Source organism: Stegostoma tigrinum, chromosome 17 (genome assembly GCF_030684315.1).
Source record: "Stegostoma tigrinum isolate sSteTig4 chromosome 17, sSteTig4.hap1, whole genome shotgun sequence".
In the NCBI taxonomy this organism is placed as follows: domain Eukaryota; kingdom Metazoa; phylum Chordata; class Chondrichthyes; order Orectolobiformes; family Stegostomatidae; genus Stegostoma; species Stegostoma tigrinum.
The window spans coordinates 41,141,008-41,429,365 of record NC_081370.1 but is presented as its reverse complement, the minus strand read 5'-3'; the positions used below and the strand labels follow the sequence as shown (position 1 = coordinate 41,429,365).

The following is a 288,358-nucleotide window of genomic DNA, read 5'->3' as shown; positions in this document are numbered from 1 at the left end:
ATGTTGAATCTTCTATTGAATGTTACACTTTCCAGGGTTGAAGGAATGTAACTGCAAGGTTAGGTTAGAGAAGCTACAGTTCTTCTCCTTGGAACAAAGAAGTTTGAGGTGGAGTTTGATTGCAGTTTTCAAGATTTGGTCAGATTTAGACAAGGTAGATCGGAAAAACAGCTCCCATTGGTACAAGAACAAGGAACACAGATACAACACAGTGTGGAGCTGGAGGAACACAGCAGGCTAGGCAGCATCAAAGGAGCAGGCAGGTTGATGTTTTGGGTCAGGACACTTCTTCAGAAATTTCTGACTCCAGCATCTGCAGTTCTTGCTATCTCCAAATGATTAGGCGCACAGATATGTCATTAAACAAAACCTGGCTGGGGGGATGTAAGGAAGAAAGCTGTGAAATATTAAGTGGTCAATTAATCTTGCTACCTACACGGATGGAATTTTTGCTCTTGATGTGCACTTGAGGGAAATAAACTTGTAGGGCTATAAAGGTAGAGTAGCAGTGTAGGGCTAACTGGTTTGTTCCACAGAAAGTTGAGATGGATTCAATGGGATGAATTCGCTCCTTCTGTGCTGTAATGATCCCAAGACTCTGGAATCCTATGGCTTTAAATGTTATATATCTTTCAGACAAGAACTCCAGTAATAGTGTCCCTTGCACTCTTCCCTGGCTGTCACTGCTCCATGTGTGCCTCTAGCACCATTTTTATCTGGCCTTAGTTATGCATGTAGGAAATGTACTCTACTGACAATATTCAAGTCATTCCCTTTGAACAGTGAATGATTTTATGCAACATCTGAAAAGTACTCTCTCTTTATCAAGTAACACCTGCAAATGTGTCTTTCAATGTATTCCGTGCTAAGTCTTATGCAGTAACATGGAATAAATTATTGGGAATCATGAAAAGTTGTTAAGTTCACAACATCTTCTTTCCTGACAGAACCTGAATTTTTTTTTCAGCTTTAGAGGCACAGTGTTATAATCTAGAGGATTTGCTGATATTTGTAATGCTGTATTAACATTAAATGTAGACAGACTAGCAAATTTGGAACCGTGCCTTCAAAAGTATCCCAACTGCTCAGTACCCAAAGGGAATATTTTCTAATTGTCTTGTTTGAGGATGTTATGATCCACTTCTCAGGCAGATGGTACTCTTGAATCCAGGACTCCTGGTTCAAAGGTTGTGACACTATCACTGCGTCACAAGAGACCTAGCACCCACTGAATCTATTCGTCAATCTCAACAGTCATTTTACATTATCTGATAAGAAACTGTTCTATGATCTCATTCAGATATTGAAAGACTGCAGGTCATTAATAATTCGCACTTGTGAAATCTCAAAATGCTGCCTCCCTACAATCTGATGCAATATGTCTCTGAAGTCCAATAACTGTTCTTATGGAAGTTGTTTGTTAGTTTTACAGGGGGAAAAAAGACATTGCCAAGCCATAATTGGTCGCTGCATCCTGCCAGCATTTGTCTAATTAATGAAGTTGCCTCAGTGACTGCCTTTGACAATGCTTTCTGTATCCAATTTGCAAACCGTAACATTGGGCATGGCTCATCAATGACTTCCAACCACGGAGCAAGGCATTTTACAAATTGGTCGAATTGTGTCAGAGGTACTCCTGTTGGGTTTTTGCAGAGCAGCCAGCAATGTTGAACTTCTGGCACACAAATTAAGTACTGGCAATTAAAAAAAGACATTGTTTTAGAATTTTCCCTGCAGCACCAAATGCTAGTAAACCTGGCAATATCAATAAGGTACTACATAGAGGTTCAATACAAACAAAGTGAAATGCAACAACAGCATTTAGTCATTGAAAGATGAAATACAAAAGAGAAGGTGCTGGTTCCTCATTGCCTTCAAAGTAAGACGCCTCTATCAGCCCTCAGAAGTGCAGGCCAAGAGGAGATAGAGTTCCTTGTCCTTTGTGGAAACGACTGAGCCCAGTAATATAAAGTCTTACTTGCCAATGAGTTAAACGTAAAAGCGTTTAAATTCCACTACACATTAGCCCATTCAGTTAATGATGTTTACACAGCTGAAAAGAAGCAATTCCTGATCTAATCCCACTTTTTTATTCTTGGTCTGTAGCCCAATTAGTCACAACATTTCATTCACCTAATCAATGTTCTAAATAGACGATGATTTCTGTGTCTGCCACCCTTTCAGCCCGCAAGATCCAGTTCCTATCTGTGGAAAAGTTTTGTCTACTGGCACCACACCCTGATGCAGGAGACAGGAAGAAAATTGTAGCCAATTAATTTTGCGTAACAAGCAGTCAAATTTCAGAATATAGAAGTGGCAGACATGTACCATAACAATATCATCACCTACAACATCCCCACATTATAATGAAGCACTCAGTGTAGTGAAAGTCTCATAACATGACATAAAATGCCTAATAAAAAGGTCAGGAGCCAACCCCAGTATCTTGCAACAGATATAATGCTTTCACTGAGAGGTTTATAATGAGGCAGAGGTGTACTTGTGGCTCATTACTCACAATGCTTTCATCCCACTCATCTATATTTTCTCTTTATTCTTTACAACCTAGGTTGATGGAATCATTTGCACAGTGTGCTATTTTTGAGAATTTAGCCTGGGCTATCCCAGCTTAAACAGTGCAAGTCAGCATTAATTGCCTTCATTGATTGAAACTGTAGCTGAAAGTAACAAAAAATACCAGCTCCTTAATAATGTTTATGCTAAATACAAAATATTCTCACACTTTCAGGTTTAAATGTCTGCAGATGATGCTGTTGAACTCCTTACGGCTTGAGAGCTTTATTTTGTTATGGTGTAAAGGTTATTGTGTAATAAACAATATTCATGTATTTGGATTGATGAAACAGTAAATAAAATGAAAACAAAATCAAGAATTTTTCATGTTACAGTCCAGCAATGGGCAGCGAGCAAGTCTTGGCACATGCTAAGGAAATTTTCAACCAATCTCTGCCACACGAAGATAAGCATTTCTTGTCAACAGTCGATGATAATATGATGAGGTTGGGTAAAGCCTGTTTACGTTATAATGTTAGCTAGTTTTTAACTGTTTATGGAAACAGCAGCAAACTGACATTAGGTGGAGTTATATTACCACCTTCCTTCCAATGAAGGAATATTAACCATTATTCACGTGTCAAAGAACTTGTGGGTGCTAATTCAGGAATGCACTGATAAGAAGCCTGCTTTATAAAACATAGCCCATCCTAAAGTCTTTTATTTGTGTTGTATGGGAACAGGCCGATGCCTGAGCAACTCTTCCTTTTAATTAACTGCTGCCATTAGCAGAGTGACAGCCTGCGCGTTAACTGCTATGCAATGTGCCAGATTCCAGCGGCTCCATAAGGCGGAAAAGAACATAAAACCTGGGCTGTAATAGTGAACTGAGAAATGGTTCCAAAAGACACAAAGAATTATCCAAAGGTGGAACTCATGTGGGAAAACATTCAGGATATACAGCTAGAAAATACAGCTTCATTCAAAAATGCATGACTCTTAACAAAATTACTTTGCTCCCTATCAAAATGAACGCATCGATAGCTGACTTCTCTCCTGTGTCAGGGAGAATCTCCACAATATTAACACCTCTGACTTCAGCATCAAATATTTTTCTCGGAAGCTTTGTGGCTGCTGCAATCATTGCCAGGATTAGAAATTAGACAGCGTAAAAATGTAAAATATAGAAGGCAAAAATAGCACCGAGAAGATAAAAAGAGACTGACAAACTGAACAAGGAGTTTTTTTAGTAGCAAGAAGGGTGAATTCTCCCTTGATGCAGCTTCTAAGGCACATAAATATCATCATGGATCTAATTATCCAAATGGCCTTTAAAATTCAAATCCATGCTCACTTTTCCAACGATAAGTTACTTTTTCAAGTACGCAGTCCAATAATTTCTTATCATAGAATGACACAGCACAGGAGACCACTTAACTGTTGTGCCTATAATGACTGTATTCACATTAAGTGTAATATTCCCTTAATTTAAGAACAATGAAGAATAAAATGGTGATAATGCAATGGTTTTGTTGCTAGACTAGTAATTCTGAGGCTTGAAGTAAGGCTTGGAATTTTGCTCCTGGGTTGATCAAAACCAATCCAGGTAAAAGTGGCTCAAAAGATTGGATTTTCGTTCTGGAGTGATTGGGCATTAGGGCCTAAGCCAGGTAACCCCATATCATGTACAGGCGTTTGAAAATGGAAAGCCTGCCTTGGTTTACTGCTATTGCATTAAGTCATTAAAAACATGATTAAGACAGAAACAACACACCTTGTACCTCCTCATCACCCTACACACTTCCTACGCCACATCCCTTCCAGATGTTGTCACCTCATGACACTTCACCCACTTCATGCCCTCCATGTCACCTACACACCTCAGAGATAATGGGAACTGCAGGTGCTGGAGAATCCGAGATAACAAAGTGTGGAGCTGGATGAACACAGCAGGCCAAGCAGCATCTCAGGAGCACAAAAGCTGACGTTTCAGGCCTAGACTCTTCATCAGAAAAGAGGGATGGGGAGAGGGTTCTGGAATAAATAGGGAGAGAGGGGGAGGCGGATTGAAGATGGATAGAGGAGAAGGTGGAAGGGGAGGAGAGGATAAGTGGGGAGGTACAGAGGGGATAGGTCAGTCCAGGGAGGACAGACAGGTCAAGGGGGGGTGGAATGAGGTTAGTAGGTAGGAAATGGAGGTGCGGCTTGAGGTGGGAGAAGGGGATAGGTGAGAAGAAGAGCAGGTTAGGGAGGCGGGGATGAGCTGGGCTGGTTTTGGGATGCAGTGGGGGGAGGCCCCTTGACCTGCCCATCCTCCCCGGACTGACCTATCCCCTCCTTACCTCCCCACCTACACTCACTTCTACAGGCCCCATCCCCACCCCTTTAACTTGTCTGTCTCCTCTCCACCTATCTTCTCCTCTATCCACCTTCGATTCGCCTCCCCCTCTCTCCCTATTTATTTCAGAACCCTCTCCTCATCCCCCTTTTCTGATGAAGGGTCTAGGCCTGAAACATCAGCTTTTGTATTCCTAAGATGCTGCTTGGCCTGCTGTGTTCATTCAGCTCCACACTTTGTTACCTACACACCTCAACCCACTTCCATCAGCCCCTCATATCTTTCATGCACACTTAGGCGATAACTCATCGCCCACAGCTCCTAAAGCTGCATACATCAACCCATGCCTCCACTCATCCCCATGGCCCTTTGTATCCCTAAAGCAAACACACGTAATCTATAGTTCCATTGGCTATTCTTATCCGTCTGTCCCAACTTGCCTAGTTTCTCCTCAGACAGATATGGGAAATAAGCTGACATATATAAACTATGTGTCAATTGATGATGTGGCTATTTCTAAAAAGAAAAATCCTTGCCTTGAAATTCTTTTTACTAATTTCTTATGATAACCATTTCACTGAAGTACTTAATCCTCCACTCACGAAAGAAAACATTTCACTTAATTGCCTATGAAAGTTAACATTTCTATTCCATAGTTACGTGGAGGCATCAATCAAAGTGTTCAGTGAATAGAAAACTGATTGTAACAATATTTGGTTGTAAAATCAGAAATGCAGCACAAATCTTTTAATAATAGTCATTATTCAAAATGTATCAAAAGAGTGAAATAGAAATCTATGTTTTCTTTTGAAAATTCACAATTTTTTTGACAAATATTAAAGCTCAAAGATGCTTTATCTCTCTAAAACTTGCTTCAGGAGAACACCCAAAGGTATACTTTACCTCTCCAAAAAGGTACTCCTGGCATCCAAATGGCATCATACTGTGCAGACATGATTCTATTGGGTCTAATCTGTACACTTTGGGCTTCATAAACCTACCTCAGCAAAATCACACGAGGTGACACAGCAGCTGATCTATATGAGCACCTGCTCCTGGAAACAAAGGATGGGTAATTTAGAACACACCCCCATATCTCACCTGCAAAAATGTCAGAAGATGTGTTTAGGGGCAGGAGTCCAGGTTCAGTCCTCTGCCATTATTTAGGTGTAATGTCTCCATCTGTACAAAGTTTGTGAAAACAAACCCAGAGAGACATGAGCTCAAAACTAGTCTCAATAATGGTGACCGTGAAACAACTGGATTGTGGTAAAATGTCCATCTAGTTCATTGAAGTTCTTTGCAGAAGGACATTTGCTGCCCACTCCCTGTCTGACTTACTTGTGGTTCCAAGCAAAGAATCAAGTGGTTGAATGTTAATTACCTCCTTCAATTCAAGGGAAAACCCTTATTGCCTTTTATTAGGGATGGACATAAATGCTGGATGGCAGTGCTGCCTAAATACTGTGAATGCTTTTTTTAAGATGACACAGCATATCTCATGCCCCTTTATGCAGTGAATGAAAATGTTTCTTTTGAATAATGTTGTGACAGACTATGCATGATTAGAAATTGTTTTATGAAGTTAATTTGAAGGGTTGGTTTATTTCTGCATCACATGAGAATCATTCTACTTTGAAGTGTTTTGCTATGGTATAATTGGTGACTCTTAAATCAGTTCAGTAAAAAATGTACATCCAAATTCATGATAATTATTTTATGCATGGTATCTTTGAGGAAATACTGAAATATTCACAGTTCAGTTCACAATTTTAACATAACATGGCTAAATGATAGAGAAATATTAATACCAAAAAAAATTTTTGCATTTAATTTTGCCTAAAACCTGTTTTAGTCCTTTCAAATGAAGGGAGAAAGATTTGCAATTATATAGGCCATTTTCATAACCATTGGGCATCTCAAATGCTTTCAATAAAATATAATACTTTTAATCAAGCACTACTCTTGAAGTCATGATGCAACATAGGAAATACAATAACCATTATGGAGCCAGCAATACTCTGACAGAAATGGAATCGTTACCAGCTTTGCTTTGCAGTGTTAATTGGTGGATAATATTGGACGGGACGATAAGGATAACTCTCCAGATCTTCTTTAAAGCAGCAAATGACAGCATCTCTGACAGTGAAACACTCCTTCAGTGCTGCAATGGGATCCCATATTTTTATGGTCAAGTCTTTGGAGTGGGAATTGAACCCACAATTTTCCAACTCAAGGGTGAGAGTAGGACTCATTGAACCATTGCTGATGGTCTGTTAAGGAGCTTGGAAAGTACTAACGCAAGCCTCAATCCAGTTTCTGTCTGACATCAAAACTACTATTTTGGAGAACAAATAAAACAGAAAACAAGAACATTCCAGGAAGAAGTTGTTACTTAACGTGGTCATTGAAAACTAATGGGTCTAAATGCTGACAAGTGCCCATCCTCGGTCTTAAAGTCATTGACTCCAAACAGAATGGATGGATTCATGTGATCTTCCAAAATTCGTTAGATTCTGGACAACACCAAGTGGATTGGAAACTTACAAATCTAACACCACTGCACAAAAGAAGGAAGGAGGCAGAAAGTATGGGCTAGTTAGCTAAATATCTGTCGTAAAGAAAATGCATAATTCAATTGTCAATGAGGGAGTAGTAGGGCATGTAGTAAATAATAATAAAATCAGGCACAGTCAACCTGGTTTTGTAAAGGTGAAATATTGTTTGACACATCTATTGGAGTTCTCTAAGGATACAACAAGAAGGATGGGCAAAGGGGATTCAGCAGTTGCATTATTTTTGGATTTCTAAAAGGCGCTTGATAAGGTGCCACATACAATGTTGTAGCACAAAATAAGTGCTGAAGTGGGGCGATGTATTAGCATGGACAAAGGTATCAGTGAACTAGCATGAAACAGTGTTGGGGTAAATGTGTTGTTTTCCAGTTGTTATATTGCAATTAGTTGAGGGCTGCAGTGATCAATGGAGATGAATGGGGGATGATGGCCTAGTGGTATTATTGATAGACTATTAATCCAAACATCCAGGTAATGTTCTGGGAAATGGAGCTCAAAACCAGCTATGGGAGATGGTGAAATTTGAATTCAATAAGTCGCTGGAATTAAGAGCCTAATGATCTCCATGAAACCATTGTCAGAGAAGATTCATCTGATTCTCTAATGTCGTTTAGGGAAGGAAATCTGTCATCCTGACCTGGTGTGGCCTATATGTATTCATCAGAAAAGGGGGATGGGGAGAGGTTTCTGAAATAAGTAGGGAGAGAGGGGGAGGCAGATCGAAGATGGACAGAGGAAAAGATAAGTGGAGAGGAGACAGACAAGTTAAAGGGGCGGGGATGGAGCTGTTGAGGTGAGTGTAGGTAGGGAGATAGGGAGGGGATAGGTCAGTCCGGGGAGGATGGACAGGTCAAGGGGGCGGGATGAGGTAGACCCACAACAATGTGGTTGACTCTTAACAGCCCTCCGGGCAATAAATGTTGGTCAATTCAGTGACACCCATATACCATGAACATTTTTTTAAAATTTACTATCATTATTAATGACTTGGATAAAGGGGCAGATCAAATTTATTGATGATACAAAGATAGGTAGGAAGGTAAATTTTGAGGAGGATGCAAAGGGAGGAATAATAGATTATGTAAATGGAAAACAAAATACAACATTGTGTCATAGAGTAATAGAGCTACACAGCACGGAAACAGACCCTTTGATCCAACCAGTCCATGCTCAATATAATCCCAATCTAAACTAAACTCACCTGCCTGCTCCTAGCCCATATCCGTCCAAACCTTTCCTATTTATGTACTTGCAACGTTCTTCAAACATTGTAATTGTACCCAGATGGACCACTTCCTCAGGAAGTTCATAACACACACAAACCACACTCTGTGTAAAAATATGTCCCTGATGTCTTGATTAATTCTCTCTTCTCTCACTTTAAAAATGTGTCCCCAGTCTAGAAATACCCTATCCCAGTGAAAAGACAATGACAATTAATTCTACCTATTCCCCTCATTATTTTATAAACTTCTATAGGTCATCTCTCAACTTCTTACATTCCAGTTAAAAATATCCCTGCCTACCCAGCCTTTTCTTAAAACTCAAACCTCTCAGACCCAGCAACATCCTGGTAAATTTCTTATGAACCCTCTCCAGCTTAATATTATCCTTCCTACAACCGGCCGACCAGAACAATACACAGAATTCCAAATCAGGCCTCACTAATGTCCTCTATAATCTTAACATGACTTCCCAACACAGTTTCTCAAAGACTGAGCAATAAGGTAAGCTTGTCAAGCGCCTTTTTAAGCACCCTGTTATAGATGATGCAAACTTCAAAGTATTATGTGCCTGCATCCCTAGGTCCCTCTGCTCTACAACACAACCCAAGGCCCTATCATTAATTATATAGGTCCTATACAATGCTTTGCATTTATCTAGATTAAACTCCGTCTGTCATTTTTCAACCCATTGTCCCAGTTCATCAAGATCCCTTTGTAATTTTAGTAAAACCTTTTTCACTGTCTACCACACCACCAATTTTGGTGTCATCTTCAAACTTACTCACAATGCCTTCTATATTCTCCCCCAAGCCATTGATATAAATTACAAACAAAAGAGGACCCAGATCTGACCCTGACGGAACACTGCTGGTAACAGGTATCCCATCTGAAAAACAACCCTCCATCATCACTCTGACTGGTGGAAAAAATAGGAAAGGATATTGGATTGGAGACAGATTGCAGAATACTGCAGTGTAGAGACATCTGGGTGTCCTTGTATATCAACTACTTTTGTTTGCATGCAGCTACGACAAGTTGTGGGAAGATGAATGGAATATTGGCATTTATTGAGAACAGGATGTAGTATTGAGTTTGCCAGGAAGGTGAGACGTTATGTCAAGCAGGCAGGGAAGTGGATTGAAGGTCACAATCAGATCAGCTGTGAACTTATCGAATTGAAGAGCTGGTTGGACGGCCAACTGGATTTTTAGGAAAAAACTTTAATGATGCTGTGTGTTGTGAGAAACAAAATGCACGAAGTTATCAATATGTTTGCTTGAAATGTATCTTTGCTTTTCAGCTTTCTCGGTGGCACAGTTCAGAAAAGAAAATTGAGTGTGGTGATTGGTTCCCTCCTTGTGTGCTGGTCAACACTCATTCCTCTGTCAGTCATCGATGGCTTGAAATATTAAAATGGCCTTTTTCTCCACAGCTGCTGTCTTACCTACTGAGATTTTGCAGCACTTTCTACCATGAAAGGTTAAAATAACCTCTCAGAGATGGGAAGGCAGCGCTAAGGCTGAGGATCAAACATGATTGTGTTGAACGGTGAAGCAGTATCCATGCTGCTCTATTCCATACAATATGTCAAACTCTGCTTGTTCAAATGTTACTTTGGCTTTGAAATTAGGTTATACATTCCTGTACAACTTATTAATAGATTTCTTTTCATTTCCACTCTCCAGATCGACTAAAGTAGAGCTCTTAGAAATGACACTAAAATAAGCAGCTTCATGCTTCTGCTGGAAAAGCATTGTGAAGAATTTTAAACAAAGGTTTATACACCAATGTGTAACTTCAGAACATTATCCTGGGAAAAGAAGATTTGTTTCCTTTGCCTTGTATCATGAATTTTCAAGCGTTAATAACACCAGCTGGCATATTTTATTGTCAGAGGAAAATTTGGCACTTCAGGAACCGTGCACTCAATGCAATTTACACAGTTAAGGTATGATTCTTAGCAGCATGAAGAAATAAGGAGCTTCCTGAAAGAGAAAGAGAGAAGTCAACCTGGGTCACTCTGCATTGCCTGGTCAATAGTTCAGACTCTGCTATACTAAGACATTGTCATTTTCCCCATAACTTGGCGTTAATAGCACTGCCGTTAGATTGCATGAATCAATCACCATATACACACACACAGGAATGAATGTGAATGAGATGCAAATGAAACATACACACGCCTGATTTGAATGCCATAGCATTTATGCACCAGAGCAAAGATTGCAAATTGGCTGATTCTGGAATAGACCATATGGCAGACAACAAAAAACAAAATCACTGTCTGCTAAGGATGCTGAAGTGAATTTATTTTTGAGTAAGTTTGACTCCAGGGATAAAGGGATGGTGGGGGTTGGAGAGAGAGAGATCTGTTTGAGTCATGTCTCCAACCACTCCACAAAAAAGGTTAGGTCCAGAAGGATTGTCATGGCGGTAATGTTTTTGAACAGCAATAAAATTAGCCACCCTGAACTGTTCGGCGAAGGTGAACAGAGTTGATCATGGCACTTCACAACATCGCAGCCTAGTTGAAAGGAGAAATACTTGATTACCTACCTTTGAAATAGTGTGGAGAGATAGAGTAATTACAGCACAGAATTGTACCACTCAGCCCATCTATTTCACGCTGGGCCCCTGCGGAGTAATATCCGTTGGATCACCTTTTCCCTATAAGCCTGCAGGGATAAAGAGCAGATTCAATTAGAAAGACAAAGATTTCTGCTGATCAAAAGATTATCAGGATTTTAAATTCGGTGACCAAACATTTAATCAATAACAGCAAATGTTCACTCTTTTATCTGTTCATTCCGGTTTCATTCTCAGAGGCAGTTGTGGTCAGCACTGAATGCTTGTCAGGCCAACGAGGCTGACATCCTCTAAAGAGATGGGATGTAAGTTGACAGAACACAAGAATTATTTAAGGTTTGGTGACATAACTCAGGAAACACTGTTTCCATTTTTTTGGTGGATTGGTAATGAAAGGCCAAAAACTTCATCTCCAAGAGATGTCTAGCCTCCATCTAAATAGATGGCATAAGTTGAGTGCAGTTCAATGCCTAGATCAACATGAAGCAGAGGGTCAGATGCCTCTTTAATAATGAGATACTACAGGGAAACATTTGCACCTCTTTGGGTCTGAATCTTCAACCTGAATGTTACGACCATTGTAACAGATTGATTAAGATTGGTATTCCTACTTTACAACAGTTTCTGCATCAAAAAGTATTGTGTTACTTTTAAGCATTTAGAAGGTAATTGGGGTTATAAAATAAAAGCAAATCTTTTCTTGCTTTTGTTTGGCTTTCATAAACGTGTCATGATAGCAATGACACAGACCACTATTGAGGTCCTCCTGTGTGAGTATACATTGCTAGATGAGCTGCTGTTCATGATGACGGCTCCAGACATCAGCCTCTTTAAATGTAGAAAATTACAACACTGCTTGGTCTAGTCTGGCAGAGGAAAAAAAAAGTTTTCTGGTCTAACTAGTTAGCAAGCTTTACTTCATTGCATGTTAGCACACTACAGCTTACATTGATATGATAGGCATTGAGATAGACATTTCAAGGAAGTCCAGATGTTAGGTCTCACTCCTTCAAGATCATAGACGGTTCTATATTACATCATCAAAGTGAGTTGTGTTTTTGCTACTCCTCAATATTAACCCTTTTAGACACCAATACAGTAATCAAGACCATTATTTACTTGGCTCAATCGATTAGACGTTCATCTTTGATTTAGAAGTATTTGGGATTCAAAGTTCACTCCAGAATTTGAGGATACAATTATGTTTCATTCCCTACACCAAAGGAGCACTGTATTTTTGGAGGTCTTTTAGCTGAACAAGTAATCTAAATCTGTTTGTTCCAATTATTGTCAAAAATACTATTGCATGATTTGAAAGACAAAACCAGGCAATTTTCTTTGTGGCATCCTATAACCAATTTTAACAATGTAAATTAGTATATCAGTTATCTCACTGTTCATTGTTGTACCCTGCAACACCCAACATGGCTATCCATTTTACCCGCATAACACAATAATTCATTGTGTGAAATTTTTTGGATGCCAACTCACAATATTAAAATTAAGGACTTTTTAAAATTCATTCAGTGGGTGTTGCTAGTCAGGCCAAAATTTATTGCATTCCTCATCTTGCTTGAAAAAGTGATGGTGCGCTACCTTCTGGAAGCATTGAGGTTCCATGTGATGTAGATTGTGATGGATATAGTTCAGGATGGTGTGTAACTTAGAGAGGAACCTGTAACTTTTATATGACAGCAATCAAACATCTTTTATCCCTCTAACTAAAAGAGAAAGTTGGTCTGCTTCTACCAGTTCAGGATCTCGTATGACTTAACCTTTTGTGAGGTATGTTATCTAACACCTTTTGGAAGTCCAAGTACAGCTACTAATTCCTCTCAACCCACTTTGGCTGAGGCGTCCTTGAAATATTCAAATAAATTAGTCAGATTTCAATTTCATGTATCCATGCTGACTTTTCTTGATTGTTTGTAATTTTCCAAAGCGCCGCTATTAGTTCCTTAATAATTTATTCCGACAATAGAGGTTAGGCTGATTGACCTGTAATCAGTCACTTTTTGCTTCTCTCCAATTTTGGACAGGGGTGTCACATAGGGAGTTTTCCAATCCTTCGGTACTTCTCCAGAATTCCAGGGATTTTGGCAAGTCACAAATTCCAAATGCTTCCTCTGTCTCTGTAGCTAAATCATTGCAGAGAGATACAGCACACAAAGAGGCCATTCCGACAGCGCTGTACAAATTTCTTCATGTTAAGAAGCAATTTGTTTTTAAAAGTTACAATGGGACTTTTTGGTACATTCTCTCAGACAGCACATTTCAAATCGCAACTCACTGAGTACAATCATTCTCTTCATCTAACTTAGCCCCAAGCATTTTTGTCAATTATTTTGACACTACTATGTCTCACCTTAATGAAAATGTGAAATAATAAAGCACTGAGAAAACTGGTTTAAACTGTTACTTTCATTCCTTCAGCATTGTAACTCTGCTGTGGTTCAGAGGATAGCAAGCTTACTTCTGAGTTGGAAGAGTATGGATTCTTAAAATATAGACTGACATTCCCAATGTCAGTGCTGAGACACTGCTGCACTGTTGGAGGTGGCATCTTTTCTGATCACATGGTTAAACTATGATTCTATCAGTCCTTTTAGCCAGTGTAAGGGATTCCACTGTTTTGAAGGACGGCACAAGAGTTTTGTCAGGTGTCCTGTCAAAGTTTCTCACTTCTTCAACGTGTCACAAAACCATATTATCTGATCATTAACTCATTGCTGTTGATGGCAGCCTGTTCTGTGTAATGTAATTGTTATACTTCCTACAGTCCAACTATGACTAAGGGCTGAACCTTACCTTTTTTTTGGCTAAGTCCTAGTCACATTGAGGGTTGTTGAAGGTTTTGTTTTCACAAGGCCAGGTGTGTTCCCTTGCCATATCCTACCAAATTCACTTCCTTAATTATCTACCACACCCCATAGTGTCTCTTGCATCCAGTTTTTGTTCTGTGCCTTATTAGAGAAATTCATGTTGCAGTTCCATATGAGCTATTCTTTCAAGGGCCCATATTGACAATTATCTGAAAGGTGGTATCACTCATTTCTTAAAAAAATCAAAGCCTTCCTCTAGTTTCTGGTTCTGTGAATTAGAATTCGCACGGAAAGAATGGGGTTTTACACTAAATAAAGAGTCAAAAGCTTTCAATACATTGTCTTATGCTGCAGTTTCTTCACCTATGCCTTGTCCAAACCGACTGATATTGGCACTGCCACTGTGCAGTAATACACTGATTTAGTCTTTGTCTGCCTTTTTAACCAGGCAGAATGGCATCCACAAACCCAATGGCACCAGTTCACCCCACACATAATTTGGTCAGGGTTCTCTGCATGTTTTAGAGGTTCAGGCAAAGGTGAAGCTTTTTCCATCATTGGTAGATTTACTATTTAACTATGGTGACAAAATGCTTCTTTTAACTCCCACCCTTTCTAGGCATTGTGCTGATTTCCTCTTTTGTGTTGTCATTGTTCTCTGTAAGTGCATCTGGTATATTTTTATTCACTGTGGCTGATTGATTTTTTTTCTTGTTGTTTACTGCTTTTCTTGCACTGCTCCTCTTGCGTGCCTTCTTTGCTTTATATGAGATTTTTCTGTCTGAAGATTGGTGCCATGGACAGCCTGAAGTCTGTCACCAGCTGGTTCTTGTCACTGCTGAACTTCTCTTTAGGTATTTATCCCATTTCAAGGGTCAAATCATTTGGCTGATCTTGTCCCTCACCTGTAGCACTGCTCTATCTCTGCGCTTCACTTCAGGTGCTCTTTGTCATTTGCCTTTGGTTCCATGGGTCAGCTCATCATCTATCATTGCGCGACAAGATCAGATCTACACTCTTTTAAGTGAACGTTAACAGGTTTTATTAAACATAATAGAAAAGGATACCTTCCGGAACCCTTGTACTCAAGCTCTAGTTCCATGTGATCTAACATCTAGGGAGAAGCTTTTTAACATATACTCAGCAGATAATCATAGAGTAAGGATGTAATTAAGCCTTTATTTCACACACTTGTCATTTTTCTTGACCGATCTTCACTGCTCAGTATTGTTGACCCTACCATCATCTTCAATGCCTCTGTTGAGACATGATTATCTAGCTGAGTGTGACAGCACTCATTTGGTTCCATTCCTATCACTGAAGGCATGGTCATAGAATAATTTCTGATGACTATTCTCCTTGCTTCTGCTCCCACGTTGTTAATTTTTAGTGTCCGCCAAGGACTATGTAAGGTGTTGTTGATGACAATTAGACATTGGACCTAGGAGTGGGTATAAGCTCACTGTTAGCCTGCTCTTCTATTTAACAAGATAATGTCTGATATGATTGTAGCCACAACTCGACTTTCCTGTCTGCCCACCAGAGGCTTCACTCCTTTATCAATCAGAAATGCATCTAACTCAGCTTTGAATAAATTTCAAAACTTAGCCTCCACTGTTACCTGGGAAAGAGAATTCTACATCCTGGATAGAGCATTTCTTCTCATCTCCAGCTTAAAAGAAAGATTTCTCATTCATAATTGGCCTTCCATTGCTCTAGTTCCCCATCACTTCAAAATCCATTGTATCAAACCGCCTCAGAATCTGATGTGTTTCAATAAAATCATTTTCATGCTTCCAAGGCTAACCCATTCCACCTTTCTTCACAAAATGAGCACTTCATCCCTGGAATGAGTTCAATGAGCCTTCCAGAGCACTTCTAGAACATAGAACATAGAACATAGAACAGTACAGCACAGAACAGGCCCTTCAGCCCACGATGTTGTGCCGACCATTGATCCTCATGTATGCACCCTCAAATTTCTGTGACCATATGCATGTCCAGCAGTCTCTTAAATGTCCCAATGACCTTGCTTCCACAACTGCTGCTGGCAACGCATTCCATGCTCTCACAACTCTCTGTGTAAAGAACCCGCCTCTGACATCCCCTCTATACTTTCCTCGAACCAGCTTAAAACTATGACCCCTCATGTTAGCCATTTCTGCCCTGGGAAATAGTGTCTGGCTATCAACTCTATCTATGCCTCTCAATATCTTGTATACCTCAATTAGGTCCCCTCTCCTCCTCCTTTTCTCCAATGAAAAAAGTCCGAGCTCAGTCAACCTCTCTTCATAAGATAAGCCCTCCAGTCCAGGCAGCATCCTGGTAAACCTCCTCTGAACCATCCCCAAAGCATCCACATCTTTCCTATATTAGGGCGACCAGAACTGAATGCAGTATTCCAAGTGCGGTCTAACCAAAGTTTTATAGAGCTGCAACAAGATCTCACGACTCTTAAACTCAATACCCCTGCTAATGAAAGCCAAAACACCACCTGCTTTCTTAACAACCCTGTCCACTTGGGTGGCCATTTTAAGGGATCTATGTATCTGCACACCAAGATCCCTCTGTTCCTCCACACTGCCAAGAATCCTATCCGTAATCCTGTACTCAGCTTTCAAATTCGACCTTCCAAAATGCGTCACCTCGCATTTATCCAGGTTGAACTCCATCTGCCACCTCTCAGCCCATCTCTGCATCCTGTCAATGTCCCGCTGCAGCCTACAACAGCCCTCTATACTGTCAACGACACCTCCAACCTTTGTGTCGTCTGCAAACTTGCTGACCCATCCTTCAATCCCCTCATCCAAGTCATTAATATAAATTACAAACAGTAGAGGCCCAAGGACAGAGCCCTGTGGAACACCACTCACCACTGACTTCCAGGCAGAATATTTTCCTTCTACTACCACTCACTGTCTTCTGTTGGCCAGCCAATTCTGTATCCAGACAGCTAAGTTCCCCTGTATCCCATTCCTCCTGACCTTTTGAATGAGCCTACCATGGGGAACCTTATCAAATGCCTTGCTGAAGTCCATATACACCACATCCACAGCTCGACCCTCATCAACTTTTCTAGTCACATCCTCAAAGAACTCGATAAGGTTTGTGAGGCATGACCTGCCCCTCACAAAGCCGTGTTGACTGCATTTAATCAAGCCATGCTCTTCCAGATGGTCATAAATCCTATCCCTCAGAATCCTTTCTAACACCTTGCAGACGACAGACGTGAGACTTACTGGTCTGTAATTGCCGGGGATTTCCCTATTTCCTTTCTTGAAGAGAGGAATTACATTTGCCTCTCTCCAGTCCTCAGGTACGACTCCAGTGGAGAGCGAGGATGCAAAGATCTTCGCAAGTGGCGAAGCAATTGCATTTCTCACTTCCCAAAGCAGCCGAGGACAAATCTGGTCCGGGCCTGGCGACTTGCCAATCTTAATGTATGACAAAATTTTCAGCACATCAGCTTCCTCTGGAGGTGATGCAGGAGGCTCTGCAAAACAATTATATGCTTTTACAAAACAACACAAAAATTGCACATACTCTTCCAGAGGCAGTCATGGCCATACCCTGCAAAGCTTCTGGGAAATTTCCCTTCTTTAACATTCCATTCCTTTTACAATAAACATTCACTTTCTGTTTGCCATCCCAATCACTTGTGGTAGCTGCAAACTAACTTTTTGTGATTCATGTATCAGGATATCAAAATCTCTCAGTACCAACAAGCTTCACAATTTCTCTGCACTTATGAAGTATCCTCTTTTTCTATTCTTGCTACCAAAGTGGATATTTGCCCGCATCGTATCCCATCTGCTAGTTGTTGCCCAATCACTTATCAATCGAAGATAACAAGGTGTAGAGCTGAATGAACACAGCAGGCTAAGCAACTTCAGAGGAGCAGTAAAGTTGATGTTTTGGGTCTGGACCCTTCTTCAGAAATGGGGGAGGGGAAGGGGGTTCTGAAATAAATAGAGAGGGAGGGGGAGGACGATGGAAGATGGATAGAGGAGAAGATAGGTGGAGAGGAAACAGACAGGTCAAAGAGGCAGGGATGGAGCCACTAAGGGTAAGTGTGGGTGGGAAGTTAGGGAGGGGATAGGTCAGTCCAGGGAGAATGGACAGGTCAAGGGGACAGAATGCGGCTGGTAGGTAGGAGACGGGTGGTGGGGGGGGGCTTGAGGTGGGAGGAGGGGATAGGGGGGAGGACAGGTTAGGGTGGCGGGGACAAGCTGGGCTGGTTTTGGGATGCAGTCGGGTGACGGAAGAATTTGAATCTTGTGAAGTCCACATTGATACCATTGGGCTGCAGGGTGTGCAATTGGAATATGCTTTGCCGTTCCTACAACCTTCGGGTGGCATCGTTTTGGCACTGCAGGAGGCTCAGGATGGACATGTCGTCTGAGGAATGGGGAGTTGACATGTTTCACGACTGGGAGGAGCAGTTGTTTAGTGTGAACCAAGCGTAGATGTTCCACAGAGCAGTCCCCAAGCCTCCACTTGTTTTCCCTGATGTAGAGGAGACCACAACGGGAACAGCAGATACAGTATACCACATTAGCAGATGTGCAGGTGAACATTTGTTTGATGTGGAAGATCTTCTTAGGGCCTGGGATAGTGTTGAGAGGTGAGGTATAGGGGCAGGTGTAGCACTTCCTGCGGTTGCAGGGAAAAGTGCTGGATGTGGTGGGGCTGGAGGGGAGTGTGGAGCAGACAAGGGAGTCCCGGAGAGAGTGGTCTCTCCGGAAAGCAGGTAAGGGTGGGGATGGAAAAATATCTTTGGTGGTGGGGTCAGATTGCAGATGATGGAAGTGCCGGAGGATGATGCGTTGGATTTGGAGGTTGATGGGGTGGTACGTGAGGACGATGGAGATTCTGTTTTGGTTGTTATTGCGGGGAGGGTGTGTGAGGGATGAGATCTCTTTTCCCTGCAACCGCAGGAAGTGCTACACAGGCCCCTACACCACACCCCTCACCCCCATCCCAGGCCCCAAGAAGACTTTCCACATCAAGCAGATGTTCACCTCCACATCTGTGAATGTGGTATATTGCATCCGCTGTTCCCGTTGTGGCCTCCTCTACATCGGGGAAACCAAGTGGAGGTTTGGAGACTGCTTTGTGGAATGGCTACGCTTGGATTGTGATGAACAACTGCAGCTCCCAGTCATGAACTATTTCAACTCCCCTTCCCACTCCTTGGACGTCATGTCCATCCTGGGCCTCCTCCAGTGCCACAACAATGCTACCCGAAGGTTACAGGAATGGCACCTCGTATTCCACTTGGGAACCCTGCAGCCCAATGGTATCAATGTGGACTTCACAAGCTTCAAAATTTCCCGTCCCTCCACTTCATTTAGAGGATTAAGGGCTTGGTCGGAAGGTGCTCAAAAGTGGACTGAGGAGGGCCAGGAGGGGACATGAAAAATGCTTGGCAGGAAGGATTAGGGAGAACCCGAAGGCATTTTACTCATATGTGAGGAATAAGAGAATGATCAGGGAGAAGGTAGGGCCAATCAGGGATAGCGTAGGGAGCTAGTGCGTGGAGTCTGAGCAGATAGGGGAAGCCCTAAGTGAGTTTTTTGCTTCGGTTTTCACTAAGGAAAGGGACCTTGTTGTGAATGAGAACTTTGAGGAGCAGGGAAACAGGCTTAAACAGATCGAGATTGAGGAAGTTGATGTGCTGGAAATTTTGGTGAACATTAAGATTGATAATTCCACAGGGCCAGACCAGATTTATCCTAGGTTGCTCCGGGAAGCGAGAATGGAGGTTGCTAAGCTGCTGGTGAAGATCTCTGCTTCCTCACTCTCCACGGGAGTCGTACCGAAAGATTGGAGGGAGGCAAATGTTGTTCCTCTTTTCAAGAAAGAGAATAGGGAAATCCCTGGAAATTACAGACCAGTTAGTCTTACGTCTGCGGCCAGCAAGGTTTTGGAAGGAATTCTGAGGGATGGGATTTATGACTATTTGGAAAAGCATAGCGTGATTAAAGGGAGTCAGCATGGCTTTGTGAGGGGCAGGTCATGCCTCACAAATCTTATTCAGTTCTTTGAGGAGGTCACGAGACAGGTTGATGGTCGAGCAGTGGATGTGGTGTACATGGATTTCAGCAAGGCACTTGATAAGGTTCCTCACGGCAGGCTCATTCATAAAGTCAGGAGGTATGGGATACAGGGTGATTTGGCTGTCTGGATTCAGAATTGGTTGGCTGACAGGAGGCAGAGAGTAGTTGTAGATGGTAAGTATTCTGCCTGGAGGTCAGTGCTGAGTGGTGTCTTGCAGGGCTCTGTTCTTGGGCCTCTGCTCTTTGTAGTTTTTATAAATGACTTGGATGAGGAGGTTGAGGGGTGGGTTAGTATGTTTGCTGATGACACAAAGGTTGGAGGTGTCGTTGATAGTATCGAGGGCTATTGCAAGCTTCAGCGAGACATTGACAGTATGCAGAGCTGGGCTGAGAAATGGCAGATGGAGTTCAACCTGGATAAATGCGAAGTGATGCATTTTGGAAGGTCGAACTTAAATGCTGAATACAGGATTAAAGGCAGGATTCTCGGCAGTGTGGAGGAACAGCAGGATCTTGGTGTTCAAGTGCACAGCTTCCTCAAAGTTGCCACCCAAGTGGATAAAGTTGTTAAGAAAGCATATGGTGTTTTGGCTTTCATTAACAGGGGGATCGAGTTTAAGAGCCGCAAAGTTTTGCTGCAGCTCTACAAAACTCTGGTGAGACCACACTTGGAATATTGTGTCCAGTTCTGGTCGCCCTATTATAGGAAAGATGTGGAGGCTTTGGAGAGGGTGCAAAGGAGGTTTACCAGGATGCTGCCTGGACTGGAGGGCTTGTCTTACGAGGACAGGTTGACTGAGCTCGGACTTTTCTCACTGGAGAGAAGGAGGAAGAGAGGTGACCTGATCGAAGTGTACAAGGTAATGAGAGGCATGGATAGAGTCGATAGCCAGAGACTTTTCCCCAGGGCAGGATTGACTGCCACGAGGGGTCATAGTTTTAAGGTCTTAGGAGGAATGTATAGAGGAGACGTCAGAGGGAGGTTCTTCACCCACAGAGTTGTGAGCACATGGAATAGTTTACCAGTGGTAGCCGTGGAAGCAGAGTCATTAGTGACATTTAAGCGACTGCTGGACATGCACATGGACAGCAGTGAATTGAGGGGAATGTAGGTTAGATTATTTTAGTTTTGGATTAGGATTAATCCATGGCACAACATCATGGGCCAAAGGACCTGTACTGTGCTATACTTTTCTATGTTCTATGTTCTATGTTCATCCCAAAACCAGCCCAGCTAGTCCCGGCTCCCTAACCTGTCCATTGACTCCTTCCACCTCAAGCCCCACCCCCATGTCCTATCTACCAGCCTCACCCTGCCTCCTTGACCTGTCTGTCCTCCCTGGACTGGCGTACCCCACTCGCACTCACCTTTACTGGCTCCACCCCACCTCTTTGACCTTTCTGTCTCCTCTCCACCTATCTGCTCCTTTATCCATCTTCTACCCCCCCTTCCCCTCTCTCCCTATTTATTTCAGAATCCCCTTCCCCTCCTCCATTTCTGAAGAAGAGTCCAGGCCCGAAATATCAGCTTTCCTGTTCCTCTGATGCTGCATGGCCTGCTGTGTTCATCCAGCTCTACACCTTGTTATCTCAGATTCTCCAGCATAAGCAGTTCCCACTATCTCTGAGCCACTTATCTATCTATATTCCTTTGTAAACACTTTCACTCCACTTGGAACCTACATTGTGACCTCCCTTGGTGTCATTGGTAAAAGTAGCTATCATACGTTCAGTCCTTCATCCAAGTCATTGAGAGAGAGTGCAAAGAGTTCAGGCAAAGCCCTGATTGTTTGGCACTCCACTGGTTGCAGCTTGCCAACCGAAAAAAGTCACATTTATCCCTATTTATTTTTTCCTGTTAACTAACAAACTGTTCCAAGAATGAGAAACATTCGTGCTAACATGTTTCTCTCTATATCTGTGTTACACCACGATAAACATATTGTAAAAGTATTTAAAGGTCAAATCCCCTTTTTAGAAAGAATGTCTTGCATTTCCATAACATTGTTCATGATGCGTAAATGAGTTTATAGCCAAGGAAGAACTTTTTACTATTGTAAAAAAAAGCATTAACTTTCACGCAGCAAGATCCCATGTCATTGAGACAACAATCATGACTAGATAATCCATTTGTACCATGTTGAACTGGATGCTAGTTGGGTGGGAGGTACCAGAATAAATTCTTCCTTGCACAACAAAGCTGGGGTGAGTGATAATGGGAACTGCAGATGCTGGAGACGGAAACATTAGCTTTTGTGCTCCTGAGATGCTGCTTGGCCTGCTGTGTTCATCCAGCTTCACACTTTATTATCTTAAACTGGGGTGAGGGTGGTGCTCAGTTTCATTCTACCTGTGACAGCAGGATTATCACCTCATACAAAGCACAGTACCTCCAACAATGCAGAACTCTCTCAGTATTGTATTGTGCATGTCAGCCTCTGAAGTGGAATATCTGATTCAAAGATGCAAGTGCTGTCCACTATCCATGGCTGACAGCAGCACAATTGCCATCAGTTCGCAGACACCTTTGTACTGTTGGCACATTTCCATAAATAGACAGGTTGTGAGTGCCTGGACAACTTGACAGGCAGCTTCTTGCAGGCAGAGGAGACTATTATCCCATCAATCTGAAGTGATTTCAATCCAGTTCTCAGGAGCACCTCCTCCTCTGCATCACCCAATTCCCACACAATGGAAATTGAATAGAACTGACTTGTGAGATAATAAACAGATTTACAAGATAAATCAGCAGATCATTGGAAAAATTAAAATTAATATACACCATATGAAACTCAATAACCAAACAATAAAGACTAATTTGAAAACACTGAAAACCTCTGTATTATATACAGGAAAATAACTAGAACTGCACTGTGATCAATTTTTCACCATTTTGTCCATTCCTGACATTTTGTATCAGATTTGATTTTAGCAATGACTTATTTGTTCGGCTACAGAGCTCTCATTATTGCTATGGACTTACAACTGATGAATTTTGGTCCAAAAACATTCACCTTTAACTCCATTATGTTGTGAGGAGTTGCTGGTTCTTTCCTTTCAATTATATCACCCCTGCAGTATTGACAAGAATGGCAACTTTAAAAATCACTGCATAATGTCCTGGGCAAAGTTAGGGTTTGGTTGACTTATTTTTAAATTCTTCTTCAGAACTGGAGGAAAATCATATCAGACTCAAAATATTATCTCCGTTATTCTTTCCGCAGATGCTGCCAGGTTTACTGGGATTCTCCGGCATTTTCTGTTTTAATTTTAGATTTCTCGCATCCACAGTAATTTGTTTTTATTTGAGAGTCACTATCCCACCTTTCCTAGCTTCCTGTCCTTTCTAAATGTCCCATACGATCCAAGATTCAGGTCCCAGAATCAGAGAATTGTTGCAGCGCTGATGCGTTCATTCAGCCCATTGTGTCTGCATTGATTCTATTGCCAAGTACCAATCTCCTGTCTTCTCCCCATATATCTGCATATCATTTCTGTCCAAATAATCATCCATTGCCCTCTTAAACATCTCAACTGAACCTACCTTTGCAACAACTCCAGGCCATGCATTCTGCATCCTAACTATTTGCTGCATAAGAAAGCTTTTTCACTCACATCACTCTTACCTTGTTCACATATCACTCCAATCGATGTCCTCTCGTTTTTTTTTCTTAGATAGGGAACAGCTCCTCCTTATCTACTCTATCTAGCCCACATATAATTGTGAAAACTTCTAAAAAATCTCCCCCAGCCTTCTTCTCTTCAAGGCAACTACAGAATTTTTTTTTCTCTCTCTTCTGCATTTGGTTCTATGTACTGAAATATTCAGATCTATGGTTTTAAAAGCCTAATTTAAATGCATGCAAAGAAATTGTTCCAGAACCCTGACCCACTCAGATAGCTCAAAAATGAGACTAGAACTATGTGCTTCCCTGCTTAAAGCACATAATATACAAATACAAATAAAAATTAATGCTTGACATGATCTGTCCTCTTGAGAACTCAAGTTGTCAAACAATCACGTTATGAATTTTTGTAACAACACATCTATAAAAAACATTTAATACCATATACTAAGGCATTTTTTCTGGCTTTCAGATAATTGACACAGAGACATTAATAGACATTTTCAAGATGAGGAGAGGTTTAGATAAGTGAAAGAAATTCCCTCTGATCAGTGGATCAATAAGCAGAGGGAATAGATTTAAAAATCATTGGCAGAAGATCCAACAGTGAAATAGGGAGAAATATTTTCACTTAGAGTTGTCAGGAAGTGAAAGACTCTGAAGAAAAGGTGATTCCAAAGATCAATTTAATAGGGTAATGGAAGAAAAGTACTGAGAATAAGATATTTACGGGGTTAGGAGCAAAAATAAAAGAATGGCTATGTAAAAACAGAAACAGCTGATTCAGCACAGGAACGATGGGCCAAATAGCCTCCTCCTCCACTGCAGGTTTATATGATTCTACAAGTGAGTGATTTACGATAGACACAAACCACAGGCTAAGACATCTCAAGGTCACTGTAAAACAGCAGGGTGCAAGGGATTTGGTGTAAAAAAATCATTTGGAGATGAAACAATCCCCTCTGAAAATGGATCGAGAGAAGGAACAAGGGAATGAACTCTACAACTTTACTTCATTTCAGCAATGTCTGATGTCAATTCAGATTTAGAACCGATAATTGAATGAACCACAGCATAGTCCAGACAATTGATGATTTTGTGTACAGGCTGCAGAGAGGATGATCGAAAGGCGTGGAAGGGTATTTTTGGCTGTATTGTATATACTCTGTGTTATGATTGGGTGATGAGAGATGGAATGGATGCCTTCATTTTGACTCCTCATTTGACAACAATTTTCTTAACGAGCATGCTTGCCAATTCAGCGAGTTTTAACTGTTTTTGTGCCCTGACTGTAGAATGCACAGCCTGACAGGTATCCTTGGCTCTTCTTCAAAGAGAAAAAAAGCTTATTTTTATTTTACTTCACCTGGCCTAAGAAAAAAATAAAAATATACAAATTTTCACACAAAGACAAACAAACACAATTGTAGTTTATTGAAATAAATGATAATGTACGGGGATGTGTAATTGCATAACAATTGTCAACATAAATATTTTGAAATGAGAAGTGTTGCTATATAATGGGGAATTGGGTGGTGGCTATTTCCGCCACTTATGATGAAATGGTTCCGCTTCAAATATCTTTGTTAAGTGTTGCTGTGAGACGAGATTCTGGGCTTTTGGCTTTAAGTAAGTGTGCAGGCAAAGGAAGTATGAGTTCCACAGGTGGTTACATCTCAGCATGTCCGTTCAAAGAAGGATACCATATCGTTGGTCCTAATTTGCAAACTTTCTGGAGAATTGAAATAACTCTAAGTCTGTGCAGAAATCATAAAAATGACCTGTCACTTGGTGACCATCTTAACAGCCTGCTGTTTTTATTCTTTCAAAACTTAATCAGTGATTTTTCAGCCGGTAATTGTGTAAGGTCATTTTTTTAAAAACATGTCTTCATAATATATGGCACAGGCAGCCTGAGTTTGGGAAGATTAATCCTTTTTCCTGTGGCAACAAAGTATATTAAAAGAAGGGAAGTTGTGGTGACATACGAGAGAAAAACATTCGTAAGCATCAAGGTGTTTCGTAAGATGTGACAGTTCGCCATTATGTCCAATGTGAAAAGCATGTGATAGTGTGTTTTCGATCTTGAGTCGAACTTCTGATCCCATCTCCACTCTATCATCAAGATTACCAACTTCCATCACTGTAACATCGACTAAATCGACCTAACCTCTGCGCATCTGCTGGAAATATCTTCATTTACTCTTTTGTTATCTTGAGGCTTGATTATTCTGAGGCTGTTCAGATCAACCTCCCACCTTCTAACCTACATGAATGTGAGATTTATCAAAAACCTTCTGCCCAAATCCTACCTCATACCGAGTACCATTCATTTAACAGCCTGCACTCACTGATGTACATTGGCTCCCAGTCTTATAGCATTTTGCTGGTCAATTTCTCATCATTGTTTTCAGACCCCTCCACGGCCTTACCCCTCCCTATCTCCTTAATCTTCTCCAGGTCAACTGTATGATCTTGACATTTCTTCAATTCTGTCCTCCCCTGCTCATTCCTGGTTTCAATTATCCCATTATTAGCGCAATGCCACAAGTTAGTAGGGCATTAAAGCTTGTGAATTCCCTCTCTAAAATGTTATCACTTCACTTCCTATTTCTCTCTCTCTCTCTTTCTCCTTTGAAATATTCTTTAAAATTAACCTCTTTAACCAGGTTTTTGATCACCTATTCATCTGTGACTTAGTATCAAATAGTGTTAGATAACACTCCGATGAAGTACCTTGTGAGATTTCATGATATTACATGCACTTTATAAGTGCATATTGTTAGGACATATATAGAAATGCACCTGGCTATTTACGATGAAATTACAGGCATATAACATCCAGTAGGAAGCACAAATTGGTCAAAGGCCCTTTGTCGGTTGGTGCTTGTTTAAGTTCAGGTCAGGGAAGGGTGTTGCTTTTGGCAGTGATTATTGATGTTCTGTGACTGAAACTAGCACCATCACCCTCTCGGCAGAAACACCAACTGACCCTTTATTGTTGGAATATAATTCTATTGTTGAGATAACCAATACAAGTACAAGGAACCAGCGCACAAACATTAACTTTCCCTCCAACAAGTCAGCAATTAACTATGTCAAAACCCTTAAGCTCCAATATAGCTTACTCAGATCTTTATGTAACAATTTAGTCATTTTAGTTTAAACAAGCAATAACAACAATATTTTATATAATGTAATAGATCCTGCAACACCATTTGCTGAAGAGTATGCCTCAGCAACCCTGATCAATATCTATCCTTCAATCAACTCACTTAATCACAGACTATTGTTATTGCAACAATGTTTCTGGGAACTTCCTGCTGCTACAGGAGTAACCATATTTCTAAACTACTCCCCAAACACTTCTGGAAAGTGTTATATAAATGCATGTCTTTCCTCTTCTAATATACTGTGATGTCAGGAGTTAATGTGCAACATTTTAGTCATTTTTGTTAGGTTTAAGTATTTAATTTAAATTTCAATCTTTATAAATTAACTTGGTGGACTTTAACCTCAGTCATTTTGGTTGTGTTAAAGGGCATTTATCCCACATTTCCGAACATGTTTTATTGACGATCAATAGCAGAAGCACTTTTGACACCAGGTTGTGACACGCCTTTCATCTAGAATTGTGAAATTTCAAAGTCACTGTGTCTTTAAAAAAGCCAATTAGTTCCATTTGTCTGCTCTTTCCCCACTGTCCTGACATTTACATCAAGTAAATAACATCATGGGAGAATGATATCAACCTGATCATATCTAGGGTCCCTTAAGCCACCTATTATATCTACCGATTGTATAATGGAATTAATCAAATAATCATTCAAGTACTTCATTTAGTTGGTAGCAGCAGATCTCCTTCCTCATTGCTAAATGATTCTCCTTTAGTAACAATGATGGGCAGCGTGGGGCCTAAAGCACGAGCTGTTTGACCTGTCATTCTAAGGTCACTGCTCAAGCACCCCCTGTGGGATCTGCTGTAATTGTGGCTGCTTGTAAATTGCTGAGGTCAATTAGAGGTGAGTAAATTGCTTCGAAATATCAGGTCATAAGTCACAAGTGCCCAGTATGAAATGACTGGCTTTCAGACTCATTTTAAGATTGTTTGGCATGCGTAACAAACTATGACATCTGTAGGGTAATGTCTGCAATGTGACAGATGTACTTTATTTCCCTGTTGGTGAGGAGGGTCAACTAGACCAAGACCAGTTGGGGAGGGGTGGGAGGGCACAGATGGGAGTAGGCTCACAAGCTCTAGTTAAATGCAATCCTGGACGCTTTTCATTACATGACCTCCTATGTTCAATTGCTCTCCCTGTTTAAATAGTTTGTCTTGCTTCCTCCTAAATCCAGTGATTTGGAACCAAAAGGTGAAAGTTATCAACAATGTGAAAAAAAGAAGCTCAAGATCTTTGATTGTCCACTGTATCTTTTCTGCCACCTGAAGCTTGGTGATTAACTTCCAATCCCCGGAGATACCTGGGCAATCCCAGAAAGCTGGAAACTCTGGTTGGCGGAAGGAAGAGGAGAATTAGAGGAAGACAGATACGGTAAGGAGAGAGGAGGTAAGAGGAGAAAAGGCAAGTACAGAGGGGTGAGAGGGAAGGCCATGGTGAGAAGGAGAAAGAGGTGAGAAAGAGGGAAAAGGAGAATGATATAGAGGGAAGGGTGAAAGAGGAGGAGCTGGTGAACAATGAGAATTTCAATAAGGTAAAGGAGGAAACTCTTTTTTTTCCAGGACCAGGATGAAACGACCCAAGTGGGTCAATTTCTTCCTTGGTCAATCAAGTTTGAAGTCAGTGTAGTGAGATAAGATGTATTACGTTTGATCAGATTTGAGGAGGGGCTATTAGGGAGATGGCCCAATTCTGTCCTGGATATATGATTGCCTACCCTTCTAGATTACATCAAATTATCTTAAAATTAATGGTGATTCTCCAAGACATCGCTACAAGCAACTAGGGAGGAAATGCATTGGTGGATTTTCACCAATGAGAGAGTGCGTAATGTAACTATAGCAAAATAAATCATTTATTTCAGTTAGGAGAGATCCAGGGAACATGAGTTTAATATAAATCTCATTTTTTTTATTTCTCTGCACTTGTTTTATTGTGGAATGAAATGGGAAAAGAACTGCTTTTAAAAAAACAGCGATTGTGGAAGAAGTATTGCAATTTTTTGAAAGCAAATTACCAACACTATCGTTAGCGCTTTTAAAAGCTTATACTGCTCTTTTCAAGTAGTGGTGGAAGGTTACTGTGTATATGCTGGCAGCAGTGGATGTGCACAAAGTGAAAATCGACCAGCAACAAGTAGCTAATTGGTCTGGGGAGTGGTGAACAGTTGTTAACAATAAAGGCATTCCAACTGCCAACAGCTGCATGGTTTTCTGCTAGTTAAAGATCAGCAAGCCCTGACAAGCAAAAAGGATTATCTCAGTGAAGCTTTTGGACAAGAGCTATTAAATTGCATTCCAGTTTCTCTTTCTACCCATAACACCCATGATTGTTTTGTTGTCTCTCTGTCTGTGTATGGGGAGAGTTTTAAAAGAGGTTACAGTTTTAACTAGCAGTTATAGATTGACAGTTCATTATTGTTTAGCTGTATCTGGAATGTATTTATTATCATAAATAGTCATTCTTGTTAAGTACAGAAACTGGTCTGTTCTTTCTGTTAACCTATCTTTGAAAAGGCGGAAAATTTTGGAATTTTGTGAACTCAGTCTTTAATTTTCGTGATGGCTCTGGGAATAATGCAGTTTGATTTCTAGTGTGCTGCTCCAGTGAGTTGTGGCATTAAACTACAGAAGAATGGGAATAGACCGAGATTATATGGCTTCAGGATGTGCATAGTCAGGGAAAAAAGTAGAAAGTGTCTGGTCTTTATCCTCCAGCCGCCAATCTGTTGGATAGGCTTGATGGATCAATTGGTCTTTTTCTGTTAGCCAATTTGATTTCCCTTCATCCAACAGTAGTCTACAGAAAGTTTTCAAAACCCAACAACATGACAAAATAAACTTCTCCACGTGTATCTGGAAAACAATACAGCTTCTAATAGTAAATTACATCTGGTTATAATAGTCTGGCAACACGGAAGGTTTGATTTTTGATTGAAAGCTTTTCCCTTATTTGTGGAAGGTAGACTCTAATTGTGAGACAAAGGAGCAAGGCCAAGATATTCCCTTTTGTTTTGATTGATAGTATCAAATCTCTGGATTATTTCAAAGTTGATCTGTAAAAATTGAAAGAAAAAGTATTAATTTATTTTGCTTTATTTAAAGGCAGTTTAAAGAGGCATGTGGAGCAATTAACAGTAATAGGACAAAAGCATAATGGGAAAAAAGTTGCAGCACTATGAGGAAAGCTTGGTTGATCAAACTGTTTCATAGCCCCTTTAAATATTAGGTACATATATGATGGGCAGAACAATCTACTTTTGTTTGGTATCATCCTATGACTGTCTGACGTGAGTGAACATAATATGAACTGTTAATTCAATATTGGCTGTAGAGTATCAGATGAAGGAGGTAATGTTTCTATGACTGTCCTGCAAACATGTATCTTGATCATTTGCCAACCTGAAGTTCCTCTCTTCCATAACCCAGGCAAAGGCCCTGTCAGAGGAATAGTTCTGAAAAGGAGTCATGGGGCCCAAGACTTTAGTTCTGTTTCTCTCTCCTCAGGTTCTGTCAAATCTTTTGTGTTTTTCAGTTTTTACTTAAGAAAGGGAAAGAACAATATTGTGTTTATATAGCGCCTTTCATAACCACATGATGTTCGAAAGCACTCTACAACCAATGAAATACATCTTATTTTCAAAGTGGTAGTCACCATTGTAATGTAGGAAATATGTTGTATTTGCGCAAGCTTTCAAAACAGCAAAGGCGTAACAACTAGATCATCAGTTTTATTTTTGCATTGGTTAAGGGGTAAATATTGGCCAAGACCAACACGAAGATTTGTCTTTCTAGTAGTACCATGGAATGATTTATGTACCCTTCACATAATGAGTGGGTCTTAAAATTAAACTTTATTACAAGACATCTTTTCACAATTTCTTGGAATATAAAAATTAATGCTTGAGACTGACTACAGTATACTAGTAACTAGTATATTTTTCTGTTCGGATTTAGCAAAACAATTTTCAGTTATTTAAATACAAGCTACTCATGAGGAGGGGACTGACAGAGTGGTCATAACACTTTTATTTTTTGATATAGATCTATTAACTACTGCATTGATCAAACTGTCCCATGTTAGTCTTACTAGTGATGCTATGAATGCTATGAAGGAATACTTTAATTATTATTTTTTACACAAGAAATTACATTCTAAAACATTCTCCAGTTGAGTTAATTCATAGGAGATTCTACACTTGGCCATTTGAAACAAAATTGGCATAACAAAGACTTCTCAAAATGATGTTAATTTCAGTGCACCTTGTTTTGGGATCACTGATTAGTATTAGAATAATAATTCTTGCTTGTACATGCCAAACATTCCAAAGCACTTCAGATGATGAATTAATTTTGCAAAGCAGTGACCATTATTACATTAGATATTTGCATGCTCTTCCCATTACAATGGTCAGTGCCAAACCACATATAAATCAGCGACTGTCATTCATTTTTCCCTTCTGTGTCTTGTCCAGTTTTGACAAGATGTTTATTTTGTGCTGATCTCTCCTGAGATTTTATTACTCTGGTTTCTTGTTCTTTGCCTGTTTGCCTTTGCTTGTCTCTCATCCACCTCGACTCCACTCTCTTGCTTTTTGTACCTCAAGTTATTGATCCTATTATTTCCATTCACTTTGTATCCCATCAGCATCTTCAGATTGTTTTACCTCTGTCTAACATGTGAAGGTGCCTGATGTGAGTAGTTTACTATACAAATCAGTGCTGCCAGCTGGATCTCTTTGCAGAGGCTTGAAGGGCTAATGCAACAACGCATTGAGTAATAGATTATCTAAATCTCTCTAAAAAGGCCAAACATGTCCTTGAATTATGAAATTGAAGCACACCAAACGTACTGTTAAATATATAAATTAATGTTGGACAAAGAAAATACCTATGGTGACCTGCCAGAGCAATAAAACAGCAATAAAGCTTTGCATTTTGATAGCATCTCTCACCTTGAGACATCTTAAAGTGTTTTATAGCCAATGAAGTTCTTTTAAATTCACTATGTTGTGTTGGAAGCATGGCAACTAATTTGTTCACAGCAACAAACAGCAATGACATAAGAACCAGATATTCTCATACACAGGAATGTTAGATATAGGGTACATATAAATCTGGAAAATGTTTGCCCTAAAATGATATCCCTGTATCTTAGCAAAATAGAATCTTTGAATCTTCTGCAGTGTAGTTCTGCAGTGCAGCATTATGCACTAAATGAATCAATTGAAAAGGAGGTGCAAAAACAGAGGGACTTAAGGCTATTTGTGCTCTAATCTTTGAACGTAACACAATAGGTTACCAAAGCAGTTAATAAAATCTATGGGGCCCTGGTATTTACAACCAGTGACTTAGAGTGTAAAAGTCTAGAAGCTGTACTGGACTCATGAGGGAAATATAAATCAAAATTACAAAATTTAACAAATGACTGCCAAAGAAGAAATGGCCACAAAATTTCACTTTTTGCAACATGAATCAAAACCAATGCAAATTAAAGACAAATTAATCAGCAAATGATACTTAAACAAAAAAGTACATTTGACTTTAAGTAGCCAATCCGACAAAGACAGGCCTTATACAACCTTCACTTCATCCCCTACGTGATGGCTCAGTGGTTAGCACTGCTGCTTCACAGCACCAGGAACCTGGGTTTAATTCCACCCTCGGGTGACTGTGGGGAGTTTACATATTCTCCCCGTGTCTGTGTGGGTTTCCTCCAGGTGTTCTGGTTTCCTCCCACAGTCCATAGATGTGCAGGCTAGGTGGATTGGCCATGGTAAATTGCCCGCAGTGTTCAGGGATGTGTAGATTAGGGAATGGGTCTGGGTGGAATGCTCTGAGGGTCGGTGTAGACTTGCTGGGCTGAAGGGCCTGTTTCCACTCTGTAGGGATTCTATGAGAAATTGCTACACAGTTCTACAATATGTTGTTTTGTTATTATTACAATATAGGTTATGAGCCGTATCTGCTGACGCTTTCACCTTTGTGTTCCACTGGCATGTGTCAGGTCATAACTGTCCTGATGGTATAGTTTTCCACACCTAATTTTCAACCAACCTACCAACAGCATCCCAGTTCATAGGAATGTATGAACACCTCTGAGCTGTTAACATAGATTTCCAGGTTTTAGATCTTTTTAGTCAGTTCACACAGTACCTTCAAGAATGCCTGTCTCCTTTTTTTGTCCAACAGAAACTGGTGTCTTCCTGAAAGTATGCTTCGCCTTCTCACAAGAATTCTAATTTTTTTTTCTATCTGTAATCGTTGTATGTCTACAACCTGTGCCCTGCTCACCTTGACCATCCAGCTCTTCATGGTTGCAGCTCTCCTTAGTCTCTGCCAGACTTTGTTCTTAACTTCTTTCCTGTTGGCCCTTCCTCAAAGATCAAGAACCATTAGGCCACAAAGACCATTGGTTCTTATTATTCAAGAAAGGTACAATTGATAACTTTATGATTGATGAAAGCTTTAAAAATAATGTTCAATCATTCTTAAAAGCAACTCCAGATTTCACAGATGTGTTACAAGGTTTCATTAATGTACTGCTTCTAAGGTCAAGTCCTATCATAGTTGTATTACAGCATGCAAAAATGAAGGGATTATGCAGAATTATATGAACCACTGGTTCTGCCACACCTGGAGTATTGTTTCCAATTCTGAGTGATTGTTCTTTTGAATGGATGTGAGATCTTTAGAAAGGCTGAAGAAAAGGTTTATAAGAATAGCTCATGGAAGAAGGGACTTCAGTTAGACAGGTAGACTGGAGAGGCTCTTAAAGAAGGGAAGATTGAACAGAGATTTGATAAAGATATTTAACATCATTAAGGATTTCAACAGAAAAGGCAGAAAAAATTGTTACAATTGACAAAAGGGCCAACAGCCAGAGGACAGTAATTTATGGTGATTGATAAAAGGAACAAGGGCGACATGAAGAAAACTCTTTTCATGCAGCATGTAATTAGGAACGAGGATGCAATGTCAGACAGTATAGTGGGACAGATTCAATCATGGCTTTCACAAGAAATTTAGGTAGGCAAATCACCTTGAAGAGAAAAGCCTTGCCAGGATATGGGACAAAGTGCGCCAATGAAACTAACAGAGTCAAGGTGCCACAGATTTAAAGGACTCCACTGTCTGTTCCTGGGCTCTAGCTATTCTAGAATTCTAAGATAGGTTAGATCTGGAGAAACTACTTCCACTTGGGCAGCATCAAGAACAATAATTCACAATCTTAAAATTAAAGCATTACCTTTTCATACAAAGAGTAACTTACTTTTGAAATTTTCTCCTTGAAAAGCCAACAATTGGGAGGGAACAATTGTGTCTTTCAATCAAGTAATAAGAAGTAAAGGCAAGTAAATAGAGTTGATCTAACTAAATGTTGGAGCATTTGGGTGACTGACTCAAACCTCTTCCGATATACCTGTAAAAATGCACTGTGTCAATTCTGGGATAGTTTCTGGAACCTTGCTGAAATATCCATTCACACCACAAATGTACTAGGCAATACTTGTCCCCAACAAGGAGAGCATGAGCATCTTCCTTAGTATTTAGTGGAATTTACCATTTTAGATTCCTCCACCATCAACATTCTGAAGGTTACTATTGACCATCACCTTAACTGGACCAGCCATACACATCACGTGCCTGTGAGAGCAGGTTAGTAGCTGGGAATTCTGCAGCAAGTCACTGACTTCCTGATTCCACAAAACCAGTCCACTATCTATAAGGCACAAGTCAGGAGTGTGATAGAAGACTCTCCACTTGCCTGGATAGGTGTACTTCCAACAATACTCAAGAAGCTCAATAACACTCAGGATAAAGCAGCCCCCTTGATCACCACTCTATCCACCTGCTTAAAACTTCAAATCGCACCCTCACTAGCTTACAATTGTAGCTATGTGTCTCATCTATACAACGCACAGCAGCAACTCACTAAGAGTTCTTTTTAAAACATCTTCTACCCTGTGACTTCTGACACCTAGAAGGACAAAGCCAACAAGCACATGATAATTCCAGCACCACAAATTGCCTTCCCAGCCACACAAAAAGTGCTGGAGAAACTCAACAGATTTGGATGCTACCAGTATGTGTATGGCTGGTCCATTTAAGGTGATAGTTATGTTGATGGTGGAGAATTCAATAGTGGTAAATCCACTGAATGATAAGGAAGTCCTTATGCTTTCCTTGTTGGAGATCAGTACAGAGAGAAACAGAGTTAATGTTGCAAATGCAATGTGAAAAAGAGCCTTCTCTCAGTTCTGAAAAAGAGTCATGTTGTAGTCAAAACAGTAAATTTGTTTCTCACTCCACAGTTGCTACCAAACCTGTTGAGTGTCTCCAGCATTTTCTGCATTTTGCTCAGATTGCCAGCACCCACATTGTTTTGATGCCATTCTTTACTGCTGTTGGGTCACAAATCATAGGATGTACCTATACCATTTGGATTGCCGCTTTCAAGAAAAAGGTTCACCGCCACTTTCTCAGGGGATTTAGGGAATGGGCAATGAATGCTGACATTGCCAGCAATGCCTACATTCCATGAGCAAAAAGGAAAAATAATCTTCATTTATAAGCTAAGAAGGTGACTGTGGGGAGGGTCAATCAACATCTAGGCAGCAATGTTCTCTAATAGAACTCATTGGATTGAAAATAGAACTGGGGGCCCTTGTTGATTTCTTTTTCTCCCTTGATGCTTCCATTCCATGCCCTTTTTATCTAACACATTAGGATAAATGAAAGATGGGATTAAACCTGAAAGCTTGTCTGTCCTGCCTTTGACAAGACAGACTTGTCACCATGGACAGTTCTTTATAGCATTTGTCTAACCTCCACATCAGAAAACCACAATCATTAATCACTTTTCCCAAGGACAACAGTTGTTCAGAGTGTTTACTGACTGCGATCCTGAATTTAATTGAATCTACAGAACAAAAAGAGTTTGTTCAGCCCATTGTATTCGTGCGAGCACTTTGAGAAAGCCCTCCACTTAGCCCTTCTATTTCCCAGGCTTTACATTTACACACACACACACACACACACACACACACACACACACACACACACACACACACACACACACACACACAAACACACGTCATTAAATATATTGAAGAAAGCAATGCTCCCAATATAAAACCTTTGGGGTCACTATTGTGTACTTCCTCTGCGATTGCAAACAACAATAATTCATTACTACTCCTTGCTTTCTTGTCCATTAGCCAATTTGATATGCATGCTATCCCTGCTCCTTCAAACCCATGATCTCCAATTTAGCCAACAAGAACAGCTTTTCAAAGTCCACATATGCAACATTAACCAAAATGTTTTTTGAACCCTCTCCCTTATTTCTCTCAGAAATTGCTTTGAAGTTATATTTACAATCACACTATAATACCCAGGTTGCCTGTCACAAAAGTCACATAATCGAACTTTCAAGCATTGAATGCACTCTTGGAGTTGGTCCCTGAAATTCTTATGTTCACTGTTCACTTTGTGAGAAGTAAGTACAATGAGCTCTCCAGGCATTAAACAGTGGCACATGGAAACTTGATCATGCAGCATACTCCCTGGCTGCTAAATTACAGGAATAGTTTCATTTGCTGCAAACCCCTTAGAATGATTGGAAGAAATATGCAGAGAAGCCATTTGGAATTTCCTGCATACATCTTCCAAACTCAGTTTTGCTGGTTGAGTTACACCAGAGCTTTCCGTACATGTCATCACACACTTCAAGGTCACACTGCCCTTCCCTAGGGGCCAGGTTGGCGATCAGGAGGTTTTGGTGTGAGGAGAGAGCATCCAATATTTCATTCATTATAGCATTCCCTGAATGATATTGCTATTGCAGATAATTCTCCATTACAGAAATAGTAGTTACTGTGCTCTGTTGCACTCCTGCTCATTTTCTGTTGGAAGGCACCTCTGCAACTTTCCCATTCCTACTCACTATTTATGTTTGTTGTGCTTACATGACAACAGTGCAAGTGAACTCTGAAGACTTCTTGGAAACAGCAGGGATGGTTGACCTTCCAAATAGCAACTATGCCAATCTGTAGACAATTTCTAGGACATTTAATAATACTACTAATTCTGAATATTCAAATTTTCCTTCATCTTAATCATTCTGGTTTTCTACTGGTCCCCCAATTATTCAGTGGACATTCAAAGGTTATTTGACTTTTCCAAAGATGGAGAGCTGTGTCCTATTATCTGTGTCCACTTGTTTAAGCATCTCACACAGTTAGACAACCTACTTCTATCCACTGCAAGATTCTTCCACTATCTTGCAAGCTCTGAAGAAGTCATACTAGCCTCGAAATGTTAATTCTATTTCTCTCCACAGATGCAGCTGTTAACTGCTGAGTTTCTCCGGCATTCTCTGGTAATTCAGATTTCCAAAATTCGCCCTTATTATGCAATTCCTTCTAGAAAGCATTGATCCGAAATGTAGTGCAACTGAACATTACTAAATGGACACTGAAGGAAAAGAACTGGCTGAAGGACACTTGGTATTTAAGAAATGAAGGAGGCTATTCTTCAGAGAGGTATGGAAGAATCCAGAATTGATATTCTATTTTGATTTTAAAAATTATCTCTTTCAACTAAGCTAGGATTGTAACCATTGTATCCTTTCCACCACACACAGCCTTGTTGAACTCAGACAGGCCCTGTACAAATGTGAACTTATCCGTTGACTTAGGACAACTGTGCCTTCAACTCCCCTTTTCTCTCCGGCCTGGGGAGATCTCTTTGTAACCAGTTGCATCAGTTTGCACCAGCCTCTGTTTAAAATCGCTCAGCAGCCCCTCTCAAACTACACTGAGCTGACTTGCAGGCCTGGCAATCATTGTCAGAATGAAGCCTGTCATTGCTAGTAAGTGAGTGTAATGGGCCTGTATTTTCACCAGTCAATACTTCTTATTCCTTGTTCACTGCACACAAGGCTGTACCTGCCATGGCTCAGTTGCTTGGACATGTACATGTGTCCAGGTAATGGAGCAGAGACTCTAACACAACGTCTCGACCGTCATTCCGGTTGGCGGTTCTGTGCTTTCGATGGGATGATAAACTGAGATGCTGCCTTCCTTCTTGGCTGGAAGTAAAAGACCTGACAGTACTGCAGTATTTGGAAAAGAGCAGGAGCTTTCCTTGGGGTTTAACCAACATATGTTCATTGACCAATACCTAAAAGATATGGAAATGAATTCAAGAGTATCAAAAAACAGAGAGCATTGTTGCATGCTTGTTTTTTTTCAAACTCGAGGGTGGAGTAGCCTATGAGCAGAAACAATGAGCAGAATCTTTCCAGTCCTTGAATTGGTGAATCAGTTCGTAAAACAGCATGAGATTGGCAGGAATTAGACTCTCAACATTGAGAGCAAACGTACTATTCTCCAATCAAGTTTCGGAACAGAGAATCTCACTAGTGAGCAGTGAGGGAGCAATTTGCATTCATTAGTATGTCAATATTACCTAATCTAGTTTCTCCTGTACAGAATTTCCTATTATCCTACATGCAGTGTAGCAATTAGACAGTGAAAATTGCCAGCATGAAAGTCAGGGAGGGTACCACGCAACTCCAGCTCGCCACTTGCTCCTCTGGACCTCCATCAGGCACCAGGCACCAACACCTCAGGACAAGCTCCATTCACGGGTAGCTGCTCCCTGTAGACCCCTGTCCACGGGTGATGGCATCAGACTTGTATCCGACTTGTAGACTTATCGCATGGTGCATCAAAACTTCAATTTGAAGCACCCTGGCACTGTTCCCTGGGATGCTGCTGCTAGGACATTTTGCTCCCAGCGACAGGCATCCGGCTCATGATCTGGACCAGGCTGCTTCTCAGGGCTGCTTGTTCGCTGTCTTCACGGCTCGATCACTTTATGCCTATTTGGACACTCACCGCATCCTTGCCTTGCCTTTCCTTTTAACACTTTGCCCCCTCATTCAGAGATTAAAGGCTCATATTACTTCTAGCTTGATTTGCCTTTTAGTGCAGACATAAAGCTGGGCAGTTTGTCAGTCGTCACCAGGTCAGGAAATGAACATCTTGCTATACAGCAACAAATTACAGCAAACTCACACGTGCATCATGTGCCAGCAGCATAGGCAGCAAATACACTGAATGAGATTAGCCCTGTCCATGTCTCAATACCTCAAGGGAGTAGGCCTCAGCTAGGCCAAGGGAGACAGCCTTCAGTTTTGGTATTCCCGCACAATACACCTAGGGCAGCATTTACTGTCAGTTTGACGGTGTGGACACAAGCGGTCTGCTGCTTAAGACAGTCAGAATAGAGAATCCATATCACTACTGTCCAGAGATTGGGCCACAGTCAGTCCTGCAGCTTTGGGTTTCAGTTGTCTGTAAGAAACTCTTGCATGCCAAGCACTGAAGTGCCAAAATAGCTCCCACTTTCAGAAGCTGCTGTTTCACATGAACCTTGGAGGTCCTTGCAGCAGCAGAAAAATTAGAGGGAATGTTACTTGCAAGGATTGTGACTGCAAGTTGAGGGCTACCCTTTGTAACCATGGCAGAAGGGTCCATTATGCAATCCCCTGAGTGAGGCTGAGAGTAGATACAATGCAGCCCGTTCTTCAACGATGACCATTGTGGATCAGACAATAGACCTCACAGGTTTTTGAGAAGATTTGTAGCTTGGGTTGTGAAGGAAGTTGCAGACTTGCTCAACGAGCCAGTGTCTTTGGTCACTGATGTTTCATCACCCTGTTAGGTAACATCATCAGTGCGCCTCCAGTGAAGCATCAGTGTTCTGTCCAGCTTGTTATTTACATGCCTCAGTTTGCTGGGGTGGTTGGCAACACTTCCGGTTCTGTTTTTCAGTGGTTTGTATATCGGGTCCAGTTCAATGTGTTTGTTGATGGAGTTCCGGTTGGAATGCCAGGTCTCCAGGAATTCCCTAGCATGTGCTTGTCAGGCTTGTGCTCTTATGGATGTGTTGTCCCAGTCAAGTTCATGTCCTCCTTTGTCTCTGTGTATTGAGGCCAGTGGGAATTGGTCATGGTCTTCAGGACCAGCCAAAGTGAAGAACAAACAAACAAACAAACAAAATCTGCATGACAAGGTGCAGAGCCAGATGAACACAGCAGGCAGAGCAGCATCAGAGGAGCTGTCAGTCTTCCTACTCCTGTGATGGCTAGTTGGTGTTCGTGTATCCTAACTGTCAGTTTTCTTCCAGTTTGGCCTGTGTAATGTTTCTCTTAGTCCTTTCATAGTATTTTGTATGTTATGTTGGTTTATTGGTTGTGGGTATGGGATACTTTACATTCATTAGTAGCTGTCACAGGGTGGTTATTCATTTGTGGGCTACTCAGATACCTAGGGGTCTGGGTAGTCTTATGGTCATCTCTGATATGTCTCTGCTGTACATTAGGATGACTAGTGCTTCTAGCTGTGTTGTATCTGGAAGAAAACTGACAATGACAATACACGAACACTAATTAGCTACTGAGAGACATGACCAATTCCCACTGGTCTCAATACTCACAAACAAAGGATGACATGAAGTGGACTGGGACAACACACCCATAATCGCATGAACCAATCAGTGGCAAAATAGGGGATTCCTGGAGGTCTGGCTTTCCAAACGAAACTCCATCAACAAACACATTGAACTGGACCTGATGTACAAACCACTGAAAAACAGAATTTTAAGTGACGCCACCACCCCAGCAAACTGAGGCATATAAATAACAAGTGGGGAAAAACACTAATGCTTCACCATAGATGATGTTACCTAGCAGGGTGATGAAACATCTACTGTCAAACACACTGGCTCAGACAATAGACCTGCTGAGGTTGAGATTCCTATGCTTGAATTAGTCTGGGGGACATGAACTTTATAATACACTGCAGACAGTGTAACACAGTATCCTGGCATGCTTTGCTCTGCATAAGTGGAAAAGGCAAACAGAAGATGTGACAGACTCTGAATAACTTGGAGAGTAGCATCAGTCTTCCAAGGAGAAAGATGAGGGCATTGCACAGGAGGATTACCACCTGCAGAAATAGAGCACTGCAGCACCAAGGGCAACAATTCAGGTAAAACTTAACTCATACATGACTCCAGTAAGATGAGAGCTGGGTGCAGTAATTATGCATTGACTGTAAACTTGTTTCACTCAAGAAGTTCCTGTCTGTTCCTAGAAGCAAATATAGATTCTGTTTCAGAGATAGTAGGAATTGTAGATGTTGAAGAATCTGAGATAACAAGGTGTAGAGCTGGATGAACACAGCAGGCAAAGCAGCATCAGAGGAGCAAGAAGGCTGGCATTTCGGTCCTAGACCATTTCTGAAGAAGGGTCTAGGCTTGAAATGTCAGCCTTCCTGCTCCTCTGATGCTGCTTGGCCTGCTGTGTTCATCTGGCTCTACACCTTGTCATGTAGATTCTGTTTGTTTGTTTGTTCTTCACTTTGGTTGTTGCTGAAGAAAATTGACTGTTTTTAAATGTTTGAAGGCTTCCCAGTATGTGATGGTCTCACATTAAATAATGAGAAGATGTTGCACCACTCTGGGCATTGGGGAAAGAGTAGAACTCCCTTAGGCAGGGTTCTAAGATGTGATCAGGTTCAGGATGAATGAGTTAAGTACCTTAGCTCTTAACTAGCAATAATTTATGAAAGTGCACATGTCTGTATAATAAAGTGTCAGCTATGCCACTTATATGCCCTCAGAGACATTTGTTTTTTTCACTCTACCCCACTACATGCATGATGAAGGAAGGTCCTGGTGGCAGCTCTTTACCTGGTGTACAGCTTGGCTTTAAAGGAAACTGCAGTGCCAGGAATTCTGGGAAGTCCCAGCGAAAGACAGTACTTCTGTCTCGGGAGATTGGGAAGATTGGATGAGTGGAGGGCCAGAGAGGCGTGGTATACTGATAAAAAGGCGAATTTTAGAACAATGTGAGAAATCTCAGTAGGGCTCATGGAGACAAAACCCTCCATGAAGTTTGCCACGATTGACCCTGAGCTAATTTCCAGTAAAAGTCATCCCCCTGTTTTTTTCATGATCTTTATTAAGGACTGAGTCTTGGGTGTGCAAGGCACACTTTCAATATTTGTCATTGACACAAATCTTGATCTTGCTATAAGATAACTTCAGGGAAGCATTGAAGAGCTGGTGGTATGAGTGGAGACTAGATGAAATTTATTGAGAAAAGCAAAGTGAAGGAGTTTTAAAAGCTAATCCTCCCTTATTTTCCCCAAAATGATTCCACTATCAAATATATCTTCATCTACCCCTTTCTCTCTGTCAGCACTCCAAAGAGACCATTCCTTCTGGGACATACTGGCAAACTCCTCTGTTATCCCAACACATTATCCCTCTCCCATAGCTCTTACCCACACAATCTGATGTCACAAGAGATGTAAATTTCCTCCCACAGTGGTCGAGAACGCCCTTGACCGCGTCTCCCGCATTTCCCGCAACACATCCCTCACACTCCGCCCCCGCCACAACCGCCCAAAGAGGATCGCCCTTGTTCTCACACACCACCCCACCAACCTCCGGATACAACGCATCATCCTCCGACACTTCCGCCATCTACAGTCCGACCCCACCACCCAAGACATTTTTCCATCCCCACCCTTCTCTGATTTCCGGAGAGACCGCTCTCTCCGTGACTCCCTTGTTCGCTCCACACTGCCCTCCAACCCCACCACACCCGGCACCTTCCTCTGCAACCGCAGGAAATGCTACACTTGCCCCCACACCTCTTCCCTCACCCCTATCCCAGGCCCCAAGGTGACTTTCCATATTAAGCAGAGGTTCACCTGCACATCTACCAATGTGGTATACTGCATCCATTGTACCCGGTGTGGCTTCCTCTACATTGGGGAAACCAAGCGGAGGCTTGGGGACCGCTTTGCAGAACACCTCCGCTCGGTTCGCAATAAACAACTGCACCTCCCAGTCGCAAACCATTTCCACTCCCCCTCCCATTCTTTAGATGACATGTCCATCATGGGCCTCCTGCAGTGCCACAATGATGTCACCCGAAGGTTGCAGGAACAGCAACTTATATTCCGCTTGGGAACCCTGCAGCCCAATGGTATCAATGTGGACTTCACCAGCTTCAAAATCTCCCCTTCCCCCACTGCATCCCAAAACCAGCCCAGTTCGTCCCCTCCCCCCACTGTACCACACATCCAGCCCAGCTCTTCCCCTCCACCCACTGCATCCCAAAACTAGTCCAACCTGTCTCTGCCTCCCTAACCTGTTCTTCCTCTCACCCATCCCTTCCTCCCACCCCAAGCCGCACCTCCGTCTCCTACCTACTAACCTCATCCCACCTCCTTGACCTGTCCGTCTTCCCTGGACTGACCTATACCCTCCCCACCTCCCCACCTATACTCTTCTCTCCACCTATCTTCTTTACTCTCCATCGTCGGTCCGCCTCCCCCTCTCTCCCTATTTACTCCAGTTCCCTCCCCCCATCCCCCTCTCTGATGAAGGGTCTAGGCCCGAAACGTCAGCTTTTGTGCTCCTGAGATGCTGCTTGGCCTGCTGTGTTCATCCAGCCTCACATTTTATTATCTTGATCCTATTATGGTCTGTTTTCCTTACGGAATGACAGAGAGGCAGGTATTAAAAGAGATGAAAGTTGGAGGCAGTTATTGCTGTTGACGCATCTGGGGGAATATCCCAAACAAGTGACGAGGTACAACAGCAGGCAGTATAGGGTTAGTGGTGCCGGGGGTGGGGCAAATGAGGGATGATGTGGTTGGCATTAATGAGCGTGATGGAGCCTTGGTGAAGTTGTGTACAGTAGCAGAGATAGTAATGGGAAAAGGTGATGGAACTTAAACTGGTAGGACGGAAAAGGACACACTTTCTTCCTACAATGCTGGGAATGCCTCCAGACGGTTGAGACTGCTTTAACTTGTTTGGCAATGTTGGACCGGGCTGGCATGGCCTGGTGTTGTGACGCCCACAGCTGTACCTGAAGGAGGATGAAATCCTATCCAGCAGGGGCGCCAGGACGCTGTGCATAAAGCGAGCACTGATTATCCCCTCTGACTGCCATGGCCAGAGAACATGTCAACAACCACGCAGGGTGCTGTTTGTTCAGGGGCAGAGTTATCCTTTAAAAGTGACATGGGCACAAGGAGTGCCAGTGAATTCTGGGATATTTGTCAAGCAGCTAGTTGGCCTGGGAACTCCACCCGGTAAGATGGAGCGGAAATTTGGCATGAGCAAAATCATAGGTAATCAAAGAAGCGGGCATGGCAAGATTAGCTGGTCCTCATGACAGCAAGCCTTCAGAAAAATTCAATGCAATTTGCACTCAGGCAAAAATAAGATGTAGTCCCATGTTTCTATCTATTCTGACTTAGAATGTTTTAAAAACTATACATATGACAGCCATGGCATCACACTCTGTAAATCATGTTCAGTTACAGGGGCTTGTAACCCAGGCTTGGCTTATGTCTTTTTGTTTGGTTTTAAAAGATCCCATGGCACTGTTTCAAAGAAGAGTAGAGATCTTTTACACAGTGTGCAAGCCAATATTTATGACTCAACAAACATCATAAAAAACACATTATCTGATAATTACTGTATGTCCATTTGTGGGAGAATGTTGCATGCAGGCGATCCAGACCGTTTCCTACAATATAACATGATCTGTACTTCATTGGCTGTAAAGGTTGTTGAGGTTGTGAACTTTGTTGCTAAATCCAAAGTTTTTTGGGTTTTTTTCTCTGAAATTTCCACACAAATGAAGCTCATTATTGCTGCCGAAGGATCTAAGTGTTGAATGCCCTTCTTTATAATGCGCATTAATTTAGTAAATTGGAAATGCATGCAATGTCATTTAAGAACTGCAGTCTGTGTGCTGGGCCATTCAATGAAATGTGAGTTGCTGCCACCTACTTGAGCTGATGCTTAACCCGAACTGAACTTGCCGTGACCTTTAACATCCCTGCATTACAACAGTGACTATACTTCAAAAGTATTTAATTAACCGTGGAGTGATTTGGGATATCCTTGGGTCATGGAAGGCTGCTGTTGAAATGTAAGTTCCTTCTTTGATATTTTGCAACTCTATGGGGATGGCATTCAATGTTTCCACCAAGACACCATGGGGAAAGACCACTGTCTGAGGCCTCTCTGCCAAAGTTAAAGTGTGTGTGTGTGTGTGTGTGTGTGTGTGTGTGGGTGTGTGGGTGGGGGTAGTAGTGGTGGGGGCTCTGGGGGGTCTGTTCAGTTATCTTGCACAAGTAAAAGTTGCCTGTGGATTTGTTTCTTGGATAAAGTCAAACTCCAATGTTTGTTTGTTTTCCTCACATACTACTGTACAGAACTGAACTGCTTTAGTGACTATGCATGTATATACATTTTTTTATGAATAAAGTGTATTTTTGAAATAGCAAAAAGGCATTTAGTTGATCCCTCCTGAATCTTCAGGAGGAAAGATCTGTAAAAATGGCACCAAAACATGTTCTAACTTTACCAAACACATTACTTCCTATCAAAGGCAATGCATCAGGTATGGATACTGAGATAGGACCAGGAGCAAGAGAAATTTCTTCACGAAAAGCATTCAAAAGCTGTAGATGGCAAGAACTGCAGGCGCTGGAGTCAGAGTCAATACATTGTGGAGCTGGAAGAACGCAGCAGACCAGGTAGCATCAGAAGAGCAGGAAAGTTGGCATTTCGAGTCGGGGCCCTTCTTCAGAAATGGGGGAGGAGAATGGGAAATAAATAGAGGGAGAAGGGGTGGGGATGGGGTAAAGCAGATAGGATCGTGATAGGTGAATGCAGGTAGGGAGTGGTGGTAAGTAGTCAGTGAGGTGAGTGGGGCAGATAAGCGGGAGAGAAGTGGACAGGTTGTGTCAGATTAAGGAGGTGGGATGGAGGATGGATGGGGCTGCAGAAAGGCAGCTGGAACGGTGATAGGTTGAGATAGTTACCAGAGATGGAGACAGAGAGGTCCAGAAAGGGGATGGGGGTATCGCAGATGGTCCAATTGAATTTGGGTTTGGGGCGAAAGGTGTTAGTAAAATTGATGAACTGTTCAAGCTCCTCATCGGAGCACGAGGCAGCACCAATGCAGTCATTGATGTAGCGGAGGAAGAGGTAGGGGATAGTGCCAGTGTAACAGCAGAAAAGGGACTGTTCCACGTATCCTAGGAAGAGGCAGGCACATGACTAGCAGTGACGTGATATATCTATACCGTTACAGATCACCCCATCCCATTTGGGTGGTGGTGGCCTGGTGGTATTATCACTGGACTGTTAATCCAGAGACCCAGAGAACATTTTCGGGGACCCAGTTCAAATCCTGCCATGGCAGATGGTAGAATTTGAATTCAATAAAATATCTGGAATTCAGAATCTAATGATGACCATGAATCCATTGCTAATTGTTGGAAAAACACAGAAAGTGAATTCTAAGCTTTTCAATGAATTCCATTCACGTTTGGACAATAAAGTCTTTTTCCACTGCTTCTGCGCCTATTTCTTTGAGAGTCAGTCTAGCCCACCCTCTGCTGATCCCTTCTCCCACTTTTAACACACACAATCCTCCTAGACACCACCCTAAAGCCCCTACCAACCCTCAACCTCTTCATTCCCAACTGCCATCGCAACATCAATCACCTCGATCTCTCCACACCTCTCACTCACTCCAACCTCTCCTGCACTCAGCCCTCCACTCCAACTCTAACCTCACCATCAAACCCAGAGATAAGGGAGGGTGCAGAAATGGTATGGCACATTGACTTTTACATCACCAAGGCCAGGCACCAACTCTCTGGCACCTCCTCCTACTGCCCCTCGACTACAACCCCACCCTGATCACCAAACCATCCACCACCTCATCGCCTCAGGTTTGTTTTTTAATAGAAGCCCTACAGTGTGGAAACAAGCTCAATGGCCTAACAAGTCCACACAGACCCTCAGAGAATCCCACCCAGACCCAACCCCCAACAACCCACCTAATCTACACATCCCTGAGCACTATGGGCAAATTAACATGACCAATCTAACTACCCTGCACATCATTGGACTGTGGGAGGAAACCAGAGCAAACCTGTGCAGACACAGGGAGAACATGTAAACTCCACACAGATGGTCACCCAAGGCTGGAATCGAACCTGGGTCCCTGGCACTGTGAGGCAGCAGTGCTAACCACTGAGCTATCATGCTGCCCTCTTCTTTATTCATTAACAGGATGGGGGCATTGCTGGTCAGGCAGCATTTATTGCCTATCCCTAATTGCCCAGAGGGCAGTTCAGAGTCAACCACATTGCTGTGGGTCTGGAGCCACATGTTGTCCAGACCAGATAAAGATGACAGTTTCTTTCCCTTAGGGGCATTAGTGAATCAGAAGGCTCTGAGTGGCATGGGCTTTGCTGAACAAGTCGTAGAGTTAAATGAGATGGTCTTCTCAGCATCAAGATCATCCGATCGCAACTTCCCTGATTTGGTCAAGCTGCATGGTTAGATTCTGGAACAAAAACAGAAGTTGCTGGAAAAAGCTCAGCTGGTCTGGCAGCATCTGTGAAGACAAAATCAGAGTTAACATTTCAGGTCTGGTGATGCTTCCTCAGAACTGATGGTGGCTGGGAAAATGTCAATTTATATCCAGAAAATAAGGAGGGGTTTGGGATAGGGAGTAAATGATAGGACAGAGCCTAACGAGAGAGAAGAACAGTTGGACAGACAAAGCAGTTGATAACAATCTGCCTGGAAAGTGTTTGTTGGTTGGTTGCAGGGCTGTGCTGGCAGCCTATTGGGATCCCAATGGCTTTAGAGCTCTCCAGCTCATGCATTGAAAGTCAAATAGTATCCAGGACTATGGCAGCTCACACACCAAGTTACTGCCTGCCACCTTCTCCCTTACAACTGCATATTGATCATTTGCTCTACCAACTGTCCCTTCTCTTTTTAATCCATTATAATCAAACTCACTTTTTCAGAGATAATAGCAACTGCAGATGCTGGAGAATCTGAGGTAACAAAGTGTAGAGCTGGATGAACACAGCAGGCCAAGCAGCATCAGAGGAGCAGGAAAGCTGACGTTTCGGGCCTCGACCCTTCTTCAGAAATGGGGGAGGGGAAGGGGGCTCTGAAATAAATAGGGAAAGCGGGGAGGCAGATAGAAGATGGATAGAGGAGAAGATAGGTGGAGAGGAGACAGACTGGCCAAAGAGGTAAGGATGGAGCCATTAAAGGTGAGTGTGGGTGGGGAGGTAGGGAGGAGATAGGTCAGTCCAGGGAGGATGGACAGGTCAAGGGGGCAGGATGAGGTTAGTAGGTCAGGCCCCACCCCTATCTCCTATCTACTAACGTCATGCCACCCCCTTGACCTGTCCGTCCTCCCTGGACTGACCTATCTCTTCCCCACCTCCGCACCTACACTCACCTTTACTGGCTCCATCCTCACCTCTTTGACCAGTCTGTCTCTTCTCCACCTATCTTCTCCTCTATCCATCTTCTATCCAACTTCCCCTCCCTCCCTATTTATTTCACAGCCCCCTTCCCCTCCCCCATTTCTGAATAAGTGTCTAGGTCTGAAACATCAGTCTTCCTGCTCCTCTGATGCTGCTTGGCCTACTGTGTTCATCCAGCTCTACACTTTGTTATTTTCTCACTGTTATTGTGTTGAACCTGCCGGTGCTAGTCTAACAGTTAACTATCAGCAACTTACAGTTGATGGTTCACTACGAATGTGAGTGGGTTTTACTGGACAGCATGGTTTGCAACCGTTTAGCCATAACAATTAGTTCACATAGAGGAAAAGGTTATCTTAAGTCTTCCAATGATGTCTTTGTTACCTAAGTAGAATTACACCATCTCCCAGAAAACTGTAAGAAAGCTTTTGACTACACTGATCTATGCTGCTATTTATGTTTCACAGGAGCCTCCTCCTGCCCTACTGGATCTCATCCCATTAACATACCCTTCCATTCCTTTCTCTCTCATGTGCTTATCTAGCTTCCCTATCTATATTATCAACTGCACGTAATCCTTGTGTAACAAGTTCCACATTCTCTCTGCTCTCTGGGTATGTTTCTCTCTCATTCATTATTGCATTTCATAGAATCTTGACAATATAGAAGCAGGCTATTTAGCCCAACAAATCTACATTCCAAAGAACATACCACCCAGACCCACTCACCTATCCCTGTAGCCTGGCATTTTCCCTCGCTAATCCACCTCGCCTGCACAGCCCTGGATACTATGGGCAATACAGCATGGCCAGTCCACCCAACCTGCACATCTTTGAGCTGTCATTGCAAACGACGAGCATCTCATCAAGATCATCCCTACACCTCCACTTCTTGCCTTCAAGTGACTGTGAAACCTTAAACATATGAAGAACATGGCACAGTCTCTCTGCTCTGGGGATGTACTGGATGACAAAGGCTAGTCGATCTGTTGTATCCAGTGTCAGTCTTCTGAGGAGCTTGTTGCTATTTTTGGCTGCGGCACATCGGAACTGGTGATTGATGAGTTGACCATCTTATCCCGTTCTTATGAGGGCGTCCTTCAAAATCTTTTGTTGTCCTTTGCGTTCCTTCTCATCTAAGCAGATCCTGTGGATGTTCAGGTCTTGTCTGTAGGGAATAGCTTCTTTAATATGTTTAGGGTAGAAGCTGGAGAAGTGCTGTATTGTGATGTTATCCGTGGGCTTGCAGTAGAGTGAGGTACTGAGGTGGTCGTCCTTGATGGAGATGCGCATGTCCAAGAATGAGACTGATTCTGGAGAGTAATCCATAGTAAGCCTGACAGTAGGATGAAACTTATTGATATCACTATGTAGTCATCTCAGTGACTCCTCGCCATGAGTCCAAAGGAAGAAAATGTCAATGTATCTAGTGTATAACGTTGGTCAGACATCCTGCGCAGCGAAGAAGTCTTGCTCAAACTTATGCTTGAAAATGCTGGCATGCTGGGGGAATATTTAGTCCTCATGATTGTTCTGTGTGTCTGGATGGAGAACTGGTTGCTGAAGGTGAAGACGTTGTGGTGGAGGATGAAGCGGATGAGTTGTAGGATGGCGTCTGGGAATTGACAGTTGGTGGTATTGAGTACTGAGGCTGTTGTGGTGATGCTGTCATCGTGGGGGATGCTGGTGTAGGGTGCTAAAATGCCTGTTGTGATGAGGAATGCTCCTGGTTCAACCAGTCTGTGGATGCTGAGTTTCTGTAAGAAATCTTCAGTGTTGCGACAGAAGCTGGAAGTTCCTTGTACAAAGGCTTTCAAGATGCCCTCAATATAACCATGGAGGCTCAGAGGATCAGAGGATTAGATAGGGTGGACAGTGAGAGTCTTTTTCCGAGGATGATGACTTCAGCTTGTACAAGGGGGCATGGCTACAAATTGAGGGGTGATAGATTTAAGACAGATGTCAGAGGCAGGTTCTTTACTCAGAGAGTGGTAAGGGCGTGGAACGCACTGCCTGCCAATGTAGTTAACTCAGCCACATTAGGGGCATTTAAACAGTCCTTGGGTAAGCATCTGGATAATGATGGGATAGTGTAGGGGGAGGGGCTTACATTAGTCCACAGGTCGGCGCAACATTGAGGGCCAAAGGGCCTGTTCTGTGCTGTATTGTTCTATGTTCTATGTTCTATAGGCTCTCTCCCATTGCCTGATACAATGGGATGTCGAGTTGTGTTGGCTTTGTGTATCTTTGGAAGGCTGTAGAAATCTCCTACGAGCAAAGTACATGGGATAAGATGCATAGGATACTCTGAAGTTCTGAATGAAAGGTCTTGATCAGTCATTTCAGTTGACAGGTGTGTACTTTGGTCAGATCTGTAAGTAATTGTCTGTAGTGTTCCTGGTTGTTCAGTTGTCAGTGTGCTTCTTTGGCTGGTTTGATGAGAATGATGTGGTTGGTCTTGAGAGCCTGGATGGCATTGCATTGTGCTTGAGTGACATTCTGCGTGATCTTGTGAGCACAGCTGATGAATCTGGTGTTAACGCATCTCCTGACAGCTTGAGCGTTCATGTTGAGCCTAGGGTAGCAGCCTCCTGGAGGGGTCAAATTCAACTCTTTCTTCTTTGATCACTGCGCCACGAATCTCTCTGTCGACTCTGAAGTCTTCGAGATACACAGCAATACAGAATCACTGAGCAGGAACTGATAACCAAGTTTCATACCCATGAAATTGGCCTCAACCATGATCGTGGATTCATGCCTTGCTACATGTAGCCCTGCCATACAGTTTTGTAACTGCATAATCCTCATGCTATCCTGTTTTGACATCATCACCTTGATGGATTTTTATGATCTCTCTACCTTAATTAGTTTGCACAGTTTTGGATAACTTATTACTTTGGTGAGACACACAGCCTGTGGCTTTTATACCTACCATGTTATTACAGTTATTTAGTTTGTCACCAGTACTACCTGATTTTTTTGTGATTATCTCTCAGATTATAGGTTATCTCTTCACTTGTTATTCAGCTGTTGGCACTTTACTCACGCCATCTAACCATTCTGATTACCTGCGGAGACTTATTATTTGACACTCCACTCACCATATATACGACTTTTTTATCTCTCTGCCTTTGATCTCTCTGCCTATAAATTCTGTGTCTGTTTGCTTGTCTTTCACTTTACCTGACAAAGGGTTATGTTCTAAGAGCTTATGTGATTTCAAATAAACCTGTTAGGCTATAACCTGGTGTCATATGACTTCCGACTTCGTCCACGCCAGTCTAACACCAGCACCTTCACACTGCATATCTTTATTAAATGTCATTTCAGTTTCGTCATGCCCTTAGTCATAGACATCCATACAAGTGGAAACACGTTTTCTATATTTGCTCTATCAACTCATTCCATAGTGCTGCATTTTGATACACTGTGGTCCCTATGACCCATGCAACTAAAATGTCATTAGAAACTGACCTTCGGGAAGAGTGGTGAACCCCTGCCACCTACCCGCCAATTGCTCAGTAAAAGTTTAGCGGTGGGATTTCTGTTCTTCAGAGATGAGACATCCTACTTCAGAGAGCTGCTTGTTAATCACACCGCTGGCAGTATTGTTTTCCCTGCAGCATCAGGTAGGAAGTTTCATTTTTATTCATTCGTGGGACACTGGGTCAGTGTTTATTAATCTTTGCAAATTGCCCTTGTAACTGCTAGTAAGATACCTGCAGTCCATTTGGTGTAGAGGCACCCACAACGTCATTCGAGAGTGAGTTCTAGGATGAGGTTGTAGACATGCTCGTCGAGCCAGTGGGTTTGGTTGTAAATGTTTCATAGCCCACTAGGTAACATCGTCAGTGCGCCTCCGGTGAAGCATTGGTGTTCTGCCCCAATTGCTATTTATATTGCCTCCGTTTGTTGGGGTCTTTGGTACCACTTCCGGTTCTGTTTCTCAGCGGCTTGTACACAGGGTATAATTCAATGTGTTTGTTGATGAAGTTCCAGTTAGAATTCCCTGTTGTGTGCCTCCATTTGGCTTGTGCGGTTATGAATGCATTGTCCCAGTCAAAATCGTGTCCCTTGTTGTCCGTGTGTAGTGAGACAAGTGAGAATTAGTCATGTCTTTTGGTGGATGGTTGGTGTTCATGTATCCGTATTGTCAGTTTGCTTCCAGTTTTGCCTTTGTAGTGTTTCTCACAGTCCTTGCATGGTATTTTGTGTAATAATCCAGTTTTGCTTGTTTTGGATGTGGGATCCTTTACATTCGTCAGTAGCTGTCGTAGGGTGGTGTTGGTTTGTGGGCTACCCTGTTACCTAGATGTCTGAGCAGTCTTGTGGTCATCTCTGAAATGTCCGTGATGTACAGTAGTGTTATTGGTGAGTCTAACTGTGTTGTGTCTTCCTGTTGTGATCTGCCTCGGATGTAATGGCGGCTTGTGGTTTTCGGGTATCCATTCCGTTTGAAGACTCCATATAGGTGCTCCTGTTCTGCTTTGTGTAGTTCCGGGTTGCTGCAAAGCATTGTGGCTTGTTTAAATAGTGTCCTGATGCAGCTCTGTTTGTGGGCATTGGGGTGGTTGTCAGTGTAATTGAGTTTCTGGTCCATATGTATGGTCTTTCTATATATGCTAGTCTGGAGTTCCCCATTGTTCTTACCTTCTACCATTATACCTAGGAAGGGTAGTTGTGTGTTGTTCTCTTCTTCTTTTGTGAATTTTATCCCAGTGAGGATGTTGTTTATGTGTTGGTGGGTTTCTTCTAGTTTTGTGCATTTAATAGTCACAAAGGTGTCCTCTACATATCAGGCCCAAAGTTTTAGCTGCAGAGTGGGGAGTGCTGTCCCTTCTAGCATTACTGCTTCTGCAATCAGTCCTGATATTGGGGATCCCATTGGTATTCCTTTGAGTTGTTTGTATATGCCGTCGTTAAAGGTGAAGTAGATTGTGAGGCACAGATCTAGTAGTTTCATAGTGGTATCCTTATTGATGTTGTTGGTGTCCTGGGGTGCCTGCCTGGTGTGGTAATTGTCTCTTTGGTTAGGTCAATGTTTATGGATGTAAATAGTGCTGTTACGTCAAAGGATATCATCACCGTGTCCTCTTCTATCCTGGTCTTCATGATGATGTTGAGGAATTCTTGGAATAAGTTGATGGAATGGGTGGTGGTGTCCACTAAGTATTTCAATTTCTGTTGTAGTTCTTTGGCAAGCCAATATTTTGGTGTGCCAGGTAGTGAGACAATGGGTCTGAGGGGGACCCGCAGTTTGTATACCTTGGCAGTCCATAGAATCAGGATGTGTTGGATCCCTCTGGCTTCATTTTTTGTTAGTCTGTCTTGCTGATGTCTCCTGAGTTGTATAATTTCTTCAGGGTCATTGAATTCCAGTTCCCAAACTGTGGTGTTGAGTCTATTGCCATCTGTTGATCGGTGTCAGTATCTGCTAGTAGTGTGTTAGCTTTCCCGACGTATTGGGCTCTATTGAGGACTCCTGTCATGTGTCCTTTGTCCGCTAGTAAGATTACAGCGTTCTTGTCTTTCTTGAGTCTTTCTAGGGCTTTCCTCTCATCTGTGTTGAATGTGTTCCATTTACCTTTTTTGTTCAGTGTTGGGACTATTGTCTGTCTGATGGTCTGTTGTATTTCTTCCATGAGTCTGTTGCTCTTTAGTATCAATTCCAGCACAGCCAGGAAATCAGTCTTTTTGGCATCTCTGTAGTTATAATTCAGTCCGTGAACTAGGACAGTCGGAGATGTTTTCAATCTATGAATCTGTATTGCCCATGTCATTGATGTGGGTGATTTTGGACAGGTTTTTTCTTGTAGGACTCTTCTTTTCTTTATTCTGGTCTTTTATTGTTGTGTGCTGATGGCTTGTCTCAGTGTGGTTTCCATTCCTGGTGGGTTGCATTGGAGTACAGAGATTTTTGGCATGCAATTTCCCACTTGTGTTTGTGGAGGCTTGTGGGCATCATTGATCATGACCCTTATCATTCTGCGTTGTTCTGTCCAGCTGTCCTCTGTGCCTGTGGATTGTTGATAGGTGGTTTATATTTAAGCTTTGTGGTAGTACCAGCTTTTTGAGGCATTCTTGCAGGAAGTATAGATGTTTGCGGGTGGAACTCAGTCAGACCACATTTGTTCCCTATCTGCAGGCCAGTTTGAGGATGTTGTGCCGGTAGGTGCTTAAAGCTTTTGAGAAGATTTGTAGCTCAGGTTGTAGACTTGCTCGCTGAGCTGGTGGATTTGGTTGCAAATGTTTCTTCGCCCTGCTAGGTAACATCGTCAGTTTGCCTCCGGTGAAGCGTCGGTGTTCTGTCCGGCTTGTTATTTATATGCCTCGGTTCCAGGATTTTGACACCGTAATATTGAAGGAATGGTCATATATTTCCAAGTCAGGATAGTGAGTGGCTTGGAGAAGAACTTGCAAGTTGTGGACTTTCTCTGTATCTGCTGTCCTCATCTTTCTAGATGGTAGTGGTCATGTGTTTAGAAGATGCTATCTAAGAAACTTTAATGAATTTCTGCAATGTATCTTGCAGATGACAAGCACCACTGCGCTTGTGTGTCCTTGTCAGTAGCTGAGAAAACAAATGTTTGTCAATGTGATGCCAGTCAAATGGGAATTGGGGTGTATTCCATCACATCTCAGAATGTGCTGTGTAGATGGTGGAAGGGCTTTGGAGCGTAAGAAGGTAAATTACCCATTGCAGGATCCTTATCCTCTGACCTGCTCTTGTAGCCACAGTATTTATGTGTCTAGTCTAATTGAATCTCTGGTCAACGATAACCCCTCTCTGGATGTTGATCGTGCGGCATTCAGGGATTGTAATACTATTGAGCCTAAATGGGCAATGATTAGAATCTCTCTTTCTAGATGTGGTCATTGTCTAGTATTTGTGTGATGCAAATGTACTTGACAGTTGTCAGCCCAAGCCTGGCTTTTGTCCAGGCCTTGCTGCATTTGGCCATGGACTACCTCAGTATCTGAGACATAGCAAATAGTGTGAAACATCACGCAGCCATCAGAAAACATCCCATTTCTGACTTTGTCATGGAGGGAAGTTCATTGATGATGCAGTTGACAATGGTTGGACCTCAGGTACTACTCCAAGGAACTCCTGTCATGATTTAATGGAGCAGTGAAGACTGATTTCCAACAAACACAACCATCTTTCTTTGTGCCAGGTATAACTCCTACCAGTTAAGAAATTTCCCCTGGCTCCTATTGACTTAGGCTTATGAGGGGTCTTTAATGGTTCACACAGTCAAATGCAGCCTTGATGTCAAGGGCAGTCACTTTCATCTCATCGCTGCAACTTCAGGCAGTCCCCAGTGACTTTTGGGAACAAAATAATTGGGGAGGATTGTGTTGTGGTCAGAATGGCAGGCTCGGGGGCGGGGGGGTGGTGGAACTGATGGGAAAGAAGGGATTGGGGTGTCAGGTTTGAGATGCTGCGGGAAGGGCAAAGAGCTACATCTGATGTTGGGGTTTTGAGGGTGTGATTATCTTAATGGGCACAGAAAACACATAGAGGTGATAATTCCCCACTTTGCCCACCAACGGCTTGTGCAGTAAAGCTATGGGGCTACCTGTTAAGCATCACCCTCCCAGAGCAGTGTGGGCTTGACCTGCCCTTCATGGTTTATTACCAGCCATCTAAGTGTGTCGATAGATATAAGAACAGGTTGCCTGGTGCTTCTCCTACTCCTGTAAGATTTCACACAAGTTCAGGGCTGGCAAGTGGAATTTTACAATTTGTTTTCAACCTTGTATGGGGCTGAGAGTGTAAAATCAAGACGGCCCTACATAATCTTAAATACCTCCATTTTGTCTCCCCTCAGTCATCCCTTTCCTTCAGAAAGGAGCCACTAGCTGTTGGTTTCTCCTGTTCAGTGTATCCCTTTGATTCTGGAATCCAATTTGTGAATTTTCTTTTGCAGTTTTTCAGTGTCCCTCATTTTATAAAATAGAAATCAGAGTTATGACACTGAGAACCAAAATGTATTCTCAGGACAGTGCCTCAATTAGCTCAAGAAACTGTTTCCAACACTTATGGCTGTTGAACAGCAAAGTGCACATGAGCGTTCTCTAAGCTATTAGAAATTTATACATAACCAGGAAATCAGAATCTAAATTCAGCAAATACTCAAGATACACTGAAAGCTGACTTTCTTGTGACACCTTCAAAAAGTACTTATTAATCATAACTGCTGCCCATAGGAAATTATTGACCAACCTTAAATCAAAACCTTTCAGTGTAATACTTCATATCCAGTTTATCTTTCCTCCAACCTAGCCGCCTTGGGGATCCAAGTGGTAACATTCAGCAGATGGAGTCCTTGTGGCAACAGTCAATTTACTCATTTAATATTTTTCCAATTGCTGAAACTGCAAAAATATCACAAGTTAATCCGCCTGTGTTGATCTGTGTTGTCATTTAAAGTAAAAACTACCACAGTTTATTCTTTATTCTTCAGAAGAAAGAAGTTCTTTTCTTCAGAAGAAAACAAGAGTACTCCAAGTTTGATTTTGAGAGAGAGTCATTTAATTTTGATTTATTGTCACATATACTGAACACAGTGAAAAGCTTTGCTTATGAGCAATACAGGCAGATTACAGCCAGCAAAGGATGTACAGATCAAAAAGACTTACAGGCATACAGGTTACATTATTTGAGGCTGGAGTCCATTCAACAGTCTGATAACAGCCGGAAGGAAGCTGTTCCTGAACCTGCATGTGTGTGTGTTCAGGTTTCTGTCTCTTCTGCCTAATGGAAGAGGTTGTAGGAGGCCATTACCGGGATGCGATGGGTATTTGATGATGTTGGCTGCCTTTCCGCTGCAGTGGGCCATGTAAATAGAGTCCATGGATGCAAGGTTGGCTTCCTTGACGGTCTAGGCTGTGCACAGAATCTTCTGTAGTTTCTTACAGTCCTGGGCAGAGCAGTTGTTATACCAGATAACAAAGTGTGAAGCTGGATGAACACAGCAGGCCAAGCAGTATCTCAGGAGCACAAAAGCTGACGTTTCGGGCCTAGACCCTTCATCCGAAATGTCAGCTTTTGTGCTCCCGAGATGCTACTTGTCCTGCTGTGTTCATCCAGCTTCACACTTTGTTATCTTGGATTCTCCAGCATCTGCAGTTCCCATTATCTCTGATCACAGTTGTTATACCAGGCTGTTATGCAGCTAGACAGTATGCTTTCAATAGTGCATCTGTAAACATTAGTGAGGGACCTTATGGAGATGCCAAATTTCCTGAGCCGGAGGAATAAGAGGCACTGTTGTACCTTTTTGACAGTTGCATCTACATGGGAAGTTCAGGATAAGATGTCTGTTATTCCAAGGAACTTGATGCTTTTCACTCCTTCAACCTCGGTTCCTTTGAAGTATGTGGGGCTGTGCTCTCCTCTTCACTTTCTAAAGTCGATGATCAGATTTTTAGTTTTGCCGACATTGAGAGACAGATTGTTTTCATTGCATCACATCACCAAACCTTCTATCTCCCTTCTGCATTTTGACTTGTCATTGTTAGATATCGATCCTACAACAGTGTCATCAGCAAACTTGTAGATGACGTTCATTTGGAATTTAGCAACACAGTCATAGGTGTACAGGGACTACAGTAGGTGGCTGAGGACACGGCCTTGGGGGGGCTCCTGTGTTGAGTGTTATTTTTGGAGGAGGTGCAGCTACCTACCCTCACTAATTGCGGCCTATGGGTTGGTTTCATGAAACTGAGCAGAACTGAACAATGAATGGAGAGTTTCCTGTGTGGGGCAGATTTGGTTGTAATGTATACTTATTTTGAGTTGTTATCTCTACAATAACATCATAGATCAGACTTTCCTGGATCACAGCTAGGCAGAAATTACAGGGAAACTCATTGTTGAAAATAAGAAATTGAAGCAGTAAGGCCATTCCACATCTCCAGCCTATTCTGCCATTCAATGAGTTCATGGCTGATCTTCTTCCCAACCCAACTTCCTTGTCCACGTCCCAGACACTCACAGAGTACAGGTGAAACACATCAATTCTCACTGTCACACCTAACTGTGTTAGAATGCTAGAACTAATGTCCCACTAAATTCCCCAATTTACCTGCCTATTACAGTCAAACTGACAAAAAGTATGAGCCAAAAGTATGTTGCTGTACTTTAAAAAAATACTATTTATTCCAAGTATTTATACTCCAGTTAAAAGTTAACAATCGCAGACCACTGGCGTACAACATTACTCATTAAAACACTAATCCCTTTATAAACTTCCCTTTAAACATATAGTCACAGACAGGAAAAAAAAACATCAGTTCTGGATAGAGGGAAAATTTGAAGAATCACTTCACTGATTCCTGTTTACAAGGGATGCTCAGATGATTCTGATGGTCCTTGTTGTGGTCAGAATGTTTCTTCTCAATCATCCTTCTCTGGATACTTCCATTACTTTACAAGAGGTGCAGGGTGGCTGCACACTCATAAAGGGGTGTCAGACTTATCAGTTAAAAATCACAGCCTACATAAACTGTTGAAGGAAAGATAAACTAGTTTTCTTCAGGTTTAAAGTGGTTTTCTGTAAAGAACAGAGTCAGAGCTCACAGTTGGTAGAGATCTAATGGTATTTTGTTCCCAGCTTCAAGCTGTTCAGTTTCATGAGAACCAATCACACGATTGATAGCAGGCAGAAGGCCTTTGTTATCAAGAACTGGTCACTAGTCCACAAACCAATCAGTTTCTTGTTGTTACCAAAGCTTCCTCTGTACAAAACCCCTGGGCTACAGTCCATCTGCAAACAATGCTGTAACCAGCAGCTGTTCAAACAGTGCTAACAATGAGTTTCAAATTACTTGCTTTCTAGCAATGCAGCAATCTTGGGTTTTAAAACAGTACTTTTGTCATTTCATAACAGAATTAAAAAACAACAAAAAAGTACAATCTTTACATTATAAAATGCTGTCTGTGGGTCACATGCCTTAACCTCATTTGTCAACTAAAATTCCTGGCCTTACCATTCAACATTGCAAATTAATCCTACCCATGGCAGTAAAACACAACTAATGTCATGCGGCTGTAACAATTCAAATTGATCCCAAAACATGTTCCAAGATTCCATGGCATGTACTAGGTGCCAGGAATGCTCACTTCACATCTTAGACCATTATACCTCCATGCCATTACTCTACATGCAAAGCTACATATTTTGGATGCACTAAGGTTTGGGTGTGAGGTGAGAAGTTCTTGCTATTTCTGCCACTCATAAAATTCTCTGCTGCATGTGCACCAAAAAAGGCTTGAGCAGCACACATCTGAATCTGGGCAATGATGTGCAAAGTCCATGTAGAGGCATTCCTCCAGCCTGAGTCTGAGGTCTCCATGATCCACTGCTTCAAGCATACTGTTCAAATATTATTTGAGTGTATTGCAACTGCTGAATGATTACATTCCTGAGCAGCTGTTTGATTCTGATATTGATTTCATGGGCTCATTAGAACTGTGCCGTGGATCCAGGTACAGAAGACAGTGGTTCAGTGGTTAGCCCAGCTGCCTCACAGAACCAGGGGCCTGGGTTTGATTCCATCCTTGGTTCGCTGTCTGTGTGGTGTTTGCACATTCTCCCCATGTCAGCATGGGTTTCCTTCAGATGCTCTGGTTTCCTCCCACTGTCAAAAGATGTGCATGGATTGGCCATGCTAAATTGTCTGTAGCATTCACGGATGTGCAGCTTAGGTGGGCTATACGGTTATAGGGGAATGGGTCTGGGCGGGATGCTCCGAGGATCAGAGTGGACTAGTTGAGTCGAAGGGCCTGTTTCCACACTGTAGGGATTCTATTAATCTTTGATCATCTCTATGGCCAATGCATTAAAGGCTGTCAGAACCATGGATGAGAAACACATATATACATTTGGAAGCCAGGTCAGCACCAACGTTCAGTGAATTTGGAGCAGAATCCTAATGTTGGGTTTCCAGCCACCGGGGCTCTCATGTCGCACTGAAGGTACAGGAGAGCTAGAGTTGCTCATCTTCTGTGGAATGCCACACCCATGAGAGAGAGAGAGGGGTTGTGGCACTATATTCAGGTTAGAGGTGGTGTTTGGAGGAGGAATGCCAAGTCAAGATGTCCATTGCATTTTCCACTGGGGCCAACAAGAGGCATAAGATGTTTCCTTCACAACAGATTCCCAGGCAGGTCATGTCTGTGGGGTTCATAGTGGTGACTGTGTGAATGCTATTGGTACCTGCAGGAGACAAGAGGGAAAATGAGTTACAAAATAGTGGTAGAAGTTTGGACAAGTTAAGAATAACTTCACTGTGGTAATAATGGGAGAGTAGCACAGGTGGGGAGGCAGGTGTTCCCATAGCATGTAAGAAGCATCTGGACAAGCACTTAAAATGCAGGGGCACAGCAGGCTATTGACCAAGAACATGCAAATGGCATTACTATGGCTTGGTATTTGTTGGTTGGGTTAGACATGTTAGGTTAAAGGGCCTGTTTCTATGCTCTCTGTCTCTATGAGAGTGAGGTCACAGAGAGAGAAGATGGTGGCACTTAGCTTTGCTGAAGATCATTTACCTTCTTCCTGAAACACTAGGTGTTCCACCAAATGTGGGTATTGTGCTGACCCAGGTGGCAAATTCTGACCAGGCTGGTAGAGCCTGGTGCTGTGATCTCCTCTGGTGATCCTGATAAAGAGGACAGTCCCCTCTCTCCATTGAGATCTGCAGGTTCAGTAAATCAGGGTGCCAATTTGCTGTGACTCTAAGGCAATTCTTCCAACACTGCAACAGAGAAGGGCTATTTCTGGCTGGCAGTGATTGACCCGGTGTACTGCTGCAGTTTAACTATGGCTCGAGCAGCGGAAATTCTGGATGGTCCTGGCAGTGATAAGTACTCCTGCTGCTGTAGAGCACAAGATACTGTGAGTGTGGTGTCATAGAGGTGTGCTGCATACATAATAAGATGAGGAGCATAAATTTACATGAGAAAGCCTGTCGGGCCTCATGGAGAGAAACCTAACATGGAACTCCTCAAAGTTGACACTCGGTTGATGTTTGGTCCAGTTGGCCAACCATTTCTCAGCTGATCTTGCAGAATTTGCACCCGAGATCTCCTGCGCAGCTTTGGTATATTAAAACAGCCTTAAAGGGAACATAAATTCAATAGTTACTCATTATTTTAATTTCTATGTCCTAAAAGGCTAAATAGAGGCTTACATCTGTTCACATAAAAAGACACTTGAAACACACAGACAATTAATGGTATAAATTAGATTTTCAGTATTTTCACAATGTCTTGTTTCTTTAGTTTTATACTGTTTTAATTACATTAAAAAAGTTAATAATTTCAACTTCATTGCATTTTGATTTCAACAATCTAACTTGCTAAAAAATTAAATCTTTCTCTAGTTAATTTTTTGATCTGTAATGCACGTAACACAGAATATCAAAAAACCTTGTAGCTCATTGTCACCTTCTTAAGTTTATTGTTCACATGACCCAGAGTTTATTTATTTTGATATAAATGTTCAAAATGTCTCTTAGTTAATGTATCAATCTCAATCTCAATTATGAGTGAATGAAGTGAGCAATTTTAAGAATCTGGCAATTGCATTTTAGTTATTAAGAAAATGTCAAGTGAAATGAAACTTCCTGATGGTCTTATGCAGAATCCTCTCGATTTGGCAATCTATGTATTCTTGTTAAATGTTCATCTATTTACAGTGATTGCGCACTGGAGTGGAACTCTAAAACTCACAATGTCTGGCAGCATCTGTAACCAGAGTCAACATTTTGAGTCTAGTGACCTTTCACGAGATCAAAAAATATTTGACTCTCTTAGGCCAGACACTAAATCTTCTGTCTGACAGTTAAAATGATGTATATCAAAACATGGAACTTTTGAACAAGTTATAGCTATTAGATGTACATTTTTCTATACGTTTTTTTCAAAAGAGAAATCCAATTACTCTTCTAGTTTGCATTAAGTCTTGATATGTTGAAACTTCGGACATGGGTCTATGTCAAAACATGCCTGGTGTATTTTCTGCCACAATTGGTTGGCTAACATGTCCATTCTCATCTTCCCACACTGCTTTGAAAATAAACAATCTCTTCTTTGATGATTCTTGATTGACAGACCAACAACATAATTTCCAGTCTCAGACTCTTCTCCCTGACTTCTCGCACCAGTGTCCAGGAGATTAATTTTAATCTGATGGATTATGCTTTTGACATGTCTCAGGAAGATAAGACAACTGGGAATTAATGCTGAATATTGAGGTTACAGAGTGGAATTCATAAAGCAAATAAAAGAAGCAAGGACAGAATATGACAAGAGATTGACATAGAGCATGAAGAGGAATTGGGAAGTCCTCTACAGGCATGTGTATCATGAAATGATGATCAAAAGAGAAGTGGTGCTGATGATGACCAGAAAAAGGGTTTGTGCAAATGGCATGGTTGAGATATTCCATGAATAGTTAGACACATTGGATCAAATGAAACTATTCCCATTGGTGTAAGGATACAGGCCCATGTTCTCAATTAAAAGCAATTAGTAAAAGAAGGAAAGGCTACATGAGACAAATCTGAGTGATTAGGTTTGGAAATGTTACAGTGGCAGAGTCAATAGAGGTTCTCACAAGGGAGTTTGGATCATTATTTGATAAGAAAATATTTGCAAGCCTGCAGGGAAAAGGCAAGGGAGTAGCCTCGGGAGTAGGTGAATTGTTCCTTCTGAGTGTGTTACAATTGAAAACCTTGCCACACTCACATCTTCCAAGGATTTTGCAGTGTAATACAATTTTTACACAGTTGCTGATGTCAGAGAAATGACTTTAGATTTGGCACATGGCAGCCACCTGAGATTTTCCTGTGCTTTGCGAAAGGCACTGGCATGTGATAACTGTCATTGTCACCACTTAGGCACGAAATGAACATGCTGACAATACATGTCGACTCAGTGGTTCCCTGTTTGCTACAAATATAATATCAAGGGAAAATTCACAGCTTGTCAGCATTAAAAATTAGGACAATGGTGACCTCCACAATTACTGGCAGTGTTGCTCCTACAACAAGTCGGCTGTAGTTGTGCTTGTTAAAGCCTGTCCCCCAATCTGACATACTTGAGCAGAATAATTGCCAGAGAAGCGTGCTGTGGTCTAGGGCTGACTAATGTCTGTGATGTGCTTGGGCCACCACAACCCCATTGGAGTCATTTTTGAAAAGAAATTTACCCGAGGGAATAGAGAAAATAAAACATTTTTGAAATAAATGTAATTAAAAGCTTTCAATAATGTGGGAAAAATGTTTAAGAAAATTACAATAAGCAATAGAATAATAAATATCTTGTGACAGTTTGGGGGTTGCCCTGGAGCATACTGTGCTCCTGTTCCAAATGGGTGCACTCAAGAAGAGTTAAGTGACAGTCTATTTGGTCTCATAGCTAGATGCAAATGATTCCATTAAACTATTCAAGGAAGGGCAGATGGGGTCTGTCTAACATTTATGCCACTGTACCTAAAACGGAAAATCTGGATATCTGTCATTGCTATTTGTGGGATCTTGCTGCACACAAATTGACTGCTATGTTTCCTGCATTACCATATTGATTATATTTCAAAAGTACTTCATTTGTTTGATAGCTGTAAAGACTAGTGGATAAATGCAAGTCTTTCTTCCCTTTATGATCCATCAGTGTGTTATGGACTTGCTCACTCAGTACACTTACCCACAATATCTAGTCTTACATTTGTTATGATCATTATTTCCCAAGTAAGAGTCTAGTTCTCACAATGACCCTGTATCCTTTAGGCTGTGTGTTTCATATTCCCATAAGATTCTGCATGATAATATTTCACCTGGATTTGTCTTTTTACCAGTCTTTGCTGAATGCTACAATAATTTTTTTTGATTTGATTTGCCATTGTCACACGTACTGAAATACAGTGAAAAGTATTGCTTTGCATGCTAACTAGGCAAATTATACCTTACATTAGTACAACAGGGCAATGGAACAGAATGCAGAATGTAATGTTACAGCTACAGTGAAGGTGCAGAGAAAAATCAACTCTAACATACAAGAGGTCCATTCATAAGTCTGGTAACACTGGGGAAGCAGCTGCTTTTAAATCTATTGGAACACGCTTTCAAACTTTTGTATCTGCTGCCAAATGAAAGAGGGTGGAAGAGAGTATTACTGGAGTGGGAGGGGTCTTTGATTCTATTGGCTGCTTTCCCGAGCCAGCGGGATATATAGACAGAGTCAATGGAAGGAAAGCTGATTTTTGTGATGGACTGGGCAGTACAACTCACTGTAATTTCTTGCCATCTTTGGCAGAGCAGTTTCCATACCAAGCTGTGGTGTATCTGGATAGGATGCTTTCTATAGTGCATCAATAAAAATTGGTAAGAGTCATTGTGGGCATGTTGAATTTCCTTAGCCTTCTGAGGAAGCAGAGACATTGGTGTGCTTTCTTGGCTGTAATGGCAATGTGGGTGGACTGGGATAGATCATTGGTGATATTTACTCTTGGAAGCTTGAAGAAGCTCTCAACCACGTCCACCTCAGCACCATTGATACAGAGAGGGGCGTGTCCTCCACTCTGCTTCCTGAAGTCGATGACCTGCTCCTTCATTTTGCTAACATTGAGAGAGAGATTGTTGTTTTTATGCCATGTCACTAAGCTATCTCCTTCCTGGACGCTGTTTCAAGACCACTTTTCTATACTCCCTGTCAACTTTCTTGATCATTTTAAACATTTCAGTTAAAATGTTTTTACAAATTCGAATGGTCTTTGTGCAGGTGACTCGAAAATTACTATTTTCTTGGTTAAAATTTGGTAGAAAACTGAGTGATCTCAAACTGGCAGAGAGGAGAGGGACTAAGAAATAATTGTTTACACAGTGGGTAACTGGTGCATAGAGTGTTTTGCCACAGAAAATATTGAAAGAGAGACCACTGCATTTTTTGAAGGAAAATTGAATAAGTATTTGAAGCAGAGGAAAATACAGGGCCATAAGAAGGCAGCATTAGCTCGAGGGTCATGACCCATATGGCACCACCTGTGCTATCATCAGGAAATTCAATCCATATCTTAGAATCCTAGATATTACCTTGTTGTTGAGTATCCTAAAAAGTAAGTTAACCTCCAGTTCAGTTTTCACTTTTATTCAGACAAGGTGGAAACCTTCTAACCTTGAAGACATGCCTGACCATCACTTGTTCAGAAAAATAGTTGTAGATTCAGGTCTCACTCCAAAGAATTGAGCACAAATATTATTCTGGTTTTAACAAATTGGTGTCATCATTGAGAAGAGACAGTAAGATCCCCCTTTTTGTCTTCTCAGATAGATATAAAAGATCCCACAGTCTAACTTTGAAGAGAAGTAGAGAAGTTCTCTTGGCACATTGGCTGATATTTACCCATCAATCACAAATAAAACACGTGCTATGTCCATTTCTATCATTGCTGTTTGTGAGATCTTGCACAGCAGACTGCTACCTACTGTAGAAACATTGAAACATGGAAAATGGAAACACACATATAGGCTACCTGAACTTGCTCTGTCATTCATTATGATCATGGCTAATCATTCAACTCAACATCCTGTTCACATTTTCTCCGCATACCCTCTGATTCTTCTAGCCCTAAGAACTATTTCCGTACGTCCTTCTTGAAAATATTCAGTGTATTGGCCTCAACTGTTTACCATAGCAGAGAATTCCAATGGCTCACCACTCTCTGAATAAAGAAATTTCTCCTCATACTCGTCCTAAATAGCCGAACCTGTATCCTTAAATTTGGACCACAGGCAGGTTCTAGGCCTCCAGATCATTGGGAACATCCTTTCTGCATTTACCTTGTCTCATCCTCTAGAATGTTATAGGTTTCTATGAGTTCCCTGCTCTTTCTTATGAACCCCAGTGAATGCAGTTCCACCTGATCCTTTCTTTCTTCATTCATTAGTCCTGCCATCTCAGCAATCAGTCTGGTAAACCATTGTTGCACTCTCACCACAGTCAGATTCCTCAGCTTCCTCAGATAAGGAGATCAAAACTGCACACAATACTCCACGTGTGTCTCACCAAGGCCATGTATAATTGCAGCAAGACGTCCCTGCTCCTGTGTCTGAATGCTGTCGCTATGAAGGCCATTTGCCTTCTTCTGCTGCACCTGCACATTTACTTTTAGCATCTGGTGTATAAGGACATGAGATCACATTGCATGTCCCATTTTCCCAATCTATCATTATTCAGATAATGATATACTTTCTCGTTCTTGCTACCAAAATGGTTAACATCACATTTATCCAGATTTTACTTTGTCTGCCACACATTTTTCCACTCTTGCAACTTGTCCAAATTACAATAAAGCACCTCTGCATTCTCCTCACAGTTTACCCTCCCATCAAGTATGTCCCTACATTCCCACAGTGACTTCATGATGGCAAGTAATTCATTGACATGACTTTGGCATGTCCTGGAGTTGTCAAAGTTGATGTATAAATACTAGTTCCAGTCTTAAAGTGTTGCAGAGCCAGAGTAACTTATTGAAATGATGAAATACAACATACTGTGGGATGTAATTTCCTAAAGCATTGCTTTATAAATATGAAATCCCACCCAGAGTGTAACCTATTCTGTCATTGCTAAACAATGGTCCTATTCTACCCATTATACATTTCTCACTTAAGTTAGGTTACTGAAGAGGTGCAAGGGAAAATATTCATATAGCATTCATTCTACATAATCTGGCTTCCCATCCCAGTGGGTCCAGTTTCTTGTGTGTACTATTTTACAGCTGTAATAAAGGAAATGTGCAGAACTAGTTGTGAACCTGCAACATTAATAACCTGCCATACCTCTCTCCATGGTTGCTGCTTGACCTGCTCTCAGCAGGTTTCAAGAATTTCTGTTGTTATTAATGGGGCAATGCTGACAGTCAGCTCATGGGCTACCACCTCTTATATTCTTGAACTGAGCAAGTGACAGTCAGAAGCCAGCTTTAAAACATTGATAGAGGATTCACAGCAAAACAGTAATTGTAGGCTCAGTTTCAGTATTCAAGAGGTTGGTCTCTGCATGATCTTCAGAACTTTAGTTTGCGAAGATGAAGAATTTTACCTGTGTGCATCCATATTTTCTTTGTCCCATGCTGTGTTTTCCATGTAAAATTATTGACATTTTCGAGATATATGAGTACCAATTTATGCAGCAGTGCTCTCCTCTCCCTTCAAAGTCGAATGCTGTCACCCAGCCCATTCCGTTTCATCACCATATCTCGACCTATCCCCACCTTCCTTTCTATTCACATGCAGCATACTCCCCTCTCCAGAGCCCTCTCCCATCCTCAGAACTCACATGGCTACTGCCTGTTTCACTTGTTTCCACACGCTTACGTTTAAATAAACCTCTTCAAACAGACCGTTCCCTTTCTGCTATTAGCATCCGCTTATTGCAATGTGAAAATTCACCCGGCTTCCTAAGGGTTAACAGGCCACACTGCCCTCTTCCCCATCCCCTCAGGCCACACGTACATAACAACCCGGCAAATGTTGCTGCTGCAGGCACTGTGACACTCGTGAGCATCAAAACATTAAGATCCGTTTATCAGAGCTAAGTTACCGAGGCACAAATTAATTATGACCACATTTGTTTCACTCTCCTTTCCCGCCACTCGCAGTAGCTCTGTCTTTCTCTCCTTTAACTTATGATCCCTGTTTATTTGATCTTCAGGAAAAAGGGAAAGCCATTCAAAGAAGTACACTTAAACCGAGACACTCCCCACCCACAAAAAAAAGTTGGTTTTAAGCATGAACACACGAACACGTGAAAAGTTTCTTTTTTTTAAAAAAAATAGCTTTCAAAGTTGTTTTTAAGAGAATAGTTGTACATAATGTGATCTTCGTATATAATCAAATATATAACAGAAATCTGCTCTGTGGATATTATATGTCAGTGTTCTCCTTGATGTTCCCTGCAGTGTCCCTTTGCTTGTCTGCCTTGCTTTCCCTTGTCTGTCAATGACCTAACCCTTTCCCCACCTTCCCTGTGGCTCTTTCTCTGCCACCCCTCCTTTTTTTGGTTGCACCGCTCCCTCCCTCCCTCCCTATGCTCCTCCTGCGGGAGCACTGACCCGAGCGAAGGTCGAAAGCGAGGCTTCGCTGCCATCAGCTCCCGGTTGCCGGCGGGTCGGAGGTTCGAGCCCCGGGGAGGGAAGAGAGCCGAAAACAAGGATAGCTCACCTTTAAACCCAGTGCCCTTCCTCGCCTGCCCACCTTTGCTCTCCAGACAGACATTCAGCGGGCAATCCTTTTTCTCTCTGTCTCCCCCTCCCTCTCCTAACCCCCACCTCCCTTCCCCTTCCCCCCAACCCATCTTCCCCTTTATTCTCCTTCTTCACCCCACCTCCCCCAACAATTGATGGATCGACTCCTGTGAAGAGCCGAAAAGGACAATCCTGGATTCTCGAGTCAACCACAACACACAAACACACTCAAAAAAACACAAACCGAGGTAATCTTTATGTGTGTGTGTGTAAAAGCAGAAACAGAAACCTTGCGCGTTAGAGGAAGAAAAGAAAACAGGAGAAGGAATGTGGAAGAGAGGAGGGAAAAGAGGGAGAGAAAGAAAGGAAAGGGAGGGAGAGAGAAAGGGAAGAGAGGGGAATAGAAGCAACCACAAAAGCCCGGGTCGGCGCTGCTGGGTTAGAGGTGCCTTGTCATTACAGCGCGGGAGAGAAACAGAATGGCTCGAACTGAACCTTCTATTTTCGAACGTTGTGTTGCCAAAAAAGCGAATGTATCGGATTTAATAGTTCTGAGAAATTGCAATGCTCTCGAGGTCTTGTTAGTGTCAGATAGAAACTCTCCCTGTTTAACCGGTGTGTTGGCGGGGGGGAGGGGTGTGGGGTAATGATTTCGCTTTTGCCTGGTTAATTTTTTTTAACACACACAAACACACAAGTCTTTTCATGGTTGCGATCTTTTTAAGCAACTGCGACGAAGGCCGGGCTCGTGTGTGTGTGTGCGTGTATTTTTTTTGCTCTTTCTCGTAACCTACCGCACAAAAGGCAAGATCAGGATCTCATGCAAAGTGCAATTACTGACCTCTTACACCTCTTTCCGCCGTTTGATTTCCACTCTCTTCCCTCTAACCCCATACACACTCATATATGCTCACTCGCTTTTTTAAAAAAATAAACAATTTCAGCATTGCTATTTAATTTCAGCAAAATTGCAGCCGAGTTCGGTGTTGATACAGGTAATTTGGCGCAGAAGGCTCAATTTGAACTATTGATCTTGATGTGAATACATATATATATTAAAAAAACAATTTTGTAACAATTTGCGAAGCTTTGGTTTCATGGATATTTGTAAACATCTTAAGAGGCCTAGATTTGTCACTTATAAGCGAAAGGGAAGGATTTCTTTTTGTTTTATAAAATTGGCCGAAGACCGAGAGTGATAAATTACAGGCACCTTGCATTAATAGGCCATGTATTTTGCATTTTGCAATTATCAGTAAAACACATAGGGAGAAAGGGGAAATATTTGAGCCTCTTAATACAGTTTAAGTAATGATGTTAAGAGGGGTATTGGATGGTTAACTGCTCTCGTGTCTTGTAGTATGTTGACTTAGATATTCGTGGAAAAAAAGAAAAATCTGAATGAGTGACGGCAGTGGAGTTAGCTGAGGGAATGAATGACGTTTGGAAGAGGGGATGATGTGGAGCAGTGGGAAGTGAGGGATCTCTCTCTTGCTACCAAGCGGGTGTCAGGGCCGGAGACCAGAGGCCAGGCAAAGGAAGCAGATCAGACTGGCTTTCTTAGCATCTCCTCGCCTGTTGGAGTTGAGGTCCAATAAGCCAGTGAGGTCTATATCATCCAAGCCCTGTGCTGGGTGTTTTAAGATAATATTAATGTTCAGACATTTATTTACATAAACTCGTGCTTTTTTGTTAAAAATATAGATTGGGGATGAACAGGTTTTACAGCATAGAATGATCTCTTTCATCCCAAGTTCATGAACTTGAGCCTGTTTCCTGATACGTCTGGGTGTAAATTTTGATACAGACAGTACCCGGCCGTGCTATTTTCAGCGGGAGTCGGCGTCAGATTCACTTGGTAGGGTTTAGAGTCTGGACAAATTGTATTTAGGAAAAATACATCATTTGCAATGAACAATTTTATTTCACCGTATTTCTGGGGGAAAAAAACTTTAAAGGGAAATGTTTCCAGATAATTTTGGAAATTATTGTAAACCTAATCTGGCAATCGCCTGTCCCACTCGCCAATTTACTTTTATTTAATCCCACTGTCACTCATACAATTTTACAAATTGTGTTTTTGTTTTCTTTCTAGGATTGCTCATTTTTAAGGAAAAATATTGCTCTCTTTGTAATTTAATTTGGTAACTGTTTTCCCGGTTGGAAGGCTGGACCCTTATAAGAACAATCGTCCCACGATGTGCTGCCTAACATCTACCGCAGGAAACTTGTAAATGGATTTTGTTGAGCGCGGGATGATGGCTCATGGAATTCCTTCGCAGGGAAAAATTACCATCACGGTGGACGAGTACAGCTCCAACCCGACTCAAGCTTTCACTCACTACAACATTAACCAGAGTCGCTTCCAGCCACCCCACGTGCATATGTAAGTAGATCTCACCACATCTGGTCGCGTAATCTTTCGGGTCTCTTTGGGTCTGTATTTCTATTAAAAACAGCACGCACCTACCCCGTATTGACAACGTAAATTATCACATTGCGTACTTATAATTAAACAAAAACAAAACTCGAAAGCCCCCCAACCACCACAATCCCTAGATTTGACATTTTTAAATGCTCTTCTGCAATCTCTACCTCCTTTAAGTCATTTAAAGTGCGCAGAGGACTGAACATCTAAACACTTCATAACAATCTATATTTTTGACTTCGAATCGACCAGTAAATTGTTACAGTAGGTTGGTAACCTGTTTGTCAATTTCCTGTCAAAAGCTGAGGGAATGGGCAAATACGTAGCCCTGAAGAGCTTAAATGTATCTCAGCCCACATCTTAATTTTGACTGACTGAATAAAACAGAAGATGGTTTCCATTATCCAGATATTTTGTTTAATGAGGCAGTGTTCCTTTTTTATCTCCCCACCCTCCCCTTTACTGGCCGAGGATCTGTAAGTGGTGGTTTGAAACTGTCACAAAATTTCAGGCAGCACTTACTATATTCTTAAACAGTTCCTGGCTTTTCTGTGCAGCATCTATTAAAGTTTGATTTGAAAGTTTTCATGGTGGAAACATCAAAGGCATGTCTGATTTCTTCATATTTATTTGACTGCGCTATTAAAAGAAAATGCAGTGTGCAGACCTCAGACAGTGTAGCTAGGGGACAGACGGGTGTTTGTAATTGTATTATGTGCAAGCTTGTACCTGACTTTTTATGGATTTTGCAGTTAGGAGCCTCTCTGTGTGAGAGGCAAACTGTTTTCTGGAATTCATTTCCTTCCTGTTCTTAGGAATATTTGTCAAGATAAATTCAAAATTCACTGCGTAGCACTTGAATAATTTACGGATCTGTAGAAAATCAAAAACAAACACGTTTATTTCACAGCTATTACCTATCAATATCTGACTCTACCTGATTGATTAGCGGTTGCCACTGTCTGGTTCTAAGAATGGTCTGACGAGGCAGCACGCTTGAGCAAAAGTAATATGTTTAGAAATCAGAACTGAAAAGTAAAATCATTTTAGAAGTGATTTTGTTGTTGCATTTTTAAACAGAGATTGCATGTCAGAAATGAGCTAAGATATATGTTCACAAAAATCGACTGCAAGTGTCAGACACGGGACTCACGATAGGACAATACATAAACACAGGCAGCACAATATTTAAGTGCAGTCTACGCAATGGGGCACTTATTTAAAATACAGGATACACAATGGGAGTAGTTCTTTTAGCAGCAGGTTGACACAGTGGGGAGTCTAAATGCATGATGTATAATACAGGCAGTATTCAAATGTAAGATTTGCAGGGGACCCAGGTTTGAATTGCTGGGTGCACAGTGGTAGAACTGTGACTTGATCTGTTATTGCAGATGCATAATCTCTGCTACCTGTAATTTGTCTAACCAGAATGATATTGGTGCAGGAAAGCACCCATTGATCTCATAGGAGTGCCACTCATTTGAGATGCACAATTTTTGAGAAACTACAGTGGGTGGCAGGATGAAACATCCTGCTGTTCTCTCATTAGGAGGAATTTCACCCATCTTAGTAAATAGGCAGCAAAGGTGTTGCTCGCAAGTGGAGAAAACTTGCGAATTTGAAGTAGGCAGTTCCAGAATGCTGTTGCATAAAGTGGATTATATGCAAATAAATCTGAATGGAGCAAAACTCATGCCAGTCTCTTTTCAATGCTGAGACAGTAATACATTATTCCGAGTAGCTGCTTTTAATCACTAATGTGACTGCTGATGGCATATCTCAAGATAATGTTGACTACACAACAGACCCTCAGAATATGTCAAAGATAATATTGAAATTCGTGCTACGTATTTCAAAAAAGTATATAGTGTTCTTGAGTGTTTCCAAGGCCATAGTACAATTCTTAAGAGTTCAGACAATGGTTATGAGCTGCTTGAACTTTGCCCCACAGTTTATGCAGTCATTTTAACCTCAGTTAAATGTCAAACGGGTAATTCAATCCAAGCAACTTGTTATCCATTGTAATGAGTGACATTACCAATGTACTTCATTCATTAAGCTGTTGCACTTTCATTTACCTATTGAAGTAATCGCATTGAAGTGCATTTAACTTTAAAGTTATGCTTTTGTTTAAATGTTAGGAAGTGTAATGAGTTTGGAGATTCTTGGATTTTCCATATAGACTGATCATATGCTTGCAACACTTGCATATGTCAGCCAAGAATAGGTTCAAATGTGATGTATCCCACAGTTGAATAGCTGTCATTACTGGCTTCCTAATCCACAAATATGGATATGCCGCAACAGTAGTCAGGCTGAGAGTGGTAACTGTAGCCCATTGAAGAATTATCACTTTGATGAGAGGTCAAGTTGGTGGTTCGGGAGAATTAGGAAACAAAATAACCAGCAAATGATAAATCATGTAGGTTCTGATTTTTCTTTGGGAATGACTGGGAGTAGGAATTGAGCCAGGTCATTTCCCAAGCAAAGAACACTTTACAATTTGGCTCCAGAATAGGGTTAAATGTTTAACTATGATTAAATAGGAATATTTGGATGAAACTGTTTTTGGAAAGGAGTTCTCTTGTGTGAAACAAGCTCATGCTAAAGGAGGAGACTTATCCAAAAACTGGCAATTGTATTGAAAAGGTACTCTCTCTCTTTGAAGAAGTACCTTTAGAAATAAAAATATAATTATTCTGTATTTCTAATTTAGGCAGTGGCAAGTTTGAACCAGCTATTCAAGCAACTAAAAACATTTAAAGAATTAATGGTCCCTTGTGCACAGCTCTCTTTAATATCAACTTAGCTAGATCTACTTCTCTGCCAATTCCCTGTAGCCCTGCAGTTTTTTTTTTCTTTTTAGATTCTTGTCCAATTCCCTTTCGAAGGCCATGATAGAAATTGCTTCCATCACCCTCCCAGGCAGAGCATTCCAAATCCTAACTACTCAGTACAGTTAAAAAAAGGTTTCCTCTCCTATCACCTGAACCTGGCCACCAATGGGAACAACTGTCCAGACCCCTGATGGTTATGACTGCTTGCTATCTAATTTTCTCTCAAGCTTCTCTTTTGTAAGGAGACAGCCCCTGTTGCTTCAATCTATTCAAGTAACTGAAGTACCCGTCCTGAAAGTACCCTCATAAATCACTTTTCCACCCTTTCTAATGGTTTCAGATCCTCCCTAAAGTATGCTGCCTAAAAATGGACATAAGATTTCAGTTGAGAATAAAGCAGTGACTTTTAAGGTTCAGCATAACTTCACTTGCTTTTGTTTTCTGCGCATCTATTTTCAAACCCCTGGCTCCTTTGTGCCTCATTAACTGCTTTCTTAAGCTGCCTTGCCACCTTCAGCAATTTGTGCGTTTATAGCCCCAGGTCCTTCTGCTCCCGTGCCCCATTTAGAATTGAATATTTTATATCGCCTTTCCTGGTTCTTATACCGTGGATTGGCACTGATTGTTAAACCGCCGTGTATGTAATGAGCTTGGTGTTCGGGCAAGACCTTTATACTCCATGGAGTGTCACTCTGTTGTCAAATCGGGCTTTGACTTTCAATTCAGGCACACTTTTACTGCAGCCAGTGCAAAGTGAGACCCTTGCTAAATCTGCCTTTATTTTCATGAGCATCAGATACAAAACTGATAAATTTACAACTTGTACCATATTACAGTGTGTGCCACAATGACTGAAAAGTCACATTAAAGTCGTATTCATGATTGTTAAATATTTATTTGTGATTTACAAGGTTATGGGAGAAGAGAGGGAGAAGTGGACGTTGAGAGCTGACACCTGTCCGATGGGCCAAATGGCCATCTTCCAAATCTTGCTACAAATGTGTTGATTAAAAATATCTTTATAAGGCCAGATCAAAAAATAAGATTCAGCACTGGTTAGGTTTTATGTTTAGAGTTTAGGATAAAATAAGGAAAGATGTGGATTTAGAAAATATCTTTGAAATGTTCACCGATCCTAAAGTGTTCTGTAACCATTGAAATTTGTTTGAATTGAAGTTCCTGTTGCAACTTAGGAAATGTATTATGATGTTTTGATATTCAGTTTGATTTATTTATTGTCACATGTATCTTGTTACAAAATGCTGGGAAAAGTGTGTGTAGTGTCACCACCCTTCACCATCTTAAACACAGAAAAATAAACCAAACCATAGAATATAAAGGCAGAAAACTGAAGAAATAAAGAGTGTACAGCTTTACAATCCTTGTTAAGTACCTCGTCATGGACCTTGGGCCTGGTGGCTAGGCATGAGTCCCCTTTGCTGTGCTGTTGCTGCTGGAATGAAAGTCGCCACTCTTTGATAATGCCCTCACAAGTCTGAGTCCTTGCTGGACCTAGCCAATACAAATGCCACCGACGCTGCTGGGTACTGCACCGGTCCAATCTCAATTCTGCTGCCACCATGAAACCGCTCGGGCTCACCTCGCTGATGGAGTCACTGCTTGATGCTACCAGGTCTTGTACTGGGCCCAAATCCTCCTCCGCTGCCGCCTCCGTAAGTCTTCGCCAGACGCAGACGTGGCCAGGAACCCAAAACCTGCCTCAGCAGCAACCAGGAGCCGGCGCTAGGGCTGCCCTGACAATATAGAAGCCACCAGGAACCCGACCTCGCCTCCAACGCTGCCACGAGTCCACGCTGCAGGGCCTCCTCACTGCTTCCGATGCTGATGCCATGACCCAGCTCTTTATCAAAAGGTAAGTAAACTAAAATAGAAGAGAGAAAACTAACACTTGAGGAGAAGAGAGGAGAAAAGAGAAAAGAAACAAAAAGAAAAGTGGATGGAGTGGACGAGCCTGTGCTCAGAAGCCCTACACCACCGCCATTTGACTAAGGAAACAGCTTAAATACCATACTGGTTTCTAAGTGTTCTGTTCAATTCTGTTTGTTTGTTCAGCATTCAAAGGCTTCAGGTTTGTAGCTCTTGTTTATCACGGCGGCAACTATACTTTGCTGTACTGATGTGTTAGTGTGCCCTGCAACAATGAAGTGTGAGTAATTCAAAAACCAATTAAATTGGTATTTGGAAAAGTATGAACTAAACAATGAATGTTAGCCTGGATCTATGAAAGATAAATAGTGTTTAGCTAATTTGATTGTGTTTTTTTGATTGAATAATGCAGAGTGTTGATGAAGTTAGTATGGTTGATACTGTGTGTATGGATTTTTAAAACTTGTTTGGACAAATTACCTGGTAATTGCCTTGCACCAAATCTAAGCATGATTATAGGGGCTTCGTCATGATATATTAGGAAGATTGTTAATCCTTTAGAGTGGAGAATAGATTAATGAGACTGGAATGGTAGCAGGGGTAAAGAACTTCACTTCTGTGTAAATTCTGGAGTAGTTGAGTTTTTTTCCTTAGACCAGACAAGATTTGATTGAAATGTTCCAAATCATGAAACACAGGTAGTTCTCCCATAACACACTGATTGCATTCTTGCGTGACCTTGCGCCACAGAAAATTGCATTGTAGGGAAATTGCTCCAGAAAATTGCTATACGTGCACAGCAGAATTTTTGCATTATCCACATAGCATCCACTATTCATTGCTCGTGTTACAGCCAATTTATGTTAACAAAACACGTGTTATTGCAGAACTACCTGTACAGTAAACATGAAACTGTTTCCAGTGGCAGGAAGAACTCAGATTTAAGGGGATTATCCAAAGAACCAGAATCAACAAGTCATACAGATATACCACATAGAAACAGACACCCGGTCCAACTTGTCCATGGTGACCAGATTCAAAATTAATCTAGTCCCATTTGTAAGTTTTGGCCCCTATCCCTCCAAACTCTTCCTGTTCATATACCCAACCAGATGCTCTTAAATATTGTAATTGTACCAGTCTCTACCACTTCTTTGGCAGTGTGTTCCATACACACGCCCTCTGCATGAAAATGTTGTCCCTTAGGTCACTTTTAAGTCTTTCTTCTCTCACCTTAAACCTAAACCTCTAGTTTTGGACTCCCCAACTCAGGGAAAATACCTTGATTCTTCACCTTATCAATGCCCTACCATGATTTTATAAACCTCAGCCTTAAACGCTCCAGGGAAAACAGCCCCAGCCTATTCAGCCTCTCCCTTTAGCGCAAACTCTCCAACCCTGGCAACATCCTTGTAAATCTTTTCTGATCCCTTTCAAGTTTCACAACATCTTTCCTATAGCAGGGAGACCAGGATTGCATGTGGTATTCCAAGAGACGCCTAACCTATGTCCTATGCAACTGCAACATGACCTCCTTACTCCTATACTCAATGCACTGACCAATAAAAGCAAGCATGCCAAATGCCTTCTTCACTATCCTGCTTACCTGCAACTCTACTTTCAAGGAACTGTACTTCAAAGACTCTTTGTTCAGCAATATCCCCAGGACCTTACCATTAATTATATAAGTCCTGCCCTGATTTGCCTTTCCAAAATGCAGCTCCTCACATTTACCCAAATTAGACGCCTTCTTCCACTCCTCGGCCAATTGGCCCATCTGATCAAGTTCCCATTGTACTCTGACGTAACCTCTTTGCTGTTCACTACACCTCCAGTGTTGGTGTCATCTGCAAACATTTTAACCATACTTCCTATGTTCGTATCTAATTCATTTATATAAATGACGAAAAGCTGAGGGTCCAGCACTGATCCTTGTAGCACATTTGCTGGCCACAGGCCTTTAGTCTGAAAAGCTACCCTCCACCACCACCCTCTATCTTCTACCTTTGAGCCAGTTCTGTATCCAAATGGCTAGTTCTCGCTGTATTCCATGTGATCTAACCTTGCAAACCAGTCTACCATGAGGAACCTTGTTGAATGCCTTACTGAATTTCATATAGATCATGTCCACTGCTCTGCCCTCATCAATCTGCTTTGTTACTTCTTCAAAAAACTCAATCAAGGTAGTGAGACCCAATTTCCCATGCACAATGCCATGTTGACTATGCCTAATCAGTCCTTGTTCTAAATACATGTAAATCCTGAACCTCAGAATTTCCTCCAACAACTTACCCACAACTGATGTTAGGCTCAACGATCTATAGTTCCCTGTCCAATCCTTATCACCTTTCTTAAATTGTGGCGTCACATTAGCCAACCTCCAGTCTTCTGGCACCTCGCCTGTGGTACAGATATGTTAGCAAGGAGACCAGCAATCACTTGCCTAGCTTTCAACAGTATTGTATGGTATCCCCAATCAGGTCCTAGGGATTTATCCACCTGTATGCATTTTAAGGCATCTAGCACCACCAGCTCCTTAACGTGGCCACTTTTCAAAATTTATTTCTCCATGTTCTCTACCTTCCATATCCTTCTCCACAATAAACTCTGATCCAAAATACTAGTTTAGTATCTTTTCCTATCTCCTCTGCTTCCACGCATAGGCAGCCTTTCTGATCTTAAAGGGGCCCTATTCTCTCCCTAGTTACTGTTTTGTCCTTAATGTATTTGTAGAATCCCTTTGGAGATTCTGCTTAACACTATTTGCCAAAGCTATCTCATACCCTCTTTTTGCCATCCTGATTTCCTCCTTAAGTGTATTCCTACTGACTTTATATTCTTCTAGGGATTCACTGGAGCCCAGATGTCTATACCCAACGTGTGCTTCCTTCTTAATCTTGACCAAAATATGACACGGGAAACAAATTGTAATCAATGGCTTGGAATGCAGCGTCCTAAAGGATGGTGGAAACAGATTCAGTAGCAACGTATGAAAAAAATTGGATAAATATTTGTATTTGGGCAGCTGTACAGAAGAATCGGCACAGAGTGAGAGGCCTCCTGTCCAGTATAATTCTAAGAAAACTAAACGCAGCGCATTTACAGTGAGGAAGTAATCACATTCTCATTCCATTGATCATCCAATGGACGGAAGCTCAGTGTCGATTCTTTGTTTGCATTAGCTGTCACTCTGGGTTCATATGGAGCTGGAATAATGCTGACAGTTTTTGCATGAGCAGCAACATGAGAACGCCGATAACAAACGCTAGTGTAAGATGCTGTCTTTAAATTTTTGTGATCAGAGATAATAGGAACTGCAGATGCTGGAGAATCTGAGATAATAAAGTGTGGAGCTGGATGAACACAGCAGGCCAAGCAGCATCTTAGGAGCACAAAAGCTGACGTTTCGCGCCTAGACCCTTCATCAGAAAAGGGGGATGGAGAGAGGATTCTGAAATGAATAGGGAGAGAGGGGAATGCGGACTGAAGATGGATAGAGGAGAGGATAGGTGGAGAGGAGAGTATGGGTGGGGAGGTAGGGAGGGGATAGGTCGGTCTGGGGAGCACGGACAGGTCAAGTGGGTGAGATTCCTGTTTCAATCTTACTGGGACCTGAATAACTGAAGCATAACCTTTCTACTTTTGTATCCAGTTCCCCTTGTGATAAATCCTAATGCTATTATTTTTCCTAATTACTTGCTGTACCTACCTAGTAACCTTTTGCAATTCGTGGACACCCAAATGCCTTTGCATCACTGAGCTCCGCCACCTCTTACCACTTAGAGAATCTGTCTCTCTTTTGTCGCCTCTACATAAATGGACAATTTCACAATTTCCCACATTGTATTTCATTCTCTCCAACTTTACCTATCTACACCTACTCTTTCTACTTCCTTTTACCCTATCCGTAGGGGAGGGGCTTAGATTAGTTCACACGTCGGTGCAACATCGGGGGCCGAAGTGCCTGTTCTGCGCTGTATTGTTCTATGTTCTATGTTCTGTATACCCGAAGAAAAGTTTAATAGTTGCAAAACGGCAAGTACTCATTTTCTCATTTGATTTGTTGAGTCCAGCAACAAGTTTACAAGCAAAGTTGAAGATCTGATAAAAGACAAGCAGCTGTCAGGACTTAATCAACTCGCAAGATGAGAGGACGACCCATTCAGCCCATTCTAGCTAAGCCTTTCAGAAATCCCCATCTCTGTGCAAGTACATTGCCTAAATTGTTCCTTCCATTATTTCCAAGGGTTTTCGCCTCCAGTAATCCATCTCGGAGTTAGCTCCACCCGCACGTCAACCACTCCCTGACCAGTCAAAAACAAATCGACTGTTGGCAGTCAGCCATCAAAGCCTTAGGGACTGCAATTCTATCTGCCTCTTCCTCCTGTCTTCTTTTTAAGACGTTCCTTAAAATCTATCTCTTTGATTAAACTTTAGTCCTAATGTTGGTTCAGTATCAATTACCCTCAGTTATCTTTGTTCATTTCATTGCAGGCACTATATAAATGGAAGTTGTTGCTGATATTATTCCTAACTTTGCTTTAAGTTGCTTTAAACCAGTGAGCCCCTCTTTTGCTCGACCCTCACAGTGTAGTTCAGAGTTATTTTCAGGATCTCTCTTTTCCATATCATTCACTATACGTGCTTAATTTCACTTTTGAAGAACCTTTTCTTTGAATTCAGTGATAAACCTTGTAAGGTTGTGGAGCTTGGTGAGAAAAGCTATGTAATAATGATGTTAAAAGTGCAGTGGGAGGATATAATCAAATCAGGAATAGAATGTGACTCATGAGCATGTTGAATGAGGAATTTTAAATACACTACTGATATTTTAATCCTTAAAGTTAATTTTATGTTAATATTTGGGCGAGTTTGGGTGAAAAGGATCACAAGAATTAAAAACAGCGATAGGTTATTTGCCCCCTCCAGGCTGCTCCAGAATCTTGTGTGTTTCAATAAAATCACCTCTCATTCTTCTTATCTCCAAAGGGTTTAGGCCCAACCTGCTCAATCTTCCTCATAAGACAACCCCTTCATTCAAAGAATCACTTGAGTGAATGATAAGGCAAAGTACTGTGAATGTTGGAGATCAGAAATTAAAAGCACAAAGTGCTGGAAAACTCAGCAAGTCTAGCAGCTAGTGTGTAGGGAGAAACAGTTAAAGTTTACAGTCCAATAACCAATCTTTGAAAACTAATATTGACCACTCGCTGTCATATCAGACTGTGCATTCCATATCCCAACAATCTTGCGACTGATAAATTGCCAAGTTCAGAAGGCCATTGTAAAGCACAGACAGGCAGAGAACTAACTGCTGCCCTTCTAGGTGAACTGTTAAATGAAGCATTTCTCTGTCTACTATATTAAGCGAGGTGCTTATTTTTTCAAGCATTTATGTCATAGTTTAACTAGCAGAATTGTTCGTGTTTGACAGTGCAATGTATTAGACACCGCTGAACTTTCACCTCTAGAATTAAACTAAAACTTAACGTCCCCCCCCCTTCCCCCATTAAGGTGAAAATCATAGTGTATCAATAGGGCACTGGTTATGCTACTAGACTAGTAATCCAGACTTCTTGATTCTATCAAGTTAGTTCCAATCTCACCAAGGAATTTTGAGTGTTCAAATTTGCTTTTGGCAATTCTGAGGCTAAAGCTATCAGAGAGTGCTTCTGGATTGTTATAGAAGCCCAGCTCATTCACTGATGTTCTTTAAGGATGAAAATCTTGCTTCCTTCATCTGATCCGACATGTTTGTAATTCCAGACCCACCATCTACATGGTTCACAATTAACTGCTATTCAGGGCAATGTGAAATAGGCACTAGATTTCAGCCTTACTAGTGGGGACGACATCTCGAACACAATTCAGATTAGTTGGTCATTTGGCTTAAACATATCCTGCTGTAGTCATTTGTGCATTGACTACATCTAGCTTTGTTAGTTTCAGGACAGTCCTGGCTGGCCTCCACATCCTTTGTAAACTTGAGGTTGCTCAAAGCTCTACTGTTGTTACTCAAACTTGCTGCAAGTCCCATTCACTCATTATTCCCTGACCGACACTGCTTTCGGTTAACTAATGCCTTGAGTTAAAATTCTCATCAGTGGTTTTTCAGATGGATAGAGCAGGGACAGGAATGGTTGTTGCAGGTTCCAGGATTTAGATGTTACTGTAAGAACAGAGAAAATGGTAAAAGGGGCGGAGGTGTGGCATTGTTGGGCAAGGACAGTATTATAGTTGCAGAAAGGATGTTTGGGGACTCGTCAACTGAGGTAGTATGGGCTGAGGTTAGAAACAGGAAAGGAGAGGTCACCCTGTTGGGAGTTTTCTATAGGCCTCCAAATAGGTCCAGAGATGTAGAGGAAAGGAAACAAAGATGATTCTCGATAGGAATGAGAGAGACAGGGTAGTTGTCATGGGGGACTTCAACTTTCCAGATATTGACTGGGAACACTATAGTTCGAGTACTGTAGATGGATCAGTTTTTGTCCAGTGTGTGCAGGAGGGCTTCCTGACACAGTATGTAGATAGGCCAACAAGGGGCGAAGCCACATTAGATTTGGCACTGGGTAATGAGCCCGGCCAGGTGTTAGATTTGGAAATAGGTGAGCACTTTGGTGATAGCGATCACAATTCTGTTATGTTTACTTTAGTGATGGAAAGGGATAGGTGTATACCACTGGGCAAGAGTTATAGCTGGGGGAAAGGCAATTACGATGAGATTAGGCAAGATTTAGGGAGCATAGAATGGGGGAGGAAACTGCAGGGGAATGGGCACATTAGAAATGTGGAGCTTATTCAAAGAAAAGCTCCTGTGTGTCCTAGGTAAATATGTACCTGTCAGGCAGGGAGGAAGCTGTAGAGTGCGGGAGCCGTGATTTACGAAGGAGGTGGAATCTCTGGTCAAGAGGAAGAAGAAGGCTTATGTTAGGATGAGATGTGAAGGCTCAGTTAGGGCACTTGAGGGCTACGAGGTAGCCAGGAAAGACCTAAAGAGAGAGCTCAGAAGAGCCAGGAGGAGACATGAGAAGTTGTTGGCGGATAGGATCAGGGTAAACCCTAAGGCTTTCTATAGGTATTTAAGGAATAAAAGAATGACGAAAGTAAGATTAGGCCCAATCAAGGATAGTAGTGGTAAGTTGTGTGTGGAGTCAGATGAGATAGGGGAAGCGCTAAATGAATATTTTTCAACAGCATTCACTCTAGAAAACGACAATGTTGTCGAGGAGAATACTGAGATACAGGCTACTAGACTAGGTGGGATTGAGGCTCACAAGGAAGAGGTATTAGAAATCCTTCAGAAGGTGAAGATAGATAAGTCCCCTGGGCCGGATGGGATTTATCCTCGGATCCTCTGGGAAGCCAGGGAGGAGATTGCCGAGCCTTTGGCATTGATCTTTAACTCGTCATTGTCTACAGGAATAGTGCCAGATGATTGGAGGATAGCAAATGTGGTTCCTCTGTTCAAGAAGGGGAGTAGAGACAACCCTGGTAATTATAGACCAGTGAGCCTTACCTCAGTTGTTGGTAAAGTGTTGGAAAAGGTTATAAGGGATAGGATTTATAATCATCTCGAAAAGAATAAATTGATTAGGGATAGTCAGCACGGATTTGTGAAGGGAAGGCCGTGCCTCACAAGCCTTATTGAGTTCTCTGAGAAGGTGACCAAACAGGTAGATGAGAGTAAACCGGTTGATGTGGTGTATATGGATTTCAGCAAGGCGTTCAATAAGGTTCCCCACAATAGGTTATTGTACAAAATGCGGAGGAATGGAATTGTGGGAGATATAGCAGTTTGGATCGGAAATTGGCTTGCTGAAACAAGACAGAGGGTGGTAGTTGATGGGAAATGTTCATCCTGGAGACCAGCTACTAGTGGTGTACCGCAAGGGTCGGTGTTGGGTCCACTGCTGTTTGTCATTTTTATAAATGACCTGGAAGAGGGCGTAGAAGGATGGGTTAGTAAGTTTGCAGACGACCCTAAGGTCGGTGGAGTTGTGGATAGTGACGAAGGATGCTGTAGGTTGCAGAGAGACATAGATAAGCTGCAGAGCTGGGCTGAGAGGTGGCAAATGGAGTTTAATGCAGTCAAGTGTGAGGTGATGCATTCGGTAGGAGTAACCGGAGGGCAAAGTACAGGGCTAATGGTAAGATTCTTAGCAGTGTAGATGAGCAGAGAGATCTCGGTGTCCATGTACACAGATCCTTGAAAGTTGCCACCCAGGTTGACAGGGCTGTTAAGAAGGCACAGAGTGTTTTAGCTTTTATTAATAGAGGGATTGAGTTCCGGAACGAAGAGGTTATGGTGAAGCTGTACAAAACTCTGGTGCGGCCGCACTTGGAGTATTGTGTACAGTTCTGGTCACCGCATTATAAGAAGGATGTGGAAGCTTTGGAAAGGGTGCAGAGGAGATTTACTAGGATGTTGCCTGGTGTGGAGGGAAGGTCTTACGAGGAAAGGTTGAGGGACTTGAGGCTGCTTTCATTAGAGAGAAGAAGGTTGAGAGGTGACTTAATTGAAACATATAAAATAATCAGAGGATTAGATAGGGTGGATAGGGAGAGCCTTTTTCCTAGGATGGTGACGGCGAGCACGAGGGGGCAGAGCTTTAAATTGAGGGGTGAAAGATATAGGACAGGTGTCAGAGGTAGTTTCTTTACTCAGAGAGTAGTAAGGGAATGGAACGCTTTGCCTGCAACGGTAGTAGATTCGCCAACTTTAGGTACATTTAAGTCATCATGGGACTAGCATATGGACGTACATGGAATAGTGTAGGTTAGATGGGCTTGAGATGGGTATGACAGGTCGGCACAACAATGAGGGCTGAAAGGCCTGTACTGTGCTGTCATGTTCTATATATCCCTTCATGCCTCTCGCTGACCCCTTTATCTCTGTATGCTTCTTCAGCTCCATAACATTCCAAGGAATTAATGCTGTTCTAATACCATCCACTTGAACATCCCTGATTTGAATAATCGGTGGCTGTGAAATTCCTTTCCTAAACCTACCTGCTGCTTTACCACTCTTTCATTTTTTTAACACAATCCTTAAAACCTCCCTTCTTGACCAAGCTTTCAGTCCTCTGCTATATTGTTGCCCTGACAGACTTGGTGCCAAATTTGATTTGTTGACACTCATGTGAGGCGCCTTGGGATGTTCTCTTACATCCGAGGCACTTTCAAAATATAGCTTTTTGTAAATGCAGAAAATGAGCTCCTACATTTTCCTACGTTATAGTGACTGCATTTCAGAAGTAAGCCATTGTCTGTAAAGCCAGTCAGAAGGTCGAGGGAACATGGAAGGTTGGCTCATTCTTTCATGTAATTTGGTCCAACTGCTATTAACATCCTGACTGATCCGCTTTCAAGGGAAGCTCTCCACCCTTACTTGGTTATTTCCCATTGCTGTTTCTCTAGCTGAGAGAAACGCTTGAAAGTTTTAGGCAGCATAGTTTAACATTTCCTTTGCTGCTCCTAATGTATTAGTTGTTTTGAGAACTCTGGCACTTTTGCACTTAACAGGCATTTTCTTATGCCTGTGCAGCCCAGTTAGCTCGTGTGTTATTTCAGTATCTGTTACTGTTTTAATTTTATGTAGATAGCAAAATGCCATCTAATGCAGCAAAACTGTGTGCCATCCATAGGCCTTGTTTCAGCATCTAAATACCATGATTATTGTAATAGGATTTTCATTGTGGCCAGTTTTAGCAAACCCCTAAGATAGTTCAGTACACCAATCTAATCAGTGTAATTCCTTTCTAACCAAACGGTACATTGATGTATGGCTTTGTTGAAGTAATATCAACGTTTTGTTTTGTTGCGATGAAAGGTCTTCTGCTTTAAAATATATATAGTTTAGGACCATGGATGAAATTTCATAATTTTTACTCTGTCACTTCTGCAGCTCCTTTGTTGTTGTGTTACATGACCGTATTTGTGTTAAGGAAATTTTGGGCAGTCATGTGATAGAAATCAAGTACTCTAATATCTCTAACAAAAAGAACCTGCACATTTCCTTTGTCCCACTGGTTACCTCACTGGTTACAGTGCACAGTGATGGAACATATGAAACCAGCGAGCAAGGGAACAGGTAGCCCTTAAGCATGTATCTCAATGTTTGCCAAGAGTACTTCAAACTCAATAACCTCTGTCTTAGAATGAGGTTGTTTTCAGATCTGTTGAAATGTAGGCAAACTCCAAAACCATATTGTACCACTAACTTGCTGCAAATAAGGCTAATGACCAGTTCTGGCTCTTTGGTTGGGGAGAAGCATTCTGGCCAGGACTTACTGCCTTCTTTACTTTTCCAATTGATTTTTAACACCCAACTAATGTTTATATTTCTTACGATCTTATAAGCGGAAAAGAACTTGCATTTAACCCTAACCCTATCAGACCCTTCAGCACTTTGAAACCAATGAAGTACTTTTCAAAGTAAAATCACCACTGTAGTTTTGAAAACACAAGAGCCAATTTGTGACAGTGTGCTCCCTCAAAAAGCAGTGTAATAATCAGCAGATGATCTGTTTTAGTGATGCTAGTTAGGGAATATGCATTGGTCAGGATAAAGGAAGGGATCTCCCCAGCTCTTTTTCAAAACAGACCTTGTACACTCAGCTGAGAGGGTAGACAGTGCTTTGCATTAATGCTGTAGTGGTGCTTCAAGAAAGCAATTCTCCCACAGTCTTTCACTGGGTGTATGAGCTTAGATTTTATGCTCGAACATCTAGAGTAGGTCTTAATTGTGCACAGCTACTGAAGCAGAGGCAAGAAGTTAGAACTGAAAGATCAGCAAATCCCTTGGGCTTGAGAAGGACTAAAACTGAGAGGAGAAAGGGAACACAAGTTGCAATGAATCAGAAATTTTCACCTTTTTGTGCAAGCGAGTCAAATGCAAACTGTTTTGATCTGTTGATTTTTAGAGCTAATTTAACCCAGATTGGATGGAAGCTCTTCAAGAATATGAGAACTTCCATTGATCTGAGGCTCACTGTATAAATAGTTTTATACCCTCCCACAGTCTTTTTACTTCCCAGTTTGAGGGAACTGCATGGAACTGATCAGTGTCCAGCAGCTTTAAGTTGCCAGTGTCTCATTAAAACCCACTGAGGTATGGCAGTGGGAAACTGCAGGGCACTAATTGCTATTGAGTTCCTTGATTGCCGACTTCTGGTTCACCTCACCAGCCTGCTGCTGCTGTTGTTGCTGAGTGATTTCTCTACACAGCAGTGCATTGTGCTCCATAAAGTACACGGATTTGACAGGATATGGTTCTGCTCTATAACAGTCACATGATGTCTGCTCAGAGCGCCCGTAAAAAGACGTCTGAGAAAAAATGCACTCCAGAGAATCTAAAATCATTTTGTTCACCTCCTACTTCTATGGTGATTTTAGAAGAGTTTTATTTTGCAGGAGTTCTGGTTGGTTGCAGTGTAATGTTTACAGAATTCTAGCTGACATTTTTAGGGAGAGTGTAATGAATTAAGACTTGTTTCTTTATCCTCAGAGGATTGAAGTTGCTTTCTAGCAAATGTGCAACATATTTCTCTCAATATTGCATTTAGTTGTTGAGGATACACACTTACAGAGAAGTACCTCTAAAAACACATATTTCAACTATTGCATGTGCTTAAAACAGGTATGCCCCTATAATAAAGAAAGCTTAAAGATATTAACGCTAGTTTTATTGAAACAGTTGCTGTGCAATGAAGTGCTAGAATCCTGGTGTTTAGATTAAAGATGTTCTCCTTTCAATGAGTCTCGGAATTACTGAGTTGTTATGGTGTGGTAGCAGGCCATTCAGTCAATTTTGTCTGCATGGTTTCTATTACTTGACAATCTCCTGCCTTTTCTCTGCACACCATCTCTATCCAAATAATCATCCCTTTTGAATACTTCAGTTGAATCTGCTATGTCCCCATTTCCATGCAGTGCATTGCATACCGTAACTACTCAGTACGTGAAAGAAGTTTTTGCTGTTGCCTTGCTTGCTTCATTTGCACTCAATTTAAAATCTGTGAGCTCTCATTCTTGTTTTTTTTTAAACGAGCAGGGATGGCTTCGCCTTATCTACTCTGCCCACCACACATGATATTGAAAACTGTGATGGAATCGTCTCTCAGGAGAAACAGTCGCAACATCTTCAATGTGCTCCTGAGATGCTGCTTGGCCTGCTGTGTTCATCCAGCCTCACATTTTATTATCTTGCAACATCTTCAGTCTTTCCTTAGGACTGAAGCTTTTCATTCCAGGAAACATTTTGTAAATCACTTTTGCAGCCTCTCTGATGAATTCATGTCACTCCTATAGTGTGGCACCCACAAAGCTCCAACTGAAGTTGAATAAGTGTCTTGTACAAGTTCAACGCCACTTCCTTTCTCTTACACTCTACGTCCTTATTAATAAAACCAAGAACACTGTGTTTTACTAAGAGCTAGTAAGAACTGCAGATGCTGGAGTCTGATATAACACAGTGTGGATTTGGATGAACACAACAGGCCAAGCAGCATCCGAAGAGCAGGAAAGTTGATGTTTCAAGTCGGGACCCTTCTTCAGACCCAACCAGGAACATCAACTTTCCTGCTGTTCTGATGCTGCCTGGCCTGCTTTACTAACTGCTGTTTCCACCTGTCTTGACATCTTCTCATTATTAACTGATCTCTCCACCTATTTTGTCACTTTCAATGATCTGTGCATGTAAACACCCAGGCTCCTCTGCCCCTGCACCTCCTTTAGAATTGTACCCTCTAGTTTATATTGTCTTTCAGTGCTCTTCCAAAATGATTAAGTTCTAAAATCATTATGACACTGTTTTGAATGCTGGCCAATTTGACACATTGTTTTTAAGCTGGGAGGACTGTTTGAGGCATGTTACAATGACCTGTCAAGTGACTCGTAAGCATCCAGTGTTTATGTTTGTGTTTCAAAGAGAAGGCACCATCTTTTCAACATTTTAAAATCAATTAATAACCGGCAGATATTTTATTTCAACAGATCTGAATTGAAAGTTTGTACCCATTTTCGGTCAGTTCCAACAGACTCTGATTTTGAGTTCCCAGTTCTGTTTTTATATTGAGCAGTGCTAGGGATATGGGTGGTGTTGGTGACTTCAGCATTTCTTACCTCGTTACCATGGTACTGAGTCTTCTTGGACCATTGATGTAACAGAGAGGCTTGGCTGGCCGCTTCAAAGGGCAGTTAAGAGCCAACCATGTTGGAGTGACTTTCTCCATGTATTCTTTCACAAGATGTATGGGTATTGCTGGTTCAGTCAGCATTTGTTTTTCACTCCTAACTGGTGATCTTTACTGTGTTTCGTGAATGCAAATCTGTGATACTATGCAATAGCTTTCTCATTTGCACAGTTTAAGATGATTGGATCTTTACTTAGTCGGTGGACACGACACTCCATTGTTTGTGCCTTTCCACAAGAACATAAGGGTAACATACTGATGCCCCAGTGGTGAAGAGATAACACAGTGTAGAGCTGGAGGCACACAGCAGGCCAGGCAGCATCAGAGCATCTTCTGAAGAAGGGCCCTGATCCGAAACATCAACTTTGGTACTCCTATGATGCTGCCTGTCCTGCTGTGTTCCTCCAGCTCCACGCTGTGTTATTTCTGACTCCAACATCTACAGTTCTTACTATCTCCCAGCAGTGAAGGTCGGCTATGCCAGGGCACTAGCTGGCCTTTAACCTGCCCAGTCTTGCTGCGATAGTTCAAAGTGCATGATTTGCTCAGGGATTTTGTCAGTGATGTTCCATGCTTCCCATTGCATGATCTAAAGGATGTCTGAAGGTGGATCTTGCTCCAAAAGGTCCTTTTATGTGGGGCATCAAGATGCAAAGCAAGCAGTAGGTGGATTGAACATGTCATTGTGGTGTGGGCAAGTGAGTTGCAGCGTGGTAGTTTTGCCTAACCTGAGGGCTTTCATAAGTTGGTGCATGTGTTGATGTAGTGTTGTTTCAGAGTACAAGAAGTCAGGGTATTGAGTAGAGGATTCCAGTTATGATGCAAATTGTTGCATTCAATTGAGTGTCAAGGAAATATGTGTGATAACCTTTGCAAGGCAAGTGCATTGTGCTTTTATGTGGAGTAGGATAGGTCAGCGAAGTGGTTTGGCAATAACAAGTATGTGCAGAAAATTTGTCACTCATTTGTTAGTGGGTTTGACCTTTGCTGTTTTCTTCAGAAGTTTCCAAAAGGACAAAGTCGAGTCAAGAGTCACTTCCAAATATGTTGCATTGGGATTGTGTTCTAGTCTCTGACCTGGCGTGTCAATGTTTAATTCTTTTTTGGCACTGACATTGTAGAGATGACTATTGTAGATTGTATATATTGGTCGAGAGGGAATCAGTGTGAGACACTGTAGCCTGCAAACTTTGTAACACCTTCCTTGGGGGTCTGGGCAAGGGTGCAGTAGAACGGTGCAGAAGAACAGAAGTCAGTGGCACAGACCTGCACCAGCCTTCATCAACATAGTGCTAAGCTGCTGCCTTGAACTGCTAGCACCATTGGAAGTATCATGGAGCTCAAATCAAATAAGGATTTTGGATTTTTAATTCTTTTTAACTTACCCTGTTTTTCTAATCAACCTGTTCAGATATATTATTACATAACTGTAGAGCAGGTTTGACTCGAACCCGAACCTCCTGGTTTAAGGATAGGGACATGGCTACTGCTCGACAGGGGGGGCCTAGCATGTTGCTTTTTTTTATATCAACCTGTTCAAAGATATTATTATGCACCTCTGGTGCAGGTAGGACTTGAACCTAGACCTCCCGGTTCATAGGATCATAGAATCCTCACATTGCAGAAAGAAGCAAGTCAGCACATTGAATCACTACTGACCTCCGAAGAGCATCCCAGCTGGACCCAGACCCTACCCTATCCCCATAACCCCACACTTACCATGGCAAACCCACTTAGCTGGCACATCCCTGGACACGATGGGTGATTCAGCATGGCCAATCCACCTTGCCTGCACACCTTTGGGCTGTGGGAGGAAACCTGAACACCTGGAGGAAACCCACACAGACACAGGGAGAACGTGCAAACTCCACACAGACAGTCGCCCGAGGGCGGAATTGGACCGGGGTGCCTGTGAAGCATAAACACAGAAATAGTCTAATTGTAAAAAACAAAAGAACCGCTGGAAGAGCTGATCAGGTTTGGCACCATCTGTGGAGTGAAATCAGAGTTAATGTTTCGGGTTGAGTGACCCTTCCTGAGAATAGTCCGGTTGAGCTGTGCAGCCTCTTTCTGAGCAGTGGGCTTACTGTAAGTTGCAGTGTGGAAGAGGCCATTTAGCCAATTTGCCCTGAGCAGATACTAACTCTTTAACTGAAACTATTTACACTTAATCCTGTTTCCCTACATTTATTGGTAACCTTTCGTATTTTTGTTCTTCCAATATATACCATTTGCTTTTAATTCATGATGTAAACTAAATTATCAATTCATTCAGGAGTTTTGCCTGCCATTATGCTTTTTGAAAATTCCTTCATTCTGTCCCCCAAAATATGATGGAAGATCTTTGTGTGAAAACAGAAAGTACTGCTTCACATAAAAGGTGATGGAAATTAGGAACTTCTATTCCAAAAAGGCTGTGGAGTGAAATTTTCAGGACTGAATTTTTTGCTGTTGCAGAATATAGGAAGCTATTTTACCCGTGGACTCTATTCCGTCATGTGGCTTGTTTATGGTTCATTGGTGTCATATTTTCATTTACCTAAGTTTACCCTAGGGCAAGCAAAAGTCTAAAAATTTCAGTTTTGGAATTTTCTGTAGAACACCGCCCACCCAAACCAATCCCCATCTCCACCCCACCCCAGCCTCTGTAGCTTTTTGTCAGAGAGTCCCACATTTCCACATTAACTGTGGGACTAAAGGCTACATGACATCATCCTGAATGGCCTAACTCTAATTTTAAAGTGACATGTCCTTGTTCTGGGAACCCTACCTGCGCAGAAGGGATTTTCTCATTCTACCCTAAAGGTAACGTTACCAAGGTATTTGCAACGAAAAAGATGTATAGAGTCAGTAATGAAATCAGCCATCGTTTAATTGGATGCTGCAATTTGTTTGAGGGACTGAATGGCCTTCTCCTACTCTGCTAATGCAGTGAGACCTCTGACAAATTCCTTTATTACTTTGGTATCACCAACAAGAGTTAATATTAATTCTTATTTTTGTCCTCAGTTCCTGATTTAATTTTAAAGTGATAAGAGTGAAATCCTACGCGTTGCCAACCTACACATTGTTTTTGATAATTTCATTGTCCATATAATGAGGAGGAAATATATACATTTGAATATGCTGAAGACAGATCTTGGAGACTTCTCTGAGAACAGGGCTGGAAACAGAGATTGGGGTTTTCTTCTAGGTTTCCACAAATCCCTAGACGGGAATGTCACTTTTTGTCATTTTCTCGATATCACCTTGTTAATTAGCAATTCAAATTGATGGGCCCTTTCTGTAGAGCATGTGGAATCCCCTTGACAGGGTGGCCTTTTGCTGTGCCTGCCCCCAGGAATCTAGGTGATGCTAAGTCCCCTCGTCCAGGTGATTATTTCTTGGCCTTGCAGTCTGATATCTTTAATCTCTGCCACCCTCTGATATTATCTGCACTTAGCTACTTCGGGTATCTTTGAACATCCCTGACTTCAATTGCTCCATCATTGGCGGCCATGTCTTCAGCTGTCCAGGCTCCAGACTCTGGATTCCCTCCTTACACCTTTGTCAACCTCCAAACTTTACATTTTCCTTCTTTAAGACCTTCCTTCAAATCTGGATCTTTGACTAAGCTTTTGGTCATCTGATCTAAAACATCCTTTTGTGATGTGATGCCAAAATCTGCTTGATAATGCTCTTGTGAAATGCCTTAGGAAGTCTGATTGTGCTAAAGGCACTACACAATGCATATTGTTGCTATTTCCACCCTATTGGCATTCCTACTTTTTCTGCTTTGTGGCATCCGCCTTCTCCAAGTTGGTGATCCTGAATGGAGGCAGGACTGGGATATCGCTCATGATTCCCACTGGCCCTTGCTCTGATGCTGTCAATGGGCTTCCTGTTTCCAATCTTGCAGTTTTACTTCCAAACAGACCTTGTGTATGAGTAGCTGGCTTATGACGCAACTATAGCCTTTAAGGTGAGATGTTAAACCGCAGTGGAGTCTTCCCTCTTAGGTGATTGTGAAAAATGCCAGAGCTGTATTACAAAGAAAAGCAGGGGAGCTTTCCCTGGTATTCTGGATTGATACCAGAGTTTCTTTACTGAATGGTGTTTGTTGTAAGTTCAGCTGACCTTGCAATTTATGTCAATCCAGCAAGAAATAATTTTGCAAAAACTCCTTCAGAGCTTGTGATTACTTGTTATTAAGTAGAAGTTGACCTAGTTAATCAGACAGTGAGCAAATAGGGTTATAAACCTTGACAAATTTTGATGTGTTCAGCTTGCTTTAGGCACTGAACTATTCCTTCAACACCTAAGCAGATTTGCTCCTGTACAATATGTGGAATGGATCCTGGTGCAGAACAAAATTCATGAGTCTGATTAATACTGAGAATGCTACTTCAGAGAACCTCAAAGGAAGAAGAATTTGGTTTTGAATCCATATTAAAGTGATCAAAAATGCAGATAACATTCCCAGGAGCCCCTCTGACCTATGCTAACATCCTGCTTTTGATCATTTTATACCTCATGCCTTGTTGCGTAATTTCTTTTATTGAAAAGAAAGAATTACAGCAGAATATAGATAGACTGGAGAGTTGGACAGATAAATGGCAGATGGAGTTTAATCCGGGCAAATGCAAGGTGATGCATTTTGGAAGATCAAATTCAAGGGTGAACTATACAGTAAATGGAAAAGCCCTAGGGAAAATTGATGAACAGAGAGATCTGGGTGTTCAGGTCCATTGTTCCCTGAAGGTGACAACGCAGGTCAATAGGGTGGGCAAGAAGGCATATGGCATGCTTTCCTTCATTGGACGGGGTATTGAGTACGAGAGTTGGCAGGTCATGTTGCAGTTGTATAGGACTTTGGTTCGGCCACATTTGGAGTACGGTGTACAGTTCTGGTCGCCACATTACCAAAACGATGTGGGTGCTTTGGAGAGGGTGCAGAGGAGGTTCACCAGGATGTTGCCTGGTATGGAGGGTGCTAGCTATGAAGAGAGGTTGAATAGATTAGGATTATTTTCATTAGAAAGACGGAGATTGAGGGGGGGACTTGATTGAGGTCTACAAAATCATGAGGGGTATAGACAGGGTGGATAGCAAAAAGCTTTTTCCCAGAGTGGAGGCCTCAATTACTAGGGGTCATGAGTTCAAAGTGAGAGGAGAAAAGTTTAAGGGAGATATGCGTGGAAAGTTCTTTACACAGAGGGTGGTGGGTGCCTGGAACGCGTTGCCAGCAGAGGTGGTAGACGCAGACACGTTAGCATATTTTAAGATATATTTGGACAGGTACATGGATGGGCAGGGAGCAAATGGACACAGACCGTTAGAAAATAGATGACAGGTGAGACAGAGGATCTTGATCGGCGCAGGCTTGGAGGGCCGAAGGGCCTGTTCCTGTGCTGTAGGTTTCTTTGTTTCCTTGTTTCTTCTTTGAAAATACCACCTTGCATTTCAGACTGAACTTGAGCATTTTGTGATTCAGTAAAACTTTTCTTAAATGCTCTGTGAAGTGACGGATGAAATCAGGGATAGGCACAGTGAATATCTTGCACAGTCTTGGTAGGCACACAAATCTGTAGCTCAGTGCGGTGAAGTGGACACCCCCTGAATTCAGGTATGTGGACATAAAGACCCACAGTAAAGATTTGGAGATAATTGCTAGGCTATCTGTTCTTGTGATGTTGGTTGAGGTTGAGTGGGGGATGTGAAGAGGGGGAAGTACTGGCCTGGATGTTGCCGAATACTCTTCTTCAAAATCCTAATGTGACTTCATTTTCCATCCACCTGTTTCTCTGATCTGAAAATTGGTTCCTAAGACTGTGCAGCACTCCTCAGAACTGCAGTCGAATGTCCACCTAGATTATAGGTACAGGTCTCTTAGAGTGGTTCTTGTAGAGAACACCTTCTGGTTTGGGCATGGGTATTTCCAACTGTTCCATGATTGCCTGCCTTAGACAATGTCATCTTGCTTCAGAATTGTGTTGGCCCAGCAGTTCATTTTCAGACGTAGGTCAAGTAATATATGTGACTGCCTAATGCATCAGCAGTCTAATGGACTGCATTCATTTTGCTACTGTGGAGTCATAGTAACTAGATTGATGACTCATTGCTGCAAATTGATGACTCATTGAACGTGAGTGTGCATTCAGTCTCTGACTGAGACCATGAGGGGTATTGATTCCGGTGGAACCTTCGTATTGTACCCAAAACGTGGGTACGCAGTTACATCAGTTGCTGTCAGCGTAAATTGCGTGCACAACTGGTAGCCCATGCCAACCGCGATTCCCAAACTCTACTCGTCCCGCTTGCCTACGCTTAGCCCATATCCTTCGAAACCTGTCCTATCCAAGTACTTATCCAAATGTCTTTTAATCATTATAACTTGCATCCAGCATTTCCTCTGGCAGTTCATTCCACACACTAACACACTCTGTAAAAACAAAAGGTTGCTCTTCATGTTCTTTTTAAATCTTTCTCCTCTCAGCTGGAAGACGTTTCTAAGTTTTGAACTCCCCTACTTAAGGTGAATAGCAAAGGTCTTTTCCCTAATCTCTGCCTCTCATGAGTTAATAAATCTCTATAAGTTCATCCTCTCAACCTCCTATGCTCCACTGAAAGAAGTCCCAGCCTACACAGCCTATTTTTATAACTCAAACCCTCCATTCCCAGCAAGGTCTGGTAATTCTTTTCTGAATCGTCTCCAATTTAATAATATCCTTCCAATAACAGGGTGACTAGAACAGCAACAGTACCTCAGAAGAAGCCTGAACAACGTCCTGTACAGCCTCAACATGACATTGCAACCCCCGTACTCAAAGGTCTGAGTAATGAAGGCAAGCATGCAAAATGCCTCATAATAAAAGGATATGAATTAACTTGCCACAACCACTTTCCTTCTTAAATTCCATCAGGGATGGAGCCTCACAGATGGAGCCTTAATCAATAATTGATTCTTTTAGATGTCAGCTGATTCTTTTGTGTTGTGTTGTGTGCGTTCTCTTACAGAGATGATAGTCTATCAATGATACAATCCTGAATATTGTAGGAGAATCTAGACTGTTTTGCTGCTGGCAGTGATAAGAGTGAGAAATAGCTTGATACTTTTGCAACATTCAGTCTGCTGTTTGAAATAGACTAACTTCTCTGCTGAAATAACAAATGAAGGAATAGCATTGAAAGAGCATTGTGCTTTTCTGTTGACTGTGCTGAGACTACAGTATTATCACAGAGCATGAGTGAGGCAAGATAGTATATTGAGCCTCTGCGAAAAAACTTTCCAAATGTGTTACACTTTCTCTACCCTTTCCCAATAGCCCTGCAGATCTTTTCATTTTCAAGCATTTATCCAGCTCTCTTTCGAAAGGTCCTACTGAATCTGCTGTCATTAGCCTTTCGTACTATTATGATCCCTGCTGGTGGTAGTACAGGTCAAGTTATCCCGGAGAAAGAAACTTGGCTTAATAGATTATGTATATTTTTTAGTTGGCTAATATAATAGTTAGACACTTAAGCTTATTCACAGGCAGAAAATGTCCTTCAACATCAATTGTAAGTTTATTACATAAAAGAAAAAATAAACAGACAAAGCTACATGCTTTAGAAGACAATTAGAAAGAGCTTAATACAAACATCAAGTCAAAGCTTTAGCCACCAATCCCAGCACCATCTGTTTCAGCGACTAATTCCTAGAGAAATTTAGAGAGGCTTGGGTCTTCTCTTCTGAAGTCAAAATTAAATTAATTGTCTTAATGTGTTTACTTTACCTGTTCATAAATCCAAAAGTATAAACATTTTATCCATACAAACCACAAAAGGTTCTTACCAGCATTTGACTACAGTTTCTCATCTGCTTGGAATTGATGCCCTTAGATCACTGGCCAAATGACTTTCTGACATGTTTAAAAAATATTCACATAACTGACCAAAATCCATTTGTCTTTAATATTCCAAAAATTAACAAATATATTCAATATCTTTGTCACACCATGATGCATACATATAGTCTATTTTCTTCATGGTAATCTTATCCAAAAGGCTGTATTCAGCTTCTGAGTTAGATGTTTGAGTAAATTTGGAGCGTTCTGTCACTTTCACCATATTCTAGGAAACTTTCCTGTTTACAGTTACTGCTGAATCTGCTTTCATGATTCTTCAAGCATTCCACATTAGAACTTGCTGAATAAATTAACTTCTCAGCATCTCCCTGCTTGATGTTTTTGCCATTTACCTGAACTCTGTATATCCTGGTGGTTGATCTTTTTGCCTTTGGGAGATATTTCTCCTATTTTCTTCATCACACACCTCTTGAATCACAACTTAACCTTCTTCTCTTAACTCCCTTTGTTGTAAAGAGGACAACGACATATACTTATCAAACCATCTTCTCAGGACATGTCAATTTTGGTTACCATTGTAAAGTTTTAAAAAAATGCCACAGCTAGTTTCCAATCCGCAATTTGACAAAACCAAGTAATCTAGTTTTAATGATGCTGGTTAAGGGATAAATATCGGACAGGATCAGAGAGAACCTTTCTGCTGTTCTTAAATGGTGTGGTGGCAAATAAAGCCACAGTTTCATAGCTCTTCCAAAAGGTGGCATCTGCAATAGCGCAGCACTCTGCAGTAGCATCAGCTTGAGCCTGTTTAGTGGAGACTTGAGCCCACAGTCTTTTTGACCCAGCAGTGAAAGAGTGCTCCCTATTGAGTCGCAGCGGGCTACAAGGCTTTTACCCTTTTAGGAAAGTGGCCTGAAGGTGACGCTATCAAGCTATAGTGGATTGGAAGGGTAGAGTGTATGCAGGTTTGAAACAATACTTCAAGCTAGGTCACAACATGCAACAAATGGATGTAGGCTCATGCTAGAGAAAAGCAAAGGTAGGATTTATGCAAACATTTTCTTTTACATAATGATTGATCAACACATGGAATGATTTCTAGGTTGCAACAAAAAAAAATGGGAGTATTGAAGAAACCACTGGGTGTCATAAAGAGACAGAATAGAAATGTTCATATCACCATTGAGATTGAGAGCAGGAGTAGGCCATTCAGCTCTTCAAGCCTGTTCCACCTTTCATTATGACCATGGCTGATCATCTAACTCAGTATCCTGCTGCTCCTGCTTTTCCTCCGTATTCTTTGATTCTTTCAAACCCAAATGCTATGTCAAACTCCTTCTGGAAATCGTACAATGTTTTGGCCTCAACAGCTTTCTGAGGATGCAAATTCCACAGGCTCACCACTCTCTGAATGGAGAACTTTCCCTTCGTCACTATCCCGAACAGCTGGCCCTTTATTCTGCCAGTGGGAACATCCTTAATGCATCTATACTGCTTAGACCTGTTAGAATTTTATAAATTTCTGTGAGATCTCCTCTCATTCTTCTGAACTCCACTGAATATAATCCTAACCAATGCAACCTCCCCTCATACAGCAGTCCTGTCATCCCAGGAATCAGCCTTAAACTAGGGGAGGTGATGGCCTAGTGGTATTATCCCGAGACTAGTAATTAGGAGACCCAGTTAATGTTCTGGGACCTAGGTTTGAATCCCACTGTGGCAGATGCGGAATTTGGATTCAATAAAAATCTGGAATTTAAGTATCTAAGAAAGATCACAAAACCATTGTCAAATATCAGGGGAAAACCCATCTGGTTCACTAATGTCCTTTAGTGAAGGAAACTGCCATCCTTAACTGGAATGGCCTACATATGACATGTGCAATGTGATTGACTCTAACTACTGTCTGGGAGATTGGGGATTGGCAATGAATGCTGGCACCTAGCCAGCGATGCCCACATCTCATGAATGAATTTAAAAAAGTCTTTGTTGCAGTCCCTTAGTAAGAAGGAAATCCATTCTCAAGTAGGGAAATAAAAACTGTTCACAATTTTCCTAATATGGCCTCACCAAAGCTGTCCAATTGCATCAAGGGATCACTGTTCCTGTAAGCAAATGCTCTTTCTAAGAAGGCCAATGTTTGCTTTCTGTACCTCCCTGCTGCACCTGTCATGCTTATCTTCATTGACGGGTGTGCAAGGACACCTGGGTCTTGCAGTACTTTCCCTTCTCTCAATATTTTTTAGAATCCCTACAATGTGGAAACAGGCCATTTGGCCAAACGGTTCCACACCTACCCTCCGAAGAGCACCACATTCTGACCTATTCCCCTACCCTATCCATGAAACCCTGCATTTCTCATGGCTAACCCACCAATCCCTGAACACTATGGTTAGTTTAGCATGGCCAATCCACCTGACTCGCACATCTTTGGATTGTGAGAGGAAAGCCAAGCACCTGGAAAAGTCCCATGCAGATGCAGGGAGAACATGCAGACTCCACATAGACAGTTGCCTAAGGGTGGAATTGAACCTGCGTCCCTGGAGCTGTGTGACAGCAGTGCTAACTACTGAGTCACTGTGCTGCCACCCCAATACTGCCCTCAAATTATGCTATTTACAGCATTCAGGTAATAAGCTGCCCTCCTTTTTTTGCTACCTCACATTTATCCACATTATATTCTCACACTGAAGCATTTCTGCATCCTCCTCACAGCTTATGCTGCCATCCAGCTTTGTATCATCTGCAGTTATGGGGTTGTTACATTCAGTTCTCCAATCCAAATCGTGAATATGTACAGGGAATAGCTGGGATCTTTGAACTGATCCCTGCAGTTCCCACCAGTCAATGCTCGCTATTCAGAAAAAAAGGCCTGTTTATTCTTATTCTTTGTTTCCCATCTTAATACATTATCTCCAGTCCTATGCACTTCAGTTTTATGTGCTGATCTCTTATGTGGAGCTTTTTTGAAAACCTTCTGAGCCCAAGTAAACCACATCCACTGGCTCCCCTCATCAACTGTATTAGTTAGATCTACAAAGAGTTCCACTAGATTTGATGAGCATGATTTCTCTTTTGTAAATCAGTGCTGACTCTGCCCAATCCTGCCACTGTTTTCCAAATGCTCAACTATTAATTCTTTTGTAACTGCATCTTGTATTTTTCACTCTACTAACATCAGGCTGACTGGTCTAAAATTCCCAATTATCTTTGAATCTCCCTTCTTAAATAGAAGGGTTACATTAGCTACCCCCAATTGATAGGAACTGTTCCAGCGTCTAAAGAATCTTGGGAAGATGACAATCAATATATCCACAATGTCTACGACTACTTTTGTAAGTACTCTGAGATGTAGATTATCAGGCCCTGGGGATTTATCAGACTTCAATCCCATCAATTTCCCTAACACCACTTCCCCAATTTGCATGGGTAGCTCTATTTTACTAAACCCTATGTTCCCTAACATTTCTGGTATGTTCTCACTGTCCCCCTCTTGAACACAGAACCAAACAATGTATTTAGTTGGTCAGGCATTTTTTGCTCTCCATTATGAATTCCCCTATTTCTGACTGTAAGGGATTTACATTTGTGTTCAGCAATCTGTTTCTTTTCAAAAAATTGTAGAATCCTTTAGTCACTTCTCATGCAAGCTTACTCTTGTACTCTTTCTTAATCAATTCCTTTGCCCTCCTTTGAGTTCTAAGTTGCTCCTAATCTACCTAACCAACATGACATCCCAACTCCCATACTCAATGCACTGACCAATAAAGGCAAGTGCACCAAGCATCATCTTCACTGTCCTGACTACCTGCAACTTCTCTTTCAAGGAACTATGCACCTGCACCCAAAGATCTCTTTGTTCGACAACACTTCCCAGTACCCTATCATTAAGTCCTGCCCTAATTTGCCTTTCTAAAATGCAACATCTCACATTTATCTAAACTAAACTCCACCTGCCACCGCTCGGCCCATTGGCCCATCTGAGCAAGGTTGCAGTGCAGTTTGAGGTAACTTACTTCGTTGTCCACTATACCACCACGTCATCTCTGAAGAAGAGTCATCTAAATTCGAAATGTTAGCTTGCGGACTTTCCATGAATCCTATCTGACCTGCTGTAATCTCTAAAACCTAACTATTGCGCATGCACGGAACAATAATAGTTACATCTAGGATATGTTTTAAATATTCTAAAATGAGAACAATGAATCTCAGACAGATTAGCCAAATATACAATGAAGCCCTATAATTTAGAAACTCTTTGCAAAAACAGGAAATTAGGCCCTTGGAAAGTTGAGTTCAATTCTGGTCTCCCTGCTAGAGGAAAAATGTTGTTAAACTTGAAAGGGTTCAGAAAAGATTTAAAATGATGTCAGGGTTTGAGAGTTTGAGCTATAGGGAGAGGCCTATTAGACTGTGTCCATTTCCCCTGTAGTGTTAGAGACTCAGGGGTGACCTTATAGAGGTTTATAAAATTGTGAGGGGCATGGATAGGGTGAATAGCCAAAGTTTTTTTGCCCAGGATAAGAGAATCCAAAACTAGAGGGCATAGGTTTAAGGTGAGAGGGGAAAGATTTAAAATAGATTTAGGAGGCAACTTTTTTCACACAGAGGGTTGTGCGTGTGATGGAATGAGCCGCTAGAGGAAGTTGTGGAGGCTGGTGCAATTACAGTAATGAAAAGCTATCTGGATGGGTACTGAACGGGAAGGACGTAGAGAGATATGGGCCAAATGCTGACAAATGGGACAAGATTAATTTTCGATATCTGGTCAGCTTGGATGAGTTGGACTGAAGGGTCTGTTTCCGTGCTGTACAATGTCTATGTCTCAGGTATATTTTTTTCTGACCAATCTGTATGCCCGTCTTTTGGATCTAATACTATTTCTAATTTCTCATGTAAACTGTGGTTTGGCTACCTTTCCTGTTTCAGTTTTGCACCAGGCAGGAATGAACTCTTGTTACAATTCATCCAGGCACTCTTTAAATGTTTTGCTATTGCCTTTCTACTGCCATCCTTTTAAGTCATATCCCCAATTAATTATAGCAAGTTTGCACCTCAGGTAATCTTTCTCACTATTGCATTAGTTTACTGTTTAACCAGCAATGTAACTCCACCACCATTTCCTTCTTTGTCTATCCGACACAAACTCTGAATACCTCTGGATATACTCCTGAATACCTCAGGAATCTGAAACACTCCCTTCTCACCATCTCTTCTATCAAGCACTCATTTAATATATCCTGATGTTTTTCCTCTGCCTTACACACTGGTAGTAATCCTGAGGTCACTGCCTTTTGAGGTCCTACTTTTCAGCTTACTTCCTAAGCCCCTACTTTCTGCTTTTAACAACTCATCTCTTTTCTTAACCTATATTGTCTGTACCAAATGGATTACGATGAGACAAAAGGCCTTATATTGTGATGAATTTTTTCTCCCTGCTCTTGTAATTAAAAACAAGATTCTCTTTTACCTTACAACATTCTCTGAGTAAATTTGAAATGTGACCTTATTTTCTGTTATTATTATGCTCCTGCAGTCTTTAATGGGTTAATAAATCACATGTTCTCTTAAAATTAAAACAGGCACACAATGCTGTCAATGGCTGAGAAGCCTTGCCTGGTTTAAAAAAATTGAATTGATTTCTCCTTGTCTGAAAATGTTAAATTAATTGTTGAACAGCATTGGGTGCAGTTTCTGAAGTGACTTTAATTAGAGTATAATTTTTAATGAGGTAGTGTAAATCATTTGTAATTGCAATTTAATTTATTAAAAAAGAGGACATGGATCCTAACGCAGCCCATGTTTTAATTCCCGACTCTTTGACTGACCTCTGTGTGTGTGCACGCGCGCGCAAGTTATCAGTGGAGCATTTTTGCAATTTAAAGGTTAATTAATGCTAACGGGTCTGCATTTCTGTCTGGACTGGTCACTAATGAGCAAGTGGCAGCTATATTAATGTCTTGTTAATGCCATGATTTTGTCTCTTTATCTTATTGTGCATGCACTCAGGGTTGACCCTGTCCCATATGACACTCCGAAACCAGCAGGCCACACACGATTTGTCTGCGTCTCAGACACACACTCCCGAACAGATGGCATTCAGATGCCGTATGGGGACATACTGCTTCACACGGGTGATTTTACAGAGCTGGGACTCCCCACGGAGGTTAAGAAGTTCAACGATTGGTTAGGTAAGAGTCCTTCTTTTTTCCTCGATCGCTCTTTGTGACCCTAATTAACCTCTGTTGTACAAATGCCATTCACAATTTTGATAATTAAATCAAAGCGTCTAATGACTACAGATTGCTACAGTGGGAACACAGGATGCTACTAACAAAGTTTTTATCTTTCCTTTCCTTTCCCTGTTGCCCTTCCCTCCACCCCAATGAAGTATTCTTCATAAAGATTATCTTATTGTACTCACAAACAGTTGAGAGAGGAGTTAGGGAGGTTGGGGCTGACATAAGGGAGTGACTGAGTGCCACATGCACGTGGGGAGCTGTATCTCAAACATTTATTTTGTACTTACGCTCTGTCCCAAATTATTGAAGATAAAGGGAGGAAAGAAAACGCCCCCCCCTCCCCTTTTCCAGGTTAGATGTTGTTGCATTTAAATGGAGAAACATACTGTCTGATAATATTTTTTCCCTTATCTGAAGAGGCCTGTCCTCCCATGGGATAAAAGACTATTTCTTCTTGAGTTAACATATCAGTTACCCACTTGAAATTGTCTTGAATTGAAGGAGCTTCAGGCCATGCATGTCTGGTTTAAAACCACTGCTCAAGCCAAAAGGAAGACCTCTTTAAAATTCCAAACAGTGTGTGAGAATGAGGTATTGGGTATAGACATTCAGCTGCTTCCATTATTCAATGAGGTCATGGCCAATATGTACCTTAACTGCATCTTCCCGTTTTGGCTGATACCCCTTAATGCTCCTGTTAGTACAAATCATTTGATCATTTGACATAAAATGATTGCTTGGGTTAGCACCTGCTGCTTTTTCCAAAAATCCTTTGGCCCAAGAAGTGTTTCCAAATTTCTTGCCTGAATTTCTGCCCAAGATTCTATGAGTTTGCCTTCATATTCCTTTGCCAGTGGGTTTGAAGATAGTGGGGAAAGGTGGAGACCTCACAAAATCTAATGAGCGGCCTCCCCACCACTTACCCTTCTCACCCCAATGTGTTAGAAATATTTATGGGGCGTGGAACAGAGGTAGTTGAGGCCTGCCTATTTTAGGCCCTTTGAGACCATTAAGCGGCCAGCAAATGATCATTTGTAGTCCTCATCCCACCTCAGCCAGTATTGGTGGGTGTGTCCCTATCCCAGCACTGTTTGTCTCTATCTTGGTAAATTTCTCCATGCCCCATGACCCTCTCCAAGCTCAGTGTTCTTCTGGTATCTTGTGCATTCCATGTTCCTTCACCTCTGCCATTGGTGACCATGCCTTCAGCTACTTGGGCTCTAAGCTCAAGAATGTTCCCACCTGTCCCCTCTCTCTCCTCATTTAAGACGCACTTAAAAACCTATATCTTTCACCCATTGTTTGAAAGCCTATTCCGATGACTTTGATACAGTCACAGATTTGGCTTGCTAGACTCTCCCATAAAGTACTTTTAGGTGTTGCACTGCATTAAAAGTGCTATACCACTGCAAGTTGTTGTTGCTGCTGTTGCCCCAAGGAATGCTTTGCCCCTGACCTGTTGTGCCACTGAACTGATACTTTGCAATGATGCTGCTGTGGTGGTACCAGTCAGTCTCACTGAGAGGGGCAGGGGCCAGGGTGAGGAATGGGAGTGGAAGGGGAGGCTCACTGGATGGAGGGGGTCAGTCCTGACATTGAAATGATACAGAGTGACAAAGAACGAAACAAAGAACAAAGAAAATTACAGCTCAGGAACAGGCCCTTCGGCCCTCCAATCCTGCGTTGATCCAGATCCTCTTGTCTACACCTGTCACCTATTTTCCAACGATCTGTATCCCTTTGCTCCCTGCCCATTCATGTATCTGAGCAGATACATCTTAAATGATGCTATTGTGCCTGCCTCTACTATTCCGCTGGTGACGTGTTCCAGGCACTTACCAGCCTCTGTGTAAGAACTTTCCATGCATATCTCCCTTAAACTTTTACCCTCTCACTTTGAAATTGTGACCCCTAGTAATTGAGTCCCCAACTCTGGGGGCGAAAAGCTTCTTGCTCTCCACCTTGTCTATACCTCTCATGATTTTTTAGACCTCAATCAGGTTTCCCCTCAATCTCTGTCTTTCTAATGTAAATAATTCTAATCTACTCATCCTTTCTTCATAGCTAGCACCCTCCATACTCCTTGACCTGTCCATCTTCCCTGGACTGACCTATCCCCTCCCTACCTCCTCACCTATACTCTCCTCTCTACCTATCTTCTTTTCTCTCCATCTTCGGTCCGCCTCCCCCTCTCTCCCTATTTATTCCAGTTCCCTCTCCCCATCCCCCTCTCTGACGAAGGGTCTAGGCCTGAAACATCAGCTTTTGTGTTCCTGAGATGCTGCTTGGCCGACTGTGTTCATCAAGCTCCACACTTTGTTATCTAACATCCTGGTGAACCTCCTCTGCACCCTCTCCAAAGCATCCACATTTTTTCCTGTAATGAGGCAACCAGAACTGGACACAATACTCCAGATGTGGCCGAACCAGGGTTTTGTATAGCTGGAGCATAATTTCGCGGCTCTTGAACTCACTCTCTCTAATGAAAGCTAACACACCATATGCCTCCTTAACAACTCTATCCACCTGGGTGGCAGCTTCAGGGAACTGTGGACATGAACCCCAAGATCTCTCTGCTCCTCCACACTGCCAAGAATCTTTCCGTTAACCCTGTATTCTGCTTTCAAATTTATCCTTCCAAAATGAACCATCTCACACTTTTCAGGGTTAAACTCCATCTGCCACTTCTCAGCCCAGCTCTGCATCCTATCAATGTCTCGTTGTAACCTAGAACAGCCCTCTGCGCCAACCACAACTCAACCCACCTTTGTATCGTCCGTGAACTTGCTAGTCCACCCTTCCACTCCTTCATCCAAATCATTTGCAAAAATCACAAATGTAAGAGGATCCAGAACTGATCCTTGTGGCATACCACTTGTAACTGAGCGCCATATTGAATATTTCCCGTCCACTGTGGATTTAGTTCCATATTCAATACGATCATGGCTGATTTTCCACTTATTACTCTGATACCTCTTTCTGCTCACACTCTTTGACCTCTTTGCTGCACAAACTATATCTAACGCATTAAAACATTCAATGTTTTGGCCTCAAATGCTTCCAATGGCGAAGAGTTCCGCAGTCTCAGCACGCTCTTGGTGAAGAAATTTCTCCTCATCTCTGTCTTAAATAGTCAGTCCTTAAACTATGTGACCCATGGTTCTGAGCTCTCCGATCATTGGGAACATCCTCTATAGGTTTAACCCGTCTATTCCCATTCGAGTTTAGGCCACTGTTACAGAAGCAACAAATGGTTAATGAAAATCCATAGAATGGAAGCTTACCAAATTCTACCAGTACAGCTAAGCAACAGATGTAACTTCTTGTCTTACTTATAGATAGTTACAGTATAGATCATAGAATCCCTACAGTGTGGAAACAGGCCCTTCGGCCCAACAAGTCCACACCGACCCTCAGAACATCCCACCTAGACCCATCCCCCTATAACCCACCTAATCTACACATCCCTGAACACTACGAACAATTTAGCATGGCTGATCCACCTAGCCAAAACATCTTTGGGCTGTGGGAGGAAACCGGAGCACCCGGAAGGAACTCCCGTAGACACTGGAGAATGTGCAACTCCAACCTCCGGTCCAGTAATGCACTGATATAAGACTGTCATCCCTGTTTATAAATTATTCCATGGTCTTGCCCTCTCCTATCTTTACAACTAAATATAGTCATCAGCTCTCCATGTGCTTAGCTCCAGAATCCCCTCCCAAATCTCTCTTCACTCACTGTAGCTCTGCCCCTTTTTACTCATTAAGATGCTCATTAGAACTGACCTCTTTGACCAAACTTCTGGTCACTTGCTGTCATACTTTGCTTGTCAAATTCTTAGTTAATAACCAGTCCTGTGAGGCATCTTGGGATATTTTACTACATTAAAGCCATCCAGTCATTATAGTTCCCCCTCATCTTTTTGATTCCCATTGGATAATGCACAGTAGGGCTCGGTTTCTCTTCAGTGCCTAGGTACTGTACTATTGGTAAACTGGTCAACAGAGCAGTGCACATTTTTGTAACACGTCCCTCCTACAGTACCTGTTTGTTGTCTGCCTGTGAGCTGATTTATACTCCAGCCCCGATGAGAAAACATCCTCACGCTTCTCTCCTCCCACTTTTAAATATGTAATTGTCTTGCGGGAAGTTCATAGTTCTCAATTTCACCAAATGGAGACCATTATTTTCAAGATTGTTTTAGCAGGCTGCACTCATCAGTTACCTTCCCCCATCCCAGTAAACAAACAGGTAGATTGTTGCTTTGGGTGACTGTGCCCAGTTGTTCTTTTATGCTCATGATCGAAGGCCTTTATTGCACATTCAGTGCCTGTGAGCTAAAAGGCTTTTATGCTGTTAGTGAAACAATGGGAATGCACCAATGAGTGGTGGGTTGTGCAGTGTAGTGTGCTGTTTGCTAATACTGCCATCACTTTTTAAGTGGAGAGCTGCGTTTGTTCTCCTTAAAGAACAATGGAAAACTACTATTCTTGTTGTGATTTCTATTGTCATGTAGCCAGAAGCCCATTGCAGGTTGTGAGAAATTTATGTAGATGGTTGAACATTATACAATAGAAGATATTTGGTAAGAAACCAGTTTCTTCAGTTAAATATTAGTCTTCTCTTCATCCAGGTTATCTGTGAGTACAATTTTGATCAGTGATTGCAAGGTTAGGTAGGCTTCATGTGAATGTTCAATTTATTATTAACAACAACGAGTTGTGATTAGACAATGGAGTTGTCCAACTCCAGTGATTTTGTTGTTTCAGTATCATGTAAAAGAAGCACCTTTCCAATTATTACCTGTCCCAAGTCCCCTGACATTTAGTGAAGTTGGGAATTGGAGGCATGGTGAAGTGTCACTGGGCTGATTATCCAGAGGCCCAGATTACTGCTCTAGGGACTTGGGTTCAAACTCCACCAAGTAGATGGTAAAATTTAAATTCAGTTGAATCTGGAATTAACAGCTAGTTTAATGGCGACTTTATGGGCATAGTCGTTTTTCATGTAACAAAATTAGGTTCACTGATGTCCTTTAGGGAAGGAAATCTATCGGCCTTGCCTGATCTGGCCTACATGTGGCTGCAGGCAAACAGGTATGTGGGTGATTCTTTACTGCCCTCTGAAATGGCCTCACAAGCCGCTCAATTCAGTAGCCGTAACATACGGACAACAGGTATCGGTCTTGTTGGTAACACCCACATCCCATGAAAGAATAAAGAGAAGGTACTTCTGAGATGGAACCATAGCTGTAATGTTGAAGTGCACAGCCAAGCATCAAACTGCAGTGTGATAATGACCAGACAATCTATTCTATGATATTGATTGAGAGATCAGTATTCTGCAGTCTTTGTACAGCCCATTTAAATGATATTTATCTCCTTTATTCTTCCTGCCCCTAGTGCCTAAAAACACATTTTCCAACATCGTATTGCACATGCCAACGTTATGGGCTACTCACTCAACCTGTCTATATCCCTCTGTAGACTGTTTGTGTCATCACCAGTAGTTGCCATCACAACTATATTTGTATTATCCGCAAATTGGTGATAATACATGCATTTGGGTCATCCAAGTCGTTAAAGTATATTGTAAATAATTGTGGCAATAGTACTGGCACTCCATTTGTTACTGGTTTCCACCCTGAAAGTACCCCCTCTGTCCAAACCTCTGCCTTCTATTAGTTAGCCAATACCTTATCCAAGCTCGTATTCTATCCCCAACACTCATCTTATTAAGTAACCCTGTGGTGTTTGATAAGACACCAAATGTTTGGAAATCCAAATATTTCACATCCACTGGTTCATCTTTATCTATCTTCACCTCCTCAATGAGTTGTAATACACTTGTCTGGCATGAAGCCATGTTGTCTCCTTGACTAGATTACGTATTTTCAAATGCTCTGCCAATACATCCTTTATAGTAGATGCCGATATTTTCCCAGTGACAGATATTAAATATCTATCGATATTTTGTCCCCCTCCCTCCTTAAGATATTGACTTGATTAGAATAGAATCCCTACATTGTGGAAACCAGCCATCTCGCCCAAAGGGATCCACACTGATCCTCAGCACAGCATCCCATTCAGATGCATCCCCCTACCCTGCATTTCTGTAGCTAACTTACCTAGACTGCATATCCCTGAACAATATGGGCAATTTAGCCAGTCCACCTAACTTGCTGTGGGAAGAATCAGGAGCACCCGGAGGAAACCCACATAGACATGGAGAGAATGTGCAAACACGACACAGACAGTCACCGGAGGGTGGAATTGAACCCAGGTCCCTGGTGCTGTGAAACAGCAATGCTAACCACTGAGTCACCACACTACCCTTAAATTGTAAATAACCCCACGGCACCATTTTGTAGAAGATTAACGTAAGTTTCCCTAATGCCATGAGCAATATTTATCCCTTGATCAACATGATTGTCTGATCATTATCTCATTGCTGTTTGTGGGAGCTTACTGTGCATCAAATTGACCACCATGTTATCTACATTACCATTAGCGCTTTATGGCTGAAAAGCACTTCCAGACATTTTGCGGTTGTTGAAAATCTCCTAACAAATGCAAGTCTTTGCTTTAAACAACATTTTCCCAGATTCCATTTAACTGCGTGTGGTAAGCCTTTAGTTCTGTGCATACCGTGTGTGTCATGATATGGTGTGATTTTCAACAAAACTTTAGAAGCAGTACTTAAAATATTAAATTATCTGCCTGAAGCCTGTCCTGCACAGAAAATGGAATCACGTATTGACATATTTAAAAATAATGTTCGATTGCACTCAACTGTAGTTTGAACAATCAACCTTGAGAGTGGCAAATGTAATTTATTTGCAATAATTGTATTTTGCTTTCTGACTGCTCAATATACAGTAAGCCGATTTCAACCTTCCATTTCTTTTTGATTAGTGAAAAAGTGCCACTTAAATTGATCTGTGATGCACACAGGGGATATTCCAGAATTTCAAAAACTGAGGAATGGCTTTTATTATTAAATTGTTGAGGATTATGCCAACCTCTGCTATAGTTTCAGGCTACCCTAGTATCTCACAAAAAGAAGTTAAGTCTATAACTTGTTTATTAAGGGAAAGTATTAAGGTTTTTTTTAATAGTGTTTGGCCTTTAAGCGTCTGAGAGTGTAATACACTGTTTGTCGTCAAATTCTTAACCCATTCACTTAGGGAAACTGTAGAAAGTGATATTTTTCCTGCTTGTTCCAGATACAAAGAGAAATCCTCCTGACTGTAAAAGAGAATTGCCTCAGAATGAGATTATTAGTCACAAAGCAACAGAAGAAGGCCATTCAGCCCCTTCAACCTGCTCTGTCATGCAATTAGATCATGTCTGATCTATATCTTTATTCCAATTGCCTGCCTTTGTTCTGTAATATTTAATACCCTTTACTAACAATAATCTATTGACATCTCAGTCTTGAAGTTATCATTTTGGGGAATTCATTTCCCAATTTCCATTGCTTTTGGAGTGAGGAGCTGTTTTCTGACCACACCTATCCCTATACTTTAAGCAATATGGTTCCTCCTTTCATATTCTTTCCCCACCAGACGAAATATCCATGCTATCAACTCTTTTAGTCATCTTTAATCACTTCAGAGGTATCATCCCTTAATCTTCTAGACATGAGGCAATCCAAACCAAGTGCATGTAACCTGATTTTGTAATTTAATCCCATTAGCCCTTGTGTAATTCTGCTGGATCTACTCTCCACTCCCTCCAAGGCCAGTATATGCTTCCCAAGATGTGGCGCCCAGAACTGAACGCAGTTATTCCAGATAGGGTCCAACCAGATATTCGTGTGTCTATAGTATATCTTTCATCCCTTATATTTAAGGCCTGTTGAAATAAAGGAATTAGATTTTTAAAATTGCTGTTTATTTTAATTCTCAGTATATTTTGAGGTTCCATTTTATCTGATCTTGACACAGGGCACTTTTCTCAGCCAAGGAGGATTCATTGATAATTCTGGATTATATTTATCAGGGTTTATAGGTATTCAGATTACACAAGTGAGCTTCCTCAGTCCTGAGCTTTTTTACTTTTGAAATTTGTTTTTCAAAACTTCCTGCTGCTTCTTGCTCTGTTGGTGGGTTCAGGGCGACTGCAGCTGCCTTGCTACAATAGGTAGATTGAGCTGCTATCAGTATGGTAGTATAATAGTCATGATATCTGGCTAGTAGTTGATGGATTGCTGACTGTGTCCCATATTTTAAATTATATAAATCTGGCTATTGCATTCGGAATGATGAAATGTCCAGATACCATGATACTCCAAAGAGACCTTGGCACCCAGATACACAGATCATTAAAAAGTCACACACATAAGAGAATAGCCAAAAAGGTTAATGGAATGCTGGCCCTTGTCTAGAATACAAAGGAACAGAAATCATGCTTGAGTTGTACGATGCCTTGATTACATCAAACCTTAAGTACTCTGAACGATTCTGTGTGCCATGCCTGAGGCAGGATATAGTAGTCTTGGTAGCGCAGCATAGATTTACTCTTTACCTACAAAAGGATGTACTTGCCATTAGAGGAAGTGTAGCACAAAGACTGATCCCTGGGACAACAGATTTGTTCTCTGGGGAGAGATAGGGTTGACTGGCCTGTATTCACTAGAGTTTCAAGGAATGAGTGGGATCTGATTAAAATATATAAAATTATACAAGGTCAAGACAGACTGAATGTATGATGAAATTTCCCCACTGGCCTGGGGTGTCCAGAACAAGGAGCCTCAGTCTCAGGGTAGGTAGTAGGCTATTGAGGCAGATTTGATTGGTGGCCAAATGACCTAATTTTGCACCTGTGTTCTTTGTGAATAATGCTTGGACTCCAAAGGTTACATTATACAACCTATCGTTGTATTTCTTGGAATTTAGAAAGTAGGTGTGATTTGCCTGAGGTTCTGAAGATGCTAAGGGAAGCAGAAAGGGCAGCTAGAGTGAAGCTATTTCTGCTTGTTGGAAATTCTACAACTGGGGGACTTAAACAAGAGACAGACCTTAACAGGAGCGAAATTAGGAAATACTTCAATAGACAAAGGCTGCTAGAAGTTTGAAATTCTCTTCAGCAAACTGCTTAGCGTTCTAGGCCACTTGTTAATTTTAAAGAGAAATATTACAAGTTTTTTTTTGTTAATCAAAGGTATTCAAGGTGAAACAAAAAGTAGAAATTGCTGGAAAATCTCAGGAGGTCTGGTAGCATCTGTGGAGAGAAATCAGAGTTAATGTTTCAGGTCCAGTGACCCGTTTTCAGAAGAAATCAATGTTCCATTCCATCTGGTCTTCCTGAGTGGATACAGGCAACATTTCTGCAAGCTCCTCCAGCTCTCTGAGATCTTCCGCAGCACCTTCAAATCTGGCATCCCGTGCACCTTTAATTCTGCCAGACACTGCCGCAGATGTGGAATTCCCACTCTGTTCATCACAGATCGTGAACAGATTTGCAGTCAGGAGTCGTGCCTGTTTATCTGATGTTTCTCTCTTCACCATTTTCACAGAGATATTATTTTGTTTGAGATAAGCATTCAGAAAGACCTTACATTTCTATCGTGCCATTTCGAATCTCGGACTGTCTCAAAACTGCCTTTTGAGTATAGTCACTGCCACGAGAAAGGTAAACTTGACAACCAATATGTCGGCAGCAAGAATTCACATACAATAACGCATTAAATGATAAATCATTTGTTTTAGGTGAAAGATAAATGAAGTTACTAAATACTTCTGGACAGAAAAGCTTGTTGATGTTTGGAATTCTCTTCTGTAAACCCTAGTTGGTGCTTGATCAACTGTTATTTTTTTATAATTGAGAATGATTGATAGATTTTTGTTTACCAGTTATTCAAGGATGTGGGGAGAGGGTCAGCATGTGGAGTTAGGTCACAGATCGGAATGATCTCATTAAATGGGATATCAGACTCCTGGGAGCATAAATGACCACCTCCTCTTGTTTGTATCAGTAAAAGGTTAACCTCTCTTGCCCATAACCCAATGCCTTGCAAACGTTGCTATTTTAAACTTTTTTTTGAATCTGCCTCAATCACACTTTCAGTGGAGGTTTGTCACTGTGTCAAACTTAGCCTGCTAATGCTTTAAAATGAGGTTTCATCTGGTGAAAGGAGAAGATCCCACGGCACTATTCTGGTGAGCAGGGATGATTCCTCTGTTGTCCTGGCCGACATGGATCACTGGGCCAACAACACCAGATTATATCATCATTTTGTGTTATTACTGCTTGCGGACTGTGGCTGTGCACAAATTGGCTTCCTGTATTATAGCAGGGATTGCAATTTAAAAGTACTTCATTGGCTGTGAAACGGCTGCAACATACTGAGGACATGAAAGAGATACTTTTTTTTTGGTTAGAACTCAACACCTACAACATAGGGCAGACTGTACTGACCATGCTCCAGCATCAGGCATATTTCACATGTTCTGACTTGGCCATTCTGCTTGTTTGCACTGGCTCGGCTGAAAATATCCTTGTGGAAACTCCTTAAAAAAATTGATAAGCGTTACAAATAATTCTACATTTTGTCATTCATTGAACTGCAGAAAGGCTGCAGCAAACCGTATTGAGTTGATGTGAAATTCTCATGTAACAATGCAATTCTGTCTTTTCTATATTGCATTAGTGAGCCTGCAGATATACCGTTACTTGATTTAGGAATTCCCCGACCAACAATTCTGAAGGTGTCCAGATTCAAGCTTCCAGTTTCTCTGGCTAGGGATTCATTTAAAGAGATTTTTTTTAAATAATTCAGTGCAAAACACTGAGCAATTTGAAGCAGCTGAAGTGCTAGCTAGTGAACCCGGAGAAATGAGAGACATACAGTGGCTTCTTCGAGCAAAGGCAGAAACTTCATATAGAAGTCTGCTCTCTAACTGTGCTTGTGGACAAGGCTTGTTAGGTAATCTTTAAACTGGGACAAAAGTAGAGAAGGACCGGGAACTTACAAGCAATGAATAGCCCAGCATGCGTCCAGGATGTTGCAAAGCCTTTGAAGTCAACTTAATCACTTTACAACTTTCCTCACAAGATATAGTTTCCAAATCCCGTAAACTTCTCCACCTTTTGACCGCCAATCCCTTAAAATAGCCTTTAAAATTTACCACTTTGACCAGCACCTTTCCCAGCATCTCCTGACATGACTCAGTGTATTTTGTGTGATGAGCACTGGTCATTTGTTTTACTGTGTTCAAGGTGAGCTTGTGGTGGTTGTTGTCTTGGTTAACGCAATTGGTTAGATGGCTGTTTTGCTGTGTAGAGTAATGCCACCCCTGGGGTTCAACTCCTGCACCTGCTGATGTTTCTGTAGGACTTTGTTCTTAATCTCTCCCTTCAACTGAAGTATGACAACCCTCAATTTAAACCACTGCCACTTGCCTGTCTCTAATGAGAGGGCAGCGCTCTCCTTACTCAGTACCCAGCCTGAGATGGCCTGCGCTCTAGTTGGTTCCTCCATGTATTAGTCAAGAAAACCATCCATAAACAGTCTAGGGAATTCCTCCTCTACAGCATTATACAATATAATTGGGATTGTGGAGACATAGCTGCAGGGGACCAGGGATGAGAATGAATGTCCCAAGACATTCAGTATTTAGGAAGGACAGGCAAAAGGAGAAAGGTGGTGGAGTGGCATTGCCGGTTAAAGAGTAAATTAACAGGATAGTGAGAAAGAATATTAGCTCTGATAATGTGGAGTCTGTATAGGTAGAGCTGAGAAATACCATGAGGCAAAAAATATTAGTGAGTGTCATATATAGACCCACAAACTGCAGTGGTAATATTGGGAATGGCATTAAATGCGAAATTAGAGATGCATGTGATAAGGGAATATCGATGATCATAAGTGACACTAATCTGTACATAGATTGGTCATATCAAATCAGCCACAATGCCATAGACGGATGGTTTTCTTGACCATTATGTGGAGGAACCAATTAGAGACCAGGCCATCTTTGAATGGGAAAAGTGTAATAAGAAGGGAATCATTGCTCATCTAGCTGTGCGAGACCCGTCGGGGATAAGCAACCATAATATGATAGAATTTTTATATCAAGACAGAGGGTGGGGTGGGAGATTAGAGTGATGAATCTTAATAAAGGAAGCTATGAAGATATGAGGTGTGAGTTGGCCTTGATAGATTAGGAAGAGTTACTTAAAGGGATGACAGTGGATAAGCAATGGCAAACATTCTAGGAATGTTTGGGGGAACTGAAACAACTGTTTATTCCTGTCTGTCGCAAAAGCAAAATGGGTAAGAGGAAATTAGAGACAGTATCTGACCCAAGGAAGAAGTATACACATTGGCCAAGAAAAATAATACATCTGAGGTTCGGGACTCGGTTAAACTTCAGCAAAGAAGGACAAAGGAATTGATTATGAAGGGAAAAATACAGTACCAAAGTAAGCTTGCAGGGAACATAAAGATTGACACGAAAAGTTTCTGTAGGTATGTGAAGAGAAAGAGATTGGTGAAGACCAGTACGTCCCCTACATTCAGAAATGGGGGAATGTATAATAGGGGGATAAAGAAATGGCTGAGCAACTGAACATGTACTTTGGTTCTGTCTGGACAAAAGAGGGCACAAATCAGATACCAGAAATGTTGGAGAATGCAAGATTTAGTAAGAGGAAAGAATTGAGGGAGGTCAGTATTAGTGGAGGAGTAGTGCTGGGAAAATTGATGGGATTGAAGGCAGATAAATCCCTAGCACCTGATAATCTACGTCCCAGAGAACTGAACAAAGTGGCTACAGAAATGGTGGATGCATTGGTGGTCAGTTTTCCAGGATTCTATAGACTCTGGAACAGTCCCTGCATATTAGAGAGTACTAATGTCACTCCAGTATTCCAAAAAGGAGATAGAGAGAAAACAGGGAATTATAGACCAAAAGTCTAACATTGGTGGTGGGCAAAATTCTAGAATCCAATATCAAGAACGTTACAGCGGAGCATTTAGAAAGCAGTGACAGAATCAGCGTGGATTTATGAAAGGGGAATCATGCTTGACAAATCTGTTGGAATTCTATGAAGATGTAACTAGAAGAGTTGACGGGGGGAGCCAGTTGATGTGGTATACTTGCACTTTTAGAAAGTATTCAACAAAGTCCCACATAACAGATATTTCTGCAAGATTAAAGTGCATAAGATTTCGGGAAGTATATTGAGATGGTTAGAAAACTGGTTGGCAGAGAGGAAACAAAGAGTAGGAATTCATGGGTTCTTTTCAAATTGGCAGGAAGCAACTAGTGGGATGCCTCAGGGATTGTACTATCATCAGATACAAAGGTTGAAACCCCTGAAATTTCTAAATTGTTTCCTCTATTTGCAGACTGCACAACAGGCAGGCATCACCTACATATTTAAACCCAGCCATTCAGGATTGCTGTCAGGATGCACACGCTCATGCAAGCAGTTGTGGCATTCTGAACCTCTCTACCAGTCGTTGAAGCTTGGGGTCAATTGGAAACGTGACAAGTGGAATAAGTAAATTTTTGCTGGTTAAAAACAGTGAAATCATTAAAAACTGTGGATGCTACAAAGCAGGCAGTGCTGGAGAAACCCAGTAGGTCTGGCAGCATCCATGGAGAAAGAAACACAGTTAACACTTTGAGTTAAATTGGGCTGCTGAGTTTTTGCAGAATTTTCGGCATCTGGTTGTAGTATTAAAATCATGGCAGTAGATTAGATTAAATTACAGATCAACCGTGAACAAACAGAATGGCAGAACAGATTTGAGGGGCTGAATGGTCACTTCCTTTACTTGTGTTAATTTTGGAGTAGTTGTAGACATTGCTGTTCACTGCCAATTGCATCCACGAAAACTAGAGTGAAATAAAGGATTGCAGTCTCTGTGCTCAAAGGATGCACCCCACGTACCTTTCCTAAACTTGTTTGTGCTTCATTGCATAGGACTGGACCCCTGTTGTCCTGAATGAGCACTTGTGCTACTGGAGGCCCCTTCTGAAACCTAAGTGCTCTTGTCTGTAAAGGATGATGGTATCACTAGAAATGTTTTCATTGGCAGAGGTTCAAACTTAATATTGTTTCAGTCTGTGGGTTGCATAATCTCAATGGAAAGGTTGCCCTTTGCTACCTTCTAAGTAATTAAACTGTTTCTTGGTAGCTGTGTTTTAGTGTACGAGCCAAGATTTTGAATGAAGGGCAGTCATAGGAAATTTTGATCTGAATTTTCAGAGATTAGATTTACTTAAAAAAAAGTAGACAAACTCTGGAATGACAGTGCAACACCTTCCTTACAGAGATGAAGCATGAATGCTCCAGGGTGCTCTGCTCCATTAAATCTGGAAGGCTGCTTTTCTGAATGCGTTATCCTGGCACTGAGCAGAGGCAGGCATCAGAAAATTGCTTCCCCTCCCATTTGTGGGAGGGAGGCTGTAGGAGGAGTGCACTGTCCTGAGACTTTCCAGTGGGCAGGGAATGGCGAGTTCAAAACATTAGCCTCCGTTAGACTGCAGCAGTCACTTCAACCTTCATGAAATCTGGCACTTTCAAAGTTTGCTGAGCCTACATGAAGCATTGGTTCGGCCACACCTAGGGCAATGCATCCATCTGATTACCAGAGTGGAGTTGAGAGGATACAGAGGAGATCAACCAGAATGGTTCCAAAGGTGATGGAATTTAGCTTTAAGTTTAGGTGGGAGAAATTGGCATTGCTCTTGTTGAAGCAAAGGAGTTGGAAGGGAGATCTGCTGGAGATATTTATGTTTAGTTTATGACAGGTTTAAAACATAACATAAGAAATAGGAGCAGATGCAGACCATCTGGCCTGTCACGCCTGATTCACCATTCAGTAAGATCCTGGCTGATCTTTTTGAGACTGAGCTCCACTTACTGTTTCTGAAGAAGGGTCTAGGCCCGAAACATCACCTTTCCTGCTCCCCTGATGTTGCTTTGGCCTGCTGTGTTCATCCAGCTCTACACCTTGTTATCTCAGATCCTCCAGCATCTGCAGTTCCTCTGAAACAGTTTTAACCCCACAGTGAAGTCTCTTCCAAGGATGCCTTCCCTGAAGAAGTTATCCTCTGGAAAAACATCAGTGGATCTCTCTCCCACTGAGACTCTCTCGTAATCTCATCAGCCTTGAAACTGCTCTACCACATCCTGAAGCAAACCAGGTACTACAACCATATTACCTTTCTTAATACCTGCCTACGGAATCAGATGACCCCCGATGGACTGCAGTCCACATTTAGGCCTTCCCAGTTTGGCCCCAACCGTGACAATGTCTACGTTCAGAACATTGAGATCCTACGAAAATGTTTCTCCCTGCGACTCCTGAAATACACACTCTCAGCAATGCGCCGGCATCTCCTGGCACCAATCAAACCTACCCCAGCTCAGAGCCTCCCGCTCCCAGACCTGCAAAGGACCTCTCCTGTTTTTTATTTTTCGTAGGATCCACAACCTGAACTCACAATTCTACTCCGCTTTATTGGACACTAAAAACTGTAAGTGCAGAAAACGTACTGGTGCCTGCCACCCAAAATCAGCTTCCTCCACCCTGCAAATCCCCAGCCCTACCCAGGACCTTCCCCACAATGTGCCCGCCACCATTGGCCATGTGGCCACTTTCCGAGCACCCACAAATGATGTCACATCCTCCGCCGCCAGGTACACCACTTCCAGGACAGCGAACGCCATCGGCACTGCTGCTGATTCCACCGCCTCCATTTCCGATGCCAACACCACAGACACTGAGGACTCACCTGCTGACGCCGGTACTGCCGCTGTCTACCCCGCTCCACCCACCGCCGACGCCAACGCAACTCTGCCCACCACCGACACCGACGCAACTCCGCCCAACACCGATGCCGACGTCGCTCCACCCATCGCCTCCACAGCCAGTAGCTCCAGAGGAGCATTTCCGAAGAAGGGTCTAGGCCCAAAATGTCAGCTTTCCTGCTCCTCTGATGCGGCTTGGCCTGCTGTGTTCGTCCACCTCTACACTTTGGTATCTCCACTTACCTGCCCGTTCACCATGATCCTTAATTCCTTTATTGTTCAAAAATCCATCTATTTTTGCCTTAAAAACATTCAGCTAGGTAGCTTCAACTGCTTCACTGTGCAGGGAATTCCAGATTCACAAACCTTTGGAAGAAGTTCCTCTCAACTCAGTCCTACATCTGCTCCCCCTTATTTTGAAGCTACGCCTCCTAGTTCTAGTTTCACCCACCAATGGAAACAACCTTACTGCTTCTATCTTATATTCCCTTCTTAATTTTACATGATTCTATAAGATTCCGTTTCTCCCCCCCCCCCCCCCCCACCCATTCCAATTAGTATCATCCCAGTCTAGTCCTTCTAAGCCAACCCTCTCAATTCCAGAATCAACTTAGTGAAACTCCTGTGCACCCCCTCCAGTGCTAGTACACCCTTTCTCAAGTAAGGAGACCAAAACTATACACAGTACTCCAGGTGTGACCTCACCCTATACAGCTGCAGCATAACCACCCTGTTTTTAAACTCCATCCGAAAAGCAATGAAGGACACAATTCCATTTGCCTTCGTAATGATCTGCTGCACCCACCAACCAACCCTTTGTGATTAATGCACGAGGACACCCAGGTCCCTCTGCACAGCAGCGTGCTGCAGCTTTAAATAGTAGTCCATTTTGTTGTTATTCCTGCCAAAATGGATGACATCTCATTTCCCAACATTGTACTCCTTCTGCCAGACCCTTGCTCTCTCACTTAACCTAGATAAGATGAACAAAGAGGAGCTGTTTCCCTTATTTATGGTAGAAGGACTCGGGGATGTAGATTTAAGGTGTTGGGCAAAGTATGGCAGGAATGTGAGGAAGAACGCTTTTTACTCGGGGAATGGTAATACCTTGGAACTTAACATTATGAGGCTGCTGGAGGCTGAGATGATTGATGATTGTGAGGAAACTGGGTGGCAGTTTGAGTAAATTAAACTTGTAGAGCTACAAATTGGGGGAATAGGGTTGACAGGATTACTCCACAGTATGGGCGCAATGGGCCAAATGGCCATCCTTCTGTCCCATTATGTCGATTGGATGGCGTTTTTTTTTCGGAAATACTTAACCATCCACAGCTTGAATGACTTACATCATTGGCCAGAGGGTTGCAATGCTCCAAAATATTGGGTTTTCAGAGTCTATTGATCAATTACTCTGTATTGAGGTCAGGATGGTTGAAGGAAATTGAATGTCTCGCGATCACTTTGGGATTTGTCCTGCCTGCGCTTGGATACCAATTGGACTTAAAGTCCATGTTAAAGGGACGGTTAATCAGTGGTATTCAATTTTCACTGTCAGCATTGGACACAGATTCTCCAAGTGAATATAGGAATGGGAGTAGGCCATGTGGCCCCTCAAGCATGTTCCACCAATCAACTAGATCACAATTGATTTTCTACCTCTACACCATTATCCAGTGATATCCCCCTATCTTTAATATCTAGCAATCTGTCAATCTTAGTCTCGAATATCCTCAATCATATGAAGAGTAGGCTGATAGGAAGTGGTATGTTCCAGTGCTGCACTGTCAGTGATAACCTTGCGGACAAGATGGTAAAGACCCCATGGTGTAATTTCAGTGAAGAATAGGAGAGTTCACCGTCGTGCCCTGCCTACTATATATTTCTCGACCAACATCATTTCAAACACTGGGAACATTCAGCAGTCAGGCAGAGTCTGTGGTGAGAGTTACTATTTCTGCTTGTTGACCTCTCTCACTTGAACATGGATTAACTGGTCATTATCACTATATTGTTTATTATGGGAGATTGCTATTTCATAAAACTGAACAGTGACTAGACTTCAAAAATAATTCATCAGCTGGAGAATGCCTCAAAATATTATGAGTTCATGAAACGCACAAGATAATGAGAGGCATAAATAGAGTTGATAGCCAGAGACTATTTCCCAGGGCAGAAAAGGCTAACACGAGGGGTCATAGTTTTAAGCTGGTTGGAGGAAAGTATAGAGGGGATGTCAGAGGCGGGTTCTTTACACAGAGAGTTGTGGGAGCATGGAATGCATTGCCAGCAGCAGTTGTGGAAGCAAGGTCATTGGGGTCATTTAAGAGACTGCTGGACATGCATATGGTCACAGAAATTTGAGGGTGCATACATGAGGATCAATGGTCAGCACAACATTGTGGGCTGAAGGGCCTGTTCTGTGCTGTACTGTTCTATGTTCTATAAATGCTTTCTAAGTCACATACTCTTGATACAAACACATTTTCTGATTTCTTTCTATCCTTCTTGTCTCTTGCTCATGTAAGATGGCATCTAAAAAAGTATTGAGCTTGGCAGAGTAGGTGGCACTTCGATTGGTAGTCTTGTATTCTTACCTTCACTCTTGCCCCCTATCCAATCCCTGCACCCACCACCCCTTCCCTAGACCCCATCCACATCAAAACTCTGAAATCACTCTTTGTTCTTCAAAGTCTATATGAAATCTGTGAAAACAATAAATCTGGAAACTCTTTGTATTTATAGTAGGGGAGGCTGAGGGAGGAATTGTTTGAAGTAAATAGAATTATGAGGGACCTGGACAGCACAGATAGGAAGAACCTACTTCCCAGCACACAGAGGTCAATGACAAAGGGACATAGATTAAAACCAATTTAAGGTTTAAAGTAGAGTTGAAGAAAAATGCCTTCCCTTGGAAAGTATTGATGGTTTTGTGAAAGCACAAGTCTTCATTGCATTTAAAAATACTTGTCTCCACACTGAAACCTAAAGGGCTAAAAAGAAAGAATTGCGAAGTAGAATTGAGTTAGATAGGCTCTTTCTATCTGAAACAGACACAATGGGCTGAATGGTCTCCTGAGTCCAGAAGTTTTGTGCTTCTATCAATGTTGTAGAAATCTGTCTTTCTGTTTATATGCGCATGTGCAGAATTATATTTGGATTGTTCTAAAAGTTGAACCACTGTGTCACCCGTTCCTGGTGGAAGATTTTCACATCAACTCTGTGAATAATTACATCCATGTTTGAAGCATTCATTCAACGTGCAGACTTAGAGACAGCAAATGGTCTGAGGCTTGGTATTAGGCTCTGAGTCAGGGTTAACCTCTCCCACAGCACAGCTTTCCCATTAAAAACAAAGGAAAAGGTAAATTGTCCACTCTGGTTGGATGTGTTCCTTGCATGTCCTCCTTCCTTGCCCAGTCGATCAATCTCTAGTCCCATTTCAGTGTTTTTGGTACTGTGACCAGTTTTATTCTCTTTATCTAAGGAAGGTCAGAAGTCACGTGACACCAGGTGATAGTTCAACACGTTTATCTGATATCACAAGTTTCCAGAGCGCTGCTGCTTCATAATGAAGAGAGGCACAGAGGCACAGAATTTATAGCTAGAGAGATCAAAAGATCATACAAATGGTGTCAGTGGAGTGTCGACAGCTGAATAATAAGTCTCTGCAGGTGAGCAAAAGTGTCAGACAGCGTGAGAGTAAAGTGTCAACAACTGAATAGCCAGTGAAGGGATGACCTATAATCCAACTAATTGAAGCAGAGAGATAATTACAAAAAATTAATAATAAGATGGTACTGGAGACAAACCAAATGCCATTTGTCTCCAGCAACATCTTATTTTTAATTTTTTGTAATTGGTGAGTTTTGAATACCTGTCGCCTGAGCATTAGCCTTGATGCCTCGATTTCTTCTCAAGTGACATGATCACCAAGCACCATTACTCCAAATTGACTGCAGGGTGCATAGTGGAGTCAGGGGCCAAGGCCTTCCTGTTACTGCATCCCAATTAAACACTGTCAGTAATTGACCACATACAGGCCTGTTAGTGGTTGATTGGGAAGGCAATCCTTGGGTATGCTACTGTTGTGGTTGGACGTTTGGGTGAGTAACTGAGAATCTTAGTCTAATGACACATACGATGTGTATTTCTAATCCCATCATGGTCATTTTTCTCACTTCCAGAATTCTGAAAATTAACTTAATCATTAAGCTAAGTTGTAAGAGATGGATTTAGTAACATTAACAAACAGCAGCTAACTCTTGGACACTGATCTCTTAGAAACCAATTTTAAATGAGGCTCATATTAGAATTAGCAGGTTCACTGACATGAATCCGGGGAGGAACAGAGAATCCAAGTTTGTTGTTACAAGTAAAGCTGCATTCAAGGTGCTATCAGAGAATCAATAGCAAGAACAGTGAACTCTCTGCATTAAGTAGATTTACTACGCCAGTGAATTGTGTTTGACTAATTATTATAAATGTAAGATGGTGACTGTTGTAAGGCATACTTAAAGTCACTTCACAGAGCCAGCCAGTGGCCAAAGGCATATTGTGACAGTTGACGTGTGTTTTCACCTCAGCAGATGGAAATACTGGAGAAGTAAGAATCCAGAGCAAAACCTTGCTTGATAGATCACTAAATTCAGTTTTTGTAATTGGGTACAGTGGTGGTTAGCCACCGAACAGATTCATATGAGGCTGCCAGTGTTCTTTGACTATAAAACGCAAAACTACAACACAAAGCAAAGAACTAATCAAAGCTATAAATTGAAAAGATCTTAGCATTAATGCCAAAACAAAGCTTACACTTGTTTCCCAGCAGCATCCTTTACAGACACTCAATCTGAGAGAAGTTGTTAATTCTTTAATTTCTCATTTAACCAATTTCTTGCTTGGATTCCTTTTCAGGGCTGATGGTCAAGAAAATTACGTTTAATTCCCATTACCTTGAAACTTGAAACATTTTGCCACTTCTAATAAATTAAAACCCTTCTCCATTCAAACAACTTTAAAATTTTACACATACTCTCATAGGATTCAAACTGCGAGTGGCCCTTAGTCTATTTTCTCTATATGCCAGCTGTGCAAACACTATCAATTAACACCACGGTTTTTCCAGATATGTACTTAAATCATATGCATTTTTGGAAATGCTGTCTTTAGTTCAGTGTTCCAACTTACATTCTGATGTCTTTTTCCTCTACGGAACTAAAACTGCACATCTGTTTTACCTCTACTTAAATTCCCAGTGGCTAGTAATATATTATCCACCTTTATCATACGTGGAAAAATTGAATGGGCCTGTCACAATTTTTAGTCACATGTTTTAGATAGCAGGAATTTGAGTGCTGTATAAAGAGCTTTTGTCAGTCAAATAATCACTGATATTTTTCCTTACTTTCCCCTTAGCATGAAACAAAGTGATAGAATATTTGAAAGAAGCCTTCTAAAAAAAAAGGACTATAATTATTTTTAAAGAGTCATTTCATTACAATATAGTGCTATTGAAATTAAAGAGCAGAAGTGACTACTTGCATTGGGAGATTGCCTCAATCCCTAGTACTGACAATTTGTGCTTTCTTGATTTTATCAGTTTTTGTGCACATTTTTAACTTAATTGTGAATTATTTTAATTCTGGCATTAACCTGCACTACTCAGCTGTTCAAATAAAACCAACTTCCAGTGTGACTCTTACAATGATACAGCTCCTGCCTGATTTGATATAAGACCCAACATTAAGGCTAGACGGCACATTTTTAAGGTGAGAGGGGAGAGATTTTAAAGAGACCATAAGAGGCAAATTTTGAAGGGTGGTACGCGTATGGAATGAACTTTCTGAGGAAGTGGTGGATAGAAGGGATATGGGCCAGTAGCAGACAGGTGGGACTAGTTTCGTTTGGGATTGTGTTCAGCATGAACTGGTTAGTCAGTGTCATAATGTAAGAAACATAAACAGCCAATTTTGACACAGCTGTATCCCACAAGGTACAATGACCGTATGATTTCTTTTAGCAACATTAACTGCAATAAAACATTAGTTTGAATACTAGGAAGAACTCCTGCTTTTGTCCAAAATTGTACGATGTATCTCCAATATCTACCAAGAGGGCCAATGCAGACACAGTCTCATCCAGAAAACATTCCCTCCGGCAATGCAGCATTCCCTCAGCACTGCAGAGGATGTGCCGGTGTTGATATTTTGCTCGAGTCTCTGAAGTAAGGCTTGAATCCAAAACCCTTCTGACTCAGAGTTAAGAGCGGAGCACACTGAACCACGACTAACTGCTACCATTGAATCAGGTTGCATGGATGATGATGCCATTTCACTAAATATTGATTCTGTGCCCTCAAGCTGCCCATCTAATTGACAGATCCTGCCTCTCTTGAATGACATCAACCACACACCAATGGCCTCATCCGCAATTGGCATCCAATTACATCGTTGACACCCACAATCACATCAACATTACCTCATCATTCCCAATGACCTCCAATCCCAACTGCACCCAGTGACATCACACCCCAAATGACATCACCACCCCAGTGACCTAACCAGTACCCAAAGACCTTGCTGGCACCCAATGATACCACTACCCCCATGACGTCACCACTCTCCAATGACCTCAATGGTGCCTGATGACATTATTGATGCCCCAAAAAACATCAGCATACTTAACAATATCAGCATGCAGTATTGTTCAAATGAAAACAATGAAACCGAACCAACACAAAAGCAATCTTATGTACATCAGAATCCCTTACGACAGTTCGATCTTTCAAGAGCCCTAATAGTAAACTTCCTATGTTAGTCATGAGTTTAAATTTAGTCCTGGAAGTAATTGTGGAAATGGGACACAATCCCCATGTGTTGAATAATTAAGTGGAATTAATGGTGCCTGTTGTAACCTTTTGTTATTGCGACAATTGTTCTGGCAGCCTGTACATTTTTAAAACATTTCCTCTTTTGCCCTTTACGTATTCCTTGAGCATGTTTAACAAGGGAGGAAGGTTGTAATTAAGTGCTTCATTTGCAATTACAGGAAGCCTTCCCTATGAATATAAAATAGTCATCGCTGGAAACCATGAACTGACGTTTGATAAGGACTTCGTTGCTGAGCTGGTGAAGCAGGACTACTACCGCTTCCCATCTGTCTCCAAGTTGAAACCCGAGGACTTTGATAATGTCCAGTCACTCCTGACCAATTGTATTTATGTGCAAGACTCGGAGGTAACGGTGAAAGGATTTCAAATATACGGCACACCGTGGTAAGTTTTAACCTGTTTTTCTGGTTTCTTATATCTTCCATTAACAGGCAGGTTTTATTCTACATTACGGCTTAATTAGTAGAATTATAAAATTCTAGGCCAGTAGGCCAACTGCCCTTTGCATCTGTGCTCACACTCTCCAAGAGCAACTGAACCAGTTTACCACCTTCATCCTTGTCTTGTGACTCAGCAAATTTTCAGGTACTGATCCAATTCCGTCTTGAATGCTCCAGCTCCTTACAAGCCATACATTCCAGACCCTATCCATTCACATCCTAACAGACACTAGGAAAGACCTATTTCGTCAAAGGCATTGTGCAGGATATTTGGAAAGCCTATCAACTGTTGTATTTTCCAACGAAGTTCTGTGGTTCCATGAGGTTTGTTTCATCAACACATTCCCACTGGACCATCAAGTAGATTATTTCTGGGGAAGAGAGCTGTCCAAACTTTGGTGCTGTTCTGACATGAAGCACACCTGAAAGAGACAAACACATTATTCAGCGTTTGGACTGCGTTATATTTTTGGTTCAAATGTCATCCTATGTCCAAAGCAAAACACAAGTTGCTGGAACTGCTCAGTTTATCACAGATTTTTTTTTAAAAGAACAGTTAGTCTGCTTATAAAGAAAGAAAGATTTGCATTTATGGCACCTCACAATTTCCCAAAGTGTTTCACAACTACTTTTGTAAGCATAGTCTGTGTTATGTGGAGAAATAGAGCAAGCAACTTGAACATAGTAAGATCCCACAAGCTATAATGTGAAAATGATCAGATCCTTGAACAGCAATGCTGCGTGAGGGATATATCATTATTGACTTGTGCAGGTGAACTCCACTGCACTCTTATTTTCATTCATGCAGTGTAGGCGGGGCCAGCATTTATTGCTCATGCCCAACTGCATTTGGTAAGCTGGTGTTGAGCTACCTTTCTCTTGAAGACAGCTGTGCACTTACTGAAATGAAGCCCCATCACTGTTGGACTTGAATCGTACAGAAGCATGGAAAAATTACAGCACAGAAACAGGCCATTCAGCCCATTGTATCAGCTGAATAAATGACCCATTCATTCTAATCCTGTTTATAAGTTACTGGCCCATAACCTTGCAGGCTGTTGCCCTTCAGGTAGAGATATGGATTCCCTTTAAATGAGTTGAGGGTTTCCATCTCAACCATCAAACTCAGCGATGATTTCCTAAGGTGCCCTCCTTTGGATGAAAAAGTTCATCATCATGTCCCTTGGAATCCTTCTACCCATCACTTTAAGTCTGTGCCCCATGGTATTTGACCACTCCACCAGGGGCAACAAATCTTCCCTTTCCACTCTATGCAAGCCCCTCATTATTTTCACACCTCAATTAAGCCACCTCTCAGCCTCCACTGTTATAAGGAAACTAACCTAGACTATCTGATGTTTCCTCCGATCTGAAATTTTTGCAGCGGCAACTTTTTTGTAAATCTCCTCCATTTTCCTTTTTAGCCATTCTGACCTTCCTGTAATGTGGTGACCAGAACTGTAGTCAAAATTCCAGCTGTGGCCTAACTGCTGTCTTGTATAGCATTATCATACAATGTTTACATCTTGATTCTGTGTTTAATGTCTTGTCCAATGAAGGAAAGCCTCCCATACGCTACCTTTGCCATCTTGTCTATCTGTCCTACCACCTTCAGGGACCTGTGGACATGCACCTCACTTCCTTCCCGCTCTCAATACTCTTTCATTTGTTCTGAATGTATGCACAGGCCTGGACTGGACAAAGATGACAGATTTTATTTCCTAAAATACTCTAGAGAACAAGCTGGATTTTCACCGCAATGTGGTAATTTATGGTCACCATTACTGATACTAGTTTCATATTTCAGATTTATTTAGTTAAATTTTAGTTGCTTAGCTGGTGTTTAAACTCCTGTTTCCTGAACATTAATCCTGGTGTCTGGATTACTAGTGCAGTGTGTCTGCGCTGTTTCTCTTACGCCTTTACATCTGCTTGAGTAGGCAGAAAAACATCAGTTTGATATCTGTTCTGAAAGATGGCACTTCGGACAATGCAGTGCCTTCTCTGTACTGTATTGGAAACTTGGGCCTAAATTAAGAGCCGCCGTCTCTGGAATGTATAACAGTGCATCCTACTGATACTCAAGTGAAAATGCAGCATGTGGTGATTACATGGATGGTGTCAAGCATCTACCACTAGAGTTGAAATGATTGAGTGTTTTGATTGGCACCCACCAGCTTTTTTTGTAGGAGCCCTTGATTGCACCAGTGTCTATTATAGTGGAATGTATCTATGGAGCGGGGGAGGATGAACTAATCTGGTCAGCCCAGTGTATGTTCACTTCATTTTGCCTGAGGCAGGAAGCAGGTTGGATCGTGTAGACCAGTCCCGTAGCCGATGGGAATTGTTTGATGGAAAGTGTCTCCTTTTGTGGAGATGAAGCAAAGAGAGAGTGAGAAAATAAGCAAAAAAAAATTAAAGGCCTGTGCAGTGATGCAATACAGGATGTACTGATGTTTGGAACGTGTATCCTAACAATAAAAGATTGCATTCATATACTGGGTAAAAACCGAAAGAACTGCAAATGCTGTAAATCAGGAACAAAAACAAATTTGCTGAAAAAGCTCAGCAGGTCTGGCAGCATCTGTGAAGAAAAAAAACAGAGTTAACGTTTCGGGTCAGGTTCTGAGGAAGGGGCACTGAACCCGAAACATTAACACTGTTTTTTTCCTTCACAGATGCTGCCAGACCTGCTGAGCTTATCTAACAACTTTGTTTTTGTTCCTGCATTTATATACTGCCTATTAATGGCTCAGTACATTATCGTGATGCATGCCGTAAGAGCAATATTGAGTAAAATTTGACACTGAGCCAGAGAAGGAGATATTAGGAAAGTGGCCAAAAGGTTCAATATGTTAAGATTTGAGTTGCATCTTCAAGGAGGAGAGAGAGAGAGAGACCTAGAAGTGAAGCAAAGAGTGTCAGGGAAGAAATTCCAGGGCATTTTTCTGAAGCAACTGTAGGCATGGCAGCCAATAATAGAGCAGTTATAATTGGGGAGGCTGAAGAGACTGGAATTGGAGGATCGCAGAGTGCTTTAGATATGGTGAATGTTACAAAAACAAGGAAGTATGAGGACATAATAGGACTTAAAAACAAAAATGGGAACTTAGAAACTGAGGTTTTGTTTTAGTGGAGGCCTAGGCAGGCCACCAGAGGTAATGGGCAAATGTAAGTTGTCATGAGTTAGGAAATAAGCAGCAGGGTTTTGGATTAACCTTCCTTTAGAAGCTGGAGGATAGGAGACTGGCCAGGGAAGCAGTAGAATATCATGTTTAGGGGATGCAAAGCAACAGCAGCATAGATGGCCGATACTCCAGATGTGAATATTAACAGTGCTCATGATGGAGTAGATGTGACCAGATGCTTGTCTCAGAGTCACATATAACACCAAGGTGGTGAACTGACTGTTTCAGCCTCGATCGTTCGCCATGAGGAAGGATGGAGTCGGCAGATCGGGAACAGAGTTTGATTTGGCATTCAGCCAATGATTGGTCCCTTTGCATTGTCTATTTGGAGAAGATCTTTACTCATCCAGTATTAGATGTCATGCAAGCAATGGCACATTGAAAGCACTGTGAGATTTGAGAGAGGTGGTGATGAGATAGAGCTGGCCCTCATCAACGTGCACTTGGAATTCAAAGGGCAGCAGCTAAATGGAAAACAGGAGGCAATGTAGGTCGTTGAGGACCTCTGGAGGCAATTGGGTGGCATTGGGAAGAGAAGCCTTTAGAGATGATTCTCTGGCTGCGATTGGGTTGACAAGAATGAAACACATTGAGAGCAACCCATCCAGCTTCACTGTGAATAGGAAGGCACCAAGTTACAGTGGTTTTCTCACAATTGTTAAAGGCATGAAGAAGCCACAGTCATACTTTTCATTGTTATTCATACAAGGATGTGAGCTTCATTGTCTGTGCTTGCCCTGGAGAAGGTGGTGGTGTGCTGCTTTCTTAACACAGTGTCTGCTGGGGAGGTACGCCCACAGTGCTCTTACAGAGAGCGTTCCAGAGTTTGGATCCACTGACTGGGAATGCATATATTTCCAACGAAAACAGAGATAGCTGGAGAAACACAGAACTGGCCGCATCTGTGGAATGAAAGCAGTGTTAATTCCTGACCTAATAATAAAATGTAAGGCTGGATGAACACAGCAGGCCAAGCAGCATCTCAGGAGCACAAAAGCTGACGTTTCGGGCCTAGACCCTTCATCAGAGAGGGCTTGGCCTGCTTGGCCTGCTGTGTTCATCCAGCCTCACATTTTATTATCTTGGATTCTCCAGCATCTGCAGTTCCCATTATCTCTTTAATTCCTGACCTGCTGTGACTTCTAGCATTTTTTTGTTTTCAGTCTTCTTCACTGTTTCTGCGCAGTGGGCTCCAGATCATCATAACACACTGGATAAAAATCTGCTTCCTTTGTGATCCCTGGTACTTTTGCCTGTGAGTTTCAATCTGTGTCCTCTGTTTACTGACCTGCAAAAATTATTCTTTTTATTTACTGCATGAAAATCCAAAGGCTAACATCCAAGTTCTGCAAGTCTTTGGGAAGGCGAATGGAATGTTGGCCTTTGTTTCAAAGAGAATGGAGTATAAAAGTAAGCATAAAAGTAAGCAAGTATAAAAAATAACTCTTACTAAAACTATACAAAGCACTGGTCAGACCACACCTTGGATCATATGAACTTGGTCCCATTAACTAAGAACTTGGTCCCATTAACTAAGAAGAGATATAGTGACATTGAAGGCAGTCCAGAGAAGGTTCACTCGGCTGGTCCTTGTTACAGAGGGATTGTCTCACAATCATTGGAGTTTAGGAGAATGAGAGGTGATCTTACTGAAACGTATAAAATTTGTGGTCTACTTAACAGGGTAGATGCAGAGAGGTTGTTGACTTAGCTGGGGGAGTCTAGGACGAGAGGGCATAATCTCAGAGTAAGGGTCACCCAGTTAAATGGAGATGAGGAGGAATTGGGAGAAGGCAGAAAAGTGGAGTTGAGGATTATTGGTTTGGCCATGGCAGAGCAGACTCAGTATTATTTTGAAGTCATATCTTTCCGTGCTAGCAAGAGAAATAGCCCAATTTCTCCAGCCTCTTTCCCATAATTGAAGTCCCTCATCCCTGGTATAATGCTAGTACACCCTGACTTTCTCCTGAAACAGTGGTTCCCAAGACTGAATATATCACCCCAGCTGAAGTCAGAACGGTGTTTTAGTGTACTGTATTCTTGTCATAGTGACAAGACTTCCAAATCCTTACCCTGGAGATTTTTATTTGCAGTGTTTGTGTACAAACACCTAAATGCATTTATGTGGCATTCCTCTCTGATATTCCTGCCTCATTTACACACACATTGTTACTGAAACAGGAGAGGTTGCTGATATTACCCAACTAGGTGGCCGCCCATAGCGCCAGGAATAACTCAATATCACCTCTATCTGGGTCGAAGTAAACTGGAATAATGAAATTTGTAATCAAAAATTAATGAAGTTGTTTGGAAACCCGGACTTTAAGCCATTAAATTTATTGGAAAGGATACAGCCGTGTTATAGACTTGGACTGACATGATGGCTTGTAAAAGAACACAGGGTGGTGCTGGTTTCTCTTGCTGTTTCTCAGTCTAATGGGGTAACATCAAAGGGTTGTATTGCACTGCTGTAAACTGATATTGCAGCACAGGCTTTGCTTGTTTCCAAAAACACTCCCTAATCTACCCAAAGCAGGCCTTCTGCAAGACAGTTGAATCGGGGAAAAGGCCACACAAAGACAACTAGTTACTGCACCCTGGGAGACCAGTTTAAACATGGATAGAAGTCAGGAACAACACGAGACAAAAAGAGACGGCAAAGGTTGAACCTGATAATAAAACAGCAGGACTGTTAGTGCCTCGTAAAAGCACTACAGCGTTGTGTCTTAGTCTTGGACACCACAACAGAATATTGCCAAGACTGCTAAATAGTAGGCTAGGAATGATTGTCTGGACTGGTTACCTGCTGTCACAGTTCCATGGTCTGGGATCGCTCACCTTGACTTAACTACCACTGCTTCCCCGGCCGTACAAATGAAAATATCTGATATTTAAACAGTGATTTGTTCATCCAGAAACTTGATCTCATCCAGAACTCTTTCACATTTCCTAACTGGCACGAAGTCCTATTTACCTATATTCGCCGATGTTCATTGGTCTGCTAAATGCTGAGGAATTCAAAATATTGCAAATTTTAAAGCTATATACTTAAAAATGGACACCCAGCTGTTGAGAGTGGCTGAAACATGCCATGTGACTTGGTGACATTTAGTTTTAGACAGCTCTGAAAGTCAAGCAAATACCTAATTTAACTGTAGTCTACCAAAGCCACCTGTCAAATCCATACCTATGATAAGGACAAAGAGGACTTCAACACAGCAGCAAACTCCTCTCTCTGTTTCGCCGTGGACAGTAGAAACATTGAAACTCAATGGGTTTCAGACAAATGGGAAATGGATCTCAAGTACTTTTGATTGTTTTGTGGTGGTGCCACATCCTAAACAATCTCATGGTGTACAAAGCCACAATGCAGCATGTTTACTGATCTAACATTGCCTTATCTAGAAAAGGACTTTGGTCTCTTAACAGGTCACATGGCAACGCCTGCCATGATTGTTAGCTGTCTTTGAAAATAACAGCAGAAGCTGTTCTAAAAAGGAATAAGATCATACGAAAAGCCATTGAACCAGCAACAAGACATCTAAGGTAACATACAGCCTTACCTCAAGTTGGCCCCACCCTCACCCTGCTCCAACTTCAAGTTCACCTGAGAGCTGACCTCTTGGTAATTCAACTCTAAGAAGTAGCTAACTGAGAATTCTCTCCTTTTACAAAGTCACCTTGCTGGTAAAAACATAAATTTGTCCAAGAAAACACAGGCCTGCTATTTTAAATTTTCAGTGAAAGTATGTGATGATAAATAGTCATGTTTAATTTTAAATTCACCAACACTTGTTGCTAGGATAATTAAAATTGATAGATATTGGTAGACTATTAAATATGCAGCCCTCAAATACATACAAGACACTACAATCATGTACAACAAAATACACAAACTTACATTCAAACTGGACTTTCCTGTGCTACTTCAGACATCCCCATAACATTGCCCTTCACTTTCTTTGTAATCTTCTCTAGTCATTCTTGATCTCTGTGGTCCCCAGTTATGATCTCTAATGCCTCTCCTGCTTACACTGTACCATTGGCTGCCATCCAGTACTTTACTTTCTAAAATCTGAAACTCCATTCCTCAACCTTTTTCCCTCCCTCCTCACTTTAAGGTAATGCTTGTCTACTTCTTTTACTATTATTTGCCTCGATATCTCCTTTCTTTTTCAAAGCCATACCAACCTTAGTGTGATAACACTCCTGTGAAGTATCTAAGAATTTTCAGGGTGGTACGTAAAAATAAGTCATCGCTTAGGTCACTAGCAAAGGCTATATCTAGATGTCAGAGTAGAAGCTCAAGTTGTTTTGTTGTAATTTACCCAGCAATTTTGGGAGGTTTCCATGCCAATATTGAATTTGGTGAGAGTTACAATCTGCATTAACTGAGTGCTGCAAGAGCTTCCCATTTTATTACAGAACAAGTCTTTCAAGTGTATTGGAATGATGGAAATTTTAATCAGGAAATAATGAAATGCCCAAATATCTAGGATCCAACCTTGTCAACTTTATTTAATAGCAGCAAAAGACACACATGACATTGAAGACACCCCATCCTTTTCATTAATGATCTTCCAACGATGATTTTTGGGTAGCCTAGTCAACATGGAGAAGGAAAATTTCAATCCTTTATGTTTGATCTATATTAATCTGTGTTTGTCCTGTGCTTCTTACAGTGGGGATAGGAAATAAAGAATATATAAACCTTCAGAGGTGAAGCTATCGCAGTTCAATCGACAGCTTCAACATTGTTGATGTGAGACTATAATGTCCAATGCTTATTTTTGTAGGAAATTAAAGGAAGTTAATTATAGTGAACTGCTTTGTTTTAATTGCGGAGAGTAGGTTATGTTATAAGCAGTGAATTTCTCAATAAACACTTGTTGTTTTACCTCATTTCAGCAAAGGGTAGTTAATGGCTGGGAGTATGGGTTGGCATGGATTTGACGTAAAGTTAGCAGAGGAGTTATGAAAATAAATAGGTGATGGTGAAGGCCATAGGTTGGCATGGAGATAAAAAGGAACCCTGGGTTTGAGTGCAGGGGCATGTGTTGGTATAAAATTTGAGGGGCTGTGGGGAAGGATGAACAGCATGTGATGGAATGGATAGAATAATAGGGTATATGGAGGGACTGGTAGCTGGGAAGTAAGGGTGAGGGACGGAATTATTTTTAATTTCATTAATTTACTTCAAAAGCTCCCATTCGTCGATGCAGGCCTTAAGTCCAGCCTGGCTGCTCTCACAGCAGCCTCCATACTTGGTCCAGGGTCAACAGCCTCAACTTCCGCTTCCACCTTGGAGTTGACTCCCACCTCCCTTCCTTAGGAATGAAAATCCTAAATGTTGGGGCACATTTCTCCAGGGTCAGGCTTGCAGAAATTCTGTGTTTGTGGCTCAAGAGTGAAAATTCAGGCCTTTGTTTAGTATTTTTGGAACTGTATTTTGAAGCAAATTTCATTGATAATACCTCCGACAGTGCTGCGCTCCATCATTACCACAAAGTGTTAGGCTTATGTGTTATGGGATCTGCCAACTGGAATGTGACTTGTATCCACAATCTTCAAAGGCAAAAGAGCTACCCAATTGCTGATGACCCTGAGGAAATCTCTGCAGTTTTGTATGGGTTTTTGTTGTTAATTCCAGAATTGTTTTAAAGTTGACATAAGTATTTGAGCTCATGTGCCCAGAGCATTCGTGTGGGTCTCTGGATGACTGGTCCCATGACATTAGAACTATGTCACTAACCTCCCACAACAATAACTATCGCTCGCTTACTCTTCTCAGCTGAGGATCTATCTTTTAAATCCTTGATTTTAACCACTCCACTACAGGTGGCCATTTTGTTAGCTCTGGAATTCTCAGTCGAAATCTCTCTTCCTTTCTACATCTCTCTGATCTCCTTTACAATGGTAAAGTTGCCGTGTAAATGTAGGTGGTTTTTGGCTCATGTGAAAAACCAGTTGGGAGGCTTTGCTGGTCATCTGCCTCATTTACATGTTAACACACAGCTACATTGGCTCCAGGTTAAACTACGTCTGGATTTTAAATCTCTTCTCCTCATTTTCAAGCCCCTCCGTGTCTCTGCTGCTCCTGATTTCTGTAATCCCCTTTAGAACCACAGACTCCCACGGTCTCTGTGCTTCTCTCATTCTGATTTCTATCAGCATCCTTGATTTTAATCACTCCACGGCTGGTGGTTTATACCTTCAGCTGCTGAGTTGGTGTTTGCACATACTGACACTTGCATATGCTTATCTCTGCATGTGCTTATGCCGAGGTTTTGAGGAGGCAAAGGAAGAGGAGGAGGCCATTCAACTACTGAGCCTTCACTGTCATTGCTCATCTGTGTGTTAACTCTACTTTAAATCCATAATTTCTGCTTTGTTGCAAAACCGTTTTAATGGCTAGCTAAAAATCTTAATGATCTGCTTTTTGAGATTTTCAGTTGACTTCCAGCCTCAACAGCTTTCCAGAGAGAGTTTCCAACTTCCACTAGCCTTTGTACAAAGAAATGCTTGCAGACATCAGCCTTGAAATTCTGTCTGACACTTTACCTCACTTTCCTGCTACTGCACTTCACAAAGTTTGTCTTTGACAAGACTTCTTGACCATCCATCTTATATTTTCTTATGTGGGAAATTTGTTATTTTTTAATTCTCCCGTGATGTGCGTTGGGGTATTTTGTTAGATTGAAAGCGTTGTACGTTATTGGCCCTGCTGCTGTTAAAATGACAAACAGAAGAATATTGTGTGAAAGCCTGAATCGCTTCATCATTAACATTGAGCAACAAATCGGTCCTAGGCTACTGGAGGAGATGGGAATAATATTTCCCAATTATATCAACAAAGCTGAATTGTTGCTAGTCACTGTAAAATAAAGTGATCTAGAAACCAGGTATTAATAGAAACAAGTGAGATTCAGATGTTAAACGTTGCAGTAGATAAACTTGTGTTTCCTGGGAGCCTAGATAGCTGAGCATCTCCACATTCATCCTCAGCCTGAAAATGTATTCTGGCAGTGTCTGCTCTATCTGGTGACCTCAATATGTCAGGACTTGGTGTATTCACTGAGACGGGCAATTACTGTTAGGTTTAGTATGGGCTGTCAGCCTGTGTAATTATGTAATTCAATACCTGCACTGCATTACAGTAATATCTAGTCACGTACAAGGAGAGCTTAGGCCATGACCAGCTTGGCTCATGTTTATTTACATTATTAACATCAGAGGCCTTTTTTTTGTGTGATCTTGATTGAAACTCTGTGGGCTTCTCCACTAGAAATGCAATCTAAATCAATTTGCACTTAACCCCTGAAGCTAGGTAGCTTTTTTTCTTGTTGCAGTCTTAGTAGGCTTTAACCATAGCACTGCCTCTTCTTACTGTACAGGATTATTGTGATTCATGCAGGCATTTTACATAATGAGAAAGAAAACTTTGATCCTACAGAGGCTGACTGCCATTAGATTGTGGCCCATACCCTCCTATGTTACTCTGGTAACAGTAGTGTTAATTAAAACATATTTTGCAGGGTGTAATGATAATGGGAACTGCAGATGCTGGAGAATCCAAGATAACAAAGTTTGGAGCTGGATGAACACCGCAGGCCAAGCAGCATCTTAGGAACACATAAGCTGACGTTTCGGGCCGAGACCCTTCATCAGAAAAGGGGGATGGGGGATATGTGAGGACTTCCACCGACTCCCACAGCTACCTAGAATACATCTCCTCCCACCCACCTTCCTGCAAAAATTCCATCCCCTATTCCCAATTCCTTCGCCTCCACCACATCTGCTCCCAGGATGAGGCATTCCACTCCCGTACATCCCAGATGTCCTTGTTCTTCTAGGATCGCAACTTCCCCCCCACAGTAGTCGAGAACGCCCACACCTCATCCCTCACACCATGCCCCCGCAATAACCACCAAAACCGAATCCCCCCTCGTCCTCACATACCACCCTACCAACCTCTGGATACAACGCATCATCCTCCGAAACTTCTGCCATCTAGAATCCGACCCCACCACCAAAGATATTTTTCTCACCCCATCCTTGTCTGCCTTCCAGAGAGACCACACTCTCCACGACTCCCTTGTCCACTCCACACTCCCCTCCAATCCCACCACACCCGGCACTTTGCCCTGCAACCGCAGGAAGTGCTACACTTGCCCCCACACCTCCTCCCTCACCCCCATCCCAGGCCTCAAGAAGTCTTTCTACATGAAGCAGATGTTCACCTGCACATCTGCCAATGTGGTATACTGCATCCTCTGCACCTATTGTGGCTACCTCTACATTGGGGAAACCAAGCGGAGGTGGGGGATCGCTTTGCAGAACACCCTTGCTGGGTTTGCAATAAACATCTGCACGTCCCAGTCGTGAACCATTTTAACTCCCCCTCCCATTCCTTAGATGTCATGTCCATCCTGGACCTCCTGCAGTGCCATAATGATGCCACCCATAGGTTGCAGGAACAGCAACTCATATTCCGCTTGGGAACCCTGCAGCCCAATGGTGTCAATGTGGATTTCACAAGCCTCAAGATCTCCCCTCCCCCTACTGCATCCCAAAACCAGCCTAGATCGTCCCTGCCTCCCTAACCTGTTCTTCCTCTCACTTATCCCCTCCTCCCACCTCAAGCTGCACCTCCATTTCCTACCTACTACCCTCATCCCGCCCCCTTGACCTGTCTGTCCTCCCCAGACTGACCTATCCCCTCCCTACCTCCCCAACTATATTCTTCTCTCCATCTATCTTCTCCTCTATCCATCTTCAGTCTGTCTCCCCCTCTCTCCCTATTTATTTCAGAATCCTCTCCCCATCGCCCTTTTCTGATGAAGGGTCTAGGCCCGAAATGCCAGCTTTTGTGCTCCTAAGATGCTGCTTGGCCTGCTGTGTTCACCCCAGCTCCACACTTAGTTATTTTGCAGGGTGTACTTTTGTCTGTTATCCAATGTAAATGCATACATTGTATGCCTGTGTTTGCACATACTGATGCTTGTGTATGTTTATCTCTGCATGTGTTTATGCCAAGGTTTTGAGGAGGCAAAGGAAGAGGAGGCCATTCAGCCTCTGAGCCTGTGCTGTCATTCAGTTAATTCATAGCTCATCCGTATGTTAATTCTATTTCAAGTCCTTGGTTTCCCTTGTTCCATAACATTTTAATGACTAGCAAAAGTCTTGTAGATCAGCATTGTGACATTTTCAATTGACTTCCAGCCTCAACAGCTTATTGGGGAGACAGTTCCAACTTCCATAGCCATTGTACAAGGAAGAGCATTCAGCCATCACCCCTGTACAGCCTAGCTCCAGTTATATCGTTATGTTTCTAGATCAGGACTCTCCAACTAGCGGAAGCAGTCTTTTCTGTATTTAACCTATGAAAACCTTCAATCACTTCAAATCAACACCTCAATTAAACCACTCTTCAATCTTTTACATTGGAGTAAATGCAAGCTAAATCTATTTAAATTGTTCTTGCTACTCAGTTCAAACAGCAAATTCCATATGCATCTTGCTTGTTTGATACTGTGCTTTGCTGAAGGTGTAACTTGTTAAATAAAAGCTGACTTATCTTTCCTTTGCTACTGACTGTAATATTAGTAATCTCAGGCGTTAGCACTGCAGCCTCACAGCACCAGGGACCCAGGTTCGATTCTAGCCACAGACGACTGTCTGTGTGGGGTTTGCACATTCTCCCCATGTTTGCGTGGGTTTCCTTCGGGTGCTCCGGTTTCCTCCCACAGTCCAAAGATGCGCAGGCTAGGTGGATCGGCCATGCTAAATTGCCCGTAGCGTTCAGGGGTGTGTGAGTTATGGGGAGATGGGTCTAGGTGGGATGCTTCAAGGGGCGGTGTGGACTTGTTGGGATGAAGGGCCTGTTTCCACACTGTAGGGAATCTAATCTAACCTAATCTCTCCTGATTTCTTCCACGTGGGATATGTTTCTCTTCTCCATTAAGTACTCTTAACATCCTTTTCTTTCCCCGTGAATAATGCTACATAACCAAGGACAGTAATAACATGCCTATATTACTGATCTTTGATTCCACAGGCTCCGACAAATAAACTAGAAGAATCAAGAGTGCCAACTGTCATTGCATTTTGGTAATTTAAATTTAGGTTTGTAATATGTACAAATCAAAGGCAGCTTTAATAAAAGTGGTCACTTTTGTTTGCTTAACAACACCACAATGGTTCAGAAGTGTCCTGTAAGCAGTTGGAAATCTGTGACCATTACCTGGTTTGGTCTGTATATGATTTTAGTCTATTCCCAATCTCAGTGATCTCCATAAGCATCAAAAAAATTCCAAACCCTCTAGCACGTTCTTCCTTTCAGTCGCTTCCCATTGCTGGTTTGCCTTCAGCAACCTGCGCCCCCTAAGCTTTGGGTTATCTCTCCACCTCTCCTTGCTCAATTTAAGATACTCCTTGAAATTTTTAATTCTGACAACTCTTCAGCCAAGCCTTTGGTCATCTGCCCTGTCCCGTCCTATCCTCCTCATGTGACACAGTGTCAAGTTTCCATTTGCCAGTGCTCCAGCCCAAATGCCTAGAGATTTTTTTGACACCTGGGCTCTTGAAACACAAGTTTTTGATGGCAGCCCTAGCTTCCCTGAAGAGGCCTAGCAAGCCAATCACATTCAGCTGGGGTAAAGATTAGTAGTTCAAAGCAGAAGACCCAATTTCCCGCGATTGTTGTCACATCCAGTTGCTGTGGTAACAAGTGGTGATTTACATCTGAATGTAATGTGTCGAAAATGTGGTGTTTTCTGCCATGTGGATTACAGTGGGTCGTTACTTTTTTAAACCAAAAGTCAAACTCATCCTTTCTCTTTTCCGGGTCATTTCATCTCAGCCAGACAGAGCTGCTAGTGGAAAGACTGTTCACTCTAGTTTATTCATGTTGTGCAGCATTGCACTAGCCATTTCAATCCAGTGTGTTCAATTGGAGCAAGTTGTCTCTTGACCCACATTAACAGCAGTGATTTGTCCTATTAGCGTGATGATTTGCTGTGAAGAAAGAAAGGATTTGCATTTAGATAGTGCCTTTCTCATCCTTGGGATGTCCTGGTACATCTAATGGCCAGTCAAGTAGATTTGTAGTGGACCCCAGTTGCAGTGAGGGAAATTGTCTGTCTCCTGGTATGAATTAAATTGCAACAAAACCATTCCCTTAAGAAATTTTAATGAATGATGATCTAGTGGCCAGTGGAGATTGCCAGCCTTCCACGATCGTCCTGAATCCTTCAGGGTGTTGCTAATGAGCAACAATCAGAGAGGAAATAAATAGGAGGCAGTAAGTACAGTCCATTTTATTTTCTTTAAAAATCATTATTTGTTTGTCATAAGAATCTCTTAAATGGTGGGTGAAAGGTGATTGATTTACTGCTGATTCTCAAGAATCATCCAGTCAGTTAACAAAGACAATCCAGTTCACTCATTGGCCTGGAAAGGTACAGCATTGTGCTGATGGACATGTCAGGTGACCAATGGATAAGGTTGGATGAGGCAGGGCTAGAGACATATGCTCAAGGATACAGCTTTGGATACTGTTGGCCGGCGATGGGGTGGTGGTGGTGGTGGGGGGAATGACTTTTCAGGAGATAGTAGCAGCAGTCAGGTCAGTGGCACTGTGACTGGCTCTGAGGCTCAGAAGGAAGGGCTGCAGTCAGGCAGGGCAATACTGATCGGACACTCAGTTGTAAGCAGGACAGGCAGGAAATTCTATGGCCGCAGAAGAAACACTAGGATGGGATGTTGCCTCCCGGGAGCCAGGGTCAAGGATGTCTCTGAGAGGTTGCAGAACATTCTCAAAGGTGAGGGTGAACAGCTAAGGGTCACTTGCACATAGGTACAAATGATATAGATAGACAAAAGGATGGTGTTCTGTGAAATGATTGTAGGGAGTTAGGTAAGAATTTACAAAGCAGGACCTCGAGGGTAGTGATCTCTGGATTATTTCCATTGCCATGTGCCAGTGAGGATAGAAATAGAAAATGGGCCAGATGAATGCGTGGCTGAGGAACTGGTGTGAGGGGCAGGGTTTGCAATTCTTTGATTATTGGGATCTCTTTTGGGGCAGAGGTGATGTGTACAAGAGGGACAGGTTGCACTCGAATTGATGGATATCCACTGTCCTCACAGGGAGATTTGCTAGTGTTACCTGTGAAAGTTTAAACTAGTTTGGCAGGGAGATGGAGCTCTGGATAAGAGAGGAGCTATCAAGGAGTCAGAGGAAAAGACATTAGCCATCGAAAGCAAGTTTACTATTCAGGATAACCAGGGGCAGAGTAAAGGGAGGGAAAAGCCTTCTGGTTTAAAGTGCATTTATTTCAATGCAGAGGCCTGATGGGTAAGGCAGATGATCTGAGAGCATGGTTTGGCTCTGGGGACTGGACATTATAACCAGGACAGAAACATGGCTAAGAGAAGGGCAGAACTGGCAGCTCAATGTCCCAGGATACAGGATCTACAGGTGTGACAGAAGCACAAGTAAGCGAGGTGGGGAGTTGTCCTTTTGATAAAGGAGGGCATAACATCAGTACTTAGAAAGGATATTTGTATGGGGTCATCAAATGAGGACATACGGTTCGAACTTAGAAACAAGAAAGAGATGATCACTCTGTTGGGACTGCATTGAAGACTTCTAAGTATCCAATGGGAACAAGAGGAGCAGATGGCTAGAGAGATTGTGGATACCTGTAGGAATGATAGGGTAGTATTACATAGAATCCCCACAGTGTGGAAACAGGCCCTTCAGCCCAACAAATCCACACCGACCCTTGGAGCATCCCACCCAGACCCATCCCCTTATAACTCACCGAAGCTACACATCCGTGAACTCTACTGGCAATTTAGCATGGCTAATCCACCTAGCTGCACATCTTAGACTGTGGGAGGAAACCGGAGCACCTGGAGGAAACCCATGCAGACACGGGAAGAATGTGCAAACTCTGCACAGACAGTCGACCGAGGGTGGAATTGAACCTGGATCCCTAGTGCTGTGAGGCTGCAGGGCTAACCACTGAGCCTGATTGGAGATTTTACTTTCCCCTGTAATGACTGGGCTACCGAGTGGAAAAGGCCCGGATTGGGTGGAATTTGTCAAATGTGTCCAAGAAAATTTCCTAAATCATTGTGCAGAGGAGGGTGCCACACTGGACCTTTTCTTCAGAAGTAAGCTCAGGCAAGTGACTGAAGTGTGTCAGTCAGTGAGCACTTTGGGTCCAATGTCCATAACTCTCTTAGTTTTAACATAGTTGTGGAAAACAATAGGATAGGGTCACAGGTTAAGGTGCTGAACTGGGGCAAGGCTAAGTTTGGGGCCATTAGGTGGGATCTAGCTGAGGTTGATTGGGTGATTCTGTTTGAAGGAAAAGGAACAACTGGCAAATGAGAGGCTTTTAAAAGTGTGAAATCAAGAGTCCAGGGACAGTATGTCCCTGTTAGGGTGAAGAGAAAAGCTGGCTGAGATTATGTGGATATTGGGATATTGACGTCTTGTTCTTGGTCATTTCCTGCAGCCTAGCTAGTGGAGAGCTTGAGGCAGGTACTTCATCCATCCAAGAATGAAGCATGTTATCACATTGAGACAAGAGGAACAGACTGAAGTGATGGTGAGAGTTAGCAGAAGACTTGGAATAGACTTTATTTTGTTTAAATAAAACTAAAATACCGTTGATGATGGAAATTTGAACAAAACACTGAGGATGTTAGAGAAACTGAACAGTCTGGCAACATTTGTAGAGAGATTGAGAGAGAGAGAGACAGAGTTAACATTTCGAGTTGGGTATGACTTCTTCAGAGCTTTTATTTTAATTGTGAGAATTATAACAAAGCCAGTGTTTACTGCTTATCACTAGTAGCCCAGACATTGACGGTGGAAATTTTAAATTGTTTCTCCTACAGCTGGGACAGGTAAGAAATTCCAGAATATTGGCTCAGGAACAATGAAAGAAATATATATCAAAGTGGGTTCCTGTGCCTGGGACATTGACAGCAGTCCTTGGGAAAGCAGAGGCTTTAGGCCACCTACACCTGAGCCATTTTGGTACAAATGTTCGAGTCACTTGCATTAACAGGGAATTAATCAGGAGCTTAAACTAAATATTGGAGTAAAGGGATCAGACTTGGAATGATATGGGAAATCAAACAGCAATGTTGAGGCAAGGGAGAAAGGCAAAATATGGGAAATGATAAACATACAGAGACAAGAAGGGAGAGCATAAATCAACGGACAAAATTGATGGCTATAAAAATAATAAAAGGACACAATTAAAGATGGAATGCAAGCAGGATCTGAAATAAAGATGTACTCGTAGCACATTACAGAGATGTGACTGCAGGATGACGCAGATTGGTTCTTGAATATTAAAGACTACATGATAAATTAGGTGCAAGAGCCCCTTGAGACTGCTCAGTCATTCATTAAGGTCATTGCTGATCCGATTACTCCACATGCCTGCCTATCCAAGGATACCATTTCACCCTTTCGCTTATCAAGAATTTATCTACCTCTACCTTTAACATATTCAAAGATTCTGCTTCCACTCACTATTGAGGAAGAGAGTTTCAAAGATTCACAATCCTCAGTAAAAACAATAGTCTCCCCATCTCTGGCTTAAGTGGGCAACTCTTTATTTTTGAATAGTGACGCCTAGTTCTACATTTTCCCACAAAAGGAAACATCTGTTTCATATCCAAGATCATTCAGGATCTTCTCTCTTTCAGTTGTGTCACTGCTTACTTTTTTAAACTCCAGTAGATACAGGCCTAATCTGACCAACTTCTACCCAAAGTATTTCTAGCTATAAGGCAAATTAACCCTCTTTGAAGTTCTTCCAAGACATTTATGTTCTTCCTTAATACGGACACCATTTCTGTGTCCTGTAATCCAGATGTGACCTACCAATGTCCTGAAATGAATGTATAACGACTTGTGGATTCAAGTCTCCTCACAATGAATGATATCATTCAGTTCGCCCTCCCAATTAGTTGCACACTAGCCTTTTTGTTCTATGACACCCAGATAATTCTGTATCTCAGAGTCTTGTAATCTTTCACCATTTTTTAAAAAAAGCTATTGTATTCATCATGGCGAAATGGACAATTTCACATCTTTCCACACAACGCGGCATTTATTATATTTTTGCTCATTCACTCAACCTGTCCATGCCCCTTTGTAACTTCTTGATTTCTTCTTCAAAAATTACTTTCTCCTTTCTTTGGGTCATCAGCAAGTTTGGCAATCATTTGACCTCATCCAAGACATTTGTGAGGGGGAGGCAATGGCCTAGTGATATTATCACTGGACTGTTAATCCAGAGACCCAGATCACATTCTGGGACCCAGGTTCAAATCCCACCATGGCAGATGGTGAAATTTGAATTCAATAAATGTCTGGAATGAGAGTCCAATGATGACCTTGGATTCATTGTCCATTGTTGGGGGAAAATCCCATCTGGTTCACTAATGTCCTTCAGGGAAGGAAACTGCCATCCATACCTGGTCTGGCCAACATTTGGCTCCAGACCCACAGCAATTAAGGATGGACAATAAGTGCTGTCTAGCCAGCAATGCCCTCATCCCGTAAACAAATAAAGGATAAACTGTAAAAAGCTGAGGCCTTAGCACTGATTCCTGTAACACGCCGTGCATTTTGCCCTGCCAAACTGCAAGTGACCCATCGATGCCAACGCTGTTTCCTGTTAGCTCACCAATCCTCTACCCATGCCAACATGTTACCCCATGTATATTTTTTGCAATAACATTTGATATAGCATCTTGTCATGTGCCTTCTGGAAATATACACAAAATGCATTGGCTCCCCATTATCCATAGCCAAAATTACCTCCTTAAAGAAATCTATATAACTGATTAAGTAGGATTTCTCTTTCTCTGCCCGATTACCTTTAATTTTTTTAAATCCCCTGCCATAATTTCTTAAATAATAGCTTCTAACATCTTCCTTCAACAGATGTTAAGTGAGAGATAATAAGAACTGCTGATGCTGGAGTCAGAGATAACACAGTGTGGAGCTGGAGGAACACAGCAGGCCAGGCAGCTTCAGAGGAGCAGAAAAGCTGATGTTTCGGGTCGGGATCCTTCTTCAAAAATATTGTTTTTATTTAGTGAGACATGACTTGTGGCTCCTAACCAGCCTATGATCATCAGTGTTCCTGGTAGAACACTGATTGCCGTCCCTGTCTCTTTGGGATCCCTCAGTGCCATAAATCCAAAGTCTGTATATTCACTGTTATACATTGAATTTATCAAGTCCTTTTCCAGTGTAGTTGAATCAGTAGATTCAAATTAAGTTTTTTCCCAGGCCCTTAAGTAAGAATAAAATGGGGGAAGATTTTTTTCTGGCCTTTTAAGTTGTGCTTTCCTGCTCCTCTGAAGCTGCCTGGCCTGCTGTGTTCCTCCAGCTCCACACTGTGTTATCTCTGACTCCAGCATCAGCAGTTCTTATTATCTCTCACTTAACATCTGTTGAAGGAAGACGTTAGAAGCTGTTATTTTAAAAATTATAGCAAGGGATTTAGAAACATTAAAGGTAATCGGGCAGAGAACGAGAAATCCTACTTCTTTATCGAGAAATATCAAACTGGTCCTGTGCCTCTCGTGTCCCGGCTAAATTGTACAAGGAGAAAGCTCTAACGTTGTACTACTGTTGAAATATACAGAACAAAATGGGGCTTTTTTTTTCCACTTCCCTCATTTTAATTCCACTTGGGATGCCCAAATCTGATTGAATTATGTTGTTGGAAGTTTCAGCATGTGACCTCCAGCCTCTTACCACCCTGCTTCCTGCTGTCTCACCATTGGTCACTTTACTGATCGGTCCTACTAATTGTTTAATGATGTCAATAGTAGCCACGACCCTCCAGAGACCTCTTCCCATTCTGTAGAATTTCATTTGTTGACAGGCAGATGCTGTGGAGAATTGACACCCTGAGAGTACGCCTCTCTGCATGGAACCTGTCCTCAGCTTGACTCCCCTCCTCTGCTACTTGTCATGAAGCATTCTAAAGTACTTTGAGAGCAACTGACTGCTGGCGTTCCTCCTCACACTCAAGTCTGTGATTCTTTTTATTGCCTGATCCTCTGATTAATTGTTCATGATACTGTGGCACATATACGAGCCTTGTGCACCACCCCAGCCTCTTCAGTAAGGCCGGGCAGTGGATCTTGGAGGGGGCTGTAATCCCGACTACCTTCCCCTCAAACTCAGAGTGGTTGCAAAGCGAGTGTATGGTTGGTGTTCGCTCTCATCTTTACAGGTTTTTGGTACAGATGGGCACCACGGAAGCTGGAATGCATTAACCCTATCCTGACCCTGTCACACTATTTTGATTCGACTGCCAAAATTTCCTTTGCATTTGTGTTAAAGTTATAATGCTCCTAGTGGGAAGACTTATTTTAATTTGGTTTAAATAAAAACAACCAGAATCAGATACTTCAGGGACTTTTAAACAACTCTGGGGTAGGCACATGGAGGATAGTAAAATGTAAGGTAAATTGATCTTAGTAAGATAATGGGTCGGCACAACATTGTGGGCTGAAGGGCCTGTACTGTGCTGTACAGTTCTATGCTCTGTGTTCTAACCTGTTCTGTTTGGAGATTTTGGCTAGGTATCACAGATGAATAGCTTTGATCACTGGACGAAATATGGAACTTAACTGCAAATATACTGGGGCAATCGGTCTAGTCTATTTTTAGGATGATTTTTGATCATTTTACTTTTTTGGAATAGTAATGGCTTTGTGGGTAGGATTCTCTTTTTAAAAATAATTATTGTTGGAGCACTTATTTTTGTGTTTAAGATTCACATTGTACAGTTCCCGCCATTCCCTCTGGAAATTCAATGCTTAATCCCATTGTATGAAGTTGTGCAGAAATATTCAATATCACGAAGGATTTGAACAAAGTGATTAAAAAGAAACTGCTTACATTGTTGGGAAGGTTTAAAGCCAGTGGACGTAATTTCAAGGTTATAGACAACAAAAGCTGTGGTAACAAAAGGAATAATGTCTTTACACAGCATGTGGTTAAAACTCTGAATGGACTGGCTGAAAGTTTAAAGGAGGCAGATTAATCATGGTTTTTTAAAAGGGAACTGGATAAACACTTGAAGTGAAAAAATCTGCAATAGAAATGGAAAAGAGTGTTGTGGTGGGACTGGGTGAGTTGCTGTTTAGAGAGCTGGTTTATACTCAATAGACTCAATGGCTTCCCTCCAGGCTGTAACCATTCTGTGCTTATAAGATTTTAAAATTGTTTTCTTTGATTTCAAATCCTTCCAAGGCCTGATCCTTCCCTATTTCTGTGATCTCCATCATTCCCACACTTTTGGAAGATCTTTGCATTCCTCCCTTTCTGAACTGTGCACATCTGCAGTTTTCATCACTTCTCCACCAGTGGCCATGCCTCGTTTAAAAGCCCTGGAATTGTCCCTGACACCCCTTCACCTCACTCTCCTCCTTTAACCACTCCTTAAAGCCGACTTCTTTGATCAAGCTTTTAGTCATCTTACCTCACCTCTTATTATGTGGCTGTGTATCAGTTTGTTTGATCGTGTTCCTGTCAAATATCTTGGGATGTTCTATCATCTGAAATGTATAGATACCAGTGTTGTTGTTGTGATTTTAAAGGCATGTTGGATTAGTCCTTGACTTCAAGCTGTACGTGCGTACTTGGCAAGGGAAAGCGGAAAGCTCAACAGGTGTGTGTGTGTGTGTGTGTGTGTGTGTGTGTGTGTGTGTGTGTGTGTGTGTGTGTGTGTGTGTGTGTGTGTGTGTGTGTGTGTGTGTATTTTCATTTCATAATTTCACAGAGTAGTCAACACTGTTGTTTCTCTTTCACACATCACTCTGAGGATGTTGTACGGTGTGCCTGTTAATTTACTGATCTTATGATGGAGGTGAGGAAGGTTAGGTTTAGCTAATAAGTGGGGAATAGCACTTGGTGGAAAGTGGAGAATATCAAACTGGTTTCGCTTGGACCCTAGAGATGCTGTGACGGGAAATCTTTTTGCGGGGAAGTAGTATGCCAGTTTGTTTCAGATTCTTGACTTGACCCACCAAGCCCGTTATCCCAGTCGCTGTAGCCTGGGAACAAACTGCTGCCTTCAGGGAAGCTGCTACTGTGTCTGAGATAAGCCCAAGATGGGAAGCTGTGAGTTAACATTTGCAGGCATACCCAGGTGTTTTGCCAATATATTCGCTTTGGGAGCATGTAAATATTATCACAAAATCTTTAGAGATATGTTGATAATTACAGTGGTCTCCAGGAGTTTTTGTTTGTATTTTCCATGTTGCTGTCTGCAAGAACAGGGAGAGAGTTGAAGCAAGCAGGAGTGGCCAAGCTCAGCTGGGGGGAGGTGGGGGGCGGGGGAGCAGAGTGCGGAGCGGTGGATGGAGATGGGTTTAGGGGGTGGTGATTAAAGGGGCTCAGGCTCCACAGGTGTCAAATACTCCCACCCTACCCCAAAACATTACCCCTAAACTTTCACCTATTAGACCATTTCCATTCTGCTGTGTAATGCAGACTGTTTGACTGTGAGGGACCTTGCAATCCTAACTGAAGTTGTTAGTCCTGCGATAGCAAATTTCCATGCTCCAATTCCCCAGGTGAAGAATTTATTCACCATCCCCAGATGTGCTCTGGCTCCTTTTGAGTAGTCTCCCAGATATTCAAACATGTTTACAGCCTTCCCTGATTGTTACAGCCTCTCAGTGCTGGTATCAGCTTTGTGATTCCATCAGCCTGTTAAATGACCAGATCTACTTGAGCTGCCATCACATCACCACCATGAGCCCAACTATTACAGTTCCTTCTAGCTCTTCCACCCACTTTAAAATCTTCCCATTTAAGATCTCCTTTGTTTAGTTCACGCTGTATTCATTTGTCTAATGGGATGGGTTAGCTAGCATCCTGTTCCTCAAGAGCTTTGTTCAATAGGTGTATAGAACTGGAGACATCCCTCAGTGCTGCTGTTAAGTAGTACAGCATGATACTAAGTAATGCACTGTTCTGAATTTATTTTACAAGTGGCTGCTGAGGGTTTATAGTTTCTTTCCCAGGCAGCACCTAGTCATCAAAAAGATGTTATTTTCCTCATTCTGACCTGTAATGTGACCTTGTGAGTCCCAGAAAACCATAAAGTGTCACTGCCAATTATGCGGCTAGGCGCTTGATGCAAGCCAGACACTAGAAGGTTGCCCTCCCAGTCTCCAAATCTGATTGGAATGCGTTAAGTTTAGAAAAGTGTTTGCAAGGAAAAGTCAGGACTTGCAAGACAATGTCCCATTCCAGGGGTCTTTATACTAGTCCATTAGCAACTTCCAAAGTCATGCACAATGCCAGAAGGTGTTTTCTCAAATTCTGGATTTGGGAATTTTCTTGCCTGTTTATCAAACATGAGACTGACAGGGTTTGGGAATGGACTGTGTCCCCTACTAGAGAGCATCCTGGAGTCCCAAGTCATGATACCAAGTGAAACTTGTCTCTGCTATGCCCTAGTAACACCCTCAGCTCAGAGAAACACACCGTAGTCAACTAGTATGATATCTTTTCCATGAGGTTCTCCACTTTGGTAATAAAAACAGAAAGGCAGATTCTTAACTGAATCTGACTTAACTGATTGATTGAGAGAGGTGGAGGTGTAGCGAGATCTAGGTGTCCTTGTGCCAATTGCAGGAAGTGAGCATGCAGGTGCGAAGGCAGTGAAAGATGTAAATGGTATGGTGGTATTTGTAGCAAGCGGTTGCAAGTACAGGAGCAGGGGGATGTCTTGGTGAGACTACGTTGGAGTACTGTGTGCAGTTTAGGTCACCTTACTTGAAGAAGAGGTTTTGGTTATTGGGGGAATACGACTAAGGTCTACGAGACTACTTCCTGGACTAACATGAGTGGAGAGACTGGATTGGTTAAGACTATATTCCCTGGAGTTCAGAAGAACAATGAGGGGGTCAATATAAATCTATAAAATTCTAATAGAAGCAGATAGAATAAATGCAGGAAGGATGTTCCAGATGACTGGGGAACCCAGAATCAGTGGTCACAATCTCAGGATGTGGGGTAGGCCATTTAGGATTGGGATGAGGAGAAACCTCTTCACCCAGAGAGTAATGAGCCTGTGGAATTTTCTGCCACAAAAACTGGTTAAGGCAATAGGCTATTCAAGGACAGGTTAGATATAGTTCTTAGGGTTAAAGGAATCAGACAGTAGAGGCAGAAAGTGGGAAAGAGGTACAGAGTTGGATGATCAGCCATAATTATTCTGAATAGAGAAGGAGGCATGAAGGGCCAAATAGCCTACTCCTGCTCCTATTACTATTTCTTTTGTGATTCCATAATGTCTAATATTATGCATTCTATTGGTTTGTAACCTTGTTCATCATATTGGCAATCGATGTTAACTTTAAAGATCATTGCGTGCACAGGATAGGGTCATGCCCACTTGGAACTGGATTGAGTCTTCCTGAACTTATTTAATTTAGGATTATAAATGTTTACAGCTGAGGAACAATGCCAGTATTCATTCATATAGTGATCTCAGGCATAGGAAAATTTCTCAAAGGACTTAAAGAAAGCAATCATCAAATTACAGTTGACACCTAGTCACATAGGAGAGGTGACCCAGAGTTGGTTGGAATGGTAAGTTTTATGGAGTAAAAACAGAAAATGCTAGAGACACCCACGTCCAGCAGCATCCATGGAGAGAAAATAGAGTTAACATTTCAAGTCTGTGACTCTTCATCAGAACTGGCAGTTTCTCCAGCAATTTCTGTTTTTGTTTCAGATTTCCAGCATCTGCAGTTCTTTATTTTGTTTTAGATTTTACAGAGTGACTGATACAAGACAGTAATGTTGAAGAAGAGACTTGCAGAGCTTTTACAGTCTAGGCAGCTGATGACAGAGCTGCCAATAGCGGAATAATAAAAACCAGGGATGAGCAAGAGTATATTTTACTCGTTCTGTTTGATGTTAAGTTTTCAGCTATTGTAAATTAGAAACTGTTGTTTAGAAAGCTTCAGGATATTAACCTAATGGCAACAAAAGGAGCACATGAAAGATGTTCCACTCAGATTGGTGTATGAGTTTAAGGAGAACCTAGGATCATAGTACAGGTCAGGAACAGACCCTTCAGCCCACCACGCCTGTGCTGACCACAATACAATTCTATATTATTCCCATCTGCCTGCAGGTGGTCCATGTCCCTCTATTCACTGCCCGTCCATGTGTCTATCTAACTGCCTTTTAAACATTGCCAACATGTCAGAGCTAATGTTGTTTCATTGCTAATGTCAGGAGTGAACTGCAATTGAAAATGATGTTTATATGTATTTATATATTTTAAAATCTTTATAAGCCAAGTCCTATTATGTCTTCATAAGGTAGAAAGCACGTTGCAGCAATAGTTCCTTCCCATTTGTGTTCTTTCAAAATGAATTTCAGGCAATTGTGAGGTCATCCACTTTGGAGCTAAACAGGACAGATCAGGGCACTTTCGAAATGATGAATAGTGGAAACAGCAAAGGCCAAAGCGACTTAGAGGTTTGTATACATAAATCATTAAAATGCCATGGGCAGGTATAGAAAACAAATCAAAAAAGCCTAATTGAAATGATGGTTTCTGTATCTAAAGGACTATATGACAGTGGTTAGAAATCATGCTACAGCTGTGAGCAAATCTGGGCACCCGACCTTAGGCAGATGTACTGGCCTCAGAGAGAGTGCACTTTAGTTTCAACAGAATGCATCCTGGACTCCAAGAGTTACGTTGTACTCACTAGGTTTATGTTCCCTGGATTGAGCAAAGTTAGCAAGATTTTCAGGGAAAATGATGAGTCAAAAGAGTACAGAAAGAAGTAATTGTTAGAATCACATCCCGCTGCTTTATCTCTGTAGCTTTGTATGTTTATTCCATTCGTGTCCATCCAATTTACCTTTGAAATCACTCTTTGTCAGTTTTCACATCCCAATTAGGCAATGAATTCCAGGACGTTACCACATGCTGAGCAAAAGATTTTCTTCCTCATCTCCATCCTGTGTCTCTTGTCCAAAACTTTAACTTCTGCATCTCCTATTTGTACCATAAGATCATGGGAACAGCTTTTCTTTGCCTCTTTCAGCTAGAGCTGTTCTGAATTAGAGTAACCCTCCTCATTTTTTGCTGCCAGGGGAAGAATCCCGGCTTCTTCAGCCTAACTTTGTACCTAAAATCTCTTGTCCCTGGAGCCATTCTTGGAAATTTTCACTACATCTTAAAGATCGTCATATCCATGCTAAAACATGGTTGTCAGATCTAAAAGCACTACCTCAATTCAACCAAGTAGAACCTCCATGAAGGTTTAGCAAAATGTCCCTGTTCTGCTGCTCAGTGTCTTAATTTATGAAGCTCACTGGTTAGATACATGGTTGTCTAATGGTTTCTCGATTTGTCCTGTAGCCATCAAAGATTTTTGCAAATGACTTCCAGGGCTCTCTATATCTTCATAGTCCATAGACTTGTGTCATTTATTTTAATGTCTGTCCCCATTCTTTCTGACAAATTCCAGCATCTCGACTTTCGCTATTAAATTTCATTTGTCTATCCATTCTGCTAATCTGTCTATGTCCTATTGCAGGCGATTCATACATCCTCTCTGACAGACACTGCTCCAAATTTGAAATCATTGGCAAATATATAACACAAAGGCAGTGATTCTAGCACTGAACCACCGTCTTCCAGTAAGAAAAAAAACATTTACCAAGTTTTAAAGCTATTTTTTTTTAATCCAAGCTGACACTGATGTTCCTATTCAATGAGCTTGAACCTTAGTACACAGCCTTTTATACGGTGCTTTTTGAAGAATTTGTTAAAATCAATATGAGCAACATCCACTGCTTTCCCTTCATTAACCTTCTCTGTTACTTCATCAAAAAATACTATTGGATTAGGCAAGCATATATTTCCTTTTTACAAACTTCTGCTCGTTTTTCTTAATTAACTTAAACCTTTCCAACATGTCCTAATTATTATTCATAACACTGATGTTGAATTGAGTATCCAGTATTTATTCAGAATGCACTTGTCTTTTTCTCAAATGTACAATATTTGCTACAGCCACCCTCTGGGACCTCCCCCTGCCCAGCGACTTGGATAACGATGGAAAGCTGGATTATGGAATTTGCCAAACACATTCCAACTTCCTCTAGCAAACTCAGATGCACACCAGCTCTGGACTAACTCATCTTAACAAGTCTAAGTGCAATCAGCGTTTTCAGTATATCCCCACCCAGATTTCCCACTGGCCAGCTAATCGTTCCTGAACTGTAGATGGGATTGGCGCATGGAGAGCCTACGTGATCTGTGATTTGCCCAGGAAAGAAGGGCCGAGGCCCAAGACGTCAGCGTTCCTGCTCTTCCGATGCTGCTTGGCTTGCTGTGTTCATCCAGCTCTACACCTTGTTATCTTTTGTTCCACTGGGTAGTTCCTTTATGTCCAGAACCCTTCCCCCCGAAAATATTCATTTAAATCAGAGGAGTTAGTTGGTTCTGCTGCAATTGCGTAAATAGTTAGACAATATTAAACTATTAAGTACCCAGTCTAACCCCTGAATAACTGGTAGCAAAGGCAGGAGGTCATTCAAATCTCAAGCCTATTCTAACATTCAATGAGATCATAGTTAATCTGCAACCCAACCAGTCCTATCTTTCTAGCCCTTCATGCCTTCACGTAACAAAGGACCACCCGCCCCAGCCGACCCCTCCACTTTACCTCACACACGCTGAGGTGCACTTATCCAAGCCACTAACAACCCCTGCTCGCAACCCTGCCCTGTTCTCCCAGGACCTGTGACAGTGACAAAAGACCCCTCCCTCCTCTTCTGGGTCCAGACCTGACCTCTCCTCCAGCAGACATCCCCTGTGATTTTTATTTCAGTGTGCAGAACATCCACACAGGGCATAAGCAGAAGGCAAGGCGTTTGGCAACCACCCCTGCAGAGAGACCCGACACACCGCCCATCTCCATGGGACCTGGCACTGTTTTCCCCAACCACTGAACCTGGTGTCTTCCACTCACCCCAATCTATGCTGAACACTATCACTTACCTGGCATCCTTATGCCTTGGCACTCATCTCACTTAACACTGTAACCCCCTGTCGCTATGCACCTTCCTGTGCCTGTGCAATCTTCCCTGGCATAATAAACCCTTAGCGCCATGCACACTACACATCTCGTACGTTATTTACCTGGCACTGTACATCTCCACTCAGCTGGCACCCTCCTCACTGGCTGTACTCATTGGATTCTGACTGTTCTGTTCTCCTCTCTTTGCCAGTTGTACTTTCCCCTTCAAGTGTAGTATCTTTCCTGTTCTGTGAAACTCTGATTCAAATGGTTAAGCCTGTGTTTTTGTCCCTTTGCTGAGTTTCTCTGGCACTTGCTGTTTTTGTTTCCAGTTTCCAGCATTTGCTGGATATTACTTTTATTTGATTGTACTGTGCACTTCCCTTACCCTCTCAACTTCAGTTTGACCTTGGTCTTGCTTGAAAAATTCACCCAGACTAAGGCAAAGGCAGTATTATCTAATAAGTACAGGCAAGACTTTTAAGCGTGTTATCAAGAACACCTCTAAAAGCAAAGGTTGTAAAGGTTTAGTACTCATTCTGCAAACAGCGGTTTTGATGCAAGAGCAGTTCTAAGTCTCAGATTGATAGATTTTTGTTACATAAAGGCATGAAGGGCTAGACAGATAGGAATGGTTGGGTTGCAGATTAGCTGTGAGCTCATTGAATGACAGAATAGGCTTGAGATTTGAATGACCTCCTGCTTTTGCAACCAGCAGGTGCCTGGTATAATGACAGGCCACCTAATGGTTTTGTCAAGGGAGAGATCTTGGAGTATCTCGGTTAGACAGACAAAAGTACACTGGGCCAAAATTTTGCACTGAACTCTCTGGAAGGGGATCAAACCCACAACTTCCACAATTCCCAGGATAAGAGTTGCAAGAACCTTTGCTTTTGAGTGAAAGAATTTGCAGCAATACTGTATTTTCCAAATATTGTCAATTTTACTGATACCAAATCTAAACTTAAACCACCACAGGGATGTTAATAATAGCTGAAGATTCATTGATTTGCTTTATTTTCGATAAGGTGGGACCATCAGGTTGTGTGCCCAGTTTCTTGCTTTGGGATTCCCTTTATACATTGGACAGTTTTGAGTTATTGGTCGAATGAATTTTTCCAGGATTCCAGTTCTGGAATAGAAACACCAAGAGATTCCTCTTTGTGTACCTTTAATATTACAGCCCTGCAATCTTTTCAGTTCTGAATCAAGTTTATCTCTGGCAATAGTTTTAGATTTAGGCTTAGAATTAGGCTGTATTGTCACATGTGGCTCAAGTACGAGGCAGAAGAGTACAGTCAAAAGTGTACAATGTCACTTCACGAGGCACAATCTTCGGTACAAAGTACGAAAGTACAAAACCTTAGTTACTGAAATAAAGAAATAAGTTATAATGTTCAGCGATATAGTCTTCCATAGAATCCATAGAACTCCTACATTGTCGAAACAGACCATTCAGTCCAACAAGTCCACACCCAGAAGAGCATCCCACCCAGACTCTTCCCCGTCTTCTATCCCTGTAACCCTGGGTTGCCCTTGGCTAATGCACCTAACCTAGCATAAAAGTGGAAAAATAAATAAATAAAGTTTAAGTGGGAGTTTTCCTCCGAATTTGAGGGAAGGAACTTAATTCCAAGCCATTTTCTGTAGAAGAGTTTTGATGCAAGTAGTTACAAGGAGTTACTCGCACTTGGAGGCATTTTAACCTTGACAGTATCTGCCTCCCCACTGTGAACAGGAGCAGCTCAGGGTAATAATGAGAAATCCAGGTAACCCACTCCCAGCAGATGAAATGACAGTGAAATATCGCGGCCCCTAAGCATCTGTACAAGGAGAAGCAGAAAACCCCAAATCAATTTAAATCCATGCAACTGGGAGCCAGATTCCTGATTTCATGCGAACAGTTTGACATCCAGCAGTGAAAGGGAGGAACGTAATGCTGGCTTCACAGGAGTAAAGTGGATATGTTCAAATGACCACGTGGGAGAAGAAGAGCAACGGACAGCTTGGTGAAAAAAAGCAGCTGGCTCTCAACCTCCCTATAAGTTTCATCCATTTGTGCATTAATTGCTCTTTCCTGTGTTGATTTCTCTCGAACTTGAGTCACTCCATTCAAGCTGCCTGGTCCTGTCCCCTTGAATTCTATCGCTGCCTTCACTGTCAACGACAGTTTCAGATTTTGTGTTAGTACCTGCATATTTTGATATTTCGCCCGATACCACCGAGACAAAGACACCATTGTGTATGATAAACAGCCGCGATACTCGTGATGCACCAGGGAGAACAATTCAGTAACCTTCCCCATTGTCTGAAAAATAACCACTCACCTTCATCTTTATTTACATCTCCGAGCCAATTTGTATCAATACTGCTACTACCCTTTTTTTATCCCATGTTTAATGGTATTTTTATCAAGTATCTTTTTAATAATCCATATATACATTAACTCCATTATTCTCATCCGCTTTATCTGTTAAATCAGCAAAAACAAATTAGTCAAACATGATGTATTTTTAACAAGACATACTGCTACTCCTTCATTATACCATGCTTGGCCAAGTTGCTGCTATGGCCTGTTGGCACCACAGACTAATGTGTATTTGGCTGACTTATTATAAATTCTGAGTGTAGCATCAACCTTTTTGTTTCCTGATGTTGCTTGAGGGATAGATATTATGGCCAGGATGCAAGGTACTAATTCCCTGCTTTCCTATGTAATAGTAGTAAAGGGATCTCCCATCTGAGATGATATTTGGGGCTAAGATAATAAAATGTGAGGCTGGATGAACACAGCAGGCCAAGCAGCATCTCAGGAGCACAAAAGCTGACGTTTCGGGCCTAGACCCTTCATCAGAGAGGGGGATGGGGAGAGAGAACTGGAATAAATAGGGAGAGAGGGGGAGGCGGACCGAAGATGGTACAAGAGAGTTGCAATGGGAGAGAGATTCCCTGAGGTTGGTCCGGAGGGAGGAGGGTAACTTCTTCAGGTTAGGCATCCCTGGAAGAGGCTTCGCAGTGAGGTGAAAATGTGATCAGAGATAATGGGAACTGCAGATGCTGGAGAATCCAAGATAACAAAGTGTGGCGCTGGATGAACACAGCAGGCCAAGCAGCATCTCAGGAGCACAAAAGCTGACGTTTCGGGCCTGATATTTGGGGCTTTGGTTCAATGTCATTATATGAAAGATGACGGTGTAACGCTCCCTCAGTACTATTCTAGAAAGCGAGCATTGTTTTTTTTTAATGCACCTAACCCCTGGACCTGGGACCTTTTCAATCAGAGGTGAATGTAACCAGCATTCCCTGTAAGCTGCACGTGGTGGCACAGCTCCACCGAAGGTCTGCACCTACCGATCATTGTGCCCACTCATTTCACTTCCAGCATCTCTAGCTGCCACGCGTTGACCTTGGACATCTGTGCAGTGGCTGGAGAAATCAAAGGGAACATCACCTGTAACTAAGCCATGGCTGACACTAAGTAGTTTTACTGTTTTCTGAAAGCTTGCCCATTACTGACTTCAATCTAAGTTTATACTCCCTTCATTTTTGAACATGGGTGCACTATTTGCAATTATTGCAATCTATTGTTGAGATTTTTCAAAATAACTTCTCCATTTCCTCTCACAAGCAAGTCTTTATTTCCCTCTGCTTATTGCTTTTCCTGTTTCTCCTTTGGCCTAATGCATCAATTTGTTTCTCAATCCTCAGTTGATTGCCCGATTCCTCATGCACTGAGATGCCAGACATCATCTTGCCCTCGGGCTCCATTATCATCGGTTTATGCTCGCTGTATTTAATAATGCAAAAAAAATTGTGAAGGTTGAGGTGGCAAAAAAATCGTATTGAGGATACATTTGTGAAATCCGGGCTTTCATGCATATTTGACATTTTGCGACTTTGACTCGTGAGAGTAGCCAGTGCAAGATTAGAGCTTGTTAAAAATGAAAGCGTTTGTGAAAGGACGAAAGTGTTGGAATTCAGACAGTTAACCCAGCGTCCTTAGCAAAGGGTTATTGAAAAATGGCATTGCAGCCTAAATGCTGGAGATGAAAGCCCACTTGCCTTTTCATCGGTCTCCTTTTCTAAGTAGCCCTTCTATTGTGAATTTGTTCAACCATCAATCACAAGGAAAAATTCTCCCTTTACTTCAGCGTCTCTCATTGTATCTGCCGCACATTTTAATCCTATTTTTATCAGTTCCTTCCTCAAAGCCAGACAGTTCAGAAAAGGACAAGCACCGAACAGGGCAGAAGTACTTTGACCTCTGACCCATCCTCTGGTCTTCCAAGTACAAAGTCTGCCTCCCCAGTGCTGAGAAACTGGGTTCCTTCTTTAACCTTGCGAAGTAAACAGGAGCTGCATCTGGTTAACACGATAAATAGTGGGGGGAGGGAAGGTGGATTGCTGTTTTGGACCAGAGGGTCTGCTAACGTTTCTTGTTCAAAAAATCTGCCTCTGAACCAGAGAGAGGATATAATTAATGATGTAACCCCAATACCAACTGGAGAATTTATTAGAGACTTACACTCTTGAATTTGCTAGTTATTTTCAGGTGAATTCATTTTGGAAAAAATAAGCAGGCTGGTCTTTCTGGAGATAGTTTCTGAGGCAGTTCCTTTAATTACTGCTATGTCCTTTCCATGATGATCCGGGGTCTTTTATCCAACCTGGTCATTGGTGATGCTAGGATTTCATTGTAAGTTAGATTGAAGATAATTGTTCTTCGAGTCCCCGAGAAGTAGCACTTGGGAGATCACAACTTCAGTTCCAGATCACTGCTCTCTCGGTGGATCACCGAGGAAGAACTCCTCTGTCGGATGTGACATTTCTTGACTGAAATAAAACTAATCCTGTTGCCCCTTTTGTTGTAAAGAACAGCAGCTTCCTCCTGAGGATAAACCCTTCTAACAGTACAGCACTGCTTCAGCCAAGTTTGCTGTGCGTAAATTCCTACTTGGAAACATTAACAACACTTCAAAAGATCATCGTTGGCCATGGCAGGCTTCAGAACAGGCTCTGGTTGTGAAAAGCACTGTGGAAGTTACCAGAGAGCCTGAAATTTGCCTTCAAGCCTCTGGTTTGGATCTTAAACTCAAGAAAGAGTGCCCCCTATTGAACCATAACTGACATCTTGAACTTGAGTGTGACTTGAACCCATGATCTGAGACTTGGATGGAGGGACTTAGGTGTTCATCGGGAAGAGGAATATTGGCCATTTGCACTTAAGATGTTGTAAAATGTTGATTGTTTCCGTGTGATGTTTAGCAAACTGAGAGGGATAATTTTTTTGCAAGGGCCTGCTGTTGATGGAACCCCGCTTCCAATGACATTTTGACAGGCAAAAATTGCCATTGAGAATCTGTCTGCAATCTAAATGGGAAAAGAAAAATATCCCGTCAAATTGGATTGCAGAGCAGTCACTAATTTGCTGAACAGCAACTCCTGGTTGAGTGTTCCAGTCTGGCAATGTGGAAACCAGGACCACAGAATCAACCTTAATCTTCAGCATATTCATGATCTAAATGTTCAGAGAGGACAGTTCTTTCTGATGAGTGACTGTATTGAAACATCAGTCTCTTCAAAACCACTTAGTTTAACATTGATTCCCTGTCAGTGATAGAATTTGACTTGCTTTGTGCTCTGCAGCGGTTAGGTTTTATGAAAGCAGTATGACAGCAGGGATGTGGAGAGACACTGGAGCAATTTACGCTGCCCCAGCAGTGAAAGTTAAGAGATGATATAAAAGTTATTTTTATCATGAAGAATTTTGCAAGGGTTGAACAGGAAATGACTTGGTGAATGGGAGAAGGTGTCAAGAGATGCTGGGAGGCTGTTTCCAATTAGCCTTTAACTGTGTGACCAAATCTCAGGATCGGGGTCAGTAATTTATGATGGTAAAGAAAAATTTCTTCATTTAGAGGGTTGTGAGCCCTTTGGAATTCCCTAACCCAAGGGCGTTTGGATCCTCTGTGGTTTGAATGTATTCCACGACCGAGGTCAGTCGAGTTTCAGCCATTTAGATATTAATGCTTTTGAGGGATATTGTGTTAATGTCACAGTTTAAGGATAGAGGGTGGGCTATTCAGGACTGAGACGAGGAGAAATTTCTTCACCCGGAGAGTGCTGAGCCAATGGAATTTTCTGTCACTAAAAGCAACTGAGGAATAAACTTTGAATGTTTTCAAAATGAGGTTGATATCTTTCTTCGGGCTAAAGGGATCAAAGAATATGGGGGAAAGCAGGAACACTGTACAGACTTGGACAATCAGCCATGTTCACTAAGAAAGGCAGAGCACGTTCAAAGGGCTGAATGGCCTGTTCCTGCTCAATTTTCTCTCTATGTTCCTAACAAAAATAGCGAATAAATATCTAGTGCCAAAATGGACAGAAGGAATAGGGTCTGAATTGATCAAGCAAAGAGCTGTCACAGATCTACAGGCCTGAATGGTCTCAATCCCTGTTTTTCAAAGAAGTGAAGCTTGCAAAAAGTGTAGCCACTCTTCCTGATGTGGAAATTCGAGCTAAAGCAGTAGACCCCTGACTGGCAGGTCCTCATCTACAGGGACTGAGACAGGGTCCACTTCACATCAATGAACGGGTTGGCATTATTGGCATCAATGACTGTTCTATCCCAATTATCCACAGAGGTCCCAGATGCAGCTGGCATATGCCGTCTGGTCAGCGAAGCTCAGGAAGTGTCAGCTGGTTTATGGTAATGGAAGGAAGATAACGTGATTGCTGGAAATCCTCATCAGGTCTGGCAGCTTCTGTGGGGAAGAGAAGAAGCAGAGTATTCAAATAACCTTGGGTCAGAACTGGAATACACTAAACTTGAAAAAATTGAGATGGAACATTGATGCCACCAGGCCAATCTGCTCATTGGTGTGAAGTGGACCCTGTCTCAGCCTGTGTAGACTAGGGCCTGCCAGATAGGGGTCTACCGCTTTAGCTCGACTTTCCTCCCAGGAAAATTGGCTACACTTTTTGCAAGTTTCACTTCACATTAGAGGTAATGGATAGAAAGACAACAGGGAACTTCAGTTACTGATTAAGTGGCACGAGGGTTGATGGTGATAGCAAAGGGAAACTGTCTATGGTGGTGTAGCTTTTTTGATCCACTTGTGGAACCTAGGCATTGCTGGCTGGGCCACCATTTATTGCCTACCATGCGTTGCCCTTGAGAAGGTGGTGGTGAGCTGCCTTCTTAAACCGCTGCAGTCCATTGTGCTGTAGATTGACCCACAATGTGGTTTGGGAGGGACTTTTAGAATTTTGACCCAACGACAGTGAAGGAATGACAGTATATTTCCAAGTCAGAATGGTGAGTGGAGGAGAACTTGCAGGTAGTGGTGTTCCTATATATCTGCTGCCCTTGTCCTTCGAAACGGAAGTGGTGGTGGGCTTGGAAGGTGCTGTGTAAGGATCTTTGGTGAATTTCTGCAGCATGTCTTGTAAATAGTACACACCGCTGCTACAGAGCAGTAGTGACGGGGGTAGATGTTTTTGGATGTGATTCCAATCTAGCGGGCTGCTTTGTCCTGGATGGTGTCAAGGCTTCTTGAGTCTTGGGGCTGCACCCATCCAGGCAAGCGGGAAGTATTCCATCACATTCCTGACTTTGGCCTTATAGACAGTGGACAGGCTTTGAAGAGTCAGGACATGAGTTACTCGTTGCAGGATTCCTAGCTTCTGCCTTGCTCTTGTAGCCACTGTGTTTATGTGGTGAGTCCAGTTGAATTTCTGGTCAATGGTGACCTCCAGGATTTTGGTAGTGGGGGGATTCAGTGACAGTAACACCATTGAAGTTTATTGTGTTCAATGTGAATAACCTCGCTGTGATCCACCTTCAGTTTGAAGTTTACTCCTGTGAGTTGAGCTGTATTCTTAAGAGGATGATGTGAATGGAGTGGAAGGGATGACAGTAAGGCCAGACTGATACTTGGACATATCATACCAGTAGTCTCTGTGTGCTAAACAAATTAAAATGGACATTTTCACAAGTACTGAGCGATGTTAGGTTTAAAATGAGTCTGGTGGCTTTGCCCATCACATCTGATAGTGCACACTTACCTGGAGAGCTGTGGTTGGAAATGGGATCGCAGTAACTGACCTTACCTCACCTTCCCCACACCCCCACCACTCCTATCCAGTCAGTGCCTACTCCCCCAATTCCTCAGTCATCCCTGTACTCCTCAAACTCCTGATTCACTAACCTCACGCCTCAGCCCGCTGATCCCATCGCACAACGTCCGTCCTAACGGACCACTTCCTCGTCCCACGTCTCCAGCCTTACCCTCTCATAAGATAACAAAGTGTGAAGCTGGATGAACACAGCAGGCCAAGCAGCATCTCAGGAGCACAAAAGCTGATGTTTCGGGCCTAGACCCTTCATCAGAGAGGATCTAGGCCCGAAACGTCAGCTTTTGTGCTCCTGAGGTGCTGCTTGGCCTGCTGTGTTCATCCAGCTTCACACTTTGTTATCTTGGATTCTCCAGCATCTGCAGTTCCCATTATCTCTGATCACAATTTTACCCTCTTATAAACTTTCTTAAGACCCACACAAGTTCACATCTGTCTTTTCCCGTTAAAGTCGCAGAGTCATAGAGTTGAAAGGCATGGAAACAAGTCTCTTGGTCCAATCGTCCATGCCGACCAGTTATCCCAAATTAATCTAGTCCCATTAGTCAGCATTTGGCCCATATCCCTCTAAATCCTTCCTATACAGATACCCATCTAGGTGCCTTTTAAATGTTCGAATAGTGCTAGCCTCTACCACTTACTCTGGCAGCTCATTCCATACATGTACCACCCTCTGTGTGAAAAAGTTGCCCCTTAGGTCTCTCTTATATCTTACCCCTCTCACCTTAAATCTCTAGTTTTGGACTCCGCTAACCTGGGGAAAGGTCCTTGCCAATTTATCTTATTGATGCCCTTCATGATTTTCCTCCTCCCTCCCCTTAATGCCCTCCCTGCTCTTTCCTCATCCTTGCCCCATGATCATCCGCATCTATTTCTCTTTCCACTCCAGATGCATTGACTGGTCAGGAAGCACTGTGTACGGAATATGGAAATACACAAACAGATTGTGCCCCTGATAATTCTCATTGTTCCTATTCCTCTTTAATTGTGTGATGATAGATGCTTTTCTCTCTTTGGCTAGCCCTTGATATAGGTAGTTCTGAGCAGGAAATAGAATCTTTTGTTGTGACGCTGTGTTACTTGACAGATGCTTTTTGCAGCCTCCTTGACAGTAAGAAAGCAAGACTTGCATTTCTATAGCACTTTCATGACCTCAGGACACCACCAGAGCACTTTACAGCTTTAAAAAACAGTGTAGTCCCTCTTATATGGTGGGAAATAATGGCAGCCAGTGTGCACTAAGCAAGCTGACGTAAACAGCAAAGTGGTAATGGTTAATGGACGGATATCAGCCTCCCCAGCTCTTCTTGGAAATAGTGCTCTGGGTTATTTTATGTTCATCTGAGTTGACTGCTTGGGTCACTGCTTAATATCGCTTCCAAAAGACAGCAGCTCCAAAAGTGCAGTGCTCTGTTAGCAATGTCAGCCTAGAAATCATCCTCAAAAGCTCTGGAATCGGGGCTGGAACGCAGACTCTCTTTTTTCACTTGGACTGAGCCACAAAGTGATGGTCACTTGGGCTGAGTGAATAATCCCACACCCTGATTCATAGCGTTAGGAGATAAATCCAATCAGCTGGTGTTGTATTCTTTATTCCAGAAGTGTTTTAGCTTGCCACAAATGTTTGTTTCAACACCTCGAGAGGCTGACGGTTTTTCTCCTTTAAAGCAATCAGGAGCATCAAATGCATCTTCTGGTCACAATTTTCCTAATAACCAAGTGAGATTTAGTTGTAAACTGTCATGTGGTAGGATGCCTGCCAAGCCATTGTTTGCTAATAATTTAAGTGCAATAGAAATGGGAAGAGGAATGATTGTAACAGCCACTAAAAAAAATGCTTTGCTTTGCACTTTGAAGGTGCTGCTGTGCACCATATCCTTCAAGTTGGTACCAAGTTGACACTAATCAATATACTTAACCTGCCTTTTCAATGGGAGAAATGAACTTGCATTTATATAACCACTGTATTGATTTCATTAATCCCCACCTCCCACTCCACTCCCATCACGCTTTCCCTGTAGAATTACCTTCACAGAGTTCACTGGGTAACTTTATAAGCAATGGCACAGCACCTACTGCCACACAAGTGTTTTGTACATAGAAAGATTCCACAGACTGCAAATTTTGCTCCCAGACAAACATGACAATGCGTTTGGACAGTTGCGTTGAAGGTGAATGAACAGTTATAAACTGTTAAGTGTTGATTGAAGAAGGAATGTTGGCTGGACCACAGGATGAACTCCCTGTTCTTTAACTAGGTTTTGGGATCATTAGCATTCACCTGAACAGAGTTTAATATCTGAGCTGATGGTTATAAAATGTTGAGCCAACCAATGTGTCATTTGTGATATATAAACTCATAATGCCTAAGTGACGTATTAGTGACTTGTAGCATTTGTATCTGGTAAGCACAGAGTAAATTCTACATTGAATGCCAGGTTTCCATCTTGGTAGGTTCACTGATGAAGGGCTGGGGACTAGGTTACTCAGACTCTTGGTTGTGAGAGCCCCTTGCCTCCACCTAAAGAGCTTACAATCAATGGAACAAAGTGCTCTAAAACTCAGAAATAAAGACATCATTGGAATGCCTACCACCATGAATTGGTGCAGGGTCAGGTTGCAGAAGGTGCAAGATTGAAGTGGAAATCAATTGAGAAGAATTACAAGGTACAACACAACCAGGTCATTCGAATAAAGAGACAGTAAGAACTGCCAACACGAGTCAAAGATGTGGAGTTGGAGGAACACAGCGGGTCAGGCAGCATCAGAGGAGCAGGCGAGCTGACGTTTTGGGTTGGAATCCTTCGTCGGAAAATTTTCTCAACAAGGGTCCCAACCCGAAACGTCAGCATTCAAATACAAGTTGTCCACGTCTGTGCTTTTTATTCCACTGGAGCTTCTCTCCACCCTACTTCATCTAATGCCATTAGAGCAAACAGCTTTCTTCTTTATTTTCTTATCTCTGGGATCCTTTAATGTGCCTATGCTGTTAGCCAAATTCTTTCCTAGTGGCAAAAAGCTTTGTGCTTTTTAAATCACCAAAAAGCAGTTCACATCTCAGAAGAGAATGTTTGGGTGGTCTTAGAGAATATAAAGTTAGATAAATCTCGGGGACCTGATCTGATGTGTTCCAGAACATTGTGGGAGGTAAGGGAGAAAATTATGAGACCCCCAGGCAGAAATATTTGCAGCATCTATAAGCATGGGTGAGGTGCCTGATGTGGCTAATGTTGTACCTTTGTTTAAGAAAGGTTGTAGGGAGAAACTGGGGGAAACTATAAACCCAGGGGTCAGACATTGTGGGTAAATTGTTGGAGGTGATTGTAAAGGGTAGAATTTATGGACATTTAGGGAGGCAAAAATTGATTAGGGATAGTCAGAATGATTTTGTGCCAGAAAAATAATTTCTTAGAAACTTGATTGAGTTTTTTGAGGAAGTTACCAAAAAGATTGATGATGGCAGAGCAGTGGACATTGTTTATTTGGATTTTAGCAAAGCCTTTTACAAGGTTCTGCATGGTAGACTAATTAATAAAGTTAGGTCGCAAGGGATTCAGGGTGAGCTTGCCAATTGGGTACATAATTGGCTGTATGGCAGGAGGCACAGAGTGGTGGTGGAGGGTTGCTTTGCAGACTGGAGGCCTGTGACCAGCGGTGTTCCACGTGGATCCATTCTGGGTCCTCTTTTGTTTGTCACTTATGTAAATGATTCAGATGAGAATGTAGAAAGTATGGTTAGTAAGTTTGCAGATGACATAATAGATGGTAAAGAAGGCTTTCTAAGATTACAGAGGGATCTTCATCAAATAGGGCAAAGCGCTGAAAAACGGCAGTTGGAGTTTAATGTTGAAAATGTGAGATGTTGCATTTTGGTACCATAAACAAGGGTAGGGCTTATACAATTAATGGTACGACCTTGGGTAGTGTTGTAAAAGAGAGGGACCCAGGAATGCTGGTACATAATTCTTTGAATTTGCGTCACATATAGACAGGCTGGGTAGAAAGGTGTTTGGCATGCTTGCCTTCATTGCTTAGTCCTTCGAGTATAGGAGCTGGGAAGTCATCTTGAGGTTGTACAGAATATTGGTGAGGCCCCTTCTGGAATACTGTGTCCAGTTCTGTTCATCCAGCTATAGGAAGGATATTATTAGCTGGAGAGGGTTCAGAAGAGACTTGCCAGGATGTTGCTGGGTGTGGAAGGTCTGGGTTATGAGGAAGGGCCGCATAGGACTTTTCTCACTGGAGCGTGGGAGGTTAAGAGGAGATAAAAGTTTATAAAATAATGAGAGATATAAATAGAGTCGATAGTAGTTGTCTTTTCCCAGGATGGGGGACTTCAAGACTAGGGGGACACACTTTAAGGTGAGAGGAGAGAGATTTAACGAAGACATGATGGACAGTTTTATTATACAGAGGGTGATTGAGTTGAGGAAGCGATGGTTGTTGGTAGAATTACAATGTTTAAAGGACATTTGGATAGATACATGATTAGGAAAGATTTGGAAGGATATGGACCAGGAGCAAGCCGGTGGGACTAGTTTTAGTTTGGAATTATGTTCAGCCTGGACTGGTTGGACTGGAGGGTCTGTTTCTGTGCTGTATCACTCAGTGACTCTGGATTAGGATGTTTCTGCAGAATTCCCCTCTCAATTTATTGATTTATCGACTCCTGGTTTTGAATGCTTTGACCAGTGGAAACATTTTCTCCAGTTCTACTGGATCAAAGACTTCCACAATTTTAAATATAGCTATTAGGCTACTCCACATTCCTTCAAAATGGGGCTCCCACCTTATTCAATTTTCCTCGATGGGTGTGACCTCTCAGTTCTGGAACCATCCTTGTAACCCTTATGCCCAAAGTGTTTGCAAAATCTGCCGGTTGATATTTTAAGAGCAAACTTCATTGATTCTTTTTTCTCACAGTTACGGTACTGATCCTCCCTGTAGCTTGCATAGTTTTAAGTTTGGAGATGAAGTCCTGGATTTCTCAGTGTAAGTAAGGGAATGTCAGTCAATACACAGCAGAGATATTTGATGAAATGTAATTTAGATTTCTAGCTTCTCATGTTTTATTCTCACTAGCTACAGCAGGAAGTGGGAGTTAAGTCAGTGGGAAGGAAAGTTGGACTGTCTTAAGTTATCTTTTTTCTTACCTTATTCTCGGTTAATGTGAATGGCACCATGTATGCACGGTGAAGGTACACGCTTGTCACTGTATTTTTACATTGAATACACATGACAATAAATGATTCAATTCAATTCAGTTGATGGGCGCAATTGGTCAGGGTAAATCCAGGATTCACTATGATTACGTTCTGATAGTTCCCCACAGCCCCTCACCCCCCCCCCCCACCCCCCACTCCCGAGATAATTCCTAAATAATTCCTTATCATATAACCCAAAGTCTTATTTAATATTTGTAAATGATCATCATGTGTTCAGTCCAGCAGACTTTCAATGCAATTGCAATTCCCATTGTCTTCACTCAAAAGTATTGCTTTGTATTCATTCATGGAATTGGGTCTTGTTAGCATTTATTGCCTGTTATAAATTATGCTTTAAAAAGATGGTGAGTCATCCTGTTGAATGTAACTGAGCAGCTTACTAGTCAGTTCCACAGGGCAATTGAGAGCCTAGTACTGCTCTCTGATTCTGAAGATGTACGCAGGCCTGATCGGATAAGAACAGCAGATTTTCCTCTCCAAAGAGATATCAATAAACTGCACTGTTTTCTTGCAATAAGCCAGTGATGTTGAAGTTGCCAGTGTACAGAAGTCAGGTAAACATAGATTCTTGTATCATATATTTGAACAGTTCTGGTACCAATATTACAAAAATGATACAGAAGCACAGGAGAAGGTCCAAAACAATTTACAGGGGCAATGCCAGAATGAAAAGGTTGTGACTAGTATCAAAGAGTAAACAGGCAGGGTCTCTTTTTACTGTAGAAGAGAGAAAGCAGATAGCTGACTCTCAGGTTTTTTTGAGATTGTAACAAGGTGTGATTGGTTAGATGTGGAGATGTTTCTGCTCCAAGACTTGAAAATTGGAGACTATAAATATAAAGTAGGCACCTATAAATCCGGTGAGAAATTCAGGACAAATATTATTATCCAGAGAGTAGTAATAATGTTGAAATTGCTACCGGAGGGAGTAGTTGAGACAAATAATGCATATTCATTGAAGAGACAGCTGGATAAATACATAAAGGAGAAAAGAATAGAAGGATATGTTGACAGTAATGAATGAAAGGGTGGGGAGGAGATAGATTAGAGTGTAACACTGACTTGGACCAGTTATGCTGAAGGCCCTATTTCTATGTTGTAATTTCTATGTAATATATACATAATTCTTTGTTTGCTGAGAATAAAGCAAAACGAGTTTACTCATTTGGTATGCTGGCTGTTGGTGTTGGCCTGGACCCAATGAAACCATTTCTGTGGTGAAATATAAGTTCTTTTAACCGTGTCCAATTTGCTTATTTTCTTAAATGTTAGCAAGGGAACGAGAGAGAGAGAGAGAGGTTGGCTGTGTGCCACAAAAAAAAGACAGTAAAATTACTGTAGGTACACAATGCAGAATATTCAAATGAAAACAAACAGTTCTGCAGTGAAAAGTGGAGGGTGTTGGGAGGGGCAGGGCATCTGCTACTCAGACACCCACCTGTCTGTCAGTATTTGTGGGGACTTGAGAAAGCAGGGTAGTGTTTGGTGGTTTCGTGATTTCTGTGGAGTGGTGACTCCCACACACAATTGTTTGACTTCTAGGCACTTCCCTAAAAACTGATTGCTGCAACTAAGGATGCAAGCACAAACCTCTCCCTCTGAATTCTGTGCGCAGCATGTACTTGACGGTGATCACTGGGCACGTAGGGCTGTGTGAGAATTGGTATTTAATTTGCTTAACCTCTTTTTGATTAATTGCTTCCCGAAGATGTACCTTTTTGTCCAAGCTTTTGGTCAGCAATCCTGCTAACTCCATTTGATTAATTGCTTCCTCCAGTTCTGGCATCTTGCAAATCACTGATCTTCACCAGTAAAAACTATGTCTTCAGCTGCTTAGGCCCTAAACACTGGAATTCCTTCCCTTTAACATCGCTTACCACCTTCCCCTCATAAAGCCTACCACTTTTGACCATTTCTCCTTACCTTGTTATGTGTGTCACTGTCAAATCTTGAGTCCTTACCATGAATCACCTTGGGATGTCTTTACTGTCAAAGACACAATCCTGTGGCTCAATTGATAGCAGTCTGAGTCAGAAGGTTCTGGGTTCAAATATCACATCTGGACTTGAGTACTGAAATCCAGACTGACACTCCATTGTTGTGCAGAGGGAATGCTGCATTGTCAGGGTATCATATTGAGAATGAAATGTTAAACCAATATCCTTTTTGTCCTCTGAAAGTTTCCGTTCTACTATTTTGAAGAGTAGGGGTGCCTTGGTCCAATACTTATGCCTCATGCAACATCGCAGAAACAAATGATCTGATCATTATCATATTACTGTTGTGGGAGCTTACAATGTGTAAATTGGCTGCTGTGTTCTAGCCTGTCCCAAGTTGCATTTCACCAACAAAGTACTTTTCATCTATAGTCATCTAAGGTCAGAAATGTTAGCTAATCTGTTCCACAAAAAACAATGAGATAATGTCAAGATAGCTTCTCAGTGAAATCAGCTAAGAGGCAAATATTGTCCAGGACACTGGGGAGATCTCCTGTTTTTTTTCTTCCAATGCTGCTTCGCTTAAGTGGGCAGGAAAGGCCTTGTTTTAGCTCTACAAATGAAAGACTACACCTCCTGCAGTGCAGCACTCCCTCAGTACGGCACTAGGCTTGTCAGCCTAGACAGTACGTTCAAGTCTCTTAAGTGGGACTTGAACCCATGCCTTCTGACTCATAGACAAGGACAGGAAATTAGTCAAGAGAAAATGTTTGCGGACATATACAGTTAATGTACGTTGTTTTATTTCTGCTTCAGAGTCCTTTTAAATGTTGGTGATAACTGCCTGCATGGAACATCAGTGATTTGTCAGTGTTATTCAGCTCTGACATTAGTTATCGTGGCAACATTTCTGCACGTTGTTGGTGAAATACCTCACAGTTAACCAGGTGGACATTCCTTGACAAGCTCCCTTAAAGCACTGCAAGTTTATTCAGCGTGTAACCGAGGCAGTGGTACAAGCCAGTCCCAAGTGTGTGCGGAATGACTGACAGAAACGCCTGACAGAATCTCTCTGCCAAAGGCAGTCGGAATATTTCACAGTCAACCTTTCAGTGACCCCTTGTAAAGATTAGGAGGAGAATCTCTCTGGGATTTCCCCTTCCTGATGGAGGTTCAAGAGGCCGATCAGAAATATATCTGTGCCTCTGAAACCCCTGTAGTGCAATAGCTCTTACTGTCTGTTGCAAATGAGTGAGATCACTGCTTGGGTGAGCTATTGTGGAACCGTACTCCATGATCAACTTAAAGAACTATGTGGCACATTGTGGTCATGTTACTGGACTAATAATTCAGGGATAAGTGTTCCAATCTCGCCATGGCTACTGAGAACTCTTAAAACAGAATCAAACTGATCAAAGAAAGAGATCCAATGTCTGCAACAGTGACTATGATTATTGTAAAAGGCAAATTTTGTTTGCTCAGGGATAGTAAGAACTGCCAGTGCTGGAGTCTGAGATAACAAGGTGTGGAGCTGGGTGAACACAGCAGGCCGGGCAGCATCAGAGGAGCAGGAAAGCTGACGTTTTGGGTCAGGGCCCTTCTTGACCTCCCAATTTCATCTGAAGAAGGGTCCCGACCCGAAATGTCAGCTTTCCTGCTCCTCTGATGTTGCCTGGCCTGCTGTGTTCACCCAGCTCCACACTGTGTTAAATCTTGTTTGTCAATATTTCTAAGAAAAGGGAATCTATCGCCTTTACCTAGTTTGGTGCCCAGTCTCCCGATCACCTGATTGACTCTTCCCTCTTCTGTGAAATGACCAAAGCAGTCTACCTGGTTATAGTCAAAAAGGTGGCTCCAAACCATCTTCTCAGGAAATTAGTGATGAACTGGCCTCTCATTCATTCCTTGGATGAGTTACTAAAAAAGCAGAGAACAACAAGGAATGAATGTAAAATCAGTCGCTGGCATTCTCTTTTGAACAGATTCAAATATGTCAAACATGCTGCACAGGCGAAAGATGGTTGGTGGAAAGATGGAAAGATCAGTTAGTATTACTAACGGAACGTGACATAGTCAAACATCGAGAATCTCAGAATGCCTGCACGCAGGAAGAAACCATTGTGCCTGTGCAACCCTCTGAAGAGCATGCCACTCTATCCTTTTAACATCGCATTTACCGTGGCCAGTCCACCTCACCTGCGCACCTTTGGGCAGTGGGAGGAAACTGGAGCACCCAGCAGAAAATGCAAGCTCTACATAAAAGGCTGGAATTGAACCCAGGTCCCTGGCACTGTGAGGCGGCAGTGCTCACCGCTGTGCCACCATGGTGCCCTTGGTTTATAGCTTATTTAAAGGCCTCTTCAGCCTTTTTATCCACAAGTAGAGACCACTAGTCTAGCTAGTACAGAAAATACATTCTACACTTCTTCTTTAACATGAGAAATTGGGAATGAAGCAAGCCTTGGATAATTGAAGGCCCAGGTAAGTGAAGGGGTTTAGCAGCACATTTTGAATAGACTAGACAGGGTCTCCTACCCATTCCTCAAATTTAATGAACTCTCTGAGTGCAGTGTTCTTTTGTACAGGGAGAGCTGTCACCTAAACCAGTGACAGGTTATTGCAGCATTGCTTGTGAACTTGGATCTGCGTGTTCAGAGAGGAAATAACAGATTGACAGATAAGATTAAACGCACTTGGTAAATAAGGCTCAACTGTTCGACTTCCTGCATTTAGAGACAATCTATAGCCCCCTGCATTTACCCAGAATATGAAACCTCAGTCAGAAATGATTGTCTCCTTTTCCATTGTTCACGTCTTTGCCTTCAGGCCACTAATTTAGAGACGTTTTGTGACATCTGAGCCTCCCTCACTGTTACCCATTTTTACATATTTTTACAGCACATAGATTTTACAGCCTCCCTTTCTCTGCAAAGATGCTGTGTTCAAATGGGAAACTTTTTTAAAGTGCTGTAGAAATTTTCAACAAAATAAAAGTTTGATTTTAACTTGACTTAAAGCAGAGAATGAGTGATTCCACACAAATTCGGGAGCAAACAGAGATAGTAAGAACTGCAGTTGCTTGAGCCAGAGATAACACAGTGTGGAGTTGGAAGAACACAGCAGGCCAGGCTGCATCAGCGGAGCAGGAAAGTTGACATTTCGGTTCGGAACCCTCCTTCAGAAATGTCAACTTTCCTGCTCCTCTGATGCTACTGGGGACAAGCAAAGTAGTGGAGTTCTGGAATTCTTTGCTTTAAAAACAAAAGTACTGGAGTAAATAGATGTTTTAAGACTGATGTTAATGAATTTTCGTGTTGTAAAGGTGTTAGTGGATATTAGGTAAAGGTTTGTCAACATGTCTTGCCATTCTTAATTGCTCTTAAACTGAGTTGTTCTTTCTGCCTGTTTTAAAATTAGGAGCTGCCCTTTCAGAACAGGAATGAGGAAAAAGAATATTTCCCTGTGGGTTGTGCACCTTTGGATCTCTGTGTCAGAAATGACAGAGGCAGGATCTTTGAATATGTGTAACCCTATGATAGACTGATTTTTCTTCAGAAAGGGAATTGAAGGTTATCAGGACTAGATCATAGTATGGAAACACAAATCGATCTCTATTGCCTTACTGAATGGCAGGAGAGGTTTGGGGCTGAGTGACTTCCTTCTCCTAATTTGTATGTTTGTATTTTAGAGGGCACATTCCTGTGGGTCAGGTATCCTGTAAGCCATGCTGGTTCTGGATGACAGATTTGCTTCCTTTAAAAGATATTATGAACCAGATTTGGTTTTCCTGAGAATTAGCATCATTTCCTGGTCACCATGACTGAATCTAGATTTATTGATTGAATTTGGTGATCACCAGCTGCTGTAGTGATATTCGAGGCCATGTCCCTGGGTAGTAGCCTGTAGGTCTAGGTATCTCGTCGAGTGATATTACCATCTTCACCTGAATGGTCTACTCCTGTTTCTCTGTTCTTGTTCTTTGGATATCTGAGACTTGGGACTCCTTAAAGATGGCTCAGCAGAAGTCATATAACTATAGTTGATTACAACAATTTGACCCATTAATTCCATTCTGGTTCTCCATGGAGTATCTATATGATGACAGTGTAGAGAAGCAGAATTAGGTCGTTGGCCTCATCGAGTCTGCTCTGCCACTCGATCACAGCTGATATGTTTCTCAACCCCATTCTCTTGCTTTCTCCTCGTAACCCTTGACCCTCTTACTAAGCAAGAATCTCTGCCTTAAGTGCATTCAAAGACTTGCCCTCCATAGCCTTCTGAGGCAGTGAGTTCCACAGATTCACCGTTCTCTGGCTGAAGAAATTCCTGTCAGTCCCCTTGCCCCTGTCAGTTCCTGTGGCCTTCCAGGTTTATTTCACACGGCCATCTATTATCCCTTGGTCATAACTGATTTCTCTTCCACCATTTGCATCATGTTCCATTAACACTTGCTGCACCAACTTGTTCTTACTTGTGTTCCTGCTGCATCCCTTGTTCAAAAGGTTCAATCTGTGTCCCCTTGTCCCCAAACCATCGGTTAATTAGAACAGTTTGTTTTTCTAGTTGACCTTATTCAGCCTTATCATAAACTTGTACACTCTGTCAAACCTTCCCTCAATTTCCTTTGCTCCAAGGAGAGCTCCAACCTTTCCAACTGCCCGAAGGACCCTTGCATCTTCCCTAAAGTGTGACAAGTGGGTAAAGTTGTGAGAGAAGCATTTGAGAGTTAGGTTTCTATCGCTTTCCCAGCTGCAGCGAAGTGAGTAATGCTGTAAGAGAAAAGTCTGAATCACTTGCGATCAAAGAGAAATGAAGAGTACTGTGCAGATAGGATTTCATTAAAGATGTCTTTTCTCAATCAAGGGAAACATTAATTTGCTAAAATATCTGTGAAAGACTTTATTTAGCTGTACGTTGTTGAGAACAAAGTTAGCCTGCAGAGCTCCCACTTCAAACCTCATGCATTGTACGTCACTTTGCTTTTCTACCCTGTGAATTCATTTCAGCCTATGACTATCCAATCTGGATGCCCCATTCATCACGAAACTGTTTCAACTGCAGTGTCACCAGGACAGCTTGGCCCCAGCTTATTATGTAGAGAGAAAAAATATATAGCTTCCTTAACATATTTGGAATGTTATTGGCAATGAAAAGCATTTTTTGAACGACAGTAATTTAAGAAATTTTGCAGCCGATTTTCACACAGCAATCTTTCACAAACAGCAGTGACCAGATAATCTATATTTTTCGTAATGTCAATTGAGGACAAATATTGGTCAGGACATTGGGGAGAACCTTTCTGCTCCTCTGAGAAATATTTCCATAGAATCTTTTCTGTAGACCAGGGAAGACAGATGGAGCCTTGGTTTAACATCCCATTTCAAGTTTTTTAATCGTTAGTGTGTCTCTGTATCTCGCTTACCCTGCCTCCAGGCTTATTGCCATCCATTCTTTCAAAGCTGTGCTGCGTCCTGACGGTGTCCTGCCCTCCACCATTGGCAGAGTGTACAGTCTTTAAGCCTGATACTGGAGATGTGACTACAAGTAAATGTCATTGGAATTTGAAGCAGACATTAAGTAAAGCTCCTTGTTAGATACTGACCAATCAATGCGTTGAAGAAAGCAGTGTGACCGCGAGACTGAGTTCCAATGAGGGGTTGCTGGACTTAAAACGCTAAATCTGCCTTTTTTTTTTCTCCACAGATCTGAGTTTCTCCAGCATGCTCAGTTTTTGTTTCAGATGTCCAGCATCACAGTTCTTTGTTTGATATTATGGCTGTGAGATTGGGCCTGGGGTTAGGCATTTTGTGCCTGTTAGTGGGAGATCGGTTAGGGAGGGGTGGGTAGTGGGGGCTGTTGGGTATAGGGTTGAGGGATGGGAGTAGGAGGAATTCAGGAGGAGAAAAAGAAGGAAGGGAGGGGAAGCATAGGGCAGGTGGTTTGGGGAAGCGGGTGGGGTAGGGGGAGCATAACCATTTTTAATTTCCAAGTGCAAAACCTTTCAATCCTCCATTGAAAGGGCATTCTTTTCTAGACCCCTCGATGTGTGAGGGCCCAGTTACTATCAATGTCCAAGGTTAAGTCAATAAATGAAAAGCAGTTGTAATTAGGCAGAAAGAAAAAGATTGTTATCTCCTTGCTTTGTGAATTTGGCCATTTCTGCCTTGTGACTTTAATGTCTTCTGGCAATAAATGATGAAGGGATTTGCTTCTAAATTTGTCAAAGAATTGACTTGACAAGGGCTTTACCCTCTCATTATACTTCCCGACAGCTCACATGTATCAGGTTTATAAAGGCAAGCAGTTATTTTGGTTTGCAAGGTAACTTAATCCTTATATTCCTGGACACGCAGGCACCAGTAAGCAATGTTCGTGAATGGTAAGTAGAATGTATTCATGAGCCATTCCTTTCATTTCCGTGCAATGGAGAGTGGGTAATTGTGCTTTCATCTTCTTGCCAACCTTTATCTGACAGAATCGAATGTCAGCAAACCTTTCCTGCCTGCCAGCCCCGGCTTTTGAAATTTGTGTGTATGTTATTTATCTGTTAACTCGGAAACGCTCGACAGTTTGTTCGTGGGATGACTTTCTGGTGTCCTCTGCTCCCCATAAGGCAATCAGAGTTGTAAGGTTTTGCTGTTTTCCTTAGTTTAGGACTGTTTTGTCCCTTTACCAGATTCCGGCATTGTTGCAAGGGCTTGTATTACTTATGCAGTCGCTGGGAGTAGAGTTTCAGCTTTGGCCACAATCTCAACACAAATTGGGCCCATTTTGAGGGGAGCAATTCTTATTTTTCTTCTCTCGCGTTTGCGTATTTTGCGTTCTGGTAAAAGTATGTCCTGGTCAGGCTGTGTTTTAGCATGCAATCTTTTTCAGAGTTTTGCCACAAAATATACCTGGAAAAAATATAATATACGGTTATGGTAGTTTGGCATCAATGAGATGATCACAAAAATGTGGACGTTTTTAATTGCAATAGCTTGAAAAATCCCTTTTTAATTAACTGAAACAACATTAAAATATCTGACACAACTACTAGCTGGTTATGTTGCAGTAGTGTAGGCAGTTTCTTAGTTGGAAGCTTTTTAAGATGATGCCTATTATTGTCCCTGCATCAAAACAAAAACGTTTAATTATAAGAGACTTCTTGAAGAGCTGCAAATGGGTACAGTTAACAGGCTGTAATGAATTCAAAACAAAAACAAAAGTTTCTGGAAAATCTTAGCAGGTCTGGCAGCAGCTGTGAAGAAAAACCTTACAGTTAATGTGACCCTTCCTCAAAACAGTATCTGCACTTCTTGCATTTTTAGTGAAGAGTTCGATCTAGGGACCTGGCAGATTGTGGGAAATTGCATCAGAGATAATGGGAACTGCAGATGCTGGAGAATCCGCGATAACAAAGTGTAGAGCTGGTTGAACACAGCAGGCCAAGCAGCATCTTGGGAGCAGAAAAGCTGGCGTTTCGGGCCTAAACCCTTCATCAGAAATGGGGGAGGGAGAGATGGTTCTGAAATAAATACGGAGAGAGGGGGAGGCGGATTGAAGATGGACAGCGGAGAAGATAGGTGGAGAGGACAAGACAGTTGCAGTGGCAGAGAGATCCCCTGAGGTTTGTCCGGAGGGAGGAGAGTAACTTCTTCAGGTTAGACATCCCTAGAAGAGGCTTCGCAGTGAGGTTAAAATTGTATCAGGTAATAGGAACTGCAGGTGCTGGAGAATCCAAGATAACAAAGTGTGAAGCTGGATGAACACAGCAGGCGAAGCAGCATCTTAGGAGCAGAAAAGCTGACGTTTCGGGCCTAGACCCTTCATCAGAAATGGGGAAGGGGAGAGGGTTCTGAAACAAAGCTTTTAACTTAACACATAAGATCATAGTCTTTCCATCTGAGCTAAACACTGTTTGTGCTTGGAGTTGTAACCTCATTTGCACAGCATTTGCCATTTTGCACGAGAGAGCTGAGATGAAATTCCAGCTCACTGTTGCTAACAGCAGGTTTAAATATGACTCAATTGTGGCATTGCTGTGTAAATTCTTAACTTCGAGTTAATTTGTCTGCTGCTGTTGTGCTGAAGCCCTTCCAAAACTGAAAACATTAAGACCAACTCCTCTTTAAGCCTCCACTCACAGATACTTAGTGCAGTGATGGAGGCCATTTGGTCCACCATTCCTGTGCTAGCTATTTGAAAGACTACCCCATTTAATCTCCTGATTTGTACATCCCTTGACAGAGAACCTTGATGGGAATTGTATCCTTTTTGACATACTCAAGTCAAATTTACCTTTCTATTTAATTTCTCTGCCCCCTCCATCACTAGCCCATTTAGCATATTGAAGGTTTGGATGAATTTTGAGATTGTGCAAACTGCAGATGCTGAATTCAGAGATGATACAGTGTGGAGCTGGAGGGACACAGCAGGCCAGGCAGCTTCAGAGGAGCAGGAAAGTTGACCCCTTTTTCTGAAAGGGTTGTCTAGGTTTTGTTGTCAACCTTTTGTGGTCTACCTTTATTGAGAAGAGTTTCCTAAGAAATGGGAACTGGCCTATATTTTTCAGGATCACCACTGATTTTAAGAGATGGAGGAGACATTGTACTAGGGGAGTTGATTAGAAGAAACTTTTTCTGAATGTTCACTGAAAATGTTTCTCTAACATGCTTCAGGGCAGCACTTGACAATGACCTGGAGGTGAATTACTGATTGCGCACGCACACAAGTACTTCAGTGTAATCTGCCCAAGCTTTAATACAAGTCTAGTATAACAACCCACCAATTTTTCTGTCCTATCTATCTGGCCACCAACCCCTACATTTTGTCATCCTCTCAGCTGCACCTTGAGGTGATGGTGACTGCCTGTTCCAGGTCCTCAGCTTGTGTACTCCTTTCTTTCCTAAAGTTAGGCTTTTGCTGCTTGGTAGAATAGCTAAGTGCTAATACAGAGAGCAGAATGCAAAGTAAATATCTCTGCACTCCTCCAGGCCTTGATTCAGGACTGGGAAAATACCATTCACTAAATATGTTAAAGGTATCTGGCTGCGGGAGATTTATTTGACACAGACACAGAACAGACCAAGTCTAATTTGCACATCTGCACATGGCGCAGAATGATACACTAGCTTCAGGTTGCCTTCACACCGATTGAAGCTGAGAAATCACTCTCTGTTCGATTGCATCTGTGTTTAAAACTTTGCTGTGCTGCACCGTTGGGTCACAGGCAAGTGTTTTGAATTGGTTTGATTTATTGTTGTCATATGTGCCTAGATACAGTGACAAGTTTTGTTTTGTATGCAGTACAGGCAGATCATACCATATAAAGTGCATTAGGATGATAGAACAGAGTATGGAACACAAAGCTGTGGCTGCAGAGAAGGTGCACAAACAGCAAGGTCAACATTAAATTTGAAATTTGAGAGGTCCATTCAGAAGTCCAATAACGGGGGGAAGAAGCTGTTCTTGAATCTGTTGGTATGTGTGTTTAAGCTTTTATATTTTATGCCCGATGGAAGATGTTAGAAGAGATTATAATGAGCGTGGTCTTTGGTTATGTTAACTCCTTTCCCAAGGCAGCAGGAAGTGTAGATGGGAATCAATGGATGGAAGGTTGACTTCCCCAGTGGACCATGCTGTGTTCACAACTCTCTGCATCTTCTCATGGTCCTGGGGAGCTGTTGCTGTACCATGCTGTGATGGATCCAGAATGAATGCTTTCATTGATGCATGTATAAAAATTTGGTAAAAGTCTTTACAGTCATGTTCTGTCACACTCATAGACTTCAGATACTGGAGACTGGTCAAAATAAAGCATGTCACTAAAAGAAATGACACATTTTAATAAGAGGTTGACACAAAAGTAGAAGGGAAGGGCATGGCAGTATTACATTTGGGCTAGATTAACTCCTACTGGAGACGGTCTTAATTTTGGTGCCATTCTGACTCCACGTATAAAGAAGACCAGGCTATTATCTCCAGAATTAAAGTAGGAACGCATATGGGAAGCTTGAAAGTGTAAACTGAACGGAATGGGATAAAGAGGTAAAAGGGAGGATTATGGCAGACACTGGGGGTTCAAAATAGCACAAGTCCCTGTGGAGAACAAGGGGGATCTCTAAAAGGAAATATGGAGGCATGAAAAGATAAATCCTAAGTAACTTTACAAGAACATTAAAGGTGAAAGGATAACCAGGGAAAGAGTAAGGCCCATTAAGGACCACATGGGTAATTTATGCTTAGAGCTGGATAACCTAGTAAGTGAATACTTTGTGATAATGGGAACTGCAGATGCTGGAGAATCCAAGATAATAAAATGTGAGGCTGGATGAACACAGCAGGCCAAGCAGCATCTCAGGAGCACAAAAGCTGACGTTTCGGACCTAGACCCTTCATCAGGGTGAAGGGTCTAGGCCCGAAACGTCAGCTTTTGTGCTCCTGAGATGCTGCTGGGCCTGCTGTGTTCATCCAGCCTCACATTTTATTATCTTAAGTGAATACTTTGTGTTGATTTTCACTAGTTTATGTTAAAAAATAATTGATTTGGATTTGAATGCAGGAAGTTAATCAGTATATTTATGGATGATGCAACATTTGGTGGGGTGGTATATAATGAGGGGGATTCCCTTAGATTACAGGAAGGAATAAACAAGTTGGTCAGATGGGCTGATCAGTGGCAGATGGAATTCAGTCAGGATAAATGTGAGGCGACTGACCGGGGAAAGACAAGCAAGAGAAGGGAACGATTCTCGTGTGCACCAAGGATCAGAGGGATCTTAGTCCACAAGTCCAAAAGCCCCTTGAGCTTGTGAGACAGGTAGATAAAGTGGTCAAGGAGGCATAAGGGATACTTGCCTTTATTAGTTGACTCGTAGAGTTTAAGAGCAGGTGGGTTATGCTAGAACTGTAGAAATTGTTGGTCAGGCCACAGATAGAGTATAGTGTGCAGTTGTGGAATCCACGTTCTAGAAGGGATCTGAATATACAGGAGATGGTGCTGAGGAAAGTCCAGCCCGGGAGACATCCTGGTAAGAGTTTTTAGTAATGAAGAGAAATTGGATAGACTGGAATTGTTTTCCTTGGAGCAGAGAAGTCTGAAGGGGAACATGCTAGAGATGTATAAAATTGAGGAGCATAGGTAAGGTAGACAAAGAACGAACAAATAACAGAGAGTAGTACAACACAGGAGCAGGCTCTTTGGCCCACTGCCAACACACGAAATCTTTCTAAACTAAAGATTTTTTGCATCAACACAATCCATGTCCGTCTCTTCCTGAGATGCTGCTTGGCCTGCTGTGTTCATCCAGCTTCACACTTTGTTATCTTGGATTCTCCAGCATCTGCAGTTCCCATTATTTCCGTCTCTTCCCTCCCTATCCACCTATCTGTCAGGATGTCTCTTAAACTTTTCTATTGTATTCGCCTCCACCACCTCCTCTGGCAGCACATTCCAGGAACTTAACACCCTCTGTGTAAAAAAAAAACTTGCCTGTCACATCTCCTATAAACTTTTCCCTTTAACCTATGTCCCGTAGTAATTGACATTTCTACTGTGGGGAAACGACTCCGACTATCCATCCTGTCTATGCCTCATAATTTTGTAAATTTCTATTAGGTTTCCCTTCAACCTCTGACATTCAAGTGAAAAGAAACTAAATTTGCCCAACCTCTCCTCATAGCTAATACACTTCAAACATCCTGGTAAACCATTTCTGTACCCTCCCTGGTGGTAACTGTACACAATATTCCAAATGTGGCCAAACTGAAGTTCTGCACAGCTGCAGCATGATTTACCAATGTGTATACTCTGTGCTTCCACTGATGAGGGCAAGTTTCTCATATGCTTTCTTGACCACCTTAACCACTTGTGTTTCCACTTTCAGGGAACTGTGGGCCTGTGTGTGTCCAGATTAAACTCCATCTGCCATTTCTCTGCCCAAGTTTCCGGCCAGTCTATATCCTGCTGCATCCACTGGTAATCCTCCTCATTATCTGCAGGCCCCCAAGTCTTTGTGTCATCCACAAACTTAATGATCAGGCCATCAACATCCTCCCCCAGATCATTCATGTTATTAGAAACAAGCGGGATCCCAGCACTGATCCCTACGGTACACCACTGGTCACAGATCTCCTGTCAGAAAAACACCCTTCCACCATTACTCTTACCTTCTATGACTAAGCCAGTTCTGTATCCATCTCACCAGCTCATCACGGATCCCATGTGTATCAGCCTACTGTGAGACGCCTTGCTAAAGTCCACATAGACAACATCTACCATTCTTGCTGCATCAATCATCTTTGCCACTCCATCAAAAAAATCAATCAATTTTGTGAGACATGAACTTCCCCACACAAAGCCATGTTGCCTATTGTTAATAAGTCCATACTATTCAACATGTGAGCAAACCCTCTCTGTAAGAACCTTCTCCAATAATTTCCCTTCCCCAGACATAAGGCTAACTGGCCTGTAATTTCCTGGATTATCCCTATTGCCCTTCTTGAACAATGTTGGCTATTCTCCAGTCCTCTGGGACCTCTCCTGTGATTAAAGAGGATGCAAAGACTTTGTACAAGGCCCCAGTAATTTCCTCATCTGCCTCACGCAGCATTCTGGGGTAGAACCCATCAGATCCATTGTCTACCTTAATGCTTTTCAAAAACACTCATCATCTTTTTTTTAAATGGACATGCCCTATCATATCCACATCCCCCTCCTGAGATGCACCATCAACTGTTCACCCCCACGTTTGCTCTGACTGACCCCGATCCTCAGGTAATTATCCTGCTGTTCACCCCCATGTTCGCTCTGACTGACCCCGATCCTCAGGTAATTATCCTGCTGTTCACCCCCAGGTTCGCTCTGACTGTTCCCGATCCTCAGGTATTTATCCTGCTGTTCATCCCCAGGTTCGCTCTGACTGTTCCCGATCCTCAGGTAATTATCCTGCTGTTCACCCCCAGGTTCGCTCTGACTGTTCCCGATCCTCAGGTAATTATCCTACAGTTCACCCCCAGGTTCGCTCTGACTGTTACCAATCCTCAGGTATTTATCCTGCTGTTCACCCCCAGGTTCGCTCTGACTGTTCCCGATCCTCAGGTATTTATCCTGCTGTTCATCCCCAGGTTCGCTCTGACTGTTCCCGATCCTCAGGTATTTATCCTGCTGTTCATCCCCAGGTTCGCTCTGACTGTTCCCGATCCTCAGGTATTTATCCTGCTGTTCATCCCCAGGTTTGCTGTCTTTCATTCTATTGATTCTGCTTTTGCTGTTCAGAGTGATCTTTAAACAACAGCATTTTTTTTCCTCTTATTGGAGGGATCAGTGATTAGAAAGACGTAGATTTAAGGTAAGGGCCAGGAGGTTTAGAAAAGTAGAGGCAGAAAGCTTCAACATATAAGAGGTATTTGGGTGTGCACTTGCAATGCCAATACTTACAAGATTATGACTGTGTGCTGGAAAATGGTTAAGTGGTTGTTTTCGATAGGCACAATTTTGATGGACCAAAGTGCCTTTCTCGCGCTGTAGACTGTATAAAACAAAGGCCATTCACCCATTTAGAGTGGGGAACTGCTTACTCGTCAATATTTATCCCATTGCCAACATCCCTTGAATAGGGATAATCTTCACGTTCTGGGAGCTCTCTGTGCAGTGCTTCATTACCATGTTTCCAGTGTTACAGTAATGACTGCCGTTCAAAAATACATTATTGACCTAAGCCCTCTGGAATATCCCGAGTTTGCTCAAGATACCATGTAAATACAAGGATGTTAATTCTTATTCATGTATGCAAACCATCTGAGCCATGAGTGGGTGTGTCGATGAGCTTCTAGCCTGGTTAAGAAAAGACCTTGTGGCCTAGATACTTCCTTTCTCCGAAGAAGAAAAATAACTTATTTGGACCCAGTTCCCATTCCCAATTGATTCCTGTACCTGGCCACCAGTACATCTGGCCACCATTCCATTCCTAATCCCAATCCCATTCTCTGATGTTGGGTTCTAGGCACAGTAACTCGAGTAAATTCAAAGTCATGTTCCAAAAAGGATTGTTTTGAACCATAGAAAGAAAATGGTTGATAATGAAGTTGAAGCTTGAATATTAGTTTAAGGCTTAAAATTACAACCACTTTTGAAAGTAGGATAATCTTTGGTACGTTTACCTTGTCTCAGTGGTTTGCACTCCGGATCAGAAGATTATGGTTTTAAGTCTCAGTAAAAGGACATGAGGAAATATTTCAGGGTGACATTCCCAATACAGTGCTGAGGGATTCTGTTGGAAGTTCTCTAGGACAAGGCATTAAACAGAAGGGCTGTCTGCCGTCTCAAGTGGACTTCAAGGAATCCATAGCTTGACCCAGGTCACTGTAAGAAATTGGTCTTTATCATATTGCTGTTTGTGAGAGCTTACAGTGCACACATCTGCTGCTATGTTGTAGATAATTATAACAGTGACTGCACTTCAAAAATTATTTTCACTGTGTAATGCTTTTGGGTGTCCTGGAGCCATGAAAGGAACTTTAGAAATACAAGTCTGCCTTTCTTCTAGCTGCTGTTTCAGCTGTTTATTTTAAAGCATATGCGCTAAAAATAGCAAAGGGGAACAATCAAACATTCTGCATCCTTTGGCCATTTTTAAGTAATAATTTCTTCCATCTATCCTGAACAGGCAAGTCTTTTAGCGTCTCTGTCTGTCCAGTCGTACATCTATGATGATCTAACCTTGTCCGACACGATGAGCAAACTGCCCAGCACCAAGCAGTTCGTCTCTTCAGCTGCTCGGACTACTTTTCGAGGCTCCAAGAGTCACACAAAAACCCTCATTATTTTTTTGGAGACTGCTGAAAGAATCCTGTGTGCTGCACGGATAGAGTTTCAGTTCAAAATGAGAAATAATTAGGTTTTTTTCTGATAATATATTTGTAACGTATCATATTCATGGCATCAAACAAAATGCTCGATTCTATGGACTTTTCTTCCATGGGTGAAGAGACCTTTGTCCCTTCGAGAAATGAGACGTTTGCCCAATGGGATTTCCCTCTTCATTTTCACCCACCACTCCAGTGCAAACTGGGTGAGAATCTATTTATTTGTTCAAGAATGACTTGTATTTATTTGTACAGTGTTAACTTACAAATATGTCCAAAGTTCTTCACAGGAGTATCGTTCGCACATTTGAGCCAAACAAGGTTTCAGAAGGCAAAAAAACAAAGTTGCTGGAAAAGCTCAGCATGTCTGGCAGCATCTGTGGAGGAGAAAACAGAGTTAACGTTTGGGGTCCGGTGGCCCTTCCTCAGAAGGTTTTAGGTGGTGTCATCAAAAGCTGTGTCAAACAGCTGGAGGGTCTCTGAGGGCATGTCAAGGAGACAGAGGTTTATGTGGGACCCGAGATTGCAGTATGTGTGGCCTCTACGTATTGCACCATTTGGTTTGGAATTCTGTCGCCATCCCTTTACTGTTGCGTAGCCAAAATCTTGGAGCTCTGCCCGTATTAGCATCATGGGTGTCCCTACACACCAGTGACTGCAGCGGTTCAAGATGGCAGCTCATTGTCACCTTTTACTGGGCAATCAGGTATAGGCATTAAATGCTGACCCAGTCAGCACCGCCTGTATAGCATGAATGAATTAAAATGAACATACTGCTGCCCTTGGTGAAGTAGTCGAAGAGAAGGCTGCAAAGAGACTAGAGTTGGGAAAATAAAGAGTCCTGTATGGTTATAGTTGCATACAGGAGGTCACAAAAATCAAGAAGCCTTCAGATTTGAATGTGAGGATCAGCGTTTCAGATTTAACAGGAAGCCCACTCCTCTGCGTTTGCTTGCCTTGTTGTTCTTGTCGCTTCCTCACAATTCTTTTTTCTGTCATCGATTTAGAGAGCTTTCCTCTGTTCTATTGAAAAGAGACATCATGACACCTTTATAGCTGAGTACTTTTTGTAGTGTTGTTTCCATTGTAATATAAGAAATGTTTTGTGCACAGCAAAGCCTCACCAACACCAATGAGTGGAATGAGAAAATCATCTGTTTTATGAGTTGGTTGAGGGTAAAGGATTGGGCAGGACACTGGATATAGCATCTTCTGCTTCTACAAATCATGAGTAGAACTTTTGTTTCCACTCGATTTGGAGAGGGCTGCCTCAGCTTCATGCCATATCTGAAAGACATCTCTTCTCAGGGTGCAGCATTCCCTCAGTACTGTACCTGGAGGGTTAACCTGGATTGTGAGCAGGAAATGGGGTGCTAAGCAGAGGCAGGAATTTTATGACTGCAGTATGGCATCATAAATGTTTGATATGATTTGTCGGAATGTTGGTTCTGAAAATCATGCTAAAACCCTGCATCGGTTGCTGGGAATAGGGCAGCTGTGGAAATGAATGTGAGGTGGCTTACTGTGAGGTGAAGCAAGTCTTCTCAAGGTTGGAAGTGTTAACACATTTTGACCCAAAGTTTCTACTACAGTTAGCGTTTGATGCCTTGCCTTATGGGATTGGCATTATTCAGTCAAACGTGTTACTAGATGGAGAGGAAAGGCACACCACGTTCGCATCAAGGTCACTGACAGAGACGGAGGAGAATTATGCTTAAGCTGAGACAGAAGGATTGAGCATCATGTTCCTTTACGCCAGGATCTTTGTGTTACTGACCAATCATAGACCTCTAACCTCTGTTTTTGGCCATACATTGGGTTACTGTCAGTGATGGCACTAGTACTGTCAACCTGTTTGTGAGATCAAATACTGACAGCAGTGCAGATTCCCTGTCAAGGCTATCTCTACCAGACAATAAACATGTTCCCGAATTGGAACCTGAAAATTGTACATTTCCCAGGATGACAAGGTGCCAGTGTCAGCTATTCAGCTCTGGAATGCTACTTGAATTGCAGGTAAAGTTACAGCATTTAAAGGACACTTAGATAGGTACATCATTAGGAAGGGGTAGAGGGATATGGGCCAAATGCAGGCAAGTGGTTCTGGTTTAGTTTGGGAAACTTGATGGGCATGGATGAGTTGGACCAAAGGGTCTGTTTCGGTGCTATAAAACTCTGTATCTTTTTTAAATGATGGTGGAAATGGCCTTTGTTTTGTTGTAGACAAGCCCAATCATATTTCCAATATGGAGAGAAGAGATGGTTTAAAGTCTGATTATTTTTTTCGTTTCTGATGAGATTTGATGAAATCTTTAGGTATCAGAGAGACATGATAATATCTTTCCAGTGTATAAAACGTGGACGATTCTATGTAGAGGGTGATCTTTGTGCATTTGGCTGCTTGTTATACCTGAGATCAGCTCAAAAGTTCGCGAATGATCGATCATGTTTCAAGTGTAGCATGACGTGGTGATCATGAATATTGCATTATGTGATGGTTTTACTTAACGCTGGGATTTGGCAGTGCCATTCTCAACTCAGGTGCTACCTGGAGTAGACTGGGCACCCCCATTGGGAGGGCTAGTCATTGCTGAGGTGTGTTGTTAATTGAGATAATACCTAAAAAAGCAATCAGCAAACAAATCAGTTTATGGTAGGGCCCTGGATAGTGTTGGTGACCTAGAAACCTAGGAGCTCAGATACATAGTCCCTTCAAAGTTGCAGCAAAGGTAGATAGCGTGGTAAAGAAGGCGTTTAGCGCGCTTACCTTCATTGTTTAGACCTTGAGCATAGGAGTTGGGATGTTGTGTTGCGGTTGTACAGGACAGCGGTGAGCCCACATTTGGAGCACTGTGTACAGTTCTGGTTGCTCTGCTACAGGAAGGATATTATTAAGTTAGAGTGGGTTCAGAAAAGATTTCCAAGAATGTTGTTGGGACTAGAGGGTTTGAGTTATAAGGGTACACTGGGACTTTTTTCACTGGAGCGTAGGAGGTTGAGGAGTGAATTTACAGTGGTTTATAAAATCATGAGGTGCACAGATAAAGTGAATGGCAAAGGTCTGTTCCCGAGAGTGAGGGAGTTCAAAATCAGAGGGCGTAATTTTTAAGTTGAGAAGAGAAAGATTTAAAAGAGACCCAAGAGGAACCTTTTCACACAGAGGTTGTTTCATATCTGGAATAAGCTGCCAGAGGAAATGGTAAATGCAGGTACAGTTAAAACATCATAAAGACATTTGCAGAGATGCATGAATAGGAAAGATTTGGAGAAATATGGGCCAAACGCAGGCAGGTGGGCCTGGTTTAGTTTTGGAAACCTGGTTGGCATGAAGGAGTTGGACCGAAGGTATGACTGTATGACTCTATAAGTGCCAATGGCTCAAGAGAATCACACTTAAAATGGCTGTTAATGATTCATATTGACTGCCCATGTTGGTTTTGGTGTGCTGGCAATCTGCATTCAGTCCTGCTGTTGGAATGATCAGCAAGCGACAGGACGGGCCTGGAATCCTGATGTGGCTGCCCTCTGTTATTTTTCTGAGCCCTTACTCCTGACCTGGCCACCAAGGGGCCAGGAAAATCCTATCTGCTGCCTCTTCATTTGAGGACTCTTATGTTCAAACAACACTGGATGGGAAAACTGCTTGGAGACAGCGGTGTGACACCTTTTTCTCATTTAAGCTCGCTCCAGACTCTCTTTATTTACATATATGTATTTCAGGTATTGGTTGTTAATGCCCCAGCCATTTTGGATGCATTCCAGTCAGAACGCAACGTATAATTACGCTGTAATTACAACTGAAAAATCCTAGCATCGTCCTTCTGAGAGGAATTATGTACTTCTGAAGGAAAATGAGCAAGGCCAGATCCTTTTCTTCATTGCCACTGAGTGTGGAACAACGCTTTAGCCCATTAAACTTAAACAAGACCTACCTCATGTGTGAAGTTTAAGAATGGGCAGCCATTGATTGGGCCTACAATTTTCTTGATTCATCCGCGGAATGTAGGCATCATTAAAATGGCCACATTTGTTGCCCATCTTTAATTGCCCATGCAGTGTTGGTGGTGAGCCATTGCCCTGAAGCAAAGCAGCCATCTGATCTACATACACCCATAAAGCAGTTAGACAGGAGGCTCAAGGTTTTGAATCCAACCCAAGTGAAGGAACAGCGATATTGTTAAGATCATCGGACATAGAACAGAAGTAGGACATTCAGTCTGTTGATCTCCTTCACAATTTATTGGAGATCATGGCTGATTTGAGTTCCAAATATGTGGCTTATGACATGAAGGGAAAATTTCAGATATCATTATCATGCATTGCTTAAACCTGCTTCATCTCACTCAAAATAGATATAGATGTGGGTAGTGTTAATTTCTCTCAGTAAAATAGAGCTGCAGACTTGCTAATTGTACATTGACTTTGGTAATGGAATGAGGCACTGATACTAGCATTGCCAGCTACTAATAGTAGTTCAACACCCTCTTGAAGCAAAGACTAGAGATTAAAGAGCATGGTGCCTTGAATACTGTTTCATGGTTAACAGAATCGTTAAGTGAGCTCATTGATTAACTGAGGGGAGTTGCATTTGAGTCTCAGCTTCTGCTTATGCTGACTAGGCTTGCACCCCACGAGCTCGGTTTGACAGCATCCCGGTAGTGGAAGCAGCACCAAATCAATGTTGCTGCATAATTCCTTTGCATACTCTTTCGAAAAATGAGGGACTCCAACTGGTGACTTAAGTTCCAGAAGGACTAATACAGGAGACCAGGAAATTGTTCTATCTTTTTGTTTCATACTTAACCCAGAAGGCTTCGGGAATTCAACACACGGATAAATTACTTCATGTTTAATGATGTCTCTTGCACTTGGCATTAGGATCAGTAGAGTAAGAAGGAAATTTTTAAAACAAACTCTCGCTCATGAGAAGTTATCATGTTGACCTGAGCCTTATTTAGAGCTGCTGCTTCTCTTTTCCTTGCTGTGTGTGGATGAGTTGCACCTTAGGATGCATGCTAACATCTTGGAGAGAATGCACAGTGGTGGTCTCCAGTAGATTGGAGGTGCTCTCCTTAGATTAGGGAAGAACCAAGGCAAATTTGATAATGGCAGTCAGAATTGGTGGTATTATAGAGCAAGTATTAAGAAACAGTCTCTTCTGGCAAAAAGGGCAGTAACCAAATAACAAAGATTTAAAATGATTGCCAGTTTTATCAGAGTAGAGGAGAAGCTTTCCTTCCACAATAAGACCTTTGAGTATTGGAGTTGTGGCGTCATGCTGAGGTTGTACAGAGGCCTCTTCTGCAGTGCTGTGTGCAGTTCTAGTCGCCCTGTTATAGAAAGGATATTATTAAACTGGGGAAAGTTCAGAAAATATTTACCAGCATGTTGCTAGGAATGGAGGGTTTGAAATATAAAAATAGACTGGAAAGGCTGGAACTTTTTTTGCTGGAGTATAGGAGGTTGAGGAGTAACCTTTATTGAGGTTTATTAAATCATGAGAGGCATAGATAAGGTGACTGATAAGGGTCTTCTCCCTCGGTTAGGGGTGTTGAAAACCAGAAGGTATATTTTTGAGGTATGGGGAGAACGATTTAAAAAAGGACATGAGGGGCAACTTTTTTTATGCAGAGTGCTTAGTGTATGTGGAAAGAACTGCCAGAGAAAGTGTTGTCTTATTCAAGATAGTCAAGGAATCACAGAGTCGTTACAGTACAGAAGACCAAATTTAATTGTGTCTGTGCCAGAATTATGTCAAATGGATGTCTGGTTTAATGTCTCTTCTGAAAAACAGCACCACCAACAGTGCAGCAATCCATAAGCTGGGAATTCATGCTCAGCTCCTTGAAGCTTGCCTTTGTTTGGAACCCTGTCACACTCCGAGAATGCCCCCTTCTTCCTTCATCTTCTTTTGAAGCACATCACTGTTGTCCTGCAAGCAGACATTACAAGTTGCATAGCGTGACCCCACAAAGAATATGAGGTAAGTGACGAGTGAATCTGCTTCAGGTGGTATTTCGTGAAGAGCTGGGATATTTTTACCAGCTGATCACCCTTGACCAATGCTACATGATCTTTCTCTTACTGCAGTTGGAACCAGTAGGCAGGGTTTTGTTTTGACTTTGCAGTTGAAGGGCACCATCTCTTGTGATGTGGCTCTCGCTCAGTACCATACTGAAATGTTGGCTTCAATTGGGAAGTAAGGCTAAACCTTGCTGTACTTCTGACTCCAGCAGGAAACCCCTAGCTATCTCCAGTTTTGATGCTTTGTAGATAAATCCAATCTCGTGCAGAAAGCATTGATGCGATGCAGTCCATTAGAAACGGGCGTGGTGCCTAAAGCTAGTGCGTGGCACCCCAGTCAAACAGGAGTCATCATGGGTCAATGTTTTCAGCAGGGAATCCTTCTAAATCTATTTTGGGTTGCTAAAGTGCCAAATCCCCAAATGCTGTAAGATAGGCATTCAATGAGGGCAGAGCGGTTGCCGAGATGACAAAACATGGTGACTGTTCACCAACAGCCCAGTGTGATGAAAAGACCAGTCTCACTAGCTTCAGAGCTCCTCTTCTTTGAGCCCATTACTTTGTTATTTTTCTGCCTCAGTTTTAGTTACTTTGAACTCCATCTCCCTTTTGCTCCCCTATTTTTTTGTAACATATTCAGCTCGATTAGAATATGATTGATGGGAAAACCCTGGCTCTGCTTATTGTTGGTGGAAGAGGAAAAGAAAATATTTGAATTTCTTTGGCACCTGCCTCAACTGCAGGAAATCCCAAAGTACTATACCGCTAAGTAAACTCAGCAGGTCTGGCAGAAACTATGGAGAGAAAGCAGAGCTAATGTTTTGGGCTCAGTGACCCTTCTTCAGGCCATTCCTTTCCAAAGAAGGATCAATGGACCAGAAACGTTAATGCTGCTTTCTGTCCACAGATACTGTCAGATCTGTTGAGTTTCTTCAGCAATTTCTGATATTGTTTATGATTTCCGGCATCCATGTTTCATTATTTTGTACAGTCAAATAAAGTCCTTTAGATACAGAATAGGCTGACTGGCAGAAACCAGAGATTAGGGATAAAGGGGTCTTTTTCAGGATGGCTGCCAATGACCGGTGTAGAGCCACAGGTGTCAGTATCGGACTACAGCTATTCGTGTTATACATTAAAGATCTGGATGAAGAAACTGTGGGCATTCTTGCTAAGTTTGATGACAAAAAACGCAGGTCGGGGGGAACAGGTTGTATTGAGAAGGCAGACAAGCTGTTGAAGGACCTGGATAGTCTAGAAGATGGGCAGTGGCAGATGGAATACAATGTGGGCATGTGTGATGTTATGTACTTTGGTAGAAAGAATCAAGCTTTAGACTATTTTCTAAATGAGGAAAGGCTTCAGAAATCAGAAGCACAAGGGGACTTGGGAGTCCTTGTTCAGGATGCTCTTAAGGTTAACATGTAGGTTCACTTGTCAATTAGGAAAGCAAATGCAATGTTAGCATCTACAGTTCTTACAATCTCTACAATGTTAGCCTTCATTTTGAGAGGGCTGGAGTACAAGAGAAGAGGAGTACAGCTGAGGTTGTATAAGACACTGGCCAGACCACAATTGGAATATAGTAAGAAGTTACGGGCACGGATCTAAGAAAGGATGTGGCAGCATTGGAAGGGGTCCAGTGGAGTTTTACAAGAATGATCCCAAAGGTGCAGAGCTTGTCATACAACGGAGCGATTTAGGACTTTGTACTCAGTAGAGTTTAGAAGAATGATGGAAAATCTCATTGATACTTACAGAATACAGAGAGACCTGGATAGAGTGGATTTCGAGAAGATGTTTCCACTGGTAGGAGAGACTAGCACCTGAGGGCACAGAGTGACGGAGCGATTCTTTAGAATTGAGATGAGAAGGAGTTCCGTCAATCAGAGGCTGGTTGATCTGTAGAACTCATTGCCGCAAAGGCCAAGCATTGAGTGTATTTCAGACAGAAATAGGTTCTTGATTAGTAAGGGAATGAAGGGTTACAGGGGAAAGCCAGGAGAATGGAGTTGAGAAACATATCAGCCATGGAGCAGACTTGATGGGCCGAATGGCCCAATTTTGCTCCTATATTTTATTGTCTTTTAATCTTGAAATGTGGTCGCTATTGCAGTATGTGAAATGTGGTACTCAGTTTCCGTATAGCGAGTTTCCACAAATAAGAACGTAAAGCCTTCTTGAAATGTGCTTTTAAAGATGTTGCTGACAAATAATTGTTGGCTGGGGCAATGCCTTTACCAAAGGCTTAAGTTTCAATTTTATGTAGCGCCTTAAATATAATAATGTCCCAAGGTTTTTTTATAGCAGTGATTACCAGGCACTTTGACACTGAACCACCTAAGGGGACAGTTGGACAAGTGACTAAAACCTTGAAAGAAGAAGTAGGTTTAAGGCACATCTTAAAGGTCCCAAAAGAGTTGGAGGGATTCAGGCAGACAATTCCAGAGCTAAAGGTACAGTCATAAATGAAGGGGGGGGGGTGCGGGTGCAGAACGATTAAAGTCAGTGAAATTTGTGGTCAGGTCCTGGGGAGTCCCAAAGATCTTTGTGGGCTCTTGTGTTGGGGAATGTTTGAGTAGTAGGGAGATGTGAGACCCCAGGCGTATATTTTCAAAGTAAGGTTGGTGTCCTGGTAATCATTTGGTCAAATCAAATACTGTGAGCTTTTACGCAAGATACGCTGAATTATTTTTAATATATACTGTGCTATTGTAAATCCAACGGGCTCTGCAATGAAGAGGCTTATTCTGACAACCTTTCCCATTCAAACACAGACCCTTGAACAATTCATAAAAGTCTTGTACTGCTTGACTATCCCCTGGTCACGGGGAAATACTACTCTATTACTCAGACACCAGACAGCAGCTAATCCTCTCATAACCAGCCTGGTCGCTTAGCTTCCTGTAGTTGGCGCCGAAATTGTGAAACTCTGGAATATAAAAACATGAGCACAAATGACTTGCTAACAGCCTGCCAGCCTTGAAAGGAATTAAATGACACTTGCCTCAAGCCTTGCGAAACCCAAAGCCTTCAAATTTCATTCTATGATGTGACATTAACCTGGGGCCTCGTCTGTTCTCTCGGGCAAATGTAAAGAGATCCGAAGGGACAGTTTTGAAGAGAAACAGTGAAACTCTCCCATAGTGTTCTGGCCTATGTTTATAACATCATCCGTATAGGTTATCTGGCAATTATTAAGTTGTTGTTTGCGCGACCTTAATGTGATAAATTTGCGGCTGTTTTTTTCTGCATTGCAACTAGTGACTACACTTGAGGTGCTTAATTGGCAGTGAACTACTTTGGGATGTCCAAATTGGAAGGGTGTTGTAGCAATGCAGATTATTACCTTCACATTTTATAGTGCGATTCTCATTATTTTCCAATAATATACCTTATTCGTAAAATAACTAAAAGTACAATCTAAATTATTACAAATTAGACATTATGGAAATTGCAGAATTTTTCACCAAAGTGCAGGTTGCACTGTCAGGCGTTTCCCATACAAGTGCAGTATGCATTATATTCACTGTACACATTGTGTCAGACAGAGCACAAGGAGTTCTACGCATGAATGGTCTAAAAATTGCAAAACATCGATTCTTCTTTCCACTGGCATCAGGTCGTTGCAAACATGAAGGGAAATTAAGATTAAACAGGGAACACACAGTTTCTATTTTCCTTTATTTATTCACCAGGATGAGGGCATCACCAACAAGGCAGCATTTATTGCCCATCCCTGATTGACCAGAGGGCAGTTAACAGTCAGCCATGTGGATCTGGAGTCATATTTAGGCCAGACCAGGTGGGGATGGCAGTTTCCATCCCTAAAGGACATTATTGAACCAGATGGGTTTTTCCTGACAGTCGACAGTGAATTCACAACTATCAGGTATTTATTGAATTCAAATTCCACCATCTGCCATGGTGGGATTCCAACCCAGGCACCCAGAATGTATCTGGGTCTCTGGCTTAATAGTCCAGCGAAAATGCCAATAGGCCGTCACCTCCCCTTTACATTTGGTTTACATCTTGTGGAGGAAATCTTGTCTGTTTGATCATTGTCTAATGGTACCTCTTCTTCTCCCCACCCAAAGCTGCCTTTTCCTCCAGAGATGGTCTGCTTGCTTGCCTCAGCTGCTCTGCCTATTGCCCTTCTGCACCTTCGCATCCTTTACTAAAGGCCTGGCACACGCTACCCTACTCAGCATCCTCCCTCACCATCGCCACCTGCTACTGAGGACCCATTACATACAGATTCCAGGCGCTCAGTGCAGTATGGTTGAAAAACCTTACATGTGGCCTTTCACCATTTGCACCTTTGTGGATGCTGCCCCAAACTGTAGTGTGCCTTTCAACATGTAGTCCTAGATCTTGGAATATGCAATATATTCTGCAGCATTCTGCCATGGACAATACTTTGCACTGGAAGACCAAATTCCTGCATTATGGAGCTACCCAGGATGAACCTCGACAAAAGTACTTCATCACTTTAGAGACCTTCTTTGCAAAGGTAAATTCCTGAGGATGGTGCGATGATCTATTCCTTACCTCAGATGTTTTGAGGGCCATGTCCAGTTGGTGCTGAGACTCGATATTCTTGAAAGAGGTTTTTATATCTTTACTCAACTGCAGATATCCCCAGATAATAAAGTGTGAAGCTGGATGAACACAGCAGGCCAAGCAGCATCTCAGGAGCACAAAAGCTGACGTTTCGGGCCTAGACCCTTCATCAGAGCTCTCTGATGAAGGGTCTAGGCCCAAAACGTCAGCTTTTGTGCTCCTGAAATGCTGCTTGGCCTGCTGTGTTCATCCAGCTTCACACTTTATTATCTTGGATTCTCCAGCATCTGCAGTTCCCATTATCACTATTGTACTGTAGATATCCCCAGTTTCTTTCTCTTGGGCTGTGGAGACAATATTGAATTCCTTTCTAAGTCCATTGGTATGATCCCCTCTCAGTTCTGATGATCTAACCTTTTTTCAGTTTTGACAACTTGAGGGTTTCTATTCAAAGTCTCCTGACTTGGAAGCTCTGTGGGCTGGAAACTACGTTGATGGTAGTTGGTTAAGAATCTTTGGTTGATTGGTTATGCAAAGCTGATTTGATTCTTCTGCTAGGGGAAGGTGAACCCAACAGTATAAAAATTTATCAGGTTTCTCACAAACTGCAGACTGTAATCACATGATTTTTCTTGGAACTGATGTATTTAGGCCACTGGCCCAAATAGACTTTCTGATTATTTTTTAAAACACACTTCACAAAATAAATCAAAATTCCTCTTTTATCCATTCCTCTTTTATTGGTTAAAATCCAAGTCTCCAAAATATATATTACACTTGTTTAAAACACAATGCCATTCTCAGTCATGGCTGATTTGTCTACCACAACATCATATTTCGCTACAATCCTCCCATCCCCTCATGTCATGAATAACTATAACCAGAAATCTATGAATCTCTGTCTTGAAAATACTGAGCTTCCACAGCCCTCTGGGAAGTCAGTTCCAAACATCATCAACTTATGAGTGAATAAGTTCCTCCTCACGTGAGAGCCAAAGACTGAAGTGATATGATATGTAAACTTGCTTTCTATAGGCTTCATTTCTAGTGGAATTACTTAATTAGAGAGATGCACCATGCTGACATGTCCTTTATTGTTGTAACAAAAAGGCCACTGATTAATGTAGCAGCAGTGTTACCACAGTTAGTGGGATCAGCCCTGCCGAAGGGTATTTTTCTAATATGATCAGGCCTTTGTACACACTGCATAATAGAGCTGTTAAATCAATAAAATGAAGTTGCTGGCATCAATCAGAAGTTGTTGCTGTTTTCATATCTGTTCAGTCTTTCCTCAGAACAATGTATTGCGATAAGCAGGCTGGTTAAGAGTCTGGTAGGCTCTGATGTGAAATACACTGAAATACGTTGATTAATATAACATCGCCCTGACAAATTATAAACAGTTACTAACTGAGATCCTCTGCAGTGCCATCTTGACAATTTATTGTTATTTTTTGTAAAGAAGAACAGGATTCTTACTGAAAATGTTATTCTTCTTTAACTTGATCTTCTAAGGGCATAAAGTATAAATCTTAAAAGAGATACTGGTCCTGATTTTCATGGAGTCATAAAGATGCTCTCAATCACTCTCTCAAAAGACCTGATATGGCAATTGTTATGACCCCAGCTAATGTTGTTACTGAACAAGTCAGATCCCAAACTGAAATCTGGTCTAATACGTCATTTTTTTTCTTGGATTTTAATGAGGTGGTCTCTCATTGAAACACAAGCACAAAATATTACAGATTTAGTTTTAACAATATAACAGAAGTTTATTAAGCAAAATAAATGAAGATAAAATGGACAACTTACTTACAACATGACCTTAGTGTCTATTAATCCCGCAAATACTACTTGACAGATCTTACAAACACCCTTGTACAGTACTTGCAACAGAGAGTAGTTATCTTCTCTAACTCCTTACTCTAACTGACTTCCACTTCTAATCTTGAAAATCTGATGGCCTTTTCTTGGAGCTTTAAAAGACCTAAGATTAAATCTTCTCTGCTTCAAATAACCTCTTCGGGGTTTTATCCAAACACTTCTGGTCTTGCACTATTATTAAATTCCCAGTCCAGTTTTATTATCTTTTCATTTTCTCACGAGTACTGCTTTACACATTCATTTTCCCCAATGTAAAACTAAAACTAAACCTTTTGTTTCTGGTTCTGTCTTTCTAAATTATTCTAAATTCAGAAATTTCTAACTGAATCTTGTTTAATGTACTGCTTTGTTTCCATTGTTCCATAATCTGACATAGGAGCAGCGCTTCGAAAGTTTGTGATTTCAAATAGACCTTTTGGACTACAACTTGATGTCATCTCACTTTGTCCACTCCAGTCTAATTCCATTCTTCTATTCACTTCCTAGATCCTTTAATATTCATGCAGACCAACCGATACTAACCCCGTAATCTCTGTACCAGTCTAATACCATTATTCTGCACAGTCCCCATACCTTTCAACATCCTCCTTAGACTACAACTCTTAGCTCACACCACCCTGCGACTCTCTCCATGCTTTATTTTTCCTCTGTCTAATTGTACTCGCTTGCATTTCCTGTAACATAATGTGTCTCCTGTTCTATTTCCACTCCCTGTTCATTTGTTAATACTTCACCCAATTGAATGCCACTCTCCTACTCACTTGAGGCAACCTTTACTATCATGAAAATCTATTCCCCATTCACCCTGTAATACTTTACCATGTCTAATTCTACTTTCCTACTTCCTCCTGACTTTTACTGTTCCATACCATCTAACCCCACTCACTCCTGATGTTCTTTTCAACCCTATCTAACCAAATCACATTTGCCTAATTTTCAGTCCTGTGGGAAGGTGTACTCAACAATCTTGAGTGAACTTGGACAAGCTTGAACATGACATTCATAGGAAGAGAGCACATATTTCTGCAGCCTTGTAGATACATATGCTGTAACATCACTGTGACAGTGTGGGTGGCACACTGACTCAGTGGTTAGCACTGCTGCCTCCCAGCATCAGGAACCCAGGTTTGATTCCACCTTTGGGCAACTGTTTGTGTGGAGTTTGCATGTTCTTCCCATGTCTGTATGGGTTTCCTCCCACAATCCAAAGATGTGCAGCTTAGGTGGATTGGCCATGCTAAATTGTCCCATAGTGTTCAGGGATGTGTAGATTTGATGGATTATAGGAGGATGGGTCTGGGTGAGATGCTGTGAGGGTTGGTGTGGACTTGTTGGGCTGAAGGGCCTGCTTCCATACTGTAAGGGTTCAATGAAAGTCAAAAGTCACATTACGCTAGGTTATAGTCTCACAGGTTTATTTGAAATCACAAACATCCAGAGCACTGCCCCCCAATCATTTTGCCAACACAAGCAGCCATTGACTTTGTGTGCAGCCCTTTATACTTAGAAGCGAACAGGTGCCCTTATTCTTAACATAAGAGTCTCACTAGCAAAGACTGCAATGTTGACTGCAATTTTGTAGCTTTAAATCTGCTTAGCACTTGTCTCTGCTATTGCAAGGAAGTTCAGAATACTGTAAATACAAACGGAACTGTGGCTGGTGCTTGATTAATTAAGGTCAGGAGTTTCTGACGGTAATGGTGTCACTGGAAGAGACTCAGAACAACAGCCTACATTTATACAGAGCCTCTAACAAAGTAAATCATCCAAGGCACTTCACAGTGCATTTGTTCAACAAAATTTGATGCTGAGCAACATAAGAAGATTCTAAGATCAGTGAACATAAACTTGATCAAAGTGTCAAAACAAGGACAGCTGGGTAAATTAGAAGGTTTTCCAAATGTTAGTTCCAGATAGCTGAAAATATGGCTGTCACTGTTGGAATGATTAATAATATTGGAAAGGTCCAAGAGGTCAGAATTAGAGGGATTAACTGGGAATCCAGCGAGCACTAGGATAGTGGGTGAATAGGGTTTGGTGTAAGTTAGGATACAGGCAGGTGAATTTTAGATAACTAAGTTCACGAGGGTGAAAATTCGAATCTGCCTGGGTGGACATTGCAGTTGATGAGCTTGGAGATAACAAAGGCGTGGATGAGGCATTCTCACCTGCGGCCATGAGCTTTGAGTGAGACCTTAGGTAAATGAGAAAGGGGTTGGCGATATCTCTGCCGGAATCCTGTGAAGACTGGAAGCACACCTCCTCAGAGCTGTTTACTTAGTAAACCCAGCTTTGACTTGACGTGGAGTTTGAGAGCATGGCCCAGACTCTATCACCCGGCATTTCAGCAGAAAAAAAGCCAAGTGGCTCCTTTATTCCCATTACTCCTCCTTCCCGCAGCAGTAAATAATGGGTGAAGTCAAGACCCTGTATGTATATACGCCCAGACGTTGCTCTCCTGGGTGAAATAAAAGCCCCATTAACATGCTCCTCCTCATTGGCTCTGACAGCTTGATCTATTATTCCACCTCCTTGTGTGACCTTTGCACTGTGATGACAAGAAGGCGAAGACAAAATGAATAGTTTGCTCATGTACTGGGTTATCCCAGGTGTCAGATTTTATTTGTCAGTTGGGTTGGTCTCAGACAAGGAAATTAAAGTTTTTTTTATTATCTGTCTAGAGAGTGCATAAATATGTTAATGCACCATAGAACGGCATGATGAATGTAGCAAGCAATCTCCTTGTCATCGTTTTGGCCCTGGTTGGGTAGTGAGTAAAGAGTGGGCGGAAGATGAGTTTTAAATAGTGCATTCCAATTTGAATTTTAAAATTTTTCCATTCTGTAGCCGGGAACCTAAACACTGGAGAGATTTTACCTATGCAGCATAGATGTTGGACTTCCTTTTTCCCTGGAAAATTCCAGATAAAACAGCTGGGAAAGGTTGGCAGTGTGATAATCTGAAGAGCTGTTCAAGTTTAGGTGTGGATGACTGTCAGTCACAATGTTGTTTGAAGAAACTGATACGCCATCTTCAAATACTAACATTTTTTCCAGTTGTCCTCAATTACTGCATTTCACTCAAAACTCCTTACAGTCATTTATTTTCGGGGGAAAAAAGCCTAAAATTTTGACCAGGGCATACCTCAAAAGCTTTTCGTTTTCCTAATTGATTTACACTTTCTGAAATTTTGTTTAATATTTATGGTGCTTGGCATAAATGGCGTAGAACTTTATCAGATCATAGAATCATAGAATCCCTATAGTGTGGAAACAGGTCCTTCAGCCCAACAAGTCCACACCGGCCCTCAGAGCATCCCACCCAGACCCATCCCTCTATAACCCACCTGATCTACACATTCCTGAACAATATGGGCAATTTAGCATGGCTAATCCACCTAGCCTGGAGTAACCAAAAATTCACAAACTTATGATTTCCTGTGCTTCAACTATTTATCCATTTTCCCCTTAAACATCTCTCCGCCTTAACTTCTCCTTCCGACGTAATATTCCTCATTTCAGAAACACGTTTACTGAACATTTTCCTCACTCTCTTAAATAATGAGTTTAAATTGACGATCATTTGATTTAAACCCGGCACAAGACTGCCACTACTACCAGACGTGATACTAAGTGAGATTTTCTAAACAGCCTTCCTTTCCTCTACCCTTTTACAACGTGCATGTTACACTTGCTTACAACATCTTCAACAGGAGGTAACCACAACTCGTATAATCTGGTGGGTGGCGAACTCTCTGGTGAAGCCCCACAGTTGTAATATGGATTACTTGCCGACCATTTCATTGAGCTGCTGGGATTGGGGTCTCCCCATTAATCCGATCTACCCAACTTGTGAGAATCGAACCTTTCCAGCCAGACCCACCTCTTGCAAAGCAGTTCAGTGTCTTACTTATAACTAAGTTTTGGGCTGTGCACCTTAGCCGTTGGCCCATTTTAAAGGGATGTCTCTTGGCGCACAAGATTACATTACCGCACTGGCAAAGGGTTGTCAGCTGATGCCAAATCATAGGTTTTAAAGTGCATTATCCTCATTTAGCCCAGAAATCAAACAGAGATGCCCCATCCAGAAGATAGGGCAAAACTGACTCTCGCTGATGCTATCGCACACACTGGACTAATAATCTAGATAGTGAGAGTTCAGACCTTACCATGACAGTTTCAGAATTCGAATTAAGTTTTTAAATAAAAAATGAATTTTATAAAAGTGGCACCAAGTTATAGGTAATAAAATGTGAGGCGGGATGAACACAGCAGGCCCAGCAGCATCTCAGGAGCATAAAAGCTGACGTTTCAAGCCTAGACCCTTCATCCTCTCTGATGAAGGGTCTAGGCCTGAAACGTCAGCTTTTATGCTCCTGAGATGCTGCTGGGCCTGCTGTGTTCATCCAGCCTCACATTTTATTATCTTGGATTCTCCAGCATCTGCAGTTCCCATTATCACCAAGTTATGGGATTGTTTCAAAGAACACTTCTAGTTCACTAATGTCCTTTAGTGCTGTACTTACCCAATCTAGTCCTGTAAGTAACTCCAGTCCCACACCCACGTAGCTAGCTCTAAGAGTTGTCTAAAGTGCGTACCAAGCCATTGAACTGTGTCGAACCATTTCATCAGTGTTATAAAAAGGCAGCTCAGCACCACCTTCTCATCGTCAGAGATGAGCTTTAAATGCCAGCCTAAATTGTGATGCTCACACCCCAAGAATGAATTTTTTGAAAATTTTAATGCCATATTATGTTAGCATTAGCAGAGGCATTGGCCTGAGGGAGTTTTCGCCCTGATTTGCATTGACGTGCTTAAATGTTTGTTGTCAGTAAGTGTAGCACCGTCCGGAAGGAGAGACCGCATCCAGACAGAGAGAGCCTGATTGAGCACATAGCTCAGGGAATTTGGAGGCAGCATGGGAATTCGGTGCAGAGGGGAAGAGGTATTTTTTGCTTGCTTGTAATGGATCACAGTTTTGTAAGGTTGTTTTTTAAAAGGATCAGTTGAAGCCCAGGGTAGGGACCAGGCATTAATGAGTGGCGTCACGGGTAAACCATAAGTTCATTTTTTGGTGATAGCTACTAACTTGACTATCTGTTGTAGGTTACTGTTACTGGGGAATTTTTTGCAGGCTACAAACTAGAAGACTAGTACAAAATTTATCAAAATTGAGGTAAGAACTAAGTAATTAAAATAGTGATGCAGGGCCAGGCAGTGTGTTTTAACTGCGTGATTTGGGAGTCGGTAGACCCGATTGTGGTTCAGAATGACCACATCTGTAGCAAGTGTTGGGTGCTTAAGGAACGCCATGACAGATCAGGGAGAGGGACAGTTACCTGGATGCTGTGCTTCAGGAGGCAGTCGCACTCCTTAAGTTAACAACTTTGAATGCAGTCAGTGGTCAGGGACAGGAGGATGTGATTATCAGCGAGGCAGGTCGAGGGATGCAGGAAATGGTGCTGAAAGAGCCTTAACCCTCGAGCTTCCCTAACAGCTTTGAAATTCTTGCTTCCTCTGTGGATGAGTGTGGAGGCTATAGAGAGGATGAGCAAACTGATCATAGACCGTGGTACTGGGAGCCATTCAAGAGGTGGGAGAAAAGAGAAACGTAGCTGTGATCGAAAATAGTATAGTCAGGGGAATAAACACTATTGTTTATGGCCAGGATCGAGAGTCCTGAAGGCTTTGTTGCCTGCCTGGTGCTTGGGTTCAGAATATCTCATCTGGGGTGCAGAGGAATTTGGCGTGGGAGGGGAAAAATCCAGTTGTCATGGTCTATGTTGGTTCCAGCAATGTAGATAGAAAGAAATTCTGCTCAGGGAATTCTAGCAGCTCGGGGTTAAATTAAAAAGCATAACCAGAAAAGGTAGTAATCCCTGGATTACTACTGAACCATGTGCAAATTGGCACAGAGCCAACAAGACTAAAGAAGTAAATTTTACTTCTTTAATTTCAGTTTTTAAAGAAGTAAATTTGTGGCTCAAGGGTTGGTGTGAGACAAATGGGTTTGAACTGATGGAACATTGGCATTGGTATTGGGGAAAGTCTGAGCTTCTCTGAGACAAGCTCTACCTGAATCATGCTGGGACCAGAGTCCTGGTGAAGCACATAATTAGGGTTGTGGATAGAGCTGTAGACTAAATAGTGGGGGGTGTGGGTTCAGTTGCATGGAATATTATGGAAAAAAATTAGAGTGGGGGGTGCTCAGCAGAGATTACTAAAGTTTCTACAGCAAGTAATAGGACAGAGGCATGAAAAGGGTCAGGAATCTAACTTCACTCGCAACAGATAAGGGAATAGCTATGAGAAGCAAGGTGCTATAATTAAGTACGCACAACATATGAAACAAGGTATGTGAGCTCATGGCCCAGATTGAAATTGGCAGGTATAATGTTGTGGGCATCACACGTGTTGCTGCAAGGGGATCAGGGCTGGGAACTAAATGTCTAAGGACACACATCCTGTCGAAAGGACAGGAAGATGGACAGAGGAGGTGGGATTGCCTTGTTAGTAAACAATGAAATTAAATCGATAACAAGGAGTATTATAGAGTTAGAAGGTGTAGAATCTGTGTGGCAAGAGTTGAGGAACCACAAAAGATAAAAAGACCTTGATGGGAGTTATGTACAGGCCACCCAGGGGTAGACAGAAGGTGAGGAAGAAAATAAATGAGAAGATTGAAAACGCACAGAAGAAAGGCACTACTACTACAATCATGGCAGACTTCAGTGTGCAGATTGTATCAGAAAGTCAGGTTGGTAGCATATCTCAAGAAGAGCAATTTGTAGAAAGTCTACAAGATGTTTTTATTTTGGAGCACTTTATGGTAGAGCCCTCCAAGGGAACAAACAGTTCTGGATTTGGTGATATGTAATGAGGCAGACTTGATTAGAAAACCTAAGGTGAAGGAATACCTGGTGGCAGTGACCATATTATGGTAGAATTCACCCTGCAGGTTGAGAGGGAGAATCTGGAATCCGATGTAATGGTATTATAATTGAATAAAGGTAGCTACAAAGGTATGAGTAGGAGTTTGCCAGAGTTGATTGAAAGGGGAATATGGTTGAGCAGCAATAGCAGGAGTTTCTGGGGTTAATTCAGGAGGCATAGCGGACATTCATCCCAAGAAAGAAGAAGCAGACTAAGGGAAGAGTGAGGTACCGATGGCTGATGAAGGAGATCAGGGACAGCATAAAAGCAAAGGCATAACAATGCAGTGCAGATTAGTGGTAAACTTTTAAAAATGAGTAGAGGGTAACTAAAAAAGCAGTAAGGGTGGAGAAAATGAAATATGAGTATAAGCTGGCTATTAATATGAAAGAAGATTGCAAGAGTTATTTTTTGGATATCTAAAACATTAGAGAGAGGCAAGAGTGGACATTGGACTGTTGGGAAAAGAGGCTGGAGAAGTAGTAATGGAGAACAAAGAAATGGCGGAAAAACTGAATAGGCACATCACATCAGTTCTGTCAGTGGAAGACAGAACTTAAAGAGAGAAAAGGGGCAGAGGTGAGTGTAGTGACCATCACGAAGGAGAAGGTGCTGGGGAAGCTGAAAGATCTGATGGTGGATCAGTCACCTGGAACAAATGGACTACGCTGTAAAGTTCAGAAGGATATATCTAAGAAGATTGCAGAGACATTCGTGGTGATCTTTCAGGAATCACTGGAGTCAGGACTGGAAAATGGTTCATGTAACACTCCTGCTGAAGAAGACAGGAAACTGTAGAACGGTTAGAATCCATTATAAAGGATGAGATTGCGGTTTACCTGGAAATGCACATTAAGCTAGGGCTGGGTCAGCATGGCTTTATCAAGTGGAGGTCATGCCTGACAAATCTGTTAGAATTTTTTGAGGAAGTAACAAGCACATTAGACAACGGACAGCTATTGGACATGTTCTATTTGGATTTCCATTAGGCCTTTGACAGGGTGCTGCACAGGAAGCTGATAAATAAGATAAGAGCCCATGGTGTCAGGAGCAAGGTATTGGTATGGATAGAGGATTGACAGGTTAGCGGAATGAAGAGAGTGGGCATAATCAGGTATTTTTCAACATGGCAGCCAGTGACCAGAGGAGATGAAGGAACTGGGGGCATTGTTGCTAAGCTTGCAGATGACAGAAAGATAGGCGCAGGGACAAGTAGTGTTGAGGAAGCAGGGATGCTGCAGAAGGACTAGGACATGCTAGAAGAGTGGGCAAAGAAGTGGCAGATGGAATACAATATGGGAAAGTGTGGGGTTATGCACTTTGGTAGGAAGAATAGAGCCAAAGACTGTTTTCTAAATGGGAAAAGGTTTCAGAAATCTGAGATGCAAAAGGACTTGGGAGTGCTAGTTCAGGATTCTCCTAAGGATAACTTGCAGGTTCAGTTGGCATTTGGAAAGGCAATTGCAGTGTTAGCATTCATTTCCAGAGGGCTAGAATACAAGAGCAGTCATATGCTGCTGAGACTTGCTCAGGGCTCTGGTCAGACTGTATTTGGAATATTATGAGCAGTTTTGGGCCCTGTATCTCAGGAAGGATGGGCTGGCTTTGGAGGGGGTCTGAAGGAGAATTCTCAAAATTCATTTGTGGGATGTGGCCGTCACTGGCTGGGCAGCATTTATTGCCCGTCCCTAGTTGCCCCTGAGAAGGTGGTGGTGAGCTGCCTTCTTGAACCGTTGAGGTCCTCCTGCGGTGAGTTGAACCACTATGCCCTTAGAGAGGGAATTGCAGGATTTTGACTCAGCAACAGTGAAGGAACGGCGATATATTTCCAAGTCAGGATGGTGAGTGGTTTTAGGGGGGAGTGGGTGGAATCTTGAAGGAGCTGGTGTTCCCATGTATCTGTTGCTCTTGTCCTTCTAAATGGAAGTAGTGGCGGGTTTAAAAGGTGCTGTCTAAGAACCTTTAGTGAATAATCCTAGGGATGAAGTGCTTGTCATATGAGGGGCGGTTGAGGACTTCGAGTCTGGCTGGAAGTTAGAAGGATGATGGGAGATTACAGAATACTCAGAGGCCCAGATAGCGTAGATGTGGAGAAGATGTTTCCACCAGTAGAAAAGACTGGGACCCGAGAGTACAGCCTCAGAGTGAAGGGATAACCCTTTAGAATCGAGATAAGAAGGAATTCCTTAGTGGGTGGTGAATCTGTGGACCTCATTGCCCCATAAGGCTGTGGATGCCAAGTCATTGACTGTCTTTAAGACAGAGATAGATGGATTCTTCATTAGTAAGGGGATCATGGGTTATGGTTAGAAGACAGGGGAACAAGGTTGAGAAACATATCAGCCACGATTGAATGGCAGAGCAACACGAGGGGCTGAATGGCCTAATTCACTTCCTATATCTTATGATTTGGTAACTTGAGCAGGGCACAAGGTGGTGGATGAATGGGACATGGTCTAAATGAAGATAATTCAGCAGAATTTTCAATGAGCTCAAGTTTCCAGAGCCTGGGAGGCTTTCCTTGCCGCCTTCGTGTCAGTCAGTCTCGTGTTCAAGCCCCACAGCAGTAGATATTGGAGCAGGCAGTCTTGGCTGATTCCATGGCACAGCCAGAGATGCCGTCTTTCACGTGCAATGTTAAACTGTGAGGCTTCTTCCCTCCCTCAGGTGAAGGTCAAGATCCCATAACGCTATTCAGCAGAAAAATAAATGCAAGCGAGTTCCCTTAAAGAGCCAGGAAATATTATTCATCACCAGGTTAAGTCCATATCCACATATTTGCCACTGGTGAGAGCTTGCTGTGTGAAAATTCCGCATCATGTTTATCAAATTAACAATCACCTTCGAGTAATTCATTGGCTCTGAAGCCCTTTGGACCCAAGGTGCTGTTCAATTGTAGATACTTCCTACTGCTTAAAATCAGTATCTAAATGCAAAGAGTAATTGGGATCCAGCCAGCCTGTTGATTGGGGTTATGCACCAAGCATGAGTAGTCAGGCATGTTGCGGGTGTTGTCCTGTAGAAGCCATAAGCTCCAGCACTGCTGTGAGAAACATTGGCAGGCACTTGCTTTGACCTGACTGCGTCTGTCAGTGCTCCAGGCTAGTCACAAATGGGTTGCTAAGTTGGAGATGGGAAACTGAGTGAATGTGTAGCACACTGTGGTTAATAAATAAGTTATGAAATTTGAAAGAAAACGCAAGGCAGGTTAGATGCACACAGCTCCTTCCAAATTAATTTATTTTGACAGCTTGATAATACCGAGCATTTCATACAGTTGTCTTTTTAGCTAGATACAATTCGAATGCAAACATTCCAAAATTGAATGATCAAACAAAATTTGTGTCGTTGCAATGTGATTGATTGACTGCATTTTAGATCAATAATGTTTTGCACAGAATTCCATCTCTAAATTTCTCTGCCTATTTTTATCTATCTCCTCTTTTAAAATGTTCCTTAAAATCTGGCTGTCCAACCAGCTGCCAACTAGCTTCTGTGATATCTCATCATGTGACTTGGTGTCACATTTTGTCTTGATTACGCTACCATTATACGGTTACAACATTAAAAGCACGACATACGTGCAGGTTGTTGTCGGTAAGGTCAGTGCATATGGTCTACAGCTGAGAGATTGGAATGACATGTGGGTGGTTTCAGGTCCCACACTGAACTCTTCACAATGGTCCACTTCAGCAAATCAAATTTTGAAGAAAACCGTAAGATACAGCCTGAATGAGGGACTGTGAATAATGCAGCATGAATTTTTCATCTGTTCAAATGAAACTGTTCATAATTTGTAGACAGCACATAAAGACATGCTATTTGAATGCTTTAAAACCTGTACGCTAATATTTACAAGGCTTCATTTCTAACTTTAAGTGTGCCTGGTTTAACATTAAACTCAAGTGTGGCTGTCCCACTCAGCAGAGTACTGACGGAGTGCTGTACTGTCAGAGGTGCAATTTTTTTGGATGAGGTATTAGAATTGAGTCTCCAGTCTGCCCTCTTGAGTGAATATAATAGATTTCAGTAGCACCCTTTCCAAAGGAGAAGAAAGGGGAGTTCTCCCTGGGGCCAATATTTATTCGTCAATTGACATCTCTTTCAATAAAAATCAAGCGACCTGTTCTGGTCATTTTTCTCATTATGTGTGGGAGCTTGCTGTGCACAGATTGGACCCACTGAACTAAACTCCAGGCAGACAAGCGGAATTATTGTGTTGCAGAAGATGCAGTGTTCCAGTCTGTGTGGCTGTTTTTGAAGGATGGGTGGGGAGGTGGTTGGTAATATTCAGTGCAGCAGTCTTTGTGTCTCACTTACTCTTTCCCAGTACTTTAGCAGCTCGTCTTGTTGAAGGACAAAAAAACTTGGAGTGCTCCCTTTTCTTCATAATCTTCAAACACTTCAACAATACAGGCAGTGTCTCAGGCCTGCAAAAGTAATAAATGCCAGTGACCCTGAGAAATATCTGTTAATCCCTTCATGCAGATCTGAGCAAATCAGCCCATGACTGTTTAAACCGCTGTGCGCCTTTTGCTGTTGTTGGATTTTAACGTGATTCACGGTGTGTCACATTTTTGTGATACTCTGCGGATATGATTTACTGGGATGTTGCCAGGACTGGAGGGTTAGAGTTATAAGGAGAGGCTGGACAGGCTGGGACTTTTTTCACTGGAACGCAGGAGGTTGAGAGGTGACCTTATAAAGGTTTATAATATGAGTGGGATAGATAAGGCGAATAGCAAAAGTCTTCTCCCTAGAGTAGGGTAGTTCAAGACTAAGTGAGAGGAGGAAGATTTAAAAATATCACAAGGGGCAATTTTTTTGTATGTGGAATGAACTTCCAGAGGAAGTTGTGGATACAGTTACAATGTTTAAAAGACATTTAGATAAGTACATGAATAAGAAATGCTTGGAAGGATATGGGCCAAACGCAGACAGGTGGGACTAGTTTAGTTTGGGAACATAGTCAGCGTGGACTTGTTGGACTGTAGGGTCTGTTTCGTTGCTGGATGACTCTACGTGAAGCAGACTGACCCTCAACACTGACCAGCGGTAATGAATCACAACCAAACCTTGAGCACAGTTTCTGAATGAAGAGCAAGGCTCAGTATTGCATCGAGCTAATGTAGCTCGAGAATCACTTTGCATTGAATTAGATCTAGAAGTTCTCTGGAAACTCTACATTGAAGTGGAGGGGGGAAATCAAGAAAAGATTTACATTTCTCATCACAATCTAATGCCCACTTTTTGTTTAGAAAGTAAGGATATTTAATTGAGTGTTGCTGGAAAAAGACACAGCCCCAGTTTCAGCTTAACAAAGTAGATAACTGCCATTTCATTTTCTAGGTTCATTTTTCAGGGCAATGCCCTGGCCAAACTGAGATGAAACTGCCTGATATGAAATTTAAACAATGGCTGATGGTTGACTGTCCGTTTTCATTAAATGGTACATTCTCCATGGCAATTGCGTCTTCCATCAGCTTTCACTTACCAAACAGCCAGCACTCTCTTATCATGTGATATAAATGATGGTTTTTCCCCTGGAATTGGTATTCTTGTGAGTTGTCCTGATGACCGTAAGACAAAATACTTCAGCAAAGTCTGTCTTTCTTCAACGACAGCCCAGTTCTATATAATTAAATAGCTACTTAGTTCTCTCAGTTTACTGGCGATTAAAAGAGTAGGTAGAATCTGTTTAATTTAGGGCATTACAGACCTGATGCTAGGGTCATGGATGTCTCAGAGTGGGAACAGGACATTCTGAACAAGAGAGGGTGAATAGCCAGTGGTCATGGTACATATCAGTACAAGTGACATTGTTGAAAAAGGGGATGAGCTCCTAAAGGCAGAATACTATGAGCTAGGAAGAAAGTTAAGAAATTGGACCTGAAAGGTAGTGATCTCAGGATTACTGCCGGTGCCACGTGCTAGTCAGTGGAGAAATGACAGGATGTATCGGATGAATACGTGACTGAAACAATAGTGTCGGGGAAGCGTTGCAGATTCCTGGGGCATTGGGACTGGTTCTAGAGGAGGTGGAACCTGTACAAATTGGACAGGTTACATCTGGGCAGGACTAGGACTGATATCCTCAGAGGAGTGTTTGCTAGAGCAGTTGGGGAATGTTTGAACTGGGGGGAATGGGAACCGATGTAATGAGTCTGAGAAGGAGGGAGCAAGGACAAAAACAAAAGGTAGAAAAGGGATTGAGAGAAAAGTGACAGACAGAGAAACCAAGGACAAAATTCAAACAGGGCTATTGAGAAAAATAAGAGCAAGACAAACAGTGTTAACAAAGACATGCTTACAGGCTTTGTGCCTTAATGCGCAGAGCATTTGCAATTAAAGTAGATGTAAACTGGGATGATATAATTGGGATTACAGAGACATGGCTGCAGGGTGACCAGGGATGGGAACTGAATGTCGCAGTGTATTTAGTACTTAGGACGGACAGACAAAAAGGAAACGGTAGTGGAGCAGCATTGCTGGTTAAAGAGGAAGTCAACATAATAGTGAGAAAGAATATCAGCTCTGACACTGTGGTGTCTGTCTGCATAGAGGTGAGAAATACTGAGAGGCAAAAAACATCAGTGGGCGTCATATGTGGACCCCCAAACTGCAGTGGTAATGTTGAGAATGGCATTTAACAGGAAATTGGAGATGCATGTGATAAGGGAATATCAGTGATCATGGGTGATATTAATCGGCACATAGATTGTGCAAATCAAATTAGCCACAATGCATAGAGGAGGAATTCCTGGAGTGTATACACTTGGCTTTCTTGGCCAATATCTGGAGGAACCAACTAGAGAGCAGGGCATCTTAAACGGGGTGTTGTGTAATGAGCAGCGAATCATTGCCAATCTAGCTGACGATGGGAAACCTTTATCAACCGACTGAGGGCTGTCCGCGAACAATTCCACTTTCTCCTTGACTGCCTCAGAAACCAGGTACTGCCCCGCAGTGTGAAATACAAACCTCCACTCAACAACCCACAGGTGCACAAAACAGCCAAACAAAATGGCCAGAATGCTTCAGGTAATGATTAACGATGCCCATTAGTGGCTCCACAAGTACAAGCGAGAGACTTCATGCCAAAATTCATTATACCAAAACGCTGCCAACTGGCAGTGGACCACAACCCTAGAGCAGGCCATCACCACCAAACAGCACAGGACCAGATCTAAGAAACAAACACCAACTAGCAGCAAGATGACACGACAAACTTTCCCTCATTTCAGTACACTCGAACAACGAGGGCCATCAATTTAACTGGGACGATGTGACCATCCTATCTCAAGCCAAGCATAGACACGCATGTGAATTCCTAGAGCCCTGGTTATCCACCCATAATGCAATCAATAAACTTGTTGAATTAGACCCCATATACAAACTCTTGCAACGAAGAACCAGAAATGGCACCAAGCACTTTAACAGACCAGATCATGCAAGCGGAGTAGAACTACTTCACTTCATCGGAGGCAGCACCGATGATGATACCTAGCATGGTGACGAAACATCTGAACTACAACCAGTCAGCTCAGCGAGGAAATCAACAACCTTAATCTAGTCTCACTTCTCAGCATTTGGCCCATGGCCCTCTAAACCCTTCCCATTTATATACCCATCCAGATGCCTTTAAAGTGTTGTAATTGTGCCAGCCTTCACCAGTTCCTCTGGCAGCTCTGTTTTATATATATACACACACTACCCTCTGTGTGAAAGAGGTTGCCCCTCCTGTCCCTTTAAATCTTGGCCCGCTCACCATGAACCTTTGCCTTTTTGTTTTGGACTCCCCTACCCAGAGGAAAACACCGTGACCATTCACCCTATTCATGCCCCTCATGATTTAATAACCTTCTATAAAATCAACCCCTCAGCTTCCGATGCTCCAGGGAAAAAAAAACAGCTTATTCAGCCTGTCCCCATTGCTCAATCCCTCCAACCCTGGCAACATGCTTGAGAAGTTTTTTTCTGAACCTTTCAAATTTGACAAGATGTTTCCTGTAGTAAGGAGACCAGAACTGAATGCAATATTCCAAAGGTGGACGAACCAATGGCCTGTACAGCCGCAACTTGACATCCTAACCCTATAGTCAGTGCACTGACCAATAAAGGCAAGCGTACCAAATGCCTTCTCTCACTATCCTGTCGACCCACAACTTCATTTTCAAGTACCTATGAACCTGAACTCCAAGGTCTCTTTGTTCAGCAACACTCCCCAGGACATTACCATTAAGTGTATAAGTCCTACCTTGATTTGTTCTACCAAAATGTAGCACCTCACATCTATTCAGGTTAAACTCTATCTGTCATTCTTTGGCCCATTGGCCCATCTGATCAAGGTCCCATTGTACTCTGAGGTAACCTTCTTAACTGTCCGTTACACCTCCAATTTTGGTGTCTTCTGCAAACTTATTGACTCAGCACCAATCCTTCAGGCACACTGCTGGTCACAGGTTTCTAGTGTGAAAAGCAACCTTCCATCACCACCCTCTGTCTCTTAACTCTTTGCAACCTCTGCATACAGGGGCCAATGAACTACCTTTCCAGTTTTGCCCACTGCCCATAACACACACACATCTTTGTGCCTATCTGTATTGAAGCGCATCTGAGGAGTTTAGAATATTAACTACTCAAGTAATATTCCAGTGGCTTGTAATCATTTATATGCAGTTACAGTCTAGTTATTTGTAATAAGTAGCAATTCTCATAAAGGACTGAAACATGGTCAGCCAGAAAAATTTGGGAACTCTGTGTACTTTTGTAAAATCTTTAACTTTTGAGATGACTCCTGGGAATAGTGGGCACAGCACCCCAGTGGTGGAATGCCAGGTCCCACAAATGTAAATGCAGTAACAATTGGTATCTATTTTTTATTGATGTGAGTTGAATGTTGGTCAGGACACTTTGGTGAGTTCCTCTGCCCATGTCTGAATATTACCATGGGATCATCTTATCCTTCTGAGAGAGCAGACAGGACCATGTCCTAAGGTCTGCCGCAAAACATAGCACTTGCAACAGTGCACCCTTCCCTCAACACTGAGCAGTATCCTCAGTTATGGGTTTAAGCCTCTAGAATGGGATTTTGACTGAAAAAGGAAGAATGTTTACTACTGAGCTATGATTGGCATTAAGTGAGGATAATAGCAGGGTGTCTGTGTCACTGGATCCAGAATCCAGAGAACATGCATTCATATTCACTCCCATGGTTGTTTGAGAGTTGTACAAAAGAAAGGATATTACCTAAATGGTGACTGATTACAGAACTCTATGATACTGTGTCCTAGTGTATGAATTGCAAAAAGTTCATTTGCAGGTACAATAAATAATTTGTAAAGCCAGTAAAATGTTTGCAAGGGGAATTGATTATAAAAGTAGGGAGGTTATGCTGCAGTTACCAAGGACATTAGTGACACCAATGTTTATAACATCAGTCTAATGTAAGAAAGGATGTAAATGCATTGGAAGTGGCTCAGAGAATGTTTACTCGGCTAAAACTTGGAATGGCCAGATTGTCGTATGAGGAAAGGTTGTACAGACTTGGCTGTATCCACTAGAGTTCAGAAGAGTAAAAAGCGACTTGATTGGTACATGCAAGATCCTGAGGAGTTTGGACAGGGTGCTTGAAGGTTTCCCTTTGTGGAAAAATGTAGAATCAGGGTTCACTGCTCTAAAATAAGGAGCCACCCATTTAAGGCCGAGATAAGGAGAAGTTGTTTTTATCAGAGGATCTTTGGAACTGTCTTATTCTAAAGGTAGTAGATATCCTTGAATATTTTTAAGGAAGAGGTAGGTAGATTGTTGATAAGCAATGGACGAAAGGTTATCAGGGTGGGCGGGAATGTGAAGTAATCGGAACAACCAGGATCTCATTGAATGATAGAGCAGGCTTAAGAGCCAGAATGGCCTACTCCTCCTAACTCACACGGCCAGATGCTTGAGAACAAGTCCTAACAAGTATGTGCCTCCAGTTCACTTTGGTCCCTGTTCCCTACTTGGTTCAATCAAACCACAACAAAGAAGGCACACCACCACAACCTTCTGATGAAATCTAGAGATGGACAACAAATGCCATCTTTGCAAGTGATGCTCAGACCCTGGAAATGATTTTTAAGGACAATAGAATCACTAATGATGCTATTCTGTTAAGTGTGAATCTATCAATTAAGTATGTTTAATAGAACCTTAGAGGATGGTGTGAATAAACAGAATGCCCTCATACCCATTCATTTTGGCAGAGTGACTGATTCACTGACCATGCAGTTTTCTGTTGTGCCAGGGCATTCTAGAGAGGGGTTGAATTAGGACCTTGGAGCTCTTAAAGGGTTGCTTATCAGAATTAATACGGTCATACAGTGGAGTTAGAGAGGGCATGTTATAAACACTAGCACACTGTATTTAATGTCTGTCTGTTGGAGTGTTCATACTTAGCTTTATTCATCAAGTTAGTAAGCTTCATAAACATGAAATGGCTGACAGTTAGCACTTGCCTCTTACTGCAAAGCTCAGGGCTTAGAGGCCGGATTTTCATCTCTGTTTGCTCCAAGATTAGTTTTATTTATTTTATTAGGCTGTGTGAAGTGGGTGTCTTTGGCTGGGCAAGTATTTATTGCTCATACCTAATTACCCTTGAAAAGGTGATACTGAGCTGTCAGGTGAGCTTCATTTGATTAGTATTGGAACCAGCGTCCTACTGAATTGTATAACCAGGGTTGTAGATCGGCCTTTAAACTCATTTAGAACAGAACATAGAACAGTACAGCACAGAACAGGCCCTTCAGCCCACAATGTTGTGCCGACCATTGATCCTCATGTATGCACCCTCAAATTTCTGTGACCATATACATGTCCAGCAGTCTCTTAAATGACCCCAATGACCTTGCTTCCACAACTGCTGCTGGCAACGCATTCCATGCTCTCACAACTCTCTGCGTAAAGAACCTGCCTCTGACATCCCCTCTATACTTTCCACCAACCAGCTTAAAACTATGACCCCTCGTGCTAGCCATTTCTGCCCTGGGAAATAGTCTCTGGCTATCAACTCTATCTATGCCTCTCATTATCTTGTATACCTCAATTAGGTCCCCTCTCCTCCTCCTTTTCTCCAATGAAAAGAGACCGAGCTCAGTCAACCTCTCTTCATAAGATAAGCCCTCCAGTCCAGGCAGCATCCTGGTAAACCTCCTCTGAACCGTCTCCAAAGCATCCACATCTTTCCTATAATAGGGCGCCCAGAACTGGACGCAGTATTCCAAGTGCGGTCTAACCAAAGTTTTATAGAGCTGCAACAAGATCTCATGACTCTTAAACTCAATCCCCCTGTTAATTGAAGCCAAAACACCATATGCTTTCTTAACAACCCTGTCCACTTGGGTGGCCATTTTAAGGGATCTATGTATCTGCACACCAAGATCCCTCTGTTCCTCCACGCTGCCAAGAATCCTATCCTTAATCCTGTACTCAGCTTTCAAATTCGACCTACCAAAATGCATCACCTCGCATTTATCCAGGTTGAACTCCATCTGCCACCTCTCAGCCCATCTCTGCATCCTGTCAATGTCCCGCTGCAGCCTACAACAGCCCTCTACACTGTCAACGACACCTCCAACCTTTGTGGGGATGAGTTGATGGGAAGATGAAAAAATAAATGAGGAGCTGGATAGTGAAGAGGCAAACAATACTCAGTGTGACAGAAGGGACATAAATTATGAACAGAAAAGTGCGGTAGAAATTAGAACCGGAATAGGTAATAATGGCAAAAAGTCAAAACTTAAGTCTTTTTATCTGAATGTATGTAACATTTGTAAATGAGCTGACGTCACGAATAGAAATAAATGAGTATGATTCAATAGCTATTATGATGGTGTGATAGGGTGATTAATACTGGGAGAAATGGTATTGGATGTTCCAAAAGCATAGGTAAAAAGGAAAAGGAGATGGAATAGCTTTGTTAATAAAGGAGTATTTTGGTGCAGTGGCAAGTAGTGATCCAGATACAACAGATTGTGATGTGGAATCAGTTTAGATAGTAATAGGGAATAGTAAGGGAAAATGTCATGGGTGGGAGTCATCTGTGAACCTCTGTAGAGTGCCTCATTGCAGGAGAAAGTACAAGTCAGGAAAGTATAGAGGTGTGTAAGAATGCACCATAATTTTCATATATCATGTAACCTGCATATTAACTGGATAAATCAAACACGGAGGACAAATTTGTGGACTGCATCTGGAATTGCTTCTTAGCGCAGTCCGTTTCACAATAATTGTTTCAAAATGATTATTTAGGCGATTTTAAATCTAGTAATGTGTAATGAGCTATGATTAATAAGAGATCCCACAGTTGAGGACCCTCTGGATAGAGCGATCATAAAATGGTAGAATTTCAAATTCGGTCTGAGGGAGACCAATTTGGATCTCAAACGACTGTCCTCAAGCGAAATAAAGCCAATTACCGAACTCTGAAGAAAAGGTTGTCTCAAAGCTGGCTGGGGAAATAGACTAAGGGGAAGATCAGTAGATGAGTCAATGCAGAGGTGGAAGTAGCTAGTTCACAAGGTTCAAAATATTTATTCGTCAAAAAGAACTCATTGAAATGGATGAACCACCTGTTGTTAACAAAAGCAGTCAAGGAAAGAACCTAATGAAAAACTAAGGCAGCGAAAACTAGTGGTAGGCCAGAGGTTTTGGATTTCTTTTAGGAAACCAGCAACAGATGACTTAAAAGTGAACTAAAAGGGAGAAAATTGATCATGAAAGTACATTGGCACGAAATATTAAAACAGGCAGCAAGAGATTCTATGCACATATAAATAGAGAGTAACTAAAGTGGGTGTGGGGCTCTTAGACGTTGCAACTGGGGATTCGATAAGGGGGAGCAGGGAAACAGCAGACTTTTTAAACTTACATTTTGTGTCAGTCCTCTTGTGCAGGGCATTATAAACATCTCAAAGATACCAGAGAAGCAAGATGCTAATGGGAAGAAGCGTCTTGTAACAATTACAAAGGACGAAGTATTTGACACACTAATGAACTGAGGACAGGCAAGTTGTCAGGACTGATAGCTTGTAGCCAAGGATTTTAAAAGGAAGTGGCTGCAAAGATAGTGGAGGTGTTGGTAAAAATATTCCAGAACTCACTGAATTTGGGAAGGGTTCCTATGGTTTAGCAAATTGTGAATATGCCTCCTCCATCCCATTTAAGAATGGGGGAGACAAACAGCAAGAAACTAAAGGCCGGTTAACCTAGCATCTGTCATTGGCAAAATGCTACAGTCCATTATGAAGAACAAAATAGAGTATTTAGCAAAACTTAGCACAAAAGCTTTGTGAAAGGAAAGTCACTTTTGACAAATTCACAAAAGTTCTTTGAGGACATAGGGAAACTGGTAGATGTAGTGTATTTTGATTTCCTGAAGGCATTTGATGAATGCCGCATTAAAGGCTATTTCAGAAGATATGAGCTTACAGTATGAGAGGTAATGCATGAGCATGGATTGATAATTGGTTAATACACAGAAAACAGAGAGTCGCAATTGATGGATCTTTTTCAAAACTGTAACTAATGGAGTGATCCAAGGATTGACTATTCACTGCCTATTAATGACTTGGAAGAAAGGGCAGAGTGTACTGTATCCAAGTTTGCCGACCACTCAAAGTAGTTGGGAGGACATGTTGTGATGAAGACACAAGGAATCTGCAAGAGGATATAGATAGATTGAGCAAGTGGATAAAAACTTGGCAGATAGAGTTTAATGTAGGAAGAATCAAAAGGCAGACTACAATGTAAATAGGAAATACCCCCAAAAAGTGTAGAGGTGTTGTATTGCATGAAACACAAAGTATATAAGAGCAGCAAGTAATTAAAAAGGCAAATGGAAGTTTGGTCTTCATTATTAAGAAGTTGGAGTTTAGAAACAAGGAAGTCTTGTCACAGCTGTACAGGAGGTTGGTGGCACTGTGTACCTGGAAGAGTGCACAGTTCTGGCCCCTATGTTTTAAAATAGAGATGCAGAATTAGAGTTAGTGCAAAAGAGACTCATTCAACTAATTCCTGGGACGAAGGAACTAAATTGTTTGTTAGAGGCATTTGTTCATTAGAGTTTGGAAGAATGGAGAGGTGTTCTTCCTGAAAGCTACAAGATTCTGAGGGTAGATGTTGAGAACATATTTACACTCGTGCAGAAATCTCACACTAGGGGACATAATTATAGAATCAGGAGACACTCATTTACAGCTGAGATACAAAGGAATTTCTTCCCTCAGCATAGAAAATGTCAGAAATTTCTCTACCCCGGAGACTTGTGGAGGCTGGTTGAAAATATTTAAAGATTTTGTAGATTTTTTTAAAAATATCATCCTATGAGGAGCTGAGGCCGAGGGCAGATCAACCTTAATATTTTTAAATGGTGAGATAGGTTTGAATGGCTGCATGTTTCACTTCTGCACCTATTTCTTACATTCTTATGGTCTAAATCTTCCACGTGCCCAGTTAGTCCACATTTTGGACCCGTACAGTCAGCTCACGTGTTTGCTTACAAAAGGGTGTTATTATAAATGCGCTACGATGAATTCAACGTAGCAGGGACATTGGAGGAGCACACATTTTGCTAGAACTGCATCACTGCTTTGATTTAACATGTGTGAATATTCAATTACTTGCTGCAGTCATTAATACGCTATTCAATTACCCAACTCATTAATTGGGACAGCCTTGGTCTTTGTCGCTTCCGTCTAATGTAATTATAGATGCAAAGAGTGAAGATATAGTTAAAATGATTGTGGTAAGGTTACTGAAGCATTGTGGAGGTGTGATTCCAATCTCTATCGCAATTTAGTCCTTCTTTATAATTAGTCAATCTCCTTTTGAACTGTAGGCTTCAACTGAAGTGAGGGTAGAGGAAGATAATTAGACTCGGGTGTGCAGGTGTAATTCAGTCCGCATTTTAAATTTGCACTACTACTTAATCTTTACATTATTAATGTAGAAATAAAAAAATCATGAAGGGGGGGTACTTGAGTCAATCTGCAGTATTGTTTAATGTATTGTGCTGTATTTACAATCTTCAACCAGTGATGGCGCTGCTACAAACATCCCAGGAACCTCTTTGCAAATAATAACCTAACGTTGTAAGTCTTACTCTCAGGGTTGACAGTTTGGTTTTTAGTAATTTTTATTTTATTCTTAAAGTTATATCATATGATGTTGCACCCCAAACAGCCACGTCTAGTCTAACACTCATTTTACCTCCATCTCCAATATTTTTTGAACCAATCAAGTATTCAACACGCAAATCTGCAGAAAATTCTTGATCTCCACCATGCTGCCCAGAGCAAAGTGCGAACGATTAAGTTTTGGGAATGCTAGGACAATCCTGGAGAGCTGGTAATCTTTGAGTACTGTTGAGATCCTGCTCAGAAACCTCCTGAAAATATTGACAAGATTCTCGTGGTTTGTCAGTTATTAATTAGGCATCTCTTGTAAATTATTAAATTCCCTTTGGGACCTGCTGACAAATACTTCACACATTCCGGGACTAATTGTTCTAATCCTGAAAGACAATATCAGCTAAGCAAAGGAAACCAATGAGCTAATTACAGTAAATACATCCCTTATCTGTATACAGTTTCACAATTATTTATTGGTTAAAGGAAGAGCTGCCAGTTCTTCTAGGAGCATTAACAATGTGCCAAAGCACTCTGCAACCTGTGAAACATTTCAAAATGTCGCCGTAGTTATGATGTTGGTTAAATTTCAGATAGAATCAAATTCACCCACTTTTCCTTTGAAATAGTGGCCATGAAGTTTTCCATATCCACCTTCAAGGGCAGGCCTGGCCTAAATTGATATGTCATGAAAGATGGCATTTCTGCCATGGCAGTGTGCATTCAGTACAGCACTAGGAATGTCAGGCTGGATCATCTGCTGAAGTCCTGGAGTGGGACATGAACTCACAGCCTTCTAACACACACTGGAATGTTACCCACTGAGCTACAGTTAAAACCTGTCACAGGCACTTGTACACCGTACATTAATACACCAACCATGACTGGAAAATTGGTGATTTTGATAACTTGGAACACCCCCTTCCCAGGATTCCACTCTGCTCCTTTGAAACATAGAAAACAGGTGCAGGAATAGACAATCTCAAGCCTCCATTGCCATTCAACACGATCATGGTTCATCCTCCAATTCAGTGCTCTCTTCCTGCTTCCTCCCATTCCACGTGATCCCTTTATCTCTATATTATATGTAACACTTTCTCAAAGACAATTGGTTTTATTCAAACTGTACGTGTATTGCTGTCCCGCTCAGACAGTGAGTATTTCTGATGATTGTTGTTGTAAAATGAAGTATTTTTATGGAGAATCCTTCATGTATTACTTATCCTTGAAGTGTGAAATTTTATGGCCCAGTCTTTCCAGATGCTTGCAGTAAATTATTGTCATGTTGAAATTAAATGGTAAAATCTTTACTTGAAAATCTATTTGCCTCATGGCTAGAAGAGAATGAGAATTTTTCAAACATTTCAGTGCAATAAACATTTCGGCCAAGACTTTCTCTTTTTGAGCCAAACTGTGAAGGCAGAGGTATTATGTATTGATCAACTTGCCACCCATGCTACTGTGAAAGCCGGCCATATTGTGTGCCAATCATTGCATTAAGAGCTATCCAGCAAGCTTCTTAGCTATCACAGGCTACAATTGTGACGTCCTGCCTTGCCAGAAAACTACTGGCCAGTCTGAGGCCTGCAGCTTCCAGTCGCAAAGACCCTCGGCTGAGGCCTACTCTCCAGAAGATCCAACAGCAAGAAGTTAGATCGTTTTCTTTTGCTTCCAGAAGGCCACAGAGAGAGGGCAGTCAGGAGATCTACACGAAGGGCAGGAAGGTCAGTGGCTTCCAAAGGCCACCCCTTGCATCCCCCTACCTCAACCTTCCCTCGACTTGTCCCACAGTTGAGCCAAATAGAGGCCACCCCAATCCCTGCCCAAAGCGCCAGGTATGTTTCCCTGGTTACCCAAAGTATTTGGATGGCTAATGATGAGACCCTAAGGTGGCCATTAATTGATCACTTAGGGGCCTTAATTGCTGGCAAGTTGAGAAAGGCCCTAGTGGAGCTTCTGGTCCAGCACATAGTGGCAAGAAGTGGGAGAGATTCTCTCTGGGACCACTTCATTCAATTATTTCCCCTTCTTGCTACCTTTATCTCACTTCCTACCAGGAAGGCAACACTATGACTTTGTTTTTCACTTGTTTTTGAGGTCATGGTTGTTAAAGTTGCTGGGACTGAAGTGAATTTGTTCCAGTACCTGAAAATAATGGAGAGGTTGTAAACTGTCTAGTCCGGTGTCAGACGAACGGTTGAGAATAAGGTCTCCTCATTCTCCTCCTTGTTATGAAATCCCTCCATGGTCATACCACTTTTTATAATCACCCCCGACAAACCATTAATATCTCTGCACTTCTCTCATTCTGCCCGCCTAAGCAACTCCGATTTGAATCATTACAATTTGCCTTTAACTGGCTGGCCCTAAAGCTCTAGAACTCCTTCCCTAAGTGTTTTTTGTGCCTCCAAACCTCATTCCTCTTTGAATAAGGTGCTGTTCAAAACTTAACTCTTTGACCAAACTTTTGGTCATCCTACGTGACTCAGTGTCATAAGTTCTTTTATGATGTACCGAGTTACAAAATCTTAGATAAAATGTTGAAAAATAAAGAAATAAGTTAAGAATATAATTATTTGGCTAAAGCAATTTGTGGCTTATTTGGTCCTGAATGGCTGATCAGCAACCTGCCTTTATGGGGGCAGTGGAGGGGTCAGGACAGATGGTCGCTGACATCAGATAAACCCATGCATCAATGTGATGATGTCAGAAAAAGGTGTTCTTTCATGTTGCATTTCTTGTAAGATCAATAACATTTGTTCCAGAATGCGAGTGCAGACTTTCAATTCAGTGAATCTATTTTGCACTGTTCAGTTCCTTTAATAAAACTGATGGAATCTCATAAAGCCCTTGCCACTGTTCGACCTTCTTTGAACCTCTGCCCCTTCTCTGTTGGCATTCATACTTTGAGGAAGGATATTGAAGCCTTGGACAGTGTGCGAAGGAGATTCCTCTGATATGGTTCCAGGATTGAGAGGTTTTGATCATGCAGTGAGACTGAAGAATTTGGAGGTACTATCCTTAAAGCAGCGAAGGTTATGAGCAAATTTGATAGAGTTGCTCAAAACTGAATAGTTTCTGATAGATAGGAGAAACAGTTTCCAGTGGAAGAAGGGTTGGTAAATAGACAGTACAGATTTGAAGTAAGTGGCAAAAGAACCCAAGGTGATGATGAGGGAATTTTCTTTTTACTCATTTAGTAAAATGACTGCCCGAAAAGGCAGTGGAGGAAGATTCAAAGTTCTGATCAAAACCTGAAATTGTTGAAAGGAAACAAAGGGAGAAAAAGCAGAGGAGTAATAGTAATTATAAAGTTCCACCAGTGAGTTGGCCCAGTAATGAAACAGTGGGTTGAATTACTGCCTGGTGTACTGTATGTTTCTACAAGTTGTGGTGTTCCATTGTTGCTGCATCCTCAGGCATGTAAAGCCAGTGTCTTTTCTCTGCTACCTGACCCTTACCAGAGCAGCATTAGGTAATTGGGATTTTGGTGTTTGCTGGATTTCCAATTGCTGGCTTCTCAAAGAACTTCCAATCTTGTTTCAAACCTCATATTTTGTCCAGTAATTAGGGCTGATTACTCATCCCTCCTTGCCATATCCATACATCTTCCTTCCAAGCCAGCAAGCTTTTGTTTGAGTTACTCCTTTCCCTCTGAATTCTGGTCCCTTACTGAGGTATGCCAAAGGGTGTGTTACAAACCCTAGTTGTTAGGATTCCACTTTTTTAAAATGAGCCCGGTTCAGATGAAATAAATAGGAGAGTTTGTTCACAAAATATTCAAAACATGGGAAATTGCTTCATTCACAATCCTACTAACACAAGGGTGGGTTACCTGGAGGGCTGGTTTGCAATGCAAAATGCAAATACTGTGGATTCCACTTCCCACACCCAATTGAGCTCACTGTGAAGACCCCAGCTTGTCAGTCTCCCTTGCCTGAGATTTGGTCTCTGGCAGAAAAGGGTTTTTTGATCCTCCAAATGTCAGACCGAGATGACGTTACCAAGCTATTTATTTCAGCTCTTCAGCATCCATACTACTTTGCTTCTATTTGGGTAATTTGCAATTCCTTTGTGATGATCTTTGTGTAAGTCAGGATGTCTACAGTCACGATAGACAGCAGGCCAAAGTCGCTAGGAATTGAGGAGGAATTGATGAACTGGCTTTACAAGAAAGTTCTGGAGGATTCCAGCCAATTCAGTCAGGTGATTATAACAGCCAACTTCAGAATTTGACAGTGTTGGCCATTTCTTTTATTAAAAAAATAGCTTCAGACAGAAGAAGCATGAGGAGAGATAATGGGAACTGCAGATGCCGGAGAATCTAAGATAACAAAGTTTGGAGCTGGATGAACACAGCAGGCCAAGCAGCATCTTAGGAGCACAAAAGCTGACGTTTCGGGCCTAGACCGAATGCTGCTTGGCCACCTGTGTTCATCCAGCTCCACACTTTGTTATCTTGAATCATGAAGAGAATATCTTTTGCTCAATAACAAACATGATTCCTCTTTGCGCCCTCAAGCCATTGCGGCAATCATGCTGTTTCAGAAAGTTGACTGAAGCACGTACTCTAGAGACATAGAGTCATACAACGTAGAAACAGGCCCTTCTTCAAACTGCACTAATCCCATTTTCCTGCATTTGATCCATAGCCTACTGTTCCCCAGCATTTGAAGTGCTCATCCATATGCTTCTTAAATGTCGTGAGACTGTCTGCTTCCATTATCCTCTCAGGCAGAGCGTTCCATGTTTGTACCACCTGCTGGATGAAAAAGTTGTTTTCCTCAGAACCCCTCTGAACTAATCACTCCCCACCTTAAACTTATGCCCTGTGGTCCTAGCTATGACTGCCTTGGGGAAAAGATTCTCACAGTGTACCCTATCTATACCTGCCATAATTTTGTACACCTTAATCCGATCCCTGCCTCAGCCTCTGCTTTGTTGTCTATATGGGTTTGAAGTGCTGATGAGCTGCAGTTGAGTCTTAGAGTCATTTCATAGAATCATAGAATCCCTACAGTGTGGAAACAGGCCCTTCGGCCCAACAAGTCCACAGCGACCCTTGCAGCATCCCACCCAGACCCATCCCCCTCTAAACCAACTAATCTACAGACCCCTGAACACTATGGGAAACTTACTTTAGCCAGTCCACCTAACCTGCACATCTTTGGACCATGGCAAGAAACCGGAGTACTTGGAAACTGGAGATTTTTCCCTGTGAGATTTCTGATGCCAAGCAACTTTTAGTTCTAGAGGTATGCAGTAGAATGAGGCAGTGTCACAGTGATTGGTTCTTTCAGATTGTTTTTGCTGCAATATGATTATGAGGATCTTGTTTCAATGGAATGAGATGGGAAAGATAAGTATGTTTGTCCCACATTTCTCTCAGAAAACGAACACCTCAAAGCATTTTCTCAGCAAAGTAGCGAAGGAATGCGAAGAACATATATCAAAGGAGCTGTCAGACAGTGTTTTATATTTTAGCAAGCTTTTGAATTTGAAGAGGAAGTCAGCATGGAAAAGAACTTTTGGAAGAAAGGCCACGAGGGAAGGAAAGAATTAGTAAACAGGACAGCTGTCACCAGCATTGAATTATGCCTGGGTGTTGCTTTCTTTGAGATGGAAACATGGTCGTTCAATTTACAAAGAGCAGGAATTGTCCACTTGGTCCCCTGAGATTGCTTTGTTACTTAATAAAATCATGGCTTATCAGGATGTAATGACAAATCCACAATCCTATCTATCCTTGATAATCTTTCACCTCTCTCACTTAGCAAGAATGTAACTACCTTAGCTTTAAAAAAATCTCGCCTCCATGACCTTTTCAGGAAGAGAGTTCCAAAGAACTTGCGACGCATTTGAGAAAAAAAGAATTGCCTCATCTGTTTCATTTGAGCAACACCTTATTTTCAGACCCCTAGTACTCCCATGAGCAAACATCATCTGCACATCCACTGCATCAAGACTCCTCAGGATCTTCTACATTTCAATCGTCATCTCTCACTCTTCCAAACTCCAGTAGATACATGCCCAGCCGATCCAACCTTTTCTTATAAAGCAACCCACCCATTCCAGGATAACAAGGTGTGGAGCTGGACAAACACAGCAGGACAAGCAGCATCTTAGGAGCAGGGATGCTGACGTTTCGGGCCTAGGCCAAGGCCAGAAACATCAGCTTTTGTGCTCCTAAGATGCTGCTTGGCCTGCTGTGTTCATCCAGCTCCACATCTTGTTATCTCAGATTCTCCAGCACCAGCAGATCCTATTGTCTCCCCACCCATTCCAGGTATTAGTTGCTGAACTACGTGAGGCACATTTGCATCTTTCCTTAAATAAGGTGACTAGCTTTCTGTAAGATGGCGGTAGAGTAGGACTTCCGAGCCTGGGATCCACTTACTTAACCTGTCCATATCTTTCTGTAGCAGTTCTCACATCCTTTTTACAATTTACTTTCCGACCTATCTTTGTGTCATCAGCAAATTTGGCAGCCAGACCTTCCATCCCTTCATCCATTTGTATAAATTGTGAACAGTGAGGGCGCAGCACTGATCCCATCTACAGAGGAGCACTCAACCACATTATTGGACCATTGAGAGGCTTAAAAAACCTTCAAGAAACAGGAAGAGACACCTGCTACAGGGCAATCTGTAGTTGTCCCTTTATCCCCTGGATAGGCAGGGCCAGCCAGATGACCTATTCGGGGCCCAGCTTGCCAATGAGACTCCACCTGCAGGCAGTTGAGATGAACTCACTGCATCATGATGATGAAGACCCGTTGGAAAACCCAGTCAGCTACCTGGAATTTATAGCGAGCACAATGTGTGAAGCCAGGCATGAAGAGGGTTGGTATAGTCAAGATTGGACATGACTAAAGCCATGGATGAGAGTTTCATACCTGAGAGTTGAAGGGCTAAATTGGCTGTAATGTGATTAATGAATGGCGGACGCTGTTTGGATAATGCAAACTTTCTACTGTTTGTATTGCAATGTTCCACTCCCTATAACACTACTTTCTATACCGCGAAGTCACACAAGGATGCCACTATTGTGTTATAGTAGAAATACCTGCACATGGTCTTGGTAATGGAGAGGATGTGGGATAGGAAACTATGCTCGGTACCACATGCACAAACACAAACATGCACAGATAGACATGCACTAACACATACGTGTACATACATGCATATTTCTTACAACAATGCCAACTTCAAATGTACTGAATTGACTCTAAAGCACTTTAATTGCCTAAAGCCATAAAAGGCATTCTGTGAATGCAAGTTCTTTGCTTTTTTAAAAAATATGTTCCTTTGGTGAGACTCTTATCTGGATCTGCCATTCATCATCTTTTGAGGAGGACAGACTCAACCTCTCAAATCTCTGGTTAACGTGTAAATCTAACTGAAGACCAGTTATAAAAGTGATGTTGGTTGGCTGATCTTAGAGAATGAATTGGTGCTGTGTTTGTATACATTTTATTTTGAGATGGTATCATTTATTATACAGGAAAATTATGGAGTGGATTCGAGAAATCATGGAGATTTTGTTCCGGTTTGCTGATTTCCAAATCACATTGAGCATATGTATTTTATTTGCTGTGGATACTGGAAATTTGAAATGAAAATAGAACTTCTGGAAATATTCAGGCAGCATTTCTGAAGAGAGAAAAGCAATTAAGATTTTATGTTATCAGACCAACTGAGTATTTCCAGAACTTCTCTTCATTTACCCCTGAACCTGTCTGACCAACATTTCTTGCTCTTCTCAGTTAGTCTCTGAGAAAGTGGTGTTGAATTGCCTTCTTAAACTGCTTTCTTTTTACATTTACTTCAGCTTTCCAGGATTCATAGTATTTTGCTTTGGTTTAAGTATCTTTTTTGGAAATTTGTGATTAATTATTGACATAGAGAGTTCAAATGTATACCACCTAAGGGCATCAGGCTTTTCTGTTTGAAAACCATTTACCAGCATCAGTGTTCCCTCTGCATAAAGCATTGAGTTCATGTTGCATACTGAGGCATAGAAAAGAAAGCATGAGCTATTCTTAGAGATATTGGGAACCGCAGATGCTGGAGAATCCAAGATAATAAAGTGTGAAGCTGGATGAACACAGCAGGCCAAGCAGCATCTCAGGAGCACAAAAGCTGACGTTTCGGGCCTAGACCCTTCATCAGAAAAGGGGGATGGGGAGAGGGTTCTGGAATAAATAGGGAGAGAGGGGGAGGCGAACCGAAGATGGAGAGAAAAGAAGATAGGTGGAGAGGAGAGTATAGGTGGGGAGGTAGGGAGGGGATAGGTCAGTCCAGGGAAGACGGACAGGTCAAGGAGGTGGGATGAGGTTAGTAGGTAGGAAATGGAGGTGCGGCTTGAGGTGGGAGGAATGGATGGGTGAGAGGAAGAACAGGTTAGGGAGGCAGAGACAGGCTGGGCTGGTTTTGGGATGCAGTGGGGGAAGGGGACGAGCTGGGCTGGTTTTGGGATGCTGTGGGGGAAGGGGAGATTTTGAAGCTGGTGAAGTCCACATTGATGCCAATGGGCTGCAGGGTTCCCAAGCGGAGCATGAGTTGCTGTTCCTGCAACCTTCGGGTGGCATCATTGTGGCACTGCAGGAGGCCCATGATGGACATGTCATCTAAAGAATGGGAGGGGGAACGGAAATGGTTCGCGACTGGGAGGTGCAGTTGTTTGTTGCGAACCGAGCAGAGGTGTTCTGCAAAGTGGTCCCCAAGCCTCCGCTTGGTTTCCCCAATGTAGAGGAAGCCACACCGGGTACAATGGATACAGTATACCACATTGGCAGATGTGCAGGTGAACCTCTGTTTAATATGGAAAGTCATCTTGGGGCCTGGGATAGGGGTGAGAGAGGAGGTGTGGGAGCAAGTGTAGCATTTCCTGCGGTTGCAGAGGAAGGTGCTGGGTGCGGTGGGGTTGGAGGGCAGTGTGGAGCGAGCAAGGGATTCACGGAGAGAGTGGTCTCTCCGGAAGGCAGACAAGTGTGGGGATGGAAAATTGTCTTGGGTGGTGGGGTCGGATTGTAGATGGCGGAAGTGTCGGAGGATGATGCGTTGTATCCGGAGGTTGGTGGGGTGGTGTGTGAGAACGAGGGGGATCCTCTTTGGGCGATTGTGGCGAGGGCAGGGTGTGAGGGATGTGTTGTGGGAAATGTGGGAGACGCGGTCAAGGGCGTTCTCGACCACTGTGGGGGTAATGTTGCGGTCCTTGGTCCACCCCTCTTGTCCACCAGCCCAGCCTGCCTTTGCCTCCCTAACCTGTTCTTCCTCTCACCCATCCCTTCCTCCCACCCCAAGCTGCACCTCCATCTCCTACCTACTAACCTCATCCCACCTCCTTGACCTGTCCGTCTTCCCTGGACTGACCTATCCCCTCCCTACCTCCCCACCTATACTCTCCTCTCCACCTATCTTCTTTTCTCTCCATCTTCGGTCCGCCTCCCCCTCTCTCCCTATTTATTCCAGAACCCTCACCCCATCCCCCTCTCTGATGAAGGGTCTAGGCCCGAAACATCAGCTTTTGTGCTCCTGAGATGCTGCTTGGCCTGCTGTGTTCATCCAGCTCCACACTTTGTTATCATGAGCTACTCTTACTTCCCTGAACACTGAAGGTCTGTGTTGCAAAAATGCTGTGCTGCAGAGAATAATCGAATTGTAGAGGGAAGCAAGGGGAAAGTGCTTTAATCCTTCAGGAGGACGATGGACATTTTGAAAAAGAAGTTGTTACTGGAGTGAATGTGAAAAAGGTGAGCACCTTAGATGTGGGGAGTGGGAGGGGAGCTCTGAAATAAATCAAGAGGAGGGGCAGGGGTGGAGAAGGTACGTGGGGTGGTGATAGGTGAGTGCAGGTAGGGTGTGGTGGGGATTGGTCAGTGAGGTGGGTGGGGTGGATAGATGGGAGAGAAAATGGACAGGTTGTGTCTCGCCAAGGAGGCTGGGGTGAGAGGAAGGGTTGGGGCCGGGGAGAAGATCACATGAGTGCTGATGTCATTGAGGGCCGGGTAACTTCCTCTTCCACCTATGTGACCACTCCAGCACACACCCCCAGTCCAGATGAAGTCTCCATCCCCGCTCCTGGCCCCAGCTCTACAGTCTGCCCCAGCCCCAAAACCTCCTGGGTATTCACCATTCCACCACCAAACCCACCCCACCCATAACACACTGACCTCCCCATCACTGAGGCTGAATGGTCAGTCCTCCTAAAAGGGCTGAGGACAAATTTTCCATTGCCTCAGCCTCCGTGCCTATTTCTTTGAACGGGAATCTAACCCACCCCCTTAACAACCCCTTCTCCCACCTCCAGCAAACTCCATCCCCCTGCAACACCCCCTCCTGGCCTCCTACCCGATTCCTTCAACTCAAACTGCTGCTGCTGCTACATCAATCGCTTGGATCTCTCCACCCCTCCCACTTATTCCAACTTCTCCCCATCGGAATGCGCAGCCCTCAGCTCCAACCCCAACCTCACTATTAAACCCATCTGACAAGGGGGGGGGGGTGCAGTAGTAGTATGGCTAACTGACTTCTACATCGCTGTGGCCAGACACCAATTCTCTGACGCCTCCACCTACTGTCCCCTCAGTCATGACCCAACCTCTGATCTCCAAGCCATCATCTCTCAGACAATCAACAACCTCATCACTTTGGGAGATCTCCTGTCCACAGCCTCCAACCTGATAGTTCCCCAACCCCGCACTGCCCATTTCTATCTCCTTCCCAAAATCCATAAATCAGACTGTCTTTGTTGACCCATTGTCTCTGCCTGCTCCTGCCTCACTGCCACAACTGCTTTGTTCCCCCTTTGATCCAGTAACTCCCTATCTATATCTGTGACACAACCCATGCTCTCCAGGACCCCCCCAACACCTCGTCTTCCCTATGGACATATGGTCCGTTTACACCTGTACCTTCCGTACAGAGGGCCTAAAAACCCTCTGCTTGTTCGTCTCCTGTAGGCCCAATGAGTTCCTCTCCACTGACACTCTCACTCACTTCGCAGAACTGGCCCTCACTCCCAAAAACTTTTCCTTTGATTCCTCCCACTTCCTGCAAAACAAAGGGTATCCGCATGGGCCCAAGCTATGCCTGCCTCTCCGTAGGATTTGTGGAACAGTCCCTCTTCCATAACAACACCGGCACCATCCCTCACCTTCTCCTCCGCTGTATTGATGACTGCCTTGTGCTCCAGCAAAGAGTTTGAACAGGTCATCAACTTCATCAACAACTTCCTCCCCATCCTCAAATTCACCTAGACCATCTCTGATACCGCCCTCCCCTTACTGGGCTTCTCCACCTCCATCTCTGGAAACCAACTCACCACTGACATCCATTTTAAGGCGACTGACTCCTGGAACTACCTCAACTATATCTCCTCTCCCCCTGCAAAAATGCTATCCCCTACTCTCAATTCCTTCGCCTCCACCGCATCTGCTCCCAGGATATCCCAGATGTCTTCCTACTTGAGGGACTGTAGTTTCCCTTCCTGTATAATTCAATGCCCTTAACCACATCTGATATTTCCCACACTTCTGCCCTCAAACCTCTTTCCCCCCCAACAATAAGGATAGAATCCCCTTAGTCCTCACGTACCAAACCACCAAACTCCAAATTCAACGCATCAGTCGCTGTAATTTCCGCCACTTGCAATCAGACCCCACCACCAAAAAGATATCTTCCTCCTCATCCCTGTCTGCTTTCCACAGGGGCCGTTCATTCTGCGATACCTTCGTCAGCTCTAAACTCCCCACCAATTTCTACACCACTCACAGTACATTTCCCTGCAACCGCAAGAGGGTCAACGCCTGTCCCTGCACCTCCCCAGCCCCAAACAATCCTTCCAGATCCGGCATAGATTCACCTGGTCTTTGTCCAACCTAAGCTGCTGCATCTGTTGCTCCTGATGTGGTCTCCTCCATATCAGGGAGACCAAACGCAGATGCAGCGACTGCATCGCAGAGCATCTGTGCTTTGTACACATTAACCAATCTGACCTTCTGGTTGCCATCCATTTTAATTCCCCTTTCCACTCCCTTGATATGTTCATCCTTGGCATTCTCCACTGTCAGAGTAAGGCCAAACATAAACTGGAGGAACATCACCTGATGTCTCACCTTGGGAGCTTATAGCCGAATAACCTCAACATTGACTTCACCAGCTTCAAAATCCCTCCATGCCCAGCCCTCCCCCTCCCCCTCACCTCCCTGACCTGATCTAACCTGTGCATCCTCCTACTCACCTATCTGCTCGACCCTTGCCACGGAACAAACAATAAACCCCTACCTGCATCCACCTGCCACCATCTCTCCCACCCTTTCCAAAGCCAGACCCCTCTTCCTTGATTTATTTCTGGGCTTCTCTCCCCCTCCCCAGTCCTGACAAAGGGTTTTGGCCTGAAACATTGACTTTCCCACTCCTGGGATGCTGTCTGACCTGCTGTATTTTTCCAGCTTCATACCTATTAACTCTGGCTTCCGGCCTCTGCTCCACACGCAGCCAACCATACACGCGCGCATGCGCATGCACACACACCCGCACACAGGCACACAACTACACACACACACAGATACAGACACGTGCACAAACACACACACATGCAGACACACACAAGTGCATGCCCACGCAGACACGTACACCCACACACACGGCCACAGACAGCCACACAAATGCTATACCCACACATACACACACTCACACACAAGCACATCCACACACATACCTGCACACAGACATACACACAAACCCACATGCATATAAACACAAACACACATGCGCACGCACGCTCACTCACATGCATACACATGTGCACACATACCCACATGCACACGCACATAGACACAGGTACACAAATGCATGCACACACAGAGACACACATCTACCCACACAGACACCCACATACACTCACACAAACACACACACATTCACACAGACAAACACATACACAGACAGACACATACAGCCACACAAACACACACGCACGGCCACACACACACACTGCCACATACAGCCACACAAACACACACCTACCACACACATGTACAAGCACACCATACACTCACCCCTACACAGACAGACAGACACACACACACACAAACACAAACACACACAGAGGCAAAAATACAGGTGCGCACACGCATAGACACACACCAAAAGCATGCACAGGCACACACCAAAAGCACATGCGTGCACACACACCCACATGCACGTGTACATACACACCCTCATGCACACACCCACATGCATTGGCACACAGCAGACAGACGCACGCATACACACCCACACAGACACACACCTACTCACATGCGCGCGCGCGCGCGCACACACACACACACACACACACACACACAGATGCAGACACCCATACACACGTGCACAAACACACACAGACACCTACACCCACCCACACACACAGAGACATGGTCAAACACAGCCACATAAACGCACACTCATGCACACATTCTCACACCCATACGCACACCAGCACACATCCACGTGCATACACCCACACACACCCCCACACCAGACAGACACACACAAACATCCACATGCATGCGCACACACCCACACGCACACATACCCAGACACACACACACACCCCCACACCAGACAGACACACACAAACATCCACATGCATGCGCACACACCCACACGCACACATACCCAGACACACACACACACCCCCACACAGTCACACACAGACACAGCCACACAAACGCACACTCACATACACATACTCGCACCCATACACACACAGACACACACCTATCCACACACACACACTCATATGCACACACCCACACACAGACCTAGACACCCACGCACACTCACGCAGACAAACACACACTTGCACATCCACAGACACGCTGACTCACACACACAAACTCTCACACACTCAGATTCACACACTCACAGACATTCACACTCAACACACAGATGCATGCCCACACATATACAACAGACACATATTCGCGCACACACACACAGACAGACAGACGACACACACATACGCGCACGCCCCACACACAGGGACACACGGACACACACGAAGATAACTAGACTGCTCTGCATTCTGTGGAATGCCCGTCAGTCTGAGAAAATGACCAATTGATTACCTCTTTAATTATGTAGATTGTTTACCCAGCTCCTCTTGACAGCCTACTTTTCCCAAGGCTTGCAAAACCGCCCAGGAATGAGATTTACTGTCCACCCAACTGAGACCCTTGGCATTCTGCCGGCATCACATCCCTCACCAAGTCTACCCGTCAGAAGGCAAATCAACGAATCAAATCTCGGCCAATATGTCTCAATTTCCTGACCTGTCTGAGTTCCCTTTGGAAGTTATAATGTGTTGCATGGTCAGTCGGTAAGCCAACTAAAGGATTGAGCAAAAATCCTTATCATCTACAGTACTGGACCAAAACCATTGACTTTTCAAAAACGTTGAAAAGTAAAGGAAAGGCAGTTGGGCTATCCTCTGGAAAAAATACACAGACATAGAGACATCTGCCTGGAACTATTGTTCAGCCTGAAAATCCAATTCACACTTTGACTCTAAGATAACAATCATGCAGACCTAACACTCTACACTGAAAGCTAGCACTTTTTACACTGCGGGCTACACACCTACACATCTTGGAACTCTGCAGATACCGGGCATTCAATTTAAATCACTATTCATTTGCAGAGATATTGGGCATTTAACCTGAATCAAGATACGTTCATACATATGGGTCCAGACCCGAAACGTCAGCTTTCCTGTTCCGCTGAAGCTGCCTGACCTGCTGTGTTTATCCAGCTCACACCTTGTTATCTCAGATTCTCCAGCATCGGCAATTCCCACTATCACTTAAGTTGGAGGTGCTGGTTTAGTGGTACCAGCGCTGGACTGTTAATCCAGAGACCCAGATAATGCCCTGGGGACCTGGGTTCGAATCCCCCCATGGCAGATGGTGGAATTTGAATTCAATAAATATCTGGAATTAACAATCTAATGATGACCGTGAACCCATTGTCAATTGTTGGGAAAACCAACGTGGTTCACTCATGTCCTTTAGGGAAGGAAACTGCCGTCTTTACCTGGTCTGGCCTACATGTGACTCCAGACCCACAGCAATGCGGTTGACTCTTAACTCCCCACTGGGGCAATTAGGGATGGGCAATAAATGCTGCCTGGCCAGTGACTCCCTCATCCCTCATGAATGATTAAAATGATAACTACCAGGAAGCCAATTGACCTCAAAAGGAACATCAGTAACACAATGGCCAACGCGGATTTGGCACAAAGATAACAGGCCCATAATTAGTATAACTGCAGGCCCCGATCTGACCTGAGAGAGCTATCTCACCAAGAGCTTATCGACACTGCTATCTCCGGTAGAGGAGTCCCGACAGCAATTCTGAAACCTACCGACACAGGCCGGTTCCGTACCATTGGAACCAACAGCAACTGACCACTACCTGCAGAACAAAGACGCGCCAATCTCCGAAAACCACCGACCCGTCTGATACAACAAAGCCTCAGACACATGCTGAGGTGAAAGCCGGCTTGCACAAACCGCCACAAAGTGAGGAAGACCAAAGTACTCAGCCACTCCATGTCCTACCGTATCAGTGGACTCAACACAGACTGACGGCCTACACCATCCAAAGTCTTCAGCGAGGCACTGAGTACAGCAAGCGGGAGCAGCCAGCTGTACTTCAAAATCACTTTTTTCCCCAGTGGTGAGTTAAAACTCCCGAGACTGCAAAGTATCCAACCTAGCTAGCAGGGAGGGGAAGGTGAGTGGTGACAGTGCAGGGAACCCCAAGGGTAGGAAGCCTGATAAAAGTTTCTGTGATCAACACAACTGTTTAGCTTCTAATAGTGTTTAACCTGTGTTTAATTGAATAGTGTATTTAGTTATTGTCCTCTGTATAGGTGATTTGCCAATTTCACTGTTTGAAATATTTACTTCTTTCATGTATTATACTTCCCTTCTGTATTTAATAAACGCAGAGATTCTTTTGCCCTGATACATCTGTCTCCTGCCTTCTTCATTTCACATTCCTAAATAAGTCTAGTGTCAGAACCAGGGATCTGGGGGGTGAGTCGAACCACCTAAAAAAATCACTGATCACAAACCAGAAGCCTACACAATATTGCTGTAAGACCCCTGGACTCTTCCTAATACTTCATTTCTCAGCACCGTTCAGAAATGATGGAGGATCACAGCAGGAAGCTTGATTTTGCACACAGCTTGGTGATCATGTAAATATTTCTCAGCAGCTCTGACTCCTGTTTGCTCTGTGTTGCAGGACACCGTGGTTTAATGGCTGGGGCTTCAACTTGCCCAGAGGCCAGTCTCTGTTGGACAAATGGAATCTAATTCCAGAGGGAATCGATATTCTCATGACACATGGACCACCATTGGGTAAGGGGTTAAAGCTGCTTCTTTATTTTAACATTCACAAGTAGCTCAGTGGGCAGCGCTTGTATTTCACTGACAGAAAATTGTGGATTCAGTTGCCATCCCAGCAGCTTGAGCACATATCCCACCTCTGTTTGCCAGTACATACAGTGCTTTGAGAGTGCTGCACTGTCAGGGGTGCCGTCTGTAGATGAGACCTTTAAATGAGATCATGTCCGCATTTCACAGGTGATGTACAAGATCCCAAGGCAGTATTGCAAAGAGCAGCCGGGGAGCTGGGTTTTGTTTTCCCTGAAAACAGCATCACAGAAACAGATTAACTCATCATTATCATATTACAAATATAAATGTAAAATACTGGAAATCGGAAATAAAAACAGTGCTGGAAATATCACTAGTATTTGTGGAAAAAGACATATCATACCAGACTCAAAACATTAACATTATTTGTGTCTCCACGGATGCTGCCAGACGTGCTGGGTTCCTCTAACACTTTCTGAGCTTATATTTAACCATGTTGCTGTTTGCCCACTGAATAAATTACTTTTGAAATTAGGTGAGGCCGCCCACAAAACGGGGTAGCTGATTTGTGCAGAGGGAGAAGCCGATGAGACAAGTGTCCAGACCATTTCTTTTATGGAGTGACTACACACTGCACATGCTCAGACAAAGCCAGAGATGTCACCTGATCACCACAGAAAATGACAGCACTGATCGTGGCCCTGTGCTTGGTGCGCCATAATGTCGTCAGCCACGCATATGCCACTGGCATGGGGCTTGGGCTCCAGCTGGAGGAGACTGCACGCTATCTCAGTGGGTAGGCCAGCAGCATTTGCGACAGCCCTGTCCACCATGTCGCCACCCGGAGAGCCATACAGAGACGGGAACTGCTGCTGTGTCTGTTCCCTCTCACCATCTCCCTCACCTCCCCATGACACCCCCTAATTCATCCCAAGTGCAGTTATTCACATCACTGTCACTTCCACCACTGCCATTTCCTTCCAGTACCTCGTGATGTTTGGTCATTGACAGAGCCCGTACTGTCTCTTTGTGCCCCCTGCTGGTGGCACTGGCATAAATGCATCATTTATTTTGGGTGTTATCTGGGGAAAGACTGTTGCGCATATACATTGCATACCGGAATGTGCTGATGACTGTATCATCTGCATCAAACAGGACACCAGGGAGAATCTCTTGCTGTTCTTTGAAGCAATGCCATGGGTTCTTTACATGCCCCAGAGAGGGAAGGAAGGGACTCAATTTAGCATCTCAGGTACATCAGCTCAATTGGACTTAAACCCACAACCACTTCTTAGAAACAGGAATGCTACCCACTGAGTTACACTGATATGTTACGTATAAAGATGAGATTATTGTCTCCATGATAACCTCAAATCTCCATTATAACCAGCAACAAAATGACACTGAAAAGATCGCATAATTGAAGGAATATGTACCTCCGATTTCTTGACCTAAAACTCAGCTTTCATTTAAAAGCAGAGATGTCAAACTTTAAAGATCATCCACAAGAACAAAAGTAAAGTTCTCCAGCCACCTATATCAAACAGAATTGGTTTGGCACACACGTGTCACCCTCCCCACGTGTACACGTGTCTGTCTCCCTGCCCCGTCACCCTGCCCCGCGTGTACACGCGCCTGTCACCCTGAAAAGGGGTTTACAAGAACAGAAATAAAGGTAGTCACTTCATACATCAGGATAAAGCTCCCCAGTGTAAAGGGCATTCTGTAGTTGCTTGTTAGACACCCTTTTGCTTCACAGTAACATTGCTGTTTCAGGAGTCAGAAACCTGTTTATACTGCACGCTGGATCGACCCACTGAGCAGAGACCACAGGTCCAGCTTGCAATTCTGGATTGACATCCAGTGGACATTATTATCTGCTGGGTGACCAATTCCCCTTGGAATGGATAATGCAAGCCTATAGAAACCACCCTCTGCAAAGGGAAACTGCCAAAAATAATAGCCGCTATCCTGCCATTTCTATAAATAAAGCTGCCTGCCTGCCTACACCCCATTGAATGATGAAGGCAGGTAGGTTTATCGGTAGGCCCAATTGATCCTTAATAGCTTACTGCATGTAATGGACAGGCTGTTCCTTTATGGAGGCGGGTTTGGGAAGGTTGGGAGCATAGTGGGCTGGGCCTCCTACATATTTTACTTACCTCCATGTCAAAAACACACTCAGAAAGGGTGTCTAATAGCCAGTCCAATGTTAGAGAAGCCCTGAACAGATAGTCCATGCAAACTTGATTATTTTTGAAAATCTTATTCATGAAAGCTGAGCCAAAGCTTTTAAAAAATCTCAATGCTTAATCACTTCTAAAAGCAAACTTCCATCAAGGCAAGCGAATCCTTTAATAGGCTCTTCAAGCTGTCTATCAAACTGTGGATTCAGAGATTCTCCTTGATGAGATTGTCATTGCTCTCAGAAATCAGCCAAACATTTATAAAGAGTCTGGGGAAACGTCATCCAAACACCTTTTGAATCTGTGACAGCCTGTCACTCAAAGCTATACATCAAATGTTTTTGTTTTATCTGTGAGTGAAGCCTGTAGCTTGTTTTTGTTTTCATTTTTAAAAGGCTGTCAACTAAAATAACTTCAAATGTTGACAGTTAAACAGACTTCACTGCCCCTTCAAAAATGTCTTGTGTTTACATACAGTTACAGCCATACTGCAGGTAAAGCCCTGGCGATAGCTAAAATAGGATCTATTTGAACTTGGCATTGTGGTGAAATGGCTTTGCTGAAATGGGATTTCCCTCATACATGAAACATATCAGAATCCCATACCTGCAAAAACTGCATCAATCAGATAGCATCTGTTCCAACTCAGGGTCTTCTCTCCAACCCTCTCCCTAGTTTAGAAAGATCCACTGTATCTCCACAGCTGTGTGCAAAACAGCACCAACATTTCATAGATCATAGAATCCCTACAGTGTGAAAACAGGCCCTTCGGCCAAACAAGTCCACACCGACGCTCGCCCAGTCCCACTCCCCTATAACCCACCTAATCTACACATCCCTGAACACTATGGGCAATTTAGCATGACCAGTCCACCTACCCAGCACATCTTTGGACTGTGGGAGGAAACCATACAGACATGGGAGAACATAAAAACTTCACAGGGACACCCAAGGGTGGAATTGAATCCGAGTCCCTGGTTCTGTGAGGCAGCAGCGCTAACTACTGGAGACTTAGTTTAAGAATTTTTCATTGTGGCCTTGGATGAACAAATTAAAGAAAAATAACACACTCTGAGTAACAATGCTGATCTTTTGTATTAAAAACGTGTAAACCTATCAAAATGCCCCCTCCCCGCCCCCGTAGAGGTGCTAGCTTCTGTCTGTAATTTGCCAGGGAGATGCTATATTATGCGCTGTGTTCCATATTGCAGCCTATGAGACTGTAAACCAGCTTCATCTCAATTCTGAGGAAGGGTCACTGGACCTGAAGCGTTGACTCTGACTTCTGTTCACAGACGCTGAGCTTTTCCTGCAATTTCAGTTTTTGTTTTCGTTTAAGAAGTCTGTTCTCTGAGGAAAGGTTGAGAAGATATGAAAGTAACAACAACTTATGCTCAATCTCAGCAATTACACTTGGTGGGCCTAACATGTGGCTCCACGTTACCAGCAACATAGTACATAGATCCTGTTTACTGTACTGTGCAACAGGGACAATCCCATTAATTCCTGAATCTAAGCTGTCATAAAAGGGATTAAATTAAACAACGCATTTCCAGTGTAACAGTAGGCTAAATGTCAGCATGGTGTAGTTCCATTATTAAGCAGGGCCCATTAGAAACAAATCCCATTGTATGGTTTTCATTTTATTTTTGGTTTCAGGTTTTCGAGACTGGGTTCCCAAAGAGTTACAGAGAGTTGGCTGTGTCGAGCTCTTAAACACAGTGCAGAGGCGAGTACGGCCAAAACTACACGTCTTTGGAGGAATCCACGAGGGTTGGTGAACTTTCTCAATCCCAAATGCACTTTTATAAATGGTTCTGGGAATACGACAAGATTTATAGTTAATGCACACCCGTCCCCCCCCAGTTGCCAAGAAGGTAGTTAGTGAGCATTTCTTTCTTTAGAGGCGTGTGTTTCCTTTTCACCTCTTGTTTGATGCTTCATTGAAAGAGGTTAAAGTTAGCCATTTACTGCGTGAACTGGGATCGGCTTAGGAGGGTAACTGAGTTCTTTACTCCACAGAAAGATATCAATGTCAGCTGCAGCTCAGTGAGTAGCACTCTTACTTTGGAGATGAAAGCTGGTGGATTGAAGTCCCACTCCTGAAACTTGAGCAGGAACTTAAATCCGACCTTTCATGTTGCAGCACTGAAGGTATGCTACACTGGCAGTAGATGCAAAATTTTGGGTGTAACACTAGTTGAAGGCAGGAACAGACATAGCAGGGTTTTGAAGAAGGGGAGAAGCATATTTCCTGGTGTCACGTCCAATATTCCTCTCTGAGTCAGATCACTAAAACAGATTACCATCACTACCTTAGTGTTTATGCAACCTCTACTGTGTACAAATTGGTTGCTACACTTCCTACACTGCAATAGCAACTTTACTGCAGAAGTACTTCACTGTCTGTAAAGTGTTTTAGGACTTACTGAGATCATGAAGGGCACTATATGAATGCAGGTCTCTCTGGTTTCCTGGTTGGATTTTGCTGACCACTTGGCAGCTTCTGTTCTCTGATGTGAGCCCACCAACTACCTTCACAGCTTCCCGGCTTTTCATGGCAGTGTCTGAATTCATAATGAACCAGGAGTCTAGTGACTGTGAGCTCTAATATCACAGTGGAAAGATGGGTTCCAGCAATTTCTGACTTTGTTTCTAATATCTGACATCCGCAGTTCGTTGGATTATTTTAAACCGTTTCTGTGGTGCCTGTCGCTACCTTGGGATGTCACAAAGTGCTCATCGTCAATCAGCCAACTGTGGTAGAGTCACACCCACATAAAAACATAGGAGATAGGTGCAGGAGTAGACCATTCTGCCCTTCAAGCCTGTTTTGTTATTCAATGTGACCGTGGCTGATCATCCAGCTCTTATACCCTCTTCCCACTTTCTCCACAAACTCTTTGATCTCTTCAGCCCTAAGACCTGTATCAACACTGCCTTAAAACGTTCAGTGTTTTGGCCTCAACAGCTTTCTATGGCAACAAATTCTTCGGGTTCACCACTGTCTGGGTGAAGAAGCTTCTCATCTCCCTCCTAAATAGCCTACCCCATCACTACAGACTGTGACCCCTGGTTCTAAACTCCCCACTCATCAGGAACATCCTTGCTGCATTTACACATCCTGTTAGAGTTTTATAGGTTTCTGTGAGATCACCCCCTCATTCTTCTAAACTCCAATTAGTATAGTCCTGACCAATTCAATCAGTCAGAAATCAGTCTGGTAAACCTTTTTTGCACCCCTGCCACAGCCAGAATATCCATCCTCAGGTAAGGACCGTCAAAACTGCACCCAATACAATAGCTGCAGTGAGGTCCCGTCAAGGCTCTACCTGATCCTGACTTCCATTTCTGTAGTGTCTTACACCACCTTAGGATATCACAAAATGCTCATAGTCAATCAGAAGTATAGTGTATGAGATAACAGCTGACAAATGTACTCAGTAAGCACCCAAAAAGAACGGCTCGTTGGTCTAGGGGTATGATTCTAGCTTAGGGTACTGTGTAGTGGGTTCAACTCCCAGATGAGCCCATGTGTTATTGTTTTATTGATCTTAGTGGGATAATAGGTCAGCACAACATCATGGGCCGAAGGGCCTTTACAGTACTGTACTGTTCTATGTTCTGAAGAATGATCATTTTATGTTGGTTGAGGGATAAGTTTTGGCCTGGGGCACTGGGGAGAATTCCATTACTGTTCTTCAGGAATAGTAGCCATGGGATCATTTAGCTGAGGACTTCAGTTAAGAGTGTCTTTGATAATCAGCACCTCGCGCAGCACGGTTGATAGTAGTAAATCACTGATAAAACCAGATGATTTATTTCCATTAGCCAATACCTGGAATTCAACTCCAAAGGATTATTCTCATTGGCAAACACTGGTGAAAGATCCAGTCACAAGATGAGGTAAATGGGTGACATTGGATTTAGGTTTTAATTCTCTGTAAATCTGAGGAGAGAGTGAACAGCCTGAGGGAGAGGAAGGATTGGGTTTTGACCCCAGGGATGAGCTGTGGAGAAATCACAGAGTGACAATGGGATGTTTTAGTGGCAGTTGCCCTTTGACCTTGGACATGAAGCTGGGGTATTTTGATGGGCCTCGTGTGCGTTGAATTGTTGAGCCCAGTGCACCAAGTAATCAGGCAACTTCTTGCTTCATGGATGTGAGACATTGAGCAGCCCAGCTAAATGCCTACTGCGTCCAATTTGGGAAAATGCAAGAAATCCAGAAACCTACAGTGTTACACGGTGTGCTCCAAAATACCTTTCATTCCCTGAAGGAAAACAGAATTTGTTAATGTTGTTCTTGCTTTGCACAGTGTAACCGATATGCCTCACTTTGTCTGAGCACCCAATGCTCTGTATGGCCTTGCTTACTATGATCTGCCTGTGCTGCTCACAGACAAAGCTTTTCATTGTACTTAGGCACACGTGACCACAATTAATCAAATCAAATTTGATGATTTACTGAAATAGACCCCTATTTGGGGCTGTTAAGTGTAGTGGTAGTGCCCATACCTCTGTATCAGGAGGCTTAGGTTCAAGTCCCACCTTCTCCAGATAGAGTCATAACAAGTTGATTAAACTGACTCAGACCCACTCCCTGAACCCCAGGATTTACGCATCCCACAGAATTGCCTTGAGGTGCATGGGCTTTTATGCAAATCAGGGTGAAAGTTATTTTCAGAACGTGTTATCTACCAAACACCAATGGAATAAATGGAAAGTTAAGAGTACAGGTTTGTAGTTACATTTCCCTCCCTACTTTTTAACAAAGGCATTATTTTGCTTTTATTTCAATATTAGTGCTATAAACTTCGGTGTAGTGATGTAACAGGCAGAGTTTGTTATTTATTAATGCAATGGTATATAGAATCAGCATTTAAATAATCTGTGATGGTGTCTGAATTATGAAACAGTTTAAGAGTGTGCATACAGAGAGAAAGAGCCATATTAAGGGCTCCAGATGTAAGACAGTCACCAAGAAATAAAGTGTTCAGGTACCTTTTCCCAGAGAGTGGACCTTACTCCCAAAGGAGTTGTGAAATGATTAGTATTTAAGCACGCAAAAGGAAATTAGAGAAGCACATGTCAACACATTTCTTTTGGGAGCCTCTGAGTTGCGAAGTCTCAAGTTCCACTCCTGGGCTAAAGCATAGAAATACAGGCTGATATTTCAGTGTAAAAGCACTGTACTGTCAGAGCTCCTACCTCTTTAATAATAAGTTTAACTGAGGTCACATCTACTCTCTCGGTAGGCATCAGAGTTCCCATGGCAGAACCGAGGAATCCAGCCAATATTTATCCTGAAATTAACACGGCAGGTTGTCTAGTCACTATCACTTCACTGTTTCTGTGTACAATTGGTTACCATGTTGCTTCCATCTCAGTAGTTTCTAGCATGTTAAAATACTGGCTGTAAGGCACCCAAGCATATTGTAAAAGGTGCCAGGTGAATGCAGATCCTTTCTTTCAACAAAGAGCAAGGATCTGAAATTTATGCTGATAGTGCAGCATGAGGGAGGGCGAGAGGAAGCTCAGGTGGAGAACTCACCGGTTTCTCCACATGGTTTGTTTCTGTGTGGTATCTTTCATGCAGCCACATGCACCTCTTGCCACCTCACATCAGCTTCCTCTGTTAGCATCATGGATTGAGGGGTAATGTTGACCTGAATGCTAAAGACACTCCCTGTCTTCAAACAATACCATGGGCTGTTTTGTACCCAGCAGTACCTGAAGCATATACAGTTGGCAAAGCGGGAACCTTCCCCCCAACTCCACCCCACCCTAAAACCAGATCGAGGGGCTCATAGCTTTTACTCAATGTCTCATCCGAAGCTGGAACCTTAGACAAAAATACACCATTCAATCAATGCCACAAGAGTGGCAACTGGAAACAAAACAACATTAAGTGATCACTATATCTGACTTTGATCAACATGGGCATGTTTTGCCAGATAACTACCTTTTTCATCTCTACCAAAAAGCAGCTCCAGTCAGCAAGAAGCTGTAAATCCAACCCGACAACTTAGCACACACAATTCACGTTTAAAATGTAAATATAACTGTTTACGATGGAAACATCCTTTCTCAAGAAAGAATGGAATAGTAGGATAAAGAGAGAGGAACTACTTCCTAGAACAAGGGGCCATAACTTTAAAATTAGATCTGAATCTTCCAGGTGTGATGTCAGGAAGCACTCCTTCATACAAAGAGGAGAAGGAATTTGAAACTCCCCTGAAAAGCTGTTGAGGCTGTGAGTTGATTATGCAACAAGACAGAGTTAATATACACATGAGGCATGAATAGCTTCTTCCATAAGTTCTTATGTATGACTTTAGAATGAAGCCTGAAATTTTGACTGCTGATTTGGTTTAATTTGATTTATTATTGACATATATACCGAGGTACAGTGAAAAGTTTTGTTTTGTGTGCAGTAGAAGCAGATCATATCATACAAAGGTCCATTAGATTAACAGAACAGAGTGAAGAATACAATGTTATGGCTACAGAGAATGTGCATAGAGAGCGAGATCAATATTAAATTTAACGACTGTTCTTATGCATGCTGCTATCAAATTATTTTGCATGTTCTCCCACTCAATTTCTCTCTAAAGACTACTCCCAGAAAGCTGTGAGAAATAGTCAAAATAATTGTTCCTTATTCCTTAGAACAAAGTATTCCTCTTTTTTTTCATGGAATGTGGATGTCACTGGAAAGGCCTGGACCTTATTGTCCATCCCTAAATCTCCTTGAGAAGATGTTGGTAAGCTATCGTCTGGAACTTCTGTTGGTCCATATGGAGATGATACACCTATGGACCCGTTAGATTTTTGACCCAGTGTTTGTGATGGAGTATAATATATTTCCATGTGATGAGAGTGTGCGATTTGCAAAGGATTTTGTGGGAGCTGTTTCCTGAATGTTGTTAAAGCTGCGCTTATCTAGGCAAGTATAGAATACTTCACCCCGTCCTGTCTTGTGTCTTGTAAATGGTCAAGAAGTGAGGTACTTGCCACAGAATACCCAAACCTCTACCTGTTCTTATAGCCTCAGTATTTATATGGCTGAGCAAGTTCAGTTTCTGGTAATTTACTAACCCCCGGGATGTTAATGGCGGGGGGGGGGGGGTATTCACTGATGGCAATGTCTTCGAATAGCACGGGGAGATAGTTAACATTCCAGCATAGTGATATTAATTAGCAGATTTCACAAATATTCTTAGAATACTCACATTGCATGCACCATTTCCTCAACAACCACTGATGTGGGTGTTAATATTCCCTTCAGTGGTGAAAAATCCCATTAGAAATGATTCAAACAAACAATTGAAAAATGATTATTAAATGCTAATGAGTCAGGTTTTTTCATGCTCTTACCCACCATAATAGCAAAGCTTTCTCCAGTCTAACAGAATCGTGCGGTTATGTCCTTTGAAAAGCCAACAGTTTGTGAGTTTCTGGTGAATATTGGTCCGACAGAGAACACAGATTAAGAAATTGTAATCTGTACACTCGGAGTTTCCCGGTGCTTGCAGCCTTCAAAGTAATCACAGACCAGCCCCTAATGGAGTGTTACAGGCTATTAAATTTCCATTCCTGTTTCTCCTGCTTGTGTCAACTGTGACTGAAAAGGTAGCGCTCTTGCCTCTGAGCCACAAAGTTGTGTGTTCAAGTCCCATTTCAGGGACTGGAGAGTCATTGAGATATACAGCACAGAAACACACTTCAGTTCAACTCATTCATGCCAACCAGATATCCTGAATAAATTTAGTCCCATGTGCCAGCATTTAGCTCTAAACCCTTCCTATTCATCTACCCATCCAGATGCCTTTTAAAAGTTGTAAGCGTGCCGGTCTTCATCACTTCCTCTGGCAGTTCATTCCAGACATGCACTACCCTCTGTGTGAAATAGTTGCCCCTTGGATCCCGTTTAAATCTTTCCCCTCTCACTTTAAACCTATTCCCTCTAGTTTTGGAAAAGACCTAGTATATTTCCCTATCTATGTCCCACATGATTTTATAAACCTGTCTATGTTCACCCCTCACCCTCCAACGCTCCAGGGAAAATAGCCCCAACCTATTCAGCCTCTCCCTAAAACTCAAACCCTCCAAACCTGGTAACATGCTTGTAAATCTTTTCTGAAAACTGTCCATTCTCACAACATCCTTCTTATAGAAGGGAAACAGTCGCACCTAGTACTCCAAAAGTGCCAAACCAATGGCCTTACAGCTGCAACATGACCTCCCAACTCCGAGACTCAATGCACTGACCAATAAAGGCAAGCTTACCAAATGCCTTCTTCACTACCCTATCTATCTGCAACCCCACTTTCAAGCAACTCTGAATCTGCACCCCAGGGTCTCTTTGTTTGTCAACACTCCCCAGGACCTTACCATTAAGTGTAGAAGTCCTGCCCTGATTTGCCTTTCTAAAATGCAGCGCCTCACATTTATCTAACTTCAACTCCATCTGCCACTCCTTGGCCTATTGGCCCGTCTGATCAAGATCCCATTGTACTCTGAGGTAACTTCCTTTGCTGTCAACTACACCTCCAATTTTAGTGTCATCTGCAAATTTAACCATACCTCCTATGTTGGCATCCAGATCGTTTACATAAATGTCAAAAATTTCTGCTGACATTCTACTGGAGTACTGTTGGAGTTACTGCCTCTCGAGTGAGACATTACACTGAAGACCATTGGCTCTCTTCAGTGGATGAGAAATAGGTCATGATATAATTTTGAAGAACAATATGGAAGCTATTCTTCAATCAATATCGCAAAAGCACTTTACAGCATGACAACCTTCACTGAGTCACTCCACTTGTAAAACACTTTAGAGTGTCCTACGGTCATGGAGGATGCTGTGTAAATACAAGTTTGCTTTTCATTTTTCTTTGTCTCTCTTCAGGGTTGAGTCTTTGGAATTCCCTTCTTCAAAAGACAATGGATGCAGAATCTTTAAATATTTTTAAGGCAGAGGTAGATGGATTCTTAATTACGGGCAAATATGTAGAATTGAGGTTAAAATCAAACCTTGTTAAGTGGCAGGGCAAGCTCAAAGGGCTAAGTGGCCGACTGTTTCTCCTTGTTGACTGTTTGGTGCACTCCCAGTTCCTAAACAGGAAGAGGAGCACAGTGTAAAAATCATTCCTCATCAGCGGAAACAGTGTTGAAGTGACCCAAAATCTTCCTCCCTTGGAAGTGCCACTACCGACTGTCAACAGCAGCAATGGAAGTTGTTTTCTTTTTGCACCTTTATAGCAGCTCCAGCAGCACAATCAGTCAGCGCGCGGTACTTATGTGACAGTACAGAGGCACGTGCAATACCGAGGTTGTGAGTTTGAGCCTCACCTGGAGCAGTTTAGTTTGGACAGTACAGTGGCTCACTGGTTAGCACTGCTGCCTTACAGCACAAGGGACCCATGTACAATCCCACCCTCTGGCGACTGTCTGCATGGAGTCTGCATATCCTCCCCCTATCTGCGTGGACTTCTTCTGGATGCTCCGGTTTCCTCCCACAGTTCAAAGATGTGCAGGCTAGGGCGGATTGGCCATGCTAAATTGCCCATTGTGTTCAGGGATGTATAGAGTAGGGGGATGGATCTGGGTGGGATGCTATGAGGGTCAGTATGGGCTTGTTGGGCCGAAGGGCATGTTTCCACATGGTATGGATTCTATGGAATGGGGAAGAACTTGCAAGGCATTTGATGGGAGCACAGTCAGAAACAAAATCTGACCAGGGAGTCAAAGACGGAGACAGCTTGCCAGGTGATCAGACAGGTCAGCTTTAAGCAGGATTTTGAGGAGATACTGAAAGGTTTAGGGAGGAAACAACATGTCTAGACAGACACCAGTGATAGAAAAGTGTGCAGTGCGATAGGTGGGATGCAGTGTTGGGAGGAACGCAGAGTTAGTAGTTAATCTAAGTTAATATCTAAAGTATAATTCAAAGCTGTACTCAGGGAAGCAATGCTGCCACCGAGAACTTAACTGTTAGGTTTTTTTGTCAAAGTTAACAATGCCATTAAGCCGTTGTTTAATATTAATTGGAATATATTTTCTAATTGTTGCCTAAAATCTTATGAACGTTCTCATGACGGAATCCTTTTAAATTCCTTTTCAGAAACATAGGAAGTGCTGGAGGATCACTTTTTCGTGAAACAAATGACTTTAGACAGCTGCTAATGGGAACTGCAGATGCTGGAGAATCCAAGATAATAAAATGTGAGGCTGGATGAACACAGCAGGCCAAGCAGCATCTCAGGAGCACAAAAGCTGACGTTTCGGGCCTCGACCCTTCATCAGAGAGGGAGATGGGGTGAGGGTTCTGGAATAAATAGGGAGAGAGGGGGAGGCGGACCGAAGATGGAGAGAAAAGAAGATAGTAGAGAGGAGAGTATAGGTGGGGAGGTAGGGAGGGGATAGGTCAGTCCAGGGAAGATGGACAGGTCAAGGAAGTGGGATGAGGTTAGTAGGTAGGGGATGGAGGTGCAGCTTGGGGTGGGAGGAAGGGATGGGTGAGAGGAAGAACCGGTTAGGGGGGCAGAGACAGGTTGGACTGGTTTTGGGATGCAGTGGGTGTCTACCGACACTCTCATCTGCCTAGCCGAACTCGTCCTCACCCTCAACAACTTCTCTTTTGATTCCTCCCACTTCTTACAGACAAAGGGGGTGGCCATGGGCACCCACATGGGCCCCAGCTATGCCTGCCTCTTTGTAGGTTACGTGGAACAGTCCCTCTTCCGCACCTACACAGGCCCCAAACCCCACCTCTTCCTCCGGTACATTGATGACTGTATCGGCGCCGCCTCTTGCTCCCCAGAGGAGCTCGAACAGTTCAGCCACTTCACCAACACCTTCCACCCCGACCTTCAGTTCACCTGGGCTATCTCCAGCACATACCTCACCTTCCTGGACCTCTCAGTCTCGATCTCAGGCAACCAGCTTGTAACTGATGTCCATTTCGAGCCCACCAACTCCCACAGCTACCTAGAATACACCTCCTCCCACCCACCCTCCTGCAAAAATTCCATCCCCTATTCCCAATTTCTCCGCCTCCACCGCACCTGCTCCCACGATGAGGCATTCCACTCCCGCACATCCCAGATGTCCACGTTCTTCAAGGACCGCAACTTTCCCCCCAAAGTGGTCAGAACGCCCTTGACCGCGTCTCCCACATTTCCCACAACACATCCCTCACACCCCGCCCCCGCCACAACCGCCCAAAGAGGATCCATCTCGTTCTCACACACCACCCCACCAACCTCCGGATACAACGCATCATCCTCCGACACTTCCGCCATCTACAATCCGACCCACCACCCAAGACATTTTTCCATCCCCACCCTTCTCTGCTTTCCGGAGACACCACTCTCTCCGCGACTCCCTTGTTCGGTCCACACTGCCCTCCAACCCCACCACACCCGGCACCTTCCCCTGCAACCGCAGGAAATGCTACACTTGCCCCCACACCTCCTCCCTCACCCCTATCCCAGGCCCCAAGATGACTTTCCATATTAAGCAGAGGTTCACCTGCACATCTGCCAATGTGGTATACTGCATCCACTGTACCCGGTGTGGCTCCCTCCACATTGGGGAAACCAAGCGGAGGCTTGGGGACCGCTTTGCAGAACACCTCCGCTCGCTTCACAATAAACAACTGCACCTCCCAGTCGCAAACCATTTCCACTCCCTCTCCCATTCTTTAGATGACATGTCCATCATGGGCCTCCTGCAGTGCCACAATGATGCCACCCGAAGGTTGCAGGAACAGCAACTCATATTCCGCTTGGGAACCCTGCAGCCCAATGGTATCAATGTGGACTTCACCAGCTTCAAAATCTCCCCTTCCCCCACCGCATCCCAAAACCAGCCCAGTTCGTCCCCTCCCCCCACTGCACCACACAACCAGCCCAGCTCTTCCCTTCCACCCACTGCATCCCAAAACCAATCCAACCTGTCTCTGCCCCCCTAACCTGTTCTTCCTCTCACCCATCCCATCCTCCCACCCCAAGCTGCACCTCCATCCCCTACCTACTAACCTCATCCCACCTCCTTGACCTGTCCGTCTTCCCTGGACTGACCTATCCCCTCCCTACCTCCCCACCTATACTCTCCTCTCCACCTATCTTCTTTTCTCTCCGTCTTCGGTCCACCTCCCCCTCTCTCCCTATTTATTCCAGAACCCTCACCCCATCCCCCTCTCTGATGAAGGGTCTAAGCCCGAAACGTCAGCTTTTGTGCTCCTGAGATGCTGCTGGGCCTGCTGTGTTCATCCAGCCTCACATTTTATTATTTTAGACAGCTAATCATTTGATGTCATCTTGGACACATTTGCATTTCCCATTGCACACACACACACACACACACACACAAACAAACACAGGTAGCAATTCGTGTAACAGGAATTGTTTCTTAAAATATCAAATGCTTTCGGAAAACAGTGTATGGAGGACAAGCCAGATATTTCATGGATCGGCCTGTTTCAACAGCAACCCAATGTGCAGGCTCCTCCTGAAACATCATTTTTGGAGCCATTTAAGGAGCAACAAACATTTTTGAGGGAGAAACTTCCAGTTTTTTTTAAATGTTCTCAGCCATGATTAGCTGCTGATTCCTGGCACTGTATTCTCACTCTCCCATAATTGAATAGAAAAGATTGGTCACCCCAAGTTGTTGATTGATCAAGTACAGCCATTAATCCAGTATTGAACATACTTGCTTGCAAATAGGGGCAGTACGGTGGCTCAGTGGTTAGCACTGCAGCCTCACAGCACCAGGGACCCAGGTTCGATTTCAGCCTTGGGCAACTGTCTGTGCGGAGTTTGCACATTCTCCCTGTGTCTGCGTGCATTTCCTGTGGGTGCTCCAGTTTCCTCCCACAGTCCAAAGATGTGCAGGCTAGGTGAATTGGCCATGCTAAATTGCCCGTAGTGTTCAGGGGTGTGGGTTTGGGTGGGATGCTGCAAAGGGTGATGTGAACTTGTTGGGCTGAAGTGCCTGTTTCCACACTGTAGGGAATCTAAGCTAATCAAATACTTTCGTCAGCGAATGCCTGACCACATCGCGTCTACATAGGGAACAAGCGGAGGTAATTCATTCCCTCAGCCATTCAGTGGGATTATAGCTGATCTGTAAGTTTACAGCACTCCCCAGAAATATTTCATTATCTACAGGGAGCTGTCCTATGCAAGAGGTCCTCCTAGACTTGTTTCTGTTTTTGCACTGGGTCTCTAGGAGTGTCTCAATATCCAATGTTAGTTCATTCTGAGGTATATCTCAATATTTACTGGGGATCGAACCCCACTTCTGTCTCAGTATCTGCAGAAGATGCCAGGCGTGTATAGAATCCACATAGGGCTTCCCATGAATTCTCTTTCCACACCATCCCCATCTCCCAGATAAGCCTGAATATTCCCAAAGTGGCCTCAAGGATGTGCCATTATTTGCAGAGGAATGCCTTATCTGTATCAGTTTGACACCCAAATAATTTTTCACTCTAGTAATTGGTCCTGGGCCTCATCCACTCTTGTCTCTGCCAGCTTCCAACACCATCTGAAGACCGATACACTATTCCTGTTCTGTCCTTTTCTGTAACCCTGACTGTAATCACTTTACCATTGGTGGCCATACATTCAGCTGACTAAACCGTATTTCTTGCCTGTACATCCGTACCCATCTACCTTGTTTTCCTCTTCTAATACACCCCTTAAAATCTATCTCTTTGACCAGGTTTTTGGACATATGCCCAAGTAGCTGATGTGGCGCAGTGTCAAATTGTGTTTCATTATTTGTGAAACAGCTTGGGATGTAAATCTCATAGCAGGTTAAACATGGGCAAGGGAACACCCTGCTGATTACCGCATACCATCCTCCCTTAGCCGATGAATCAGCACTCCTCCATAATGAACAACACTTGGAGGAAGCAATGAGGGTGGCTTGGTTGCACCACTACTGAATGAGCTGGTCAGGACCCTAAAGGGCACAGCTGCTAGACTGGGTCTGAAGCAGGTGGTGAGCGAACCAACACAAGGGAAGATCATACTTGACCTCATCCTTACTAAACTGCCTGCAGCTGATGCATCTGTCCGTGACAGTATTAGCAAAAGTGATCACCACTTGGTCTTTCTGCAGACTTTAATTCCTGTCTTCACATTGCGAACACCCTCTCATCATATGGCATTATCACCGTTGGATAGACTTCAAACAGATCTAGCAGTTCAAACCTGGGAGGCCATGAGGTGCTGTGAGTTATCAGCAGCAGTGGAAATGTATTCCATCATATTCTGAAACCATAGCATATTCCCCACTCTACTATTACCATCAAGCCAGGGCATCAACCCTGGCTGAATGACGAGTGCAGCAGGGTGTGTCAGGAGTAACACCTGGTAACCTGGTGAAGCCACAAACTGATCTGTTTGTGTCCCACTCAGCCTGAGCAGCAAGTGATAGGCAGAGCCAAATGATCCCGCAACCAACGGATCAGATCGAAGCTCTGCCGTCCTGCCACATCCGGTCATGAATATTGGTGGATAATTAAATAACAATTGTTGTTGTGTCAGCTCTACTTATATGGATATTATAACAGCTACAGCAGCCCAGCTTAGATGAAGTGGCTCCTCATTAAAACAGTGAGCAAGGGGTTATTGTATCAAGGTAACCGCAGACTGATATCACAGTTGGTTCCACACAAACGTCTGTCGACTCAGTCTTGCTGTGTTCTTAATAAATCAGTAGGCAACCAGAATTATCAACTGTGGCTTCACATCAAAGTGATTTCTCATGTGGGATCTGGACCTTCTCCACTCTAATTAGAGATTGGTATGGGTCAGGGGTAATGTCTGCACCACCTTGAACCCACAACCGCACACTGCTGTTACACCTTAAAGAGCACCACTGACCGACTCTTTTCAGGCTCATAGCCATCAAAAGTGCCATTTACCTTCACTTTCAGCATCCCGTGCTGTGCAGTTTCCCTATCACACCCAATCACCAGCAAGAAGATCATCACAGAATGGAGGAGGTCATTCGGCCTGTCAAGCCCCTGCCTGCTCTCTGAAAGCCCCAATCATCTGGCCTTTTCCTTTAACCCTGAATTCTGTTTCTCCTCTGGTTTACAAAACCCCACTGGATTGGCCTCCTCAATGCGCTCGGGCAGCGCATTCCAGATCTGAACAATGATTGTGATTATAAAACAGAAAGCGTTTTCCCAGATTTCACCTTTAGTCACTTTAAGTCAGTTTCTGCATCTTTCTGCCAATGGGAACAGTTTCTCCCTGTCCAGATGACTATCAGTTTTGAATACCTCAATTGAATGTCTTCGCAAGCTGCTCCCCTTTGACTGGTGTCACCTTTCCACTTTCACTTTTGTGATGTCGGTTCCTTCAGTCGCCATGGTGGGAAACAGTAAACTGCCCCCTTGACTATTCATGGCCTTTCTCCACCTCCGTTCCCTCCACTGATGGTTACTCATTCTCCAATCCGCCCTTTAGGCCACTTTAATATCCCTGTATAACCTACTTTGAACATATAATTTTCTTTATTTCCATTTCTTCACTACTCCATTCCCAATTCTGCAATGTTCCCTCTTACTCTGTCTCCTTTATCTCAATCCTCACTCTCTTCAATCCCTGATCCTGTCTTTCTCCCTCTAATCCCCAGTCATCTGTGCAATTGTTCTGTGACCATAGACATACAAGAGCCTTTGTCTTTGGCAGTTACTACTGGTTTGCTTAAAATTATAGTCTTTCTCTCCAAAGTCAGGGAGTTGTGGATTTGAATGCCATTTCAGAGATTTAAGCACAGGCTGAAGACTGACCTTCAGCACAGTACCATGGGAATACAACACTGAAGGAAAGATAATCTTGTGTGTTACCTTTTTAATGAGGCATAAAGAACATTATTCACAGTAGGTGGTACCTGGTATCGGAGCCATCATTTTTACATAAAAAGAAGAACAAGAGCATTCAAGTTTCACTGCTTTGTACGATCCTGTATATGGTCATTTAGAATCTATGGCATAGAAACAGGCCATTTTGCCTAAAAGGAATGTACCGGCCATTATAATGCACATGATCCTCATCTCTCATCAGCTAAATTTATCGTCACTATCTTCAACTTCCTTCTCCTTCACATGTTTATCTAGCTTATCCATAATTATGTGCACACAATTTGCTTCAACTTGCCCCCGAGGTGGTGACTTCCACATCCTTACTACTATTTGGGTAAATACGTTTCTTCTGAATTCTCTGTTAGATTTCTTGCTGACTATTTCATGTGGATGGCCTCCAGTTATGCAGTTCTCCACAATATAGAGTGCTTACTCTATCCATACTGTTACACGGCAGCTAGGAGGCTGATCTGAGTCCTTCCTTTGACCCTCTCCACCACTGACCACAATAAAGTTTGAGTTTGAAAACAGAGGTAGTGTTACTAATTATGTATTAGACTGTATCAGTATCAGAACCAAGTCAGCCAGGATTGTTCAATTTGTAAAGATCTAGCTTATTGCAGAAAATAACTTTTGCAAAAATGCAAAGATTATTAACAAATGGTTAAATTTGTGACACTAGATTGTTAGCCTATTGTTGTGGACAGGATTTTAAAATGATTTCAGTCATGCATTCTTGAACTCTGATTTGAAAGCCAATATATGTCAGAGAGAGTGCACAGTGACAGGGACACCCATAGAATTAATGCATTTTTGTGATTGTGGGGACTCACAACTGGCAAGAAAATATGTTACACCATTAGCTGTAGCAGAATTTATGGTGACCACATTCGTAAAGTTTCACTAAAAAGCTTTTGGATTCATTTCAAAGGATATCTAACTGGGGTCAAATGCAAGTGCAACCTCTCCTGGAAAAGTAAATTGCTCAAAACAATTGAGGGAATAAGTTACCTCATTTTAAATGTTGTAGTTTGTAAAAACTTCCAGTCTTGGGAATGTTTGGTTTGAAGTCTGCTGATTATTCAGAGCTGAGAATCTTTAAGGTCTCAGTATTGTGGATATTGTGGAAAAGACTCCACCGTTTACAGGATAGGAACAATGAAAAAGCAATTAAGTCATGCCTTTTGATTTGATAGGAAAGGAACATGTCTCTGGAATTTTACTGTAAGATGATAGCATCGGACACTAGATGGGCATTTGAAAGATTTCAAAATGCTCAGCAAAACAAACTTAAATTTAGAAAAATTGTTTAGTTTATTTTATTTTTATTTCTTTTGTGCAATAACCTTCAGTTTTACGTTAAAACTAAATTTGCAGCCTGGAGTATTTGTGTTTTAGTGAACAACCACCATGCTAAATTTGAAATTCATTTTTGTGATCCACTTATAGCTGGTGAAGTAATGTCAGATTTTTTTATTGCAATACTATACTTTGTTCATAAACATCTTTATGCACGTACACAGGTACTAGCACAGTTCTGTGCAGTCTTTGGATCTGACATTCCTAGCTGTTGCAAAGGCCAAATGCATTTAATTGAATCATAATAATATCGTTAGCAACTCCTTCGTCTGTCCACCTGTCTTTCTCTCTCTTTGGGCTCTGTCTTATCGTTCACTCCTTACTGCACCCACCTCCCTATTTTCTGCATATAAACTGACGTTTTCCCAGCCACCATCTGTTCTGGGAAAAGGTCACCAGACCCAAAACATTAACTCTGTTTTCTCCTTCACAGATGCTGCCAGACCTGCTGAGCTTTTCCAGCAACTTTTTTTTTGGTCATAATAATATCCCTATATTTCTGGTATCATTCTTGTCAATCTGCTCTCCACCCTCTCCATTGTCTCAAAGCCCCTTACACTGTGTGGTGACTAGATCCGTACCCTATTCCAGCCAAAATCTGATTTGAGTTTAGCACAACTTTGACCGTTTGTAATTCTATGTACCAATTGGCTCCAGTATTTTCCTACAAGCCGATAGTGGTCACACTGCAAAGTTACTAGCTGAGATGCTCATTGGGAGACTGGAACGATACTTGAAGATGCTGTATAAATGCACATTCGTTGAGGCAATCACGTACTGATGACTTACAGTGGATGATGTTATTTATCATTGCAGCACTTTAAATAACACGTTGTCTAAGTAGGAATATAGATAACACACAGGGTTAATCTCAGTACATCCATGGATTTATTACCTATGGACTGGAAGTTACGAGAATTCTATAAAGTTTTCAACATGCTGTCTTTTTAGATAATTGGAAAACTGGGAAATTCCTAAAGACTCTGCTTTTTTTTCCCTCTTGAACAGTGTAGGTTAACATTAAATGATTAAAACTAATTAGTGAAGCTCAATGCCCCATTCCACGTTGAGCTACAGTTATCAACTTTAATGCAACAACCCATTGCAAGAATTGCTTTTCTCCATCAGTCTCAGCCACTTTGAAGAATTGCCTTGGTTTCTGAATGTCCGTTTTCACAATCCGTGAGATTTCAGTATGAAACAGGGAAGTCGGCCTATTGGTTGTGCACTTACTTGCAATATGATTGTGACTGATCTCAGCTTCTGCTCCCATTTCCTGACCATTTCATATCTCCGTTGATTCCCTGGGAGAGCAAAAAATCTCTTTTAGTCTTAGTTACATTCAGTGATGGAATATCTACAGCCCTCTGCAGTAGAGAATTCCCAAGATTCACAACCCTTTGAGTGAAAGAAATCCTCCTCATCTCATTCCAAAATGACCCACAGTCCCACATCTTGAGACCATGTCTTCATGTTCTCGATGTCTCAGCCAGAGGAAGCAGGTTCTTGTACCTACCCTGTAAAGCCACTTCAGAATTTTGTTTATTTCAATGAGATCACCTCATATTCTTCAAAGTCTCAGAGAGGGTAGACATAATTTGCTGAGCCGTTCTTCATAGACAAACATTCTCACCATAGGAAACAATCCACTGAATCTTCATTGTAATTCTTCCGAGTGGAATTGTAACCTCATTAAATATGGAGGACAAAATAGTGTGAAGTAGATTTTTATCTTGAAGTGCAGTCAATGTTTGTAGGAAAATCCAAGTGCCCATTTCGCACTTAGCAAGACAGCATCAATAGCAAATGGATTAATCCATAGATTATCTGAATTTTGGTTTGAGAGGGGAATGTTGGCCAGGAAACTGGGTGAACATGCTGTTTCTTATTTGTTTCATGGGATCTTTGTCTCCATGTGACAGGGTAGATATGAGCTTTAGTTTAACCATTTATTAACTTGGCCACGTATCCTACAGTTACGATTAGATTTGATTTATTATTGTCACGTGTACTGAGATACAATGAAAGCTATTATGTTGCATGCTATCCAGATAAATCATACCTTATGTGGGTACATCAGGGTAATAGAACAGCACTCACTCAATATTGAACTGAATCTGTATTATATGTCCAAGTTTCTAGAGTAGGCCTTGATCCTAACTCTTCTGACCAAGGCTGCCTCTGAGCAATTTGAGAGCAACTCTGACGTTCTTTTCATTAAAAAGGGCAAAGGAGATTGAGGACTAGAACACATACAGTTCAAGATGTGTTTCTCTTGTACCATCAACATATATCTACATAGCACCTTTTAACATTGTAAAACATCCTAAGATAACTTACAGGCGTGGTTTGTAAACTAAAATTTGACACCCATAGAGATATGAGGACAAGTGACCAAAAGCGTGGTCAAAGAGGTTAGTTTTAAGAAATATTTTAAAGGAAAAGGGAGTCATGGACAACACCCATTAGCTCTCAGGTACAGAAATTTGAAGTTGCCTACTTTGAACCCATACGGCACTGGGGCACAGTGGGTGTGAAACAGTGTGAGCTCGGGATGCTGGTGTCTGCGCGGGGTAGTGAGTTTGATGTTCCTTTGGAAAGTTAATGCTGCGGTGACCCTCTTCTCCACAGGTTACGGTATTATGACAGATGGCTACACAACATACATAAACGCCTCCACTTGCACAGTCAGCTTCCAGCCAATAAATCCGCCAATTATCTTTGACCTTCCGAACCCACAAGGCTCCTGAGAACTGCTCCTCACACTAAAATGGAGGTTCTATAAACTGCCATTTTTTTTTCTAATGGAAAGCGTGACTTTAAAAGAAAAATAATAATTCTGTTTAAATGTTTTCTCTTGTATGACCTGGTTCTCTTTTTTTTTGTAAAAATGCTGGTACAAATCGTAGCGATTGTGCTGTTAATACAGATTGGTTCTCATAAGATTAATGAAGCTTTGTGACTTTGTAAGAGCTGAACTATGATATTTTGTTTGCATCTGCTGGTTAAACTGTTAAAGAAATAATCGCAGTCATTGAGTGTCAGCTTTTTGGTTTCAGTTCAGTTCAGATTTCTTGGTGTTGGAGGTTTCTGAAGAGGCCAACGTCAACAAAATTTTGAGATGAAAGTGGACAATTGTAACCAAATGAATTCCTTCTGAAACTCCCCCTCCACATGTCCCTACTGATCTGTGCCCCTTCAACAAGTACTGCCAAGCACCCATGTCATGGCCAGTACTAAACTAATGGAGGAAGGAATTTTAGACGGATCAACCCTCACGAAGCTTTGGAATCATCTACAGATTAATGCCACCAGTTTCTCTCGGCCCTCAGTCAAGCCTACCAATTTTCTATTCCCTGTATTCCATTTCTAAAAGTAAGAAAGCCCATAATCTAAATACTTTAATGAAGCTAAAGGTGTCCATTTAATGTGCATGCTTTTGCACAAAGAGTTTGCTTTAATGTTTTAGCTGTATAATGTCATTCCTGGTTAAAGACTTGGCTAGATACAGAAACTGTTCCTATTTACCAATGGACCAGATCGTAGAACACTTAATTTGCTGAATTGACGCCATTCAATAACCCTGTGAATTGGACCATTGGTTATCCCCTTATGAGGCTGCTATATTCCCTGCATGCCGAGTTCTTGTTCTGTGAAGGGCTTTCTGTTTGGTTCATGAGCACAAGCAAGTCATTTCCCAGTGTGAAATGAATCTGAAAAATCAGAGGGTGATTTGTGACCCTTGTACCTAAATGAGATGTTTGTAGTTAGGATTTGTAAGTGGATGGATTAGACCAAGTGGCATGGGAATGTTGATAAGGAGGGAGTAAAGTTACTTTAATTGATCTTCTATACTCTCTATTGTAACAGACAAGAATGATAAATGACCATTAGGCCCATGAAACCTATCCTTACCCAACCAACTGCCTAAACCATTGTCTCAAATTGTTTACCCATAATCCTCACTTTCTTCTGACAGATGGGAGTTACACAAAATGATTTGAATGATCTGCCAATATCTTGCAACTGTTCCAAAGAGGAATGGATCTTACCAAGGACTACGTGCCAAACTATTAGTTCTCGTATTTTTTTATATACTATCTGTAACCAAGTGAGGTTCAACCTCATCATCAAAACAAGGATGCACTACCTCTTTAAGGAGGTTACTTCACCTTCCTAGGCTGTGTCATTATTTCTCAGGAATTTTGTTCTATGATCAGTTTGAGTCCCAATCCCTTCAGCCTGATTTCAATATGGGCCATCCTCGCATGGAGACTCACCAACCCATATATCAGAAGGTCACAAACGTGCTCCCTGGGACAAGTCTGGAATATCCACTTTGAGACACCATCAGAGTTTGGTGAAATCAAACACTTTTGTTTTAATTTGGTGAACTATTTGCTTGCAATTGTCTCGAAAGTTACCACTTGTATGTTCCTTCGCTCTTATGTTGGGTATTATGTTGTGTGCAGCAATTTGTATGATGAAGATCCTACAGCACCACTCCAAGAAGTGTTTAGATGTTCTCTTTGTGCTTTCCTGACCCATATCCCTCAGTAATCAATTCCTCGCATAGTTTGACAGTCATTCAAAGCACAGAAACAGGTCAGTATTGGCATCAGTTCCGTGTCAGTATTTATCCTCCACACAAGGCTCCTTTCAACTTTCTTCATCTGATACCCTCAATTTATTCTCTATTCTGTCTCCCTCATTGTTTACTTCTCCCTTGTAGCTTCCCCTTAATTGCATCTATGCTTTTTGCCTCTACTCCTTGTGATGGTGAGTTCCATATTCTTATTCTGAGTGAAGAGGTTTCTCCTGAATTATGTATTGCTTCTATTGGTGACTGCATTGTATGCATGATCACTTGTTATGGTCTTGCTCCAAGGCCAGAATATTTTCTCCATATCTACCTCACTAATGTTTCTCATAGTCATAAGGAGCTGTACCACGTCACTTCTTCAGTCTTCTCTTCTTTAATTTCAATCTTTCCTGATAGCTACAAGCTCTTAGTTTGAGCAGTGTTCCAGTAAAATCTACTTTGCCAATTCTCCAGTACTCCTATATCCTTCATACAATATACAGCCCAGAATACAGAGTCATTGAGATCCACAACGCGGGAAAAGGCCCTTTAGTCCATCATGTCCACATTGGTCAAAACTAACCAGCTAATGGTTTTAATTGCATTTTCCAGTCCTTGACCCATAGCTTTGTGTGCCTTGGTATCACAAGCCACTACCGTGCTTGTAGACAATGAGTTCCCATCACTCTGAGAGAAAAAAGTTTCCTCACATCTTCAAACCTTCTGCCTAAATTCAAGTGCTCCAAGTCTGTGCTAAGAAAAGTTATATCCAAGTTTAACATAACTTCTCTGCTTTAATTCTATCACTTAGAGCTCCATTGCTTTGATTGCATTTTCCTGGCCTGACTATCCTGTTCCACTATTTTTAGTGATTTGGGTCTCAATACCCACAGATTACAGCACTCCATTTAGATAGTTATAGCTCTGTTCATCTCACATTCATGATCTGTTTATCAGTGGCAGACCCATTTTGCAAGTTTGTTAACATCTTGCCATGTTTTGTCACAGCCCACTGTATATCAATTAGACCAAATCATTAACTTTAGTACCATTCTCAAATTGTGAAATTTGAAACAGGAATCACTTGTCCAGGAGTAGATGTGGGCTGTAGGGAGGATCAGACGCCGTCAGAGGAGCTGTGTCCAGAAGCAAATCGCTTAGGCACACTTCATCGGGAGGAAGAATTTTGATTGAGAAACCCAAAGTTCTGGGAAGTCAGCTAAAATGGCCAGTCTGACCCTGGGGAGGAATCCGGATATGTGCTCACCTTTCTATTTGAACCCCAGTGTTGCTCTGAAGTGCAGTCAAAGGAAGTCATTTTACCATTAAATACCCGTTTTCGGATGCATGCATCAAGCCATATTTTCTTTCAGCACTGTAAGGACCATCAAATGGGACAGAAGTGAGTGGAGGAATGTTCTGTCAGTGTGCAGGGACAATCAGGAAATATTCCCATCATTCCTGAGCTACAGTGACAAGCTGAGCATCTGGGAAGGAATAGTTTTAATTGGATTCAACATTATCCTCCATGTTTCAGTCAAACTGGTAACTTCTGTTCAGGAACAAGTATAAATGACAACATTATGCTTACATCTCTGATTCTCATAGGACTTAACCAAATGCTTCAGAAATTCTCTCACTGACCAATGGATTCTGGCAAGCTGCCGTTCCAGATATTGGGAAACACATATGAGTAGCTTGTTAATGAGAAAAGCAAATGACGGACCGGTCAACCGGTAATATTGATTTGTGATGACATAATGCCGACACTGATTCCTCCTTAATGTGATTGCAGAATTGTGTGCTTCAGGTTCCATCTTGTTTAATCAAAAGCTGCGTCCAGATTTTCCTGTGCAATTGTAAGGAGAGACCTTGTTTGTACATCGATTGAAAATGGAGAAAATCATTTGTTTAATTACCCAAGAAATGTCATTAGGTCATAGAAATCACTTGTTTAAGTACCCAAGAAACATCATTAGGTCATAAAGTCCCTGGAGCCTGCTCTACAAATCAATGAGATTGTGGCTTCACATTTACATCAACTTTATTAGCCTGCATCTTGCACCATTTCCCTTGATTCCCTCAGCTCCCAACTCAATCTTGAGTACGTTTAATGACAACGCATTAACAGCATACTGACGTAGAGAATTCCCAACATTCACAGTCCCTGAATGAAGATGCTTTTCCCATTCTCACTCTCAGGTTAAGGGTTCAGCCATTTAGGACTTCAGAGTTCTACACTCCAAAGCTAAAGGAATACCTCTCCACATCAACCCTTTAAACTCACTAAGAATTTTATGTTTCAATGAAATCACCTCCTGTGCTTCTGGATGCTGGGAAAAATGTATTCATATTCTGCACAGCCTTCTCATTCCAGAACTCAACCCTATGTTTCACCTGTTAGGAGACAAGTGTGTGCTTCATCAGGAACAAGGACTAAAATTGTCCTCCACACTACAGCTTTGCTCCCAGTAATAGGCCATTTGGCATCTGTGGTTCCATGAATGGAGCCTATCCCGTACAAAAGAATTACATTACCGATTCATAAGGAAATAACCACCTGCAGGGAACACAAACAGAAGGTTGCTGGAAAAACTCGGCAGGTCTGGCAGCATCTGTGAAGAAAAATCAGAGTTAACATTTTGGGGCCAGTGACTCTTCCTCAGAACCGGCCCCGAAATGTTAACTCTGATTTTTCTTCGCTAATGCTGCCAGACCTGCTGAGTTTTTCCAGCAACTTCTGTTTGTGTTCCTGATTGACAGCATCTGCAGTTCTTTTGGTTTTTAACTACCCACATGTATTGATTTCAGCACCAAAACAATGGCCATATATTGAGTAAACTTCAACCAAGTTAAAATAAAATGCTGTGGGAAACCCGCACTCTGTTGTTCACAACTGGCAGCCATCCACAAGAAACTAGTATAGCCTAGACATTTGTAATTCAGGTCTGGAATTATAATTTCATTTAGCTGAGACAGCAGCATCTTATATTGTTGCAGTACTTTTGATGTAAGAAAAGCTCCAAAGATCTTCATAAATGACACAAATGCTGATCAGTAGTGAAGGAGATGGCAAATATTCAAAGATCACTGGGGCTTTAAAAAGTGAGAATGTTTAGGAGTGAAATTTTATAGTAGGCATTTTACCCCACTTCTTGAGTTGTTACTTGTCTGCCTCCATTTCCAGACTCTCCCCATCTGCCAAGTTTTGCAACCAGCCGAAGACAGATGCAGACTCTGTAGTTTGACAAAAGTAGGAAATCACTGGAAAAAGAACAACAGCATGTCTACATTGATGGGTGCTTTATAAATTAAGCTCCATACACTGAAATCTTGCTGTCCTCTTCTACAGTTCACAAACCAAGGACATGGATACACCTCACATCCTGCCTTTTCTACCACTTGCCCCACCAGATACCAATAAAGGCACTGTTGAAAGCTTCTTTTCATTTTGCAAGTTTTACAACCTCTGTCTTATGTTCCTAGGAGCAAACTGAAGTCAATAATCTTGGACAATTGCAGCGTAAAGCAGAAAATAGCAATAGTCCAGGAATAAGTAATGTCCTCAATTTTCCTCCTATTAGAAATTGAAGATTTAATCCATTTGCTTGAAAAGTGATGAGTAATTGAGTAAGGGAACAATTGTAAGGGAAGAATTGTTAATAGTTTAGTGCTTCAGTCGTGTGCCTCAATTCCAGTAAAGAACAGACATAGTTTGAATGCAGTACTGTAAGTACATAATAACTATTGAGGTGTAATTTAAAAGTTACTCTGAGACAAGTTGGGTCAAATTCGGATTAATTGAGCTCAAAAGTATCTCTCATTAAGGGTCACAGACCTGAGGTATCCTCGAGCAAACCTCTTTCAAACGCCTAATACGGACACCAGTGGTCAAATGGCCTCTTTCTGTTTAATATCTGGGCTTTCAACTTACTGAACATCACTTTCAGTGTAATTAATCTTGGGCCTGGCAAGGGCAACATTTGTCGTCCATTGTCTCAATGCTATGAGCTATCTTGCCGTGGTCAGTTCAGAGGGTGGTTGAAGTTCTGCAACATTCGTGTGGGACTGGAGTCACATATAAGCCCAGATCATGCAAAGATGACAACCCACAATGCTTCACCGATTTGTGAAACCCTACAATAAATGCACACCTTCACCTTCATTATCGCTTATTTATTCTTGTAACTGCTGGTCTTTTTTTTATTATTGTTTTTTGCACTGTGTATAAAAGCAAGCTCGCTCGCGCACATGAAGAAGAAAAGGTTAATTGCCCAATAACTTGTTTAAAGTTGAGCATTATAAATGCTGGAGGGCTTCTTTTATTTTCTCTTGATTTTCTTCTCTCTGTTGAACGGAAATTAGCGAATAGAGTTCTTTTGTTTCCATAAAATTATTGTGATATTATATATTTAGCAGCCTTTATATCTAAATAAAACTGCAAGATTTTTACTTAAGAGGTTTCTTGTTTTTATTCCCGCAACTCAGTTTAAAAGTTGCCTTCTGTGGACCAGCTGATTTTCACTGAGCTATTCAGAAGTTATCCGCACCTTCGAATGGATAATCTTATTTTTTTCATGATCATATAGCATCACAGCATCAAAGTTTAACTCTTTGTCCCTTCCATCAAACGTAACAGAGTGTGTAAAACTAGGGAACATAGAATAATTTTGCTGTTCTTCACAAGAATGGCTATACCTGCCTTAAATGAGGGTACAATAAAAATTCTGTTTATATATTACTGGGATGAAGGCTTGTCCTGTGAGGAGAGGATTTTTTTTCTGTTCATGGGATGTAGATGTCACTGAATAGGCCAACATTTGTTACCCACAGGACGATTAACATTCATGCTGCTGTGGATCTGGAATCACACATAGACTAGACAAGGAAGGTACTTTTCTTTCCCTAAAGGAAGTTTAGTGAACTAGAAGACTTTTTATAACAATCGACATAGTCGCCATTAAGAACTTTTCGTTGGATTAAGATTTCATCAGCTGTTCAGGTGGGATACAAACCCATGTCCTACCATTCACTTTGGATTCTGAATTACAATCCACTGACATTACCGCCTCCCCCTCTTGGAGGAATAGGTCCTTTGTTATTGGAGTCTCAAAGAATGATGGCAAAAATCTCACCATTAATCAGTTAAATCTCATCATTAGTCAGTTAATGCTCCATTGTGGGAAACTACCTGACAGCGCGTGTCAGTTTGATGCGTTAGCAGCCAAATCTTTGAATGAGGGGCCAGCAAGCCCACCATCCGAGAAAGTCTGCCCGCAGTCTCCAGAAAGGAGGTTCAGCCGACGAGGCCATAAACGAGGAAAAACGTCTTCCCGCAGCTTTTTGTGAATCCTTAGACGTTAGTGGGACAGTGTATACCAAGAGATAGTGATAGTGGTGCCTGGAGCATTGTCAATAAGCTATGACTCAGTGAGTATTAAGACAAACTTTTTATTCACAGGCACCTATGGGACCAGGAGCACGCCAGTTGCTCAAATATTCCAGATAATCAAGAGATAACACATAACTACAATAAACCTTGACCAACCAAAGCTTCAAAACATCATAATGCCTGAAAAAATCTATGTAAAAACATCAACACACCTCCTAAAATAAATGTAAAAACACACACTAAGTAATAGGAATGTAAAGCAGCAGGTATATACATCACTGTTATAATTTACCTATAGCGTAAATACTAAGACATTGCGGTATTTGAGGTACATATTTTTTTCCAGTTTTATCAAGAGTGCCAGTTGAAACAAAGTATGCCGGACTGTGTCAACAGTCTTGCTCCTATTTATTCTGTTCTTGTATGAAGAGGGTGAGTTAACATCATTCTCTTCCTCCAGCCCTACCCCTTCCCTCCTGCAAATTGGCTACTTCAGTGACACAGCAAAATAGAATCCCTGTAGGGAAGCAGGCCATTAAGCCCATTGAGTCCACACCAACCTTCTGAAGTGTATCCCACCTAGGTCACCCCCCCCTTACGCTATCCCTGAAACCATGCATTCCCCATGGCTAATCCATCTAGCTTGAACGTCCCTGGACATGATGGGCAATTTAGCCTGGCCAGACCACCTAACCTGCATATCTTTGGACCTTGCGAGGATACCCACGCAGGCACGGGGAGAATGTGCATGCCCCACACAGATGGCCACCCGGGGTGGAATCAAACCCAGGTACATGGCGCTGTGAGGCAGCACTGCTAACCACTGAGCCACAATGCCACCCCAGTATTCACTTTAAATATGAAAATCAGACTCTAATGTTCTTACCTGGATTCAATCTGCTATTTTAAACCAAGGTGTCCCCATCAGGCCAACTCAATAAGCATTTGGATCAAGAACCAATCTGCTGTGTTTTAATGACATTTGTTTCTGAAATTTCACTGTGCATCTAATATCCTTCCGCAGGACCAAGGAGGAAATCTCCATTGCCCCTAGTATCTCTCTCCTTTGTACTTGCTGCACAAGTTTGAATAAGAAAACAGGAACTTATTTATTATGACAAACTTATCCTCTAACATATGGCAAAAACATTATTAATTAAGATACACCATGCTGTTATGTCTCACAAAATGATGCCTATCAGATCAAAAAAATAATATCTTTATGTAACCAGAGTTACTACATAGCTCCACCATGCCTTCAAGTAACCTTTTTAAAATCTGGTTTATCCTCTGCAACAAAATAGTCCATTTCATTTTTCCAGTTTATATTTTCACATAATATACATATAATCCTTACATATTTCACCCTTGGTGAGATGGAACACCATTTTCAAATGTATTTTATCACAGGGTAAACATGAAATGTATACAATAAAACACATGGAAAAAAATTCATTAACCCTCACTTTTTATACAGGATTTCTGTAAATCCTTGTCATCTTTTCGACTCAAATGTTGAACCAACCCAACATCATTAATTCTTGATAATCTGTCAGCAATTACATTATCTTTTCCAAGGATACAATCAATTCTGACATTATAAAAAGTTGAACTAATAAGCTCCATCGAAATAATCTTGTATTTTGAATCTTCAAAAAGCCAGAGGATATGTTTAGTGTATATTAGTGTATCTTCATGGTCATGACAGACTTTAAGCTTACATTGTTTAAGAGTCAGTAATGATAATAGAGAGGCAGCAGTGATTCAAGAAGGCAGCTCACCACCAGCTTCTCAAGGGTGACAAGTGTTAGGCAATAAATATCGGCACTACCAGTGTCGCCCAAGTTGCATGAGTGAATAAAAAATAATTCAATAGTTTTCTTTTCTACTGAAGAGTACTTCTGTTACTCTTTTAATTCATTATGTTGCAACAAAAGATATCACCCCACTCCCCTCCCCCCAACCCCAAGGTCACTGCATCAGTTGCCATTTTAAAAGTTTTAGTAAAACCAGGGGAATGATCATCTTTTAAGCCATTAGGATTGCTTCAGTTTCTCAAAAGCTACGATGTGGAGTGGGTGGACAAGGTCAGAAATCATATGACACCAGGTTAAAGCACACAAACTTTCGGAGCATAGCCTCTTCATCAGCTGAAGTGAGAAATAAGCACACAGATCACAGAATTTATCAGTAAAAGATCAAAGGGTCACATCACGAATGAGGATGCATTAAACAAACTTACGAAGCTGTGAAATCTTTAATCAGTGGAAAGGTTTTAATTAATTAATATGTATATTGAAATCCCCAAACTTCTTTCAAGTAACTGCCCTGAGAGAACCAAAGGTTTTATCAGTGTAAAAATGAAGTGACGTTTTAGGTCAGACCATGCATGTTAACTGGGATGCCTTGTTTAAAATCTGGTTGTGTTTTGGTTTGGAGTCAGACTGGGTATACTCAGTTACAACAATTATGTGACATTTTGATCTTTTACTGATAAATTCTGTGTTCTATCTGCTTCTTTCTCACTTCATCTGATGAAGGGGCTATGCTCTGACAACTTGTGCTTTCAAACAAACCTATTGGACTATAACCTGGTGTCATATGATTTGTGACCTTCTCAAAAGCTGTTTGACACATTTTTGATCATATTATCTTTGCCTGTCTGTGTAATAAACATGCTACTCGACTAGATTCAATATTAGTTTAGGTGACTGGTTTCCTCCTGAGCTGGTATTTCCAGGCTGACATTATAAGGATGTTGTTTTATTGGTACTTATACCCAACACCTACATCTTGCCTGATTAACATTGTACAGTTAGATGTATCTCTGCAGAATTCCTTGGATTCCCTGTGTAACCTTATGGGCTCTTCCTCTGATCTTCTGTCCTTTAAATATGAAAATATGGTGTATGACTCTCCCAGTATTTCAACATTAGCTGATCAGATTGTAGGAGATTCATTCTTGAATTATCTACCTCTCCTTCTATTTCTCTATCACTATCTGAGTCAACCTCCACTAGACTTACCACGAGACAGACTCTCTCTTTCTTATCTTCCTCCCTCCTGTGACATTGTTTTATCACATTTAATTGATCTTCCTGCAGTCCAGAATATCTACCAGAGAAGTAACTACCTTATATGGAAGCTGAATCTTGTTTTTAGATGTTCACCTTGTTAAAGTAACAACACTAAGACTTTGTTGACTATTTGGAACATTCTAGTTACATAGTGTGCTTGTTTGCTCATTCTTTTACTTTTGCCTGTGAAGTTTTTTAAATGCTCCAGTGCTACTTATATGTTTCTGTGAGTCTCTGAAAATATGGGCGCATACTCCAACATTAAATTTATTTGTCTTGAAAATGTTCTATGGAGTAATTTTAATGGGCCACTTACCTCGTGACTATGAATCGATTCTGATGGACTAAACTCAATAGATCCATTTGGGGAATTTGTGGTGGCAAATAACAAAATCCAGTTCTTTGTCCCAATCCTGTGGGTATTAATGTCAATTTGCTGTAATCATAGTCTTGAGCAACTGAACGTGTGTCTTTCCAAAGCTCCATCTGCTGATGATAGAAGTGGACTTCAATTATTTTATACTTCATCCACCGCCCACATTCAATAGCTGCAATGTGTACCTTCTACAAGACATTTTGCAGAAGGCAATAGCCTCATGGTATTATCGCTGGACTATTAATCCAGAGGCCCAGACAATGTTCTGGGGGTCTAAGATCAAATCCCACCACGGCAGATGATGGAATTTGAATCCAATAAATATCTGGAATTAAGAATCTAGTGATGACAGTGAACCCATTGTCAATTGTCAGAAAAGCCTAATGCCCTTTAGGGAAGGTAACTGCCATCCTTACCCGGTCTGGCCTGCATGTGACTCCAGAACCACAGCAATGTGGTTGACTCTTAACTGCCCTCTAGGTAATTAGGGATGGGCAATAAATGCTGACCTAGTCAGCAATGCCCTCATCCTGCAAACAAATGAAGAAAAGAAATGCAGTTCATTTGGCAGTGCCTTCCAAACCCATGACCACAACTACTTAGAAGGACAATGGAAGTAAATACATGGCAAAACCACCACTTGCAACTGTTTAAAATGTTTTACAGAACTCCCTCTGCGTGTAACACGCTTGTCTGTTGAGTCTGCATTTTCTGTACACCTACATGTTCTGCTGTAAGAATTTCAAATGCTACTCACAATATCTTCTTGCACTGTTTGGGCATTGCCTAAATGATGGACAACCATGAGTTGATGAAGGCTTCTCAACTTCCTCCCCAGAACTCTATTCTTAAGAAAATTAATGGGGAGGTGGCAGAGTCGTGGTAATGCCACTGGGCTGGCAATGCAGAACCCCATGCCAATGTTCAAGGGTATGGATTTGAATCGCACAAAAGCCAGATGGTGAAATTTGAATTCAGTGAAAGATCTGGAAGAAAGAGCTAGTCTAATAGCAACCATGTTTATAAAAACACCATCTGTTTCACTAATGTGCTTTAGGGAAGGAAATCTGCTGTTCTGCCTTATATGTGACTCAACACACCACTCTTAACTGCCCTCTGGACAACTTTGAGTGGATAGTAAATACTGATTTAGCCATCAATGCCACATGGACAAATTATTAAAAACAAACAGAATGCTTTCAACCTTAGATTCAGTGTGAATTGACTGTTAATTCTGGTTCTCTGTTTTTAGCCTCATTTAAAGGAGACATGCTAAACACCAGTTTTGAATTATCCCCATCCTTCAGAAAGTTGGTGACTCTAGCCTTGGCTTCTGGTATGCTGTAATCTCTGCTGAATGATTTTGTTTGCCCGTTGCTCTGATCTTTTTCTTTCTTTATTCATTCACGGGATGAGGGTGTCGCTAGCTTGGCTGCATTTATTGTCTAACCCTAATTGCCCAGGGGGCAGTTAATAGTCAACGACATTGCTGTGGGTCTGGAGTCACATGTATGCCAGACCCGATAAGGATGGCAGTTTCCTTCCCTAAAGGACATTGGTGAACAAGGTAGGGTTTTTTCTTCCAACAATCAACATCATTAGATTCTTAATTACAGATATTTATGGAATTCAAATTGCACCACCTGCCGTGGTGGAATTTGAACCCAAATCCCCCGAACGTTATCTGGGTCTCTGGATTAATAGTCCAGTGATAATACCAGTAGGCCATTGCCTCCCCTATAATGAAAAATATCTGGATCTTGTTTGTGCAACTGTTCCTGAGGCCTCATTTTCAAAAAAAACCTACTGCTTTCCAAAGCAGTATAATTTTTCCTTCCCTTTCTCTCTCTCTTGTCTTCTCGTTACTTTTGAAATTCAAGTTCCAGCCGCTTAAATTCTCCCTCTTTACCTTTCTCCTCTCTCTGAAGTTGAAGTTTATGTCTTCTACATTACAATTTCTTCTGATGTTTTATTTTAATTTTCAATTCCATTTCAACTGCTTTCACTGTCTGTGAATTCTCACTAACCCAAGTGATTCACCATTTGATAAGCATAGAACGCCTTGTATTCTGACCACTTACAAATGCTGTGCCAAGAAGTTAACTATCTGTTTTCTTTTTCAGGAAATTCCACCTTCATCTGCTTTGCCAATTCTACGGCCATGACCTTCATTAGTCTTGCAAATCAATGAGGAATAGTTCTTCTATCTGGAGGATAGTTTTACATGCTTCTCATACCATGTTATTTTACATAACCAACCTTTTATCCTTTACCAGTTCATCATTTTCCACATCTCACTTTGCCATTGCTTAAAGATACTGGCACCAAGCTTCCAAACATTTGTGGGAGACCCTCATGAGGATAGTCCATGGGAAGTCAAGCCTCACTATACTATGAGTTGTCACAAATGTGAAATATGGTCAATTTACTCTCTAGAATGTTGCATTTCTAATTGTGACCACTATCGAAGATAAAGAAACTCTCACCAGGTTTTATCAAGGAAAAACAAAAAAAAAAGTTTTGTTTATTAACAACCTTATCTTCCGGCATGTGGGAAATACAAATTATTAATTTGCACAGAGTCTCATTTACTGATCGATGTGCTCACAAACCTATGCTGATTTTTGGTGTAACATTTCCTCTCCATGTCTTCACCCCCTCCTTATTTCTGTAATCTTTAACAATTCTGTAAAACTCCAAGTCACCTCACCTATTTCTGGGCTTTTGTGATTGTTCCACTTCCACTGCCAAATCCTGCAGCTGCCTGGGCCCTAAGTATCAAATGTACTCCCTAAACCTTTCCACCGCTCCACTTCACTTTCCTGCACGAAAATGTTCCTTAAAAACAAACTTTTGGACCAAATGTTTTGGTCATCTGCCCTTATATATCTCCTTAGTGTCAAATGCTATTTCATACTCACTCCCATCAACTTCCTCACCTTGTTTTAATCACAAAATTACATTGAGACCCTTTCAAAAACTAAGATGACACTCCAATGGAGCATTGAGGGATTGCCACATTAGCAGAGGTGACAATGCAGTAATGTATAGCAGTAGAAGTTAGCCATTCAGCCCATCTTTTCTGCAGCACCATTCAATGAGATCATGGCTGATCTGATCATTTTCAATTCCACTTTTGCTTTATCCCCATAACCTTTAATTCTCTTAATGATTAAAATTCTGTCTGCCCCAGCCTTGAGTATACTTAATGACCCAACCTTGACAGCCCTCTGTGGTGAAGAATTCCACAGACCCGATATGAAATTTTAGCTCTCTGATGAAGGGTCTAGGCCTGAAACGTCAGCTTTTGTGCTCCTGAGATGCTGCTTGGCCTGCTGTGCTCATCCAGCCTCACATTTTATTATCTTGGATTCTCCAGCATCTGCAGTTCCTATTATCTCTGATGAAATTTTAACCGTCTGCTCTCTCAGATGGACTGAAATGGCATAGCACTATTTCAAAGGACACGGAGATCGAATCATGCAAAATAGGAGCAGGAATGGGCAAGTCAGCCCTTCGAGCTTGGTCCACCATTCAATATGATGATGGTTTATTATCCAACCCACTACCTGTTCCCACTTTCTCCCATAACCATTGGTCAGATGCAGTTTTCTGGTCAATATTAACCCCCAACCGTCATCGCAAAACTGAATGATTTTTCTGGGATTATTATATTGCTGTATGTTGGGAGTTTACTATGTGCAATTTGGCTACTGCATTTATGACTCAGCTACACTTCAGACATACTTCTTTAGCTGAAAAGCATTTTGAGACAACTGTGATCATGAAAGATGTTCTTTAAATACAAGTTCTCTTTTTTGTAATTGAAGACACTATAGTAGATAAGTTGCTGTTGAAAAAAGTTAATCATTAAAATTGAAGAAGAAAGGAGATACCTATGAAGATAATGATGGGCTAACTAGAGTCCAATTAGAGTGGTAAGTGGGAATCTTCCCTATCCATATTGTGAAGCTACAGTCCATGGATGGCAACAGCATGTGCTGGGAGAAGCAGCCTCCAGACAGTCGAGTGTCATTTCCAGATCACTTGTCACTCTCTCCCTGTCATTTCCTGTTTTCAGTCATTCCCATTACTCTGCTTAGACAAACAGCTGCTTTTCTGCAAAACTGGAAGCAGGTGTGAAAGCAATGGGTTGTCAAACAAAATTTACTTCAGACTGGAGATTATCTCAGGAATGCCAGGGAGAGATTGGAGCCTTTTGAAACATAAACGCCAGCGAATTACGTTGTTTTTTGTCATCAACTGCTAGTCCTCTCAGTGTATATTGTATTTGTGTTTTGTTGGATAAGATGTTAAATCTGGTCTCTCCAGGGGAAGTAAAAGATTTCTCAGCACATACTATTTCAAAGAAAAATAAGGGACTGGGTTATCCTTGTACTTTGGCCCTCAACCAATATCACTTTTTTTAAAAAATGATCATTTGTCCAATTTATCTATGTGGGATCTTGCTGTGCACACATTTGCTGCTTTTTTATCATTAGGAGAGCACACCGAAAAATTAATTTGTGGACTGTGAAATTGTTGAAGTTTGACGACAGGCATTCCCGTTTGGATCTATCCAGGGCTTTTTCACCTTTCCCTTTCTAGTTTACATGCTCTGAGGTTGGCTGTCAGGATATCTTTGCTATGATATTAAGTCTATGTTGATGATCAAAGGTAGTCCACATGCATGCCAGTGAACATCAACATCACATACTAAGTATAACTATGTATAAGAAATGTTGTGTTTGGATTGAAATACAATCATGCAAATTTATCTTTCCTGATCCGCAGTAGCCATATGACCTCTACCATTAGGCACTCACACCAGACATAGTCACCTTATGAGCACTTCAAAGCAGACACAGTACACATAAGATTGTTGTCTTGTGAGTACAGATATCACTTCAAGAGTAGGAGCTGAGTTTGAGGGTTGAAGTTAGTTATGATCCCAACTGGTATTAATGCTGGACAAGTCAGATCTAAGATTTCAGGCTGAGACTCAGATTCAGATTCTTCACTTGATAGATCATATTTCTCAAAATTTAATGTGATGATCTTTCACTGAAACACTTGTAGGCAATACTGCAGATTTGGTTTTAACAACAAAACAGAAGTTTATTAAGCAATAGAAATAAAGATTCAATAGAATGTACCAAGCTACAGATATTTCTCCTAAAACATGATAAGTGCGTTCTTGTGTGACCTTGCACTATAGAAAATCACCATAGAAAATCACTATACTTTACTGTAGAAAGTTTGTGTAATCTAAACAGCTAACAACTAAACTATTCATCAATCACATTACAGCCAATTCACGTTAACGAAACACACGTTATAGCAGAACTATCTGTATTTACATATAAAACAATTTGAAAGATTTCAAAGCACATGGGAAAATACCATGCCATCCATTCCCAACACCATCACTTTATTGTATTCAAATATTAGGGAGAGTTTCTTTTTCTCTCATATCTATAGGTTTGACTTAAATGTTTATTTCTATTCCTGAACTTGAGAGCTCAATAGTGTTTCCTCTGAATAGCCACATAACTGTGCTTAACTGTGCTTAAATTGTCTTCGCTTCAAATTACCCCTTCAGGGTTCTTACTCAACACTTCCAGTCTGGAATTTCCAAATTAAAACCCTTATTCCGAAGTAATCTGTTTCTTAGCTGTTTTGAAATAACTCAATTTCCAGGAGAAACTTTTCTGACCTCACCTTCAGTGAGGTCCCCTGCGAATTGAAACCAAATGCTTTCCAAACTGTGGGTTTTTCTCCTAAGCAAAATAAAATCACTTCTTGATTCTTTCAAAAACGAGCTCATATTTTTCAATGTTTACTCTTTTTGATCATAAAAATCTGACGATGCAAATTCCCATTATCAGTCCAGGAGCTGCTGCCTGACAGATTAGAGTTTTCTCTATAGGTGCAAGGTTGTTAGAGATCTGTAAAGATGGCAAAACGAAAACATCTCTCTCTGATCCCCTTTCTGTCTGTCTCTGTCTCTAAAGGAGAGGAACAAAAACCAAGAAAGCCTAAAAGAAAAAAAATTCTAACAAGGAATGACTTAGATCCACCAGATTGACTATCAAAGTGGAGAATGATCAATGCTTAATAGACAACAGCATGTCGTCAGTGCGATGAATCAAAGGAAACTGTGGAACAATTTAACCCACCCTTGTGATCTGAACTTTTGATCTTCAGAGTTTTTTCTGTCTACATTTATTCCACTCAAAGTGTCTATATCAAACGATTTATCTTTCGTCTGTCTTAAATGTGACTGAATATGCAAATTTAGGATTTTTCAAGGTGTCAATCGCGCAGCAGTAAGTTAGAAAGGCATTATTTCTCTGTCATTTGTTTAGATTGAATGTGTTTCAATAAATCAAGTTATTGTCTGTACATGATGAACCTGGGGCAAAATCTTCCCAGCTCCAGAATAATGTGAGCCTTGGCAAGAAAGTTGGGAAAATCACATAAGGGAGCCATTGCAGAACTTGTTATTGTTGTCAAGGGTAAATAAAATCTCTTTCTAAATAACATTGAACAGCAAGATGAGATTCTTACTTGTCAGTAGCAAGAGACTCATTGACCTGCATTAGCATGTAATCATTAGTTATTCTTATCTCATGAACATGCAGCTTCTCATTGTACCACCTGCCAAATAAAAACTAGACAGTGACACTTATCAAGATAATAAAATGTGAGGCTGGATGAACACAGCAGGCCCAGCAGCATCTCAGGAGCACAAAAGCTTACCAACATGGAAATCAGACAAGTTACCTGCCAACTCCTGCTCACTGCTTGCTCCTCTGGACCTCTATACTGGATACAGACACCAAGATCTCAGGAATGTCACCATGGAGAGCAATTGCACACACCTCACCATCCACGGACCTTGACACATAGCAGCCTCACAGCATTATCAAGGCACATCTCTAATCTTTTCAGTATGCCTCTGCACATCAATGCTGCATTTTCACCCTTCATTGAAATGCTGCTGCAAAGAGACTCAGTGCCCAGAGACAGCTCATGGATTGGATCAGGTTGCATCTCAGGGCTGTTTGTTTACTCCCCTAAGCACTTACTCATGATGTGCTTGGATGGTCAGCCCATCCCTACATTGCCTTGCTTGTTGCCACTTTGCCACCTCAGGCAGAGCTAAAAGGTAAACCCAGGCAGCTTGTCAGTGGTACTGGACATGCTGTGGTACAGCACTGTGCTGTGACACTCTCATATCTGCAGAACATACCAGCAGCAAACACATTGAAATCGCACCAGAGCTTAGGCACAGTCAGTCATACGCTTGGGACAGTCCAGTATGTTGCTGGGATAAGTCTACAGTTCCCGTGCAATCAGTCAGAGAAGTTATGGAGCCATACAGCACAGAAACAGACCCTTCAGTCCATCCAGTTCATGCCATACTAACCTAGTTCAGTTCTGAGGAAGGGTCACTGGACCCAAAATGTTAACTTTGATTTTTTCTTCGCAGATGCTGCCAGACCTGTTCCTAGTTCCACCTGCCTGCTGTGTGGTCAGTCAGTCAGGAAGCTGCACAAAGCTCACTCAGAGTGGACGAATCAGTCCTCACTTGGGGCTATACATCCAAATTGGTCAGAAGCGTGTGCAATGGTCATTCCTGTAGGCTCTCTGAATGAAAGTCAGCACAGGGAAAGCTGTAATGTTGGGAAAGTTGGGGAATTCAGTGCTGGGGATTGGAAGAAATAATCTGGGATGCAGAAGGCTCAAAAATGGTGAAGGGGGTGAATTTTGTCATATAAGAGGGGGAGACAATAGTGCAAGGGTGGAATGGAATAGCGTAGGGGTTATCAGTAGATATTAATACTTGTGGCGCCAATGTGGGACTGTGTAACACAATGGTGGGCAAGACTGAAGTGGAAGGCTGAGCGTCAGAGGTAATGGTGAGCGTTACAGTTGGTGTGTGGAGGAGTGGTACTGATTTGGGTTGGCCAAGCAGAACAAGACTTTAAGAAATACAGGGCTGAAGTTTGGGGACTTGATTACTCGGCTCAGCCTGAGACTCACTGAGCCAACCATGACGTTGATTTCCTGCCATACACAAATGAATTGAAAATGGAAAATGGCTGTGACTGCATCCAGATTTAACGGAGTCTGTTCTGTTTTCTGTCTGACCATGCGGGGTCTACTTGTGAGTGATTTGGGATGCTTCAAGTTGCAATTGAATTAACCAGGTAATTACATAGTAAAGGTTGAAGCCACCTTTAAGTATCTCATAGTGCATGTGACATGCATACAACGTACTAATGTGTTGTGGGCAAATGCTGGTCACAAGCAACCTTGACCATGTCATTGGTCATTGCAGCTTGAAGATGGTCGTCTCAGTGAATCAATCAGAGCCACGGGCAACCAGTGGCAGCTGTGAGCCACAGGTACAAAGATGCTGCAAATTCTCAAAATGTGCACAGCAACACACAACTGAGTCCCAATCACTTGGAACTGTGCTCTTACATGGAATGACACCTTTCTGGGATGATGTAGACCTAGGAGGATAAGGTTTCAGTGCTCAAAAAAGACCTATAATCTCCTATTGTCTCTCTCCAACACGACATGTTTATTGCAATAAGGTCCTCTGTCGAAGTTCCATGTGGAGATATTCCGGGGCCCTCCTTGCCCGAGTTCACCATGACCTATGTGCATGGGAGACTATTCTAAACTGTCGTTTGTGAGAGTTGTGAATGGTAATGTATAATTACTAAGGAGCTGTTCTAAGCCCCTGCTACACGCTCATTGCAAACCTCGGCCATAGCTGAGCTTATCCACACTACAGCTGCCATACAATGAAGAGAAATGGAGGAGGAACAGATGTATCAGTAACCTCCAGCAGCTGCCAAGCAGCCTCCACATGAAGATATCACAGCTGAAAGTTCTCTCAGGAGGCCGAGAGCCTATCATCCTTAATGCCATTTCCTTCAAATGAGCAAAGCTCTGTGTCATCACAGACTGATGATGTCACAGGGAGACTGTCACGAAATGTGCTGACTGCTAGTGGAAATAGTGGGTGCCCATTCTATCCTAATGGCTGTCGAGGTGACAACTCGGTTAACATATGTTATGCAACAGGCTACTTCTACGGATTCACTGAGAACCTATGTGAGATCTCTCAATCATTGACCCACAAATGTATCAAGGTTGTTACTGACACACTTTATGCCAGATCACACCAATTTACCTCATTTCTCCATAATGTGGTCATTACTGCAGCCCAGGCAGCAGACTTTGACAACATAGCTGCCTTCCCCCAGGAGCAAGGTGCTATAGATCATGCACATGTTTCATTGAGGTTACCATGTTGGAACATTCATGTGACTAGGCATCAGACGAAGATCATTTGGAACCTGCATACCATATGATCAGATTTCAATGTGATGCCCTCCACAGATGAATAGCCTACCAATGCTGTCAAATGGAGAAAGGCTACTTTGGCATGTGATCAGACATTGTGGAATTGCATGCACTACAAATTTGGCAAGCTTCAAAGAAGTGGGAAAATCTAGTTATGAAGTAATTTTAAAAAAGCAAAATGACAACATTCAACTGTTAATAAAATGTTTGACCACCAATAATTACTAAGAAATCAAAATTATGACAGAAGTTCAGTAAGTGCCATATTGGGAGTGATGTTTGAGTGATGATGCAGCATTGATATTCAAGGTGGTTCCCCTGGTTCTACGTAAACAATAGAAATTAATCCAATGGGAGGAAAGAAATAGATGGAAGACAATTTGACATAAAGCTTGCTTTTGAGAGTAGTGCTAAAATGCCTTTGTAAGGTTGGTACACTATTTATATTTCAATAGTGCCTCAGGCAGAAGGTATTATTTTGCACTATGTGTCTTATAATAGTTATAAAACAGAGGCTGACCCATCTCTGAAAACAAAAACCAACACCTGAAGAGGAGCGCCTCGCCTATAATCTGTAAAAGGAGTGTGAAAAGTGGTGTAGCCTGTCTTTCAGCAACTTCTCGTGGTTAACTAATAGAAATCTCTGACACTCACTTTACAATCAACCAGTAACACTTTAGTTATGTGACTCTAACCATGAACATATTAACTAAACTATTAGCAAACTAAATAAACCCTTTCTAACTACTAACTACTCCTGAATAAAACAAGATTTTAATGGTATCTGTTGCAATAAATACAAGCCCCACTTATATAAAATAAAATTTAAAAAATAAAATATAGCCCCTGACATTAAAGCCAGATTACGTGTCTTCTGGAATGCTCTGTGCCTTCTCTGTTGAATGGTCTGTCAGGAACACCTTCGCCATTGATTCTTCTGTCAAGAATATGAATTAGTTGTGTCATTGGTACCTTTAATTTAAATGGTGCTTTCTCGAAACCTCCGAGAAGACTGTGACAACCAGCGAGCGTCTCTTGAGAGCTGAAAACTGTTAACTGTGGCATATGGCAGTTCACTCTCCTGTCTTTGTCTAGCTGCCTCTTCTTTTATACCCTTGATAACGTCAGTTTTTTTATATTAGGATCAGTCTTATGTTGTCAAAACCATTGGATTTAAATGTAACTTTTTTTGTATCTAAGTGCTTTATTTCAAATTGAGTGGCTAAATTCAAAAACTTGTTGTCTCAGTAAAAAGACAAGACTGCTGTTTGGCCTGCTAACTGTACAGCCTTTTGATAGAAATGTTTCAATTCAGGTGCTCTCTATGTAATTTCAAACTTTCAAACTGCTCACAGACATTTTGTTTAAATCTCTAAGCAGAGAAAAAATACAATCTTTTAAAGGGACCACGCAATGCTTCCAACCAGTATGTTACAAACACCAAATTCTAACACCCTGCCTCCTAACACATACATACTCTACTCGACTTTGCAACATAATATAACAGAAATTACTAAAAGTCAGATGTCTGGCATTTTTAGTTTTTCACTCTATCTTCCAATCTTTCATGTGAAGCTTCCAACTGTGATGTGGATTTGGTTACTTTGTGATCTTAAAGGTGCTGTTTAAATGTTATTTTCTGCTGTGACTGTGTTTTACCTGCTGGTTAGAGTGCCAATGAAGCATACAGTCGAAGTGAAGTGATCCTAGACTTGCACCCTGCTATTCCTGGGAACACCATAATGTGATCTGTGTCAAATGCTGGTTCCTGTTCCCTTAAAAATTGTAATGATCTAACAAGTTTCCTTAACCACCATTATCTCTATCTGTGGAGTGGAACTTGGTGAAGGAAACAAAACTGGTAACGCCAGATAGTCCAATGTTTGGAGGGAAAGAAATAGTTTTAATTTATAAAACCCCTTCTACAACCTTAAGGTGATTTTATAACCAACAAAACACTTTGCAATATCGTCACCATTCAAATATAGCAATATCTCAGTCATCTTTGTATACAGCAAGTTCCCACACACAACTCAGAGATAATAGGAACTGCAGATGTTGGAGTCAGAGATAACAGTGTGGAGCTGGAAGACCACAGCAGGCCAGGCAACCTCAGAGGAGCAGGAAAGCTGATGTTTCAGGGTCCTGACCTGAAATGTCAGGTCTCCTATTCCTCTAATGCTACCTGGCCTGCTGTGTATCTCTAGCTCCACACCGTGTCATCCCACACACAACAATGTCGTAATGACCACATAATCTGTTTATGATTCCCCCATAGAGACTGATGATTTTAAAAAGAAATTCAATTTTTCAGTGAATGGCTGAATGGAAAATGTAACAAGATTTAATGTTTCAATACTTTCACTATAAGAAACAGATTAAGAAGAGACAATCTCACCATTACCTTCAACATTCAGTAGGAGGATTATTGCTGAATTTATCACTTTTAATATCCTTGGGGGGGTTACAATTGTTAAGAAACTGAACTGGGACAACCACATAAATGCTGTGACAATAGGTTAGATCAGAGATTCGGAGTTCTGTGGTGAGTAACTCGCCACCTGATCCTCAAACGACTGTCCACCATTAACAAAGCACAAGTTAGGTAGACAACCTCCCAATGATCTGGATGATTGCAACTCAAGAAATGCAACACCAGTTTGCTTTATTGACACGCCACCCACCACCTTTAATGTTCACTTCCTTCAGTTCCACTGCCCAGTGAGAGCAGTGTATACCATCTGCAACATAAATTGCAGTAACTCATCAAAGCTCCTTCAACAACCTTTCAAATCTATGACCTCAGCCATCTAGAAGGGCAAGCGCAGCAGATCCTTTAGGAACAGCACCATCAGCAAATTCCTCTCCAAGCTGCATGACTTCCTGGCTTGGAGTGAGATGACTCTTCCTTGACTATCACTTGATCTTAATCCTGGAAATCTCTTCCTAACAGCACTGTGTGTGTCCTTGTTGTGTATGGACTGCTGCTTTTCAAGAAAGTATCTCACTATCTGCTTCTCAAGAACAAGTAGATATGGGCAAAAGATATTGGTCTTGCCAGTGGCGCCCATATCTTATGAAGAATGACAAAAAAATCGTGATGCGCTTTGAGATGTCCATAAAATCATACAGAAGAACAAGACCATTCAGCCCTCCATATCTGGTTCTATGAAGGAGCTACCCAATTAATTATACCATCCTTTGTACTTTTCCATTTCTTTCATTCAAATTTCTCTGATTTTTTAAAATATAAGTTCAATGCCCTCTGAAATTAGTTATAGTTAGCAAGTCGGTCTTGTGTCACATTAGTATTGTCCATGTCTCTGAGCTAGAAGGTTCAAGTCCCATCTATGCCAGAAGTGTATCATAATGCGTCAATACATGCTGATTTGAAAAATATTACAAATGCAAACCCTCCTCACTGTGCTCACTTTAATAGAGGGATCAGATTCAGTGGATAGGGATATTTCCAATGGCAGAAGGGTTGATGACCAGAGAACGCAGATTTAAGATAATAAAGAAGAAGCTCTGTGAGGTATAAGGTTTTAATGGAGTATTATGATTGGAAATACACTACCTGAATGCTTATCCAAAGTAGGACAAATAATAAGTCTCCGGAGAGGAAAGGTGGATAAATATGCAGGGATACAGGAAAAAGCAAAGGAAAGTTGGGATAGGGACAATGAGCTGAATGTTTTCTTTTTCTGTGCTGTATATATATGTTCTAATTTGATCAAGCTGCCCAAACCTTTAACAGCGGTAAGGAGTTGTGTTGTATGGTTATAGAAGCTTCGGTTTAGCAACATCGGCTGCTGTACTAGTTCTGCAAATGCATCTCATTGACAGCCTATGTATCAAACTGAATTCTGTCATTTCAATGCATGCACAATTCAGATGTAGGTTCACTGACATTAGGTAAACAGCGAGAAAGGAATGTCAGCTGGAATGTGAGATCTGTGTATTTTTCACCCTTTTGCCATTCCAGTAAATCTTGCATTGACGTTTCAAAAATAAATAATGTGATGCTCACTCATCACTGCTCGAATAATCCAGAATGGGACTACCTCTGTTTTAAAGTCCTCATCCATTCTTCCCAAATCCCTTGTCCTTCCCTATCTCCTCCAGCCTTCCAAGATCTCCGCACTCCTCCAATTCTGGCCATCTGCTAGAATGTCATTGCCCTACCATTTATTGCACAGGCCTAAAGCTCTGAGATTTCCTCCCTTAACCTCTCACTCTGCTTCTCTCCAGCCTTTTAAGGCACATCTGAACACTTTGATTGACTTTTTGGGCACCCAGTATCTCTTTAAGTAGCTCAGTGTCAAATTTTGTCCTCATTTCTCTAATGTGCCTTGAGATATTTTAATAGTATGTTAAAGTTGCTAAAAGAATGCAGGTTGTTGTTGTTCTAAAGCCCTTTGCAGTTGATGGGGGGTGGGGGTTGGTGGTTAGGGGTGGAGGCTTGCCCTGACGTTATAAGGATGCTATCTTAATGTTTGTTGTTTCCTACTATACAGGCGGCTTTGGAGCAACTGATGGATCAGTGAAGGTCACTGAGTTCAGAGTTGGCTCTGTACTCTGAGATGCTGGTAGAATCCAGTCTGGAATCAGGGCTAAGCTTTTAACCTGAAGGCAGGCAGCTGCATTCCAAACAATCTGGAAGATGTGGCTGGAGATAGCCGCACAGCTTTTTCTGGTTCAGGAAACACTACCGTAACCGATCACTATCTATAGTGAGAAAGTTTGCTTTTACTGCAGGAGGTGTTTTATTTTCACATGTCATAGAGAACAGGGCCCTCATAAGGGCATACTCTCTTCCTCACGATCCCTCCATACCCATCACACTCTTGTTCCTCTTCTCTGCTACTGTTCTCCTCTTCCTGTCCTTTCCCATGTCCCTTTTCCACCCCTCACTCTTTCCCACTCCCTATCCATCCTCTCACCCATCACCACAACCTCAAGCTACATCCAACCACTTCTCCTAAGTTTCCAATCGTCCTGTCAACCTTCTGATCCTTCACTCTTCCCTTGTCTCCTTCCACTCTCCCCTACTCCAGGTCACAATTCATGCTTCAGGTACCAAATGCAATAAAAGGCTCATGTTTGGCTATTAGCATCATCACAGGTTATTGAAGGAAACAAAGGTCAGTCTTGATAACTGTAACAATTAACGATAAAATAAAATCAATTCTTTCCGTTCCCGGACTCAAATGTAACTGCCCTCCAACCTCAATCATGCCATCCAATGGAAATTACCCCGGGTCACACAGGGCATGGTAAAGCAGTAGAAATGAATTGGGCTAAGGGAAGTGCAACAGGAGAGGGAAGGAACTATCCACTTGTTTCCTATTACACTCTGACAATTTTAAATTGTGTATCTTGCTCTAAAATGGTGAGGCCCCCTCCCAGTTTTACAGGTTGGACATCAGAGATTCATTAAATAGAACAATTTACACAGCATCATTTACTGCATAGAGCCATAGAAATGATATAGCACAGAAGGGGGCCATTTAGCCCATCTTATCCATGCCAACCCAAAGACACCCAGATGCCCTTTTTAATCCCATCTTCCTGCACGTGGCCCATAGCTCTGCAGCTTCCAGCCCTCAAGGGCAGACTCAGGAACGTTTTAAAAGAGTTTAGGGTCTCTGCATGCACCAGTAACTCAGCCAGTGATTTCCAGACACCCAGAACCCTTTCCATAAAAAAAATGTTCTTCACATCCCCTCTAATCGTTCTGCCATTAAGTTTGAATCTATAACCCCTGGTTTTTGAACTCTCTGCCAAAGGATACAGGTTCCTTCTGTCTGCCCTATATAAAGAGGCTATTTGGGGCATACAGTCCATGCTGGCTTCACATTGAGAAATCCCCAAAATCTCACTCCCCTGCGCAGGCCATATCACCCTACAAGGGAATGTCTTTCAAGCACCCATCCAATTTCCCCTTGAAATCATTGATTCATACATACAACCCTCATGGACAGCAAGTTCCAGATCACGAACACTCCATATGTAAAAATGTTCCTCTGTACATTCCCCCGGCATCTTTTTTCCAAAGTCTTAAATCTACATCCCCTGGACTTCTTACAGCCAATGAATGGGAAGAGTTTTTCCTTGTCAACCTTATCCAAACCCATCAGAAGTTTTCTACACTGGACTGAACGGGAGCTAGAAAGGTAAATAAAAATCAGAAAACATTACTGTTTCCTGAGAAGAAGAACAAAATTAACACTTTGTGTCTGTGACCTTCATCGGAACAGGAAAAAGTTAGAAATGTAATAGGTTTTGAACGAATTGAAAGAGGAGGAATGTGGGAGGAAGAGCAAAGGGGAAGTTCCCTAACAGAATAGAGGGCAGGAAAGATGAAATGACCAAAGGTCCATGGTGCAAGTCCAAATGTAGTAACAATGGAAAGAATTTAAAAAACGAGACGAGTTTAGTGGAGATGTGAATGACAGAATCACGACAGAACGGTTGCCTAGATGTAAAGGAAAAGAAATAAGAGAGAAACAAAGAGAGAAGAGCAAATCAAAATGGGGGCAGAGGTTATGCTGTAAAATTGTTGAGCTCAGGACTGAGACCAGAAATGTTATAAACTACATGTTTAAATTAATCAACTGGGAGAAAGCATATTTTCTTAGTCAAGCCAAGTTTATAAGGATTTTGTAATGTTATTCCAAGTGCATTCCAGAGATGTGAGTACAAAAACCTAGTGTGAAGTTCCAGCTGGGAGTGATGGTGCGCTGCCCTCGTGTTGACCCAGTCTTTAGGATGAGATATTAAATCAAGGTCTAATCTGCTCTTTTAGATGGATATAAATAGTCCTAGGACATTAGTACACTATAGAGCTGGATGAACACAGCAGGACAGGCAGCATCAGAGGAGCAGGAAAGTTGACGTTTTGGGTTGGGACCCTTCTTCAGAAACCCGACCCAAAATGTCAGCTTATCTGCTTCTCTGATGCTGCCTGGCCTGCTGTGTTCTTGAAGCTCCAATACTGTGTTGTGTCTGACTCCAGCATCTGCAGTTCTTGCTATGTCCAGGACATTAGTAGTTAGTACTTGTGCCTCACAATGCCAGGGACATGGGTTCAAGTCTATTGTCGGGGACTGTCAGTGTGGGGTTTGCCTGTTCTCCCTGTGCCTGTGTGGGTTTCATTTAGGTACTCCAGTTTCCTCCCACAGGCCAAAGATGTGCTGGTTGGATGGATTGGCCATGCTAAATTACCCATAATGTCCAGGGATGTGCAGGCTAGGTGAATTAACCATGGGAAATGTAGGGTTAGGAAAGGGTAGTGTGAGGGGGTGGGTGATATGCTGTTCGGAGGATTAGTGCATACTCAATAGGCCAAATGGCCTCCCTCTGTAGGGATTCTATGATTATTTCAACAAAATATTATGCGAGTTCTCCCCGGTAACCTGCTCAATATTTACCCTGCAAACAACATTACAAATGGAATTTTGATCTTTATCGCATTGTTCTTTGCGGGAGTTTGCGCAAATTGACTGCTCTTCCAAAGTGCATAATCAGAAGTATTCTGTCTTAGACAGTCGTAGTCAATTCAACAACTTCCTCAGATTAAAAAGGAAGAAAGCTTCCCAAACACTTTTTTACATTGTGGTCAATTTCTCAAAGTAACAGCAACAACATTAAGTTGAAAATAGAAGCCAGCTGCCTAAGGGAACTATCTTACAAGATACCAAAGTCCAAGGTTATACAGACCTTGCCCCAAATGTCTTTTGAAAGGATATAAGCACCATGTACTTTTCCCTGATTAAATGATATACAACACTACCTGGTCTTTTACTGCAGTTTGGAAATCATCTACAATTGCAAATAATGATTGAATCATTGAATTTGCAATATTAAAAACTTGACATGGTATTTATTAGGAATGTATTTGTCATGCTCTATAGAAATTCACACATTTATGCCACTCAGAGGTAGCAGAGGAAATAGACACATCAACTATTGCCAGAGCAAAAATGCAAGGGAGGCGAATGGAACTAGAGGCTAACAAATCACCTGGTCTGACATTTTTGGATTTTAAAGGAAGTAACTACAGAGATAACGGGGGCACTGATCATTTTCAAAGAATCGTCAGATTCTGGAAAAGTCCTGAGGTTTGTACAGCTGGCATTATAACAACCTTATTCTAAAATGGAGGGAGACAAACACAAGTAACTATAGGCAATCTGTCTTAGCATCTGCCATTGAATAAACGTAAGAGTCTATTATGGAGGATGTAACAGTGAAATATTCAGAAATACGTAATTAAACAGAGTCAGCAATGAAAGGAAAATCATGCTGGACAAATTCATGACAGCTATTTGAGGAAGTAACAAACATGGTAGATGAAGGAGACCAGTAGATGTTGCATATTTAGATTTCCAGAAGGAATTTGATAAGGTACCACTTATTAGGCTATTCCATAAGGTAAGAGTCCATGATACGGGAGGTAGTATTTTAACATGAATTGAAGATTGGTTAACTAATAAAAGTTGGGAAATTGGGATAAATGGGGCATTTTAAGGATGATGACCTATAACCAGTGGAATGTTGTCAGAATCAATGCTGAGGGCCATGAATACTTATAATATGTATTAATGACTTGGATGGGGAAAGTAGATGCATTATTGTCAAGTTTTCAGACAACACAAAAATAGGTGAGATGTTAAGTAGTGAGGATGATACAAAGTCTGTAGTGGCAGACAGACAAATAAGTGAGTGGGCAAAAACTTGGCAGATTGAATATAGAATGGGATAATGTGATTTTATACACTGTAGCAGGAGAAAAGAAGTGCTGAATGTCATTTTAATGGGAAAGACTGCAGAAAGTTGGATTTGGGAGCCCTAGTCCATGTGTCACAAAAATTGAGCATCCAAGTTCAACAGTTAATGAGGGAGGCAGATGGAGTGTTGGCATTTATTTCAAGTGTAACACAGTGTAAAAATAAGTAGTTCTTGCTAAAACTCTATGTGGCACTTAACAGATCACACCTGGAACACTGGGCAGTTTTGATCCGTTATAAAATGACCTACTGCTGCTTCTATATCTAATTGTCTTATGGTCTAAGATCTAAGGCAAGGCAGGAGAATGCAGGAAAGAAAATAATGTAAAGGAGGACATTAATGGCTAGGCAATAAATAGAACGTTAGGATATGAATCTAAAAATGTGGTTACACACAAAGTGAGTGGAAATCCTATGAATAATGGATTAAATGTATATACAACAATGTAGACTATGTCCCATTATAAAACCGGGGAGCGGGAGCTGTTCGTGCATTGGAAGAAATGAGGCATAACATGTACTAGAGACTTGGGACTGTATTTTACTCACTCTCACTGGGGTTTTGAGAGTGGGTTTGGGAGATCAGGTCTATTCTCATGTGAGTGACTATTAACAGTCTTTCTTTAACATAAAGATATAAGGGATGGTAAAAGAGGACATGCCTGTAACCCTACAGAATCAGGCCCCAGTTCGATGTGATCTGATAGCTTTTTACTCATGTGCTCAGCAGCTACTCCTTGGGTAAAGTTATGATAAACCATTTACTGCATGACTTTCCCCTACCCCCAGCATTATCCTCACTGGCTATTTACACAATTTACACATCTTCTAACAACTCACTTTCACCCTCACCAAAGTCTCTGGGCCTTAGAGAGGGAGAGCTTTTGGATAAGCTTCACCAATCTCCCCGAATGTTTCTTTTAGAACTTCCTCTTACAAGCTATGGAGGGCTTGTGCATGCCAGGAACATCTTCATCTCCCGTTGTGGCTGTATTGTCACAACATCTTCCTGAGAATCAGTGCATGCAGCTCATCCAGTCATTGGCATTGATTTTTTTTAATGAAATCAAGTCACTCTAGTTTCATCAAACAACACTGTTTGGTGTTCAGAGAAGATATCTCAGTTGTGGAGGCTCACAATCATAGTGCTTTCTCATTGCTGGCCCCGAGACCACACTTGCATGCCCTTCTCTAATATGGGCACTTGACTTGGATGTTAAAGAGGGCTCCCCTGCTCTCCTTTGAACAATTCCCTCTGAGAGGGCAACTAACATCTCATCCCGAAGCTGCTGCATCAGACAGTGCAGCACTCCCTCAGCGCTCAATCTACAGACAACTGATTCAGAAACAAAAGTCCTTATATGTGAGCTATTAGTGATAAACCACTAACAATAAACTTTTTGCTATTTGTTTCTATGACCTTGAAAAAATGCACAGATTAAATCCAGGACTTTCAATGAACATTAGAAAGCAGATTGATACTTCCCAATTAGTTAAGGCAGAACTAAAGGGGGCAAGGAGATTTTCTAGAATTGTACCTGGGCTGAGAGATTTCAGTTACGTGGAGACAGTGTAGAAGTGAGGATTGATCTAACATTCCTTGTATCTTATATTTAAGAAAAACTATTAACAAGAGAATGGATTAATGAGAAATTAAATAGACCTGTTCAAGCGAGTTTTGAGAAGATTTGTAGCTCAGGTTGAGGTTCTGGATGTGAGTTTGCTCGCTGAG

General features: G+C 42.2%; 1 protein-coding gene across 7 annotated transcripts; it reads left to right on the top strand.

Annotated features, from left to right (window-relative positions):
* Positions 1 to 68,474: 68,474 nt before the first annotated feature.
* On the top strand, positions 68,475 to 274,862 carry mpped2a (metallophosphoesterase domain containing 2a). Of its 7 annotated transcripts, none has more exons than XM_048545581.2 (8): positions 68,475 to 68,849; positions 70,769 to 70,987; positions 102,785 to 102,966; positions 125,835 to 126,060; positions 235,447 to 235,562; positions 239,426 to 239,539; positions 244,439 to 244,533; positions 274,462 to 274,862. In XM_048545581.2, the coding sequence occupies exons 2-8, from the start codon at positions 70,836 to 70,838 to the stop codon at positions 274,504 to 274,506; spliced, it is 930 nt and encodes a 309-aa protein (XP_048401538.2). In that variant the 5' UTR covers positions 68,475 to 68,849; positions 70,769 to 70,835; the 3' UTR covers positions 274,507 to 274,862. The 7 variants fall into 7 exon arrangements, with proteins under 7 accessions (XP_048401538.2, XP_048401539.1, XP_059508096.1 ...); XM_048545582.2 differs by having other exon boundaries at positions 70,697 to 70,987; XM_059652113.1 differs by lacking the exons at positions 244,439 to 244,533; positions 274,462 to 274,862 and adding exons at positions 246,681 to 246,751; positions 257,652 to 262,217 and having other exon boundaries at positions 70,697 to 70,987.
* The last annotated feature ends 13,496 nt before the right edge of the window (positions 274,863 to 288,358 follow it).

Coding starts and splice junctions, on each gene's coding strand:
- mpped2a (XM_048545581.2), top strand. CDS start 70,836: ATGGATTTTGTTGAGCGCGGGATGATGGCTCATGGAATTCCTTCGCAG. Junction 235,563..239,425: donor GACACATGGACCACCATTGG/GTAAGGGGTTAA, acceptor TTTTGGTTTCAG/GTTTTCGAGACTGGGTTCCC. Junction 244,534..274,461: donor ATCTCCTTGAGAAGATGTTG/GTAAGCTATCGT, acceptor CTGTCTCTAAAG/GAGAGGAACAAAAACCAAGA.